Source organism: Papio anubis, chromosome 10 (assembly GCF_008728515.1).
Source record: "Papio anubis isolate 15944 chromosome 10, Panubis1.0, whole genome shotgun sequence".
NCBI classification, from domain to species: domain Eukaryota; kingdom Metazoa; phylum Chordata; class Mammalia; order Primates; family Cercopithecidae; genus Papio; species Papio anubis.
In genome coordinates, this window is record NC_044985.1 from 18206751 (window position 1) to 18495108 (window position 288358).

General features: G+C 41.6%; 1 long non-coding RNA gene and 1 pseudogene across 3 annotated transcripts; both read right to left on the reverse strand.

Annotated features, from left to right (window-relative positions):
* Positions 1-81206: 81206 nt before the first annotated feature.
* On the reverse strand, positions 81207-242783 carry LOC108581747. 2 transcript variants are annotated; one of them, XR_004176495.1, is made up of 3 exons: positions 235424-242783; positions 210186-211025; positions 81207-81616 (listed from the first exon to the last, which is right to left on the reverse strand). It is a non-coding gene; the product is annotated as an uncharacterized LOC108581747 (long non-coding RNA). The 2 variants fall into 2 exon arrangements; XR_001894460.3 differs by lacking the exon at positions 81207-81616 and having other exon boundaries at positions 209685-211025.
* LOC101000082 lies at positions 137016-138735 on the reverse strand (annotated as a pseudogene). Its single transcript, XR_162351.5, has one exon. The product of XR_162351.5 is annotated as an S-formylglutathione hydrolase pseudogene (transcript).
* Positions 242784-288358: the final 45575 nt, after the last annotated feature.

Genomic DNA, 288358 nt, shown 5'->3' on the forward strand with positions numbered 1-288358 from the left:
CCACAATTACAATGTTATAATATTCTGTATATTTCTGTATACTTAGGATTACCAGTGAGTTTTGTACTTTCAGATGACTTCTTATTGCTCATTAGTATCCTTTTCTTTCAAATTGAAGAACTCCCTTTAGCATTTCTTGTAGGACAGGCCTGGTGTTGATGAAATTTCTCAGTTTTTGTTTGTCTGGGAAAGTCTTTATTTCTCCCTCGTGTTTGAAGGATATTTTTGCTAGATATAATATTCTAGGATAAAAGTTTTTCTTTTCCTTCAACACTTTAAATATGTCATGCCACTCTCTCCTGACCTGTAAGGTTTTCATGTGATCGCATCTTATTGCAAAGAAGACTGGGAAACGTCTTCTAACTGGGCACATTGTTGCGAATTCCTATTTTTAAGAAATAATGGAAAATGGATATCACTAAGACAACTAACAACCTCTGTTACATACGGAGAGTATAAGTCCTTGCCTAATCTCAGTATACTCTTTCATTAACCAGAGTAACAGAAGATGTTTTATGCTAAGGCTGCCCAAAGAAGTCAAGCTGGCAGACAATATGGTCAGTGCATCAGTTATCTCCAATGTGACAAAATTCATGTGCTTTTTAAGTTGACACTTTGAAAGTGATTAACATATTTTAAAATGAAATCTAAATCAACTCTGGGGTTACATGGAAAGCAGTTTAAAAACTCAGGATGGTGGATCACCAATGGCACCTGTATTGTTCCAGAAGATTCTAGAACCACCCAGGAATAAGATACTAGGTATAACTTGAGAAACAAGACCAATTAGAAGAAAGAATAGCACGGGGTTCCACAACCAGAACTCACCCCCAAAAATCAGTTTTTAAATGGGGAACAACTACCATGCTGACTTGTTTACAGCTTTTTTTGAAGGAAAACTTAGGATACAGTATCTTCTGCTACTTTTGGTTAATTAGAATATTCTGGGACAAGCTACTTAAAAACAATTCTTACTGCCCTTATCTGTGTGAACCACTGTTTCCTCATATCTGTGGCAACAAGGAAACAATATTTATTTTTGAAAAATGGATAATGGAATTGATAAAAGACTGGGGCATTCAGTTCTGATTTCAGATATTATAGATCATCAAAACAGACCCATTTTTCTCTCAGATTAACTTTATATAAAATGAATGTTATACATTTGAACTCACAAAATAAATTTATGCTGATAAAAATCCTGAATTGTCTATTCAATGTCACGGAATAGCAAGATTTAATTGGAAAACAGGATTCCGCTGCTTAACAAATATCTGGAAACAGTTGCTAAAATTGTTTGAAAGCTACTGTCTTATTCTGAAAGTGAAAGTCAGCTCAAATGTAGTTTGTACTTCTTAGTTCCAAGCCAGAAACATTAAAAATCAGCAGCAGTACAAATCTTGGAATTGGATGAAAACCTTACCCCCAGCCACATTCTAATTTACGAGTGGACATGACTACAGCATATCCCAGGCCATCTGCTTGGATTCTAAGAGCCTACCCCAACAAATCATCAGCACGGCAAAATTTCAGGCTGAATTGATAACAGGGATTTTTCCTCTCAATTCCCCACACGAACACCCCAAGGAAGCAGATGTGAGTCTCTAAATCCACCCCTTCAAAGTCGTCTCTCCTCCTAATCCCACCTGCCAGGCTGGACTTGCCCACAACAGCATCTTCCCAGGGCTTTCTCTCAGACTTACAAATATGGTCTCTTAGACACTGTCCGCTTAACTTTTATGATGCCATATCTATTACTCACTATCTCATCCCTTGACTGCTGCTAAAGTTTCTCATGCTGCCAAGTGCTCACAAAGTGGTATTGTATCACAAGATGAAATTTTGTTTCTGTGCAGGTATAGGACCTGAATTCTCCTTGTGGCTTTCAGTCCTGCTTCGTGAAGCTGCCTCATAGGCTGCTGTATGCCCAGACACCCTAGGAAGGACTGTGAGACCCTCTCTTACTCCACAGCAGCAGCTCTTGGATTTGTCTTATATACTGAGTGTTCACACAGAAAGCCATTTGAACAAATGCACACACATATTTTGCTGTAAGAACTTTGTAATTCATTGTTCAATTCCCACCTATGAGTGAGAACATGCAGTGTTTGGTCTTCTGTCCTTGCGATAGTTTGCTGAGAATGATGGTTTCCAGCTTCATCCATGTCCCTACAAAGGACATGAACTCATCCTTTTTTATGGCTGCGTAGTATTCCATGGTGTATATGTGCCATATTTTCTTAATCCAGTCAATCATTGATGGACATTTGAGTTGGTTCCAAGTCTTTGCTACTGTGAATAATGCCTCAATAAACATACGTGTGCATGTGTCTTTATAGCAGCATGACTTATAATCCTTTGGGTATATCCCCAGTAATGGGATGGCGGGGTCGAACGGTATTTCTAGCTCTAGATCCTTGAGGAATCGCCACACTGTCTTCCACAATGGTTGACCTAGTTTACAATCCCACCAACAGTGTAAAAGTGTTCCTATTTCTCCACATCCTCTCAAGCTCCTGTTGTTTCCTGACTTTTTAATGATCACCATTCTAACTGGTGTGAGATGGTATCTCATTATGGTTTGGATCTGCACTTGGACACAGGGTGGGGAACATTACACACTGGGGCCTGTCATGGGGTGGGGGGAGGGGGGAGGGGGGTGGGATAGCATTAGGAGGTATACTTAATGCAAATAACGAGTTAATGGGTGCAGCACATCAACAGGGCCTATGTATACATATGCAACAAACCGGCACGTTGGGCACATGTACCCTCGAACTTAAAGTATAATTTAAAAAAAAAAAAGAACTTTGGAATCCACTGCTTGCTGAAGTGGCCTGCAGAAACCGCTTGAGGAACAGTGCACGAGTTCTTGCTCTTCCTGATTTACAGAGTACTCAGCATGCTCCCAGCTGTGGAAAACAATACGTCTCTCTTTTTGTCTTAGAACAAGAGGGGCCAACTGTTTCTCAACTCCTGATGTTGAAAGAACATTTCTGTGTTCACATTGTCCATAATCCAGTGGTTGATTTTATGGACTTGGAGTAATATTCCAATGCAGTTTTTAATGTTTTGGAACTGAAGGTTAATTTTTGGAAACTGGTCCTCAGGCGGAAACCTCTTGATCCTTCCAGCTGCATCTCTCATGACTATCTTGACCGCAGTGATGTCTGTCTTCAGGACTGACATCAGCAGCCAGGCACAGACCTAGCACGCTGTCCTTTCTGGTGCTTACCATGCACTGCATTTGCATGGTGGTGGCTGTAGGGTATAAGGTAAAGGCACCCAATAGCAATAACTTAAACATACCCTTAAAATGATGGTGTATAGCAGATGCACCAGAATGTGTGTTCCAAGCTAGGGAATCTGGGAGTGGCCAACCAGGAAGTGCGTTCCTCATCTATGATAAACATCTGAGGTCCCAGCCCGTCCTGCGGAACACAGGCTGTACAGGGAATTAAGGCCCTGAGTTTTGGGTTGGATGAAGGTTGCCAGGTGGACATTGTTAGGGGGAGGGTGTTCAGTGAAAATGCTGCATATAAACTGCAGGCTGTTTGTCAGCAGTTGTGGTTTTCCTGCCCAGCCCACTGCCACTGGACTGTAGGAGGAGGATACATTGTCCAGTCCACCGCCACTGGACTCCCTTTCATATATTTAAGCTCCCAGTGAAACTCCACGTCTTTTTTGGCCTCTCAAACCTCATCCCATCCCTATTGAGGTTAATAGGGGTTTGGCACAACAGCAGCCTTGCAGCACATCTTCCCGTAATAGCTTCTACAGATGTCTTTCAGAAGGCCATGCTTTTCTTTCAAAACCTGCACTTCTTCATTTCCTAGGGGAGCAGCCATTTAGTGTAGCAATTGAGCCCATGAGCTCTGGTGTTGGGCTGCCTGAGATCCCCACTTTGACATTTACCTGCTGTGTGACCTTGAACAAGTTTCATAACTTTGCTAAACCTCAGCTCCTTCAGCAGCGAAGTGCATATTCAAAATCTCACCTACTTCATTGGGTGCTGTGAGAAGATAATGTACAAGGGTAACTCAGCCCAGGTCTGGCAATGCTTGGTCTATATTAGTTATTACAAATTAAATGCATGCCTGTGTCTCTGCTAAAATATAAGCTTCCTAGCAGCTGTGTGGCTGGCACACAGTAGTGCCCAATAATCATGCGCTAAACAAATGAATGAATGGATCCATAAGGTCCAAGTCTTCTGCTGAGTGTGAACTATCAGAAAGTGCATGGGCTTTGCTGCCAGGCAGATCTAGGTCCATATCCTGGTTTCCTCCATGGTGCCAGCCAGTTGCTTCTGATGTGTGGCATCTAGGCTGCCTAGGATGTTGAATGATGAATGTAATGTGTTGTGGATGATTATGAGGATGGAATGGGGTTACTCTGGTGTGTCAGGGTGGACTTGAATGGAGTCTCCTCCTCCCCAGGGAAGGTCACCTGGGGCTCTGTGAGCTGGGCAGAGCTCACTCTGTGGTCCAGTAAACACAGGCTGCTTTGGGAAGGAAGCAAATGCGTTCTTAGCAGAACACAACCAGGGTTATAGTTCTTAGCGAATAGTGTGAAGCTATGTGAATAGGGGGTCTGTGAAGAAAAGTCATCTTTGAGCTGTGAGGTTTGATGCATTTTAAAGATTTTTAGCCAAGAACAAGCTGCAACCAGTGTGGAAGTTCTCTCTTTGGCCCTCCCCACTCTCCAGAGGATCAGCGCTCACCCACTTCCCTCCAAGCCCTTGAAGCCCCAACACTGGAAGCCCTTGAAACAGTGCTTCACTGCCCACACCCCATGGCAGCAGAAACTGCAAAGGAGCAGAGCCTCAGCATTAAGTGAATACCTACCACTCAGAAACGTGTCAGAGACAAGGGAGAACCTGGACCATGACGCTTGCTGAGGGAGGGTAGATGGTCCCAGGAGTTTAGTAGGGGAACCCTGAGGAAGAGAAGAGGGGTGAAATTCAGGGGGATGTGGGGAGAGCCTGTGACAACTGTGGGAATGCTTCTCAGATCTTCCTCTGAGAATTGCTGTAAGAAAATGGTTAGCTGAGCCGGGCGCGGTGGCTCACACCTGTAATGCCAACATTTTGGGAGGCTGAGGCGGGTGGATCACCTGAGGTCAGGAGTTCGAGACCAGCCTGGCCAACAGAGTAAAACCCTGTCTCTACTAAAAATACAAAAAACTAGCTGGGCATGGCGGTGGGTGCCTGTAATCCCAGCTACTAGGGAGGCTGAGGCAAGAGAATCGCTTGAACCTGGGAGGTGGAGGTTGCAATGAGCCGAGATCACGCCATTGCACTCCAGCCTGGACAACAAGAGCGAAAATCCATCTCAAAAAAATAAAAACATAAAATGGTTATCTGATGGCCTCCAACAGCCAACATCTTCAGGATTTGTCTCAGCTCCTGAGCCAAGGCCACACTCTTCCTGGTAAGCCACCAGCCAGTGAAAAACAACAGTAAGGGAATGCAAATCTGACCATTACACATAATGCAGGACCCTTCTCATGAGCAACTTTGCCCCAGCGCATATCTCCTGCATATTACAGGGCTCTCGTAGATCAGTGACTTCACATAAAATTGTATTTTTTCACTTTCATAAGAGAAATCCAGAATTGGTATGATGGCTCCATGGTCAGCAGAGATCCAGGCACTGTGTGCCTTTTTGCTCTGTAAGTTTTATCTTGTAGTTCCCATTGTCAAGATTACCTCACCTCAAAATAGTTACTGCAGATATAGCCATAGCCATCAAATCAACGTTTTAGGCAGCAGAAAAGAGGAAAACGCCAAAAAACAAAACAAAACAAAAAAACCCCACCTTTTTTACAACTACATTAAGCCCTTTCAAAGATCTGTCCTGGGAGTTCCAGCCCACCCAAAACACTTCATCGGCCATTTTTTTGCTTCAAAAGAAGTTGAGAAATATAGTTTTCTAAGTGAATATGTTACTATACCCAGTGAAACAGAGGTTTTCCTACCAAGAAAAAAGGAGATGGTAGTAATATTTATGCAACTAGCAGTCTTTGAACATCTTGCACTTAAGCTGGTGTAGAGATCAGGGTTCTCCAGAGAAACAGAACCAATAGGATGAATGGATGGATGGACAGACATATAGACAGACAGACAGACAGACAGACAGATAGATCAACAGATAGATAGGGTGGGGACTTATTACAAGAATTGGTACAAGTGATTATGGAGGCTGAGAAGTCCCATCCCATGCCTTCCAAAAACTGGAAACCAGGAAACCTGGGTGTAATTCAGTCTGAGCATGAAGGCCTGAAAATCAGAGGAGCCAATGGTGTAAGTTCCAGAGTCCTAAGAACATGAAATTCTGACATGTGAAGGCAGGAGACAATGGATGTCTCAGCTCCAGAAAACAAAGTGAATTTGTCCTTCCTCTGCCTTTTTGCTCTTTTCAGGCCATCAACAGATTGGGTGGTACCTGCCCATATTGGTGAAGGCAGATCTTCTTTACCCAGTCTACTGATTCAAATGCTAATCTCTTCTGGAAACACCCTCACAGATGCACCAAGAAATAAAGTTTTACCAGCTATCTGGGTATCCCTTAAACCAGTCAAGTTGACACATAAAATTAACCATCATAGCTCACTGGTTATCCTAGGCCCAAGACTATGTTGACCGTGTGACTCCTGTACTATCTTCTCTAACTGCCAAATCCAACCCCTCATCCAAGCATCCAGGCACTTCCTCCATGAAGCCTTTCCTGACTACCCCAGACCAGAATGACCTCCCCTTCTCTGATGCCTGAGGAAAGTTATTCAGTTGGCTACCATTTAACTTTTCATTTATTAGTCCTAGAAATAAGGGATTATCATTACCTCTCAAATCAACAGCACAGTGCTAGGCACAATATTAGCTATAGCATGAACCATGTGCTAGATTAATTATAAACTATTTGTAACTCATTTTTTCTAAGTAAGATTTGGATTATTTTCCCCTTACATTGCACTTAAATGTCATTTTCTTTATCATCTCGGAGTCCCATGAATTCTTCCTCCTGCTAATTCCCATTCCACTGGCATTTCATCTCACCAAGGGACTCTGTGAAACATGTCACCTAGAGTTTAGACTGTGTACATGCCCTCCATCCAAGCAGATGCCCTAATTAGACACAGATTTCTAACCTACCTTCTGGCAGGAGGCCGGTAGGTTTCATCTTGTGCCAAAAACTGCCAGCTGCTCCATATTTCTACCTTTCTTCATCAGCAGAACCCTGATTTGACGTAGGGAGGGGTAGAAGGCAGTGATGCTCCCAAACTCCTTTGCAGCCATAGATAGGCATATAACACAGTCCTAGCCAGTAAGATGTCTATGTGGCCTTGTGACACAGTCCTAGCCAGTGAGATCTATGTGGCGATGTGACACAGTCCTAGCCAATGAAATGTCTAGGTATCCATATGACACAGTCCTAGCCAATGAGACCTGATGTCATAGTGGAGCCACAGCCTAGAACTGGCTACCTTCCAACTTCACTTTATGTGAGAAAAATTAAATCCCTCACAAAGTTTAACAAACAATGGCCAGGTTTCTGTAACCCTCAGCAGGAAGCCATCATAACTGATACCGCCCCCTAAGAGGGATGTCCCAGCAGCCCAGCGTTCTGATCAAGCAGGAAGTCATTTGGACTGCAGCACTCTCCTCACACAGTCTTTCTATTCAGGCTTCCTGGAGCTCTGCTTTTTTCACTGGAATTTGCGGCTGTGTTGCTGTTGCCAGACCTTCCTCAGACTCTGTAATTTCTGTTCCCTTCAATCTGGCATAATGGACAATAAGTTTTCATCATTAGTGGTGTCTGAAATGTCAACAACTTACACATTCTCATAAAATCTCCAAATGAACGGAGAAAGAACGGTAAACCATGCATCATCTAGACTGTAATGACGGGGAAGCTACTGAAAATAAGATGCCGTCCAACTACTTTGTATTTACCAAGACTCACTTTTTAACCTCAGTGTGACATACTTTTGAAAATGGCTGTCATCACATGATGCGTAATCCGATTCTGATATGTTGAGAATAAAGCATAAATCTTCTGGCCTCACTAAATTCTGAGAAATACTTTTTCATTACATTTTCCTAATTATTGTAAGTAGCTGCTAAGAAGACAGAACTGGCCCTTCAACTATCAGAAAAATGTATCTGTTTATTAGCCAGCTTCCTAACCATATTTGGCTGGGTGAGGTGACCAATCAGGGGTCCCCATTTGCCTGGGAATGAGGGTTTGTAAGCTTGCAGGACTGTAGTGTTAAAACCAGGAAATTCCAGGGTGGGTTGGTCACCCTACCATCCCAAGCCTCTGGAACAAAAACCACGGAGCAAGCAAACAGGGCCCATTGCTCCCCTAAACGATGATTCTCCCTCAGGCCCTTGTTTCCAACGTCTGTAGCAGTTATTTAGTGAGTATTTTTAACAAGCCCGGGTCTCTGTTTCGTCATTCATGTGCCAGCCACTAGGGATAGAATGGTGAGCAAGAGACATGAGAACTTTGCCCTCCTAACATCAATTTCAGTAGGGGTGATTGATAATAACCAACCCAAAATAAGAAGAAACAAGATAACTCCAGAGTGGTAAGAATGATGAAGAAACACCAGAATAGAAGAGGCGCATGCTGAAGAGGGCCAGGGACAGTAAAGTTGAGTGGATTTGGGGACTTAGGGACGGTAAAGTTGAGTGGATTTGGGAATGGGAGCAAAATTAGGGTGGGCTACGGTCATGGGTCAGGTGTGGGGGCTGGTTCTCCTTGCGCTGCCATGTTCTGGCACAAAACTCCAAAGAATCTAAAATTTCTAAATGGGAATCTGGCCTTCCTATTTTGTCAGGGTATGAAGGCAGAATATATTTTACTTAACAATTTGCTGACTGAGTACACACACACATCTGTACATGTATATGTACACATGTATATATTTATGTGTGTATATACACAGGCATATGTGTGTGTACACGCAGATATATAAAACACACACTTTGGAAAAATAAGATTAATGGCTGGTTCTGTGGTTGTCTTCTAGCCTTACAGATCCCTGAGGATTTGACCCTTGGTCAACATTGCTTCAGGGAATAGCAAAGCATTAGGAGAATGCCTGTACTCTTCCAGAATGAATGAAAATCCAGCTGAGCAATGTGTGTCCTTTCAAGGACCTGAACCTCATTACTGAGACTTTACTGAGAACTGAGGAGCTGGTATGGATGAGCAACAGCTGCAGCAGAAAACGCTCCCCACCATCTCCGCCATGCAAGTCAGACCCCTGGGAGTCCCTGAGGGGGTCCAGGGAAGCTGCCTCTGAGAGGGAGATTTGCATGCAGGAAGTTTCTGGAAGAGGGCTCCCAGGATCCACAGTCCTGAAGCAGCGAAGGTGAGGAGATTTGATAGAGGGATAAAGTGTATTTCGACTCATTTGCAAAAGAGGTCTCAGCTGACATAGGAGAGTGAGCCGGATGGTCCTTCAGAGATTTCCCATATTGAGGGTGATTCCTGAAAGACAGTCAGCTGTAAGCCATCAGCAGCCAACATGCCTGGGGAAGATGGGGGAAGGGAGACAACAGGTGCCTTGGTTTTGCTGTGGAAGATCTGGGAAGAGCTCCCCAGAATCCACCACAGAGGATATGTGACTAGTTACTTATAAATCTGAAGGGACCCCAAAGCTTATGGCTTTCTGTAGCTGAGATGCTGTCTACCTGCTAAGCTCTGTCTCTTGTGACCACCATGTCATACCATGTTGTTGCCTGTCCTTGATGCCAGTAAAGTTGATTGGGGCTTATGAATTTGAATGTCAGTCTGAACTCAAGGCCACTGCTACTGGACAACCCCCAGGAGCATCGCTGGACTCCACTGATGCTCTAGGCTCAGAGAGGTCAGCAGCTGGCCAGGAGGGTGAACTATACCAGGAGCTCAGTGCACATGTCTCTGAGGAGGTTATAATAAGTGAATATTCAAAGATTTCTGAAACAGGTCACAGAACACATCGACCATAGAAGAAATGTTTGTTAAATTTGACTTCAGACCTTCCATTTATCAAAAACACTATTAAAAGAGTGAAAAGCCAAGCTTTTCAGACAGACTGGGAGAAGATATTTATAAAACATGTATCTAACAAGGAACCTATACTCAAAATATATCAAGAACTTCTATAAATCAATAGGAAAAAGTGAGGCAATCATTTTTTCTAAAAAAAAAAAAAAATGGCAGAAAGATTTGATTGGTACTTTATATAAGAGGCAACCAGGTAGCCACTAAGCATATGAAAAGATGCTCAACGTTGTTAGCAAGAAAATGCAAATTAAAACCATAGTGAGATACCTCTATGAACCCACCAGAATGGCTAAAATTAAATAGTCAGTACCAAGTGCTGACAAGCATGTAAGACAATGGAAGCTCTCACATACTGCTAGTAGGATGGTAAATTGACACAACCATTTTTGAAAAACTGTTTAGTAGGGTCAGGAGCAAGATGGTCGAATAGGAACAGCTCCAGCCTCCAGCTTCCAGTGTGAGTGACACAGAAGTCGGGTGATTTCTGCATTTTCAACTGAGCTTTGAAGAGAGCAGTGGATCTCCCAGCATGGAGGTTGAGATCTGAGAATGGACATACTGCCTGCTCAAGTGGGTCCCTGACCCCTGAGTAGCCTAACTGGGAGATATCCCCCACTAGGTGCAGACCAACACCTCACACCTCACATGGCAGGGTACACCCCTGAGACGAAGCTTCCAGAGCAAGATTCAGACAGCAGCACTCACTGTTCAGCAATATTCTATCTTCTGCAGCCTCCGCTGCTGATACCCAGGCAAACAGGGTTTGGAGTGGACCTCAAGCAAACTCCAACAGACCCGCAGCTGAGGGTCCTGACTGTTAGAAGGAAAACTAACAAACATAAAGGACACCCACACCAAAACCCACCAGTACGTCACCAGCATCAAAGACCAAAGGCAGATAAAACCAAGATGGGGAAAAGCAGGGCCAGAAAAGCTGGAAATTTGCAAAATCAGAGTCATCTGCCCCTCAAAGGAGCGCAGCTCATTGCCAGCAATGGCTCAAAGCTGGATGGAGAATGATTTGAGGTTGAGAGAGAAGTCTTCAGTCGATCAAACTTCTCAGAGCTAAAAGGAGGAACTACGTGCACCCAGCACAAAAGAAACTAAAAATCTAGAAAAAGAATAGAAGAATGGATAACTAGAATAATCAATGTGGAGAAGGCCATAAAAGCGGCAGAGATAAAAGCCAAGACACGAGAAATACATCACAAATGCACAAGCTTCAGTAACCAGCGATCAACTGGAAGAAAAGAGTATCAATGATTGAAGATCAAATGAATGAAATAAGTGAGAAAAGTCTAGAGAAAAAAAGGAAAAACAAATGAACAAAGCCTCCAAAATATGGAATTGTATGTGAAAAGACCAAATCTACATCTGATTGGGTGTGCCTGAAAGTGAAAGGGAAAACGGAACAAGTTGGGAAACACTCTTCGGGATATCATCCAGGAGAACTTCCCAACCCTAGTAAGGCAAGCCAACATTCAACTTCAGGGAAATACAGAAGCGCCACAAAAGATACTCCTCGAGAAAGAGCAATTCCAAGACACATCGTGTCAGATTCACAAAGTTGAAATGAAGGAAAAAATGTTAAGGGCAGCCAGAGAGAAAGGTCAGGGTTACCCCACAAATGAGAGCCCATCAATTCAACAGCAGATCTTGGCAGAAGCTCACCACAAGCCAGAAGAAATTAGGGGACCAATATTCAACATGCTTAAAGAAAAGAATTTTCAACCCAGAATTTCATATCCACCCAAATTAAGTTTCATAAGTGAAGGAGAAATAAAATCCTTTACAGACAAGCAAATGCTTAGAGATTTTGTGATTACCAGGCCTGCCCTGCAGAGACACTGAAGGGAAGCACTAAACATGGAAAGGAACAGCAAGGTACAGCCATTGCAAAACATGCCAAAATGTAAAGATCATCGATGCTGGGAAGAAACTGCATCAACTAGCAGGCAAAATAACCAGCTAATATCATAATGACAGGATCAAGTTCACACATAACAATAGTAACCTTAATGTAAAATGGACTAAATGCTCAATTAAAAGGCCTGAGGGCTTGGCAAATTGGATAAGAGTCCAAAGACCCATCAGTTTGCTGTACTCAGAAGACCCATCACATGCAGAGACACACATAGGCTCCAAAATAAAGGGATGGAGGGAAGAAGATCTCTGAAACAAATAGAGAACAAAAAAAAAAAAAAGCAGGGGTTACAATCCTAGTCTCTGATAAAACAGACTTTTAAACCATCAAAGATCAAAAAGAAAAAGGCCATTACATAATGGTAAAGGGATCAATTCAACATGAAGAGTTAATTATCCTAAATATATATACTTGCCTTAATACAGGAGCACCCAGATTCATAAAGCAGGTACTTAGAGACTTGCAAAGAGACTTAGAAGCATATACAATAATAATGAGACTTCAACACCCCCACTGTCAACATTAGACAGATCAGCGAGACAGAAAGTTAACAAGGATATCCAGAATTAAACTCAACCCTGCACCCTAAGCGGGACCTAATAGGAGCATCTACAGAACTCTCCATCCCAAATCAACAGAATATGCACATTCTTCTCAGCACCACATCACACCTATTCAAAATTGACCACATGGTTGGAGTAAAAGCACTCCTCAGCAAATATGCAAGAACAGAAATTATAACAAACTGTCTCTCAGACCACAGTGCAATCAAGCTAGAACTCAGGACCTAAGAAACTCAATCAAAACCACTCAGCTACATGGAAACTGAACTACTTGCTCCTGAATGACTGCTGGGTACATAATAACAAAATGAAGGCAGAAATAAAAGATGTTCTTTGAAACCAATGAGAACAAAAGATACAACATACCAGAATCTCTGGGATACATTTAAAGCAGTGTGTAGAGGAAATTTATAGCACTAAATGCCCACAAGAAAGCTGGAAAGATCTAAAATTGACACCTAACATCACAATTAAAAGAACTAGAGAAGCAAAATAAACACATTCAAAAGCTAGCAGAAGGCAAGAAATAACTAAGATCAGAGCAGAACTGAAGGAGATAGAGACACAAAAAACCCTCCAAAATCAATGAATCCAGGAGCTGGTTTTTCTGAGAAAGATCAACAAAATTGATAGACCACTAAGCAAGACTAATAAAAAGAGAGAAAAGATCAAATAGCTGCAATAAAAAATGATAAAGGGGATATTACCACCGACCCACAGAAATACAAACTACCATCAGAATACTATAAACACTTCTATGCAAATAAACTAGAAAACCTAGAAGAAATGGATAATTTCTGGACACATCTCCCAAGACTAAACCAGGAAGAAGTTGAATCCCTGAATAGACCAATAGTAGGCTCTGAAATTGAGGCAATAATTAATAGCCTACCAACGAAAAAAGTCCAGGACCCGATGGATTCACAGCTGAATTCTACCAGAGGGACAAAGAAGGAGCTGGTACCATTCCTTCTGAAACTATTCAATTAATAGAAAAAGAATCCTGCCTATCTCATTTTATGAGGCCAACATCATCCTGATACCAAAGCCTGGCAGAGACACAACGAAAAAAGAGAATTTTAGACGAATATCCCTGATGAACATCGATGCAAAAATCCTCAATAAAATACTGACAAACCGGATTCAGCAGCACATCAAAAAGCTTATCCACCATGATCAAGTGGGCTTCATCCCTGGGATGCAAGGCTGGTTCAACATATGCAAATCAATAAACATAACCAGCATATAAGCAGAACCAAAGACAAAAACCATATGATTATCTCAATAGATGCAGAAGAGGCCTTTGACAAAATTCAACAGCCCTTCATGCTAAAAACTCTCAATAAATTCGGTATTGATGGAACGTATCTCAAAATAATAAGAGCTATTATGGCAAACACACAGCCAATATCATACTGAATGTGCAAAAACTGGAAGCATTCCCTTTGAAAACTGGCACAAGACAGGGATGCCCTCTCTCACCACTCCTATTTAACATAGTGTTGGAACTTCTGGCTAGGGCAATCAGGCAAGAGAAAGAAATCAAGGGTATTCAGTTAGGAAAAGAAGAAGCCAAATTGTCCCTGTTTGCAGATGACATGATTGTGTATTTAGAAAACCCCATCATCTCAGCCCAAAATCTCCTTAAGCTGATAAGCAACTTCAGCAAGTCTCAGGATACAAAATTAATGTGCAAAAATCACAAGCATTCTTATATACCAGTAGCAGACAAACATAGAGCCAAATCATGAATGAACTTCCATTCACAATAGCTTCAAAGAGAATAAAATAGCTAGGAATCCAACTTACAAGGGATGTAAAGGACTTCTTCAAGGAGAACTACAAACCACTGCTCAGTGAAATCAAAGAGGACACAAACAAATGGAAGAACATACCATGCTCATGGATAGGAAGAATCAATATTGTGAAAATGGCCATACTGCCCAAGGTAATTTACAGATTCAATGCCATTCCCATCCAGCTACCAATGACTTTCTTCTCAGAATTGGAGAAAACTGCTTTAAAGTTTATATGGAACCAAAAAAGAGCCCGCATCTCCAAGACAATCCTAAGTCAAAAGAACAAAGCTGGAGGCATCACGCTACCTGGCTTCAAACTATATTACCAGGCTACAGTAACCAAAACAGCATGGTACTGGTACCAAAACAGAGATATAGACCAATGGAACAGAACAGAGGCCTCAGAAATAATACCACACATCTACAGCCATCTGATCTTTGACAAACCTGACAAAAACAAGAAATGGGGAAAGGATTCCCTATTTAATAAATGGTGCTGGGAAAATTGGTTAGCCATAAGTAGAAAGCTGAAACTGGATCCTTTCCTTACTCCTTATATGAAAATGAATTCAAGATGGATTAGAGACTTAAATGTTAGACCTAAAACCATAAAAACCCTAGAAGAAAACCTAGGTAATACCATTCAGAGCATAGGCATGGGCAAGGACTTTATGTCTAAAACACCAAAAGCAACAGCAACAAAAGCCAAAATTGACAAATGGGATCTAATTAAACTAAAGAGCTTCTGCACGGTAAAAGAAACTACCATCAGAGTGAACAGGCAACCTACAGAATGGGAGAACATTTTTCTCATCTGACAATGGGCTAATATCCAGAACCTACAAAGAACTCAAACAATTTTATGAGAAAAAAACAAACAATCCCATCAAAAAGTGGGCAAAGGATATGAACAGACATTTCTCAAAAGAAGACATGCAAACAGCCAAGAGATACATGAAAAAATGCTCGTCATCACTGGCCATCAGAGAAATGCAAATCAAAACCACAATGAGATACCATCTCACACCAGTTAGAATGGCAATCATTAAAAAGTCAGGAAACAGCAGGTGCTGGAGAGGATGTAGAAAAATGGGAACACTTTTACACTGTTGGTGGGATTGTAAACTGGTTCAACCTTATGGAAAACAGTATGGCAATTCCTCAAGGATCCAGAACTAGAAATACCATATGACCCAGCCATCCCATTACTGGGTATATACCCAGAGGATTATAAATCATGCTGCTATAAAGACACATGCACACGCATGTTTATTGTGGCACTATTCACAATAGCAAAGACTGGGAATCAACCCAAATGTCCATCAGTGACAGACTGGATTAAGGAAATGTGGCACATATATACCATGGATACTATGCAGCCATAAAAAAGGATGAGTTCGTGTCCTTTGTAGGGACATGGAGGCAGCTGGAAACCATCATTCTCAGCAAACTATCACAAGAACAGAAAACCAAACACCGCATGTTCTCACTTATAGGTGGGAATTGAACAATGAGATCACTTGGACATGGAATGGGGAACATCACACACCGGGGCCTATTATGGGGAGGAGAGAGGGGTGAGGGATGGCATTGGGAGTTATACCTGATGTAAATGAAGAGTTGATGGGTGCAGCACACCAACATGGCACCAGTATACATATGTAACAAACCTGCACGTTGTGCACATGTACCCTAGAACTTAAAGTATAATATAAATAAATAAATAAATAAAATAAATAAATAAAATTAAAAATTACCTAGATGTTTGTTTTAAATGTATTGCAAATAGTTTTTGAGGTCTATCCAGACATAAATTTTGTAACTTGTCACACATAAGTATACAAAAAAATCTTTAAATAAAATTAATTATTCAAGATAGCTTAAAAAAACAAAAAGAAAAACTGTTTATTAATATGTACTATAAACATACCCTTATCTTATGGCCCAATAATTCCACTCTTGATGTATAACCAACAAATTCCCCATGGCAACGTTATAAAGACCAAAACCAGAAACCAAATGTCCTTAGCAATGGAATGGATAAACTCTGGTATGTATACACAATGGAATATTACATAGCAAAACAACCAACTACTGTTGTAAGAAATAACGTGGGTAGCTCTCATAGTCATTATATTGAACAGCAGGAACTACACAAAAAGGGATACAAATTGTACGACTGTACTTAGATGAACTTCAGAAACAGGCACAAATGATCTATGGTAATAGAGTTCAAAATACTTTTTGAGGAGGGGACAGATATTGACTGACAGGAGCACAAGAGAGCCTTCTGGGGACTGGAAATGCTTTCTGCTTGATCTAAGTGGTGGTTTTATGGGTGTATATGTATATGTGAACATTCATCAAGCTGTATAGTTAAAATATGGGGCCATTTAGTGTATGATGTTATACCTCTAAAAAGTGTATTGCTTTAATAATGATGATGACGATGAAGGAGGAGAAAGAGGAGGATGAAGAAAGAGAGAGATGGAAGGGAAGTGAGGAAAAGGGAGGGGAAGAGGAAGAAAAGAAAGAAAAAGAAGAGGAGAAGGGGGAGGAGGGAGAGAAGAAGGAGGAAGAGAAGAAAGAGGAGAACAAGTCGTCACCATTTGCAAGATAATCAGGAGGATTTCAGACACAGGAAACAGAATGTTACAACTGCCTGAAATGAGAACAAGCTTGGCATAGACAGCAACAGGAAGGCCAGAGTGCAGGCACCTGATCAGACTAAAAACAGGGAGAGGGCTGCTCAAACAGGGCTTTATAGGTTATGGAAGAGTTTGGATTTTAATCTAAGGGCAATGGGAAGCAACTGGCCAGTTGCAGTTGTAAGCATGGGGGGGTGCATATTATTTGATTTATAGTATTTTTCTAAAATAACCTTGGCTGCTGAGGAAAAAAAAACAGGGTTGTGTTATAAGGGGTAACAGTGCACGCAAGCAAGCAGACCATTCATGAGGCTGTTGGAGTTAAAAATAGTGGCAGAAAAGGCTGTTAGAAGCAGACCTGGTAACAAAGATCAGGAGAAGCTACGCTGTACATCAATCCAGACCTCTTCTCCATCCTTCCCACCCTGCTGTCTACCCCAGAGGATGCTGTATGGATGCCTTCAATATGCCCCTGACCTTCTCACTCCTGGTTGGACACAGCAGATCAGAGGGCAGGAGAATGGCATGGACATTTGTCACGCCCAACTCCCTCCTGCTGCATCCCCACAGGTCGGCTGAGGGTTATAGCTCCTATGGGGCAGCCTTTTCCTAGAGCTATACAATCCGGGTTCTTATAAGTGCTCCCACTCTTGCCCCTTCAGCCTTGCCTACACCTTTGTAGAGATTCTCTTTCTTCAATTCTCCCCTATTCCCCTACTTAAGTGTGTCATTTGTTTCCTGCTAAGAGACTGACCGATATATGAACTCCCTACAGTATTAAAACATAGACCAATGCTGAATGCAGCAGAATGACTCAGAGTTCAAGAAAAATACAATGCATCTGTCACACATGACCCTTATAAAATAGCAGAGAATCTTCTAATGTGTTTTCAACGGATCTCCATCCAAAATGGAAATGTTGCATTTGAAGTGGCAAGAGTTATCTGGAATATTTGTTCATGTGAAACATTTTATTCTAAGGCTGAATAAATGATTTCACTTACACACTTTAAAGGTCTCTTACGTTTCTCCTCAATAGCACATCTCAGTTGAAATTATCTGTATTTTTTATGCCCATCTTCCTTCCTGAATTCTAAGCTTCATGAAGTCAGTCCACAGAAATGGTTCACGAAGAAGTCTGTCTTATTGCCTGACATGTCCTAAGACCTAGAACAATACTTGGGCATAGAATTTCATAAGTGAATATTGTTGAAGTATGGAACTGAAAGAAAAAAGGCTAAGAGGAAAGAGGAATGGGGATGGAATTTAGAACCAGAAAAGGAGAAAGGGGATCCCAGCGCCCCCAACTGTCAGACGTATGTGTTCTTATACATCTAACTTTTCAGGGCTTTCATTTCCATATAGGTATATGTAAAATTAGAATAAGACTCTCTTCTCTATCTAATATTTTTGAGGATCAAATGAGATAATACTCATAAAAGTAAATGAAGCAGTAAATGAAGCCGCTGTCAACTATGAATATTGTTATTATTATAATAAAGGCAGCATCCGTGAAGATGGGTCCAGGCTTGGTTTTTATGCAGCACACATCAGCTTTTGCAGGGCCTGGAAAGTTATTATGATTTTTACAATTTTTATTGAAGAATAATTTGGCTCAAGTGGCTGCAAACCTTGGAATCTCGTAATGTGCATCTAGGTGTTAAGGAACTCAGACAACCGTGTACAAAACATGACAAGATAACATGTGCCTTATTCTCCCGGGTTCCTGAAGCAATAAAGCGAAGCAAGAGGCCAAGAGACACAATCATCTTAGGCAGCTGCAGGAGCATAGCGCACAGTCTGTGCACCTCAACTCTGTTACATCCGAAACACCGCTTGATTGAGGCCGCGTAAGACGCAGTAAGGTTGAACAAAACCCAAGAAGCAGCGAGTTGACAAAAACAGAGGATGAATCCAACAGTGGAGTCCCATCTCTTTTTAGAAACTCTGAAGCCAATAGCTTGTCTTGATATTGCATATGACCATAATTCATATCTAAATAAGAATAAGCCCTCTTAATTTTATATCAACTCTTAAATGTGCGATTTTATATTGCATTAGTCAGTGTTCTCCAGAGAAACAGAACCAAGAGGCTGTATGTAAATATATAGAGAGAGATTTATTTTAAGGAATTGGCTCATGTAATTATAGAGGCCAGCAAATCCAAAATCTGTAGGGAGGGGCCGCAGGCTGGAGACTAGGGAAGGGCTGACATTTCAGTGCAAGTCCAAAGGTCATCTATTGGCAGAATTCTCTCTTGCTCTGGAGGGGTCAGTCTTTGTTCTTTTAGGCTTTCCACTGATTGGATGAGGCCAATCCTCATTATGGAGGGTAGTCAATGGATTTCAACATTAATCTCACATTAAAAAAAAAAAATCTCTCACAGAAGCCCACACAGAATAATGTTCAATCAAATATCTGGGCACTATTAGACATTTAATCTTACTATTATAAGTTATTAGTCTTATCTAACGTTTGGCTCTTATAAATAACTCTATAATGAACAACCTCATACATAAGGTACTGCACACATTTTAGATTGTATCCTTATGGTGAGCTACTAGAAATAGAATCATTCGGTCAAAAGATATGCACATTTTTAGCAAATAGTCATCCATAATGGTCCTATCACTTTACAAGCTTACCAAAAATTGTTGAGCTCTTATTTCCTTTGGACACTTAAAATTATCAGAATTTCCCAGTGTCTTTAAAAGTGTCTGCACTGCAGGTGAAAACCTGTACAATATTATCACTGTATGTGTATTTATTTATCACCAAGATTGACCATTTTCTCAAATATTTAAATCAGAAATATTTGTGAATTGCCCATTCATATTTTTTGTCCAATTTTCTTCTGGAAGTTTGTCTTTTTCTTATTGGTTTTAAAGAGTTCTTTATATATAAAAAGCATTATTCCACCCTCTTGTATTTGTTCTAAACATTCCTTTTTCTTTGTTCTTTACCGTGTATACATTATACCATATGAAATTGCCTTTTTTAATTTAAATTTTTTTCTAGAGATGGAGTCTCACTATGTTGCCCAGGCTGGTCTTGAACTCCTGGGCTCAAGCAATCCTCCTGCCTTGGCCTCCCAAAGTGCTGGGATTACAGATGTGAGCCACTGCACCTGGTCAGAAATTGCCTTTTTTAGTCAAAAAATAGTCTACCATTAGAAATGTCATTGGATTTAATCTAATAATTTTCTTTACGGTTTTCTTGTGCATGTAGTTAAATCTAGCAATCTTTCCTTTATGATTTCTGCCTTTATAGGCGACAGTACTTGTTCATTTGGCATGCCTATACCAAATTATGTGTTAGAATATATTTTATTTCATTTAAATCTTTGTATGCCCAAACCAAATTATCTGTTGAAATATGCTTTTTTCAGTCAAAAACTTGTTACTATTTCCGTCTTTATATAGTTTCCAACATCCAACCTGATATCAAAAAGTTTTGATACTTGCCCAGTTCCCTTAAACTTCATACTCTCACAAAATGCTAAATATGAATCCAAAACTTACTATGTCCATAGTATCTCTCAAATTTGTTTCTTCTTCTTTCACTATCTGCCACTACCCAAGTGCAGGTCTTCATCCTCTCTAATCTGGTCTATTACATACAGAACTGGGCAAACTGTGACCCAAGACCACATTTAGCTAGTTGCCTGTTTTTGTAAATAAAGTTTTATTGAAACAGCAGCACCCATACATTAATATATTATCTATGGCTGCTTTTGTGCTACAATGCAGCATTGAGTAGTTGCAATAAAGACCATATGACCCTCAAAGCCAAAAATAATTATTTTCTGGTCCTTACAGAAAAAGTTTTCCAATTACTGTTCTAATTAAATAACCACCAACCAACCAGGCCCCTCACCTTCATTCACCACACCACATAAAAAGTACCATTTTAATATACCATTTTAAAAACTTGGATCTAATGTGTCACTTCCACAATAAAACACATTTAATGGTTCACCATTGCTCACACAATAAAGCACAAACTCTTAGCTTTGCATTCAAAGTCTGCCATCACTTGCCTACACCTGACTTTTCTTGCTTACCCCTACCATCCTGGAGTGCTCATTTTTCCCAGGAAACACTGCACGGTCATGTCCTGTAGTAGTCCATTTTCACGCTGCTGATGAAGATATATTTGAGGCTGGGAAGACAAAGAGGTTTAATTGGACTTACAGTTCCACATGGCTGGGGAGGCCTCAGAATCACGATGGGAGGCAAAAGGCACTTCTTACATGGTGGCAGCAAAAAAACAAAAACAAAAAAAAGGAGGAAGAAGCAAAAGCAGAAACCCCTGATAAACCGATCAGGTCTCATGGTACTTATTCACTATCATGAGAATAGCATGGGAAAGACCTGCCCCCATGATTCAATTACCTCCCCCTGGGTATCTCCCACAGCACATGGGAATTCTGGGAGATACAATTAAAGTTGAGATTTCGGTGGGGACACAGCCAATCCATATCATTTGCCAACCCCTGGCCCCTCCAAATCTCATGTCCTCACATCTCAAAACCAATCATGCCTTCCCAACAGCCCCCCAAATCTTAACTCCTTTCAGCACTAACCCAAAAGTCCAGAGTACAAAGTCTTGTCTGAGACAAGGCAAGTCCATTCTTCCTATGATCCTGTAAAACCAAAAGCAAGCTAGTTAATTCCTAGATACAATGTGGGTACAGGTATTTTGTAAGTACAGGCATTCCAAATGGGAGAAATTGGCCAAAACAAAGGGGTTACAGGGCCCATGCAAGTCTGAAATCCAGTGGGGCAGTCACATTTTAAAGCACCAAAATGATCTCCTTTGACTCCAGGTCTCACATCCAGGTCATGCTGATGCAAGAGGTGGGTTCCCATGATCTTGGGCAGCTCTGTCCCTGTGGCTTTGCAGGGTAAAGCTTCCCTCCTGGCTGCTTTCACAGGCTGGTGTTTAGTGTTTCTGGCTTTTCCAGGCACACAGTGCAAGCTATTGGTGGATCTACCATTTTGGGGTCTAGAGGATGGTGGCCCTCTTCTCCCAGCTCCGCTAGGCAGTGCCCCAGTAGGGACTCTGTGTGGGGGCTATGATCCCACATTTCCCTTCTGCACTGCCCTAGCAGAGGTTCTCCATGAGGGCGCCACCCTTGCAGAAAACTTTTGCCTGGGCATCTAGACATTTCCATACATCTTCTGAAATCTAGGTGGAAGTTCCCAAACCTCAATTCTTGACTTCTGTGCACCTGCAAGCTCAACAGCACATGGAAACTGCCAAAGTTTGGGGCTTCCACCCTCTGAAGCCCGAGCGTGAGCTATACTTTCATCCCTTTCAGCCACAGCTAGAGCAGCTGGGACACAGGGTACCAAGTCCTTAGGCTGCACACAGCACAGGGACCCAGGGCCCAGCCCACAAAAACACTTTTTCCTCCAGGGCCTCTGGGCCTGTGATGGGAGGGGCTTCCATGAAGGTCTCTGACATGGTCTGGAGACATTTTTCCCATGATCTTGGAAATTAACATTAGGTTCCTTGTTACTTATGCAAATTTCTGCAGTTTTATTGAATTTCTCCCCCTGAAAATGGGTTTTTCTTTTCTATTGCATAGTCAGGCTGCAAATTTTCCAAACTTTTATGCTCTGCTTCCCTTTTAAAACTGAATGTCTTTAACAGCACCCAAGTCACCTCTTGAATGCTTTGCTGCTTAGAAATTTCTTCCACCAGATACCCTAAGTCATCTTTCTCAAGTTCAAATTTTCACAGATCTCTAGGGCAGGGGCAAAATGTGACCAGTCTCTTTGCTAAAACATAACAAGAGTCACCTTACTCCAATTTCCAAAAAGTTTCTCATCTCCATCTGAGACCACCTCAGCCTGGAACTTGTCCATATCACTATCAGCATCTTGGGCAAAGCCATTTAACAAGTCTCTAGGAAGTTCCAACTTTCCCACATTTTCCTGTCTTCTTCTGAGCCCTCCAACTGTTCCAACCTCTGCCTGTTACCCAGTTCCAAAGTCACTTCCACATTTTTGGGTATATTTTCAGCAATGCCCCACTCTACTGGTACCAATTAACTGTATTAGTCCATTTTCACACGACTGATAAAGACATACCCGAGGCAGGGAAGGAAAAGAGGTTTAATGGGACATACAGTTCCACATGGCTGGGGAGACCTCAGAATTATGGCGGCAGGCAAAAGGCACTTCTTATATGGTGGCAGCAAGATAAAATGAGGAAGAAGCAAAAGCGGAAACCCCTGATAAACCAATCAGATCCTGTGAAACTTATTCACTATCATGAGAATAGCATGGGAAAGACTGGCCCACATGATTCAATTACCTCCCCTTTGATCCTTACCAACATGTGGGAATTTTGGGAGACACAATTCAAGTTGAGGTTTGGGTGGGGAGACAGCCAAACCATATCATGTCCCATGTCACTGTACCTTTTCTGATGCTATCTGCTCTTCATCAGATAGTCTTACTTCTCCACTTGCTGAAATTCTGTCTATTCTTTAAGAGCATTCTCAAATGTTATTTAAGTGAAGTTCTCCCTGATACCCCCATGGGTTCCCCTCATTGCCTTTTCCCAATCAGAATGAATTACTCCCACCTTTGGGATCTTGGGCACTGCTTATAATCCTCTACTAAAAGGTCTAAACATGGTCTAACTTATTTTATAATTTGCTGTGTACATGTCTCTCTTGGGCTGCTCCCCTCAACCAAACTTGTGATCTCTTTGAACAGAGATACTAAGATTTCTTCTTTGTTAAATCGTCTAGTAGATAACCCAATGTCTAGTATAGAATACATAAATGTATTATATTTGTCATTTATTTTATGCATTTATTTGTCATGTGCATTAGTCAGTTCTCATACTGCTAATAAAGACATAACCAAGATTGGATAATTTATAAAGAAAAAGAGGCTTAATGGACTCAGTTCCATGTGGCTGGAGAGGCCTCACAATCGTGGCAGAAGGCAAAGGGGAAGAAAGTCATGTCTTACATAGTGGCAGGCAAGAGAGTTTGTGCAGGGGAATTCCCGTTTATAAAACCATCAGATCTCATGAGACTTACTCACTACCATGAGAACAGTATGGGAGAAACTACCCCCACGATTCACTTATCTCCACCAGGTGCCCCACTTGACACATAGGGATTATTACAATTTGAGGTGAGATTTGGGTGGGGACACAGCAAAACCATATCTTTGTGCAATAGAAATATTCATTTGGCATATTATTGGTACATTTATTTAGCTCTAACTTGGGACTAGGCACTATACTAACTATATATACAATACCTCTAATCCTCACAAAAACATAAGTTACATATTATCCCTGTTCTACAGATGAAGAAACTGAGGCACAAGGGGTTAACTGGTTTATATAAGAATACATAGTAGTTAACAATGCCACCTGAATTTCAATGCAAATCAATGTAACTCCATTATAAACTTCAAGAAATTGAGTACCCTATTCATGATAAGCATAGAGTATTTTTAAAACAAAGGAGAGTACACTCACAATAAGGGCATTTGCTATTTATCACTTTACTATGCAATCTCAGGGAATGAAAATAATCATTCTCTTTCCTGTGTCCAAACAAGCACAAATACATGTATATGATTTTGCTTTAAAAATTACACTAAAAACAAAAATATTGCATATTCTTATTTTGCATAATTGACTAGGAAATGTTTTATGGATTAATGAAATTGAGGGACGAGTAGCTACCAAATCTAGCCACAAAATGAGACATTCTGGATCATAAAGCATATTTTATTCATCTTGACAGTTGTTTAATTTTAAGTATTTATGATGTTACTTCATAGTCAATATGTCTAAATCATGAAAGCTAGGTAGTATGAGACCCAACTTTGGAAATTTGCTCAAGTTTCTGCCATTAAAGCCATATTTAAATGGATTTTGTCCTAAGAATTATGGGTTTTATATAGTAATGACATGAAAATTATACATATTCTACTCTACGGCGGTATAATGGCACTACTCCCACGGCTGCTACCATTACTATTACCAAGACAAGTACACTTGATTTTATGTAAGAAATCAACTAACATATCCCCTGTAAATCAACTAACATATCCCCATATCATTTGAACTGAATATGAAAAATGCCACAGTGGGGAATCTTTGTAATATAGAAAAAAAAAATTCCCCTTTGAGCTTACTTTAAAAAAAAATCATTATGTGGTATAGGTTTTGTATGCAAAAGAATTACACTTTCTTATGTCAACAATGTTTTTGCTTTAAAAAGAAATCATTTTTTGATACGGTAAGTCTTCTTTATGTCTGGGGTAAGAGGATGAGAAATAGGCTTTTAGGTGATTTAAATCTTAATAAAGACCACAGATCTGACTCTACCACCAGCTGTGAGGGGAACCGGTCTCCAGGTCAAACATACTGTGACATATTTACAAAAGAAAGCAGAGAACATAACCTTTGGCTTCCCTTAAAATCCTCCCATAAAGGACTTGACATGATTTAGGCAGACATAGTGAAGAGTGGTCACAGCAGGTTCTGACCCCACTCATATCATGGGCAGTTGTTAGTTATATGAAACCTCTGAGTTTTGAATAACCCTCCACGTTACTCAAAATTTACATCTTGGATACCAAAGAGGGAGGATTCCAGAGCGTGGAAGAATTCTAATTTTTAAACATAGCAAAAATTAAAACTAAGAAAAGTCTTGAGATCACATTTCTAGCCTGCGGAGGAATGGAAGACAAGGAGAGGAAAGAAACAAGGGCACTGGTGCTCCAGATTAACATCCTTTCATTGAGGAGCTTCTCTGCTCTAAAGCACCTTGGAATTTCCAATCAAAGTCTCTCCATCAACATCTTTAAAAAGCATCAAGCAGCTTTTCTTGGTCGTTCATCACTGATTTGCGATGCAGGCAAATTCCACATCTTAGCCAAGGGATGGGGCCATGGAAGGCTTTTTGCTGCCCTCCAAGGGCTCTGAAGTAATTGCAGACTGTGTAGATTAAACTCTGTCCCTTCTGGAAGACTACCTAACATGATAGAACATTCAGGGAACACGCAGGGGTGAAATGTGTGAGCTAGAACTGGGTCGTCCCGGGCCACACACAAACACACCCATAACATTCTCAGCGGTTATCTTCTTAAGTTAAAAAAAAAAAAGAAAAAAAAAAAAAAGAAAAAACAACTCCACTCTAGCATGTAGCTTGGCCAAAAGAACCATTTGGCCCACCTTCTCATTCTCAAGGGGCTTTTAAATGAAGACTTCGGAAGCCATCATCAAAGAAGATTATGCATATAATGAGTTACAGAGATATAATAACAGTGTTCAAAGTGAAGATATGATCATAGGCATTTAATTGTTTGTCCACTGGCTGAACTACACCAACTTTAGTGAACCAATTGAGGTATATAATCCTATGATTATCTTTTGTGCTCAAAATTGTTATGTGTCTGTTAAATTTATATTTATATTTAAATATTTCTTTTTCATTTAAAAGCTTTTAAAACTGCCATTTTTAATCATATGATTTTTAATGTGCTAAAAACTTCAAATGCTAAAGAGTTGAGAGAGAAAGAATGAGAATGAAAGAGAAAGGGACCCACTTGTACATCTATGCATACTCTTTCCATAGTATAGAATGACCTTTCTCCATCTCAGTGCCACAAACTCTATTTTTTCTTTTTTCATTATTATTATACTTTAAGTTCTGGGATACACGTGCAGAATGTGCAGGTTTGTTACATACGTATACACGTGCCATAGTGGTTTGCTGCACCCATCAATCCGTCATCTACATTAGGTATTTCTCCTAATGCTATCCTTCCCCTAACCCTCCCCTCCCCCAACAGGTCCCAGTGTGTGATGTTCCCCTCCCTGTGTCACATGTTCTCATTGTTCAATTCCCACTTATGAGTGAGAACATGCAGTGTTTGGTTTTCTGTTTCTGTATTAGTTTGCTGATTGTTTCCAGCTTCATCCACGTCCCTGCAAAGGACAAAGCTTTTTTATGGCTGCATAGTATTCCATAGTGTATATGTGCCACATTTTCTCTATCCAGTCTATCATTGATGGGCATTTGGGTGGGTTCCAAGTCTTTGCTATTCTGAATAGTGCTGCAGTAAACATACGTGTGCATGTGTCTTTATAGTAGAATGGGTATATACCCACTAACGGGATTGCTGGGTCAAAAGGTATTTCTGGTTCCAGATCCTTGAGGAATTGCCACACTGTCTTCCACAATGGTTGAAGTAATTTATACTACCACCAACAGTGTAAAAGTGTTCCTATTTCTCCACATCCTCTCCAGCATCTGTTGTTTCCTGACTTTTTGATGATCACCATTCTAACTAGTATGAGAAAACTGAAACTGGACCCCTTCCTTACACTTTATACAAAAATTAACTCAAGATGGATTAAAGACTTAAACTTAAGACCTAAAACCACAAAAACCATAGAAGAAAACCTAGGCAACACCATTCAGGACATAGGCATGGGCAAAAACTTCATGACTAACACACCAAAAGCACTGGCAACAAAAGCCAAAATTGACAAATGGGATCTAATTACACTAAAGAACTTCTGCATAGCACAAAAAAAAATTAAAATTAAAATAAAAAAATTAAAAAGCTATCATCAGAGTGAACAGGGAACAGGCAACCTACAGAATGGGAGAAAAATTTTGCAATCTATTCATCTGACAAAGGGCTAATATCCAGGGTCTACAGGGAACTTAAACAAATGTACAAGAAAAAAAACAACCCCATCAAAAATGGGTGAAGGATATGAACAGACACTTCTCAAAAGAAGACACTTATGCAGCCAACAAACATATGAAAAAAAGCTCATCATCACTGGTCATTAGAGAAATGCAAATCAAAACCACAAACTCTGTTTTAGCCTTCATGTGGTCCCTGTCCTCCTGTCTCTGAGACATACGACTTCTCCCTCCCTAGAATCCCCATAGTCCTTCAGCACTGTGGCATTTAACCATTTTGATCCTTCAGTCAAGGAAACTTTGACTTTAATGTTCACTCTTCCAAGTCCTATTATGCCTCAAGACTCAGCACAGGCTCGTGTCCTCTAAGAACTCTTCCAAGACTCACCTCTTTGGCCACTGACCCCATTCAGTGCCCTCCCCCACACCGTGTGCTCCTTTAGCATCCTGGGCCCTCCTATCTCTGCCTTTGCCACAGCAGAGAGAGGATCTGTTCATGTGTTTGTCTCACTGCATTGCGATCCGCATTAGGCAAGGGATTCATCTTAAGTACCTTTCCCTCCCAGCAGCTAGCACAGTGCATGGCTGAGAGCTATAACTCAATAAATGTTTGTTGAGCTTCATGAACTGCTTTGAATTCATTATCCCAATTTACTTCTTATCTCCCTTGTCAGTCTCTCTGCTCCACAAGGGTGGGTAAGATGTGTATCTGATTGTCCGCCTATCTCTAACATTTGGTGCATAACAGGGCTTTATAAATATTTGTTGAATGACTGAATAAATCTGTCCTGGCCTTAGCCTTCCACCACAAATTACAATATGCAGTAAAAATGAGAACATGAAAATTCCATCTGTGAAAGTATTTTTTTTGTTTGCAATGGTTGTTTTTTAAATTCACTGTCAAGAGGATACTGTAGATTTCCTGTCTTTGGTTTTTGCCAGAAGAGAACACCTGCAGGGGCCTAGAAGGAAAATATACCTATGCTTAAGGGCAGGGAAGGAAGGAAAGAGCTTTCCAGATGATTTCAGTAAACCTCTGATTTGCAAATGTTTAGGGAAAGGCATCAATGAGAAGTAGCCTAGGTAGAGTAAAACAACCTCCAGTGTCCATTCATTCATTCATACAGTCATTCAACAAACATTTGTTGAGCATCTTCTCCAGACCAGGTGAGGCTCAGTGCTAGGTGTCAGGGAAACAAAGATTTGGGTTAACAGACAAGCGTTTGCCTTTTAAGATTTTAGGCCCGGCCGGGCACAGTGGCTCATGCCTGTAATCCCTGCACTTTGGGAGGATGAGGTGGGCAGGTCACTTGAGGTCAGGAGTTCAAGACCAATTTGGCCAACATAGTCATTTTTTGGCTCAACTAAACATAGTCATTTTTGGTCCCCACTAAAAACGTAAAAATTAGCCAGGCATGGTGTTGCACGCCTGTAGTCTCAGCTGAGGTACAAGAATTGCTTGAACCCAGGAGGTGGAAGGTGCAGTGAGCCAAGATCACGACACTGCACTCAGTCTCGGTGACAAAGCAAGACTCTGTCTCAAAAAAAAAAAAAAAAAATAGATTTTAGACCCTTCTGAAAACTTGACAGCAGTTAAATCAACAACTCCAGTGCCATGTGGTGTAAGTGCTGGGATCACAGTAAACACAGGATGTGAATGAGGCAAAAGTTTGCGTTATTCACCCTGGTCATTCGGAATTGCTCTTTACTTGCTGAATGGGCAGGGCCATTGTGGTTGTGTGAGACTGGTGATTCCCTCATAAGATGCAGATGGCACTAAGTCTGAGGGTGAACTGAGATGATGACCCTGGCGGAAGAGAGAGGAGGACACAGAGTCTTGTCTACATTAGGATCTTGCATTCCCATGTGCACCGAGTACAGACCAGGTCCTCTCAGACTTTCGCATGCATATGAATTATCTGCAAATCTTGCTAAAAATGCAGCTTTTGATTCAGTGTGGTGGAGGAAGGGGCTTTGGAGTCTGCATTTCTAACAAGTTCCCAGGTGATGCTGAGGCTGATGCTGCAGGTCCGTGGACGACATTTTGAGCAGCAAGAACACAGAAGAAAGAGTACTATCTTGCAAAGTCTAACACACCTGCACGTCAAATCCTAACTCTAATATTTACTACCTGAAAGATTCTTTGTTCATTGCTTATGCTTCCTGATCCTCAGTTTGCAGCATTTGTAAAAGAGGATAATATAGTCCAAATCATAAGGTTGCTGTGAGGATAAAATGAAAGTGTCTAGAATAGGAACTCATGATAATAATTACTACCTATTATTCAGTGGGTTTTCATTCTTTCCTCAAATGTGTTTGGAAACTATCAGAATAATTTTAATCATTTTGAACTCAAATTGAATCCTATTTACTTGTGGTCACTGTTCTCTGTTTTTCTTTATGAAGGTCCATTGTCAGCTTGGGGTTTCTTTGTTATTCCCAACACCTCTCAATCTAATATCAGATGCTATTCATGAACTAGATGGCTTGTTTATCTGGGTTATTAATGAAGTTGTTAAGTGAGGCTGGACGGGGAAGACAGAGGCATCCCGCTCTCTACTGCTCCATAAATCACCACCCCGAACGGAGACGGCTTCTGCTGCTTGTCAGTTCCTATCATCCCACATATCTCAATGAATGTGAATGAATTTCATGATTAAAGTTTCATGAGATGCCACATCAAACATTCTCTAAACCTCAAGGTCTAATACTTCCACAGTGCTTTTTTTTGTTGTTGTTTTCTCATCCTCTGGTTTTTATCACAAACAAAGCATGCAGGTGCACCTTGCAGGATGGTTTTTTTTTTTTTTTCCTTTAGACACACCACCACTGATTCCCCATAAAGCTGTTATCTCCTCAGTGTTGAGCAGCCCGCTTTCAGTCTCAGCTCTCCACCTGACAGGTGACCAGCTGGTTCTACATATGATGTATGCCTTTTACCTTGGTAATAAATCTGGCGACCATACATCTGACAACCTGCCCATGGCTCCAGACACCTGCACATTCATGCTCCTGGACCCAGGCTGGCATTTCCTCATCCTACTCTCATACAGAAAACAACCTCCTCCACATACAGCTATCTGCTCCTAGAGCCACAAGAATGACCTTGCTCTGATTCTAACTGTCTGGGGTCAGACAAGTTACACAAATGTTACACAACAGAGAAACAGGCCTATTTTCTTTTACAAATGGAAATAGGAGGGATTCCTTGCCTAGAATCGCAAGGCTTTTCACCGTGCAAATATATCTGCATGTTAATATCATCCAGTGAGCATTTTGGGGCTCTCTCTGAACTATTCAGTATCAAGAGAGTTAACAGCCATGCCCTTAAACTCTTAAAACACTAATGGGACCCTACAGAAAAGATCAAAGAGATTTCAGAAGAAAGCTCATCTTTTTCCCCAGAAAAGAGAAGCTAATATAGAGGTAGGTCATCAGGTTTGCAGGTTTGGTACAGCCTTCCTGAAAAAGAGATGTGTGATATGCAGAAAAGAGCTGGGATGCAGAATTGAGACAGACAGTCAGTTTACAACCTTGAAAAGAAAGGGCTGTTGTCTAGGAATCTACAGGCCAAAAATGCATGCTCTGTTTTGTCTAAATGTCCTCTTTTTCAGATCCCTAAATCACAAAGAGATAAAAAATGGGAATTTTTCTAAAATTCAACACTAATTTCCAACAGAAAGCATCTGGCTACTCCTTCTGCATTCTCACATGCATTCTCTTTTGCTGTCACAATAGCCACATGTGCATGTATACACACGTACACACACACACATACACACATTTATTTCTCTGTTTTTTCACAATCATCTATACCTGCACTGTCCTATAAGGTAGCAATAGCCACAAGTAACTCTGTCAGTTAAATTTAAAGTTAAAAAATTAAAAATCATTGACTTGATCACACTAGCCATATTTCAATACCACATGTGCCAGCTGCTACCTCATTTAACAGCACAGATTACAGGTTCAGTATTCTTTATCCACAATGCTTATAACCACAGGTGTTTCAGATTTCAGGGTTTTTTTTTATTTGAGAATATTTGCATTGTGTCTGTTTACCAGTTGATCATCCCAAATCCCAAACTTCAAAATACAGAATATGCTCCAACCAGCATTTCCTCTGAGAGTCACATCAGTGCTCAAAAAGCTTCAAATTTTGGAGGATTTCAGATTTCAGATTTTCAGATTTGGTATATTCAACTTGTAGAACATTTCAATCATTACAGAAAGTTCTACTGGCCAGTGTACACACCTGTATGGTTCTTGCAATAAGATAAACACTTAGGAGATATGTGTTAACTATTTGACTAAATGAATGGGTGACTACATATTGTAGTTTTTCCAAACAGGATTTTTTCCTTTTGTCTCTCTTCAACTTCTCCAAAAATTGCCTATTTGTTAAGAATAAATAAAGTTAAATTTCCGACCTCACACTGTCAGAGCTATCTTACTTGACATACATTTTATGTTTTTTTAAAAAAACAAAAACTACTGAAAAAAAATGTAGGAGAAGAATTACCTAAATGTGAGATGGGGAGAATTTTCAAACCAGAGAGGAAAAGACACAGATTTGTCTATGTGTGAATTGTAAGTTTCTAATGAGGTAAAAATATGAAAAGACCAACAAACATGTGGGGAACTTTATAACATATGTGAGGAATAAGGGATTAAATCCTAAATATATAAGAATTGTAAAAATCCATAAAAAAAAAAACACCCAGTAGAAAAACAGACAAAAGATAAGAATAGTCAATTCATAGAATGCAAATAGTCATTTTATTCCTTAAAAAAGCCTAACCTTACTACTAATCAAAGAAATGCAATTAAAATAACACGCAGACATTTTTCACCTGCCAGTCTGATAAAGATTTTTCAATGCTCTCATAAACAGCACTGGCAAGGTTATGGGAAAATAGACACATCTAATCTTGATGTTCTGAATTGTAAATTGGTATGGCCTTTGGGGAGGGCACTGTGGCAGTCTCAACCAAAATTTTAAATGTGCATACATTTTCATCAGCAATTCCATGTCTAGAAATTTATCCGACAGCAATATTAAGGCAAATGCATAGAGATTCATGTGCCTAGTAGTTTATTAAAGCATTGTTTATAAGACTAAAATCCAGATACATCTAAAAGTCTATCAACAGGTTATAGGTATGTAATAGACTGTTGTGTAACTGGTGTTTCTAAAAAGCAGTTTTATGTAACTCAGATAATATATTGTTCTGCCAAAAATACAAAACAGCAGGAGGCTGATGCATGAGAATCGCTTGAACCCAGGAGGTGGAGGTTGCAGTGAGCTGAGATCGTGCCACTGCAGTCCAGCCTGGAGGATAAAGTGAGACTCTGTCTCCAAAAAAAAAGAAATACAGAACAGAAAAAAATGTGTATACTGTCACCCTTATGTGTGTATATATATATATATATATACACACACACACACACATACACACACATACACACACACACACACAGAAATGTAGATTGCATGCTCATTGAGGGCTTATGTGCCAACCTCTGGTTTTTTGTTTTTTTTAAATTAATTAATTTATTTATTTATTTTTATTATTATACTTTAAGTTCTAGGGTACATGTGCATAACGTGCAGGTTTGTCACATATGTATACTTGTGCCATGTTGGTGTGCTGCACCCATCAACTCGTCAGCACCCATCAACTCGTCATTTACATTAGGTATAACTCCCAATGCAATCCCTCCCCCCTCCCTCCTCCCCATGATAGGACCCAGTGTGTGATGTTCCCCTTCCCAAGTCCAAGTCATCTCATTGTTCAATTCCTACCTATGAGTGAGAACATGCGGTGTTTGGTTTTCTGTTCTTGCGATAGTTTGCTGAGAATGATGGTTTCCAGCTGCCTCCATGTCCCTACAAAGGACATGAACTCATCCTTTTTTATGGCTGCATAGTATTCCATGGTATATATGTATCACATTTCCTTAATCCAGTCTGTCACTGATGGACATTTGGGTTGATTCCAAGTCTTTGCTATTGTCAATAGTGCCCCAATAAACATACATGTGCATGTGTCTTTATAGCAGCATGATTTATAATTCTTTGGGTATATACCCAGTAATGGGATGGCTGGGTCATATGGTACTTCTAGTTCTAGATCCTTGAGGAATCGCTATACTGTTTTCCATAATGGTTGAACTAGTTTATAGTCCCACCAACAGTGTAAAAGTGTTCCTATTTCTCCACATCCTCTCCAGCACCTGTTGTTTCCTGACTTTTTAATGACTGCCATTCTAACTGGTGTGAGATGGTATCTCATTGTGGTTTTGATTTGCATTTCTCTGATGGCCAGTGATGATGAGTACTTTTTCATGTGTCTGTTGTCTGCATAAATATCTTCTTTTGAGAAGTGTCTGTTCATATCCTTTGCCCACTTTTTGATGGGGTGGTTTGTTTTTTTCTTGTAAATTTGTTTGAGTTCTTTGTAGGTTCTGGATATTAGCCCTTTGTCAGATGAGAAGACTGCAAAAATGTTCTCCCGTTCTGTAGGTTGCCTGTTCACTCTGATGGTAGTTTCTTTTGCTGTGCAGAAGCTCTTTAGTTTAATTAGATCCCATTTGTCAATTTTGGCTTTTGTTGCCGTTGCTTTTGGTGTTTTAGACATGAAGTCCTTGCCCATGCCTATGTCCTGAATGGTATTACCTAGGTTTTCTTCTAGGGTTTTTATGGTATTAGGTCTAACATTTAAGTCTCTAATCCATCTTGAATTAATTTTCGTATAAGGAGTAAGGAAAGGATCCAGTTTCAGCTTTCTACTTATGGCTAACCAATTTTCCCAGCACCATTTATTAAATAGGGAATCCTTTCCCCATTTCTTGTTTCAATCTCTGTTCTTAACAGCTTTATGTAATAACTCATGTAATCTTCACACACACTCATGATGTAGGTAACATTATTATGTCTGTTTTACATATAAGGAAACAGAAGTCTGGAGAGATCACTAGCACAAAATCACGTTGCTAATTAATGGCAGAATCAGGATTTGATTCCAGGGTCTGTGCACTTAACACCGCCAAGTAGTTGTGTACATATTGGGTGAAGGGGGTGGGGAGGAATAGAGATAGAGAAAGAGATACGTTTTAAGTTGTTAAACTTTATTACATCTGGGGAGTTTGGGCTTAGAGGTGTGGTTAGATAAGGAAGAATGTGCAAGTGAGTTTTAGTAAAAGAAGCAAGCAAGGAATTTTTCACTCATGACAATTTTTGTAATATGTAAATTTTTATAACAAGCATTATCACTTTTGCACATAAAATATTTAAATCTGAAAAAACATATTCTATTTCATTTTCTCCAAAGGATTAAGAAATATTACTTTTTATTCTTAAAACTGAGAGAGTATAAATGTGATTGGTAACTTCTCAGATATCCAGGAATCTAGAGAGAAAGCATTCATCTCTTGGCAAAGGCTGAAGATGAGTGGAGTTCTCTGGTTTCAGGAGACTTGTAAAACCCACCAGCACGCTGGCCGGGTGCCAAGCTCTGGAGCCAGCTGCCTGCACTGTGACTGCGGCTTGTCCACGAAGCTATCTTTGTCCTTGGGTCATGACTTGGCTACCCTAACGCTTGGTTTCCTCACCTGCATAAAGAAAATGATGATTGATCTCCCTCTACAGGCTTGGGGTGAGTTGGAATGCGGTCAGAATTAAGGTTTTTATGGAATGTCTGGTGCATTTTTAGTCTCAATCAACATTGTCTGCCATGCTCCTCATTGCCACTTCAAACTCTCATCATCACCCTCTCCTGGCAATTTGAAATCAAGATTGCAAGCTGATCTTAAATTATCTAAAGCAGCCAAAAGACTACAACTACTAACTTGGCATGTGGGTATAAATGAGAGACAATGGCCAAGTAACTACCGACGAAAAGAATTAGAAGGCCCAGTATGTGAACACAATGATCACCGCTTGAAATGCTACAGACATTTGCGTTCTAAGAAATCCAACCTATGTTCATCTGCTCTTAGAATAAAGGTATGGTTTTATTCAGAAAAGTGGTGTCTATCATCACTCTCCTGTTTGCTCAGTATCTTAGCTCATTCAGACTGCTATAGCAAAATATAGGTTGAGTATCCCTAATCCAACATTTTGAAACCCCAAATGCTCCAAAATCCAAACATTTTGATCGTTGACACGATGCTCAAAGGAAATACTTATTGGAGCATTTTAAATTTCAGATTTTTGGATTAGATGCTCAATTAGTAAGTATCATGCAAATATTCTAAAATCAAAAAAAAAAAAAATCTGAAATCCAAAACACCTCTAAGCATTTTGAATAAGAGATCCTCACCATCTACTATAAAGTGAGTGGCTTATGAACAATAAACCCTACTTCTACAGTTCCAGAGGCTGAGAATTCCAAAATCAAGGTGTCAGCAGATTCACTATCTGGTGAGGGACCATTTCTTGGTTCATAGATGGTGCCTTCTCACTGAGTCCTAACATGGTAGAAGAGACCAGGGAACTCTATGAGGTCCCTTATATAAAGGCACTAATCCTGTTCATGAAGGCTTCACCCTCATGAGCTAGTTACCTCCCAAAGCCTTCACTCCTTTGTACTATTATGTTAAGGATTATGTTTCAACCTATAAAAACATTTACACCACAGCACTCAGTAAGGATGAAAAGCTCCCAATAACCTTATAAGTCCTTCTCATATCCAAAGTTCTTACTCTTGGTTTATAGCTCCTCCTTATACTTATAAGCAAAGAATATGTTTTCAGGAAGTGCTCATGGAAGAGCCTGTGTTAAAAAAATGGAGCAAAATTAAAAATAGCAGAAATTTCTTTTAAAGACATGGGCTCAGAAAGGGCCCATCAAAAACTAAATTGCCATATGATTGAAATGTATAGTTTTGAGGATGGCTGTGTCAAAAACCCAATGTCCATCTTGCTCCACATTGCTTCTGTGTGGGGACACATACGTACATGCACAGACACACACATACATGCAGACACATATACACATGCACAGCTTGCCTCCCACATTCTCAAAAACTGTCTTGAAATACAAGGCACAGCCAGATTAATAAAACATACTTGAGACTGTGTTATGTTTGTTCATTAAACTATAAAGCATTTTACACCTACAATTAATTCTAGGTAAATTAAAGGCATGACACAGCCATGGTACTATTGCAAGGGCATTGGTGCTATTATCTTACATTTTTTTACACTAAATCACCCTGCTGAAAGGTTTAACAGCCATTCATATTTATAACTGCTTTCTAGATTTTTTTTTTTTTTTTTTTTTTTTTTTTTCTCTCAGTTGTCAAAGCATTAACGAAGCTGGCTTTTGGGAAGAATTCCAATTCAGAGTTATTTTTCCATGAGGTATTTAAGACTCCACACAGCAGCTCGTGATTATGTTGGCAGTGGCTTTGCATAACTGTAGGTTTCCTGTAGTATAAATAAGTGAACAGTTAAGAATGCTAATGTTTTGCTTTGACCAAGAAAAAGTTCTCAATAAATGACAAGGAATCACCCTCATTGGACTATTTAAGTTTGGGTGTTTTTTTTTTTTTTTTCTCTAAAGGGGTAAGTTAAACCAAAACAATAGCGATAAGTCATCATATAATACATACTAATGCTTTGAGATCGTTAAGTTAAAGAAAAAAAAAGTTTTAAAATTGTTTAATTTCCGAAGTCCTTTCTAATTGGCAAGCTCAACTGGAGAAAGGCCATGAGAGTCACCGATGAACACCAGTTCAGGTGTTAGCAGCCAGTTGTAACTAAATGCAGTCAAAGAAGGTCAGAGCCTTTGCCCTCTTGAGACTCAGATGGAAAGGGAAGAAAAGGAAGCCTGGGCTGGGAATGAGGACACCCAGGGAGGTTAAGAAGGAAAGGCAACAGCAGAGAGTTCGGCAAGAAAGGAGCATACAGATGGGGATCCAAGGGGCAGCACCCAAGGTCAGCTTTGCTTCTCATCAACCATCACGGTAGAGAGCAGTGTGAGCCTCTCTGTGAGATAAGATTTTCAGGACTTTGCACAGAGCAGTGTGACTTTTGCTTTTTCCACATCCTCCAAGATTTTTAGCACAAAATGCTCACCAACCAACCTACTCCCTCTTCATTCTTCCCCTCACACTCTACAGTCCAGCCCTGTTTAGCTAAAGCCTGGTAAATGCCCTCTCTGAGTGCCTTGCAGTTATCACTGTCTCCCACCTTCTCTCACCTCCTGCCCTGCCTTTACCCTAATGAGGGCTCAGGCTTTCAGCCAGGGCAGCCTTCTCTCCAGGACAAGTGGACTGCACTCCCTTGCTCTGCATTAGGTACCATAGCTCACAGACCTGCTTTTCCACTTTCTGTGGTTTCTCATTTGTCCATCTTCCCCACAAGAAAATGAGCTTCTCTAGGGTCACACTATGACTTAGTGTATTAGTCCATTTTCATGCTGTTACGAAGAAATACCTGAGACTGGGTAATTTATAAAGGAAAGAGGCTTAATTGACTAACTGTTCTGCAGGGCTGGGGAGGCCTCAGAAAACTTACAGCATGGTGGAAGGGGAAGTAAACACGTCCTTCTTCACATGACAGCAGGAAGGAGAAGAATGATAACTGAGTAAAGAAGGAAGCCCCCTATAAAACTATCAGATCTCATGAGAACCCACCCACCACCATGAGAACAGCACGGGGGAAACCACTCCCATGACCCAATCACCTCCCACTGGTCCCTCCTGTGCCACAGAGGGACCATGGGAACCACAATTAAAGATGACATTTGGGTGGGGACCCAGCCAAACCACATTACTTAGATAATTTTTATCCTTAGAGCGTGAGCTGGTGCTAGCACAGAGTGGACCCTTGGAAAAGAAAGAACAACTTAATGAATATGATTTGTACTGCTTTTCTTATTCCATAAAGAAATGTAAACATGAATTATATTAAGCAAATCATTTTTACTGATTATTTAAAAGGTTTTAAATCACTGTGATAACTTGGTAGTAATCTAGATAATATAAAATAACGTTATCATATAACTTTATACTATATTATAAAGTATTATTTTTGTATAGTATAGGTTCACACAGGAAGGTTTCACAATGAATGATTTATAGTCATGCGTCATCTTCTCTAAATGTCATTAAAATAATTAGTTTGAACAACCATGGCTACTTTTGCCTAGTCAGTTTTTAAATTTTTTTTTATAATGGACATGTCACTCATACACAAACGTGAGAACAATGTAATGAGCTCCATGAACTCATCACTCAACAACTTTCAACTCACAACTCATCTTGTTTCATCTATACCCTCACATAACCCTCTGCCCTGTATTACTTTAAAGCAAATCCCAGACATCACATAATTTCATCTATAAATATTTTAGTATGTATCTCTAAAAGATAAAGATTTATTTTAAAATACAATATCAATATCACACCTAAAACATAAACAATCATTTCTTAATATCAAATATCTAGTCAGTGTTCAAATTTCCAATTGAAACAGACATTTTAATGATTTTCATAGTTTGCTTATGGAATCAGAATGCTAAAAGGTCCATACATTATGACTGATCGATTGATAAATTTCTTGACTTTCTTTCAATTCATAGATTTCCCCCTTCATCTCCCTTTCTTTCTTACAATTTATTTGTTAAAAAAACAAGGATATTTATCTCATAGAACTTTCCGTTCTGTATTTTGCTATTCATGTGCTATCTTTGAACATGATCCTCTGTCCACTGCATTTCCCGTAAATTGGTGGTTGCATTTAGAGGCTTGATCAGATTCAAGTTTCATTCATTGGCAAGACTACTTCAAAGATCAAGTACATGTTCTTTGGTCAAGAGACACATAATGTCTGGTGGTCTCTCTTTGTGGAGTTAGTGGCCAGGATCCACTAATTCATTAGTGGTTTCATATGGGTGATATTCCAATTCTATCATCCCTTTTTAACTTATTAGCTAGATACTTCTATAAATATAAATTTCCTATTATCTACTCATTTGGTTACTCAGTGATACAGTTTACATAGAAGAGAAAAAATAAATATTCGATCCTTTCTTTTTAGTGTTCAAAATAATGAGTTGGTTCCTTAGCACCAGACAATGGTGAACAATTAGCTGTTGTAGTTTTTCTCCCCTAGTGTCATTTTGAACTCATGGATTTAATTATATTTGATGAGTATCATCCACTGCAGTTATTATCCTTTTTAATGCACAAATTGTTTCATCTTTCACCAAGAAAGCCTGGTTAAAATTGGCCCCTGAGTCTTTTTGATTTGACCCTAGAAGCCCAGGACAGACATTTTAAGACAAATTAACATATCCATGGAATAAAGACAATTTTGATGCAGATAAGCACCTCTGTTCTCTCTTAGATAGCATAGCTAGCAAAATACCATGCTACCCATTCAACTATACTTGTTTCAGAGCTACCTTGAGGAATGCTCTAGGAAACAGATAATCCAGGGAATACAGCCATGTCCTTTTATCTTTCAGATTATTTTCTAAGCACTCAGGAAACATGAGAACTTTTTTTTATTAACTCTTATGAGGTTCACATTATTATTTTCTTAAGACAACAAAGCTTCATTTGACATGTTGATCGGTTTGCAAGAGTATGTAACTACAGCAATCAATTTTATAATGGTTTCTGCTAGAAGTAAAAATAATGTAGGTAAGCCCCAAGTTCCAACGGCAAGTAGGATTAATCAAGATCATCCAATAGACTAGGCTTCGCTTTGCCTCCTTCCGTTTAGCAACGGTCAGTTTTCCCATCTCAGAGGCATGGCCCAGACATTACCAGACACTGTGGTTACCCTAATCCTAGGCATGCAACTTAGCAATGAGACAGCAACAAAAGGGTAAAGAAGTCATTTCAGAAAGAAGTCAGGCCACCACTGATAAGTGTGTAATGTCCCTTCCTGATCATTTTTACTAACTGTGGAAGGAAATATTTGCCTACTATGGCTTAAGGTGGGTTACAATTTGACAAAAAAAAAACAATGATTGGGAAGATCGTTTTGGATATTTCTTCCAGCAAATGTGGGGCTAATATTGTCTGGCTAGTTAAGCAAAAAGCATAAATACATGATCAGTCACTAAGCATTTTCACTGCTTCATTTTCATTCCCTTGCCTCACCATTTTTTTCTCATATGCAAGCTTTCATTCATTCATTCATGCAATAACTAATGATTGAACAACTTCTATATGCTAGGAACTGGGGATACATTGTGATGAACAGAATAGGCAAGATCCCTGCCTTCTGGGACTTGTTTTCTGGTTGGAAATAAAACAGCCAAACTATAAGTAAAAAATTAGACAAAGTAGTTGCAATAATGACATATGCTATGAAGAAAAAAATAGGATACAGTGATAGCTAGCCACCTTGGGGTTACCTTAAATGGCTGAAGAAGGTCGCAGATAAACTAGAATGGGGATCTGCAAATTTTTTTTCTGTAAACAGTCAGATAGTAAATATTTTAGGCTTTGTGGACCAAATAATAGTCACAATGATTCAACTCTGCTACTGTAGCACAAATGGAGTCATAGACAATATGAAAATGAATAGTCATGGCTGTGTTCCAATAAAACTTTATTACAAACCCAGGTGGATTTGACCTGTGGGCCACAGTTAGTTGGCCTCTCGACTAGAAATCTATTTCATTGATGGCTTGATGGTCATAGTCAAGTGGCTCAGCTGTCTTTCCAGAATAGCTTTTGTAGATGTTCCAAAGCCAACCTATTACTCAAAGCACCTTGCAGAAAAAGTCGGAGGTCTTAAACAACACAGGCTTACTTGGCTCTATTTTCACTACCCAAGTGTATAATAATTGAGGATTTAAGAGAGTGCCCTTAGGAAAAGAAAGAAGATAATTACCACTTGACTTGAGCTCTTTATTGCAATGATTGAGGCTCTCCCCTTTGGGAAGGCTGGAGGTGCCACCCAATATGTGCACCCATTTAACAACACCTTGTCAAAAGCCTTTTGGAAATCCTAATAGTTTATGCCTACTGTCTCAAAAACCCTCTGCTTTCTACATTATCTCCTGCATTCTCTCTTTTTTCCCACCACATTTGTCAAACAAGATTTACCCTTTACAAAACCACAATGGCTAGTTTTTGTCAGTTCATATTTCTCCAGATGTTTTGTGATCTCATTCCTTCTTAATGTCTCTCAGATCTGCCTACCTCTGAGGTTAGGTTGGACGGTCTATAATTTCTCATCCCCTGCCACTCTAAATGGGTCCCTGGCTAAGCAACAGCCCTTTTGGTGAGGTCAGCCAGAGAAAGTCACACATATCGTAAACATGCCGTGAGCTATTCAGCAATAACATTCAGTGGAGTTTGCTTTAGTTCAGAGGCCAACGGGATTTGGCAGAAAAAAATACACAAAAGGCTGTTCTGTTGGAGTAAGTTTGACAAAGTCAACTGCTAAAGAAAACTAGAGCAAGACTTTGGCATCTAGAAAGGGAAGAAAAGATATTCTTCCCATCCAGTTCTTTGAGGTGCCCAGAATAAGAAAATAGATATTATATGTGGTTGCCTGTGCTTTCATTAGGATTTTACTCTTCCCATTATTAAACCACAGTGTCAAAACCAAGTTCAGAGGCTGGGAAGAAGTAGAGAGGAAAGCGAGGGATAAAGAAAGGTTGGTGACAGTAATCCCAGCACTTTGGGAGGTCGAGGTGGGCGGATCACAAGGTCAAGAGATCAAGACCATCCTGGCCAACTTGGTAAAACCCCACCTTTACTAAAAATACAAAAAAAAAAAGCCAGGCATGGTGATGGGTGCCTGTAATCCCAGCTACTCAGGAGGCTGAGGCAGAGAACTGCTTAAACCCAGGAGGCGGAGGATGTAGTGAGCCAAGATTGTGCCACTGCACTCTAGCCTGGGTGACAGAGCAAAACTCTGTTTCAAAAAAAAAAAAGAAAAAAAAATTAGCTGGGTGTGGTGGCACACACCTGTAGTCACAGATACTCATGAGGCTGAGGCAGGAGAATCACTTGAACCCAGGAGGAGGAGGTTGCAGTGAGCAGAGATCTCGCCACTGCACTCCACCCTGGTGACAGAGTGAGACTCCATCTCAAAAGACAAAGAGAGGTTGGTTAATGGGCACAAAAATGCAGTTAGATAGAAGGAGTAAGTTCTAGCGTTTGATAGCGCAGAAGGATGACAGTAGTTCACAAAAATTTGTCGTGTATTTTAAAATATCTAGAAGAGAAGATCTGGAATGTTCCCAAGGCAAAGAAATGATACATGTTTGAGGTGACAGATATCCTGATTACCCTGATTTGGTCATTACACATTGTATGTATGTATCAAAATATCACATGACCCCATATATATGTACAATTATTATGTATCAATTAAAAATTATTTTTAAGAGCCTAAGTTCAACAATGATCTGACCCAGAAGTATGGGTTTACCTGCTGGAGGCACATCTTGCCCTATTCTCTGTAAATGGATCTGCCTCATCCATATGAATGCTGACTGAAATGTACAAAATTCAGGGGTGAGGGCACATAGGGAACATGCAGTCCTTAGGGCTGTGCCATCGTTTTGTTCCTTCTCACTGTTTCCCATTTTCATCTTCTTCCCTCTGAAATGCTAACCCAGCCTGACAACACCCTGTGGCTCCTAAAATTTGAATCAGATCTCCTTGCCGTTACAACCTTGGTTCTAAGCTTCACCTTCTTACCCTACATGGCACGGTTGTCCGTCTTACTTTCCAATCCAATCCTAGAGAGCAAGGCCAGCCAGACCAGCCCCATCCAGTCTTTTTTACAGAATTGGAGGATTGGGAAAATCAGTTACCAGAAGTTCAAATATAAGAGCTCAGGGATGAGGGGAAATGTACAACCCTAAGTGGACCCAACTCCAGGAGGTTGCATCAAATCCAAAGCTGAGAGCTTGAGCAGTGTCAAAGGGCATCAGTAAAATAGCTAGAAGTCTGCTTCAGGGAAGTAATCTAGTGTAAAGAAAACCCTAAGAGATGGGATTTCAAGGCTGGAAAACCATCCTCAGGTATACAGTGGCAGTAAGGTCAGAAAAGAATCATCAGCTGGACTGAGTGCTGACCAAGACGGAACTGCCAAAATGGGAATTCTTCCATTTTCCTGATCCATAGCCAGGTGGGTCCTTGGGAATACAGAGCAATAGGGAACAAATTGGAGCAGTCAGGAAATAACCTTTAGTCTTCCTTTGCCTTCTATTCAAATGATTGGAAAGCTCCTTCTTGCTTTGGCGGCATGAAAAAGTTTAAAGTGTAAGGATTTTCTTCCGTGCTTGTGCCACAGTGTTGAAGAGTAAGTAACACCACCTTCTGAGCCCTGGCCCAAACCAAACCAGTGAGGAGGTAGTACTGGGGGGTGGGGACGATGAGTGGGGAGCAGAATGGGGGCCATATGGACCAGCAACCCCTTAACTGTTTTGAATATTATTCTCAGCATTCTGTTTTCTCTTTAAGAAAGAAAGCATTTCCTTCCCAGATGTCAATCAGTGTGGAAGGAATGTGGGATGAAGGGTCTCTATCAGAGGAGCGTGTGAAATAAGTGACTTCAGTGACAGAGACAAAAAGTTTCTCTCTAGTCATTAGCATTTTGGTCCTACACACACCTCATGGTGTTGCAAGCCAGCTGGCCCAGACTGAAAGTATAGCCTAAGGCCATGAAAAAAATATTGACTGATTCACACTAAAATTGAACTCACAAACAAACTCTGGCCCACATCACTAAGCAACAATAATTAAAGATGGCTTTTAAATGTGTACCCCCCCATACCACCACCATGACCTGTAATGGAGTGCCAGTGTCTTTTGCTTCTAAGGGGGGAATTGGACATTGGGAAAAATCAAGCTATTTATTGTCAGCAGCAAACAGAAGGAAGAGATTACTAGAACAAAGCCCAGCAGTGCCAATCAAAACCGTACTTCTCTAGTCAAGAGTTCGGTTTTATTACATAACGGAAATGAGCCATGTTCAGCTTATTAACAGCACAGGATAGAGCTACAACACATCACCCCAAAGCAGGATACAGACAAGCAGAAATGGCCGGGGACACATCTTGTCTCTTTCCAGGCCTCTCTCCTGACAAGGACAAGATGACACATGTATGGGGGTGCTCTTCCAGGTGCCTGAGCTGCTGGCCTTTCTTCCAGAACCTTCTCAGGATTTGACTATTCTGAGTGCCTTTGCTTCAAACCCAGCTGGAAGGCAAAGTTACTCTGATCAAGTCATCCAGCGTGACATGGGAAAGACAGACGAGGGCTTCTCATCTCATTCCTCTCACAGAAAACATTTTCCACACAACCCTTCAATGACATAACCCAGAAAATGCTAAGTGGAACAAAGGAGGTATCAGCAGGCATTTTTGAATATAATGATTAGGAGGAAATAAAACACCAAACTTGGAATAGGATAAATCTGGCTTCAAAGCATGGTATTCAACGTGGTTTTGAGCAAATGACTTCGCTTTAAGCATGTCGTTTCTCCTCTTCTCCCCTGACTTTCCTCTTTTCCTTCTCTTTCAATAAGAACATTTTAGTGAACACTTTCTCTCTACTGGGTTCATATGTATATTAAGGAAAATAATAACTGCCAGGAAGAAATGTTATAAGAAATCAATTGGGAACTACACATAAAGCATGCTTAGCAGAGGAGGCATTTTGGGAATGGAAATTCCCAAACTTCTTTGTATAATAACAAAACCTCAGTTAGCTAAATTGAATACTCAAGGAGTTCAGGAAAGAGCTTAATTCTTCATATTAGCCCTAGGTGGCCAGACATCTTTCTCTTTACATAAGAAACTTGAATATCCTTAGCATAAATGCATGTTTTCTCTATGTGGGAGGAAGCTAAAAGGGCTGAGCCTTCATAGGTTAGCAAAAGAGCAAGGACTTATGCTATGGATTGTTGTTTGGGAAGCGGTCCTTTTGTGTTCAAAATCCTACTGGTTGAGAAGGGTCCTCCAATTCAGAGTTGAGAATTCCAGAGTTGATGATTTCTTTATAATCACCACCCACCAGATTCTAAAGACTCCTTTAGAAATTCCAGAAAAATTTTTGCAATCTATTCATCTAACAAAGGCTAATATCTGGAATCTACAAGGAACTTAAACAAATTTACAAGAAAAAAACAACCCCATCAAGGATCTAGAACCAGAAATACCATTTGACCCATCAATCCCATTACTGAGTATATACCCAAAGGATTATGAATTGTTCTACTATAAAGACACATGCACACATATGTTTATTGCAACACTATTTACAATACCAAAGACTCGGAACCAACCCAATGATAGATTGGATGAAGAAAATGTGGCACATATACACCATGGAATACTATGCAACCATAAAAAGCAATGAGTTCATGTCCTTTGCAGGGAAATGAATGAAACTGGAAACCACCATTCTCAGCAAACTAACGCAGGAACAGAGAACCAAACACCTCATGTTCTCACTCATAAGTGGGAGTTGAAAAATGAGAACACATGGACACAGGGAGGGGAACATCACACACCAGGTCCTGTTGGTGGGTTGGGGACTAGGGGAGGGATAGCATTAGGAGAAATACCTAATGTAGATGATGGGTTGATGGGTGCAGCAAACCACCATGGCATGTGTATACTTATGTAACAAACCTGTACATTCTGCACATGTATCCGAAAACTTAAAGTATAATTAAAAAAAAAAAAAGGATTCCAGAGTTGTTGATTTCCTTACAATCACCAGCCACCAGATTCTAAAGACTCCTTTAGAAATTACCTAAATCAGCTGAATTTCCAGCAGCAAGAAAGTCATAAATGATATTCAAAGCTAGAAAGGACTTCAGAGATAACTGAAGGGATCTAGAAAACTAGATATTTGTTCGGTAAAAGAGACTGATAACAAAAATGGTGAGAGAACTAGTTCAGTGTCTCACAGCTAGTTACTGAAAGAACAAGAACTAGAAAGAAGGTTTCAGAACACCCAGGTTCCCTTATGTCCTGTGACTTTAAGATCTCCTTAGGAAAACACACACACACACACACACACACACACACACACACACACACCCCTGGGCTTCCTCATGAAAGGAGAGATTGGTATGGCAGAAAGGGCATGGGCCTATGGAATGCAAGCCCAACTCTGGCCAGCAGGATGAGTGACTTGGTACACGTAGTATCACCCATGTCCACATCTGTGGTCAGGAGTCCCTTGTGCAGCTGCTATGAGCTCTGGATCCCTTCCCTGGCTCCAGATATTACAGGCATGTGACACTCCCCTAAAGAGCAATAGAACACCCAGGGTGTGCTTGGCTAACAGACTCACTTGGAGTTCTTTCCTCACTCTGTCCAAATAAAGGCAACTGCTCTCTGACGATCTTTTGTCAATAGCATTTTTGTGCTATCATCTGCAGGGTCACTGGTTGGTTGTTCTTGGACTGTATTCTGGGAAACTTTTTTACTGCCACACTGAGACTTTGCAACAAGCCTAGAAGAGCCTTTATTATACAGGATGCTTCAAAGAGGAAAAAAAAAAAAAAAGGCAGGGTGGGGAGGGCAAGAAAGGGGGAAAACTGCAATGCTAAGCTGGCAGATGCCAAATTGTATAATGGCAAAACTGGAAAAATAGGATTGTGGTTTCCTTTGGCTCCAAAATCCCCTGTTACTAAGGTAGAACAGAGCAGGTCAAAAGCTCAAATCTTTGTAGGCCAAAGCAAGAATGAGTCTTTGGATGTAAAATCCTCTTTCTTGGCATAAATTCAACTCAACCAGTATGCATTGAGTGGCTACCCTAAGCTGAGCCAGACATTGTGTTAGGGACTACAAGAGAGATAAAGGTGGGGATGCACTATTCCTGCCTTCAGGGAGATTATGGTCTGGTGAGATTGAGGTTAGGTGAAAACAACATAGGAATCTACTAATTATAATACCGCAGAACATAAATTACTCATTTAGTCATTTATGGGCTCTTTTATTCTACAGACATTTATTGGAGTATCTGCTATGTGTCAAGCACTGAGAATTTAAAGAATAAATAAGCCAGGATCTGAACCTTCTAGGAATTCATGGTCCCATTGGAAATATGAATATGTCTATGTCATGAGACAGAGTCATGGGAGTTCAGAGAAAGAATGACTTTCATTATGAGGTGGTGAGGCCAGCCCCCAAAGAGAGGTGGCATTTAAGGGAGGGCTTATACATTTCCTGACCCAGACCTGAAATCAGCCATGCCCCCAGGGACATCTAAAGACATATTCATAGAGACAGAGGAAAGGTAATCCTAGTGAAGGAAGAGCATAAACAAAAGCTCAGAGGTAGGGAAATAAGAGACATGAACAGGAAACAATTAGCGGGTCCACTTGGCCAGTACATGATAGGGTGTGCAGGGGAGAAACAAAGCTGCAGGTAGGACTTCAGGTTGGGCCAGGCTGAGAAGCACATTTGGAATGATCTGCTGATGGACCTGGTAGATCAGAGAGGCCAGTGAAAATGGCTACATGCAAGTGGGACCTGACTGCTTCTAGAGGATCTGGCAGCAAAAACAAGCACGTGTGCAGTCTATAGGAATCAAAAGCCAGGAGGTCAAGTCTGCTATAACAGTTGAGGTTCAATGTAAAAGAAGAACCCTAGTAGTCAAACTATGGTCTTGAACTAGATTTTCAGGGGGGCGGAGCAAGATGGCCGAATAGGAACAGCTCCAGTCTCCAACTCCCAGCGTGAGCTACACAGAAGACCGGTGATTTCTGCATTTTCAACTGAGGTACTGGGTTCATCTCACTGGGGAGTGCCGGACACCGGTGCTGGTCAGCTGCTGCAGCCCGACCTCAGCGAGGCTGAAGCAGGCGAGGCACCACCACCTGGGAAGCAAGGGGGAAGGGAATCCCTTTTCCTAGCCAGGGAACTGAGACACACAACACCTGAAAAATCGGGTAACTCCCACCCCAATATTGCGCTTTAAGCAAACAGTGCCACCAGAGATCATATCCCACACCTGGTCGGGAGGGTCCCATCACTCCACGAGCCTCCTCATTGCCAGCACAGCAGTCTGTGATCTACCAGCAAGGCAGCAGCTGCAGGCTGGGGAGGGGCTCAGCCTACTGCTGAGGCTTAAGTAGGGAAACGCCGCTGGGAAGCTCCAACTGGGTGGAGCCTCACAGCAGCTCAAGGAAACTTGCCTGTCCCTGCAGACTCCACCCCTGGGACACAGGGCACAGCTACACAAACAACAACAACAACAACAACAAAGCAGCAGAAACCCTGCAGACGCTAAACCACTCTGTCTGGACAGCTTTGAAGAGAGCAGTGGATCTCCCAACACGTGAGGCTGAGATCTGGAGAAGGGACAGACTGCCTGCTCAAGTGGGTCCCTGACCCCCAGGGCCTAACTGGGAGACATCCCCCACTAGGGGCAGTCTGACACCTCACCTCACAGGGTGAGTACACCCCTGAGGAGGAAGCCTCCAAAGCAAGAATCAGACAGGTACACCTGTTCAGAAATATTCTATCTTCTGCAGCCTCTGCTGATACCCAGGCAAACAGGGTCTGGAGGACCTCGCTAAATCTCCAACAGACCTACAGCTGAGGGTCCTGGACTGTTAGAAGGAAAACTATCAAACAGGAAGGACACTCTACACCAAAACCCCATCAGTACGCCACCATCATCAAAGCAAAGACCAGAGGCAGATAAAACCACAAAGATGGGGAAAAGCAGGGCAGAAAAGCTGAAATTCAAAAATAAGAGCCGATCTCCCGCAAAGGAAGTTTTGGCTCATCACCAGCAACAGATCAAAGTTGGACGGAGAATGACTTTGACGAGATGGAGAGAAGAAGGCTTCAGTCCATCAAATTTTCAGAGCTAAAGGAGGAATTACATACCCAGCGCAAAGAAACTAAAAATCTTGGAAAAAAGTGGAAGAATTGACGGCTAGAGTAATTAATGAGAAGGCTCTAAAACTAAATGAAAGAGATGAAACCAGACACGAAATACGTGACAAATGCACAAGCTTCAGTAACCGACTCGATCAACTGGAAGAAAGAGTATCAGCCGATTGAGGATCACCGAATGAAATGAAGCGAAGAGAAACCAAAAGAAAAGAAGAAAAGAAATGAACAAAGCCTGCAAGAAGTATGGGATTATGTAAAAGACCAAATCTACTCCCTGGATTGGGGTGCCTGAAATTGAGGGGGGAATGGAACCGTTGGAAAATACCTGCAGGATATCATCCAGAGAACTTCCCCTAACCTAGTAGGGCAGGCCAACATTCAAATCCAGGAAATACAGAGAATGCCACAAAGATACCCTCGAGAAGGAAGCAACTCCAAGACACACATATTGCCAGATTCACCCAAAGTTGAAATGAAGGAAAAATCTTACAAGCAGCTAGAGAGAAAGGTCGGGTTAACGCACAAAGGGAAGCCCATCAGACTAATATAGATCTTCGGCAGAAACTCTCCAAGCCAGAAGAGAGTGGGGTGGACCAATATTCAACACTTTAAAGAAAAGAATTTTAAAACCCAGAATTTCATATCCAGCCAAACTAAGTTTCATATAAGTGAAGGAGAAATAAACTTTACAGATAAGCAAATGCTTAGAGATTTTGTCACCACTAGGCCTGCCTTACAAGAGACCCTGAAGGAAGCACTCAACATGGAAAGGAACAACCGGTACCAGCCATTGCAAAACATGCCAAAGACCATCGAGGCTAGGGAAGAAACTGCATCAACTAAATTATAAAATAACCGAAGTTAATATCATAATGGCAGGATCAAGTCTACATAACAATCTTAACCTTAAATGTAAATGGACTAAATGTCTAATGAAAAGACACAGACTGGCAAACTGGATAAAGCAGGTCAAGATCCACCAGTCCACGTATTCAGGGAGACCCATCTCACACTCCAGAGACATATAGTTTTCAAAATAAAGGGATGGAGGAAGATTTTACCAAGCAAAATGGAGAACAAAAAAGCGGGGTTGCAACTTAGTCTCTGATAAAAACAGACTTTAAACCATCAAAGATCAAAAGAGACAAAGAAGGCCATTACATAATGGTAAAGGGATCAATTCAACAGGAAGAGCTAACTATCCTAAATATATATATGCACCCAATACAGGAGCACTCCAGGATTCTATAGCAAGTCCTTAGAGACTTACAAGAGACTTAGACCCCATACAATAATAATGGAGACTTCAACACTCCACTGTCAACATTGTGGCTGTGACAAACAAGACAGAAAGTTAACAAGGATATCCAGGAATTGAACTCATCTTTGCAGTGCTAAGACCTAATAGACATCTATAGAACTCTCCACCCCAAATCAACAGAATATACATTCCCTTTCAGCACCACATCGTGCTTACTCCAAAATTGACCATATAATTGGAAGTAGCACCTCAGCAAATGTAAAAGAACAGGAAATTATAACAAACTGTCTCTCAGACCACAGTGCAATCAAACTAGAACTCAGAACTAAGAAACTCAATCAAAAACCGCTCTCAACTACATGGAAACTGAACAACCTGCTCCTGAATGACTACTGGGTACATAACGAAATGAAGGCAGAAATAAAGATGTTCTTTTGGAAACCAAATGAGAACAAAGATACAACATACCAGAATCTCTAGGGACACATTTAAAGCAGTGTGTAGAGGGAAATTCATAGCACTAAAATGCCCACAAGAGAAAGCAGGAAAGATCAAAATTGACACTCTAACATTGCAATTAAAAAGAACTAGGAGAAGGAAGAGCAAACACATTCCAAAGGCAGAAGGCAAGAAATAACTAAGATCAGAGCAGAACTGAAGGAGATAGAGACACAAAAACCCTCCAAAAATCATCAATGAATCCAGGAGTTGAACATGAAAAGATCAACAAAATTGACAGACCACTAGCAAGACTAATAAAGAAGAAAAGAGAGAAGAATCAACCCATCTAATTAAAAATGAGATAAAGGGATATCACCACCGACCCCACAGAAATACAAACTACCATCAGAGAATAATACTATAAACACCCCTACTAAATAAACTGGAAACCTAGAAGAAATGGATAATTTCCTGACACTTACACTCTTCCAAGACTAAACCAGGAAGAAGTTGAATCCCTGAATAGACCAATAGCAGGCTCTGAAATTGAGGCAATAATTAATAGCCTACCAACCAAAAAAAGTCCAGGACCAGATGGATTCACAGCTGAATTCTTACCAGAGGTATAAGGAGGAGTTGGTACCATTCCTTCTGGAACTATTCCAATCAATAGAAAAAAGAGGGAATACTCCTAACTCATTTTTGAGGCCAACATCATCCTGGATACCAAAGCCTGGCAGAGACACAACAAAAAAGTGGAATTTGTAATATCCTGATGAACATTGATGCAAAAATCCTCAATAAAATACTCAAGTAAAACCGGATTCAACAAATACATCAAAAGCTTATCCACCATGATCAAGGGCTTCATCCCTGATGCAAGGCTGGTTCAACATTCACAAATCAATAAATATAATCCAGCATATAAACAGAACCAAAGACAAGAACCACATGATTATCTCTAATAGATGCAGAAAAGGCTTTTGACAAAATTCAACAGCTCCTTCATGCTAAAACGCCAATAAATTCGGTATTGATGGAACGCACTCAAAATAGCGAAGAGCCATTTATGACAAACCCACAGCCACATCATACTGGAATGGGCAAAACCTGGAAAAAATTCCCTTTGAAAACTGGCACAAAGATTGTGGGATGCCCTCTCTCACCACCCCTATTCAACATAGTGTTGGAAGTTCTCGCCAGGGGCACTAGGGCAAGAGAAAGAAACTAGGGTATTCAGTTAGGAAAAGAAGAAGTCAAATTGTCCCTGGGTTTGCAGATGACATGATTGTATATTTAGGAAACCCCATTGTCTCAGCCCAAATCTCCTTAAGCTGATAAGCAACTTCAGCAAAGTCTCAGGATACAAATTAATGTGCAAAAATCACAAGCATTCTTATACACAAATAGCAGATAAACATAGTATCAAATCATGAATGAACTCCATTCACAATTCGCTTCAAAGAGAATAAAATACCTAGAACCAACCCTACAAGCAATGCAAAGGACCCTTCAAGGAGAACTACAAACCACTGCTCAGTGAAATCAAAGAGGACACAAACAACTAAAGAATTGATACTATGCTCATGGATAGGAAGAACTGAATATCATGGTTGGCCATACTGCCCAAGGTAATTTATAGATTCAATGCCATCCCCATCAAGCTACCAATGAGTTTCACAGAATTGGAAAAAACTGGGCTTTAAAGTTCATAACCAAAAGAGCCCGTGATTCCAAGACAATCCTAAGTCAAGAACAAAGCTGGAGGCATCACGCTACCTGACTTCAAACTACACTACAAGGCTACAGTAACTAAATACATGGTACTGGTACCAAAACAGAGATATAGACTAAATGGAAGAGAACAGATGGCCCCTCAGAAATAATACCACATCTACAGCCATCTGATCTTTGACAAACCCGGACAAAAACAAGAAATGGGGAAAAGGATTCCTATTTAATAAATGGTGCTGGGAAATTGGTTAGCCATAAGCAGAAAAGCTGAAACTGGATCCTTTCTCCACTTTATACGAAAATTAATCCAAGATGGATTAGAGACTTAAATGTTAGACCTAATACCATAAAACCTTAGAGGAAAAACCTAGGTAGTACCCATTCAGACATAGGCATGGGCAAAGACTTCATGTCTAAAACACCAAAAGCAACGGCAGCAAAAGTTGTAAACACAAATGGGATCTAATTAAACTAAAGAGCTTCTGCACAGCAAGAAACTACCATCAGAGTGAACAGGCAACCTACAGAATGGGAGAGAAAATTTCTTGCAATCTACCTATATCGACAAAGGGCTAATATCCAGAACCGCTAAAGAACTCCAAACAATTCTACATAAGAAAAACAAACAACCCCATCAAAAGTGGGCAAAGGATATGAACAGACATTTCTCAAAAAGAAGACATTCATACAGCCAACAGACATATGAAAATGCTCATCATCACTGGCCATCAGAGAAATGCAGATCAAAACACAATGAGATACCATCTCACAACAGTTAGAATGATGACTAATTCAAAAGTCAGGAAACAACAGGTGCTGGAGGATGTGGAGAAATAGGAACACTTTTACACTGTTGGTGGGATTAAAACTAGTTCAACCATTATGGAAAAACAGTATGGCGATTCCTCAAGGATCTAGAACTAGATGTACCATATGACCCAGCCATCCCATTACTGGTATATACTCAAAGGATTATAAATTATGCTGCTATAAAGACACATGCACACGCATGTTTATTGCAGCACTATTCACACAGAAGTAAAGACTTGAATCAACCCAAATGTCCATCAGTGACAGATTGGATTAAGAAATGTAAGTACATATACCATGGTCACTATGCACCATAAAAGGATGAGTTTAAGGCCCTTGTAGGGACATGGATGCAGCTGGAAACCACTGGCCTTAGCAAACTATCACAAGAACAGAAAACCAAACACCGCGATGTTCTCACTCATAGGTGGGAACTGAACAATGAGATCACTTGGACTCAGGAAGGGGAACATCACACACCGGGGCCTATCATGGGGAGGGGTATTGCATTGGGAGGGATTGCATTGGGAGTTATACCTGATGTAAATGACGAGTTGATGGGTGCAGCAGACCAACATGGTACAAGTATGGCATACATATATATGTAAATAAACCTGCACGTTATGCACATGTACCCTACAACTTAAAGTCTAATAATAATAAATAAATTAAAAAAAAAAAAAAAAAGAAATAGATTTTCCACTAAAAGAACTCAACAGTCCTTGGACAAGTGGCTGGCTTCAAGACCAGAGCAGAAAGTAAAGAAGATGAGTCTAGAATATCTCATTATGTCAGATAACAAGGATGACTGGTTTTTGTACAAAGAACTCAGAGCAACTTGGAGAAATGACCACAGGCCAAATGCAGGGAAATTCAAGTATCAAATCAGTACATTAACTGCAGTAAGTTGAAATACATCACATTTATTAAGTCCATAATTTCAGTGATTTTAAAAAGAAAGACGCTGATTGGTCATTCCTGGAAGATGCTAGGAAACCAACTGATAAAGTAAGGGAAAGAATCATACATTTATCTAATCTTTCCTATGTGAAATGTACCAGTAAGAACCCAAACGTTAAATGAAGAGAACTTTATCTTTATAGAGGTATTCCTGCAAGTACATAAGAAATGATAGAACCAGAAAAGCACTGTTTTGCTACTCTTTATGGATGAGTCATTCTAAGCATCAATAACTATTAGAAAACAGACAAGTCCATGTTCTGTGCCCCCTATGCCACCATGAGGTGGTCTTGCCAAAAAATAATTTAATCTTTTAATCTATAGATCAAATCTATAGGTCTACCAACCAATTTACATGAAATAAAATGGACAATGGAATAGCTCTGCTGACACCACAGGGATACAATTAGCAAGATTGAGGTTGTAGGGGTGAAATCTAAGGACAAAAGACCTGGTTTCTTTAACAAATAAATTACAAGGGAAACAAAAAAAAAAATGGATGGGGAACCTATAGTTTAAGAGACACTTAAAAATGTTATCAACTCATCACACATGCGATTTGATTTGGATCTTTGTCAAAATAAATTTTGAATAATAAAACCATTTATGAGATTTAGGTATATCATACTATTAAGCAACCAATATTTCCTTATTTGAGCTAAAAAATAATACATTTCAGTTATGTTTCTTAAAATTTCCTCACCTTTTAAAAGTGTTTGTGGATAAAATAATGAGTAAGATTTGAGTCAATATTATACTAATGGGTGGGAATATAGAATTGACTATATTACTAAGCCTATGATGGGTGTGTGGGAGTTCATTAAACCATATACCTTTGTATGTGTTTTTAATGTTTCACAATAAAAAGTTAGTAATGAAATCAAAACAATAATAAAGCAATGAAGGATTGAACAGGGAACTGGGGAAAGAGAGGCAAGGACAAATGCCAGAGACCTATCTGTGTAAGCCTGCGGGGAACCTGGCCTCTGGCAGAGTGCCCAGCTGGGGAGGTTCTCAGGTCCTGACAGCTCTTGGCTGTTTCTCTCCTCTTGCCTTGGCTCAAACTCCCCTTTGTTTGAATTTTCCTCCCTCTTTTTGAAAATCTTCCCACCTTTAACATTCTAATTAAGCTTCACTTCTTCTTTGCAGTCTTTTCTGAGCACTGCTCCTCACCAGACATAGCAGACCATGCCCTCCCTGGAGACCCTGCCACACTCACCATATCCTCTACCACCATGCCTACCTCTTCCTAATCTTTAAAGCCAAGGGCTGTGTGGATGCATATTTGTATTCTCCAAGTCTAGCACAATGCTTGTCACACAATCGTGTTGAAATCGCTGAATGAAACAAAGAGCGGGTGACTCTGATCCTTGGGTGCCCAAGGCAAGGGTGGAGCTATTCACAAAAGAAGCCTAAGAAGTTCAGTTGAAAGGTGCATGATGCATTTGGTTTCAGACACGTGGAATCCAAAACTCACAGGACTCAAACACAGAAAGGGAAGTTAGAGCCAGATCTACATATTTGGATGTTCCCTTCACAGAGAAGATAATTTAAACCATTGGAAAGGATAAATATTTGATGACAACATTATTGAGGACAGACTTGGGAACTAAGGGGACACAACCAAAGAATAGCATTTTAAAAACAAGAAAGAAGAGAATGATACAAATTTATCTCAAAGGGGAGTGGTGTAGGACAGAATTAAAGGTGAGTATTCACAGGAAGCAAGCTCTGTCAGTCGACTAAACTGTGCCAGCGAAAGAGGCCATTGGTGTCCTACAAGGCTCAAGAAAGTGGGGTAGTGAGTGGCAGCAGGCAGAAGGCTAGAAGCCAGACTCAACGGTCAATGGAGTTGGAAATTGTCAAAAAGGAAGTGTAACTGTGACTCCCTTTTCATGAATAGCTAATGATAAAGAGATAAAGAAAGGTAGTAGCAGCATGGGATATGTTTTCCTGACATTACAAGAGAGTGAGGACTATGATGAAAAACACTCCTTGGAGAGACGTGATAAGAATGAGGAACTTATAACTTCCAACCTCTGAATATCTATTCATTGTTTTGCTTCCGTTTCTGATGGAATTGGTAAAATGTTAATGGTTCTTAGAGACAGGAACAAAACTATACAAAAATAAATAAGATTTATGTAGCAATTACTATGTGCCAGGTCATCCTATGTGTTTTACATCAGCCACTTGAGTCCTCCCAGCCCAACCCTATGGGCATGTTTCTAGTATTGTCATCTAATGTTACAGATGAAGAAACCAAGGCACCAAGAGGTTAAGTAACTTGTGCAAGGTCAGCTTGTGAAAAGCAGATCTGGAACTTGAACCCAATGGTTTGGCTTCGTTGTCTTTGTTCTTAAGCACCACACCCTATGTTCCGTAATGTGAGGTGAGGTGAGTTTTATTGCAACCATTTTATAGAGGATAAAACCAGTTCAGTGAAGACAAGTAACTTGCCAACCAATCGGAGGCAGAGCCAAGATTCAAATCTACATCTTCTTGTGCCAAATCCAGGATATTTTCCATTACCTATTGTTACTTCTTCTTGGTAAAGGAGACAAAGATGTCATCCATGAAGACTGAGAGAATGTTCTTGGGGAACTGGGCATCTATATTTAAAATATTTTTAAAAACAAAAAAGCTTGAAACAGCTTTTGTGAGTAATATGATAACAAATCAACAATAGGTACAATTTTGATGTGTATGTTATTACCAAAAAGCATATTCCAACAGAAATGAAGAATCATTAATAAATATTTATTGAATGAATGAATGAATGAAACTGATAGAGACACCTCCTCTGCCTCCCTCCATTGGCTCCCAGAAATATCACCTAAAATAAGCTCTATCAATAGACACGAAAGCTATCATTTGTTGAAAGTTTTTATGTTCCTGGCACTGTGCCAAGGATATTATGTGCATAATCTCATTTAACCTTTGTGACAGTGCTATCAAGCACAATACTATTATTATTACACCAACTTTATAGCGATGAGATATATACTTTGCCTAAGGAAACATGGCTAGTAAATTGATGACCAAGTTTCAGGCCCTACTTTGGCAGGCTCCAGCGGTTGTGTTCCTAATCACTAAAGATGTTGGTCAGCGTTTGCCCTGTCCACGGGGCTTCTAGGAGACCTGGCCCCCACCTTAGATAGCTATGTTACCGGGTTCCTATTGCATGAATCCCACCTAATCCCAGCCCCTAAAAATGACTGATGGCTTGGAAGTGGGCATTCAACCCACCTGTTTTTCTACTAGAGGCTGACCTCTACCTATGATGGGACATGAAAAGGTAAGCTGAAACAATTAGATTTCTCTTGTGGGACATTAGATGTAAGTAAGTAAGATACTTACTTAGCAGTTAGGAAGGAGAAATAAAGTTATATGAGCATGAGTTGGATGGAAGCAGAGAGCCCTTATGGGACTGTGTACTAGCCAACTGATGGAATGAGGAGAGCAAGTCCATGGAGTAAAACTAGAAGAGGATAGAATAGATGTGCAGAAAGTAACAGCAATGCCGTACGAAAAGACCAAACAGTCCCTCCGGGAGTCCATAAAAAAGTCGATTTGTTATCTTACAGTCTTCTAGTTCTAGTTGCATAGGTCTAGATGTTGTTCAGTTCATTTCTCTGGTAACTAGCCTTCCAGATGGCACCAATGATTCCCCTACCCTTGTGGAGCCTCTGCCCACAGGGCTAGTATGAATGATAGACAGAATATGGCAGAAGCGATGGTATGCCACTTTAAGGATTAGGTTATAAAAGACTGTTGGATTGTAAGATTAGACTTAGGTTACAAAGGACTGTGTCTTCTGTCCTGGGTTCTCTCTTTTGAATTACTCACTCTGGGGTAGACAAGTTGCCACGTCATGAGGACACTCCGGTGGTCTATGGAGAAGCTCACCTGGAGGAAAAGAAGTTTTCAGTCAACAGCCAGCAAGGAACTAAAGCTTTCCAACAACCCCATGAGTGGGTTTAGAAGCAAATCCTACTAGTTAAGCCTGGGGATGACTGCTTGACAGCAACCTCATGAGAAGGCTGGAGCCAGAACTACCCTGTTAAGCTACTCTTAGATTTCTGAGCCACAGAAACTATAAGATAACAAATGTTTACTGTTTTTAGATTACTAAGTTTTCAGGTAATTTGTTACACAGCATTAGACAACTAATATACTTTTCTTAGCTCCTGGGAGATCTCTGTTTCATTTAATGCCCCATAAGCTTCATTTCAAAAAGCATCCACTTCTCTCAACAAATTGGAATATGCTTTTGTTTCTTCTGGTTGAAAGGACCAGACCTGAACCCACGCCACTACACTCAATCCTTGGGGATAACACTCCTTGGATCCCAGACAACTCACCTTAATTCCCAACCTTGTTTTCATCCCATCTGTTCTGCTCAAGTAATTGGCTAGATTCATATTCTACTTTGTATCTGTGTCCACTAGGTTCCAGGCCATTTGCGTAAATGTAAGCTACTGGCAGGCTGTGCACTTGACTCTTATTCCCCTGAACTGACTGTCCAGACACTCCCCTGGCCACCTGGGACGCAATGCTTACCTAACCTTCCACTCTTATTTTTGAATCTCACAGGACTAATTTCAAATATGTCACCCTTTCCACCATTGTCAAAGTCTCAGCCTTAAAGAACACTTAAACTTTTGCTCTCCACATTGACGTTAAGCCTGCCTTATAGCAAGAACTGATCATGCTTTGTCCAATGGTGAATATGCCACTAAAATTCCCAGGCATATTCACCATTGGACAAATCATTAGTAGCACTTGCTATAAGGCAGGCTTTGTGCTGGTTGTTGTGGATACAGAGATGACATAAGACACAACCCTACTCACCAAGAAATTTTCAGTCTAGTTAGGGAAACAGGCATATAAGTAAATAATAATTTAATGTAGAGATATGTGCATAGAGATATGTGCACAGTGATAAGAGGATACAAAGCAGGTAGCAATTAACTCTGCCTAGAGGGGTCAATGAAAACTTCTATAGAGGTGGTGACATTAGGAGGGTTCAGGAAAACTAACAAAGAATCCTCTAATTAAAGAGCAGAAGAAGGGTGCCAGGCAAAGGGAGAAAACTTTTGCATTAAATGAAAATAGAAAACTCCTTAGAGCTTACAATGGTTACTCAGAAAGTAGCCGTTTCATACACGAATTACTTTGACCAAGTAATTCTAAGAAATTATGTTATAGATACTCTTAACCTAACCAGAAATTTATCTTTTTGTTTGTTTGTTTTGTTTTGTTTGAGACAGAGTCTCACTCTGTCGTCCAGGCTGGAATGCCATGGTATGATCTTGGCTCACTGCAACCTGCGTCTCACAAGTTCAAGCAATTCTTATGCCTCAGCCTCCCAAGTAGCTGGAATTACAGGCGTGTGCCACCATACCCGGCTAATTTTTTGTATTTTTAGTAAAGATGGGGTTTCGCCATGTTGCCCAGGCTGGTCTCAAACTCCTGAGCTTAGGTAATCTGCCCGCCTTGGTCTCCCAAAGTGCTGGCATTACAGGCGTGAGCCACCACGCCCGGCCTAGAAATTTATCTTATGGATAAATTTACATGAAGACAAAATGTACATGAAGACATAAATACATAGATATCGTTGCAACTTGTTTTCAATAGAGAAAGGAAAGACACAATCGAAATCCCCATTATTAGTGGATTGGTAGAAACATATTATAAAACATTCACACAAGGGAATTTAGGCAATCGCTGATAAAATAAGGCAACTCCCTAGGTATCGCTGTAAAATATATTAAATGAACAAATAAGGTACAGAGCAGCCTATGTAGCACACTACCATGTGTGAGTGTGTGTGCGTGTTGGCATTTCTGCTTATTCATTTATTCCACAAATATTATTTGAGCTCCTTTTACATGCCCAGCACTATTCTGGAAGCTGGAGGTATGGTACTGAACAAGAAAAAAATGTAGGACATGGAGCTTACATTTCAGTACATTTTATGCATAGACTATCTTTGCAATGACAAAAAGAATCAGGTAGCAATTACTTCCTGGGACAGGTACACCACGAGGTTGAGGGTCCAGAGCGTTATACTTCACTTTCCCTCTGTTTATCTTTTGTTACTATTTGTTACTATGCTCAAGAATTTTCTAGCCCCCCTAACTTTTAATTAGAAAAGCACAATAGCCATTTCATGTCATTAAACCTCTTGTATTAAGACAGATTTAATGCTCCTTCGAAGCACACTCATTCAATCTTTTCTATATAGATAAACTCATGCCAAGAAATGATCCTGGAAATATATTTCAGACTGATGGTTTCTGGTCTGAGTTTATTTCAAGACTAGAGAAGGGTCAACTGTAATCAAAGTGTGTGATTTTTAAGAAGAAATTTCATCCTAAAGCCACAGAGAGAAATAAATTGATTTTTGCGATGAGCTCTGAGTTGGTTACTAACACAGAGTCCCTCACGTGAAAGAAATAACAGAGTTGGACATGATTAGTATCATTCTAGTACATTGCCACAACACAACTTTACAAATGATTCCCAGCAACGAGTCAGAAAGAATGTGCCAAGATTCCAGTAGCAGCCCTAATGGCTGGGTTTTGTGATGGCTGAGGGTGTGTGGGGAGGAGCACTTGCTGAAATATTAGACATCATGTTTTCATCCGAGTCCTATGAGAACACCCGTGCTCCCTCCTCCAGCTGATTAGCCTGCTGACGATATATTACCTTCGTCTCCAACCAACATAATTCACTAATAACATTGCAGATCGAGAACTAAGTTTAGGCATGTGTTCGGATTAGGTGTGATCTGTGATGACAAAGGCTCCAAACCAAGCACAAATCACAAGGAGAGATTTATGCAGGCAAGGATGCTCATTGTGATTATTTATCACAGTGACATCATTTTGGTTGGGGGTAGGGAAAGGGGAAATGAGAATCTTGTAAACCAAGCCTCTGGACACATGGAACTGGTTCCAGCCGTCACAGAGGCAAGCACTGTCTGAGTGGCTCCCCTGTCCTTGTCAGGGTTCTCCTGACATCCTACATCATCCTGGCTGGCCCTGTCAGATATCTGTTTTAAACAGAGGCTGCCATTCAGACCTAGTCAGATGAGAGTCTTGTGATACCTATCCATGTCCCTCCAGAGCAAAATGAGGTCACTAAGTCCGTGGGAGTGTCACCTCTGTGCTTGGAGGCAACAATCCGACCTAAGATTCCAGAATTTGAGCCTTTATCTGCCAGACTCCATTGAAACTCTCTCTGAGTTATACTGACTTCAATGTCTCTTTTTGTTCTTTTTTTACTGAGTTTTATGGGCAGCGGATTCCCCTCCCTGTTGGATACGAGGTGTTGTGGCCTCTCTGGGCCAAAAACCACTCTTGGCCCAGAAGGCTCATATTTGGCTTTCAGACAAGCCTGGCAGACACCACCAAGAAGTTGGCTCAGGGCCTGCTCTACAGACTTTTTAAAGCAATGGGAGCAAAACAAGGAGACCTTACAATGCAACAGCTAAACATTGCAAGTTCGCTTCACCTCATTCAAATGATGGGAGACATATTCCAGTCAATGTTAACTGCACACATCCATGTGTCATGTACATACTGTAAGGGTCTGCAGCATTGTGGAATCCTGGATGTCTTCCCTGGATTTCACACAGTGTCTGAAGCCTCCACAGAGGCTCCCTCATGATAAGATGAACCTCAGTCTGGGAGAGGAGAGACTCGCCGGGCTCAAGCGAGTCAGTCAGTACGGACAGCACAATCAGACCTAGGCTCTGCGTCAGGCACTCTGGGATGAGGCCGGCACAGGCATAAGGATGCGCACTTGAGTCTCCTCCTTGCCTGTGCACTCCTGGAGGGTGTATAGGCATGAGACTCCTCACAATAAGCCTGCCTGACTAGGATATGGAAAATATCACTATTCCTCTTTTATCCAGGGAATCCCAGTTGGGGCAAAAGTAATTGCGGTTTTGCCATTACTTTTGCAACCGCAATTACTTTTGCAACAACTTAATACATACCATAAAAGCTAAGAAGCAGAGATCAATGACTTAGTCAAAGCTGCAGAGCTAGAAACTCACAGAGGCGAGATTTGAACTTGCTCTCATGGCCCCAGAGGACCTGCTTATCCCAGTGGCCTTCCTGATTCTAGTGTTTGTAGAGCCGTTGAGTATGTTTCTTGTACATAGCAGTGTGTGAGCAACTACACTTGTAGTTGTGCAATTGTAGCAGCTTGTGCAATTACACTCCCAAACCCAGGTGCTGAATCTTTCATTTCCCCCAAAGTCACGGATCAACTCACCAGCTTTACTCTACCCAAAACATCCCAGGGAAGAAAATAAGGGGAATTCAGAAAAGAGGGATTCAAAATAAGTAATGAACGGAAAAGTTACGGGAGCTAGGATGATTTCACTTTGAAATGGAGAAGGTTGCAATCATATGATAAATAATGTTCAATTAAATAAAGTGTCAAGACATATCTTACCCAAAAGTGAGAGACGCCAAAAGGTCCCTCCGGTCCAAATTTCTTCCTTGAAGGATCTGCTACCAATGTTCCAAATTCCATTTTCTGGAGCCCACGATTGACATTCATTTGTGATACCTTATGAATCTTTAATACCTTGTCACAGATTCAAATCCACCACTCACAGATAGAATCGTGGCCCTAGAGAGTAAGGCCATGTAGAAAGAGGAGGCTGAGTAGATTCACTTTAGACAGAGGAAGGCAACAAGGCCTAGGGATGGAGGGCAGCTGAGAGTGAGCGGGTGGGCAGCAGGGGTGGACAGGCCAATGGCAGTTGTGGCAGTAGCAAGGTGGTGGTGATGTCTGTCAGTGGTGGCAGGACAAGGGAATTAGGTCACCGGGGCCAACACAGATCCTGTAGCACGTGGATGCTGCATACGTGGAGTGCAAGAAGACTATTCAGATGCAACTTTGTGCATTACTTTGACCGCACTCATTTTAACATACTTAACAAAAATCATTGCCAGTAGAGCAAGGCTGCTGTTTTACAGATATTAGTGCTTTAAAACAAGGGTAGGTCTTTTAAAAAGCGATTTGGTGAAGAAGAATTTCTTTATTGCCACTGAACTGTACACTTAAAAATGGTAAAGATGGTACATTACATATGTATACTTACCTCAATATAAAAACAAATAAATAAAATCAATTTGATGGAAAAATGCCAAGTTAAGTCACAAGGGGTCCTCAGACATGACAAACATTGGGAAGGTGGCATCCAAATGATGGAAGTTTTGAAAACCCTTATTTAGAGCCTCATATTTTCTCAGCCAACATTGATTGAGCTCCTGCTTTGTGTCAAGCACCAAGTCCCATACAGGGGTGCCCACCCCCTAGTTTGCAGTCTCAGGGTAGTGAGACCAGTAAATCATTACAAAGAACATCCCATGGCCACTGTAGACACAAGGGGCAAGGACCCACGAGGCCCAGAGGACACAGGGAAGCTGCCTAGAAGAGGAACTGTGGCATGAGTCTAGGACTTCGACACCAGGGTGGAGGATGGTGTTCCAAGCAGAGGATGCCCGCATCAAGCCTCAGGAGTACCTAAAAAGCAGCTCTTCCTTACAGCCTCCCCTGCCTCTATGAGCCACTGATTTTGAGGAGCGTGCTTGAAGGGCACGGTAGATGGGCAGGAAGGCAAACGTGCAAATTTACCTGCCCGCCAAGGGGACCAGGTCCAGCAGATAGTTAAGGCCCACAGAGACGCTCTCTCAGTTGGTCCAATTTTAAGGCCCCACGTAGCTCCAGCCCTCAAACCTGGGCTGTGACAGTCCCCAGGTACCCTGAGTGCTGACCTTCAGATGTCCTGACTCCTGCCTTCCCAGTGTTCAGTGACTTTTCTAGAATCACCAATTCTGACATTCCCAACACCCCCCGAGCCTACTTCTAGATTGCTTTAATGTTTGATTACAACACAGTTTTTTGACCTTGACTTTGGACTGTAGCAAAAATCTGATAACCCTCCCTCTTATAGCTCAAAAGTCAGGGGTCAAATTCCCTCCCTTAGCACTTCCTAAAAGTGGTGTGCAGCTGACCCACAAAATAACCCACTCTGGATAGAACAGCTGGTGGCTGATTTTCCTTTTCCAAAACCAATGCTCTTCATTCCAGAAACCCTGGAGAACTTGCACAATTAAAAAGTGCAATTAATTAGAATACTTAAAATCCACCAGCAGCTACATTCAAAACAGCAGCCACATGTAAAGCAGCCACCGCCTCTGATGCTGCTGCTGCCTCTGACTAGTCCACAGGGCACTGCCAGCTTAAACTGATAGACCCAGACAGCACCCAGGAGGCCACTAAAGGACCATGTGCGGCCTTGAGGTGCTGAAGGAAACACCACGCTGTTATGGGCTGACTCATTCGGCAATGATGTAATTGGATACCTTTAATGAGCACCCAAATAAACTTTTAAACATTTTTACAATCACGTCTTTCTTACCACTTAAACACCACTAACGATGTGTTTATTGTAAACTTTTAAAAATTTTTACAATCATGCCTTTCTTACCACTGGTTTTCGGTATTTCTCCACCTTTAAAAAAGGAAAAAAGAAAAATAATCATATGACAAAAATATTAAAAAGTATATTTATGGACCTTTGCATCTCTTTTGCTCTTTGGTAGAAGAAAAAAAGGAGTGGGGGCCTCAAACAGTACCTGGTATGTAGTAAGTACTCAGTAAACACTAATGTCATTAGGTTATACACCCGAAGAATGAGAAAATAGATTCGCTCCAAAGCTGAGATGAACATTTCTCTAAAGACATTGGCAGGAGGCATCTGAATGATGACGTCGATAATGTCTATCATAGCATTTTGTAAAGATGATAATCATCTTTGCTTCACCTTCTTCACTTCTCAGAGGGTTTTCATTTATATTTCCACAACCATACGGTTGGGGGCATGAGGTAATATTATTTTCATTTCACAGATGAAGAAACTAAGACCTAGAGGACAGGATGTATCATGGTCTTGTAGCTGGGTAAGGCAGAAGCCCGGCTCTCTGTTGGCTCCTCCCTTGCACTTTACCTCCATTAACAATTGTGCCCCTGGTTCTCAACTGCAACACTCCACACTGGTGTCCTAAATGTGAGCTACCAGGAAGAAATAAATTTGAAAAAGAAAATTATCCTGAATCTTGTATCTAAAAAAAATCTTTTTGAGACGAAGTCTCACTCTGTCACCCAGGATGGAGAGCAGTAGTATGATCTCAGCTTACTGCAACCTCCACCTCCCAGGTTCAGGCGATTCTCCTCCCACGGCCTTCCAAGTAGCTGGAATTACAGGTGCCTGTCATCGCATCTGGCTAATTTTTCTATTTTTAGTAGAGACAGGGTTTCACCACGTTGGCTAGGCTGGTCTCGAACTCCTGACCTCAACTGATCCGCCTGCCTTGGCCTGGCAAAGTACTGGGATTATAGGTGTGAGCCACCACACCTGGCTAAGAAAATCTATTTTATCAAGAGTCACTGAGCACTCAACCAACTCCTCAATCCTGAGCAACTACTTTTATGTGTGAGGCATCATGCTTTTAAAAAGAGAGGGTTAGGAGGGAAAAACAAAACTCGACTGAGATTTCCTCAATGGTGAGCAAAAAATACTCCTAATTCTAAAAGTAAATTGGCCTCCTCAAGACAAGACAGTTTTTACCCTAAAGTTAGAATCTGCTCTGGAAACTTCATAATTTCAGCAGGACATCTCCTCCCAACTGCTCTTCCTTTCATGGCTGCATCTTAAAGAAGTGCCAATTTTCTCCCGACACACAGTTTCCCCAAAATGCCATCCACCCAGCCTTCATCAAATGTGCCTCTCTCCTCCATTTTCCCAAACGTGAAATTCATTCATCCTCTGCCATTTTTCATGTTTCCTTTTAATCAGGTGAAAATGCAGCCTACTAGCAACAAGTACACTCTATACTTTGCCCTAAATTAAGTGGCATATACTTCTGTATATCTTACCACATTTTCCTTGTAGAGGGTGACGTTTTATCTCATTAGAGTGTAAATTCTCAAGGGCAGAAATCAGAGATTCATCTTTTCTTCAATGACTTTCTCATTTCTCTGCCCCAAAGTATCTAATTCATTTGGAGATACCATTGATTCTCTCTCTTCCTCTCCTCATACTCTCTCATTGTAGTTGTTTTCTCATCTAGAAACAACTTTATCTGTCAGTTGTCAAGATAACAATTCAATAGGCCATTCCCACATATTGAATGAAAACAATGTAATAAAAAAGTACTAATAGTTTAATGATACTTTATGTTTTTTAAATTACTTTTGCAATTATGATCTTCTGTTTCACAAATTCCAGCGGCTGTTTCTGACCCAAAAGGGAAACCATAAAGGCATGTGACTTTAATTGCTTAATCCATTCCAGTTATTTAGGTATTACTCTAATCCACACCATTTTGTTGGTATCACTTACTGGCCATTATAAAAAATAAGTTCAAAGTTCCATTTGCCCAAGTAGCAACATTATATTTCAGGATTAGAAGGTGAGGGGGAGGGAGAGGGACGAAAAAAAAATGGTCACTTCTTTATTAAGAGTACTAATGCAGTAACTGCACTCTTTCAGAAGAATTTTACCAATTTTCTGCTTGCTGGCTAATCATCTTACTGGGAATTTTAAAAACGTAGAAAAGGTTTAAATTGTTCCATCCACCAACTGTTTCTAAAAGCTCTTAATTTAATCCTGGGAGGTACCTTTTCACACCAAGTAATCCTGCTGAGAAACTTCTTTGTATATTTTGTGAGCTGCTCTCATTCTTATAAATCGACGATGAATCTAAAACTATGGATACAGCGCTATCTAGCGGTAGGAATGGGTAGACCAGGAGCCTTGAAGCAAGTTGCTCCCAGTTGAATTTTGAGACCTGTCCTGTTTCCCTGCAGCTTAGCCAGGAAGCAAAAAGTAAGCCTCATTGTTCTCTTACATTGAAGTATACTACATTGTTAGAACATCTAATGATCAGCAAATTTTAATGACAAGAGCTTCTTTTATCTGTCCACCCCCCATTAAGTCTGCCTCTCCAATTATACAGATGAGCCTTAAAGGTACAGATTGAGTTGGTGAGGAAAAGGCAAATAAGAATTGAAGAGGAGAAACTAGATCTTCCCAATGAGATATGGTAAGTTTGTGAACAGAAAACAATTTATGAACCAAAAAGTGGTGCTCACCATATTCAGTATCTAGTACACATGGATTTTAAAGTGGTGGTGGTGATGATGATGATGATGTGATAATGGTGATGATGGTAATGACGGTGATAATAATGGCGGTGATAATGATGGTGATGGTGATAATGACGGTAACAATGTGTTTATTGTGATGTTGGCAACGATAGTGACGGTGATGGTGGTGATGATGATGGTGGCAATGTATTAATGGTGATGGTGTTAATGATGGTGATGATGATGATGATGTTGGTAATGATGGTGACAATGTGTTAATAGTGATGGTGGTGATAATGGTGATGGTGATGATAATGATGGTGACTGTGTTGACAGTGATGGTGGTAATCATGGTAATGATAATGACGGTGATGATGATGTTGGTGATGATGGTGACAATGTGTTAATAGTGATGGTGGTAATGATGGTAATGGTGATGGTGGTGATAATGGTGATGGTGATGATAATGATGGTGACTATGTGTTGACAGTGATGGTGGTAATCATAGTAATGATAATGACGGTGATGGTGGTGATGGTGATGGTGATGATGGTAACAATGTGTTAATAGTGATGATGGTAATGATAATGATGGTGATGGTGATAATGATGGTGATGATGTATTAATGATGATGTGATAATGGTGATGGTGGTAATGATGGTGACAATGTGTTAATAGTGATGGTGGTGATAATGGTGATGGTGATGATAATGATGGTGACTGTGTTGACAGTGATGGTGGTAATCATGGTAATGATAATGACGGTGATGATGATGTTGGTGATGATGGTGACAATGTGTTAATAGTGATGGTGGTAATGATGGTGATGATGATGGTGATGGTAGTGAAGATGATGATGAGAGTTGACATTCACAGAGTGCTTATGCTACAGGTTCTATGCACCCACAATAACTTATTAAACCACCCCAAAGCCACCTGTAACTTCCAATTTGCTGTTGATGGAAACAATGAGGCAGTAGAGACGATGCTAATGATAATTATGGTCCCTGGTGATCACATGATGCTCATCATAAGGAGATGCCAGATGTGAACCAAGGCAATTCAAATCCAGAGCAAGTGCCCTTAATAATGATGTTCAAAATAGTACTAATTTTTCAATTTAGAAAAGCAACATTACTTCCAGAAGTAGTATCCCATCTCCAAAGTCAGAACAGACCAGAGCAGCACAGCAACATCCAAGAGCCCATGGTCCACCTTTGCAGATCTTATTCTGTCTGGGCTGTTTGGTCTTCGTTTCTCATTTATCCATACACACATGCTGACACACATGCACACAGACAATCCTGCTGTACCATGACTAACAGGCAATATGTTTGTGTTCCCCAAAGACAGAACAGCTTTGTTATCAGGAGCTTTATGGGCTGATGCTACTGGAGCTGGAAGAGGCCTTGAAGACAACTTGGGTACAGTTTTCTCTCTGTGTTTCAGAAGACAAAACAAAACTAAGAGATATAGCCATTTTTGCAAAATCAAATTTATTAAAGGCTTGAGGATTATCAACCTAAAAATAATCATGACAGTCATTTTAAGGGGAGAGGCACAAAGATGATCACATCTCAATCAAGTCCATCAAGAGGAATGTGGTCTAGTAGGGCAGAAGAGAGGTGATCAAATAACTCTAATGTCATAGAAGGAGGGACCAAGGACTATGATGATAATAATAATTACCAGTGTTGAATGTTCTCTTTATGCCAAGCATGTTACGTATATCACAGCATTTGTGTGTGCAAAAACTCTGAGAAATTGATATGATTATCTGACTCATTTTATAGATGAGAGGTTAAGTTTCTTCCATCCATCTATCTATGTATAACAAAAGGCAGAAGTAAGATTTTTAAGCCAGTTATTTTGGATAGCAAGACCAAGGACTTCAAATCTATGAGAAAAGTACAGGTTATTATCCAATACAAAGAGAAAACTAAGTCTGAGAGATCATGGAAGGCTTTGTGAGGATGCATGCATGAGCTGGGTCATTAAAGATAAATAAGATAGTAAGATTTCAGCCAGTAAATGAGGTCAGAAGGGCACTCCAGGCAGAGGAAGAAGAATGAATTAGTTTCTTGTGTTTGCTGTAACAAATAACCAGATAGTGATGTCTTTTAAAGAAAAACAGAAATTTATATTCTTACAGTTCTGGAGGCCGAGAGTCTAAAACCCAGGTGCTGGCAGGGTCCTGCTCTTTCTAGAGGCTCTAACAGAGCATCTGTCCTTGCCTCTTCTGGCTTCTTATAGCTGTCAGCATTCCTTGACTTGTGGTCACACCACTCCAATCTCTACCACATTGCCTCCTCCTCTTGTTCTGTCAAATCTCCATATAGTTCACTTCTACAAAGATGTTTCTTATTGAATTTAGGGCCCACCCAATAATACAAAATGATCTTCTTGTCTCAAGTTCCTTTTGGATAGCAAGGAACTGGCTAGAAGATCTGTAAAGTCCCTTTTTCAAAGTAAGGTAGCATTCACAGGTTGCAGAGAACAAGATGTGGTCATATCTTTGTGGGGGCACCATTCAGCCCACTATACATGAACAAAGGCAAGGGGAGCAAGAAAGCACATGACAAGTCTTGAGAACCAAAAGCAATCTGATTAGGCTTCTGTAGATGAAGTGTAAAGCTGCAAAGGTTGGATATGGCCAGGTTGTGAGAACCTTCCATGCTGTGCTGAGGAGGGTACACCTTGCTCTATGAAAGGGAAACAACTGAAGACTTTTAGGCTGATGAGTGACATATTCACAATTATGCCTAAAGCATAATCAAAGAGAATCTTGGAGTTAGTGGGGCCTCTAAAACATGTATATGGGACGCTAACACTAATAAGGAAAACTAAGATGAGAAATAGAATACTTACAGGGTGTCAGAGTATGTTATTATAAAATACTTATTAACTAAAAAGGGAAAACAAATTATTTTATTTCAGGAAAACCTGGAAGTTCCCACTTTATCCTAGTGACCAAAGTTAACCTCGCCACCTCCAGGATATAGCCATGGCGTGCCTCCTCACCTGATGCACTGAGGAGAACACAACATCACTTCTATGGCTGCCTGAAGTTTACATTACAAAAATGTAAAACCCAAGTCTAATCATATGGAAAGGATGAAAACAAACTGAAAGATCTATAAAATAAAGCCCCTGTACGTCTCAAATTGTCGAGATAATGAAAGTCAAGGAAAAATGGAATAAATGTCCCATGTAAAATGAGATCAAAGAAATATGATAACAAAATGCAAAATGTGATCCTGGATTGGATCCTACATGAGAAAAAACCTTTCTTTTTTCCATTTGCTCAAAGGACCCTTGGGAAACATAGATGAGGAAAATTAGACCTATTATGTTGGTGCAAAAGTAATTGCAGTTTTTTGCCATTAAAAGTCATGGCAAAAGTAATAGAATACTTACCCAAAGACAAGTGAAGACATGGACAGAGATAACTCGCTTCCCCAGTCCAGTTTATCATACGGTCACTCAATAGCTGTAAATTTTATTTCTAGTTTTTAGAATTATTTCTATATTATCATCAGCTCTGAAGCAATAAGATGCCCTTAAGTTATGACTCTACCTCTGGTCTCAAGACTTCTGACATCCATGGAAAACTCTGTGCTGCTAAACATAGCCATTAAATGACAAAACACCATGGAGTGAAACCCAGCAAGTTGGATGAATTTTCCATTTCTGTTCAAATCCATTGTCTAATGATGTTTCAAAAACGAAAACGCAGGCGATCAGTGGTTGCACTGTGGCAGTATCAGTTCTGGCAGAAAGGTTTATATTTTTGGATTTAAAAGTATTTCAAAGGGCACTGAATGTTTCAAGAACTCTGGGAAACTGGGGAAGAAGTTCTGGGTAACAAATGTCTATTCAGGAACTGAGTATAAAGCACTGATGGATAGCTTAGATTTGGTGCCCAGTAAAGATAAAGGAATAAAAGGAAACCTTTAGCTTGCATTAGGCTTTATGGAGGGCAGCTAAAACTTAATTGAAACACAGTGAGCTATAGTAAAAGATGTATATTATATAATAAAAGCTTAATGAATAGGCGTCACCATTGAGAAACAAAAAGAAAGTAACTTTTTGTACTGACAGACCTACTGAGTTTCAGATCTGTTTATTTTCCTGCAAGATGAGAATGTATGTTTGATTCGGTGTTGCTTCTTGTTTTTAAGTGGGGGCCCAACATTTTGATTAAATATGAGTGCCTCTGCCCCTGTCATGCATTCACAGTTTCCAATATTGAAATGTCCTCAACTGCTTGAAATTTCATTTCACTCCCTTTCTTAATGAATTATTTTCCACTTAACAAAAGTACTTTGCCACTTTGCCACTTGTTAAAATACCAGATATGTATTGCCAAATATGGTTCTGCTGAACATTTTCATCTTTGACCAAAAAGATGAGAATAAAAAACAGATTCATTGAACACAGGGAAATAGTAAATGCAGTGGGAATATCTTAAGTGCTTAACATAAAATCCGTCCTGCAAAATAAGCTGTGGTTTATAAGAAGTCACTTTATATAACACATGAAATACAGGAAAACTAAAACAATGTATAGTAAAGGTTACCGTATGGTCAAAATGAAACTAAGATAAATATTGAGTAACAATATTAGCAAGCACTGTGTGCCCATAGCACAATTCTAAGAAACAAATATATATTACTATGCATATACTAATTTATACATATTTTTATATATTTTATATGTATATATAAACTAATAATCTTCATACTTTTTGAGGCAAAATTCTTTTTTATTAGTATATGGACATATACTAATATTATACCCATTTTACAGATAGAGAAACTGAGGCACAGAGAAGCTGAGTAACTCTCCCGCACTCCTACAAATAGTGAGTGTCAGAGCTAGGATTTAAATCCAAGCAGTCTGGCTCCAGGGTCCACACTTCTAATCACTTTTAATCGGTCAGTAAATATTCCATGAGTACTTCATAAGTACTATGTTTTCTGTACTTCCTACACCATATTAGTCACTTTTTACTGTGGTCAGGTAACCTCCAATTCCTAGTGGTTTACTGCAATAAATGTTTATTTCTTGCCCACACTACATAAGGGCTGTGAGTTGATCACGCCTCTGATCAGCCCTTCTGGGCTCAGCTTGGCTCACCACAGCCCAGCAACACCTGTCCTCTTGTAGAACCAGTATCCTTCATCCAGGAGCTCCTCTCTGGGATTTGCAGTGGGAAGGAATTCGAGAGTGGTAAAGATAAGCTGAGCAGAACACGCATTTATGGCCTCTGCTTGAACACATCAAATGTTTATTTTGTTCACCTCTCGTTAGCCAAAGCAAGTCACATGGCCAAGCCCAAAGTCAACTGGGGAGGCTGTCTAGGTCTCCCATGGGTACATAGGCTAGTCACTCAGAGGGAGTGAATGGTAAGGAACAATAATCCAATAGTTCAAAGTTTCTTCACCCTGCGCAGGTGATCTCAAAATTAAATTAAGAAAATAAGACTAGTATAAAAATAACTAGAGAATCATTATCAGATACAGGCCATCTTCACTTTGCATGGTACCATGTTAAGTGAAACTTATGCACACAGGAATTGAGTCCTTGCTTTTCAAGATTCTGCGGTAACTGAGATTTGATCCTGTAGTGCCACGTAAAGCAAGGATGGCTTTATGTAATAAAAATAATAATAATGCTTAATGATAAATGCTCAACTGTGAGATAGGGCGTTTAGTACAAGTTCTTCTCAGGGTATTTAAAACGAAATTAGAACCCTGCCTGTAAGGCCCTACGCAACTGGCCTTTGCCCACCTCAGCCCTCATCCTCAACTCTTCCCCTTTTCACTACACTCCAGCCCCAGGGACTTTGTGCCAAGTTCGTTCCTGCCCAGAACCTTTGCACATGCCATTCTATCTGCCTAGAGTCATTTCCTCCAGATTTTCCAGACGACTTTCTCCTTTTAGGCATTGAAGCCTCAAGGGCAAGCAGACCTCTTCAGAAAGAACTTCCCTGACCAGTCACCCTAAATTAGCTCATCACCACTCCTCCACTTCAGGTCCACTATCCTGATTTGTTTTCCAAACAGGTCTTATCACTCTTTGAGACTCTTTTATCAATACATGTGTTTACATATGGTTTATAATCGTTTGTCTCTTCCACAAGAATGTAAGCTCCAAAGAGCAAGAAACTTGTGTGACTTATTCTGTCTTTACTGCTTAAGACATTTGACTGGCACATGTAGGATGTACAATAAATTTAATTAAATGAATGAATAAGTGTAAACAGGGGCCAGATCACCTAGGGACTGGCAGCCACGGTTTAGATTTTGTTCTAAATGCACTGGGAAGCACTGGTGCAATTTGATAGCTGTAAACAACCAGAATGGTAATTATTAAAAAGTCAAGAAACAACAGATGCTGGTGAGGTTATGGAGAAATAGGAACGCTTTTACACTGTTGGTGGGGTATAAACTAGTTCAACCATTGCGGAAGACAGTGTGGCGATTCCTCAAGGATCTACAACCAGAAATACCATTTGACCCAGCAATCCCATTACTGGGTACATACCCGAAGGATTATAAATCATTCTACTATAAAGACACATGCACACGCATGTTTATTGCAGCATTATTCACAATAGCAAAGACTTGGAACCAACCCAAATGCCCATCAATGATAGACCGGATAAAGAAAATGTGGCACATATACACCATGGAGTACCATGTAGCCATAAAAAACAATGAGTTCATGTCCTTTGCAGTGACATGAATAAAGCTGGAAACCATCATTCTCAGCAAACTAACACAGGAACAGAAAACCAAACGCCACATGTTCTCACTCATAAGTGGGAGTTGAACAATGAGAACACATGGACACAGGGAGGGGACAATCACACACTGGGGCCTGTCGCTGGGTGGGGGGTTAGGGGAGGGAGAGCATTGGGACAAATACTAAATGCATGTGGGGCTTAAAACCTAGATGACCAGTTGATAGGTGCAGCACATGTATGTATACCAATGCATGTTCTCCACATGTATCCCAGAACTTAAAGAAAAAAAAAGAAAAAGAAAAAAAGAAAAAATAAATAAGTAAACAACTATGTGTGGGTTATCTAATTGTTTCTTCGGCTTTCTTAACCTGACTGTGTCATTGTAGGGCAAGGATCAGCATTCCAATCAACAAGTATCAACCTTGGCTACATTTTGAAATCAGATGAGGGGTGAGGGGAGAAATACTGCCATTCCAACTCCAGGGAATTCTGATGTAACAGGTCTAGGCTGAGGCCTGGACAGGAAAACTTTAAGAACTTCCCAATGCTTCTCAAATCCAGCCAAAATTAAACTCTGCTGATCTCAATAGTACTGACAGTATAACAGAGGTTCGGAAAATGCATGTCGCCTTATTACGTGCTGTTGATTTGACATTATCTCACACATAATAGGTACTCAGTCTACATGTGTTAACTGACTTCCTAGTAAATATTTGATGAATGAGTAAATTAATAATTGATTATTTAACTAAGGTATATAGGAGATTAGAGGCGGCAGAGGTCAGCATGGATTGGTTTAGATAGCTGAGCCTGAGGTCAATTTCTCCTTGTTATAGAATGTTCTGGAATTCTGGAACATCTAGGCTGGAACGGACCGTAGGGAGCATACAATTTAATGGCTCATAATATTTTTGTGCTCACAGATCCTTCAGGCTCACAGATCCTTCAGAATTTGATGAAAGTTTTGAACGCTCATCCCCTCCCCTCTAACCAAAAAGAAAATCCATAGTTATATATTCAATTTGAGCAGGCTCAGAAGGCTCCTGGACAACGGTTTCCCAAGCTAAACTCCTAAGGTTCAGCTCAACATGCCCCTTGATAGGAAATGCAACTGATACCCAGAGACAGCAAGTGATTACTCAAAGCAGAAGCTGAGTCAGAAAGTAGCTGGGCTAGATCCTGGTCCTCTGCTGCTGAATGTAGTTACCCATCTTCCTCTACATACCCACTGAGGATACAGTCAAGAGGATGAATTCATAGCTAATTATTTTGTGTTTTCTGCTTTATTCCCTTGATTTCTTAAACCTCACACACCATAAAATTCCAAAGACTAATCTAATTCCACAGCTGGGCTGCTTCATTAAAAAGTGAAAATTGAAATTCTAGAACAACCAAGTCTTCCAAATCTGCCATGTTTTCGTGCCAACCTCTAAGAATAGAGTGGTGGGAAACAGCCTCATATAAATCAGAGAAACCCTGAAATGAGGTCCAGCCTGTGGTCAGCCCCCACTGCGGCCATCACAACTGGTCCACATTTGTGAACACACACAGCTGAGGGCAAAAGTTGAATTCCATCCTCCCAGATGTCAGGATGAGTATTACCAAAAACAGCTGTGGCAGTTAGCTGGGTAGCAGGTGGTTAGGACAATATCTGGACTCAGAAAGCAATGGAGACAGATGAGATCAAAGGATTCATGGATTTTAGGAGTAGGAAAATAAACTGTTGTCTGCCTACCTGGCTAGGTGCGAGCCTTCTAGATGCATAGCAGAGTGAACTACTGAAGAAGGGCTGCTTAATCTTGAAGAAGGCTTATTAACCACTTAAATGAAAGTCAGGCTCATTTTTATCATGAAAAGGACACTGCAGAGCAGGTTCCCTGTGCACTGGTTACCAACCCACTCGAGTTCAGTGAGACAGAATATATTCATAAACAGCAAGTTATATGAAGTGGGTTTAGTACTTGCAGCAAAGCATAAGACAAGCCTAGGAGCCATTGTGTGCTGGCCCCGCAAGGCTCAAGAAGGCTTCCAGGGCAGACAGAGTCTCAATGCATGTGTCCCACTTGAACTACAGCTGAGTGCCCCTGAAATGCAGCCTGCCGTCGTGGACAAACCTCAGGGGAGACAGGACTCATTAGGCAAGTCTTTGAAGGTCATCCTGATTCCCAGCAAGACAGAAACAAAGCTTGGGCTATCCTGGGAAGTTCCTCCCTAACTCAAGATGTTATATTCCCTAGGAGGAATAGAAACAGTCCACACTCTTTCAGGCAGTTCCCCCATCTCAGAATGCTACATTCCCAACTCATTCTACAGTTATTCTGGAGAACTGTGAGCAAGAAAGTAAGGAGATCTGGGTCAGTCCAAGACCACTTGGAGAACTGTCCTGCAGACAATGTTTGAAGGATACAGAAGTGAATTCTCTAGCATCTGTTTCTTTCTCCTCCTCCTCTCTTCTGCTGCTCTTCTAGGAGGTCCTACCTGTTATCAGCACCTCCTACAGAGACCAAGGAAAAGAAGGAAATCTGATTTAGTTATTAGGTTGTCTGTGAGAGCCATGAGAAAGAATTTGTGCTTTCATCCAAATGGACACTTAAGAACCTCAGGTTTATCTGACATGAGAATGTCAGATAAACAGGTCTTCTTCTAGTTACTAACATATGCAGATGTGTGTATGTGTCTATATATTTCTGTAGATAAGTATTTTAAATCACTGTGTATGGCATTAAGACTCAAAATACAAAATCAAATGGTCAGGCTCATGGTCCTTATGGTCCGTCTTGCCCAGGAAAGGATCTATAGAGCATTGTGAAGGAACATGGCAGATGCCATATTAACAATTTTGTCTCCTGAATGTCCCTAACAACCCAGTTATGCCAGTAATTATCTATGATCTCTATTTACTATCTTCAACCCTATTTTTAAGTTTTTCAATTTATCATTTTCAACATGTGCGCCTTTTGAATAATTAGCTCCACAGATTTGTTGTCCTGTCTCACTTCCTTCATCACATGAAACTTGAGATTGGATTAATAGCACGCAGTACTCAATACACTAGGGAAACTCAATATAACGTTAAGTACTTATAGCCACTCTGCAGGGTGGACACGTGTCTCAGCTTACGACTAAGTATACCCTTCATTTGAAATAGCTGAGTTCCTAAACACGGCACTTAGACAAAGTGGAAATTTGTCATATGTTTTAAATATGAAAATTGTTTCTGCCAACTTGGTGACATATTTCCCTCCACCATGAGTATCAAAAGGTTATGCCAAGATTCAGGAAGAAGGACAGGTGCAAGTAATGCATGGTCTAGTGGGAGAACAGCAAATGTGAATTACAACCAGACTTCACCTCTCAGATTCAAAGGCTTATCCCATCACTCGGTAAATGTACGGAGCTTTACTAAGAGATGTTAAATAATGCTGGTTGAGGCACCCAAGACCCTGACATTTCTAAGCTTTCATCAATCACCTACCACAGTCAGAGCCAACATTTCTCTACAGGACTAAGGCATCCCAGGCAAGTCCTTGGCTTTGTAAACACTAGCTAGGGATTTAGGGCCAAAGCTCAGCTTGATGTCTACCTGGTAGGCTGCCTATGCATGTGATCTGTGAGGAGGGAGCAGTTTGCCTCGATTAGAGGTGGGTCTTAGAAGCCTGCCCTATGCCTGCTTCCCTCTCAGCTCCAACCCAGTTCCTTACATCTTTGCAAGGGTAAGGTCATTGCACCAACTACATTAAAATGCACCATGAGGAAGAGAATTCCAAGAAAGCATTTGCCCCTCATGGTTTCATGTAGATTTGTAGATTTCCTGTCTTCCTCTTTCTTCTAAAATACCTCCCCTTGAGAGATGGCCTCACATGCATCCCTAAGCATTGATTTTTGTCCTTAACCCATATCAGAGACCCTCTCCATAATGAAGCTCCTGGAGCGTGTAGCCCCTGGAAATGGGTAATCACCAACAGTGACACTCCATATAAAGATTTGCAGTAGGGACCTGAAAATGAATAAAATTTGCTGCCCCCTAAACATGGCTAGTAGTTATACTTTTAAACCAGCCTTCACAGATAAAACAATTGGAGGGGTTGAGGAGCTTCCTGAGAACTAATTGTTTTACAGGTTTAAAATTAGTTTCCAGAAGGCACAGCAGAAAGAAACAAATCAGCAAATTAGTCACAATCACAGATTTTTCAAATCCCACAAATTGATATCTAGCCTTCAGGCTGAGAAGTATTCTGCAAAAAAAGCAGCCATTCTTATAATCTTCTTTGCATAAAGAGTCTGATTCATCCATAAATAATAACAGGTGGGCATTTTCAGTCTCATTTTCTCATCCATTGGAGAGAGTTCCAAAACCTTCCTTTTACCAAAGTGTTTCTCCCTGATATTTATTTGATGTGAATGTAATAGACTAATTAATGTAGGCACCTCAAGGAGATCTCAAGGGCCGAAAATATCTGAAATGTCTGAGGCTCCTGCTGGCTGCCCTGCCTGATAAGGATGCTAAGAGCATGTTAGTGACAAGCATCATTAGACATTCCTCACTTTGCATCATTTTCATTCAGGCAGATGCAGAGGACCTTTCAGAAGGACAGACCACTGATTCCCTGTAATTTAAAGAAGAGAGCCACATTATACAGGTCTCTCATTTGAATTATATAAGACTCAGAGATAAGCATTTTCTCTCTGAGATAAGAGTAGAGGCCATAGAAGTATTTTCATGAAAGTGTTCTCATTTGCACACTTAGCAGCTGCTAGGAAAACCATGAGCAGCCGTCTGGGGTCTAAAGTGAGCCAGACTCCCAAGCTTAAAGGAAAGACTTGAAGGCAGAGCCACTGGGAAGGCGGGCCACTTATCAGACACCGATATTAGTTATGCTGTTAATCTCCAGTCTTAGATCTATTGGTTCCAGGATCCTGCTGAAACCCAAATGAAGCAGGATGGGAACATTCTTAAGAATGCAATCCAAAAGGAAGAGTCACAAATGTGAGTCATTTAGGGTGACAACTTTTTCCTACTTGAAAACCAGAGCAGCTAGCAGAAAGTAAATTATTCTGAAATGACATCAGATGTGTGAGGCCATCCAACCCAGGAGAAAAGTGAGGCCATCCTTCCTCACTTGTGCACCAGCCAGGACTTCAGTGTGTCTCCTGGGTACTCGAGTACAGAGTTCCTGAGACAGTCTGAGGGCTGGTACCCAGCATCACAGCAGCATAGTTATGGAGAGGCCAAGTTATCCTCTTTCCTTTTCTTCCTTTTTTTCCTGTCTGCCCTCTAGGAGGAAAAGAAACAGAGTCGACCCCTGACAAAATATAAAGAACAAATGTGGGTACTGAAGGTGAGAAGAGCCTGCCAAAATATTGGCTAGGAGGCACCAATCAGAGATGGGTCCCCCGGAAATAATATGAAATAGGCAAAGAGCAGGGAGAACTGGGGCATGGAGAGGAACTGAGTCCATGTACAGTATGGACGAACACAAAGTGGGGAAGCCGAAGTCAGTCTTGTGGCAGGGGTAAGAGCAAGCAGGAACCCAAGAGCTTGGAGTGCAAACTAGAAATAACAGAAATAGATGCAAGAAACAACATGAGCAGAGGCAGAGAGAGAGACCTAGGCAATCAGAGACACAGCAGGGAGGGCCAAGCCCCGTGTTCATGGATACCTCATGCTGCTGTTCCCATACAGCATGTGGGAAGATAATACAAGACAAACTCGGGTGACTATATAGAAACATCTAAAGTTCCTAAACAATATGAGTGGAAAAGGTTGGGATTAAAAAGAAGTAGTTTTTCATTAGTCTGAACATTCATTCGACAGCTAAGCATTTTATGTTTTTACAAGGTTCTACAACATTAATTATCCTATTTGATTCTTATAAACAAGGGTGTATGTGAGAAGACAATCGTAATGGTTAATTTATGTGTCTACTTTCCTGGGTCACAAGTCGCCCAGATATTTGGTCAAACGTGTTTCTGTGAGGGTGTTTTTGCACGAGTAAAGGGATTGGCTTCCTAGTGTAGGGGGGCCTTATCCCATCAGTTGAAGGCATAAATAGTAAGTACAAAAGGCCAACCCTCCCCCTGATAAGAGGGAATTTCTCCTATCTGACTGTTTTCATACTGGGATGTTGGTTTTTTTCCTTCTTCAGACTTGAACTGAAGAATTGGCTTTCCTGGATGAGCTTAGGATAAGATCATGGATAGGAGCTGGGTGTAGTGGCTCATGTCTGTAATCCCAACATTTTGGGAGGCCGAGGTGGGTGGATCACCTTAGGTTAGGAATTTGAGACCAGCCTGACCAACATGGCAAAACACTGTCTCTATTGAAAATACAAAATTAGCTGAGCATGGTGGTGGGCACTTGTAATCCCAGCTACTTGGGAGGCTGAGGCAGGAGAATCACTTGAACTCATTGAACTCAGGAGGCAGAGGTTGCAGTGAGCCAAGATCGTGCCATTGCACTCCAGCCTAGGCAACAAGATCAAAACTCTGTCTCAAAAAAAAAAAAAAAGAGTCATAGCTTTATTTTTTACTTAATAGACTTTACTTTGTAAAATAGCTTTAGATTTGCACAGAAATTAAACAGATAACACAGAGTTCCCATACACACCGCCACAAACTGTTTCCCCTATCATTAACATTTTACATTAGTATGATGCATTTGCTAAAAGTACTGAACCAATAATGATATATTATTATTAACTAAAACTTCATACTTTATTCAGATTTTCTTGGTTTTTACCTAACTTCCTTTTTCGATTCCCAGAACTCATTGAGGATATCACATTACATTTTATCGTTGTGTCTCCTCAGGATTTTCTCGGCTTTGATGGTTTCTCAGACTGCTTTTTATGACCTTTGAGGAGTACTGGTCAGGTACACTGTACGATGCCCTTCTATTGAATTTTTTTCTGGTGTTTTCTCATGACATGGGATCTGCATTTTTGAGAAGAAGATTACAGAGTTAAAATGCCATTTTGGGCACATCATATGAAGATTACAAACTACTGACATGATTTATGGCTGCTGATGTTGACAATGATCATGTGGCTGAGATAATGTTTGTCACGGTTCTTTACTGTACTCCTTTTTCTTCCCTTTTCATGCTGTCCTCTTTGAAAGGAAGTCACTGTGTATGCAGCCCACACTCCAGGAGTAAAGAGTTGTGTCCCTCCACCTTTAGGGTGGAGTAGCTACATAATTTATTTGGAATTATTCTGTGCAAGAGAATGGTCTCTTCTCCCCATTTATTAATGCATTTGATCTTTGATTTTATCAATATATGTGCAAATGGACAGTTACATTATATTCTGAGTTATAACCCAGCACTATGTTATAATTTTGTGGCTCACATTGTTTCAGCTTTGGTGATTGGGAGGTTTTTCCGTTCGTTCCTGTGCCCCTTTGACATACTACATTAATGAGTTGTTTTTGTTTTGATCACCTCCTTAATTTCTGATACTACAAGATGCTCAGGATTAACCTTGTGTATTTTCTGCCCCAGTCTTAGAATCAGTCATTTCTCCAAGGAGACCTGGTTCCTTTTTGCTATTGGGGTATTTCTTTTGGAATCTCTCAGCTGACAGAAGAAATAAATTTGTGTATATTACTGTCTATAAATATTTCTATATGCAAACATTGGTATCTATATCAAGTTAAACATTATGGCTGACTAACGTCTCCAACTTTAATCCATTACCCTACCTGGATCATTCTAACCTCCTTCTCTTGCTTATCTGTAAATTCCCACAGCAACAGTGAGAAACCTAGATCTCACCATCCAGCATCCATTTATTTAATTTTTCGCTTTCAGTACACATATATAACAGTATCAGAATTGTTAATTTGTAATCCCATAAGAAACGACTTTGTCAACTAAAGTACCATTCTTATGTGCAATACCTTTTGTCTTTATTCTTAGTCTCCACTCACTTCCAAAATTACTTAGGTCAGCACCTTTATCACCCCTCCCTTCAGTGAGGTTGTTTTACACATTTGCAACATGGTCAGAATCTCTTGTCACACTACACATTCTTTCCTAGAATCCCCTAACCACATACATTACTTCTTAATTGTATGCATTAAGGTTCACTCCTTGTATTATAAAATTCTATGGGTTTGACAACTGTACAATGTCATATCCAACATTACAGTATCATACAGAATAGTTCACCCGCCCCCACTTCACCTATTTGTCCCTCCCCCATTCCCCACTGGCAACTACTGATCTTTTTAACATCTCTATAGTTTTGCCTTTTCCAGAGTGTCACATAGTTAGAATCTTACACTTTGTCACCTTGTTAGACTGGCTTCTTCCAATTAGCAAAACACATTTAAGGTTTCCCAATGTCTTTTCATTGCTTGATATCTCATTTTTATTGATGAATAATATTCTATTTTATGGATATACCACAGTTTTTTTAATCTATTCACTTATTGAAGGTCATCTTGATCACTTCCAGTTTGGGGCAATTATAAACGAAGCCACTATAAACATTTGTGGGCAGGTTTTTATGTGGACAAAATTTAACTCAGTTAGAGAAACGTCTAGGATCAAGACTGTGTGATCACATGGTGAGACTATTTTTAGCTTTGTAATAAACGGCTAATCTATCTTCCAAAGCGGCTGTATTATTTTGCATTCTTACCAGCAATGAATGAGAGTCTCTGTTGCTCCACATCCTCACCAGCATTTGGTATTGTCAGTTTTCTGGACTTTAGCCATTCTAATAGATAGGTAGTGGTATATCATTGTTGTTTTAGTTTGAAATTTCCTAACCACAAATGATATCAAACATAAGCATTATTTGTATATTTTGAATAGAAGTCCTTTACCAGATGTGTGTTTTGCAAATATTTTCTTCCAGTTTGTTCTTTGTGTTTTTATTCTCTTAACAATGTCTTTAAAAAGAGCAAAGTTTTTAAATTTTAATAAAGTCCAACATCATTTTTTTCATGGATTGTGCTTTCTGTGTTGTATCTAAAAACTTAATGCCAAGCTCAAAGCCGTATAGATTTTCTCCAGGCTATCTTTCAGAAGTTTTTAAATTTTGCTTTTTATATTTAGGTAGATGGCTTATTTTAAATTAATTTTTGTGAAAGGTACAAAGTCTAGTTTTTTTTGGTTTTTGTTTATGGATGTCTAATTGTTCTAACACCATTTGGTGTTGAGTAAATGATTTCTTTTCTCCATTGAATTTCTTTGCTCCTTTGTCAAACAACAGTTGACTGTATTTGTGTGGCTCTATTTCTGGGCACTCTGTTCTCTTCTATTTATTTATGTATCTATTCTTTTGCGATACCATGCCATCCTAATTATTATAGCTTTATGGTAGAACTTGAAGTCAAATAGTATCAGTCCTCCAACTGTGTTTTTTTTCTCAGCTTTGTTGAGGTAAAATTAACAAATAAACTGTATATATTCAAAGTGTATAACAGGATGTTTTGATATACACATATATTGTACAATGGTTACCACAATTGAGCTAATTAACATACACATTACTTCACAGTCCTTTTTGTTTACGTATATGGTGTTAATACTTAAGATCAACTCTCTTAGCACATTCCAAGTATACAATAATTAACTATAGTCATCATGCTGTACATTAGCTCTCCAGAACTTAATCATCTTATAACCGAAAGTTTGTACCCTTTGGGGCAAATCTTCCCATTTTCCCTAACCACCAAACCCTGGTAGCCACCCCTCTACTCTCTGTTTAAAGTTCTACTTTTTTAGATTCCACATGTAAGTGAGATCATGCAGTATTTGTCTTTCTACGCCTGGTTTATTTTTCATAGCATAATGTCCTCCAAGGTTAATGTGTATTATTGCAAATGACAAAAATTTGTTTTCTTTTTTGGGCTAAATAGTATTTTATATATATATGGTATATGTGAGATATATGTCTCACATTTTCTTTCTCCATTAATCCATTGATAGGCATGTAAGTTGTTTTTATGTACTGGCTATTGTGAATAATGTTACAATAAACACGGGAGTGCAAATAGCTCTTTGACATACTGATCTTGTATCTTTTGGATATACACGCAGTTATGGAATTATTGGATCATATGGTTTTTCTATTTTTAATTTTTTGATGACTCTCCATACTGTTTGTTATAATATCTGTAACAATTTACATTCCCAAAAACAATGTTTAAGAGTTCCCTTTATTCCACATTATCACCAACACCTCTTATTTTTTGACTTTTTTATAACAACCATCTTAACAGGAGTGAGCTTATATCTCATTTTGGCTTTAACTTGCATTTCCCTGATGATTAGTGATGCTGAGCACCTTTTTGTATACCTGTTAGCCGTTTCTGTGAAATGAAAATGTCTACTAAGGTCCTTTGCCCATTTTAAAATCGATGCCTTTTTTTCAGGTGGGGGTTTTGGTTTGGGTTTTGTTTTTTTTTTTTTTTTTCCTACTGAGTTGCATGAGTTCCTTATATATTTCGGATATTTACCCTTTATTGGGTATACGTTTGCAAATATTTTCTTTCATTCAGTTTGTTGCCTTTTCACTTTCTTGATTATTGTCTTTGCCATGCAGAAGTTTGTTTATTTAATGTAGTCCCACTTGCCTAGTTTTGCCTTTGGTGTCTGTTTTTCATCATATTAAAAAAAATCATTGCCAAGACCAATGTCATGGAGTTTTCCCCAGTTTTCTCATAGGAATTGTATAGTTTCAGACCTTATGTTTAAATCTTTAATTCACTTTGAGTTGATTGTTATATATAGTATAAGATAAAGATCCAATTTTACTTTTTTGCAAATGGATATCCAGTTTTCCTGACACTTTATTGGAGACACTAGCCTCTCCCCACTGTCTATTTTTGGAGACTTTGTTGACTATTAATTGACCATATATGTATGGGTTTATTTCTGGGCTCTCTATTCCATTTTTCTAAGTATATGAGTTTATGCCAGTAACATACTGTTTTGACTACTACAGCTCTGCAATATAATTAAAAGTCAAGAAGTGTGATGCCTCTAGCTTTGTTCTTCTTGCTCAAGATTGTTTTAGCTATTCAGGATCTTTTGTGGTTTCGTATGAATTTTAGGATTTTAAAAATCTATTTCTGTGAAAAATGCCATTGAAATTTTGACAGGGATTGCATTGAATCTGTAGATGACTTAGGGTAGTATGGATATTTTGACAATATTGATTTTTCTGATATCTTTCCATTTGTGTCAGCTTCTATTTCTTTCATCAGTGGTTGATAGTTTTAAGTGCACAGATATTTCATCAGCTTGATTAAAATTACTAAGTATCTTATTCTTTGTGATACTATATAAATAATATTGTTCTTTTAATGTCTTTTTCGATTATATATTGTTAGTATCTAAAAATGCAACTTATTATTGTTTGATTTTTTAATCTTGCAACTTTATTTAAGATGTTTATTAGTTCTAACAGTTTTTTGGTAGTGTATTTAGGATTTTCTACAAATAAAATTATGTCAGCTGCAAACAGAGACCATTTTAATTCTTCTTTTCTGATTGGCATGGCTTTTATTTCTATTTCTTGCCTAATTGCTCTTACTAGGACTCCAGCACTATGTTGAATAGAAGTGATGAGAGTGGACATTCTTGTTATTGCTCTTAAAGGAAAAGCTTTCAACTTGTCACCATTGAGTATGATTCTATTTTTTCTCTTTAGTATTGTGTGGCCATTCTAGGCTTTTGCCTTTCTATATAAACTTTAGAATCCATTTATCAATATGCACAAAATAGCTTTACTGGACTTTGACCGAAATTGCCTTAAATCCATAGGTCAATTTGGAAAGAATTCACATCTTAATAATATAGAGTCTTCTAAATTACAACCACAGAATATTTATTTAGATCTTCTTTTATTTCTTTTCAGAGTTTATAGTTTTCTTCATATTTTGAACATATTTTATTTTGTAACTAAATATATCTTCCTCTTTATTGGCACTAATGTAAATGATACTGTGTTTTGAAATTTCAAATTCCAGTTGTTCATTTTTGACATATAGGAAGTCAACTGACATTTGTATATTAACCTTGTACCTTGTGACCCTTGCTATAATTGCTTTTTAGTTCCAGGAGTATTTTATTGTTGTAGTTGACTCGGGATTTTCTACATAGACAGTCGTGTCATCTGTGAACAAAGACCATTTGATTTCTTCCTTGCCTACCTTTATGCATTTTAGTTCCTTTTCTTGTTATGTTACATTAGCTATGACTTCCAGTAGATGTTGAATTGAAGTGCTAAGAGGGGACCACTTCTCCTTGTTCTCAATTTTAGTGTTAAAGCATCCAGTTTTTTTACCACTAAGTATGATCTAGCAGTAGTTTTTTATCAAGTTGAGAAAGTTCCCCTCTATCCCTACTTTGCTGAAATTTCTTATCAAGAATGGGTGCTGGATTTTGTCAAGAGCTTTTGTGGGATCAATTGATATGAACATATGATTCTTCTTCTTTAGTCTGTTGATGTGGTAGATTAAAATAACTGATTCTTAATTTCAAATGTTGAACCAACCTTGTGTGCCTGCCTGGAACAAATCCCAGTTGACTGTGACACATAATTCTTTCTATACATGTTGGATTTGAGATTCTATGGCTTTTTCAACAGACTCAGATAATAATGACTAGTCTCATTCTTCCAGGTATTAGAATATTCAGGTCATTATTATTTAAAACTTTTTTCTTTTAGGATTACGATATTAAAACTTCAGTTGTTCATTGTATCAGAAACTTCTTATCTCCCCAGTTTGTACCTGCCCCAGACTTAGAAGTCAGCAGTAGGGAGGAGAAGATTGGTAAGAAATGCTGTATTCTCCCCATCATCTCCTTCCTTGCCCACTAGCTGAAATTTGTAGCCACTCCTAGGATGGCCTCGGGGAGGGAGAAAAGGAAGAAAGCACAGTTTACATGGCTGGGGCAGCTGTGATGGGCCTGTAGCTTCCTGGATGTTTCACATTGAGCAACTGCTGATTCTTTCCCTAACAAGGCATTTTGAGGGTTCTTCAGAGAACAAATTCCCTGCTAGGAGGTCTCCTACATGCAGGTGCCTTGCTATGGATGATAATCTCCTCTGACAATCCACTTCTGATGCCCCCTCAGTGCCTGGGTCCCTATGGTCCTTCCTTCCCTTGAGGTTGCCTCATTCCGCCTCATGGTCCCCTTGAGTAGGATCCTTTTTCAGGAGACTGCTGCTAATTGGTCCACACCAGACCTGCAGGGACCATATCTGTACACATCCTTGCCCCACCAAACTGCAGGGTGTTTCCAATGCAACCTTGACTTTCACTTAAGGGATATAACTGTAAGTTTTATCAGGTATGATTTAGGTATCATTTCTTATATCCTCTGATTTCAAGGGGGAATATGACAAGTTTTCCAAGCAGCGTTTTAAAGTTTGACTTAAGGTGAGGCAAAGTCTTTTACCCCACCTCATCTACTTTCAGTCAAGATGTGGGGTCTGCAGAAGGCATGCTGAAGGCTCTCTCCTCATGAATTCCTAGCTCCCCCTTGCACGGCTTAGAGGTGTGTGATGAGCTAATGAAGGCAAATCCTCCTTTCATCATCTCCATTAAGTGAGTATCTCCTATCTCCAAACTGACACTCTCCAAACCTCAGAAGTAGGGGGTAGAGGAAAGACAATGAGAATCCAAAAACAGATGCTACAGGGTGGAGATGGTTTTTCCCTAAGGAAAGTCAATATTCCTACCATCAATCTTTCTAAAAAGAAGTCAGTTCTGTGACAGGAAATGAAGAGTCCTAAAGTGGGACTTAGACTGGGGAAATGGGAAAACTTTGCTCTCTGGGCTTCAGGCTGTTAGGACTGGAACTTTTCAGTGCAGACGTCACAGAGGATATTAGGAAGGCCAGCAGCTGGGCCAAGGAGGGCCTTGCTCACCTGTGGAAAAGATGGTCTCTGTTTATAGACTCTTCAAGAGGGACCTCATCTGCTAAGAGCTCCTAGTGATGACTGAGTTGATGACCATTCTAAATACTGTATCTAAGCCTCCAGTTATCAAAAGTAACCTGACCTTGGTTGTGCATGGGGAAGCCAGAGAAACAGCTACCCTTTGCTTGGAAAAAGACGGTATCAAGGAAAGCAATGACTCCTCTCTGCCCACTGCCCTGTCATCTCAGGCCAGATAGGTGGTGGTAGCAGGGGGCACCGTGGAGGCAGCAGCAGCAAAGGCACGGCTGGGCAGCCCAAGAGGTGCCACAGCTGGGGACACAGCAAGCAGCAACCTGTTTCTGAGGTCTCATGAGACAAAGGTGGGAAGGATTCTCAGGAATCGCCCACAAAGCTGTGGCTGGCACTCAATCTTCTTCTGCATATAACTAATGGCAATGTGGCCTCGTTTATGAACAAATGTGGACCTACTAGTTACAGGAATAGAGGAGTCAAAAACTTTAGGCCAGAGTCAAGGACTTAGTGAAAAACGATGTGGACTAGATGAAGTTTGGGATTTCCCCAGGGAAATCGTTATCAACTTCTGTCTACCTTTTCTATGGTGATTAGCAGTAAAGCTCTAAAAGAAAAAACAGCTTCCGCAGTGGTCTCTGGTGTGGCAATAAAAGGGAAAGGGAAAATTGAGGAGAGGGCATATGGGTATTCATCAGTTTTGCAGAGAAAAAGAATTCCAAGGGGTAGGGGAAGCAGCAACTTCATCACAGAAGAAAGAATAGCTGTCCTTAAGGCAGAGAAGGAGAGCGTGAAGAGGGCCAAGGCCTGAGAAGACAGCCTATAGCTTCTAAATAGAAGCAAAAGTGAACACCCTCACTCCTCCTCCAAAATTCTGAGTTTCACAATCGAACACTTCAGAGTGAGTAACCTGCAGAGATTATCAGCTGCGTGGTTTCGGGTAGTTTCCCTCTGAGCTTCAGCTTCCTCATCTTTGAAATGCAGCTCACATTCTGTCTACCTACCACTGGGTTATTCCAGAATTAAATGAGATAAAATATGTAAAACACCCAGAACAACATGCACACTCAGCAAAAGGTAGTTTTTAAAGAAAATCTTATTCTATCCAGTATGCCCTGGAGATAACATTTATTTCCACACAGTGCATTAATCCATGCTATTAATGAAGATCCTGAGATATCAAGAAAGAGTTAGAAGCTTTAAAGTTTGGCACTTAAAGGAGTCTGAGCTGGGCGTGGTGGTTCACGCCTGTAATCCCAGCACTTTGGGAGGCTGAGGCAGGAAGATCACTTGAGGTCAGGAGTTTGAGACCAGCCTGGCCAACATGGTGAAACCCCATCTCCTGTAAAAATACAAAAATTAGCCAGGCATGGTGGCGGGCACCTGTAATCTCACTCAGGAGGCTGAGACAGAAGAATTGCTTGAACCCGGGAGGCGGAAGTTGCAGTGAGCCAAGATCACACCATTGCACTCCAGCCTGGGCAACACAGTGAAACTCCATTCCCTACCCCACCACCTGCAAAAAAAAAAAAAAAAAAAAAAAAAAGTCTCCTACAGATTTCCAAAAAACTCACTTACTTTGAAGATGTTTTAAATGGTGACAAATTCTTTAACAGCCCTCTCATCAAGGGGTGCGCCTATATGCCCCTCTCCTTGTGTCTTTGTGGGCTTACAATTACTTGAACAAAGTCTCGTGGAGGTGATGCTATATGTCTGTGAGGCTGGCACATCAAAGGCCATGCAGCTTCTGCCTACTTCTCTCGGGATACTCACTATGAGGGAAGCCGGCCAACAGGCAAGAAGCCCAGCTGTCCTGAAACCACCATGCTGGAGAGGCCACTCATAGGCAACACTATAACAGCAGTAACAAGGACACTTGTGTAGAATATCTCATTTGCCTATAGTGGGGGATAGACTTAATGTGGCCTGATCAGTATTCTCATCAGACCATCATAAAAAATCGCCTGCAAGATTAAGAAACTCCTGAACCCAATGTTTCCAGATTCTCCCCACGTTTCCCTAACTCCCATTTGTTCAGTGAATTCAGAATCCAAAAAAATAAAACAAGCCTCTTCTTCATCCCCATTTCTGTCACCTGCTCAACTGTTTTGATGTTGATGAGCAATAATTCTATGTTTCTCATGTTCCTCTAAGTGCAATGAGTGGCTCTCATCCTTCAAACCAGGACAGAGCACCTGTGCCCACGGCAGGTGGGACTGTCATCTGCAGGAGCCCTGCGGCCTGGCAATCACAGGCCTCCCTCCATCAGCGCAGCAGTCCCTCTGTCAGCATCCTTCTGCATAGAAAAAGGATCATTGTAGGGAGAATTCATGAGCCACGAATTTGTCAATAGTCATGCCTTTGAAAGGAGGAGGGTGAGGGCGGGGAGAAGAAACACAAATCCCATTTTTTAATCCCCTGGGGTTTGATGTCTGTTTCACTGCTAAGATTTTTCAGAGATAGAGAGTGCCTGAGAAAAATACTATTGCAGAGAGAGAAGAGCGCAATCGGTTTCCATAGCAACTTCGCAGAGAAGCGCAGTGGTTCTACCCGCCTGGAGGGAATATTAAGACGGAAATGGGCTCACAATAAGCACTTTTTGACTTTACCTTTTCCTTAACTATTTAATTTTAATGTAACTTGCACTTGCTTGTTTCACATATTCTAACTCTTACCATGAGGAGTGATTCCCCATGATCACCTGTTTTTGGGGACCTCATGAAATGCAAAACTGCACTCTGATGCCTAATATATTATACTCTATTAAAAGAGAGGGGCACAAAATTTACAGCGTAAGTGTATCTTAGGGAGTCTAGTCCCAAGAGTCAAAGTGACTTGCCTTGTCATTCTTGAATGAGTACTTGAAAGCTTAGTGTGCTCACTTCACCTACCTGAAAATGGCTCAGTTGATATCTTCCTATTTCATGGGGCCATTGTGAAGAATGAGACAAAGTATGTTAAAAAGATTTCTAAAGTACAAAACACTGCCAATCTAAAGAGCAGAAGTAGTGGTAACAGGAGCAGCATCAGTAGTAGTAATAGTAGCAATATAATTATTAATATTGGCAGAACTAGCTTCTAGGTCTCCTGAGTTTACCACTCACGCTGGTTTCTTTCGACCACTCCCCTCAATACTGAAGTCAGGTCGTCTTAATAAAACTTGAATGCCACAGAACCCATCCAACCAAAGATTTAGTTTATCCCAGTCAGATCTGCTCAGGGGTCAGACAAAGTGACAAAGAGTGAAAGAATCAAAGTACAGTAAGGTACCGCCCACCTCCCCTGCCATTTACCGCTCTCAGAATCTTTTCTGTTGTTATCAGTACTAAGCTCTACTCCAAGAGTGCTTTAAACATGGCAGCTGTTATGACCCGAGGAACACTAAGCAGAATGGGAGTGGGGTGGAGGGAGAAAGCAACTAGGGATGAACAAGTAATTGAGGCTGCATGGGCTCAGCCAACACTGAACACCCAAACTTTATATTTAAAAATATATAAATGATATATGTGCTATGTCTATAAATACATGTCCTCCTTTGTTTCAGGTTTTTCCACTAGAATCCATACAATGTCAAACTTCAAAGTTATCACCATGGGAGGCTATGGCCTGAGGTTTGAACATTTCAGTGCTGCTATTTTAAAACTGACTTCAGAACTAAAAATTGAATTCTGTTTCTTTAGAATTTAAAACTGATAGTGACCAAAATAGTTATCGCTCATATTCCTCAAATCATTCACCAAATGTGGCCTTGAACTACTTTTGATTGTTTACAGAAATCACATTCTTCCTTAACAGATGAAAAGTCACCATCACTGAAGATTAGTAGAAACATGTGCTCTGAACGCAACTAATTCCTACAGGAGCTTGAAACTGCCCTGGGCAATAAATATATTATGGGAATAAATCCAAGTTGATTACTTTGAAGTAGAGAAAGCTCATCTGGATGTGAAAGTCCCAGGATATTTGTGTTTAAAAATTAATTATACTACTTCATGGTAAGAACTCCACTCATTCACTTATTCATCAATTTGTTCATTCAACAAATAATTTCTCCCCTACTTTACCGGAATATATAAATAAGACTTATCTTTATGCTAATGATTTTCAGAGTTTTATGTTCATTCTCAACTTCTCCTTATATTTTAGGTCAATATTTCTATCCGCCTCTGCAATCTCCACCGTGATGTTCCATAGACACTTCAGATTTTATATGTGAAACTTTACATATAGCCTCATCAACTTGGGGACAAAAAAGGTTCTTTTTTTCTTTCTTTGTTAATCAATGGAGTGTCAACCTATTCTTATCAATAGGAAGTCAAAGTGCTCCCTCTCTAAAGACCAGCATTTACCATGATTCTTGGAGATCCTGAGTGTATTTGTCAGTTCTCACACCGCTACAAAGAAATACTTGAGACTTATAAGTCTCAAGCATTATGAGACTTTTAAGTCTCAACCACTCATAACAAAAGAGGTTTAATTGGCTCCGCGTTATGCAGGCTGTGCAGAAGGATGGTGGCATCTTCTGGGGAGGCCTCAGGGAGCTTTTACTCATGGCAGAAGGCAAAGCAGGAGCAAGCACTCCACACGGTGACAACAGGAACAAGGAGGTGCTACACACTTTCAAACGACCAGATCTCACAAGAACTCACTCACTACCATGAGAAAAGCACCAAGGGGATGGTACTAAACCATTCATGAGAAATCCACGGGCAGGATGCAATCCCCTCTCACCAGGCCCCACCTCTAACACTGGTAATTACAAATTCAACCTGAGATTTGAGTGTGGACACACATCCCAACTATATCACTGAGGCCTTTGTCAGACCCAAGGGATCAATGTGACTTCCAAATGCCAAGTAGAAAGAACTCGAAGATCTGATTTGCCCTCCCTCACCTCTGCTTATTTGACAGCCACAATACAGGTCAATCCCATCTCATTTGCTATCAAAGCCACAGAATGCATGCTGATTCCACACAGGTTAGTGGTGATTTGCCTTGAGTGGTGTTCTTGGACATCCTGATTGTGTTCTGTGCACCAAAGTGGTGCTCTTGGCTTAAATTAGGGTTCCAGCCTGCCTTACTGTGTCCTTCCATGTTCAACAAGTAGCTAAAACCGGACAGCAGCCCAGCATGGCCTGCCAAAGCCTATTGGCCTCAGCCATTCTAGGCAGCCCAGACCCCTCTCTCTTGTAGTGTTTCTCTCCAATGCGCTGTCACTGTGTCCTTCACCACCCTCTCCTTTGTATTCAAGGAGCATCTTTAAATGCTGGTGGTATGTCAGTGCTCTGACCTACACATTTCCTCACTGTACTCAGAACTCAGGATTTTGAGCACTTGCTCCATAGCAGGCACAATCATTCTGATAAATAAAACTGAATCACTACCATCCAGAAACCTAGAGTTCAGCGGATATACTGATAACTTAAACAGTAAATAAACATGCTAGGCACTTCAGCAAAGAAACTGCTATGAGAACCGGAGGAGAGACGTCTATGGTATTTCAACTACCTAAGAGTTTTCCTGAGGCCTGACTTTATTGCTCCTCTTTTGGTTCAAACCTTTAGGCTTGTGGTCTTTGAACAAAGCAATTGAGGAAAATGATCGGATATATCAGAGTCTTTTCCCTAAACCAGCAAACTTATAGGGATTCCTGTGGCGTTCAGGAAAGGAACACCACTGCTGTGACCTTGTTTTCCCCTTTCCTGGAGCCTTTCACATTCTCCTCCCTAGCTCCTTTCCTTTCCCTGTGAAATAATTTAATTGTATATGAGCAAAAATGGCTTGTCAAAACCTAGCACACGTCGGGTTGATAGCTCCTGTGGGGGATTTGACACGGGCAAAGGAGCTACTGGTTAGACAGAGTGAGTGGATTAAATGTCTGTACCCATAAGCAATCTTTGCATCAGCAAATTTTGAATTGTCAGCTGCCAGGTGGTAGAATGCTGGCTAATTGTGTGGATGCAAACATCTGCAAAATGAACTTGATTCAAATGGACATGAGGTTGACACCATTTTAGGAAAAAAAAAAAAAAAAAAGTATCACTTTAATTTTTTCTCTATATGCTGAACCCACTCCTTTGGTCACATTCAAAGTTTTAAAACAAGGGGAGCTCAGGCCTGATACGCATGCACAAATATACACAGCATCTCCCACAGCATCGTCAGAGATACCAGAAGATTGTATCCAACATCTTCAGGAAGTGGGGGAACACCAGCCCCATTCACCAAGACACAACAAGAGAAGTTCAACACAAAACTACCATGTCCCAGGCCCCTACCATGGTTTGGGAAATATTGCAGGGATAAGAAAGGTGGCAGAAAAGGGAAGATGGACAATCAGATTGGAGAAGAGTAAAATCAAAGACGCACCATAATAAGACAATGTAGGTGGCTGATCATGGCATGGCATTTAAGAGACAACTTGACCAGAAACACTGCTCAACAATTGGATGTTGCTGAAGAGGGTACATGGGATTTTCATTGCATTGGATTGACTTCCTTATTAGAAAATAAAGACATGTCTGCAAAATTGCCAGTACAGAGAAATATATGATCCAATTGTTGGAACTATTGCATTGCCATGGGTTGGAATATCAAATTATTTAGCTAGTCACCTTGAAAGACCTTGAAAAAGCAATGAAGCATACAGAAAAGCTTCTGAGAAAGGGAGGTGACAGCTATGACCTAGAAAACGGTACACAGAGAGAGAGGTGATCCTGTGGGGTCGATTCTCATTCAGTGTCTTTTTCATCCATCAAATATTTCCCAACGTCTTACCAGGTCCCAGGCACTATGGATGGGAATATAAGAATGAACCAAGCCCTTAATGAAGGTACAAGCATAACTGTGTGTGCATGAAATGTGCAAATGTATAAGGGAGAAAGCAGACCCATTAACATCCAGATGTACTGCAATGTGAAAAGTGCCTTCACATGAGAACACACCTACAGCAAAGGCATCAGAGACATAGGAACAGTTAATTCTGCCTTGAGAAGAGGAAAGGGGCATAGGTCTCTGATGATGTCATTGACAGAAAAAAGTGACTTCAGTGCCAAGATGGTTGGGGCAGTAGATTGAAAGGACCAAACTGGGAGGGCCCTTTGGGTGAATCCCTGGCACCCTCTCCACATGTAGAAAAATGCTTTTTTCTCAACAAATTCCCAATCAGAAGCACATCTGCCAGTCCTGCCTTTATGTTCACAGCTTCGCCTTCCAGATGCAGCACAACAGAAAACCTCAGGCTGACTGAGGATGGGGAGGTACCAGGCCAAAGCCAGCTGGCCGTCAGCTCCCGGGCAGGCTGGTGGCCAGAGAAGCCCATGCAGGGCCCTGTCCTGTAAGCCCCGTGCTGCAGTGGCTTGCAGGCTCTTGGTCACCTTCTTCATTCTTGTCCCTCAGTTTCTATAGACTGCCCCCCAAATTTGTTGTTTCCATAGACTTTGAGCAGCCTTCTGGCTATGTTTTCTGACTTTGGATTACTTAACTGTCTCCCGACTGCCACCTACAATGGGAGAAGCCCTTCCAGCATCCCAACAGTTCCCTTTGCTGGTTGCCAACCTCAACTCTGCTTAATAAGAAAGGGATTCTTCTGGGAGCACAGCACGAGAGCTATTATGCTACCTGCCTTCCCTCCGTCCTTGCAGATCCTCCTCTACAACCTGTACCGGGCTCTCTGCTCCAGGGCGGCTGACTTTATAGACCAGTTTATTTCAAGAAAAAAATCAGGATAAAATTCTTTCTAGTAATTTTTTCTCCTGATAAACTCTTTCCCTCCCCGCTCCCCTGTATGTAAGAAGATTGCCCTGTGTTCAGCGCTTTAAGGACAGTATGTGCCAGAGAGAAAGTGCTTAGTGAATCTTAGAGGATTTCGATCACACGCAAGATGTTTTGGAGAAGCGTTATTAAATAGAAGGTTTTCTCTTCCCCCAAGGCCTCTGGGGACAAGGGACCAGGAAGGTAATACGGAGCAAAGGAGCCAGTAGAGTGGGCCGAGCTGGACGGGAGGCTCTTCTAAGGACCGAATGATACTCAGCTGTACGGAATCATGAAGAAATGCAAACCCAGCATCACCTCTTCTTCCACTGTTCAAGAGCAGCCAGAAAGCTGACTCTTATATGAAGTCTTCTGATTTTCAAATGCTGACGACAAATTCAAAAGTTTTTGTACAACACTGTGCCAGCTAAATACAATGTATCTGTGGCTGCCTTTGTTTTCCGGCCAGATTTAGCCTGTTGGCTACAAGTTTGTCACCTTTACTTTAGAGAGAGATGAAATTCACACAGCAACATGGAGATCTGAAACCCCTCGTTGGCCCCAACCCATCCAAATAGTTGGCTACAGAAACACTGTGCAAGAGACATTTTCAGAAGGAAAGCAGGAAAGTGCTGGCATTTTATATGTGAAGCTGCAGCTCAGAATAGAGAGAAAGCCCAGGACTGTAAAAAGAACCATTTCTTGCCGGGCACGGTGGCTCGCTCCTGTAATCCCAGCACTTTGGGAAGCTGAGGCAGGTGGATCACCTGAGGTCAGGAGTTCGAGATCAGTCTGGCCAACATGGGGAAACCCCGTCTGTACTAAAAATACAAAAATTAGCTGGCTGTGGTGGCAGGAACCTATAGTCCCAGCTACTAGGGAGGCTGAAGTAGGAGAATCTCTTGAACACAGGAGGCAGAGGTTGCAGGGAGCTGAGATCGCACCACTATACTCCGGCCTGGGCAACAGAGTGAGACTCTGTCAAAAAAAAAAAAAAAAAAAAAGTCATTTCTTCAACTCTGTGGCTGACACAGGTACTTAAAGGCCACTGGGGAAAGACAAAGCAACCCTCTCACCTACAATCTAGAGAGATGTGGGTCCCACCCACCCACCCCATGCACGGTGGATGGGGTTCAAGTCAATTTGATCCGGAATAAAAAGAAAGCATAACTTAGCTATCAAGTAGACTGCCTAAAATGAAGAGATTGGAGCTCAGAGAGATGGAGTAATCTGCTAGGTTCCACACCGTCAAGAGGTGGTGATGCAGGGTTTGAATGCGGGTCTCACTTACTGGAAAGCAGATGCTCTTTAGGAACTCCATTCCAAACTCCACAGCGATCAAAGCTTATCTACTGGGGAAGACAAAGATGATGAAGAAGAGGCGGTGGCAGCAGAGGAGGAGGAAAGACAGAGAGAGATGGGGAGCAGGGAGAAAGGAAAGAAAAATAACAAACGTAAGAGAAGAGAAGAAAAAGAGAGAAAGGGAAAGGAAAAAAGAAAAATGCAACATAAGGGAATCAGGAAAGGGAAGCCAAACATGGAAGAAAAATAAGGAAGAAAAGGGAAGCAAGAAAAGAGAAGCAAAATATGCAAGTGAGCAAACAGAAGCAAAACACGGAAGCAGGAAAAGGGAAGAAAGAAATGAAACTGAGCAAGGGAAGTGAGTAAAGGGAAGCAAAAAAAAGAGCAGAAAAAGAGAGAAATGGGAAAGGGAAGGAAGAAAAAAGAATCACGAAAAGGTAGTTGGAAAAGAAAGTGAAAATGGGAAGAGAGAAAGAAACAGGAAAGGGGAAGCATATAGGAAGCTACGGAAGAGAAGAAAAGGCAACAAGCAGGGGAAGAAAGGAGAAATGAAAGAAAAGCAAATAAAGGGAAGAGGAAAAAGAAATGCTAAAAATGTGTGAAAAAAGAGGAAGAAAAAGTGATTAAAATAGACAAGTAAAAGAGGGAAGCATAAAAGAGAAGAAAGGGAAGCAGGAAGGGGAAGCAGAAAGGGAAGAAAGAAAGGAAAGTGAAAATATGGGAAGAAATAAATAAGAAAGAGAAATAGCAAAAGTGAGGTGAGAAAAGGGGAGAGAGGGAAAAAGGCAAGAAGAGGGAAGGAAAACAGGAATAGAAGAATGACAAGTAAGAAAAAGGAAGTGAGAAAAATGAAACAAGAACAGGGAAGTAAGAATAGGAAGCAAGGCAAGGGATGCAGTTGAGTGTGGTGCATGGCTGTGGTCCCAGCTACTCGGGAGGCTGGGGCAGGAGGATTGCTTGAGTACAGGGATTTGAGGCCAGACTAAGAAATATAATATGGTCCTATGTCGAAGACAAAGAAAGAAAAGAGTTATGAGAAAAGAGATGCAAGAAAATGGAAATGAAAAATGAGAATGCAAAAGGAAAGCAAGAAAAAGTGAGAAATATAGGAAAGTAAAGGAAAGGGAAAAGGAAAACCAGAAGGTTGAGGAAAAGAGCGAGAAGCAAGAGGAGGGAACAAAGTAGGAAAGAATCAAAAGTAAGAAAAAGGAGGCAAAAATGGCAGGGGGGGTGGCGGGAAAGAGAGTAAGAAAAGGGAGAAAGGGAAATCTAGAAAGAATAGTAAAAAAGAAGTGAGAATGGGAACTGAGAACATGGAAAAAGATAAAGAAAGTGAGGAAGAGAAGCAAAAAGAGTGAAACAAAATAAGAAGCAAGAAAAAGGAAGTGAGAATTGGGAAGCCAAGAAAGGGAATAAGAAAGGGGAAATGTGCAAAGGAATCTAAAAAGAGGAGAAGTGAGAATGGGAACTGAGAAAACAGAAATGAAGAAGGGGAAATGAGGAAAGAGAAGTGAGGAAGGGGAAGTAAAAACTGCAAGCGAGAAGGAAACTCGAATCGGGAAATAGGAAAGGGGGGCAAAAAAGAGGAAATAGACAAAGGAAGCCAACAACAGAAGTAAGAAAAGGAAAGCAAGAAACAAGAAAATAGACTAATAAAAAGGGAAGCATGAAAGAAGGAACAGGAAAAGGAAAAGAGAAGCAAAAAAGAAAAAAGAGAATAAAGGAACACAAAATAGGAAAGTGGAAAAGGAAAGCAAGAGAAAGGTAGTAAAGGAAGAAAAGGGTATGAAAAGGGGGAAGCAAAATATGTAAGTAAAATAGAGACATAAGAAAGAGGAGTGAAAAAAGGGAAACAAGAATGTGGGGGTAAAATATGAAAGCAAGAAAAAAAAGAGAGAGAGAGACAGAAAGGGCATGAGAAAGGGAAGTGAGGAATAGGAAGCAAGGAAGAAAAGCAAAATGGAGAACAAAGACAGGAAAAGGTAGCATCAGGAAAGGAAAAGAAAAAAGCAGGCAAGGAAAGAGAAGAAAGAGAAAGTGTGGAAGAAAAGGAAAGCAGAAAAAGCAAATCAAAAAGAGGGAGCAAAATAGAGGAGTAAGACAGGGAAGCAAGAATAAGGAAGTAAAAAATGAAAGCAAGAAAAGAGAAATGAGGAAAAAAAAGCTAAAAAGAGAAATGAGGGGAAAAAAGCTAAAAAGAAATGAGAAAAGAGCAAGAAAGGGAAGGAAAAAGAGAAGCAAGAAGTGAAAAAGAAAGGAAAAGAAAGAGAAAACTGGAAATCAGAAAAAAAATCAAAGTAGGAAATTAAAAAGAAAATCAAGAAAAGGGAAGAAAAGAAGGAAGTAAGAAAAAGAAGCAACAAAAAGAAGTGTAATATGGAAGTAAGAAGAGGAACTGAAGAAAAAGAAAGGTAAGTAAGAAAAAAGTTAAAGAAAAGCAAAATAGGGAAGTGTGAGAGAGAAGCTTGAAACAGAAGCAAGAAAAGGAAATGAGGAAAGTAAACAAGAAAATGAGATGATAGAAGTAAGAAAGAGAAGTGAAAATAAGGAAGCAGAAAAAGGAAATCAAGTAAAGGGAAATAAGAAAGGAGAAGTAAAAATGGCAACCAAGGAAAGAGAACCAAGAAAAGAGAAGCAAGGGATTAACCTTATTCTTAAGGATAAATGAGCATCTCGTACTCCCCTAAAATGCCAAAAATCTAACAGAGAATCCGTGGGTTACAGAGATCTGCTTGGTACCGAAGCAGTAGGGTATATGGGAAAGTGCCTTGGACTGGGATATCTTTTCCCTGTGCTTTGACAATTACTAAAGTTAGTTAGTCATCAAGTTATTCACTGAACTACTCTGGTTGTCAATTTCCTCATCAGAAAAATGAAAGAACTTGTTGAGTTTAGGGTTCTCAAACTAACAGTCCTCAGACTGGATCTGGGTAATAGAACTACTGTGTCTGTGGCAAGTGCTGTCTCACACCAGATCTGCCTGACTCTTGACCTGTTTGTTGATGCACACTGTTTGTGTACATCTCTCAGGCTGGTCAGTCTGAAGGTCTTTACTGTAACGGTGCAGTACCTATTCCCCCAAGTGAAAAACTAACAAGGTGCCACTCTCTCTTACTATCTCCCTTCCACCTCTGATCTTCTTTCCTAGTCTCCTTTGAGGACTTTGCTTCTTCTCTCCATCTCTTAAATGTTGAGGTCCTTCGGGATCTTCTTCATCCCAGTCTATATACCTCACCCTGGCTGCTCACTTCAACTCAGTGCTCACAGGGCCGAGTGGTCATGACTCCCCCGACCTGCATGTTTAATCCTAATCTGTTTCTTTCCCTGGACATGAATTTCCAACTTTTCCTGGGCATCTCTACTTGGATATTCCAAAAACATCTCAAACTCAACATGTCCAAAATTTAAATCACATGTTCTCTCTCTCTCTGCCACTCCACATCTAGTTGTCCTCACTGTTACAGAAAAGGGGTCTCAATCCAGACCCCAAGAGAGGGTTCCTGGATCTTACACAAGAAAGAATTCAGGGTGAGTCCACAGAGTAAAGCAAAAGCAAGTTTATTAGGAAAGTGAAGGAATAAAAGAATGGCTACTCCATAGACAGAACAGCCTCAAGGGCTGCTGGTTGCCCATTTGTATGGTGATTTCTTGATTATATGCTAAACAAGGGGTGGGTTATTCATGCCTCCCCTTTTTAGACCATGTAGGGTAACTTCCTGAAGCTGCCATGGCATTTGTATACTGTTATGGCACTGGTGGGAATGCAGCAGTGAGGATGGCCAGAGGTCACTCTTGTGGTCATCTTGGTTTTGGTGGGATTTAGCTGGCTTCTTTACTGCAAACTGTTTTATCAGCAAGGTCACTACGACCTGTATCTTGTGCCGACCTTCTGTCTCATCCTGTGACTTAGAATGCCTTAACTGTCTAGAAATGCAGCCCAGTAGGTTTCAGCCTCATTTTACTCAGCTCCTATTCAAGATGGAGTTGCTCTGGTTTAGATGCCTCTGACATCACCACTGCTCCAACCTCTGACCTTTGTTATTTTATTGGCTTGAAATAAAGCCAACACTTCTACCTCTATTCTCTGGCAAACTCCTTCTCGTCTGTCAGACACCAGCTTCAAAGAAGCTGTTGAAAGAAGAGCTCTTCTTGACCACCAAGACTGTGCTTCTCCGTGCTCTCACAGTACCCTGGATTTTTTACCTCTCTCACAGCACGATTTGTGTATTCATGATTTACTCATTTACCATGAGCTCCTTAAAACAGGCACAATGTCTTCTTGTTCACTGTTATTTCTTCTTTATCTAACACCATACCTAGCCCAGTAAATAACTGTTGAATAGGAAAATCAAATTAAAAGATTGGAAGGCTTCAAGACTAGGCTGACTAGAGGCATCCAGCACTCACCTTCTCCACAAAGAATAATCAAAATAGTGAATAGATAATCACAATAATCACACTTTGAATAAAGCACTTAAGAGAGAACACTGGAATTTGACAGAGAAGGGACAGGAAACCCCCGAGGCATGGAAAGAGAGGGAAGTGAGGTAGGTGGCTCAGCTGCAACTGGCTGGGAGCCTAGAGAGGCTCCCCAGTGCAAGGAAAGGGTAAGAGAGATCCCCAGTGGTCCACATTCCCACTGCATTGCTCCAGAGAGAAAACTCAACCTGGGTCCCATATACCCTGAAGAACTAATCAGCTATAGCAAGGTGCCATGTGGAGAGGCCAGCCCTGACCAGACTGAATCGTGCCTGGGGACCTAATATCCCCTGCATGTCCACACCCTGGAGCCCAGTGACAGCCCCTGCATCTACCTGGAGGACTTTAGCAGTGTGACATCAGTTGGACCCAGCAAAGCAGCAGGGTCCCCAGCACTCTAGCATACACAGCGTCGTGCATCCCAGGAATGGGCAGTGCAGTGCCCTGGAGAGGCTGCCTTCAGGACAAAGAGAGCCAAAGTGAATGCTCCTCAGAGCCTGAAATCCACCTGCATATGGCTGCTGCCACTGACAATGACCCCATCCCCCTCAAGCAGCAGGACCATCACACTCTTGCATGCACCCTGAAGACAGGCTTTCCCTGCTACTGCCACTGCTGCTGGGCGTCAAAGCACATGCCACTGGCGATGACCCTGTGCCCCTCCAGCAGCAGGGTCACCACACTCTTGCATGTACCCTGGGGGCTGGATTTCCCCGCTGGTTCCTCTGCCAACGCTGCTGGAGCTAAAGCATTTACTCCTCAGAGCCTGAAACCTACCTGCCTATGGCTGCTGTCACTGCCAGAGACAGTGCCACCCCATTCACTCAGCAGCAGGACCACCATGCACTTCTACACACCCTGAGGACTGACTTTCCCCGTTGCTGCCACCAAAGTAGTCTGCTGGGGGGCCTGGCATCCCCTCACCCTGCCCGCCACAGCCAGCACCCATGTGCACCACCAGGGGCCCTGAGGACAGGCCCTCCCAGCCTGTCACCACCCACCTAGTGCACAAGTGTGCTGCCTGGGGCCTGGGAGTAACCCCACCCCATCAACCACTGCTGGCATCTGTGCACTCCTTCCAGGGGCCTGAGGTCAGGACCACCCAGTTGCCACCACCACATTCAACACCTATGCTGGTGGATCAGAAATACGAATATTGTTAAAATGACCATACTACCCACAACAACCTACAGATCCATTGCAATCCCTATCAAAATATCAATGGCATTCTTCACAGAAATAGAAAAAACAACCTTAAAATGCACATGGAATCCAAAAAAGAACACGAGTAGCCAAATCAATCCTGAGCAAAAAGAACAAATTTGGAGGTATCATGCTATCTCACCTCAAAATATATTACAAGGCTATAGTATCTAAAGTAGCTTGATGTTGGTATAAAAATGGACACACAGACCAATAGAACAGAATAGAAAACCCAGAAATAAATCTATGTATTTAAATGTAAGACTTGAAACTGTAAAACTACTAGAAGAAAATGTAGGGAAATCCCTCTTGGACATTGGTCTAGGCAAACATTTTATGACTTAGATATAAAAAGCACAGGCAACAAAACCAAAAATAGACAAATGGAAATATATAATATTAAACTAAAAAGTTTCTGCACAGCAAAGTAAGCAATCAACTAGTGAAAGACAGCCTGTTGAATTAGAGTAAATATTTGCAAACTATTCATCTAACAAGGGACAAATATCCAGAATATACAAGAAACTCAAACAACAGCAAATAACAATAATCCCATCAAAAAGTAGGTAAAGTATATGAATACACATTCCTCAAAAGAAGACATCCAAATGGTTGACAGGTATATTTAAAAAATGCTCAATATCGCTAATCATCAGTGAAAGCCAGATCAAAACCACAATGAGATATAATCATACCTCAGTTACAAGGACTACTTTAAGAAAATAATAAACAACAGATGCTGGCAAGGATGTGGAAAAAGGGAATATTGATGGGAATGTAAATTAGTATAACAATTATGGAAAACAGTATGGAGCTTTCTCAAAAAACTAAAAATAAACTACCATCCAATTCAGCAATCTCACTACTGAATATTTATCCAAAGAAAGGAAATCAGTATATCAAAGGAATTCCTGCACCCCCATGTTTATTGTAGCACTATTCACAATCTCAAAGATATGAAATCAACCTATGTGCCCATCAACAATGAATGAAGAAAGAAAATATGGTACATACACACAATGGAATACTATTTGGCCATAAAAAATGATTAAAATTCTGTCATTTGCAGCAACATGGATACAACTGGAGATTATTATGTTAAGTAAAATATGCCAGGCACAGAAAGATGAATAGCACATGTTCTCACTTATATGTGGGAGCTAAAAAAGTTGATTTTATGAAGATAGAGAGTAGAATGATAGACACCAGAGGCTGGGAAGGATGTGGAGGTGTAGGAGGGGGATGAAGAGAGGTAAGTTAATGGGTGCAAACACAGTTCCACAGAAGAGATAAGTTCTAATGTTTGATAGCAGAGTAGGGTGAGGATAGTTAACAATGTATTATATCTTTCAAAACAGCTAGAAGAGAGGGCTTATGGTTACCAACACAAAGAAAGGATAAATACTTGACATGACGGATACCCTAAGTCTCCTGACTTGATCATTAGACATTCTATGCGTGTAACAAAATATCACGTGTACCCCGTAAATCTGTACAACTATTGTGTGTCAATAAAAAAATTTTAAAGAAAGCCAAATTAATGACAGAAACTCATTCGTCTTGCCTAAAAATGTATAATCAACCCCTGAGGATCCTTTATCTTCATTTTCTTCTCCTAAGTGTAGCTCATAAATCAATGATCTGCCATGATACATTCTTTTCCAGTTATTATCCAGTGATGTAATTTGTGCACTGAAGCAAAAACTGTTGTCTTTGTGGATTCTCTTGCACTTAAGTCACTGCCTCTCTGATAGCAGGCTGACCACTAAAATAGAAATGTTTATCTAGGAAGGGAGTAAAAGTTTACCATTTAATTCAACATTGAGTAGATCCAATAGAAATGAATTCCACAGGAAATTACACCCCCCTTGCTAGGCCAGCCTTTCTGTGCCTGGTTACCGTGCAGGATATGTATCTGGCGTGACTCAGAGTGGGTCCATTTTGCATAATCACAAAGAAGCGACCTTTATCTCTCTCATCTCTGCTGACCCTCAATGCTCATTGTCACTTCAAACAACACTGGCATGGGCACCGTGCTCTGTGTGCATGATGACTTATCTGCAGTTCACCTGCATCCTCACCTTGACCTTGGCAACAGGATTAGGTGGTTGAGGTGAAGATTAATGAGACAATTATTTTTACAAGGAATATAAACAGCCTGGCTCTGCTGTGTGAACAGCGTCCTCGACATTCGTTGCTCCTAAGCATTGAGATTTTGCTCCTTGAATTTCTGAGCAGTGGAAAGTCAACGTAAAGTGCTCTTTGATGTAATCACTTGTGACGGAAAAAGTAAATGAAGATAAGGATTGATATCATTACAACAAATGCTATTAACACTGCAGTCTCCTAAAAAACAGAAGGGTGGAGTGAAAAACCTCAGAGCAAGGCCTTAGCTCTGATGTTCATACAAACCATTTAAAGGCTCAAAGCCTCAGTTTCTTCATCTGTAAAATGGAAATATTCATTTAACAGAAAGCAAATTGGTATTTAACCTAAGAACCAGCTGCAGTCACTTTTATATAATTTAGAATTCAAATCTGGAGCGATCTCTTTTTGTATAGAATACCTTACTGAGCTTCTTTGAGAATAAAAAGTAAAAACCCCCAGAGCATGGTCTGTAAAGGGAAGTTTTAAAAAAATTAAAAAGCAGGGAGAAAGGAATCATTTTGTACATCAAAGTGAAAAATGAAATTAAGCCCCAAAGAAAGAGATTGAGAATCATCAGAAGTGAGAGAAAGGAAAAACACAGACCAGATAGGCAGCAAGAAGGCCCCCACAACATGGCGGCAAGTAAATAAGAAATTCCCCGTGGAGAAAAGTGCTCAGTAGATTTCTCTGAACAAGAACATTTGAATGGAATTGGAAGTGGTTTTCTGCCTGTGGTGTAATTACCTTCTATTTTCCCCAAAATATCAATAAAGTCTGCAATGCACAACAGGGATGAGAGATGAATTGTCAGGATGAAGAAAGGCCGCTGATGGGACAACAGGTAGGAGAGGCTCAAGCAATTCTGAGGACCGGGCAGTGTTTTGGGAGCAGATGACAGCAGCATAGGCTGGTGAGGGGCTGTAAGACTCCCTGAGTGGCCCAAAACAGAACTCGTCACCCCTCCATCCCCAGCGCCAAACTTGTCTCCCTTGGAAATTCATGGAACCACTGGGTGAGCCTTCCTGCAACATATAGAAGGGAGACAGGAAGCCTCTGATTTGGATATCCCAGTGGAAGGTGACCCCACAAGTCTGGAGGGCTGTACACATCTCGGTCTCATGACGGTGCTGACCAACTTGCTGAGAAAGGCAATCTCTTGCAGTCTCCCAACCCCCTTTCAGGTGCATGGGAATGGGCCTTGGGCCCAGCATACTTTCTTACCAAGAGGTAGAGTCCTCACAGCCTGAGCTGGACTTGTCAGAATATCTTTCCCTGTTTTGGACTCAATGCATACCCCTTTGTTCTGCACAAGCTTGTACGTTATATGGCATCTGGCCAACCCCACTGCTATTGCTGTCCCCTTTGGGCAGGGAATGGATGCTTCTGCTGCAAGATAAGATGAGTGCACACAGGCCAATGGGCCTTCATGGGCTGCTGGAGGGCCTCACTCTCCATGGGGGACTGACACCCTCTATTGAAGCTGCTCTTTCTCTGTCTCTTCTCTATATGGGCAAAGCATGTTCCATCCAGTGCTTGACTGCATTGTGTTTTCCTTGGCAATTCCAATACCGAGACACTGGTGGAAGTGTTCAGGCTCCTATCTTGATAACAGGCAACAGATGCTACTCGACTGACACAACTCAGGGAGATGCACTGGGGACCATATAAAATAACAGATGTGAAAGTAATTAGCAAACTTTACAATAACATACAAAGTAAGGCACTCATGGAATAACAAGTGGATCTTTACATCTCAGGCTGTAACCTACTCCTTCCCAGCAAATGTAAAGCAAGATCTGTAGCTCACTGGAGTTCATTTTAAAGAGCTATAGTAAGTTATATCTTGCAGTTGTTACGATATTCAAACAACCTTACATGTGGCTTTCAACACATCCTATTAATCAAATAATCAGTAAGGATTTGTTTTTATGTAACTGACATTATGAAGGGAGTAAAACAGAACAAGTATTAATATGTGTTCACTGAACACAGAGATTATAATGAAGAAGTAAATCGACAGAAACTAAGAAGACAGAAAAAGAGTCCATGACATTTGGTTTCCAAGCCCAACTCTGGCACAAACTAACCATAACCCTGAGAAATCATTTAACCTCTTTGGGCTTCTTGTTTCAGTCATAAAATAATATGTATGTCTACTCCATCCTATAGTCCTCATAGCACTGTTACAAGGAGAGAAATAATACACATGAAAACTCTTTAAAAACTCTGAAACACTCTGTAAAATAAGGCGTCACTATCACTACGAACACTTTCTTTCTTTCTTTCTTTTTTTTCTGAAACAGAGTCTCGCTCTGTTGCCCAGGCTGGAGTATAGTGGCACGATCTCGGTTCACTGCAAACTGTCTCCCGGATTCAAATGATCCTCCTGCCTCAGCCTCCGGAGTAGCTGGGATTACAGGCACCCGCCACCATGCCCAGCTAATTTTTGTATTTTTAGTAGAAATAGGTTTCACTATGTTGGCCAGGCTGGTCTTGAACTCCTGACCTCAAGCAATTCTCCTGCCTCAACCTCCCAAAGTACTGGATTACAGACGTGAGCCACCGCACCAGGCCGAAGACTTTCTTGAGTTTCATTTCTTTGCTGTTTTATATGTTTGGTGTTAAGTAAACTCTGCATCTCATCTGCATAAAATGTCTGGCCTCTTTAAAAATGCTCAGTGAATAAATCATTCACCCAGCGTCTTCCAAATGGGTCGGTTCTGCTTCCCTCCCATATGCTGGAGAACAGAAGGGCAGAGAGCAGCCTGGAGGGAGAAGTGATTCAGCTCAGGATCGCTCTGATTGTTTTTATGTGGGCAAGGAATAGAAGAGAATACAAAATACAGGAAAATATAACTGCACATGGGTTAGCCTAGTGAGATTGCAGGGGTCTTCAATGTCTTTTTTATATCTTCAATGTTTCCTTTTTATAGTTGTAATGCTCTTGTGCAATAAATAAATGCTCTTGTGCAATAAATAAAAATAAGAAGAAAAATCTTTATATATCCTTTGCAACACTTTGCAATTCACAGAGCATTTTCACATACAGCCACTTGATTCTTACTACTGCTCCAGAAAGACAGGAGGGCACTGTTACTGACCCCATTTTACAGCTATGGAAACCGAGGCTTGGAGAGAGAACACCAGCTCCAGGATCAATATATTCTTTCCATTACTGGCTCCACCTCCCAGAAGAAAAGGAGTTGCTGCTGTAGGAAAAACGGATAGGAGGAGTATGGTTAAGCAAAAGGTTCCTCAGAAGATTGTTCTAGAAAGAACCAAATGAGGCTATGACTGAAGACATGACTGCTTCAGTCTCTGAAAGCAGAGAGAGTAAGATTGCACCGATCCTGCCTGTGAGAAGCATTCCTTGAAGGTTTATGGACGCAGACGGGAGCAGCAGGCCTCTTCTCCCAAGAAGAGAGTCAAGCCCCAACAGGAATGGAGATGGGAGGGGTAGGTGGAAGCACTGGGCTTTCCCAGATAAAAGTTCCTGGGAGCCACACATTTTGATTGCAATCTGTTGACTCTAAAATGGGTCTAGATTTTATAGAAGAGACAATTGTCCAAGAAAAGTTATCATGAACCAATAATATTAACAAGCTGGCCCAGCACAGGAGTTTATCCCTGCAATCCTAGCATTTTGGGAGGCTAAAGCAGGAGGATCGTTTGAGCCTGGGGGACTAGCCTGGGCAACTTAGGGAAACTCTCCATCCCTACAACAACCTTAAAAATTAGCTAGATGTGGTGATGTGTACCTGTAGTCCCAGCCATTCAGGAGGCTAAGTCAGGAGTTTGAGATTACAATGAGCCATGATTGCCCCACTGCACTCCAGCCTGGGAGACAGAGGGAGACCCCATCTCTAAAATAAAATAAAGTAAAACAAGCAGCACCTTCAAGGTCTACAGGTCTAAATAGCAGCAAGCACCTCACATCCAGGCCCATAGCAAGACTGAGGGAACAGAAAGTCTGGGCCATTCAGAGACACAAGACACAGGGCTAAGGTAGAGTTGCAAACTGACAGCCCCTAAACCAACCCCTACTCTTGGATGTGCTATTTAGAGTCCCTAGAGCTATCATAGATGTTGTTGTTATTTCAATGTGAATTAGTTGCCAGCATTTTAACACTGTGAAATTTAACATAAAAATCTCCATTTCTAACTTCTCTTGAAAGTAGCAAAAGCTCTGGCTTCCTGGGCCCAGGATTCTGACATGGCAGCAATTGACTGGAGCCTCAAAGGGTAGCAGCGCTCTCTCCTCCTTCCCGGGTACCTGCAGCCTATGGTCCTCATCTGTTTCTTCTGGGTGGTCCCTGTATGCAGCTGAGTTTGGGATCTCTCCTCTAGTGCTGAAGCCAACGATTTGGAGGATAAGCCAAGACACACACAAGGCTGTTCCAAGGACTGAAGGTGACAACAGCCAGCAAACTGACATTGGCCATTGCCCAGACTCGCATTTCCTCAGTTCCTCCCTGGCCCTTCTGCTGAAGACATACAGATGTAAACGTTGACCCGCTCCCTTCCTAGGAGAAGCAGGTACCAAAACATACCCATGGGGCGGGAGTGATGTCAGGGCGAGGCCTCAGGAATGGCCACCAGGAAACCCCAAGCAGAAGCAATGAGCAGTCAGGGTCAAAAACTATCAAGAACAAAGGCAAGCAGGAGCTGTGAGGGCTCAACTAGGGGAATTAATTCCTTAACTTGGGGGATTTGCCTTTAGAAGGCTCTGCATCCCACTCACATGGGGGCACTCTCCTCCATAATACCAAAAATGCAATCTCTGAAACTTGTGCCTAAGGATGGGGAGGGTGAGGTCCCCAATGAGCCTGCTGCCTCCATCAAACCCAGCTCCATGTGTCACACTGAAGACCCTCAATCAAAGTTATTCACAAAAGGGATCATGTCTACACACTTGTCACAGGCTGCTGGAAGGGGTGTAAACTGGTGCATCTCCAAGAGAGGGCAACTTGACCATCACTGGCAAAACTACCAAAGTTTTGGACCCATGAGTCCAACTTCTTGGAATTTATTTTATAGGTACAACTACACAGGTACCAAATGGCATGTATACAGGTCTATCCACCGCAGTTCTGTTCACACTAAAAAAGATTAGAAATCATCTAATGTTTCTCAATAAATAGTTTGTGGTACAAAGAATAGAATACTATGTCATTTTTTAAAAGGAATAAGAAAAAATATGGTGCTTTCTATGTATAAATATGGGGAAAAATATAAAAAATTAAGTGGAAAAAGTAAGGTACAGAACAGTATTATAGTGTATTAACTTTCTATATGAAAGCAGGAAAAACAAAATCTTCACCCATGTTTGCTCCATTTGTTTTTTATGTTTTACTTTTGAGACAGAGTCTCGCTCTATCACCTAGGCCAGAGTGCAGTTGTGCGATCTCAGCTCACTGAAAGTCCACTTCCCAGGTTCGAGCAATTCTTCTGCCTCAGCCTCCCAACTAGCTGGGATTACAGGTGCCCACCACCGCTCCCAGCTAATCTTTGTGTTTTTAGTAGGGACAGGGTTTTACCATCTTGGCCAGGCTGGTCTCAAACTCCTGACCTTAGGTGATCCATCCAGCTTGGCCTCCCAAAGTGCTGGGATTACAGGCATGAGATACCATGCCCAGCCTCCATTTGGTTTTCTAAAACTCTGGAAGGTCTTTCAAGTATACATGAAAAAGGGATTTAAAAAATGTGTACCTATATGGGACACTGTTGAGATAGATGGAGGCCAGGTGGGAGAAGGCCTGTCCCTTTATAGTTTGGCATTTTGAACCCTATGAATGGGTTATGACCTAAAACATGAACACATTTCTTCGTAAATGTCAAGTCAAGAAGTGGAGGTATCACTGGACCCTGAGAAAAGCACGGACAAAGGCAGAGGAAACACGGTGAGACCTGACAATAGAGCACTACCGTGTCTTCTTGAGACCTCATGGTTCTCAGGTATAAGAGCCACACAAGGTACCTGCTCTGAGACTCAGCATCAGTTCACTTGCAGGTACCTGAAGGAAACACGAGGGCTTTGCAGGGAGTTTAACAAACTCCTGAGACACTGAACATACAGATGACCTTGAGTAGAACATATAAAAGTTGATAACTGACTAGTCCGGGAAGCCAAGCACCAAATCCTGTAACAGTTGGCCCAAAATGGCCAGGCCTTGATTAGTAACTGACAGCTCCCCTAATTTTTGTCTCTACTTCCAAATTAAGGCCAACCAGAGAAAGTCAAATATGCACCCCTAACAAATCACATAGGCTGCTCTGTTTTTAGTTGGCCAGCCTGCAGCTTCCTCATGCCAGGAGCCCAACTGGCACACACCTGAAGCTTTCCCACTCTGCCTGCCTTTGAGTCTCTGCCGAAAAGTGACAGTGGCTGACTCCCCTGCTATAGCAGGCTCTGAATAAATATAGCCTTTGCCTGTTTGCATTTGGCTGGTCTTTATTAATTTCCACTTTCCTTTTGGACATCCCTTTTGTCCCCAATGTGGAATATCACAATGAAAGAAGATGAAATTCCGTAAGTATTAAACTATCACTAATTATTTGTATGTACTGACATTAACACTCACACAAGTAATTTCATCAAATTCAAGGAAAGCAGAAGAGATGGCATTGAAGGTGTTGTGTGTTTATGCAATAAATATAATGGGGTGTGTAAAAAAGAGAATTTTCTTTTTATAATTTCATGTGTATTTCTCACCCTGTGACTCTCCCTCCCCTGAGGCTTCCAGACAACTGGTCTCAGAGACTCAGGGAGAAGTTAGCTCCCAACAGAGCAAAGTCAATATAGATTCTTGTTTGACAAAATGTTTGAAAGCCCAACATCATTCAGGAAAAAAAGGAGCACCTACATTTGTGTTAGCATATCCAGGATGAAGACTGGCAGACTCAGGGGACAGAATTTCCTCAGTGATTGTGGAAGAAGGGGGTGTTGAGTTTAACCTCAGGGTCTTCATTTTTTGTACGTCTCTGGAAGAGGCAGTCCATTTAGAAACATCCAGATAGGTATGGAGGAGGCAGGGAGCTGTGTTGAAGCTCTAACCATCTATGTGACTTTACTGGGAAATAAGGTCTGTAAAGAGGTAACTGAGGTTAAATAAGATCATAAGGGTAGGCCCTAATTCAATAGCACTAATGTCCTTCTAAGAAGAGGAAGTGGTGCCAGGAGTGTGCCTGCAGAGTAAAGGCCGTGTGAGGACACAGCAAGAAGGCGGCCAAATGCAAGCAAAGAGAGAGGTCTCCCCAGAAACCAACCCTGCTGACACTTTGATCTTGGACTTCCAGCCCCCAGAACTGTGAGCACATAAATTTCTGTTCTTTTAAGTCTCCCGGTCTCTGCCATTTTGTTATGGCAGCCCGAGCTGACAAATACACCCCCAATGTCACCTTGAAGCATTGCTGGGTGTGCTGTCCCAGCACCAACAGCCCTAGTCAGCTTTGTGGGTTCCCCTGGCATGGTGTGCAGGGCCCCAGAGGCTGCCATTTGCCCCAGTGAGGGGACTTGGAGGTGCTGCAAGTCCTAGTGCCTCAGCCTGGGGTCCTTAAGGATGGAGGAAACTTTGAGACCAGATTCAAAAGGTGGGAGCCAATGTCTGCAGCAGTGATACCAACACATCAAACCATGTGGACACCTCATTGGTTCCACTTTCACACATACTAGTCCTGCTGCTCTGTACCAGTGGCCAGGGAGTCTCCAAGGATGCCTGTGGATACAAGGGCCCAGTCTTCCCTCCACTGCCCTGAGCACCTGAGCAGCATCCCTCCCTGTACACACATGGGGGATATATTGTTAAAGAGAAGGGAAGTAGATAGGGAGGGGCAGAAATAGGAAAGACAGCATTTATCCTAAAAGAAACACAATTACTCAGATAAAGTGTTCAACTTATTGGCTCAGGCTAAGATTCTAAATTGGACTACATTAAGTCCCTTCTGGGGCTTCCCACCTCCCACAGGAATGGCTGTCATAAGGGAAATCATATCAGTAACAGGCAAAATAAGAAAAACACACTTTTGGCAATCTGAGTGTGATAAGAGTAATCCATTGCTCTGCTAGATCTTTTAGGGGCACATATATCTATATGTATGTGTACATACCTATATTTTGTGTAAGACCATCTAGTGCCTTATAATCAAGCTATCCATTCAAGGGAACGATTGAATGTTGCCTAAACTTTAGAAGAGTTTTCTCTCTGATTTAAAACTGTTCAGGGAAGCCTCTGATAGCCCTTTTTCATCTGTATCCAAAGCATTTACCACCTGCTCACATGCCCCGATAGAATACAGCACAGGAATGCCACTCACCCTCTAACCTGGCAAAACTTCTTCTCTCTTCTCTGTCACTTTCCCACCCCTGTACGGTGGAAAATCTCCCTCCCCGGCAGCCATAATGTTCACACACTGAAAACAAAGGAATGAAATCATTTACCCTATAATTTACCTTTTCCACAAACCCCTACACTATTACCAGATACAGAGACTATGAAAGCTCATGAACCTCACTGCAGGTCAAAGATAACAGAGAAGAGAAGAGAGATTAGAGATACAGCTTAGATTATCATGTTGCCATTTAGTTTTGCTTTCTCGAAGCAACTGTGCCCAGTTTACAGCTGAGAAGCAATTAAAAGAAAAAAAAAAAACCGTAAATGCATTTTTAAAATAGGTTCTTGTCAACATTAAGCACTCAACAAAAATTGATGGGTTCCTGTGTTTCATGAAGGAGGGGGACACTCCCAGGACACCAGGCCTCGCCTCGGCAGGGTCTGCCCTGGGTTGGACCTCAGGAGGACACCAGTGTTCATGCCAAAGAGGTTGGTTGCTGGAAGCACAACAGGAAAGTCCCAAGGTACCAGAAAGTAGAGAGAGGTCTTCACATGGAACTGAGTGGGTAAGTCAAAGCCAGGGGACATCAGTAGGAGAACAGGATATTGGAGCACCAAAATACAGGAGTTCTAAAAAGCAAGTAGAAATGGGCCGGGCGTGGTGACTCACGCCTGTTATCCCAGCACTGTGCTCCCGAAGTGCCTTATAAGGCGAGCGGATCACCTAAGGTCAGGAGTTCAAGACCAGCCTGGCCAATGTGGTGAAACCCTGTCTCTACTAAAAATACAAAAATTAGCCAGGCATGGTGTCGGGTGCCTGTAATTCCAGCTACTTGGGAGGCTGAGGCAGGAGAATCACTGGAACCCGAGAGGCAGAGGTTGCAGTGAGCTGAGATTGTGCCACTGCACTCCAGTCGGGCAACATCTCAAAAACAGAAAGAAAAGAAAAGGAAAGCAAAGAGAAAAGAGAAGAAAAGAAAAGAGAGAAAAAGAGAGGAAGGAAGGAAGGAAGGAAGGAAGGCAGGCAGGCAGGCAGGCAGGCATGCAAGAAGCAAGCAAGCAAATAGAAATGGAGGTAAAGTAGGGATAGAGGATGAGATCACGGCAGGTCTAGGTGAGTGCAGGATGGATTTCATAGGCCCTGGGGCTTGCGGTGTTTCCGCTTTGTTTTTGCCAGGCTGGTTCTTCTACCTTTGCTGGGATAGGACCTTCCAGTAGCCTGATGTTGCCATGAACTTACAGTCTCGTGAGAACACAGAATGTGACCTGCAGGGTGAAAGTTAGCTCTGAGGGTAGCACACACAGAATACCTGAACACTGGCACAGGTGATTGTAGGTAACCAGAAAAAGAGAGGGAGTCCAAGGAAGGCTTTGTGATGAGACGCTTGGGTGGGGCTGGAAAGACTTGAAAGATAGCAGCCAGTGGTCTCATGGCAACACTGCTTCTCATGACCTGAGAGAGGACTGACGCTCCGCTACGTGTCCTCAGCCAAGCTCAGAACACGGTGGTCCTCCGACATCTCCTCCACAGAATAGCCCAAACCTGCTCTGTCCAATAAGGTAAACACTAGCCATGTGTGCAATTGAAATTGAAATTCATTAAAATGTAATTAAATTTAAAACCCAGTTTCACAGGTGGCTAGATGCTACGTTTCAGACAGCCCGGATAGTGAACATTTCCATCAGCATAAAAGCTCAATTGCACAGAACTGGTCCAAACAAAATGTTTCATTGTCGATGGCAATCTAGTAACTATCAGTTTGGGCTCAGAGTATATTGAAACATTGGGTTGGGAAAATATAAAAATAGTCTTAATTTCTAAAAACCTTAAAGTAAATATTTCAAATTACTAAATAATATCCTAAAGGAATATTCCAAGCTATTTCAAGTCCAGAACTCATTCCTGTGCTTACAAATTCAGATACTACCTAATGTTCTAAAGATTTCCACTGATTTTCCTTGACTCTTTTCTGCTAATGTGTATGACAAATAGGAGGAAAAAATCATGCTTTGAATGGTTTATAGGAATCACAAAAATAGCAACCTACGCACCAAGGAAATTTTGAATATTTATACTTTTTTGTCTCCACCCACACAGTTACTTTGTGTAGAGAACACAGCTGTTCATTTGTAAATGATTCTTGATGTTTGGATGACCTCTGGGGTGGTCTGCAGACATCATCCCCACCAGCAATTCTAATGTTTTGATAGATATCTGAGTGGGTTCACTGTTGAAGCAGGCAGAGCCATCCTGTGGCCCCAAATAAAGACCTACAATGTACCTGTCATATTTAGCATTCATAAATCAGCCGAAAAGGTTTCAAAACTTCCACCTTGGTGTTGGCAAACGACATAATAAAGAATGATAAATGACAACATGACTGTTCAGAAAGCCACCTGCATCTCATCAGTAGCATCAGAAACCAAGCCTTCAAAGGACAGCCCTGCTGACCTCAGATTAAAGAAGGAAAGGCAGAGGAAAAAATCCAGACAACTCTTTCACTCCATTGTCTGCTGACTTCCTTTAAAATTAAAAAAAAAAAAAAAAAATACTAACTTACCCGATGACATTGTGACAATACATTCCATCCTCACTCACTTTACAGGACTCCTCTGCAGTCCTTCAATCATTAGCTCTCTGGCCTTATATGTTTCTTCCATGAATGAAATGATTTATCTTTTTGAATATGATTCTTTCCCCTTGGGAACATGCAGAATAATGACTGATGGTGAACTCTAGGTCTGGGTTAGCTGGGCATTTTTGTTGTAGCTCCCCAGTGAAAAACAGCAAAAAAAAATTGGAGATACTTGGAACTCCCCACAGGATGGTGGTGATTATAAGTAGCTACCAGTTATTAATTGCTTACCACGTGCCTGGCACTATGCTGAGCCCTTTTCATGTGTGTTCTCATTTAATCCTCATGATAAACCCAGGGGAAAGGTGCCACTGTTATCCACATTTGGAGGAGGAAGAAACTGAGGCACGAGAGGTGAAGTCATACAGTGGCAGAGCTAAACCCCAACCAAGTATGTCAGGTGCCGAGTCCAGTCTCTTTCCCACCAAACTGTACTAATCTCAGTGAAACTGGGAGATACTCCCTTCCCAGAGAAGAGGGGAGGGAAGAGAATGAAAGGAAACCAATCTGGATGCTCCCAAGGAGGCATGGGAGAGTGTCTCCTTCGCATATCAGCAGGGATGATGCCCGCCACAGCTTCGGGGTCTTCCTGTTTTTATATAATGTATCAAGTAGCTCACCTTTTAGTTAACCTGTTTCTCTTTCTCTATGGCTTAGAGAAATCAAAATGAATTTTACATTGTTTTGAAAACAACAGGATGGGAGAGAAAGGAAAATGCTGCATTCTCACATGTTCTCACTTATTGGTGGGTTCTAAAAAGCAAAACAATTGAACTGATGGACATAGAGAGTAGAAGGAGGGTTACCAGAGGCTGGGAAGGGTAGGGGGTGTTGTGTGGGAGGTGGGGATGGTTAACTGGTACAAAAAATAGATAAAGAATGAATAAGACTTACAATTTGATAGTACAATAGGGTGACTATAGTCAATAATGACTTCATGGTATATTTTAAAATCACTTAAAGAATGTAATTGGATTATTCGTAATGCAAAGGATAAATGTTCAAGGGGATGGATACCCCATTCTCCATGATGTGCTTATTTCACAGTGCATGTCCGCATCAAAACTTCTCATGTAACCCATAAATGTGTATGCCTACTTTGTACCCACAAAATTTTTTTTAAAAAAGAAAAATGTTGCATTCTCTACTGCACTTTCATAAAGGGAGGGTGGGCTATGTGCCAAGGGCATGCAGAAGAAAAGAGGCGTGGGAAGGAGTGAGCCCCTCAAAAAGGCCTTGGGGGCCAGAGAAGCTGTGTAGACTCACACTTCGCAATGACACTCCTCTGGGTAGAGTGAATTTGCAACAGTGTCAATATCTTACAGCTCAAATCCACTTTGGTCGGTTGGTTGATTTCTTCAACTAACTTGTTGATACCTGCAATGCCATTATGCAGGCTTTCCATTTAGTGTAAGACTTTACTTGCTATTAAAATAAAAATATGCCAGGCAGGATACTAAGATTTTAGGCCAAGAATAGTGAAAGGACTAGCTAGTATGTCTGTAAATAGAAAGATCTAAAATAAAACAAACTTTTGTACAAATTTTGGCTCCACCACTTAACCAATCTGTGATTTGGGGCAACTTATTTAGCATTTTAGAGCTTCAATATTCTCCTCTGTAACAGGATTTTACCTATACTTCAATATTTTGAGAACTAATGAGCTAACATATTAAAAATTCCTGGTCCATAGTCGCTGTTATTGTTTTGGCGGGAAAAGAAACATGCATTAATTAAAAACCTACTATGTGCCATATGCTTTTACAAAAGTTTTCTTCTTGAACCTTCACAGCAACCCATTTTCCTAGAAAAGATGGAGGGTTACAGAGGTTGCATAATTTTCCTAAAAATCATAAAGCAAATTAGTGGTGGGAACAAAATTCAAACCCTTATTTTCACTTCTAGTTGAATGCTCCTTTCACGTTAGCATATAATCTATCAAGAAGGTAAAAAGTAAAAATAATAATAATAAGGCAAAATAGTCCTTACTGTTGATCTTATCGAACTACACCATATATGCAGCCATCCTCTCTGCCAAATGGAGAAGTGATTCTACTACAGAAGCTCGGGTAAACTCCATTTTGTCAGGCTGCACACTGGATGACCTCTTGAGTTTCTGTGTATCTCGCAGAACCTCTGATAGCATGCCAGGTGGGCAGTATTGATTATATTATTACAGGATAACAAGCAGATCCATCGAGCAAGTGCCAAAGCTAATTGGGCCTGGTTTGCTATAGATTCAAGTTTTCTGGATGAGCAACTTGTGAATTGAATTAAACCAAAGACGTGTGACATTGCTGGCTTCCATCTCTGGCTTCCTTGAGTCCTGAGAGTTGGCATGTTCTTTGAGATCCTTCTCTGGGAATTCTGGGTCATGAGCCAAAGAGCTGAAATGCCCAGCGCCCATTACACTGACCTTTCCTGCTAACACAAGGAGGGAGGGGCGCTAGTAGGGAAGAGACAGTGGGAGAAGGAAATGAATATTGATTGGATGCCAATCATGTGCTAGGCACCACATTAGGTACTTTATATCTTTTTTCTTTATGCACCATATGTAGTCATGTTTATGACACCCTTTTACACGGTAAGTTGGAACACTGCTATTTCTACATTAGCCCTTGCTCTTTTCAAATGAGTCTACTTTTGTCAGATGTGGAGTGGGGCTCAGAGTGACTTTTAGCTGGGATTTAGACAGGTCTGTCAATCTGGCAAGTTAGATCTGCCAGGAGCCCCTTTTTTGGCAAGGACTTTCAGAAACTTCCTAGAAAAGAATTCATGCTAAAGGGGTTGAGGCAGAACAGATACGTTTGTTGAGTAACTAATAGCCATGCCCACCTCTTTCTTACTACAAGAACACAGATATTAGTAGGGGTGTCAATATGCCTACCTGAAAATGTTTTCCCAGCCTTCCTTGAAAGAAGGAGTGGTCACCTGACTGAGTTCTGGCCAATAAGACCGACATGAACAGAAATCTGCAGAGATTCTGGGAAAACACCCATTTTTCCAAGTGAAAGGGGAGGAATGGAAGTGGTATAACCATCTTTTCTCCATCTTCCTTCTGCCTTACATATGGATATGATGTCTGGAGTAGCAGCAGCCACTTTGTGACTATGAGGCAACAGCATGATGGAAGAAGACCAAGCATGACTAAAGGGATGGTAGAGTTGACCTGACATTATTGCTCCCCTCATTGGCACCAACACCTACCTAGAGACTCCTCTGTACATGGAAAAATTAAATCCTTATTGGTTTAAGCTCCTATTACTGGGTGTTTCTATCACACAATCCCAAGAAAGAAACATCAGACAGTAATGGTGGCAGAAATAAGCTTTTGGGGGAGCACATGTAAGACATTATTAATCTGATGTATCAGAAGATAGAAGCTAAAGACTATGTGGTCTGGTTTGTCTATTAATATGACACCATTCTTCCTCCCAGGCCAGTAAGGACAATGAATGAGACCATCATCCAAATACAGAGTGCCTGCCATGTGCAGGGTAGCCAGTGGGCTAGCTGACTGTAAGGGAATTAAAGATTAGAAGGCATAGCAGCCCCCCAGAAATTTACAAATGTATTAATCCAAACCTAGCTGATAGTGCAAAGCAAAACATTTGGAGAACTGGTAATAGTTACACAGAAAAAAGAAATACTAATGAAGGCTGAGCATGTGAAGGAAGAATCCAGGAAGAAAGAATGAATATTCAGAGTCTGATAAAAGTCAAAAGAATACCCCTCTACAAATCAAAACTTTTCTCTTACAGTTTCTACTGTCCCAATACTTCCAAGCCAAGAGTGCAAAGGCCATGTTTGACTTTCCAAAATTTACTTGCTCCTCAGGGCTAACCCAGCAGGGGCATGTGGGAGCCCTCCATATGGGATCTGCAAAGAGAGCTAATGGCCTAGGTGGGCTGAGACCATCCCCACACTGTCACCTCTCCCTCCCCCCTCCCCCCCACCTCCCTGTCCCGTGAGGTACAAAGGCCCGAAGGTCACACAGGGAACATACAGAGACAGTTCCCAGGGCTCCTGCTCTCCTCTGATGCAATTAAAAAAAAAAAAAAAAAAAAAAAAAAACTGTGGCCATGGGAGGAGAAAGGTGGGCCTCAACTCAAAGGGCACATGGGGCCAAGAGGAGGATGCTTTGTTTACTTAAGATGGAGAAGATGAGGGCATGCTCACTGCCGAGGAAAAGGTGCTGATTCCAGAGGCAGACATGTCCACGCAAGAGGGAGAATTGATTGAAGGAGGATTCCTGAGGAGGCTGGAAGGTGCAGCCAGCAGCCTGGAGAAGGTCTGGCTTCAGACTAAGGAGGGGATGCCTGAGAAACTCCCTTGGAACAGGAAAGCAGCTCGGGTTGGTCCAGCCAGAGCCTCAGTGGTCAAGAGCAGAGGTTCTGGAGGCCAAAATTGCTGGGCTCAAATCCTTGGTCACCACTTCTAAACTAGGTGACCTTGGGCTCTGTTTTTATATTCAAAAGATAAAAATTCTATACTTCCATCATGAATTGTCTTAAGTACTATAGAAAGCTTAGCCTGATAGGCAAGAGTCTAATGTAAATCCTAGACACGTCTATTGTGTCCTACTCAGTAGCGATTAAAAAAAAAAAAAACAAAAAAACATGAGGTAGATCTTTACACACAAGCATGAAAAGATCTACAAGACAAACTTCTGAGTTTTTTAAACAGGAAATCGCAAAGCGAAACACATATCCACCATATAATGGTGATGGATCAAAAAGCATGATATACATATAAATCTTTGAGCTCATCAGGAAACAAAAAGAAATCTAATAAGACAAGAAGACTTTCAAGAATGCTAGGGAAGCCAACTCATTTTGAAAGCAGGTAAACAAAGGATAAAATCAAATATTTCTTCTTCTCTCTATGCAAACTGTACTTCAACCAAAGAGTTAGTAAAGGGAAGCATCTTAGAATATTCCAGCTAAAAGAGAAGAAATAACAGAATTTGAATATTACCATTTAGCAACCCCCAATGATGGGTCTGAACATGAAGCTTCAATAGGTGGCATTACAAAAAGAAAGACAATGAGAAGTTAGGCACCCGCTGAAGGGAAAACACAGCACCTAGGAAGGAATCCTACCAAAAAATCACACCTGAATCTGGTCCCACCTTTAGAGGTAGATACCAATTCACAAGGAAAACAAGGGCAGAAGATCATGTCAAATAGTAACACCAGGGAAACCCAGACTCTGGAAATCTCTTGGAACAGTCTTGTTTCTCAAAAACAAAAAGACAACCCCCACAACCAAATAAATAAATAAATAACTGCAAAGGAAAAGAAGAGGTGCCTAAAGATTAAAAGGGATTTTAAAAGTTATCCCCTCAATGTGCATAGACCACACATTGATCCTAATTCAAGCAAGCAAATTATTAAAAGAAATAATGAAATACTGGAGAAATTGCAATGCAAACTAAATATTTAACATATTTCAGAACTTATTGATTTTTTTTAGGTGCCTGCCTGTGGTTAGGGTCCCCTGGAGATGAGAATTCATGTGCTAGTCATCTATTAAGGTAGTGCCTCAGGAAAAAACTGGTAAGGAAGTGAGGGAAGAAGAGAAAATCAGGCAAGGGTGCAATTTGAGGCAAAGTCACAGCCTCAGCCTGATCCTACAGGGAGCTCTGGAGTGGAAATTACACTATAGAATTGGTCTCACCTGGAGGCAAAGGAGCTGACCTTTCATAGCCAGGCAGCAGTCCCTGGTTGTGGGAGAAAGGTGGGACATGGAGGCACTTCTGGCTCTTAGTGGGTGTTCTACGTTGCCTCTAGGGGAGCACAATCTTAATTTAAACGGGGAAAAGTCAGCAATTTCCCCAAAACCTAGGGTCCTTTATGCAAATCAGCCCCTGGAGCAGGCAAGAAGTGGCCCAAGCTCACTGAAGGATTCTTGCAAATCTGAGCTAAAAGTGGTATTTCTTGAGTATTTTTATGGAAATCTTTCTAAAATGTTTCACATCACAGAACTAAAGCCAATGAAGACAGTATATTGAATACAATTTAAGCTCTTCTAAATGGCTTAAGGTGACCATAGATATGTTCATAAATATAGATACCATAAATATGTTCCATAGAATACAAGTTTCAGAGAAAGCCACAGGAGCTACACAGAGGGGATTCTCTGTTCAAGTAAGTCTGGAAGAAGAGGACTCATCCTAAGTTAAGCAGGTGCTTTTATGACAGCACTTTTCATAGTTGGAAAATGGATACTGTAGATCTCCAGGAAGCAGGTTTCCCAAACCAATAATGGATGTCATTGACTCTAAGATGCACATTTATTTTGCCATTTTAGCATCTCTGTAATCCAGATGCATCTTATAATACATCTGATGAAACAGAGATAGGGCCAGATAGAGTGACTCACACCTGTAATCCCAACACTTTGGGAAGTCAAGGTGGGAGGATCACTTGAATCCGGGAGTTTGAGGCCAGCCTAGGCAGCATAGTGAGACCCTGTCTCCATAATTTTTTTTAATTAGCCAGGCACTGCAGTGTGCACCTGTTATCTCAGCCATTCAGGAGGCTGAGCCAGGAGGACTGCATGAGCCCAGGAGTTTGAGGCTACAGTGAGCTATGATTTTACCACTGTCCTCAGCCTGAGTGTCAGAGCAAGACCCTGTCTCTAAAAAACAAAATAAAATAAAAATTAGAAATACAGTAACTGCAAAACTACAAAATTTCATGCCTTGAGTCCAAGTCCATTCTAAGCAAGTTCAGTACAAACAGAAAGGGAACTGAAACTGAAGGCCTGATACGTGCCCCACATCAGGCTTGGTTTTCAGAGTGGCTTCCACTAGATTCAGAGAGGCTATTCTCCCCCCCATAAGAAACTTGAAGTCCGTGTGATCTACTGGTGCCAGATGTGGAGGGAAAACCTAAGCTCTGTGCCCACCTTAGTCCAGCACACTATCATCTCCCTAGGAAACAAGCTTCTCCTGCCCAGCGGCTGCTGCTGGAACACGTGCCTCGGCCTTCACCCACAGCCCACCCGGTGGCCCCAGGCAACCTCTCGGCTGGGCCCGCGTAGTTTACGACTTAGTGAAGCTTTCCAGTGACCGTGACTTCTGCTGCCTGCCAACTGTCCCTTTTCCTTCTGGATGCCTTTTGTCCTGCTTTACAGTTCATTGATTTTCAACTGCTGCAGTCTGAGTCACACACCCAAGGCTGCTAGGAAACTGTGAATGAGTTCTGAGGCAAGGCCTCAGGTCATTCTCAGAATCCTAGACTTTCTTGGGCCTCACAGTGTGACCAGTGGGGAGGCAGAGGCAGGAGTGGTGGGGCTGGGATCAGGAGACCTGATCTTACTTTCAGGTTGGACCCTGAGGGGTGTCTATGTGTAGTCACCCAAGGGGGTATCATGAAGTTGGTCTTCATTCAGGCAGATGCTCCTGCGTAGGGTGCTCCTGTCCAGGGGTGGGGCTCAGTGGTAAGAAAATGCAGGCAATAGGGGATTCCCGAGGTCTTTCTGTGAAGTGCAGCAGGATGCGAGTGGTCAGGAGCTCTGCATCCACCCATAGCTGGAGAACCAGGGAGGATAGTAGGAGGAGCCTCTGGCAGAGCAGGGACAGAGAACAGCCCCTAAAGGGTCCTAGGGGCTAAACAGCAGAGACCACATCCTGTCGTTTGGGTCTGCTCAGCTGTTGCTCAGAAGCACACAAGTTTTAGGGTCTCTTCCACATGCAGGTGGAAATCCCAAAGACCCACAGAGCCAGGCTAGTCCCCAGGGCATGGGGAGGAGGGCAGGTGACAGGGAACAGCTGGAAGAGTGAGCCCAGCTCCGAGCGCTCATGCCCAAGGCTTGCCAAACCGAATTTTAAAAAGTACTCTGTTGGCCAAACTCAATGGCTCTGGGAGTCAGCATCACCTAAGGCTGGCAGATTACAGACATGAGAGCCCCAGGACACACCCTGAGATGGCACAGAGGTAAGCCGCAGCCCTCGCTCAGGCCATCCTCTGCTCCTGTGGGAGCCAGCCCGGCTGACTGCAGTCCTCCAGGAACAGGGCCTCTCCTCTGCTCGGGGCCAGCCTGGTACATGCACCCTACAGCATCTCCCCAGTGAGGAGCGTGATGACCGAGAGCTGCACATCCCCAGCTTTCCCATCAGCCGGATGCCCATTCCTCACATGCTGAGCCAGAGGCTGCCTGAGACTCTCTGATCTGGATTTTAGTGTCAGGTTTCACTAGCGAATTGCCTCCTCTGAGATGATCCTGGAGTTGAAGTGACAAGGAGGGAGACAGGATGAGACAGAGGTTTGATCGCGTCATTTGACCCTCATCCAACTGGCAGAGCTCCCTTCAAAGAAACCCTGCGTTAACTCTCTGTCTTTTCTGCCCTTCTGCTCCATTGAAAGGAAGCACACAGACATCTGTCTCCATTCACTCCTCCATCCAGGGCCAGGCGGATGGACCATCTGCATGTGCACTGCACAGAGCCCCGACTGCGGCTGGCTCCCCTGCTCACACTTCCTGTGTGGCTGTAACACTTCCAGCAGCAAGGGCACACTGGGCACATGGCATGCCATGCCTGCACTCACCCGTTTAGTTAGGAAACAAACGTGGCTTACCACACACCAGGCACCAGTCTAAGTACATTATAAATATTAATGCATTTAATCCTCACAGTAATTCTCTGAGACAGGGACTATGATTAGCCCCATTTTACAAATGAGGAAACTGAGGCATAGAGAGATAAAGTAATTTGCCCAAATTTACTTAGAAGCCAAATCTTAACATGCTGTGAGTTCTCATGGATGATCAACCACATTGAAATCTTACGGATTGTGCATGTGAAAGAGGGAACTCACATGTGGGGTGCACATAACTGCTTCCACGTTACTACAAGCAGAGCTAAGGTTGTGCATAGAGCTTCTCATGGTAGGCAATGCTCAAAGGGATTGCACGTCTTTCCGTGGGGTTTCGCCTGTTTAATGAGAGGTCGGTAAGCCTTGAGTAGGAGTTTGCTTAAGGCAAGAGGCAGGTCAGGTGACATCTTGAGGACTGTTTGAAAGGCTATTTATTGAAAATACTCTTTGTGCCAAGCACCCTAGTAAGCACTTTCCCTGTAGTACTTCATGTAAAGCCCTCAACAACCCAGCGAGTCAAGTTTCTATTATGCTCATTTTTAAAGCTGAGGAAACTGAGACTCGCAGGGGTCACATGACTTGTCCAGGGTCCCATCAATGTGGTCCATCTGACTGTAGACTCCACGCTCCCAGCCCTTCGTGTTAGACGGTGAGATGGTGAAGGAGAGGGGTTAATTGCCCTTGTTGGCAAACATTAAATTCACTATCAAACTGGCCAAGATGAAAAATAATAACAATTCCCAATTGTTCGAAAGAGTTTGAAGAAATAGTGACTCAAATCCTTCTTGGGAGAGTAGAAAGTAATGCACATTTTCTGGAGTGCAATTCAACATAAAAACCCTTTAAAAATGACTCCATTTTAATTCTGTAACCTCATTTCTAGGCATTTTGCCTAAGAATATAATTGGACAATTATACGAACATATGTGCAAAGCTATTTGTTATAGATGTTATTTCAATGGCAAAAATCTAGGAAAAGCAACCAACAATAGGTGCTTGGTTAAACAATGTAAGGGGTGACAAAATGCTTACACAGCCATAGAAAATGGTGTTATAAACCAATTTACTGACAAGGAATGACACACACATTTTTTTTTCCACTGAAATGTGCAGGTTACAGGCCAAAAATAAGCTTTCTCATGAAAAAAAAAACAAAAACAAAACCCGAGAAAACAACGTACCCAAAATGCTAGTAATGGTTTTTTCTGGTTAGCAACATTTTACATAATATTTTTTTTCTCTTTCTTGGCTATATTTTTTGCTACAAAAATAATAATGGGCGGATCGCCTGACATCAGGAGTTCAAGACCAGCCTGGCCAACATGTTGAAACCCTGTCTCTACAAAAATACAAAAATTAGCCAGGCATGAGTGCAGTTGACTGTAGTCCCAGTTACTCAGGAGACTGAGGTGGGAAAATCGTTTGAACCCGGGAGGCCTCAGAGGTTGCAGGGAGCCGAGATCGTGTCATTACACTCCAGCCTGGGTGACAGGGCAAGACTCCATCTCAAAAAGAAAAAAAGAAAGAAAGAAAAATAATAATTGTGCAGTTTTCTAAAAAATAAAATGTGTATTTTAAATGGGCCGTTGAGCATAGAAGGAGAAAATTGCTGACATGGTCTTGAGGATAAAGAAGAGGGCTAGTGGGGCACCCTGAAGAGCACCAAGAAACCCTACCCCACACAAGTTTTACCTGCCCCAAGATCTATTTTGGTTCTGTGGAAAATGGATAAGAAAGATGAAAGAAAGAAAGAGAGAAAGAGAGAAAGAGAGAGAGAGGAGAGAGAGAGAGGGAGGGAGGGAGGGAGGAGGGAGGGAGGGAGGCAGAAGGAAGGAAGGAAGGAAGGAAGGAAGGAAGAAGGAAGGAAGGAAGGAAGGGAGGAAGGGAAAGAAGGAAGGAAGGAAAGAAGGAAAGAAGGAAAGAAAGATTGATTTACCCAGGAATTGTGAAATTCTTGATATTTAACTAATCATGAAACCAAATGTAGCAAAAATAATTTGAAAGATCTGTTAGGAGGCCCAGCCAACAGGGAGGGGGATCAGAGACAATGTCACCTGCAGAGTCTCAGGTCAGAAGAACTATACCACGTGGGCAGACTCACAGTGGGGAATCATCCTGCCTTCACCAGTCAGCCTGGGTTCTAAGGTGGCAGCAGCACCTGTGAGTGGCCAACAGCCCCACCCCATCCCCTTGGGAACTTTGGGCTCTCAGCAGCTGACAGTGCTCACCTGGGCCGCCTGGGGACAGTTAGACTCCAAGAATGCCAAGATCCCAGGGAGCTTCCGGAGAAAGAGTTCATTTCATATCCTGCCAGCAGAAATGTGAATGGTGGCAGCTTTTTTGCAAAGCTATCTGCAAATATCTATCAAAATTAATGGAATCTGTATCCCCCAGCCCAGCCGTTTTACTCTTGGAATCCTTCCCATAGAAATAACAGCACCAGCTCAGGAATGTGCATCCCAGTGGGTTGGGTGCAACATTTAAAGTGTGTACAACAGCCATATTCCTAATTTCTAGATGTTTCGGGCCTTGGGATATCTGTAACAGTAAAAAAAAAAAAAAAAAAAAACAACCTTGGAGGGATGGTCATTCGAAGTTAGAAGCTCAGTGAACTATGGGTTCAAGGAGCATGGTCCAAGCTAGGGAGAGGAGGGCTGGCGTTTTAAAATGCACCCGGATTTGTTTTAATCGAGTATGGTAAGACACAACATATGGAAATAGCTGTCATGCAAGGAGAAATGTGTGTGTTCACAGATCTCTAGACAAAAGAGGTCCAGCACAGCACACCACGCAGGGCCACATGAGAAGCACCAGCATTGGTCGGGGGCAGAGGGAGCAAAAGGAAAACACAAGCACAAGCCCATATTGTGGTTTGTATGAGAAGGGACAGGTGAGGCAGCGTCAATAGGCTGAGGATGGGTTAGCTTAAATCATTTGGGGAGGCTCTGGGTTATAAGGGCTGTCCCACGTCATCTAGTACCTGGCCCTGGAGTGATTAGTGGTCCAGAATGTAAGAGCCTGATAGGTGTAAGAGCCTAATAGAGGAGGCATGGGATACGGTCTCTGGATCAACTGTTTTGCCTATGAAAGGTACACTTGCAGAAGAGTTCCTTACTTTCTCTAGGAACTGGCTAGCTGGGAGGGAAATCTCTCCAGCGTCAGCAAGGCCCAGATGTCAAAACATTCAAATAAAAAGACATGATTTTTTTTTTTTTTTGGAGACCAGGTCTCACTTTGTCACCCAGGCTGGAGTGCAGTGGCACAATCATGGCTCAGTGCAGCTTTGAACTCCCAGGCTCAAGCTGTCCTCTCATCTCAGCTTCCAGGGTAGCTGGGACTACAGGTGTGTGCCACCACACCCAGCTAATTTATTTTAAGAGACTGGGGAGAGTGGGGGGGGGGGTCTCATTATGTTGCCCAGGCAGGTCTTGAACTCCTGGCCTCAAGTAATTCTTTCACCTTGGCCTCCCAAAGTGCTTGAATGACAGGTGTAAGCCACCACACCCTGCCTAAAAGATATACTTAATACAGTTGGCCAGGTCCCAGGCATTCAGTGGGTTCAGATGTCCCCAGCTAGGTCCAGAGAACCAGGTTGGCCAACCAATCCACCTGCAGAGAATTAGGACAAGGTCCCATCCAACAGGGAAGGCCAACTCTGCAAGGGGAGAGGAAAGCAGGGGTGAGGCTAGCTGGCTTCTGAAGCATCGAATTGTGCATTGGAAACTCAGCAGCGCACACAAGAGACTCAGACTGTCTGGGACCTTAACTTCAGGATTTGGGATTGTGAATTCATTCCAAGGCCCAACATGCCTAACAGAGGTGCAGAGGGACATGATATCATTTTCTCTGAGGATGATATTTCTTTCTGGGTTTATCCTGCAAATAGAAACTGGAGTCTGATGAGTAACTGAGGCCTGCATGGGAATAAAAGCAGCCAATAAGGGAGAGAGATACTTTTTCTTGCCCTTGTGCCAAAAGTAAATTCCAAGGACTTGGGTGGCCTCGGAGACTCAGGGGTGGGTCAGGAAACGAAGCATGCTCTGAAGTGGAAGCCTGACTCCCAGTGACGTGTGCACATATGAGGAAGGACTGGATTATCGCTTCCAGCCAAACTCCACTCACCTGCACTGCCCCCACCACATCTAGATAGACCAGGCCTCCCTGGTGGGTAGAACTACATCGACTCCAATTATTCCCTCGACAGTGGAAATTAATATTGCTCAGATTTTAAAAGAAGGGAAACCAGACCAAGAGACACTCTATCCATGATGCTAGGTTGTGAACTTAATTGAGAGAAGGAATGTGTCTTCATCTCAGCCAAAAGCTGGATCTTCCTTAAAAGCACTTATAATACTTGCATAGAAACAGATATTGATCTGGCTCTGTTATGTAACTGACATTTGTGAGGGTCAGGAAAAGAATGGGAATGGCTCCTTTGGGACAACAATAGCCTATTTAATGTGCACAAAAATCTCTTATCTTCAAGGGCCATACATCTGCACACTGTCTCCATCTGCCATCCAACCTGGCCACCCAAATTGTTCCACTTAGCATGCAGAGTCCCTGGGGAGAGTCCCGGGGCACAGTCCGAGGCAACACCTGGGTCCTCTCAGCCACGGGTAAGTCCTTAGTATCTCTGGATGTTTCCTGAAAAGGCTGGATGCTTCCAGTTCAGAATCCCCACCCCCACTCCCATCTAAAGAGATGTCATGTAATTCCAGGTAAGTTACTGGTGCCCAAATGTGTCTGTGCTGAGACTTCACTGCCTTCCCGCCCCTTCCTGCCACCTCTCCCTGCAGGACACTCCATGCCCACCACTTGCTCATCAGAAGAGCTATTTTCTCCATATGTCCGCAGTCCACACCTCTTGCCATAAAATGGCACAAACATGTAGCCTCAGCCCATTATTGCCCAGAGGAATGTGCTAATCCCCACCAACCAGACCCTCCCTCCTCAAAGGGAACAAAGGAACAGAGACACAGTCCCCGATGCGCAGGAATAATGTGCCCACCTAGAAGACAGAGCCCAGTTCTGTGTTTCTCCCCTCTCCTCCCCCAGGTATTGAGAAAGCTGCTGGAGCAGAAAGCAGTTGGTGCTCAGACTCTACAGAACCCACAAATCCCCTGGGGGATGGTGTTAAAATGCACATTCTGATGCAGTGGGTCTGGAGTCAGGCCCAAAATGATGCAAGTCCAACAAGCTCCCCAACGTTGCGGATGCTGCCAGTCCAGGGACCACACTTTGAGTAGCAAAGGCATAGAGAACACACCATTCTCGGCTTCAAATACACACACACACTCACACACACAGACACGCAAACACAAACAACAGCAGCTTAAAATGGGACACTGTAAAAATGGCCTGTTTGTCTGTTTCCGAATTGGACTGCTTTGAAGATTGAGTTCTCCACATGGCATCAAGCTGCACACTGCTGTCATTTTGATAATATTTGTAAACCCACGTTTTAAAAAAAAAAAATCTTATCCTCATATTCAATTCAAAACACCTTTGACAGGGAGCAATGGAAATACCTGAGGGAAGGAGCGTTCCCTTCGGGCCACTAGGGAACTCCCCGGTGACTCAAGGCCTCGGGTGAAAGCGCTGATTTATGGATGTGGAATTGAACCCGAAAGGGCTCCGGGAATAAGGGCAGGTGGCTGACATCACCCGGCAGCTCCAGAAAGCCTCACGTCGGGGTGACAGCAGGCCCTGCCCTGTGCCCGTGCAGCCGACTGTCCCCAGCAAACTCGCAGGGAGGGTGAAGGTGAAGGAGACCACCTGGATTTTGTTGCCAGTGGTTTGGGAGGATACATGTTAGAGAAATTTGCCAGAAAAAAAAAGACTGATGTGGAGTTGGGTGCTTGTTTTTTCTTTTTACGCCAGTTTTGCCTTAGGAAGAGAACCACTTGGAGGTAGTACTTGTTCACTGTCCTGTGGCTTTTGTAGGCCCTGGACATCCTACTCTTCTTATAGATGAAATACTTAGCTGATGTATGTACGATGACATCGCTGGGGAGATGTCACAGAGAAGTCCATGTGCTTACAAAGGCAGATCGTTTTGTAGCTTCTTTCAAACTATTCAGCAGTCAATCTTTCCATTTTCAGAAGACAGCCTCACCTCTCACATCGCAAGTTATCTGGATCCTCACAGGGCTACACGTCTCACCCTGCCTGCACCACCCAGAGGTCCCCAGTGGATGGAGAGTGCCTAACCTTCTGCGGTGCCCGGATCTCAGCTGAGATTTCTCCCCCTCTGTCCTGCAACCTGAGCTGTGTGTGGTTTCTCCAATCCCCTCCGAGTCTGCGCACCCCTCGCGGGAACCGATTCTCAGCTATCTGGTGCCATCTGCTGGACAACTGCAATCATGACCAAAGAGCTGTTTCCCAGAGTCCCAGGGAAGCAAGAGAGAACACCTCCCCGGATTATTTTAATTCTCTCCAACTCCAACCTACCCCTATTTGTACGAAAAGGATTCCAGGTATGTTACGAGGTTTGCGTCATGTGGTGAGAAGAATTCAGGACTACGAACTAGCTCTAATTCAATGAAACCCCCCGAGCTTTGTGTCCTAGGCAAATTACTCACGCTGTTTCCTCAGTTGTGAAAGAGCAATGGCCAACTGCCTTGAAAGTTGGTTACCTGGATTAAATATGGTAATAGGTGTAGAGCTCCTAAATGTAGCCGACCCTAAAGATGGGAGACAATTTTATCTCTATGACTCTGTCATTCATGATGTTATTAAATTCAGTCTAAAATCTGGCTATCAGGATGACTGCACCACCTCAAAAAATATTGCTGTCACATGTGGTTCCATTTCTTCTTTCTGCCCTAGAATTGTGTCTGTGCGATACAAAGGACTTTGTTCCACCCATATTCCAACCCCAATCTGCCTGTAGTAAAGATAGATGGCAGCTCAATGGTCTCTAGAATGATCACTCCTATGTTGCATTTGCCCAGAGGATGGGTGGTAAGAAACACCCCTTGGACAGTTTCCATCCTAGTCTGCCCCTCTAGAGATGTGAATGTCCACCAGCCACTTAGAGGTCATATGGTTCTAGAAAGAAGCTTTAGTGGTCCACAGCCGTCCAGCCAGATGTTCAATGAGCTGTCAAATTATTGGAGCTTGAGCTCTCAGATGCAGTATAAGAGTAGAAAGGTCACGAAGGGTCCAAAGATGCTGTGTCTATCTTATGCTACTATCTGCCTGTATGGCTTGGCCTCTGAGCCTTCCAAGTATTCCTCAATCTACACCTTGTAGGCGGTCTGCCTATGCCTGCCACAGCCCTCCCCCACCTCCAAGAGTTAACAGAGCGACTCTATAAGCTGGAAACAGTAAACTAAAGCTCAGAGATGTGTGGCAGACTCACATGTCCCTCTAGACACAACAGTAAACATCCCTCTCCCAAAAACGTAACTCATTTTCTCAACCACCTTTGCAGCTAGAGGTGAATATGTGATATGAATCTGGCTAATGAGAAGCAAGAGGAAAGTAATAGGTGAGAATGCTGGGCAAGTTCCATAAAAGGGAGCTGACTAAGCCAGTATATTCCTTTCAGCCCTGGCCCATTCCCTTCCTCCTGCTAGAAATGTGAATGAGAGGGTTGGAGGTTGACAGCCATCTCATGCCCATGAGACAAGCATGCACTGATGACCCTGGAAGACAGCAGATAGAAGTAGCCTGCATCTCTGATGACATTGTGAAGCTGCTCTCCTAGTCCCAAACTGACTACATCCAGACTTCGCGTTACGCCAGAAAAATAAAACCTTTCATCAGAATAAGGCACTATTTTCTTAGCATCTCGTACTTACAGTTGAACACAAGTTCTAAGTGATACAGGGTAGTTATTATTGAATAATCAACTACCCAGTAAGTGATGGAGGACAGAAGGACTTTTTTTCTCATTTCTTAATCAGTGCTGTTCTAGGTTCTGAATAGGAATATTTGGTACTTACTCGGCATTCAATATTTACCTACCAATTCTAAGCACAAAGAAGACAACATAAATTGTCTGCGTAATATCTAAATTGTATTTCCTGGATCCAAGTTCACCCTTGTACTTTCCATGACAGTTTGAGTCATGACAACTGAGTGAGATAAAATCTGTAAAAAGCTTCACACAATGTGTGGCATATTAAAGTGTTCCTCATTTAATGTAGGAAACGCATTCTGTGAACTTGGAATCGAGCCAAATCTGTGCAGGAAAGAGACCTTATCTGATTAGACTTCATAGAGATATGTTCCTGAAATCCCAACTTATTACAGGTTACTAAGAAGTATGGGTTTACTTAAACTATAGTGTAAATAAACTTGGATTAATAGAAATATTATATAAAAGGCATACTAATTTTAAAAGTTAAATTTGAAAAGTTACATGCTTATTTGGGAACTGATGGCCTCAACATAACCAGTGTGGCCCCATGGGGGCAAGTATTGGTTGTCATTTACTGATAGATAATCACAAGGCATAACTTAGACTCCACCGAAGCGTGGCCCCCAGCAAGGATGGGAAACTGTCCTCGGGGACTTTACAACTAATGCATGGTTCTGCCAATAAAGGGCTTGGTGGCACATACTTCCAATAAAAGGCAGGTTACCCACATTGCAGAGAAGCTGGGAGGGTGGACACCAGGCTCAGGAGTCGCTGGAGCACTGGGGCGTCCAAACACAGCCTGCTGGTCAGCACCGCTGTCTGTCTCCCCTTTCACACTGCGAAATTGCTGCAGCGCGTCAGTCTGTCAAAACAGCCAGTGCCGGCTCCAGAGATGCATTTTTGTTCATGGGCCTCTTGTTTGTTTGTTTGTTCTTGGAGGTGAAGAGTTCCTCTGATTTCTCTCAGATAACGAGCTGCTGACACTGCTTTACAGCTGCACCGATTAAGTACCAAATACTCTTATTCAGCACCTAGAACAGCACTGATTAAGAAATGAGAAAAAAAGGCCTTCCTTCCTCCATCACTTACTGGGTAGTTGATTATTCAATAGTAACTATCCTGTATCACTTAGAACTTACGTTCAACTCTACTAGATGTTAGATGACACTGCTTTACAGCTGCGCTGGCTCTAGAGAACGATGTTGCGTGCCTTTTACCACCCAGCTTGATCCTCTCTGCTGTGTTTCTTTGAGACAGACTCGGGCCCTTAACTTACACAGCTTTGTTTGGTTTTTTCTTGCCAGTTATCATGGGCTAAAGTGATTTTCTAGAACATGAAATAAAGGCAAAAAGAGAGGCAACAGAAGAATTAACAACCTTCTTAGTGGAATACATTCAACTCAAGAGAGTTGAGGGTACTCATTGGCAGACAGTTTGCGTCGTACAGTGGCAGCTGTCATTGTGTGAGAGTGTGCAGAACAATTTCTACTCTCATTGTTTTTGAGTAAAAGTATACAACGGCACTTGAAACACGGAGATAAAATTATAACAGTAAATTGCAATGGATTTTTCATACACGCACACATACATACATAAATCCTCTTAGGGAAAAAGTTCAGAAACCACATAATAAATTAGTACAGTGCAGATTTCATTTAATCTTCATATCAACCATACAGGGTAGGTATTATCATGATGCCCATTTTGCAGACAAGAATACTGAGTCACAAAGAGGTTACGTCATTGCCTGCAGCTCCCGGTGTCGTAAATGAAAGAGCTGCTATTCACACCTTGGCAGTCAGGCTCCAGAGTCTTCACCACTGTGCTACGCTGCTGTCAGGTAAGGGTTTATGTTTTATTCCTTTTTAATTTCCAGTTTCTAACAAAAGGCCTGGCACAAGACAAAACCTTAACAAATGTTTTTGAAAGAAAGAACAGAGTATTTATTTGTTACAAAGGGAGAAGAATGAATAACTTTTTGGAGTCAGTACATACATATTCCGTGTAATGAAATCTGCACTGTACTAATTTATTATGTATAATTGTTATGTATAAACATGTGTTCTGGAAACTCAAAGAGGGAAGAGAACAGCCCCTAACAGGGAGATCAGGAAGGGCTTCTTAGAGAAGATGAGCGACATGGTCCTAAAACTGCATCTTGCCGGATAAGCAGGAGTCCCCCAGAGGGACAGAGAAAGAAGCAGGGACCCTGGAATATCCAGGCACCTAATTTGGTTTGGGGTTTTGCTTTAGTTTTTTGTTTGTTTGTTTTGTTTTGTTGGTTTTGGGGGTTTTTTGGTTTTTGGGGGGAGTTTGTTGTTGTGGTTGTTTTTGCTTGTCTGGGGACTGACTCCACCTTCTTCCAGGTCCTTGCAGGACCTGTGGGAAGAGACAAGCCCCAGTACAGCAGGAGTCCCTTACTGGAGTAGAGCAGGAGTGCAGGGAGTCTCCCTTTTGAAACCTTGACCCTGACTCCTCAGTCCTTGGACAATCGGCCAGGCTCCCAGCTGTCATCACATCTCACACATGATTGGTATGACTGAGTCAATTTCAACCAGAAATCTGCTGCAGTGGGATTCCCCGTGGAGGCATCAGAACAGCTGCGCTTCCTCTAAGTCTGGAGGGCCCCAAATGTACAGAAGAAGAGAGCAGCTCCCAGGGAGGGCTGGGGATGGTGGGGTGGAGAAAGAAGGGCTCACAGTAAATTCCAGCCTTCTGTCTCAGCTGTCTCTTGAGATTCCCCCCAAAAAACCCAAGCCCAGCCTCAAAGAGATCCAGGTCTGGCCAGGCGCGGTGACTCACGACTGTAATCCCAGCACTTTAGGAGGCCAAGGCAAGTGGATCACGAGGTCAGGAGATCGAGACCATCCTGGCTAACACAGTGAAACCCCATCTCTACTAAAAACACAAAAAAATTAGCCAAGCATGGTGGTGGACGCCTGTAGTCCCAGCCACTCAGGAGGCTGAGGCAGGAGAATGGCTTGAACCCGGGAGGAGGAGTTGCAGTGAGCCGAGATAGGGCCACTGCACTCCAGCCTGGGCAATGGAGTGAGACTCCATCTCAAAAAGATAAAAATAAAAAGAGAGAGAGAACCAGTTCGGATTTGTATAGAAGAGTAAGGATCAGCAAAACCTCTCCTTTCACTCCATCCTCCTAGCTGTATATGAGTGTGTGAAGAGACTTTTCAGGAGCTCAACAAAAGCAGGATCTCACTCATGAAATTCACAACCTGAAGCCTCACAGGTAGGAAGACTCCAACCTTCTTCCTTTAGAGTTGAGTTTAAATGTAAGAACTCTTGCGGGCAGCAGCCCTGGACTCGCTCTCTCACCTACCATCTTTCCCTTTTAGCCAAGTGGATTCTGTAACAATCCTGGCGCCAATTAGCTAATGTCCCAGAGGGGATATGAGGGAGGAGAGGCAGGGAAGGGGGTTACAGAGGTAGGTCAGTAAAAAACAAAAGCGTGTACACCATTGCTTGACTTCATCCTCCAAAGACCGGCTCCCAGTAGTTGACACCCATCAGAAAGAAGCAACGCTGGATGAATAACAACATGTTCACCTGGAACTTGGTAATTATATAGCTGCAAGTTGGTACCTGCTAACTGTACTTAAGGAGCATTTTGCCTTCGGAGCTGCAGATTTATAGGATTCCCACAACTAGAGGGGCTGTTTTCCAGCCAACCTTATTCATGGAGTTCCCCAAATATGTGTGCAACATGAACTCAATAACCATGGCACTAATACCATGGTTCTGTGTAACCCTGGGAATCATGTGCCAACCCCAATAAACTCTTCTTATTCATACCTTGTCAGACAGCACTTGGGTGAGGAGAACCTCAGAGGAGATCGTAACCATCAGTGAAGGCAAAGTTATTAAGTTCACACTAAAATCAAAATAGCGATACTGGCCCCACTCTGTGACCAATAACATTTTTGAAAATATCTAATTTTCTTTTAGGTTTTATATCTTTATTCAGAGGTGATTCAACTATAGAATAAAGCCCTTTTAGCATTACAAAATCCAATGATTTTGAATTTTCTTTTTTTTTTTTTTTTTTTTTTTCAAAAATCCAATTTTTTTTTTTTTTTTTTTTTTTTTTTTTTTTTTGCTCAGCAATACAGTTGCATTTTACTTTTATAATCCTGAAGAGATTCTCTTATTTGGAGTTTTTCATGCATTCAGGTATGTAGCATGATGTCTGATGTGGTCAGTAATAAAGGTTGCAATGAAGTAGTAGCTATGCTCATAACCCTCTTGTAATCGAAAAACAATGGGGATTTTCTTTTCTGTACAGGCAGCTATGAAGTTATCAGGGAGTAACTGTCCATCTAAAAGAAACTGGTCATCTTTTCCTTGATCAATTAATATGTCCAGCTGAGATCCTGGATAGGATTTCAGAAGACGGGTAGCTCATAAGCCTTCCATTTACTTTGATCTGTTCCCAAATATCCACTAAAGACTCTTTTGCCCCAGGGACAGAGTACAGGGCTGCAAATTGGAGCCAAATGCTGACACAGATTTGTAATTTCCAGGATTTTTCAAAGCACAGATCAGAACTCCATGGTCTCCCATGGAGTGGCCACAAATAGACATCCTTTGGGGATCCACTGGAAAACTGGCATTTGTGAGTTGGGGAAGTTCCTCCATGACATAAGAGTACATTCTGTAGTTGGTTTTCCAAGGATCTTCAGTGGTATCAACATAAAATCCAGCACCAGTGCCAAAGTCCCAGCTCTCATCTTCTCCTTTAATATTGCAGCCACGAGGGCTGGTATCAGGAGCAATGACAGCAAGACCATGTTCTGAAGCAGCTTGATGATAACCAGATTTTGATATAAAATTTTGTTCTGTGCAAGTTAAACCTGAGAGCCAATACAGTGCAGGGCACTTTTCCGTTTCTGCCTTTGGTGGTAAATAGACAGCAAATTTCATTTTGCAGTTCAGTTCAACACTGTCATGTTCAAAAACTTTCTGCAATCCCCCAAAGCACTTGTTGCTGGAAATCTGCGTCAGTGCCATTCTTCTCCTGTCCAATTGCTGATTGCTTTTTGCTTGTACCAGATGGTAGATGATTCTCCTGTGGCAGAGTGACCAGAAGAAACGGCCCGAAGTAAAAGTGAAAATATCTAATTTTTAGGTGTTTTGTGTGTTTTGTTTGATTTTTGTTTTTTAGCAACAGAGTTTTGCCATATCGACCAGGCTGGTCTCAAACTCCTGTGCTCAAATGATCCTCCTGCCTTGGTCTCCAAAATCACTGGGATTACAGGCGTGAGCCACAGTGCCCATCCCCAGATTTTCAGTCTGTACTGCCTCCTTTCTTCCCCTCCCCTGGTAACAAAAGGTGTGTTCCTAAAATACTCTGGTCAATGCTAGCAAAGGGATTGATCTCATGGGGGAGAAGCCAGGAAAGCTTTCTTCCCAGGAGTTTTCAGACTATATTTGGGAGAAGAAAGCTCCTTTTTTCTCTGACTGTGAAGACCCAAGCATAGGAACTAAAGGCTTATGGAGTGGACGGCAGCCATATTCCTCCACCAGGTAGAAATGCTGAGCTGAAAAGATGAGAAACTCTTCCACTAGAGAGAGAACCAGAGGCAAGAGATGAAGCAGCAAGGACCCCAACAAGCCCTTACCTTGACTCTCCTCTTGCCTTAGATGAACATCAGCCCTAGAGTTTGATTGTGATAAACAATAAATTCAAACTTTAAAAATTTAACTTTTTTTTTAACTTTAGTTTGAGTTAGATTGGGTTTCTGTCATTGGGTTTCTGTAGCTATAAGAGTCTTGACTACTATGATTACTCCACAATGGATATGATTAGATTTCATAGAGGTATGTTCCTGAAATCCTAACTTATTACATATTACTAAGAATTATGGGTTTAATTATTTAAACTGTAGTGTAAATAAACTTGGATTAATAGAAATCTATTATAAAAAGTATACTAATTTAAAAAATTAAATTTGGAAAGTTGTATCTTATTTGGGAACTCCGAATAAGAGTTTGGCTCCAACATAACCAATAATAGGGGAGGGAAGGGAATTCTAGGCCAGAAATATAATTATCAAGAAAATTATAAACTGTTTAGTCTCAACCACTATACTAAAAACATGGGTTTTTAATGCCATATATAACCTACCGATGATGGAAAAAGTGTAAAAAGACTTGTAGTGTCTTCTCATTGATTTGTATACTAGAACAAGCCAGGCTATCTTACAGTAACAACCCCAAATTCAGTGGCTTAATGCAACAGAGGATTTTTGAGCAAGCCAGGTGCTTCCTCAAGGCATCTTTCCTCCATGTTGTGGCTCAGGGCTCCCAGTTGCTTTAATCTTGCAGCTCTGTCCCTATACCAAAGCCGCCTCCATGATCACATGCCCAAGGAAAGACACAGAGAGGGGTGTGGGCTTTGTACGGCCTCTGCTCACAGATGACCAGAACCGGGCACATGGACCTGTCCACGTGCAAAGGGGTCCTGTCTTACACAGGCATGGAATGGGAAAAGAACTGGATATGATACTCATAATGTGGGAACTTGTAATGTCTACCACATCGTGCAGTGTATCTTTCCATAACACAAAAGGGAGCTTAGCCAATACAAAAGCCAAGTACAGCTTAGAGGAGGACTGAACAAGGAGTGTTTTTTAATAGCTCGGATGCATCATGCACACATAATAAACAACAATCTCATCACCATTCCCAAACATCTATTAAACACAGATCCATGATGTCATGGTTTTCAGCACAGGCCTTTTCAAGTTTTACTGTGATTGCCTCTGCCCTTAGCAAGACTAAGATCAGCTGATAGATGCAGACAAAAGGGGTATGTGTGAAAGATGACAGACTGTGAATTCACACATTAATAAAAACCAGAAATGGAAACAAAGACCAAACAGGCAGTGCAACGTCCCTATGTCTGCCTTCTGATCTCATTCCACTCTTTCCAGCTCCATCTTCTACCCTCAAGAGTCTCTTGCTTCATCCCACTTCGATATTGCAGGCTAAAAGATAACATTGCTCAAAACCCTGAAAGATAAGGGCCCCAGGACTCCTCTTTCTGTGCCCATCTCATCCTCCAACCCATGTGTCCCACACATGGTTTCTTTCACTCATACATACCAATACCTGATCACCTATTTTGTACCAGGCACTGCAGCAGGAGCTTTATATGTGTTCATCTTATTTAATACCACAGCATATCAGGATGATACTGTTGTGCCCATTTTGCAGATGAGAAAACTGAGAATAACCTAGGTTAAGTAGCTCCTGTTCAATGCTACACATTAATAAATGGCAGTGCTAGAACCTGTACTCAGGTCTGAGGACTCCAGAGTCAGACTATGTTATCTATTGTGCTGCACTGCCTTCCTAATTGATATGGTTTGGCTGTGTCCCCACCCAAAGCTTGCCTTGAATTGTAACTCAACAATTCCCATGTGTCCTGGGAGGAACCTGGTGGGAAATGATTGAATTATGGGGGTGGGTCTTTCCTGCACTGTTCTCATGATAGTGAATGAGTCTCATGAGATCTGATGGTTTTAAAACTGGGAGTTTCCCTGCACAAGCTCTTTTCTCTTGTTTGCCACCATGAGATGGGCCTTTCACCTTCCACCATGATTGTGAGGCCTCCCCAGTCATGTGGAACTGGGAGTCCAATAAGCCTCTTTCTTTTGTAAATTGCTCAGTCTTTGTATGTCTTTATCAGCAGCATGAGAACAGACTACTACAGTAAATTGGTACCAGTAGAGTAGGGTGCTGCTGAGAAGATAACTGAAAATGTGGAAGCGACTTTGGAACTGGGTAACAGGCAGAGGTTGGAACAGTTTGGAGGGCTCAGAAGACAGGAAAATGTGGGAAAGTTTGGAACTCCCTAGGGACTTGTTGAATGGCTTTGATCAAAATGCTGATGATATGGACAATGAAATGCAGGCTGAGGTGGTCTCAGATGGAGATGAGGAACTTGTTGGGAACTGGAGCAAAGGTGACTCTTGTCATGTTTTAGCAAAGAGACTGGCAGCATTTTGCCCCTGTCCTAGAGGTTTGTGGCCCTTTGAACTTGAGAGAAATGATTTAGGTATCTGGCAGAAGAAATTTCTAAGCAGCAAAGCTTTCAAGAAGTGACTTTGGTGCTGTTAAAGGCATTCAGTTTTAAAAGGGATACAGAGCATAAAAGTTTGGAAATTTGCAGCCTGGCTATGCAATAGAAAAGAAAAATCCCTTTTCTGAGGAGAAATTCAAGTTGGCTGCAGAAATTTGCATAGTAACAAGGAGCCATATGTTAATCCCCAAAACAACGGGGAAAATGTCTCCAGGGCATGTCAGAGGTCTTCACAGCAGCCCCTCCCATCACAGGCCTGCAGGTCTAGGAGGAAAAAGTGGTTTCATGGGCCGGGCCCAGGGTCCCTGTGCTGTGTGCAGCCTAGGGTCTGGTGCCCTGCATCCCAGTTGCTCCAGTAGTGTCTGAAAGGGGCCAATGTAGCACTCAGGCCATGGCTTCAGAGAGTGCAAGCACCAACTCTTGGCAACTTGCATGTGGTGTTGAGTGGTTTGAAATGCAGATTCTCAGGCTCCACTCCAGACCTACTGAAGCAGAGACTCAGTATTGGTATTTAATCTATGGAGGAATTCTACTCTAGAAATGCTATTTCTCTCCCCCAAAGAAGAATGGGACCTTGAAGAACCTACTGGGGCTAGTCATTCAACCTTGGTGTAGGCTTACTCCTCCTGCCCACTTCTCTGAGACCAGCCTGGGCCACCTCCTGAGAACCACAGATGTGCCATGACTTCAGGAACCCCATCACATGCTGTTCAAGGAGCAAGGAAGAGGGGTTGAGTGTGCTGACACACAGAGTAACAGGCTGTTTAGGAGAGAGGGTGGAAGAAGGTGAGTGTTCATTAGATACTGAAAAGAGAGGGAGATAAGGGGTCCCCCCGGAGCAGAGACTAGAAAGCCACTCATGAGTGGTGCCAGGAGAGCACAACTAGGCTCTGGGCAGGAGACAGAAAATTCAGGAACGCCCTACAACAGAGGAGTTAGACAACATAGGACTTAGTTTATCATACTATTTCTTGAGCACCTACTGTGGGCTAGGCCCACAGGAAAGCAGAGACAAGGTTGAGATGTGGTAAGAATGTGGACTCTGCAGCCCAACTGCCTGGGCTCGGATCCCCACCTCAGGTGGGCTCAGCCAGCAGTACCTGCAGAGCCAAGCCAGCTGTGTTCACAGGCAGCATCTGCTCTGACTGGTCACAGCATTACCTCTGTTGGCTGGTGCCTGGATCATCCTGGTTGTTATGTCACTAGTGTTATATCAATATCACCCCTGTTATCACTTACTGGTAGAATGAACTTTTTTTTAGCCTCTCCACACCTCCACTTCCTTATCTGTAAAATGGGAATAGTAACAGTACCTACCTCAAAGGTTTTGAGAATTAAGCAAGTTACATAAGGACTGTGCTTAGAACAGTGCCTGGGAGCCTAACATGTTCTCAGTAAATATTAGCTACGATTATTCTTTTTCTCTCAAAGTGTTAACCATGCTTGAGAAAAAGCCAGCTTCCCAGAGTTCAGATAGACAGAGTAGCCTGAGTTGCTAGAGGCAGAAGCTGGATTCCCATAGCGATTTAATTTCTGGGCTTGGCCCCCACCAACTGCTCAGAGCAGCAGGAGGCAGCTGAATGGCTATAGTCAGTGAGGTGGGGACCAGGGCCCCATTGGCCATCTCTAGCCAGGACAAAGCCATTACACACATAGATGAGCTTGGTCTCCTCCGGAACACGCAGGTGTTCTGGCCCCAGTGCTGGAACAGGCCGTTGGAGCTCATTCAAATGTGGAGAAATATTTAGATCCAATCAAAACCACTCCAGATTGTTGGCTCTTATTTTAGACAAACAGGATAAGCAAACTTGGCCTAAATGAGAACTGGTAATAAATACCCTTTTCCTGTCTAATTATTCAAAGCCAAATGCTCTGAGTTTAAATGTCTCATGGGAAATGTCTGAAGGGTTTCTGGAGTGTTTGGTTAACAACAAAAATTCTTCATATTGCACAGACGTCTCACATATGTGTGATGCTCACGATATGGCAGAGAGGAAAATGGGATGACTGGCCATAACCTCACACTAGACAGTTGGGAACCAAGGCCTGTGAGTGCTGGTGACTCCCAAATATTTCTGGAGAAAAGGGCTTGAAATCTCAGTCTAGAAATGGACTCCCCGTCCTGTTCACTGACCAGGTGGAGCCTGCCTTCAGCACACTGCTCCCCCACTCAGCCTACACAGACTTTCTTAAAGATGCTCACATGCACACCCAACCACACACATTAACCACCACTGTCTGGCTTCTCACAGCAAAGGTGGGAGACCCCTGCTCAGTCCTCTGCCATTGCCACCTCCCTTCAGCACAAACCATTGTTAAGTTGGTTCTACACATGTTTTCATATCTTCTGGATACAAGAGAGATTTAGGTACATGTCTCCTACATCCTAAAATGGGCATTTGGGGTTGAGACAGAATGGAAATTTTAAAATAAATATTTAAAAGAACCACATGCGTCTCACTAGCAAGACAGTCAACTTCATATACACACAGGATAATATACATGCATTAAAATGAGAAACAAATTGATATGGTAACTTGCCATTTTTCAAGAAAGGAAGAAGGAAGAGACCACTTGCAACCATGAAGAAAGAACTGTATAAAATATCCTGTATCAGGCAGTAGCTGCAAACATGCCATACAGTCAATGTACTGTGGGGCTCTAGAATATCAAAATAAGCTCTATATCCTTACTGGAAAAGAAAGAGGGAAAAGAAAGAGGGAAAGGGCAGAGCAGGGCAGGACGGGGCAGGGCAGGGCAGGGCAGGGAAGGGAAGGGAGAGAGAAAGGAAAAGAAACAAACTTTCCATCTTGAACAGACATGAAATCAGCTGAAGGACACTAAACAGACATGAAATCAGCTGAAGGGCACTAAAGCACTTTAATCCTGTAACATTCTTTTATATTCAGGCCTAATAGACACTGCCACACTCTGCTAGTGCCTTAGACCATGGGTCCCCAATCCCAGGCTGTGGACCGGTGCTGGTCCATTGCTGTTAGAAACGGGGCTGCACAGCAGGAGGTGAGCAGCAGAGGAGCAAGCATCACCGCCTGAGCTCCACCTCCTGTCAGACCAGCTACAGCATCAGATTCATATAGAAGCTCAAACCCTATCACGAACTGCATGTGAGAGGGATCTAGGCTGCATGCTCCTTATAAGAATCTAATGCCTGATCATCTGAAATGGAACAGTTTTATCCTGAAACTATCCCCGCCCCTCACCTGCCATCTGTGGAAAAATTGTCTCCCACAAAGCCAGTCCCTGGTGCCAAAATGGTTGGGGACCGCTGACTTAGACAATGATTTCATGAGTGGCACCTACTGTGTGTATCTTTATATTGGTGTTTTGTAGAGAGGGAAGGGCCAAACAGTGACATGGCACATGTGTCACCATGAGCAGTCCAACCAGGCATCCCACCATAGCCCACGGTGATAGCCTGAGAACAAGGAATGTGGCCAAGGACTGTCAGATCATCCTTCCAAACAAGTGTAAGTTTCTCGGTCTTCTGATGCTGCTCTTAACACTAATGTAGGCCCTCCATCATCCCTCCATTCTGTCTCCAGCTTCCAGCCTTTCCCTCTTCTGTTCCTTTGAATAGAACTTGGCCAGATTAATTTTCCTATCCCCCTAGAAAAGATATGTGCAAACCAGTGGTGGCAGCCAAGCTTCTCAGCCACAAGGAATCACCTGCTACCTTCAGCCCCACCATCCATCTCCCCCTAGAATCCTCTCTACAGCCAAAATAGCTTGACTTGATGCTGCTACCTAATCCTCCCAGGAATTCCCTTCCCCTCCTCCCCACCTTTTCCAAGTTCCTCAAAATTTAACTCAAATTCCTTCACTTCCATAAAGTCTTCCCTGACTCTTCTAGTCTGAAGGTTCTTCTTTCCCAACAGAATTTGCCATGGCTCTATTTGCCATGACATGGAGAAATACAGTGCAATTGAGTAAGGCCACTGTAGAGACAGAAGCTAAGATAGGAGGCATGGTTTTATGTCTAAGAACCTTTCAATCTTTTCTGAAGTAGACTTATTTTTCTAAATCAATGTTTATAAGATTCACCAGCCAGAATGGCTAAATTTGTTTTTTAATTTAAAAAAATAACAAAACCAACGTTGGCAAGAGTGTACAGCAACTAGAACTCTTTACTGCTCCTCTAGAGTACACTCTATACTCACATACTACTAGCACAAGGGTGAATTGGGGGCGGGGGCGGGCGGGGGTGGGGAGGGGGAGAGAGAGAGAGAGAGAGAGGCGCTCCCAACTGGAGAATAAGTACAGAAGAAAAAATACAAAGACCGTAAGCAATATCCTTAAACACAGAGTGGGCTGGCTTCACGGCACACAAGCTGTGCAGTGACATAGGACCCCATATTTATAGGGTCCTGACCTTTGTTCAATGTTCTTAACAATTTTTGAACCTGGGACCTTCATTTTCCTTTTACCCTGGGCCCTGCAAATTATGAAGCCAATCCTGAATACCAGTTTATTGCCAATTTCCTAGTATCCAGAATCCAAAATTCGTCCAATAGATCTCAGAGCAGGTCACTGAATTGAATAGTCTCAACCTCCAAAACACTCTTGGATGCCTTTTTCTGTAAACTAGAATAGCAGCTGCCTTTCTTGCCCTAAAGTCCTAGAGAAGCCAGTTGATTTCAAAGCTCACAGTAGGTTAACTCCGGGTGGGGCATGGGAGGAGTTGGGGGAGCTGCTACCCACTGGGTCCTCTGAGTGTAGTTCCTGAATGAATCAGGAAAAGCACTTGGTTCAGCTGGATACTAGAGGAGAGTATTGTTTTCCCCACTCCGCTGGCTATCACATTTCTGGCCTCTTTTCCTGTTCAGGGGCAGATTGATAAATGTGAGAACAATTGGCCTGTTTATCTCAGCTTCTCCTTCTGCTCTCTAGGGAATGAGCTGCCCTAGGAGAGGTTGACTTCTGCTGCTCCTCCTGGGGCAGGGCCTGTCCAGCATGGGGAGGTTGGACCTGCCTTTTCAAGCATTGTCAGTTGTCAGGGGCTGGGGGAAGGGATGACTGTGCCTAATTCTGGGCACACTCACAGACCTAAAGCCATGCCCTCCATACTGACTTCTATTGGTACTAAAGTGACATTTAGCTTCTATCTGCTTCTCCTTTGTCTTAGTCCCTAAACCATTCAGAATCTAGGTAGGGAAAGAGGAGCTGACCAGGTTTCTGATTTTCTGGAAAATTACTGTGCCTTGCCTTATCTGTAAAAAATGGCAGCAGACTCTTGAGTAAGGGCACCTACAAAGGGTTCCACGACTATCCCCGAATCATGAAAACCAGCCTGCAAGTTGGCTTCTGCGTGCCTCAAGGCACAAGGCTCTGCCCCTCAGAGAAAACAATCACCTCCCACCAGACACTAATGAGCTTGCTTCTCCTCCCCTCTGTTCTCTCCTGCAGCTGGCTGCCTTCGGAGAGAGGGAGCCAACCTGTCTTTGTTGGACAGCCAGCCCACCAAGGTTACTAACTCTCCTTCAGTCTTGGGAGTCCAACTGCGTGGGCTTTTCACCCAGAACATTATTTTCTGCTGAATTAAATCCAATTCCACTCCCTGCGTTGAACAGCTGACCCATCGCCTCTATTTTCTGCCTGAATTTTGCTCACAGCTAATCTGCTAAGGGCCCAGGAAATTTTCTGGGGTTATTTCACATGAAAGGAAGAGAGCTCTTATTTTCACATGAGGATAGAGAAAATTCCCAGGGGACACCTCAGTCAGCCAACCACTCCTGCTGACTTCGGATACCCAGTCTAGTGACTGCATTCAATTTCAGTTAGCCCCAGGGAAACCTTCTCTTCTCATGTGACAGCAGCAATAATAACTTTTTTTCCTTCATATGCTATCAACCATCAGAGTTTCAAATATAAACCATGCATTTTTGTGGCTTGTTCATCTTTGGAGAACCTGTCCCTTGGTGACTGATTCTATCAAAGGGAACTTTCACCCGAGTGATTTCATATCACCTTGTACTCACGCATTCATTCCTTACTTGCTTATTCACTCAACAAAGCACTAAGGAGACATTGGTTCCCCCTAACCCTACCTATTCCTCCACTATTTTTCTTTGTGCTGTTCAATGCCTTGTTCATAGCCCATCTTCCAGAATGTCTTCCTTGACCAAATCCATCCTTCTCTGACCAAAGCCCTCTGATCTGATTGGTTCACTCAGGATTTACCGCTTAGTCTGAACCAAACCTTCTAGTCCTAACCCCCATAGCTCTCCCACACATATTTTAAGCCGTAGTCGAGTCTAGTGATTTTCAAATGTGGAGGAGAAGTGGTGAATCACACTTTTTTTTGGAGACAGAGTTTCGCTCTTGTTGCTCAGGCTGGAGTACAATGGCGCAATCTCGGCTGACTACAACCTCCGCCTCCCAGGTTCAAGCAATTCTCCTGCCTCAGCATCCCAAGTAGCTGGGATTACAGGCACCCACCACCACGGCCAGCTAATTTTTTGTATTTTTAGTGAGACGAGGTTTCACTATGCCAGGCTGGTCTCAAACTCCTGACCTCAGGCAATCCACCCACCTCAGCCTCCCAAAGTGCTGGGATTACAGGCGTGAATCACTGTGCCCAGCCTGAATCACACCCTTAAGAAAGCCATTTATAGTTTATAAAATACCCAATGTTATACTGTATTTCACATATTTGTATTGATTTTTGCAACTCAAATTAAAGGAAGTATAGCTTAATAAAATATTCTTGAATTAGAGAGATACAACAAAAATGTAGTGATTCTCAATGGAGATGTGTCCCTGTGGGAGATGATCAGCCCCTGAGCTGAAGGGTACAGTTTTTCTGTTAGTCTGCCTTAGAAGTATTCATCTTTGTCCCAGAACAAGGTCCACATTTTCTTTTTAAAAATTTTTATCTATTGAATAGAGATGGGGTCACACTATATTGCAGGCTGGAGGGCAGTGATGATCATAGCTCACTGCAGCCTCCATATCCTGTACTCAAAGGATCTTCCTGCCACAGGCTCCCAAGTAGCTGGGATTACAGGTGGACACCACCATGCCTGGCTTATTTTTTACATTTTTTTGTAGAGATGGGGTCTTCCTGTGTTTCCCAGGCTGGTCTCAAACTCCTGGACTCAAGCTACGCTCCTGCCTCAGCCTCCCAAGTTGCTGGGATTACAGGCAGAAACTACCACATCCAACCAAAGCCCTTGTTTCATAAGACTTTGTTCAAACTCTTTTCCCTACCTGGCATACCCTCCCCTTGCCTGTATGAGATCCCACCTGCTCTTTTTCTTCTTTTTGAGACTGGGCCTTGGAGTGCAGTGGCGTGATCTTGACTCATTGCAACTTCGGCCTCCCAGGTTCAAGCGATTCTCTTGCCTCAGCCTCCTGAGTAGCTAGGATTACAGGCATCCACCACCACGTCTAGCTAATTTTTGTATTTTTAGTAGAGACGGGGTTTCCCCATGTTGGCCAGGCTGGTCTCGAACTCCTGATCTCAGGTAATTCACCCATCTTGGCCTCCCCAAGTGCTGGGATTACAGGCGTGAGCCACTGCACTGAGCCCCCACCTTTTCTTAATGAGTGATTCCAACTGCCAGCTCATCCTATAAGACTTTCCTGGTTCTTCCAGCTGGAAGTGGCTTTTTCTTCTGAATGCCCTGTGAGACGTCTCACCTATGGCACTAATTGTACTGTGGTAAATATTGACACATTTTTATCCACTCACCCTCTTAAATTTCCTGAGGGTAAAAAACACAACAGGTATGACTTTTACTCTTGAACTCTAAGATACAACAAAACGCACTTCAATCTTTCTTTAAATTAAATTGGTTCTAAGTCCTACCACCCAACAGAAGAAACGTTAAATTTCAGCCATTTGGGCTGCCTGCTCGTACCTCCCCTCTCACCACCACCATGAGACTGCACAAGAATGCTGGTGTCAGGTTCAAGTCCAGGTTCCAGCCCATGCTGAGTTCCGAAGGGACTGGGTGGATGAATGGTAAACAGCTGAAAGAACACTCAGCGGGGCGCAGGTAGGTGAAATATGGCTTTATTCCACAGCTCTCTTACACTGCTCTGTCTCCGCTGCTTGAGCCAGCTGCTCCCATGCACAGCTGTGTGGCCAGTTCTCCCTTCAGGGGCAGCAGCTTAACCCTTTCTCTGGGCATGAGTGTGCCTATACAGTGTCAGCAGGGCAATTATACTTTTTACAGACTATAGTGGCTTAGAGCCAAATGATGAGCCTTCCCACATTATGGCCACATGGCTATGATAACAAGTGGAGTTATACACCTGGCTCTAAACTCAGAGTCACAAGGATGTTTACCTGGGCCCATACCCGCTTAGCCACAGCACAGCTATGTTCCTTACAACTGGGCTTATGTGGGACCAGAGAACATGGACAGGCTCTCTTCCTTTGAGTAGGGTGGGGTCTGCTCAGATGCTCACTGTCCAAGCCCATAGGGTCAGGTTAAAGCACTGGGCTCCTTCTCCTCCTGCCTATCCCCAAGGTCCAGTGCAAAGCCTGCTCTCAGTGAGGCCTTTCCAGCCCTTCCATTAGGACAGATGTTTGTCTCTGCTGAACCCCATCTCTTTACCACCATTTGACATTGACTGCCCTTTAGCCTCTGTCTTGGCATCTATTTGGTACACACGTAACCCTCGACATAGCCGCACCCCAATCTTCACCAGAAAAAACCATCTTCATCACATTTGCATCTCCTACCAGTGGCTAATGTAGTACTTATGTATTAAGGTATTGGACGAATGGTTAAACATCTCCTGTCCTTTCTTCCTCAAGCCTGGAAGGACTTCCTGTAGAACTCAGCCTAAATATTTCTTTCTCAGGGAAGCTGCCCCCTATGGAAACTGGAGAGTTTCCTGACCCCCCACTGGCAGGATGTGCAAAAGGGGTATGGTTCGTCTGTTTGGCCACATTGTGCACTCAATCCCATTACAGGAGTGGAGAACGCACACTGGTGGTGCAGGAGCCGGGATGAGTGATCTTGGTTCCAGCCCCATGATAGCATCTAGGAGAGGGTGCCTACGACTCCTGAAGCCCCAGCAGGCATCCTACAGTGCTCTTTTAGTTCTGCCATCCACAGACGGCTTAAGTGTTAACTAGCTCAGTGCCCTCTCGGTAACCAGGTTCTTGTCCGATGTCTAGGAAAATTGGGTCACACACAGACTTGAAAGATGGTGAATGCAGGGGTTTTATTGAGTGATGGAGATGGCATTGAGCGTTATAGATGGAGAACTGGAAAGGGGATGGAGTGGGAAGATGACCTTACCCTGGAGTATGGCTGTCCAGCAGCAAATCTCGCCTCCAACCATCCCCAGCTGAACTCCTCTTGATGTTCACATGCTTCTTCTCTTTTCTCCTTCTCTGCCATGCTGTTCTGCCACTCTTCTGCTTTTCTGTTCGTCTGTTCATAGAGCCTGGGGTTTGGAATTTATACGGGTACAGGATGGGGGGCGTGGCAGGCCAAAAGTCAACTTTTGGATGCAAAAACAGGTATGCCTATTCCCGTTTAGGGCCATGGGTTTCCAGGCTTGAGGCTGGGGCTTTTGCTGGGAAAGCAACCTCTTCTACCCAGTATTTCCCTGTCTCCTGTTGGTTTCATTATCAGACACTATCATACATCTCAGTAACTTTTCTTACCATTATCACAGCCATTTGTGTCATTATTTCCTCACATCTGCCTGTATCACCAGATGGCATGCTCCCTGAGGGCAACGGTGGACTTCCTTTTGGCTCACTCTTCATCTTTCCTGCCTAGAGACCTATTACTCAGTAGCCATTCTAATGAATTTGACTGAAGAAAAATCTTGCTCCCCTTACCATAGAGCTGTTTCTCTTCCAGCTATGCCTGTGTTTTTGAAGTGGTGAGGTATGTTGGAAGTCATGGGGTGGTCATTCTCCTCTAAGGTAAAAGCAGAGGCTCCTGCTTTGAGAAGCAACTAGTAAGAATCTAGGTCCTTGTCCACATTTCTCATCAACAAGGTCCTGAGCCACAGTCTGGGGACCCCACCTCACTTTCATGCCTCAGATCCTGTTAGAAAAATCCTTGTTGCTTTCCAATTTTCCTTCTTCACAAGAGAGAGATCCATACAAACCTGAGAATAAATTAAAATTCCCTCAAATATCCAACTGAAAGCCCTTTATGGGCCATTTTCATTTGGGTCCTTTTTTTCAACATTGTTTTTTTTAATTAGTGAGACAGGGTCTTACTCTGTCACCCATGCTGGAGTGCAGTGGCATGCTCATGGCTCACTGCAGCGTTGACCTCCTGAGCTCAGGTGATCCTCCCACTTCAGCCTGCAGAAAGCTGAGACTACAGATGCCACTATGCCTGGCTAATTTTTTAAATTTTTTGTAGAGATGGGATCTCACTATGTTGACCAGGCTTGTCTCAAACCCCTGGCCTCAGGCCATCCTCCCACCTCAGCCTTAAGCACAATTTCCTACCACTAAGGCATAGAGCAATAGGGGATTTTAACATGTTTGGCTGAAAATAGCAAAGAACTCAATTTAGTGTGTTGGACACTCAAGAGTTGACATCACATACTATAATTCTAAGTGAAAATGAGATTGATGACTTTCATAAACTAACCTATAGGACTGCGAAGAATCTGGTACCTAATGCTGATGGAAGATATGATATTTTAGCTATTTAAATTAGAAATGGGCCTCACATAAGTATCTTCTAGTATCTGTCTAATACAGATCTGTCTAATCTGAACTAATACAATAGCTACTAGCTACCTGTGGCTAGTTAAATTTAAATCCAATTTTTAAAATTCAGTTTCTCAGTATCACTCAGTATCACTAGTCACAATTAAAGTGCTACCATGTTGGACATTGCTTCATAACATTTCTATTAATACAGAAAGTTCTATGGAATAGCTCTACTCTAGGTGCCTTGAACACATACCAAGTTGAAAAATTGTCTCAGCAGAGGACTTGTGCTTAAACAAGATCCATTCCATAAATAAGCACTCTTTGTGCCAGATTCTGTTGCACCTGCCTCACATCAAGTATCTCAGTAAATCCCCACAACTTGGAAGGTTGGTAGTACATTATGACCCCCTGTATTAGTCTGCTAGGGCTCTGAACAAAGTATCACAGACTGGGTGGTTGAAACAACATAAATGTATTTCCTTGCAGTTCTGGGGACTGAGGAAGTTCTGGGGAAGTTCAAGATCAATGTTTCTGCAGAGTTGGTTTCTTCTAAAGACTCTTTCCTTAGCTTGTTGGTGGCTGTCTTCTCCCTATGTCCTCACATGGTCCTTTTTCTGTGAGTGTCTCTGATCTCACTTCTTCTTATAAGGACATGAACCATAACGGATTCAGGTCCTACCAAGCAACCAAACACAGTCACATTTTTTCTGAGCTACTGGGGTTTGGGACTTCAACATGAATTTTGAGGAGACTATTTATCCCATAACACTGTCATTTTTGTAGAAGAGAAAACAGACACAGAGAAATTAAACTTATCAGCAGTGCAACCCAAAAGATCTGAGTTACCTGCGTGCAACATTAGAGTCTAATGATTCCTATTTATCACCTTATGACCAAGAACACCCATTTGAGAACTGGCTTCTAGAGAAGTAGATCCAAAGAAACTGACTTGCTCACTTAGGATAAAATCTGATCGATATCCCAGAGTACCAACTACACTCTAACCAGCTGAGTTAGCCACATACAGCCGGAGCTGGCAGTTCCCTGCCCTCCCTGACTTGACGCACCTGTGACAGTGCATATGCCTGCACCTTCCTAGAGTAAGCACACAACATTCATTGTCTGTCTTCCCAGCAACACTCATTGTCTGTCAATTACCTCATAGGTTTAAACTGGCCAGATCAGCAACTTTTCGTCAACATTTAGCTTCTAAGTATAAACACAAGGTAAGCATATACTGATAGTATGGCACATTTAGTCACTCCATTCCTCAGAGTCTCCAGACCCATTTATTCTACCTACCGCTGCTTTGTCCCTTGATGGGACCGATACTGCCAATGGGATTAGAGGAGGGTGCGCGTCAGGGCTACCTGACCATCACACCAGATTGCTTTCTTTCCCTGACACCAGCGGTCGTCCAGTGCTGATAGAAAACAGACCAGTAAAACAAGTCAAATGACTGACTCCACTTACCCACATCCTTTTTCTCCCTCTTTGTCCACTTGACTCTTTTGGCATAAATGTCTCATGATGAGATGGGTTATAACTCCAAACCCAGAGAGATGGTAAGGTGAGTTATAAATTCCTCCCAGAACTGTGCCTGAGAGAGCGGCTTCCTGGACTGGGAACGAGCAGCCATCTCACGGTTGTGTATGCTTGGATTAAAACAATGCAGGAATGCCACTGTCATCTAGTGGGATTTTTTTGCCTTGACATATGCTAATTACCGAACCAATATGATGAGCAAAATAAAGCACCAATACTCCTCTATAAAAATCAAAGTAACACCCAGTCAGTTCTGTTAACCATAGAAACTGGAGCAGGAAGAACATAGGCAATTGCAATTTACAGATAATTCCAAAGCTTTTCACTAGCAAGTGACAGCAAATGAGCTCATTTTCAGAGGCTTCAAGGCCAATTCTAATGTAACAAACAGAGATAGGAATTGTGTGAATGACTGACACACACACACACACACTCCCAGTCTGACTTAGGAGGAACCAATGGAAAGCAGCCCAGATGCCCATTCAGGCTTGACATGCTGCCACCAAGCCCTTACACTTCATGTTCATAAACTCACTGCTCATTCAAGACCTTCGGGCTTAATGCAAATTAATTAAACTGCCATGCAGCTCATTTGACTATTATTGAGGTTTTAAAATAATTAACAATGAAGGCAACTGATTAAACCCTTTCCAAGCTACTGTGGTAGTTTATGAATTATATAAGTTCCATATTAATGTGACTCCTTTGTAACTGCAGATTAGCTGGAGGATATTCATTAAGATGGAATAAAAAGGCAAGAGTAGCTGTAACAGCCTTTTGTTTCTTATTGCCCAACAGCTTTCCAGGGACCTCAATATGAAAGCATAAAAATAATATACTTTAATATCTATAGCATTTTACAAATAGGATAATATGTTTTTTATCCCATTTGATCCTCCCACTAATCTGGTGAGCCTAGCAAGGCTGATGTTGTTCTCTTTGTCTTACAAGAAAAGAAACTAAAAGCTTAAATAAGTTAAGTGCCTCACACAGATAATAAGGGAGAGAATGTAGTCAAATACCCAGGCCTGCTGACTCCCAGTCCAGTGTCTTTCCCACACGCCACGGTTCCTCTCCTTAAGAATCATGTTTCCCCCAAAACAGTTCCTTCATTCTTCCATCTTGGATGTCTAAAATTTCCAAAGAAAAAGCTTCATTACTTTGGCTTAAAGCACAGGTTCCTGTATTGAAACAGAGAAGTATTTTCCCCAAGAGAGAGAAGAGAAATATTTTTGCTGTACTGTCTTCTTACAACTCCATTAAAACCCATTAAAATGTTTTGCCCATTATACTGGTTTGGTACTTAGCATATTTCAATGCAAAACATACATACACAAAAAGATCAAGAAAAAGATACCATTTTCAACAAAGAAACAAGCACGAGCCCAAAACATAAACTATGAAACACACCTACCCAAAATTGTCAGATCTGAGACTAATTGAGGGAGCATGGTGAGAGCTAGACTTCATAGACTATGCATATTTTCCCAAAAGCAAGAATCACTAGGGAAGAAATAATGTCAGTCTTCCATAAACACTTCCAGAGATTTTTCAAAATAATGAGTACTTCCTATCTCATTTTATAAGGTCAGCATAATGTTGATATCAAAACCTGATAAGGGACATTGGACATGAAAATTCTTTACTAAACTTACTCTTGAATCCTAAACATAATGCTAGAATTCAAAAACCCACAACAAAATATAATCAAAAAGAATTCAACAATATATGAGAAATATAATACATTATGACTAGTTAATTCCAGAAATGCAAGGGTAGTTTAACATTTGAAACTAAAATGATTTGTTATAGTTACATAAAAGGAAAAAAATATTTTTTTCAACAGGTGCAGAAGAAAAGTTGCTAAAATTTAACAATTATTCATAACAAAATCTCAGCAAACTAGGAAGAAAGGTGAACTTCATAATATGATACAGGCTACAATAAGCCAAAAATGCATATTATGTTTAATGATGAAATGCTGAAAGCTTTCCCTGTGAAACTGGGAATGAAACAGGATTGGAAGTTATTAACTGCTGTGCTAGACTAATATAATAAGCCCATTAGGTTTACATTGTACCTGATTAATCTAGTAAGTCCAGTCTAATAAGGCAAGAAAAAAAGATTAGAAAGAAGAAAAACTACCATTATTTGCAGGAGACATAATTGTGTATATAGACATACAAAATAAACTATAGATAAATTATTAGATTAACACATGGACTTAGCAATTATGCTGGAAAAGTGGTCAACATATGAGAAAATTGTATTTCTATGTGCTAGGAACAAAGAATATTTTAAATATTTTAATTATACTATTTATAATGACATCGAAAAAATCAAATGCCTAGGAAATAAATCTGACAGAATTACATGCATGATCTCTACACAGAAAACTCTCAAAACATTGAGAGAAACTAAATAAAACTGAAATAAGTTGAAATACTATGTTCTTTAATTAGAAGTTTCATTATTATAAATGTGTCAGATTCTCCCCAAAGTGATCTATAGATTCAATCCCAATCAAAATCTCAACAAGACTTATGCGTGTGTGTGTGTGTGTGTGTGTATTTGACAAACTATTTCTAAAACTGATACGACAGTGTCAAGCACCAAGAATACACACAACAAATTCAAACAAGAGCAAAAAAGAAATATTTACTTTTGAAAATGTCAAGACTTATAATAAAGTGATAGGAATTAAACCAGCATGATACTCAGGCATGTTTACAGCAGCACCAATTCCAATTGGAAAAATATGGAGCCCGCCCAATGTCCATCAATCAAGTGGACAAAGAAACTGTGATATACATATATGTGTGTATGTATACATACACACACACACACACACACACACACACACACCATGGAATACTACTCAGCCATAAAAAGGAACAAAATAATGGCATTCACAGCAACCTAGATGGAATTGGAGACCATTATTCTAAGTGAAGTAACTCAGGAATGGAAAACCAAACATCATATGTTCTCAACTATAAGTGTGAGCTAAGTTATGAGGGTGCAAAGGCATAAGAATGATACAATGGACTTCGGGGACTCAAGGGAAAGGGTGGGAGCAGGGTGAGGTATAAAAGACTACACATTGGGTGCAGTGCCCACTGCTCAGGTGATGGGTGCACCAAAATCTCAGAAATCACCACTAAAGAACTTATCCATGTAACCAAACACCACCTATTCCCGAAAACCTATTGGAAAAAGAAAAAAAGAATATGCAAAAGAAAAAAAACTACCTGGAAGCACAACTGGCATGATAAAAAGTTAAAAAATAAACTAAAAACATCAGTGTGGTACTGGTGCAAGAAAATACAGATAAATAGAATGGAATAGAAAATTCAGAAACAGACCCATGCAATATGGACACTTGATTTGTGACAAATGTGGCACTGAAAGTATGGGAAAAGATAGTCTTGTCAATAGGTATTGCTGATCAATTAGATAGCCATATGTAAAGACATAAAATCTGATTCCTACCTCACACCATATGAAATAGTTAATTCCATACAGATTGCATATCTACATATGAAATATAAAATGATTACTCTTCTAAAAGATAATAAGTAGTAGAATATCTTTATGATCTTGGTGTAGGCAGAGATTTCTGAAAGGGACACAAAAATCTACTAACATAAAGGAAAAGGTGATAAATTAGACTAAATTAAAAATAAAAACTTGCATTCATCAAAAGATACTATTGGGAGTATGAAAAGACAGCCAAAGAATGGGAGATTTTTATAATATAAATAACTAGAAGGGACACATATCTAGACAACATGAAAACTCCTACCAATAAATAAGAAAAAGACAACCTTATATAGAAATAGGCAAGACATTTGAATGGGCACTTCACATAAGTGAATATCCAAATGATCAATCAACATATGAAAATGTGGCCAGATTCATTAAAGAAAATGCATATTACAACTACAATAAGCAACCACTGACATAACTTTTTTTTTTTTTTTTTTTTTTTTGAGATAGAGTCTCGGTCTGTCACCCAGGTTGGAGTGCAATGGCACGATCTCAGCTCAGCTCACTGCAACCTCTGCCTCTCAGGTTCAAGCCATTCTTCTGCCTCAGCCTCCTGAGTAGCTGGGACTACAGGCGCATGCTATCATGCCTGGCTAATTTTTGTATTTTTAGTAGAGATGGGATTTCACCATATTGGCCAGGCTGGTCTCAAACTCCTGACCTTGTGATCCGCACCCCCTTGGCCTCCCAAAATGCTGAGACTGCAGGCGTGAGCCATCACACCCAGCCTGGTATAATTTTTAACATGGTAGAATTAAAAAGCCAAACATAACCTATACAGAAATGTAGACAAGAATGTAAAGCAATAGATGCAGGAGAAGCATTTGGCAAAATTAAACTCCCATTTATGATTTTAAAAATTTTCAACAAACTAGGAATAGAAAGGAACTTTCTTAATCTCATAAAGGGCATCTATGAAAAATCCAACATCATGTTTAATATTTAAAGACTAAGATCATTCCTACAAGATACAGAACAAGACAAGGATGTCTACTCTCACCACTTATATTTGACATTGCATTATACGTTCTAACCTAGTTAGGCAGACACATGTTTTCAATTATTTCAGATATATTCTTAGGAGTGGAATTGCTGGATTATATGACAACTCTATGGGTAAGCTTTTGAGGAAAACTGCCAAACTGCTTTCCAAAGAGGCTGAACCATTTTACATTTCTACCAACAATATATGGGGGTTCTGATTTCTCCACGTTTTTGTCAACTTATAATCGTCTGTTCTTATTACAATAGTGTCTGTTCTTATTATTCTAGCCATCTTAGTGTGTGTAAAGTGGTAACTCATTATAATTTGATTTGCATTTCCCTAGTGACTAACGGTTATAATTTTTCATGTGTTTATTGGACATCTGCATATCTTCTTTAGAGGAATGTCTATTCAAATCCTTTGTCTTTTTATTTGTGTGGGAGACCAGAGTTTTATTATTAGTCAAATCAATCTCCCAGAGCATTTAGGGATCAGAGTTTTTAAGGATAATTTGGTGGGTAGGGGAAGGCCAGTGAGTCTAAAGTGCTGATTGGTTGGGTTAAAGATGAAATCACAGGGAACTGAAGCTGTCCTCTTGCACTGAGTCAGTTCCTGGGTGGGGGCCACAAAATCTGATGAGCCAGTTTAATTGATCTAGGTAGTGCCAGCTGATCCATCAAGTGTAAGGTCTGTAAGATATCTCAAGCACTGATCTGAGAAGCAGTTAGGGAGGGTCAGAATCTCATAGTCTTATGGCTAATTTGTTAGTCCTACTAAGGCAGTCTAGTGCACAGGTAAAAAGAGGGGGTTGTTTTGGAAGGGCTATTATCGTCCTTGTTTTTTCTTTTCTTTTTTTTTTTTTTTTAAGACAGAGGCTCGCTCTGTCACCCAGGCAGGAGTGCAGTGGCGTAATCTCAGTTCACTGCAGCTTCCGCCTCCCGGGTTCAAGCAATTCTCCTGCCTCAGCCCCACGAGTAGCTGGATTACAGGTGCCCACCACAACACCCGGCTAATTTTTGAATTTTTAGTAGAGACAGGGTTTCACTGTGTCGGCCAGGCTGGTCTCAAACTCCTAACCTCAAATGATCCACCCACCTCGGTCTCCCAAAGTGCTGGGATTACAGGTGTGAGCCACAATGCCTGGCCCCTTGTCTTTGTTTTAAACTATAATAAACTTAGAAACTAAGTTCCTCCCAAAATTAGTTCAGCCTATGCCCAGGAATGAACAAGGACAGTTTGGTGGCCTGGAGAGAAAAATAATGCTTCAGAAGAAGAGCTATAGTATACCTGTTGTTAGCTGTTCTTGAGGTTTTTTTGTTTGTTTGTTTGTTTGTTTGTCTTCAATTTGGACCAAATTATAAATTCTTTGTGTGCTACAAGTGCCCCAAACTAATGCTTTCAAATCTTTACTTTTAAAACTGGGAATTTCACTCCTTACCCTAGTACTCATTATTTACCTTGTAATACGCTGTTCCCTTAAATGCAGTACCAAAACTATTGGAACCCCAGCCAGACTGCACTTCCACCATACATTTCATTGCAAGGCAACCCGAAGGCAGTCAGCCCATTTTGTAATCAGCCCAATGCCCCATGGAAGTCTCATCTCTCGATGGGTATTTGGGATGTTTCCACACCTTCCAGATGGCCTAGAGCATGCTTCTCTGAACCAAGCATGCAAAGAGCCAAATATCCTTCTGTAAGTGTCATTAGCCATCCCTTAAAGTATATTTCCTATGTAGTTATTACACACCAAGGCTAAAAGCTCTCCCATAATGCAAAACAATTTTGATACCCCCAAAAGTCAAAACCATCACAATGCAAAATAGAACAGAGCCTTAGATTTTGAGAGGGATCTATTTTCCTTCAATTCCTGGGGTTCCATGAGGAAAACAGAGATTTTCCCAGAATGGGGTCTGTGGTGCCTCCTCTGTTTTTCCCCAGGCGTCTCAGGCTGTTAGTAATTATCTTAGGTTCTCACGTGGGCATCAACAGTGGCAAGAAGACAAAAATGGAGAAAAACAATTCAGTCGACCAAGAAGAAAAACTTTTCAGAAAAACATGATTCTAGAAGAAGAAAAAGATAAGGCCCTTTTAAATACATATAGTTTGGATATCTGTTTTTAATTAAGCTGATTTTAATCATAGAGTTCCTTTGTTATAAAAAGAAATCTTTTCAAATTTCTTATTACCAAACTCTAGCCAGGACAGCCAATATTTCTGGGTTTTGAGTTCTATGACAGGTAATGTCCCACATGAAATTAGTAAGTTTTAACTAAGGTTATAACTTAACCATGGACATATAGGTGTCTCAAAGAGTTGGTAAGCAGTGTTTTTTTTCTTGTTTGTTTGTTTTGTTTTTAACAAGATTTAGAATCTCCCCAAGGGTAGTTCAGAGAAAGGAAAATTCAAGACAGGAAATCAGAAGTTCTCCATGGCGGGACAGGGGGATGGGTAGAATTCTCAATAAATGGCAGTTACACAAATAACAAACCAGAAAGGAATCACTCAGAAGCCGAGGATTGAGCCCAGCCTGCCATTGTCAAAAGGCAAAGCCTTAGCTACTGAAGTACACAGCATTGAGCAGCTCCTATTGCTTTCCCCACAAGTCTAAAGCAGCCAATTTCAACCTTGCAAAGGCTTTTAACTGCTCAAGATAATTTTTAGGACTATGACATGAACCCCAAAATTCCTGTCCTCTGGATTGCAGAAACCAAGAGAAAGTCTCCCCACACGGTCACAAGGTTGAGCTCTTAAGGACACAAAATAAGACAGAGAAATTTCATCCAGTATTGGTTCCAGGGACCTGTAGCAACGTCTGTAACTGACCAACCTTCCTGGCTGGCTTAAAAAGCAGTTTTATAGGGGTCTTAAAGCCACATTTTATCCTGTGATATCCCCCTCTCCATTACATAGCAACAAAGAAAGACAAATTCTTAGCACAAAGTACACCAGATTTGCTACAGCCTAAGACTAGTCTCACAAATCCTTTTTCCTATTAATCAAACCCTTGCAGAGGACACAAATAGTGATATTTACCATTTACACACATACACACTGACCAGAAACTTAGCTGGTAAGAATTTCTTACACTTTTTGCTGGTATACTGGGTTTCTTGGTTCCCTTTCTCTGTACTTTCTAGAAGAAAGTGGCTTTTGATGACCCTGTTCATTGCTGTGGGGGTCAAGCCACTCTATAAATAAAATCACCCTTTTCTATTTTATAGAACCATAGCAAGAGATTCTCAAGTTGGCAAGATGTTGCCCAATAGGTTGCATGGGGAACTGAATTAAGATTTTTCCATCTGAGCAAAATACACGTAACACAGATACTAGTCACCTTGTTCAGCACCCAGTATAAATCTGGCAAAGCTCAAACTTTCTCCCTGTTGGTCTGTTGTTTTTGATCCACTCCAGGTGGGGAGGGTCACCTCTGAATAGCAATTCACAACTGGTGGTCTCTGGACAAGGCAAAGAACGGATAGTCACCCTGAGACAGGCTTCTTGAGCTTTCTTCAGGGCTCACTGAATGTGATCAGACAAGTAAGAAGGGTTCTCTGAGTTAGGCCTGCTGGACTTCTGTCAGCAATTCCTTCTGAGATCTCCTCCACATCTACACACACACACAAAGATGAGGAAGACGGAAGGCCTTCCAAATCAGATCCCTAACCAAAAACTCCAAGGGTGTCCTTTCCAAACTATCTTCCTATTCTCCATCTGACAAATCTCTCCTAAATCTTCCTGATTGAGAAGTCTCCCAAACCAAGACTCTTCCTACTAGTTAGGAAGAGGCAACCAAGACTCCCTAGGAGCCAAACTGAGACAGATACCCCATAGTGGAGCTACAGAAAGACACCCCACCATGGAGATACATAACCAGGCAGGAGAAGAAAGGAGGTATTCACAGCGCCTAGGATACTCACCAACCCAGACACCCCACAATGGGGCTATAGACAGACACCATATGATAGGGCTACAGTTATGGGACATCACCCAGGACTATTTCTCTATTGCAATTAATCCACACACATTGGGTCAACAGTTACCCACAAGTAAAGAGACTACCAGAGTTGGCCCCCAGTCTAAGAGAACTAGGTAGCTGCTTGGGCTGGCCTCTGGATCCATCGCTAGAAGGGGGCTACTGGAACCATGGGCAGCTAGCCACAAGGCCAATACCAAACAAGCCCCCAAATTTGTAACCTTCCAATGGGTTCACCTTGCCTGCAGCCTAGACAGAGCCAATTTACCGAGACAGAGGAATTGCAATAGGGAAAGAGTAATTCATGCAAAGCCAGCTGTATGGGAGACTAGAGTTTTATCATTACTCAAATCAGTCTCCCCTTTGCCCAATTTTTGTTGTTGAGTTGTAGGGGTGCTTCTTATAGTCTGAATATAAGTCCGTTGTCCAGATATATAATATGTGAGTATATCTCCCATTCTGTGAGTTGGTTTTCACTTTCTTGACAAGAGTTCTTTGAAACACAAAAGTTTGTAATTTTGATGGAATCTCATTCATCTACTTTTTCTTTTGTTGCTTGTGCTTTTTTGTCATTTCTAAGAAGCTATTGCTTGATACAAGGTCACAAAAGTTTATTCCTGTGTTTTCTTATAAGAGTTTTATGGTTTTGACTATATTCAGCCTATGATCTGTTCTGAATTAATTTTTTATTTGGTGTAAGGTAATTTTTGTCCTTTATTCTATTAATACATTGATTAATTTTTGTATCCTAAACATATCTTGCATTCCTGGGATAAATCCCAGTTGGTCCCAATGTATAAATATTTTTTCATATTGCTGGAATGATTTGCTAGTATTTTATAGGGGATTTTTGGTCTATATAAGGGATGGCTTTTTTTGGCATGTTATTTTCATGTTGTTTTATAATGAGTTGAGAAGTATTCCCTTTTCTTTTTTTTTTTTTTTAAGACTTTGTGAAAGATAAGTGTTAGTTTTCCTTTAAATGGTTGGTAGAATTCACCAGTGAAACCATCTAGTCCTGAGCTTTTCTTTGGGGGAATATTTTTGATTACTAATTCAATTTATTATTTGTTATAGATCTGTTCAGATGTTCCATTGTTTCTTGAGTCAAGTTTTGGTAGTTTTGTTTTTTCAATGAATTTTTCTATTTTATCATAGTTTTCTAATTTGTAGAAAATTTTAATTTGCAATTAATTTGTAATAACAGTTTAATTTGTGGAATTTTAATTTGCAAAATATTAATTTGCAGTCATAGCTTTATAATCCTTTTTATTTCCATAAAGTCAGTAGTAATGTCCTCCATCATTCCCAATTTTAGTATTTTGAGTCATCTGTTTTTCTTCTTCTTTTGTCAAGCCAAATGTCTATTTTGTTGATCTTTTCAAAGAACCACCAGCATAAACAAGAAGGAAGATTTACTGACTCACATTGCAAGAATATCCAATGCAGAGAAGCTCTGGATGAGTTAACTCAGCTGCTGAGATGTCAAGGAGAATCCAGGTTACTTCTGTGTGTCTGCCTTGTGATTATCTTGTTGGCTTGGTCCTTCTTACCTCCTTCTCACAGCTGCCACAACTGCAAAAATCTATGTGGATGTGATAGTGTCCAGCAGAATAACAGTAAAAAAAAATTAAGACTCTCCTGCAGACCCTCACGTTTTATTGCCAGAACTGAATTACATGATCACTCTTTTGTTGTTGTTGTTGCTGTTGTTTTTGTTTTTGTATTTGTTTTATTATACTTTAAGTTCTAGGGTACATAACTTGGATATGTGGATATCCAACGTGCAGGTTTGTTACATATGTATAACGTGCAGGTTTGTTACATATGTATACTTGTGCCATGTTGGCGTACTCCACCCATCAACTCGTCAGCACCCATCAACTCGTCATTTACATCAGGTATAACTCCCAATGCAATCCCTCCCCCCTCCCCCCTCCCCATGATAGGCCCCGGTGTGTGATGTTCCCCTTCCTGAGTCCAAGTGATCTCATTGTTCAGTTCCCACCTATGAGTGAGAACATGCGGTGTTTGGTTTTCTGTTCTTGCGATAGTTTCCTGAGAATGATGGTTTCCAGCTGCATCCATGTCCCTACAAAGGACACAAACTCATCCTTTTTTATGGCTGCATAGTATTCCATGGTGTATATGTGCCATATTTTCTTAATACAGTCTGTCACTGATGGACATTTGGGTTGATTCCAAGTCTTTGCTATTGTGAATAGTGCCACAATAAACATACGTGTGCGTGTGTCTTTATAGCAGCATGATTTATAATCCTTTGGGTATATACCCAGTAATGGGATGGCTGGGTCATATGGTACTTCTAGTTCTAGATCCTTGAGGAATCACCATACTGTTTTCCATAATGGTTGAACTAGTTTACAATCCCACCAACAGTGTAAAAGTGTTCCTATTTCTCCACATCCTCTCCAGCACCTGTTGTTTCCTGACTTTTTAATGATTGCCATTCTAACTGGTGTGAGATGGTATCTCATTGTGCTTTTGATTTGCATTTCTCTGATGGCCAGTGATGATGAGCATTTTTTCATGTATCTGTTGGCTGTATGAATGTCTTCTTTTGAGAACTGTCTGTTCATATCCTTTGCCCACTTTTCGATGGGGTTGTTTGTTTTTTTCTTGTAAATTTGTTTGAGTTCTTTGTAGGTTCTGGATATTAGCCCTTTGTCAGATGAGTAGATTGCAAAAATGTTCTCCCATTCTGTAGGTTGCCTGTTCACTCTGATGGTAGTTTCTTTTGCTGTGCAGAAGCTCTTTAGTTTAATTAGATCCCATTTGTCCATCATGAATGAACTTCCATTCACAATTGCTTCAAAGAGAATGAAATACCTAGGAATCCAACTTACTAGGGACGTAAAGGACCTCTTCAAGGAGAACTACAAGCCACTGCTCAGTGAAATAAAAGAGGACACAAACAAATGGAAGAACATACCATGCTCATGGATAGGAAGAATCAATATCGTAAAAATGGCCATACTGCCTAAGGTAATTTATAGATTCAATGCCATCCCCATCAAGCTACCAATGAGTTTCTTCACAGAATTGGAAAAAACTGCTTTAAAGTTCATATGGAACCAAAAAAGAGCCCGCATTGCCAAGACAATCCTAAGTCAAAAGAACAAAGCTGGAGGCATCACGCTACCTGACTTCAAACTATACTACAAGGCTACAATAACCAAAACAGCATGGTACTGGTACCAAAACAGAGATATAGACCAATGGAACAGAACAGAGTCCTCAGAAATAATACCACACATCTACAGCCATCTGATCTTTGACAAACCTCAGAAAAACAAGAAATGGGGAAAGGATTCCCTATTTAATAAATGGTGCTGGGAAAATTGGCTAGTCATAAGTAGAAAGCTGAAACTGGATCCTTTCCTTACTCCTTATATGAAAATTAATTCAAGATGGATTAGAGACTTAAATGTTAGACCTAATACCATAAAAACCCTAGAAGAAAACCTAGGTAATACCATTCAGGACATAGGCATGGGCAAGGAATTCATGTCTAAAATACCAAAAGCAACGGCTACATGATCACTCTTAATCCAATCTCTAACTCTGTGGATGAGACTATCATAATGGTCACAAATTCATTAGTACACATAGAGGAGGGAGACACCTGAACAAAATTGTAACAAGAACGCCAATAGACACAGCCTGAAGTTTAAACAGTTAAACAAACATAATTACTGTCATTCCTGGCAGTTCTTCATAATTTTCTTTATGAATTGAAAAAGGCTTTTCAAGACACCAATATTTCAATACCTCATGCTGGAAGAAACATTTAGCTAAAGTTCAGCAACTGAGATTCTTTTTCTTCATTCATACCAATAATGATACTTTTTAGTTTAACAATATGCAAACTATAATCTCAAGTTTTTAAAAAGAAATTCAAATGGTAGAAATTTTTACTAAAACAAATAACATGAGAATAAATTATATTATATAAATGTAACCTGCCTATTATTTATGTCATTACCTTTTACCATCAATACTTCTGCCTAAATTAGCCAAGTTAGTGTATCTATCACATTGGAAAACAAAAGAGCACAGTTTGGGAAGAAAGAAAAGTTCAGAAAGTTTGTAGAGCTGAAAGGGATGCAGTGGTTGGGAGGAGGCACAGGGGATCCTGAGCAGCTCTTGGGTGGCAGGGCAATTCTTGGAGCCATGTGGGAGGGCCATGTGACAGCTGGGCAGACGATTTTCTGTGTCCTTCCCTACTAAATGCACAGAAAGGCTCTTGTAAAACACTCAAGGTCTGAACCAGAGTGTCTATTTAATATCGACGATATGGCCTTGGGCCCAAACTTGATGATACAAAGATGAATACGGCTCAGTCCCTGACCTCAAGCATTCAGTCTCATGGGAAAGATGAACTCATAAAAAGCAATTTCAAGTGCAACAACAGAGGTGCAATGGTATGAGCTACAGCGATTGCCCAAAGCGGGGAGTGATTAATTCAGTGTGGAAAGTTAGAGACAACTGTAGAGAAAAAAAGTAAAAATCAAAGGATGTCTTCAAATTCACCAGGTATATGGCAGAGAAAAAGACTTTTCAGAAACTGAGAAGTTTGAAGTAGTGTGGCCTGCTTGGAGACCCAAAAGATGACTGATGCTAACAGTGTGGCAGTGGGGAAAGTAAAGCTGGAGGGGAAGCCAGGAACTAGACTTCAGAGGACCTTGCTTGACTCACAAGGAAGAATGAAGTTTATCCTGTGGATGATGAGAGCCACTAAAATTTAAGTAAAGAGATGTCCCAGTTTGTGTTTTTAGAAATTGACCTCGAGGGTTTCATGTAGAACGCATTGTCAAGACGGAAGGCCACAGGCTTACCAGGGGTATGATGCAGGTAATAGAGACCAGAGCCTGAACCATGAAAGTAACAAGAAGAAGAGATGGAAGTAGGATAACAGTCATTGACTGTCTTTGAGAGTTGATGGAAAGAAAGCGGTAAAATTAACATGCAGGTCTCTAGATTGAGCAGCTGGGTAGGTAGGATCCAGGATGCGAGCTCAGTCCAAGGCAGCTGAACTTGAAGTATCAGTGGAACACCTCAGTGAGGATGCAGGTTTGGCAGCTGAACATAGATCTCATCCAGAAATAAGGATTTAGGAGTCTTGAGGGGGCATCTCTTGAAGCTGTAGAAGGTTTAATTGCCTGGGGAGAGGGGAACACATATGAAGGGAAAATAGAGGGGCCTCACAATTCAGGAATGAAGGAGTCAGTCCACAGAGGAGGCTGAGCTGGGACAGTTAGAGAGGTAGGAAGAGAGACAAGAAAAATCAGTGCATCCAAATCCAGAGGGTAAAATAATCTTAGAAGGGAATAATCACCTCTGGAAAAAAATTAAATGCAAATCAAAACCGCAATGTGATACCATCTCACGCCAGTTAGAATGGCGATCATTAAAAAGTCAGGAAACAACACATGCTGGAGAGGATGTGGAGAAATAGGAACACTTTTACACTGTTGGTGGGAGTGTAAACTAGTTCAACCATTGTGGAAGACAGTGTGGCAATTCTTCAAGGATCTAGAACCATCTAATATAATACCATTTGACCCAGCCATCCCATTACTGGGTATATACCCAAAGGATTATAAATAATTCTACTATAAAGACACATGCACACGTATGTTTATTGCAGCACTGTTCACATTAGCAAAGACTTAGAACCAACCCAAATGCCCATCAATGACAGACTAGATAAAGAAAATGTGGCACATATATACCATGGAGTACTATGCAGCCATTAAAAAGGATGAGTTCATGTCCTTTGCAGGGGCATGGATGAAGCTGGAAACCTTCTCAGCAAACTAACACAGGAACAGAAAACTAAACAGCACATGTTCTCATAAGTGGGAGTTGAACAATGACAACACATGGACACAGGGAGGGGAACATCACACACCAGGCCTGTCAGGGGGGTGGGGGTTAGCGGAGGGATAGCATTAGGGGAAATACCTAATGTAGATGACAGGTTGATAGGTGCAGCAAACCACCATGGCCTGTGTATACCTGTGTAACAAACCTGCACATTCTGCACATGTATCCCAGAACTTAAAGTATAACAATTAAAAAAAAAAGAATTAAATAAGAGGAAGAAGGAGAAGAGGTGGAAAAATAATAACAGGAGAAGGAGGAGCAGGAGGAAAACAAGAGGAGTAAGAAGAAAGAGAAGAGAAGGAAGAATAGAAAGAGGAGGAGAGGATGGGAAGGAAGAAGGAGAGGAAAATGTATTCATGCCACATCAGCCAAGAATGATCTGTACCTGTCTGGGAACACTGCTGCTGGTTTCCCTGCCTTTTTGCCAAAGAAGGATGGGAAGCAGTCAGACGAGGTCCATGAATCCAGAGTGCTGGAGAGGCAGGCAGCAGAGGCCTGTGCCACTTCCAGTGACCCTTCCTCCCTCATCTACCTGGCCTAGAACAGAGGCACTTTCCCAGTTAGCTTTGTGCACAGTCCAATCCCAAATGGAAATTTCTGACCACTAAATATTAGCAACTTATTTTTATTATTATTATTATTATTATTATTATTTTGAGACGGAGTCTCGCTCTGTCGCCCAGGCTGGAGTGCAGTGGCCGGATCTCACCTCACTGCAAGCTCCGCCTCCTGGGTCCACGCCATTCTCCTGCCTCAGCCTCCCGAGTAGCTGGGACTACAGGCGCCCGCCACCTCGCCCGGCTAGTTTTTTTTGTATAACCCACTAATGTTTCTGCCTTGTAAGTAGTTATTTTTCTTTGCTCAGAGATTTTGGGAGGAAGAAACCTTGGGCCCTCTGAGAGGCAACTTGGAGAGAAACCCAAGCAATTGCATTCACTGTGGTTTCACCCAGCCTTGGGCTGGAGACCAGAGGTGGCCAGACCCCTACAGCCTGAAACCCAGCCTCTTACCCTGCTCCCTTAAAGTCTGAAGATGAACAATTCTGTTTCCAGATCTACACACAGCATATTCACAATGATGATACAATCCTGATCACCTCCTCAGGAAACAGAAAACATGAAATTTTACCGAGAGCCAATTCAGTGCAGGGCGCCGAGCTGCGGCGATGCACCTGTTAGCTCATCACGTAGCCCCGTGAGGTACACTGTTTCACACTCATCCATGAAACTCAGATTTGCATCTTCCCTAATACTACTTGACTATTCATAAATGACAGAGACAGGGTTTGATACCCCTTCTGCATGCTCCAAAGTCTGGGATTTTTCCCTCTCTGAAGAAAGAGGCAGTTTCTATACTTTTTTATTTTAATGGTTTCCTGTACTTCAGATTCCAATATGCAGATAAGCTTTAGATATGAAAGACATGTGTCCACGTAATGTTGTACACAAACTGAGTTTCTGTCATCAGATCGTATTTCCAGTCTATTAAATTTTATGACAAATCCTTTTTCTACTTCAAAGAACCCTTTCAGGGAGCACAGAGTCAGTCCCTAATTTGTCTCCAGTTTCCTGTGTAGAGTTTCCTTAAAGTGGAGCTGGCTTCTGCCACCAAGGAAACTGAACACCCTGAAAAAACACCAAGTCCAAAGTTTCACTTTGCTTTCAGTGAGAGCCAAAAGGCAAGCTGGGCAACCCCCAGAGCAGCCCCGGAGGGACCCCAGGGCTCACATCTAGAGTCCGCAGGCACGTTCTTCGCCCATGAGCCAGAAAGACCCTAATCCCTTCTCCTGGGCCCACTCTGTCTGGGCATAGCAGATTTTGCTCCCATGCATTCTTGGAGCTTCTTGGGGAGGCGGTAGAGCCTGGGTTGGCACAAAGTTACCCCTTCTCCCTGGTTACCTGAAACTCTCCAGCAGAGAAAGGTTCAGGGGAAGCTGAGGCACATCCCTTGGATATGGCCATGAAACTCCTCTGCCTATTCTGAACCTAACTTAAGCCTGTGGGTCGGCGTCTCCTTCCCTCCTCCCACCCTGCTTCCCAGGAATCAAATAGGTGCATTTAAGGACAAGCACAGACACCCACCCCCTCCCCCTCGGCATCTCTCCTAAATTTATGAAGCTGGTACAAATTCCTGCATCCTGAAATGGACTAAGCCCAGGGTTACCTGAACAGAGGTGCTGTCCTCCTGAGTTGGGTTTAAACTCTAGAGCAGGTTCATCTTTGAGCTGGTTGTCTGTGTCATCTACCAAATATTGCCAGGTCTTCTTCTGGGCACAGGTATGATTGTACTTGTCTAGCCCCTTTAAAGATAGGAATGGCCACGTAGCTTGCTTTGATCAATAAAATATGAGCAGAAAGCGGAGCATGGTGGCATCATGCCTGTAATCCCAGCTACTCAGGAGCCTGAGGCAGGAGGATTGCTTGAGCCCAGAAGTTTGAGACCACCCCGAGCAACATAGCTAGACCCTCCCTTCTTTAAATTTTTTTTTTTTAATTAGCCAGTGTGTATCTGTAATCCCAGCTACTCGAGAGGCTGAGGTGGGAGGATAGCTTGAGCCCAGCCTGGACAACATGGAAAGACCCTCGTCTCATTCAGAAATAAATAAGTAAATCATGAGAAGTGATGTGTGTCATTTCTAGGTGGAGGCTTTAGGTGTCAGTATTGTGCTAGAAACAAATATTAAAATAAACCTCCCATCAGCCTGTGTCCTGAAGGCATAAGGTTGAACAGAGCTGCCAGAAAGTCCTCAGTGGACATGTAGCCAAAGTAGCAGCCATGGGGGTCCCTAGGAGGGGGACCTAGCAGAACTCCTAGAGAAGGGGAAGCTGGTCTGGGAGGATTCCCAGAAGAGGCTGTGCTGGTGCTGAGTGGGAATGAAGGATGAGTGGGTGATGAGGACACATGGGGTGGGTAGTATGGAGTGGGAAGGAGGTGGTCTAGGAAAGGGAAGGAGAAAAGGAGGGAAGACAGTAGAGTCCCCAGCACGGGCCACATAGCACCAAAGGCCTGGCAAACCCAAGAATTCCTTTCCTGGAAAACCTGCTACCACCTCAACCCTCATCAGAGAAAAGGAAAGAGCCTGGGGGTGGCGGGGGGAGAAACTATAGTCCACGACAATGAAAAAAACAGAAAGTGGGTTTGAGGAAAAGTAGAAAAAAAAAAAAACAAAACAAAACAAAAAACAGGAAATCTAGTAAATTCAGACTAGAGGAGAAAATAAGAAATAAGATGCACTACGTACTGGCCCCCCAAAACATCAAGCCGTCATCCCTGGAACGTGTAGAGGTGACCTTATTTGGAGAAAGGATCTTTGCAGATGTGATGAAATCAAGGATTCATGATGAGACCATTATCCTGTGAGCCCTACGTCACTGCGTAGGAGTGATGAGGAAGCCATATGATTTCAGAGGCAGAGGTTGGAACCACATGGACGCAAGCCCAAGAACACCCAGTACTACCAGAAGCTGGAAGAGGCAAGACTAGATTCTCAGTAGAGACTCTGGTGGATCAGGGCCCTGCCAGTGGCTTGATTGTGGACTTTTGGCTCCCGAACTGTGAAAGAAGACACTTCTATTGTCCTAAGCCACCCAGTTTGCTTCATTTGTTACAGTAGCCCCAGGAAACTAACCCACAAGATGACAAGGAAAGACTCAACATTCTATTTAACAGTCACTCCCTAATCTCCCCTGTAGAGACTCCGCCTTCCCCTCCCATCCTCCTTAGTCTCCTGCCTCAGGTGTTCTTGCCACTACACACCCCTTTCCTTTCCTTCCTCCCAGCCAGGCCCCGCCCCAGTGCTCCAGGGCTCAGCTAGCTGGCTGGAAAGAGAGCTCTGGAGGTAAAGCTCCTTCTTTACCCCCGTCCCCAGCCTGCTCCATCTTCCTCCTCCGTGCCTCTGGCCTCTGTGCCAGACAGAACTACTATTTGTTGGCCGTGTTTCTCCACTTGAATGAATTCCAAGTCCTTGGAGGCAAAAACCTATTACTACCCCCAAGTCTTTTGTTCTATGCCAGGCTCAAAACAAAGATTTGAATGCGTAAAAGGTAACTGATAAATATTGGCTAATTGATTAATAATTTTTAATTGACTATTATTACCATAACAACCATGGATAGAGGATGTGCCAGCCACTATACTAGAAACACCAAAGAATCAGAATGATAGTAATGACCATTGTAACTAATGAGCAGTTATCATGTGCCAGGTACTGTGCTAAGCACTGGAAGTGTATCATTTAATCTTCACCATCATATTATTATTATTATTATCTCCTTTTTATAAACGAATAAGCCAGGCTAAGAGAGATTATGGAACTGGCTTAGTGTCATCCAGCTAGCAAGCCCCTGAGCAAGAGTTCAAGTCCAAATCAGACAGGCTTGCCAAGCTGTGCTCTAAGTAGGGTATTTTGTGGGGGGTGGGGGGGCCGAAACTCTTCTAGATGGTAATTTCCTTGGCCACTGTCTTAAAGCACCTCAGTTTCTCAAACTTTCAGGGCCTTCCTTAAACAATGAGTCCAGGTTTACCAGTTAGATGTCTGAGAGTCACAATTCCAAGACCCGAAATCAACCTAATTGGCCACTGGGTGGCACCAAAAAAGTGTATTTGAGACACAAAAGCCAGCACGGCAGGGCTGTTTCCAGCTCTGTGAGGTTCCTAAAGGTGAGCTGTGTGCAAAGGAGGAAGCAGAACCGCCCAGAAGGAATCAAGCCAAGGTTCAAAGAAATGGATTAGAGAACATGTTCCCTAGGGTGTCTGATGCCGATAGAAAAAGATAGCAAATCCGCATGCCTGTATGTTCAGGTAGAAATCATAATCCTGAGGAATGCAGACTATTTAAATACATCTGTTTACCAGGAGCACAGAAATCCCTGCGGGTACCCCGAGGAAGGAACAATTACAGGCACAACTGCCAACAGTGAGGATGTCCAAACACTTTAACAAGTCCTTGTTGAAACGACAGTTCTTAAATGATTCAACGGCCTCTTAGCCAAAACGCATAGTAACAGCCATAAATAAGACTATAATTAACATCACACGCAGAGCAAGGGAGACTTTGAAAATATTTCCTTTAACATCTCGAAGGAATCATAGATATTCTGCCCTGTGAATGAGGACATTGTCAAATTATTTATCTTGAGCCAGCTGCGAATTCTCCACGTTGTAAAACATCTGCAGATTGCTATGTGCTTAGGAAGAAGGATAGCTGACGGGGCAGCTGCATTCATGGGGCTGGAGATCTGGCTATGGTGCAAGTTGCCACATCCTGCACCACCGCTACTCCCAGTGTGGGGCCAGCCAGTGCTACGCATTGCAAACTGTGTGCTGCCACTCCACAAGTAGACAAGTGCGGAATGTGAAGATGATCATTAGAAACATGTATAGCAATTCGACATTGCCATGATATCCAGGGCTGTGATCTGTTCAACAGAGCTGGACCCATCGGGTTGTTGCCAATTTGCTGGTGATTCATTTATGACAAGAGCTGTGAACTAGTCCTGCCGGGTAAGCACTTACCAGTCTGAAACAGATTAGAAATTCAGTCAAACGGGCCCTCCGTCATGGGAGTTTGAGAAACACAACCCTAGGAATGGAAGGCAGATGACTCCCACCTCGTCCATCCAGTTCCACAGCCTTCCACAAGGAATCTAGGAGCTTTGGGTGTGGGCTTAGCACACAGGTAGAAGGAGATCCAATCTCCTCTATTAATTACCAGCAGTGTGGACTTAGGCATGTTACCTTAACTTCCAGGTCTGTTCAAACATGTGGTTAATAGTATGTACTTCATAGAAGGTTGTGAGAATAGGAAACAAGATGGGTGTGGTGAGACAGTGCTCAGATGGTTTTCATACCTCTTTCTCAATCTCTCCTTCAATCTCTCTCCATATACATCCTGAGAGGGTTTTTAAAATAAGCCTTCCTTACCCCCAAGGAAATAGTGTTTTCAATACCATCGTGGGGTTCTTTATGCACAAGGCATAAAGAACATCAAGTTCGCCTAGGAAGGGAGGAGAGAATTCTAGAATAATAAACAAAAGAGAAAAGAGGTAGGGGGGAAGAGGTGAGGCAGAGAGTAAAAATGGAAGGAAGGATTATTCTTGGACAAAAGGACAAAAAGAAGTCTTGAGCCCAGCATGGTGGCTCACACCTGTAATCCCAGCACTTTGGGAGGCCAAGGTGGGCAGATTGCTTGAGCCCAGGAGTTCAAGACCAGCCTGGGCAACCTAGCAAGACCCCGTCTCAAAAAGCCAACCAACCAATGAACAAACAAAAAATCTTGAGACCTGACAGAAGCAGCAAAGGACAAGTGAAAGGCATGGAGGGCAGAAGGACAAGAACTCGATGCCCATTCTAGAAGAAGCTTCTAGTAGAAGATAGCCCATCGTCCCGGAAGAACAGGACGAGTGCACAGGCCTGGAGCTCCCAGGAGCAGTCTGGTGGAGTGCTCAGAGCCACAGGCACCCACCTCTCCTTGCTTTCCCAGGGCTGTGCCAATATTCCCTCTCTCTGTTCTTGGGGAGACCTTGATTTTGGCAGCAGTGATGCCCTGCACAGATGAGGTGTTGTCCAGACACAGCACCTGCTGTCTCCATCTGATGCTGTCATTCAATAAATGATTGATAGCTAAATACCAACTATGTGTCAGGCACTGTTCTAACACTGGCGATCCAGCAGGCAACACAACGTAATCGCCGCTGCCCTGAAGTTCATCGTCTAGAGGCAGTGGGGTAGAAAATGCCAAATAAATGACAAGTCCCCCTACCGGGAATAGTGGCATACTGTACCTTGCTACAGCATAGACACTGTGCTGTATGAATATTTAACATTACACTCCAGGGCAGGGCTTCTTATGCTGAGACCTGAAGACAGCATTCAGGGGAGTTCATGGACTTGGAGGGGAGAAAGAATTATGTATTTATTTTTAGTCGCCTCTAACTACAGTTTAGCATTTCCTTCAAATATGAATGCAGAAAACCACAGAAGTTCCCGTGACTTTAAGAACTAGAAATTACAGATTTTGCATATCACATTACAACCGTTGCAGATTCGTTGAAATATTTATGCTCATGACTACTCCAAATTTATGGTAGTTCTGAGACCTGCCACCAGACCTTAATATTTAATGCATTAATAAAGAAACACATGTATTATTACATCGCATGTATTTGCTTTCCAAAATTTTGATGGCTACTGTATATTTCAATATAATTGGTTTCCTCTTATGTATTTTTAATTCCTTTATAAACAGTATTCTGGGAAGGCATCTGTGGGTTTTACTAGCAGTCTAAAGGGGTCCAGGCACAGAAAAGATTAAGAACCTCCATTCTAGGGCCTGCTGTTGGTTAACATTGGAAGGGCTGAATCAGAAATTCACCCTCCCAGAACTGTTAGCACATGAAAGACTCCAGTTAGGCACTCCCACCCCGGAGCACTGGCAGCTCTTCCGATCTGACTATCCTGATCAGTGCTAGAGGGCTGAACAGTTAGCAGCAGGGATAATAAAAGCCTTTTTTCATTGCTGACATGAGTGGTGTTCAATACGTGTAGAAAGGATGGAAATCTTATATAGGCGTACATACCCTTACGTGAACAGGAATACAAGGAATTAGTAAGCCCAGCAGCTAAACCCTCTTGAGAGAGAGAAACACTAGGCCTGGCACTCTGATTTGACCCTGTGTTCTAATACTTGTAGCAGGATTCCAAGAGGACAGTTCAGTTATCTTGCCACTCTTGTCTACAATGGCACTTCATCTATTTCCAGTTGAAGCTTTCATGTAAGATATTATGGAAGCTCTTGAGAAACTGAGGCTGGAGCTTCCATAAACCAACAGAGCAAGTGGGTCTGACCATTTCTGTGTATGCTTTGCCACTCAATACTTGTCTTGTGTGGCAGAATTCCTCCTGAGACCTGCTCTCCTTGTAGCATACTAGCTGGTAACCAGGTGGTGGGGAGGAGATTGTGAAACTCAGCGGAGACCGCCCAAATGAGAACATGCAGAGACTATTTATTCGGACCTTGCTAGAGCAAAGGAGGCAGTTTCCATCGCTTGCGTTTGGCGGAGACTCCAAGGTAGGCAGGGCAGTAGGAAAGCTTCAGAGTAGAAAAAAGCCAAGCTTCAGGGGTGCCCTGATTACGGGGAAGCCGGTGACAGTCTTGCTAGAAATGGGGCTTCCTATGGGGTGGGTTTGAGGAGCGTATTTGAGTCTCAACAGGGGCAAAAAATAGAGAAGTTAGCAGTCATTGAACAAGCCCTGAGCACTCTGGGCCGATTGCTACAGAGGTGTTGGTTTGGCTCCCAGGACTGATTGCTGCAGAGGTTGTAGGTCAGAGTCATATTGTCATATATGGCTTGGTCATTGTCTGTATACTCAGTCTGTCAGGACCTACAGATCTCAGCTACGTCTTGCAGTGAGATGTTAAGGATGTCTACCAAAAAAACAACCTCAGAAAGGCCCAGATGGCAAAGATCCATTGACAAAAGGCATGCTGGCACGTAGGTGTCTCAAGCTTAATAAAGGTCTTGGGTACCCTGTAGGGTGGTGGTGTGCCAGCTCCTCATACTTGTACATGGAGCAGCTGTAGTGAGTACGCTTACTCCCCTGAGGTAATGCTCTGGTTGATGATAGCTCCTCTCACAGCTAACGCTGGACACATGCCTTTTGTGAATGGATCTTTGCCATCTGGACCTTTCTGACGTTGTTTTATTTATTTATTTATGAAGAGGTAGAATTTTGCCAAGGAAATAGGACCTATGTCAGTGCTTCTCAACCAGAAACAATTCTGTCCTCCAGAGAACATTTGACAAAGACTAGAGACAATTTTTGGGTTGTCACCGCTGGGGCCCACGATGCTACTACATCTAGTGGGTAGAGACCAGGGATGCTGCCAAACTTCCGACAATACACATCTTACAAAGTCCCCACAACAAAGAATCATCTAGTCCCAAATGTCAATCATGCCCAGGTTGCCTATCCATGGAGACGAATGGAGGAGGAAATGGATAACAGAAGGATTCTCTGGTGTCAGGACAGCATAGCGATCCAGAGAGTAAATCTGGATTAAGGGCAGGACTTGGACCCTGGCTCTGCCACTTCCTGATGAGCAGGACCAAGTTATTAATACTTAACTCCTGTAACAGCAGTATGCCATTCGTAGGATCTATTATGAACTGACCTAAGTCAGTTTCATGACACACATTTCTTAGGTTCCTTCGGGTAGATCGGGTAACCTCAGAAGGTCAAGGTGGGTGAGAGTTGGGAACCCTTTCTCTACAAGCTGGCTATCAGGTTAAAAAGGAAGGAAATTTCAAAATTCTGCCATGTACATAGACATGTATTAGCCAGCAAACCCAAAAGGAATCACAGTACCTGTTCTGTAAGCTCCACAATGTCCCAGCTCTCTGCCCCTTGACTGCCTGAAGCCTCGTGTGCGTGGGAGACTCCTGGGAGGGAGACAACACTGACAGCAAAGCAGGATTCTGCTAATGTTACAACTGGCATCCCACACCAGATCCTCTTGCTTACTTACCCATGGCTGGACACCAGGCAGGTAAAGGAGTTCGCCTCCTGAATTATTTCCATGAACTCAGGCCCTAGGTGTCTCTGGATCTTTATACCCAACTCATGTAAGGGTAGAGGGTATTTCTAAAATATTTTATCCAGACCAAATAAATAACTTGAAGATCTTTATCTTACCTTTGAAAACCCATTTCTAATGTTTGCCATGCTATTTAACAAGACACTGATTTCACCAATCTAGAAATATTTCTGACATTCTCTAAGCTAATTGGCAATGTATCTGATGTTAATAGAAATGCAGATAACAGATGCCTATTTTTGCCTTCAGGAGGTTTCTTGATTAGAATGCTAGCAGGCCACTCCTGCCTGTTCCACCCACATTAGACTACCAGCTGCACCTGGGCTGTGGCTTCACTGAAATCACACACACCAAAGGAACACATTGTCTGGTTCAAAGACTCAAAGTAAATCACAGATGCCATAACAGAGTTGTGAAAAAAAACTCAGAAATCCCATGTGCAGAGCCCTTAGCACTGTTCCTGGCACGCTAGTAAATATAGAATAAATGCTCGCTATTACTGTAATTGCTTTTTTTAGAAGCCCTTCTCCATCTCCTTGAAGAAAGGAAGAAAAATTTTAATATCTAAGGGTAGTATGGAAAAGGAAGGTTATAGCATTTGTTGAGCAACTCCCGGGTGCCAGGCATTTCACGTGCTTTGCAGCATTTAACTGACACAAACCCCTGGCAGGGGGATTTGGTTATCACTGACTCCCATATGAGGAAGCCGAGCTCAGATGGCATAAGGCCCACAGCCAATGACGCCAGAGCCAAGACTGAAACTCTTACATGGGAAAGTCTGACGTGGCAGCCCAGCCGCCTCTCCGGCATTGTGCTTTGCACTCTCAACGATCGGGAGATAGTAAAATTCGGAGGTGTCAGGAAGATCCAAGTCTCAGCAGAAGGCAGGTGGGCAGTACAAGGCACAGAGTCATGGCTGTAGACATAGCCAGCTCGCCTCGGCAGGCACAGGGATGTGGTCTGACCAGAGAAGACTGACTGGGTATTATCCCTTCAGGATTATCACAGGGTCAGTTCTCCCAGAATGAGACTCCAAGTAGAACAAAATAAATGGGATGGGGAGTAAGTGACTTTTACACACCCACACAGTCGGGCATGGGCTGTGACACCATAAGTTTAAGGCAGTCCTGAAACTTCAGGCTATTCAGACTCTTGCAGTTCTCCCTGGGGTAAAGGGGCCCAAGTGCCCTCCAGCTGTCCTCTGCAGGCTCCCAGAGTTGGTCAAAGGAGCCAAGAGGCTCTGGGGAGGGCTCCAGGGGTGTGCTCCACACTAGTCACTGCCAGCATCCAAAGGGGTTCATCTTCTGAAATCCAGTAAAACCCAGTCCTTCCCTGACCCCATTGAAGGCTCCCGACTGCCCCTGCCAGCCTGAATAACTCAGGTCTCCACCCTGCCTCCCCTGTTCTGCTTCAGCACCTCTGGCCTCCAGAATCCCCACACACACTCCAGCTTCAGGCCTGTACAATCGCTGGTCTCTGCTCAGGACCCTGTTTCCTGGAGATTTCCTCCCTTCATCCAGACCTCACCCCAGATGTGACCTTCTCTGAGATACTTGGATTGCCTTTTTAAGAGTAGCACCTCTCATGCCTGTAATCCCAACGCTTTGGGAGGCCAAGGCAGGAGGATTGTTTGAATCACAGAGGGTGAGGCTGCAATGAGCCGCAATCCATATCACTGCCCTCAGCCCGGGTGAGTGACAAAGAGCAAGACCCTCTCTCTCAAAGAGAAAAGAAAGAACACTTCAGCCCCTCTTCCCTTCACCTCACCTCCCTTTTCCTCATCACTGCCCAACACCACATTGCACGTATTCTTTGTGAATCCGTTCATTGTCTGCCTAAGATGGAAATGTAAGCTCCATGAAGAGAGGGACTTTCATCTGTTTTGATCACTGCTTTGTCTTCAGCACCCAGTACAGAGTAGAGGTGAATAAATGCTTGCTGAATGAAGGAAGTGAGTTCATCAGTCAATCCACCAGTCAGTCCAGAATATAGTCCCTAAGGCGTTACCAGAAGTAAATCCAAGGACTACTTGGGTCAGAATTCCTTAGAGGACTTATACATGCAGATTCCTGGCTAGGAAGGAGATGGCATTTTCATGGTTCTGTTAAGGGAGGAGACCACCCCTCATATTGTCTTATGCCCAATTTCTGCCTCCAAAGGAAAAAGAAGTAAAAACTAACAGGCAGAAATGAAATCCACAAACAGACAGCCCGGTGCCATGCCCTAGGCCTGGTAGTTAAAAATCAACCCCTGACTTAACTGCTTGTGTTATCTATAGATTCCAGACATTGTATGGAGAAGTATCATGAAAATCCCTGTCCTGTTCTGTTCCATTCCAATTACTGTTGCATGCAGCCCCCAGTCATGTACCCCCTGCTTGTTTAATCAATCACGATCCTCTCATGGAGAATCACTTAGAGTTGTGAGCCCTGAAAAGGGACAGGAATTGCTCACTAGGGGAGCTCAGTTTTTTGAGACCTAAGTCTGCCATTGCTCCCAGCCGAATAAAGCTCTTTCCTTCCTCAACTCAGTGTCTGAGGGGTTTCATCTGCAGCTCATCCTGCTACATTTCTTGGATCCCTGACCGGGAAGCAAAGTGATTGGCAGACAGTCAAGGCAGCCCCTTAGGTGGCTTAGGCCTGCCCTGTGGAGCATCCTTGTGGGGGTCACTGGCCACCTTTAGTTACATGAATCCTGAGAGCGCTCCTGGGTAGGCAATTGCCCCAGTGGAATGCCTCACCAGAGCACTGCATGGTAAGCCCCCACTGAGGATTAACACAGCAGCTGAACACCAGAAAGGAATCGGCACTTGGAGTCCAGACATCTGGAACACAGTAAGACCAATCTTGGAACTTGCCCATTCCATCTGAGTGGAAACGCGGCCTGATCACTGATCGTGCATCTTAATTGGCACCTTGGTTTTTGTTTTGATTTTGACTAGATTTACGCCATTTTGGTTTAGATTTCAGTATTGACTTTTGGATTTGAACTGTTTTGGCTTTGATTTCTGTTCTGACTTGGCTCAAATTGCTTGATGAATGACTAACTCTTTATCCATACTTTGGTTTTAGTGTCAACTGCTTGGTGACTGAGTGACTTTTTGCCCCCTTTCCCCTCTCTCTTTGTAGTAAGAATGTTGTTTTGTCTCCTGAGAGAGGAAAATGAGTAAAATACAAAGTAAGCCTACCCCATTAGGAACTATGTTAAAGAATTTCAAGAAAGGATTCAATGGGAACTATGGAATCACTATGACACCTGGAAACCTAAAGCCTTTGTGTGAGATAGATTGGCCAGCATTAGAGGTGGGATGGCCATCAGAAGGAAGCCCAGACAGGTCCCTATTTTCAAAGGTATGGCACAAAGTAACTGGTAAATCAGGACACCCAGATCAGTTTCCATACATAGATACTAGGTTGCAGCTGGTTTTAGACCCCACACAGTGGTTAGGAGGACAGGAAGCAGTAGTGCTAGTGGCAAAAGGACAGACAGCCAAGGAAGAAAGAGTAGCTCCACTCCCACCAGTCCCTTCCCTAGGGGAAGAGGAAGGAAAGAGGAGAACAGCAGCTGGCAGAGGCAAGGAAAGATCAGCAGAGAGAAAAAGAGAGAGAGAGAGAGAGAGAGGAGAGAAAGAGAGGGGAAAGAGAGAGAATGAGAAAAGAGAGAGAGGAAAAGAGCCCAAGAGAGACAAAGAAGGAGTCAAAGATAGAGAAAGAAAGGCAGAGAGAGGAAGAGACAGACACAAAAAGAAAGTCAAAGAGAGACAGAAAGAGATATACAAGTAGTTAAGAAAAAAAACAGTGTACCCTATTCCTTTAAAAGCCAAGATAAATTTAGAACCTATAATTGATAATTAAAGGTCTTCTCTAGGACCGTATAACACTCCAATACCACTTTGTTGTCAGTGTAAACAACAGTGTAGCCCACAAGCACTGAGGTCACTGACAACCTGTAGCCTTCCTATCAAAATTCGTTAACCCAGTAACCTGCGGATGGCCCAAATACATTCAATCTGTAGCGGCAACAGCTTTGCTAACAGAGAAAAGTAGAAAAACAACCTTTAAAGGAAACCTCATTGTGAGCATACTTCACCAGTTCAGAACTATCCTAAGTTTAAAGAAAAAAAAAAGAGAGAGAGAGAAAAAGGGGGGGAGGAGAATTTATGTAAAGAATGTTATACAGTAAATTCTCATCCTAAAATAAATTAACTGGTTGTTTAAAAAAGGGATATTTGCAATAAGTGAGAAAGTTGAGACATGTCGAAAAATTGTCTGTGAAAGTCGTGAAAGAAAAAATATTTGTGTTATAGAAAAGGAATTTATGCAAGAAATGTTGTATAATTTAAAAGTAATTAGCCCTCCTGATTGTAAAACTATTGAAGACTCAGTTTATATATACAAGGTGTATAAGAAAAGTAAAATATACTTTTAGTAGACAGGATTATAAGGAGGCATAAAAATGTGGATTTTTACCTACATTAAAAAGTTAAAAAAATTTGTTTTGAAGGTTTAAGTAAGTTTTAAAATGTTAATTGTAAAGGAAATTCTGTGTGTAAACATATTGGCTAAAGTTAAAGGGGTATCATCCAGTTTTTCTGTGAACTGTACATTAAAGTAAAAAAACGATGGGTTTTCCTTAAAGCACTAACCTGCTCTTTAACAAAAAATATTAAAGGTTAAAGAGAGTCTATAAAAATCTTACCTTATGGTCAGACATTAAAAATTGAATAAATATGTCTACAAAGTTTTATTAAAACTAAGTTTAACATTAATAACACACTAATATAAAGGTGAAATTTAGCTTATCTGGTATAAAAATCATACAGAAAGCATCATCAAATATAAAATGGTGTTTGGCTTTCTTTGGTACAAAAACTAATAAAAATAGGTGCTAAAGGAAATTTCTCAGTAAGAAGGCACCAGGGACTATGAAGTCTACTGATGTCCCCACATTTAAAACAAAAGTCTATTTTTTAGAAATTATATACTTGGTTTATCTTCCACTTTCCTTTCTCTCAAAACTAAAAGTCTTTTAGCACATGTACCACCCCTAGAATTTCTGGCAAACCAGCACCAGCCTGAAGACTATGTTCTCATCGAAGGGTGGAAAGAAGAAAAACTTGAGCCAGCCTGGAAAGGACCCTACCTTGTGCTGCTAACCACCCAAGACTGCTGTTCATACAGTGAAAAAGGGATGGACTCATCATGCCTGAGTCAAGAAAGCACCACCCCCTCCAGAGTCCTGGGCCATAGTCCCAGGGGAAAACCATACCAAACTAAAGCTAAGAAAAATTTAACTCTTTCATCTATTACTCTTTCTTCTTTCCTCGCTCTATTGCTGACCATCTAGTTATTAACATAACCAAGTCAATTTCACCTCCAACTATTGCATTTAATGCTTGCCTTGTTATACCCTGTGGGGACTTGCCAAGTCAAAGACAGCTCTCTACTTCAGAAAAGCATCTCTATCCCTCCTGATTCTCCTCAGACTGGGCATTAATAAATTGGGACCATTTAATCCCAATTAAATGGGAGATTTTGATAAAGACCCCAGTGTCAACCAGAAGTCTTGCCCCCTGATGTAGAGCTTTCATGTCATAGTTGGTCCAATGTTCTGTGGACCACTAAAGAGCAAGGATGGACGGCCCCAACTGGTTTTTGTAACTTCTTAAAACCATACATTCATTTTACTAGAGGATCATAGAAGTTAAAGACTTAAAACGAACTTTGGCAATTAAGACAGGATACCAATATACAAATGCCTGGTTGGAATGGATCAAATATTCCCTCTGCACGTTAAACAAGAGCAATTGTTATGCTTGTGTGCATGGCAGGCCAGAGGCCCAGATTGTCCCCTTTCCACTAAGGTGGTCCTCCAGTCAACCAGACTTGGCCTGCATGGTAATTCTTTTCTGGGATTCTACAGCCTGGAGTAATAAGTCGTGCCAAGCTTTCTCTCTGCTATATCCTGAAGTTCAGCACCCTGCAGGTCAGCCCCTGAGGGCCATCCAACTTCCATCTCCCAACACTAAGTTCACTTCGTGTCTCTCATGAGGAGTAAACTTAGCATTCCTTGGAGACCTGAAGGTATGCAGTGAGCTTAAGAACTTTCAAGAGCTTACCAATAAGTCAGCCCTTGTTCATCCCCGAGCAGATGTGTGATGGTATTATGGGTGGACCTTTACTGGACACTCTGCTGAATAACTGGAGTGGCACTTGTGCTTTAGTCCAATTGGCTATCCCTTTCACCCTGACATGTCATCAACCAGAGGGAGGGCAGGTAATAGAAAAAGGATGGATCCAGTTATCACATGGAAGAATAGCCGTGCCACAACTGCTAGGAGCCGCAGTCGTACTGGCTGTGCACAAGACCACCTACCTAGGCCAAGAGTCACTTAAAAAGTTGTTAGCCTGGTATTTCTACATCTCACATCTGTCAGCCCTTGCCAAAACAGTGGTGCAGCAGTGTGTCACCCTCCGGCAGCACAGTGCTAGGCAAGGTCCAACCATCCCGCCCGGCATACAGGCTTATGGAGCAGCCCCCTTTGAAGATCCTCAAGTAGACTTCACTGAGATGCCCAAATGCAGAGATCTCATCCCTAGGTTTGGACTGGCTCAGTCAATGGACCGCTGTTTGTGGCTGACTTGGTACAGAAGACAGCAAAGGCAGTTGGGTATGGATCAAGGATTGGAACATTGCCCCCTTGTGGTCATGGTGGAAGGGACCCCAGCCCATTATCTTGACCACTCCCAAGTGAAAGTAGAAGGAATCCCAGCCTGGATCCACCACAGCCATGTGAAACCCACAGCACCTGAGACCTGGGAGGTGAGATCAAGCCCGGACGATCCCTGCAAAGTGACTCTGAAGACGACAACAAGCCCTGCTCCAGTCACACCCGGAAGCTGACTGGTCCACACATGGCTGAGGTATGAGGAAACTCACTGTGGGACTTATTCTCCTTAAATTTTGGACTCATACAGTAAGGACTTCAACTGACCTTCCTCAAACCAGGGACTGTTCCCAGTGTATACATTATGTCACTTAGATAGGGCAAAAAATTAAAACTGTCTTTTTGTTCTATAGTTATTATAAATGTGCCAGAACTCTAAAAGGGACTTGCTTGTATAATGCCACCCAGTACAAGGTATGTAGCCCAGGAAGTGACCAGCCTGATGTGTGTTATAACCTATCTGAGTCCCCTATGGTCACAGTTTTTGAAATAAAATTAAGAACAGTCACTTGGTGGGGTCTAAACCATACTAAGAAGAATCCAGTTAGTAAGTTTCCTAAATTGCAAACTGTTTGGGCCCATCCAGAGCCTCACCGGAACTGGACGGCCCAGTTGGACAATACTGGATATGCGGGCATAGAGCCTACAACAAGCTACATGACCAATGGGCAGGTAGTTGTGTCATTAGTACCATTAAGCCATCCTTTTTCCTACTGCCCAGAAAAACAGTTGAGCTCCTAGGCTTCCCTGTCTATGCTTCCTGAGAAAAGAGGAACATAGCCATAGGCGACTGGAAAAATGACAAGTGGCCCCCTGAAAGAGTCATACGGTACTACGGGCCTGCTACATGGGCACAAGACGGCTCATAGGGTTACCGAACCCCCATCTATATGCTCAACTGGATTATATGGTTACAAGCTCTTAGAAATAATCACTAATGAAACTGGCAGAGCTTTGACTGTTTTAGCCCAGCAAGAAACCCTGATGAGAAATGCCATTTATCAGAATAGATTAGCCCTAGACTACTTGCTAGCAGCTGAAAGAGGAGTTTTGGGAAATTTAACCTAACCAATTGCAGTCTACACATAGATGATCAAGGGCAAGTAGTTGAAGACATAATTAGAGATATGACAAAAATGGCACATGTGCCTGTGCAAGTGTGGCATGGATTTGATCCTGGGGCCATCTTTAGAAAATGGTTCCCAGCACTAAGATTTAAAACTCTCATAATAGGAATTACAATAGTAATAGGAACCTGCTTACTACTTCCTTGTTTGCTACCTGTACTCCTTCAAATGATAAAAAGCTTCATTGCTACCTTAGTTCACCAAAATGCTTCAGCACAAGTATACTATACGAATCACTATCGATCTGTCTTACAAGAAGACATGGGTAGTGAGGATGAAAGTGAGAACACCCACTAATGAGTAAAGTTCTCAAAGGGGGGTGATAAGGGAGGAGACCACCCCTCATATTGTCTCATGCCCAATTTCTGCCTCCAAAGAAAGTACAAACTAACAGGCAGAAATGAAATCCACAGACAGCCCGGTGCTGCACCCTGGGCCTGGTAGTTAAAAATCAACCCCTGACTTAACTGCTTGTGTTATCTATAGATTCCAGACATTGTATGAAGAAGTATCATGAAAATCCCGGTCCTGTTCTGTTCCATTCTGATTACCAGTGCATGCAGCCCCCAGTCATGTACCCCCTGCTTGCTCAATCGATCACGACCCTCTCACGTGGACCCCCTTAGAGTTGTGAGCCCTTAAAAGGGACAGGGCTCTCTCGGGGAGCTCGGTTTTTTGAGACGTAAGTCTGCTGACACTCCTGGCTGAATAAAGCCTTTTCCTTCCTCAACTCGGTGTCTGAGGGGTTTTGTCTACAGCTCGTCCTTCTGTCCTTCTACGCTGTCAGCAGCATCCACCCCCAACCACCCTACCCCCGCCCCTCTCCCTCTCCCCTCCCCCACCATTGCCGCCCCATGTAGAGGCCTCCAGAGGAAGGCAAGAGGCGAGGTGAAGGGAATGGCTGCTTGGCCACCCAGGAGGATAGGTACTTGGCATAGGGTTCCCAGCCCTCCCCATCACCCCCATCCAGGTTCCCAGGCACCAAGCATGGCTAAGAAGCAGCAGAGCTGTCAGCCTTGCAGGGATATCTGTGCGCTCAGTATATGTGGCTCTCAGTAGCAAGTGTGGCAGACAGGATATTTGAGGACCCTCCCCAGTTTTCAGACACAGTCTAGCTCTTCTTTGATCTGCGACCCCTGGGAATGAGGGGTCTCTAGTACTGGCTGAGATTGAGGCTTAGAATCAGATTATTTTTAATAAGAAATAAACATTTGATTTTTAAAATTGTTTTTGCCACTAGTCATAAATTATATCAACATCATTTTAACCTTTTTATAATATGCATTCTTTAGTTTCTCAGTAGTTTTAATATCTAATATTTATTCAGTATTAAATTCAAATTATATTCAAGAACTATTAAGTCATACTTTGAAACTCAATAAATCATATTTAAATGAAAATTGAAGTCAGACTGTTTCTGTCTCTGGAAACAGATTTAATTTGACTTAGAGAAAACAGATTGATAGAGAAGTCTCTTTAAATGCAGATACCTGGGACCCATCCCAGGTCCACGGAATCAATCTGATGGTATAGACTTGGTATTTGCATTCTTACCAGGCTCCACTCAGAATTCTCAGTTCTTTTCCCCTTGATCCTGTGAGGTTTGAGATGACCTGCAATGTCTGCCCTCAGGAAAGTGGGAATGTTAGAAGACCCAGAGTGGGAGGGTAAGCACTAGGCCCCCAGCCTCCCCATGCTCCAAGGTACTTGGTAAGGGACAGTGTACGGGACCTTGTCTCCAGAGACCTGCCGAGGTGGGCTAACAGCCAAACAAACCAAGTGGAGGCAGAGAGGCTCAAATTCTTGAGGGAAAAAGAGATAGAGAAGAAACAAGAAGAAAAATATAGGGTTAACAAATAATGAAGGTTAATATTAGCTAAGAATGATGTCCAGGCTTCTTTAACACATTATGGAAAGAGGAAAGAAAAGAGAGAAGGTTCTTTTGAAATCAGGCAGCCCAAGAACTGGATACAGTGAGCACTTCTGTGGATTCAAGGAAAGAACACATGTCCATAATGGAGATGACTTGGGCCTGAACCTTGGCTTCTCTTCTCTACATTCTCTTTGTTTCTCTGGGATGGTCACTGATCTGTGCCTAGGATTCCTCATCTGTAAGAGGCATATATCATTATCTGTGCTTCCCCTTGACATTCTGGAGGGGAGGCTGGTCAAGTCCATATATGACAGAAAATTCCAACCAGGAACAATTCTTGCCCACACCAGCACTCCAAAGGATGGAGCGGAAACAGCTCTAACCCAGGTCTGCTTCTTGTTGGTTGCCCATACCAAGTGCATGACCACTAAGACTTTGAATTTGCTCTAACCCTACCTGGATCCATCTTTCTCTTCATCTCCATGATGAACTTGCTTTCCTTTGTTTGCCTGGAACATTCTCCACACAGTACCTTCTCATCATTCTGGTCTAGGCTTGACTCTCACCACTATAGAGAGACCTTCCCAGGCCTTGTTATCCAATATTGCCTCCTCCCCTCCCCATTCTACCACATCATCCTGTTTTTTCTTTGTCGTAGTACTTATCACTCTGAAATTATCTAATTTGTTCACAAATGTGTTGCCCACACCTGAGCTGTCATGGGAATTCTTGGAGGGCAGAAGCCTTCTTTTCCTGTGAGCGCATTCCCTGAAATACAGGAGACATTCATAATCATCCAAGAATGAGTGAATTAATGAACTTCCTTGAGTTGCCTCTTGGTCCACCTGCTGTTTATTCTACTCTCAGTTCTTCTCCCCTTGATTCTTTTGGTCTTTTTATCTGTGCCCTTCCCCATTTTGTCCTCCAGTTGCCTGAGTCTGACTGTGTTTCCCCATCACAATGCTGGAGTGGAAGTTTTAGGCCCTTCCATTTCTTCTAGAGGATATTGGCTTGAAATAATCCAGCCTGGGCAGAAATCATTGAAGATAACTGAGCATTCTCTAGTAAAAGACCTAGGGCTGACGCATTATTAAGTAGACATCTCCTCATCAAAGAGGGCCACCCAGCTTGAGAAGGCAGGGAAGAGGGCATGGAAGGTAAAACCCCCTCCTGCTATAAGCATTGGGATGATAGATGAGATAACCAATAAGCATTGGGATGATAGATGAGAGCCCAGAGCGAAATGCCCTCTGGAGAACTGAAAAAGAAGGAAAATAAGATTGCTCTTAGGTAAACAGGAAACTGAACCACCTTGGATCAGGGGTGCAAGCTTGGCCAAATCTCAGGTGGAGGCTCAATCATATCTAAAGGAAGGATCTCTTCTTCAAAGGAGTGGGTTGGCCCTGGAATTACGTAAATGTTTAGCCTCATTACTTGCCAAACATCTTGCCAAGAGATCTCCTTGCATTACCTCCTGTAATCCTCCCAACAGCCCTTTTCTTTGCTACTGTTGGTCTTATAAGAATGAGATTCCTAAACCCATGGGAATAGGAACTATGTCTTTTCTCGTTATTCTCGCTTAACATTTTGTCCAAACATCACAGCATAGAACTGTTCTGGGAGGATGAGCCATTGTTTAATTCCTCCACCCTGGGATTTTCCTCCCTTCTGAAAATATTCTCCTTTATTAGCTTCTGTATCTGCAGCAACTACATAGCCCATTCCTTTCTCTATTTTAGATTATTCTGTTCCGTGAGGAACGCATTTGTTACATTTCTTTGATGGCCATTACTTATGTCAAGCAATAGAGCCTGGTGGCTGGGCAAATGAACTTTTGAAAATAAGAGACCTGCAGGGCATGGTGGTTCACACCCGTAATTTCAGCACTTTGGGAGGCTGAGGAAGGAAGATTTGAACCCAGGAGTTCAAGATGAGCCTGGGTAACATAGTGAGACCCTGTCTTTACAAATAAAAAGAAAAAAAGTCAGCTGGGCGTGGTAGTCCATATGGTACCAGCTACTTGGGAGGGTGAAGTGGGAGGACCGTTTGAGCCCAGGAGGTCAAGGCTACAGGAAGCTGTGATTGCGCCACTGCACTCCAGCCTGGAGGACAGAGCAAGACATTGTTTCCAAAAAAAAAACAAAAACAAAAACAAATCACAACAAAAAACCATATTTCAATTCAGGTGCTGCCACCAAATAGATACATGACATTGGGCAAGTTAACCTCTTTGTGCTGATTTCTGTCAGTGAAATGGGCTTAAAACTAGTTAACCTTAGGATTATTGTGAAATTTTTCATTAAGAGTTACAGTGTAAAGAGTAAATTATTATGAAGTGTTAAAATGTAATTGAAGCACACAGCACAGTATCTGGAAGGGGAAGTCAAACTGGAGAGAATATTTGGGAAAGAAGATGGTAAGTGCTGAGCAAATGATAGCTGGTAAGGTTTTTTGACTGCAAGTAAAAGAAATTGCATTTGGCTAATCAAAGCAAAAAAAATGAAGTTCATCATAAAGATACTGGGTCACTAATTGGCTCAAGGTAATCAGATCAATCAATCTGGGGAGGGATGGGCCTACAGGGAACCCAGCCTTCATGCAGAACCTTATCCTGAGTGTTGTTGCTGGGGTGACCCAGTTGCAATGGCCTTCCATTCTGATTCTGGTCTCAGAAAATCTGGGTCATGTTTTTCCTCTGGGGGAAAGGAGAGTCGGCCTTGTGATGGATCGTTCCTCCAAGATTATATTGAATGGACAGGAATTGAAATCTATTAATTTCATATTGCTGCTACGACAAATTACCACACACTTTAAACAACACCAATTTATTGTTTTACAGTTGTGGCAGTCAGAAGTCCACAATCAATCTCAGTGGGTTAACATCAAGGTACTGGCAAAGCTGCATTCCTACAGGCTGCTATGGCAGCCTTACCTAACTTATGGTAATCACAGAGTGTTATCATGTCACCTCTGCCAATATAGGGTAACCTAATCAATGGCATGATATCCCATTGTATTCACAGGGCCTAGCCACACTCAACAGAAGAGGACTGTACACACCAGTTGTGTGTCTAAGATACGCCTTTTAGCAAGGTGGACAGACAGGTAATCAGATAGTGGGACAGCGTGGGAGGTGCTGTCACAAAGGCGTGTGAGAGACCTTCTGGGCAATTATGAGTCAAAGTGCCTGGGAAAGAGGAAGAAAATGGGGTCCTGGGCAGAGCATAGGGGCATTCAGAAAGATGAATTCAGGGCTGTATTTTGAAGAATGAAGATAAGTCTCTGATGGGAACCATGCGTGTAAACCAAGGGAAAACTAAATTCAGGTTTCTAGTTAAATGGTAATGCTTTAATTTACACCACAGCTGAAACCCAGAAAAGCCAGAAATTAAATCCAGGCAGAATTAATCATTTAATCAGCCAGTCAGGCTACCTTGATTTGCTTTGGCAATTTAAGAGAGCTTAGTAGATCGTGCATATGAACCCCATTTCTAAAGCTTGCTCCGTCTTGAAATTCTTAGCTGAGGATTTGCAGTGAATTCTCAGAGTCTGTTGGCTTTAAAAAAAAAAAGTCATAAAGAAGCAGGCATATATGGAGTTGCTGGAAGGAAAAATAGTCATAATATTGTCGAGATAGCACGGTGGTTGAATTCACCAATCAGTCAGTTGCCCTGGGCTTATTAGTTTCTTTTTAATCTTACACTGCAATATAGAACTGCAGGATGGCGTGAAATGCGAAAAAGAAAAGAAGCAGGGGAGGGAGGAAAAGTGATTAAAGCACACACAAAATAGAAAGGGAGCAAGTGGAAAGCGATCCCTGAAGTTCCAGCTGGCTAGTGGTGATTGATCACAGCTCCATGTGCTGTTAGATTTGGGGAGGTGGTGGGGTGGGGGCCCTGATTCTCTTGATATTCCTTTTTTCACCAGTTCTAGGGTTGGCTCACCCTAAAATAAAGTAAGCCTAGAAATTTGGAATATTCAAAGATTTTATTTTTGTTTACACTTTTATCCAAGTAACTCATGCATTTCTTTAAAATCAGGTTTTACAGAGGGATTTCTAGTGAAAGACAGCAATTTTAGTTCAGTGGTTCCTGCCCTATCTACAAATAATGTGTTTGTGTCTCTCAAATACATTAGTGTGGATTTGCACATCAAAACTTCGGTAATCACATATTTGTGTCTCTTTCACTTTGTGTATTGAGAGATCTCCTGACTTCCTTTAGTAGATCAGTTTCACTCACCTAAATTATCACACCAACCCCTAACTCCAGTATAGTTTTATTACTATTTGTATCACAATTATTCAGTAATATACTATTATTTAGTGATCACTATTAGGTAGTGACTGTTATTTTGTCACTTTAGATGATGTGCTATAACCTTTATTTTCTGTTCCATTGTCCATAAACACTTGTGCCTCTTTTTCTGCCTTTCATTGAAGGGATTTAAAAAAAAAAAAAAAAAAAAAAAAAACTGGGATGTTGGCAGGTGAAAATAGTTACACCAGATGTTTGTAAATGGTTTGTAACAAAAGTGTTTCACGTGTAAATACATTTAAGACATCCTAGATAAATGAAATAGAACAAATTTCTCTATAATGGAGCAATTCAGAAGCTTTGAAGTGCAAATCCACAGTGTGAAACTTCTGAAGGATGTGTAATGTACAGTGTTTCACAAACTCTTGATCATAGAAACATGCTTGGCTGGTTTCTTTCCCCCACAGAACATCTATTCACATTTTAGGGAAATGCTTCTAAAATAGGAGGGGAGGCAGTGTCCCATCTCTTGTGATGTCAGGAGTACCAAAAATCTCCTTTTACTAAAATGGTGCACCCTTTTTGAGCACTTGCAATGTGCCTGTTCAGTACTGAGTGCTCGTGCCTGTGCAGTACTGAGTGCTGGCACGTAGCACCCTGAGCAATGTACTAATAGTATCTTCACTTTACAAATATGAAGATCAAGACATAGAAATGGCAAATCGTTTTGTCCAGCATCCCACAATTAGCTAAGTGATCAGGTCAAGATTCTAATCACTATAGGGCTCCCTAAATATACTATACTACCTCTCCCACTGGTTGTGGCACTGCCCAGAATGAGAGCATTACAAGGGCACTTGTTAAAGTAGTTAGACGTTTTAAGCAGGCTTAGTCATTTCTATAATCATTACGCTGTCTCTATCTCTATACTATAACGCATCACACACCAACAACATGTGCAACCATTATCTCAGTTGAGCCTTGTCAGACAGTAGAGCTGACAACAATACAGAGGGTAAGCGTCCTAAATCAAGCTAATTCACATATGCACTACCTCATATTTATCTGTTGGGGGTAGAATACCATCTTAGTGCATTTTGTGCTGCTCTCTCTGAATACCTGTGACGAGGTAATTTATAAACAAAAGGAACTTACATTCTCATAGTTCTGGAGACTGGGAAGTCTGAGATAGAGGTGCTGGCAGGTTCCCTTGTCTGATGAGGGCTGCTTTCCAAGATGGCACCTCGATGCTCCGTCCTCCAGAGGGGAGAAATGCGGGGCCCCCACATGGTGGAAGGTGGAAGGGCAAGGGAGCTGAACGCTGTATGAAGTCTCTTTTATAATAAAAGGCCTTAATTCCATCAGAAGGGAGAAGCCCTCATGGCCTAATTGCCTTCTAAAGGCCCCACCTGTTAACACTATCACATTGGCAACACCTGAATTTTGTAGAGAACACATTCAAACTATGGCAAACACTTAAAATCTACTTTCTCAGTAATTTCTAAGTATATAATATAGTGTTATTAACTATAGTTACCATGTCGTATAATAGATCTCTTGACCTTATTCCTCCTAACTGAAATTTTATTTTCTTTCATCAATATCTCCCCAATTTTCTCAACATTAGCCTCTGGTAACCACCATTCTAGTCTCTGCTTCTATGAGTTCAACTTTTTTCGATTCCACATATGAGAGAGATCATGTGGTATTAGTCACTCTGGGTCTGGCTTGTTTCATTTAACACAATGTCCTCCAGGTGTATCCATGTTGTCACAAATGACAGGATTTCCTTTTTTTAAAAGGCTGAATAGTATTCCATTGTGTGTGTGTGTATATATACGTGTGTGTATATATATTGTGTGTGTGTATATATGTGTGTGTATATATATTATGTGTGTGTGTATATATATACACCATATATATATGCACACCACATTTTCTTTATCCATCCATCAGTTAATGGACATTTAGGCTGATTCTATAATTTGGCTATTGAAAAAATGCTGCAATTAATATGGAAATATATCTATTTCTTCAACATACCGATTTCATTTCCTTTGTAACTCCAAATTTCTATTTCTCTTATATCTGTTAATTGTTTCTTTGTAGCTGATGGTGCTTTCACGAGCAACCCAGTTAACTTCCTGGTGAATGCTCTATACATTAGAGTTTCATTGTTATTTTCAAATACTTGGTATGCAAAAGATGGCTTGCATTTGAATTCTGTTTGTCTTGTTACAAAATAAAATTTAACATAGCATTTGTCAATAAAAAATAGCTATTAAAGTTTTTAAATATAACTAACGCTTACAAATGTTTGGATGATTGTAAAAAATAGTTTTAAACATTTTATCATCTCTGTGGGAAACTCTGTTTTCAATGATGATGATCAAGAATTTGAGGAGAACACATTAAAAAGTCAATTAGAATTGGCTTGTACCCATTTCAACATAAAACCCAACATACAAAGCTCTGTTGAATTCCACTTCCACTAGAGATGAGGAAGTCAAAAGAGAACATTGCACCCACCCTAAAAAGAATAAGCCAGATAATCTACAAAATCATAATTTTTTTTTTTTTTTGAAACGGAGTCTCACTCTGTCTCCCAGGCTGGAGTGCAGTGGCGCGATCTCGGCTCACTGCAGGCTCCGCCTCCCGGGTTCACGCCATTCTCCTGCCTCAGCCTTCTGAGCAGCTGGGACTACAGGCGTGTGCCACCGCGCCCTGCTAATTTTTTGTATTTTTAGTAGAGATGGGGTTTCAGTATGTTAGCCAAGATGGTCTCGATCTCCTGACCTTGTGATCCGCCTGCTTCAGGCTCCCAAAGTGCTGGGATTACAGGCGTTAGCCACTGCACCTGGCCTCTACAAAATCTTAATTTTTAAAAGCCTGTAAGAGAGCTCAGGCTGTAAAGAAACCTAATGAACCAAAATTGAAAAAAATGACAGAAACCTCCCGAGAGAGGAGACCCCATAACTGCTTTTATCTTTGGCTGCAGAGTGAATGGAAGAAGCTGCTGCCATGGATACAGATAAGAGAAAAACAGCTGAACTTTTAGTGCAATTGTGAAGGGAGAGTATAACCTGCATGATCGTTTAGAATCCCCAGGAATCTCAGTCACCAGGGGAGTCTCCACTTACCCACCAACTCTTTTCTACAGGTTTTCACTGAGTGCTCACAGAAAGATCAGGGGAGCAAGAGAGAAACCCCAAGACACAGATGTTCAGAGCTGCTGAAGTCTGAGCAGGTGAACTGAAGGAAATCCCACAGGCACTTTGGTCATGGTGATTATAAGGCAGCAACTCTCTACCACTGGGGGAGGAACAGGTGAGCTGAGTGCGCAGTGAGGCACCGTGCATGGGGTCTGCTGAAGTCCAAAGGCTGAAGGGAGACCTGAGAAACTCCACTGGCCCTCTGGACATTACATTGCACACTAGACAACGGCCATCTGCTGCTGGGGAGATGCTGGAGAGCTGAGAGAAACATCCCCTCTTCTCCAGGTACAAGTATGCCAAGCCTGTTGGAGTCTAAGAAGAACTACAGGAAACCCCACAGACACTATGGTCCTTACCTAATGAGGTGAAGACCAGCTACCCATTGGGGGAGCGGCCAGAGAGTTAAGAAAGACATCTGACTCCAAACCCAAGTGCACAGGTGTTGCTGAAATCCAGAGGCAGAACAAGAATATGAAGAGAAACCCCCAGATCCTCCATGCCTTGCACTGAGTATGTGACAGCTCTCGTAAGAGCTGAGACAGGCATGAAGCAAAGGCAAACAGGGCTGGCTAAAGTACTAGGGCAGGAAAGAAGGACTGCTCAACTCCCTCAGGCACTCATACCGCAAGTCCTGCTAAAAGGAAGGTTCTGATTTCTCCGTTGAACAATGTGAAGCCTGTGGTGAATTGAATCTAACTAAATCAACAACAATTTCAGACATAGATCAACTAGACTAAATTATCTCAAAAATTCTAGTGTAAAAATAAGCTTACAGCCTGCCAGAATAACAATGCCTGCCCTTTTCTGGATATGATTATTATTTTCTTCTGACTCTACCGTTCATTTATAATTCATCGAAAATTATAAGGCACATGAACAAGTTAAGAAAATGACCCTCCTCGACAGAGAAAACAGCAAATAGAACCAGAGCCACAGAATTATTGTAATTATCAGATGGGGACTCTAAAATAATAACAGTATATAAAAGGATTGAGTGGAAAAGTGAGCAACATCTTTGGACAGATGGACAATTTCACAGTGAAATAAGATGCTAGAAATGAAAAATATTTCATTTTATACACAAAGATTTTCAAGCATTGTTAGCACACTAGACATAAAGAAGGAAAGAACAGTGAAGGTGAAGACATACAATTTGTGTCTGAACACTCTACTTGCATTCAAGATATCTGATATATTTAAAACAGCCAAAAGAACACATACTTTGAGTTCTAGGAAAAATTTAAATGACGTAGAATTTTCTAAAATATATGAAAGACATTAACCCAACATGGAATAAGCTCTGCAAACCCAAAGAAGAATTAATTCAAAGAAATACCAGTAAAAGCACACATAGACACATCAGAATCAAACAGATGAATCCCAAACATAAAGGGAAAATCTGGAAAATTGACAGAGAAAACAAGAGAGGTTACATACAGGGGAGCAACAATAGAAATTACAGCTTCTCACTGGAAACAGTGGAGACCAGGAGACAGTGAAATGACATTTTAAAGTGTTGAAAGGGAAAAAAAAATCAATCTAGAATTCTATGCCAGTGAAATCTTTTCCAAAAATGAAACCAGCCAAAATAAACATATTTTCAAGAAAACAAAAGTGAAGGAAATTGCCTCGAGCAGACCTCTACTAGCAGGAAATACTCAAATAAGTTGTTTAGGCCAAAAGGAAATAATATTAGACACCCAGTTCTTTAGGAAAGAATGAGAACTCTGGAAAGAAAAAGCACGTTAGTAAATATAATAGACATTAAAACACAAACACATGCACACAAATTTTTAAAAGACTATTGGTTTCTAAAAGTAAAACTAAAAACAATGTAGTTATTTTACATTATTCTGACATATTTAGAAGTAAGCTGTATGACAAGAGTATAGAGGGTAGGAGAATGGCAATTAAAATATATTATTTTAAGAGTTTTATATTGTTTGTGAAGTAGTAAAATAATTTTTGTTGTCAATGTGATAAATCAGAGATGTATATAGTAATATCTATATAAAAATGACAGAGACATAAAAGCAACTAATGATAACCAACAGAAAATAACAAAAATTAATATCTAAAAATAATTCACACAAAAAAGAGGCAGGAAAGGAGGAACAAAAAAACAAAGAGCAGGTGGAATAAAACACAAAACTATCAGTAAGTATGTATTGGTTGAAAAAGCAAGACCAAAGTGTATGTTGTTGGGAAGGAATACATTTTAAACATAAAACACAGAAAAGTTGAAAGTAAAAGGATGGAAAATGGAAAAACATATACCACCCAAACACTAATTATAAGAAATCTGCCACAACTATGTTATATAACAGAAAGGAGACTTCAGCACAGAGAGTATTTCATACTGAGATAAAGACAGGTATTTCAAAATGATAAATGAATTACATGGTGAAGAAAACATAACCATTTCAAATGTGACAGAACAAAAGAAAAATATAGATAAGTCCATCATTATTTTGGGTTTAATTTGCTCTGCCTTTTCTTGCTTCTTAAAGTACAAGCTTTGAGCATTGATTTTACAGCCAACGTAAAATCATTATTTCGAAGAATTGAATACCACTCTCTCAGCAGTTGATAGGATTAAAAAAATTTAAACAAAGATAGAGAAGATATAACTCGACTTAACTGAAAGTACTAGAGCATGATGCCGAACAACAGAAAAGGATTGAGTAATCTTCTGAAGTGCACACAAAACATTCACCAAGGTGGACTATTTCTGGATCATAAAACAGTCTCCAAACATCTCAAAGATCATAAATCATACAGAATATACTCTCTGACCACAGCAGTATTAAATTAGACATCAATAACAATACAATATTTTAATACGATTTTCTGTAATGATGGAAATATCTGTGCTGCCAAAAGTGGTAGTCCGGTAGTCATATCCACATATGACTATTGAGGACTTGAAATTTAGCTAGATCATCTTAGCAACTGAGTTTTTCATTTTAATTCATTGTAATTTTAATTTTAATATCCACATATAGCCAGTGGCTACTGTATGAAACAGCACAAATCTAGACAATCTCTAGATAATCAGAAATTAAACAGCACATTTCTAATAACTCATTACATATGTGTGTGTATGTATATATATAAACAGAACAAATCTAGACAATCTCTAGATATTTGGAAATTAAACAGCACATTTCTGGTAACTCATTACATATATGTGTCTATATATATCACAAGGGAATATATATATTATAAATATAAACAACACAAGTCTAGATAATCTCTAGATGTTTGGAAATTAAACAGCACATTTCTAATAACTCACTACATATGTGTGCGTGTCTACATATACATATACATACATATATACATATACATACATACACATCACAAGGGAAATTAGAAAATATGAATAGAATGATAATAAAACACATCATTTCACAATTCATGTGATACAGATAAAGCAGTACTTAGAGGAAACTTCATAGTTATAAATGTCTATATTTAAGAGGAGGAAGGTTGTAAAATCAATCCTCAAAGCTTGTACTTTAAGAAGCAAGTAAAGGCAGAGCAAACTAAACCCAAAATAAGAAAAAGAAACACAATAAAATTAGAGTGAAGTCAGGGAAACAAAACAATAGAGAAAATCAACAAACCAAAATCCTTGAAAAGATCAATAAGGATGCTGAACCTCTAGCATCAGGAAAAAAGGAGAAAACATGAATTGCTATCATTAGCAATGTAAGAAGGGACAAAATTACAGATTCTGTAGACATTAAAATGACAATAAGGAAATACTATGAACAGTATTTTTCGCAATGCTAATCACAATTGCCAAGCTGCTCTGCAGCCTATCAGAGGAAAAGCACATTTAGTTGATTACATCAAGGCCTGTAATGATATCAGAGGTAATCTGCATAAAGCTACCTTGTTGGCACAGGTAATGACAGGACTGAGAGTGGATAAAGAAAATACTCCATTTCCTGGAGCTTGTTTTAACTGTGGGAAGCATGGTCACACTAAAAAAAAAAAAATGTAGAAAAAATCAGCAAGTCAGGCCGCCAGATAGCGGAAAAGAGAAAACTGCTGAGCCTGAAATATGTCCCAATGCAAAAAAGGAAAACATTGGGCTAGTCACTGTCACTCTAAGTTTGATAAAGATGGGAACCCAATTTCGGGAAACGCCATGAGGGGCCCATCCCAGACCCCATTCTAAACTGGGGCATTTCCAGCTCAGGCCATTCCCTCACCCCCATACAATATCTGTCCCCTGCCACAACCGGTAGTGCCGCAGTAGATTTATGCTGCACAAAAGCTGTGAGCCTTCTGCCTGGGGAACCCCTTCAAAAGGTCCCAACAGGAGTCTGTGAACTCTTGACAGCAGGGACGATAGAATTACTTTTAGGAAGGTCTAGTTTAGGTTTAAAAGGGGTACAAATACATACAGGAGTCATTGATTCAGATTACAAGGGGAAAATTTAAATTGTTGTATTTACTTCTGTTGCCTGGAAAGCAGAGCCAGGAGAGCGCATAGCACAGCTCCTGATTGTGCCATATGTGGGAATGGGAAAAAGTGAAATTAAATGAACAGGAGGATTTGGAAGCATGAATAAACAAGGCAAAGCAGCTTATTGGGTGAAATAAATTACTGATAAACATCCTACCTGTGAAATAACTATTCAGGGAAAGAAATTTAAAGGTTTGGTAGCTACAGGAGCTGACACTTCAATCATTTCTCTACAGCACTGGCCATCCACATGGCCAATTCCACCCGCTCAATTTCACATAGTTGGAGTTGGAAAAGCCCCTGAAGTATATCAAAGTAGTTATATTTTGCATTGTGAAGGGCCCGATGGACAACCTGGGACTAGTCAACCAATTATAACTTCTGTACCTATAAATTTATGGGGGAGAGATTTATTACAACAATGGGGAGCACAAGTTCTAATTCCAGAACAATTATATAGCCCTCGAAGTCAACATATGATGCATGAAATGGGGTATGTCCCTGGTATGGGACTAGAAAATAACTTGCAAGGTTTGAAAAAACCGCTTCAAGTGGGAAAACAAAGTTCCCGCCAAAGATTAGGAAATAATTTTTGATGGTGGCCATTGTTAAGCCTCCAGAACCATTTTAAAGGTATACCTATTTTGAGGTACCTTCAAAATGGGTACACCTTTAAAATGGTTAACAGATAAGCCAATTTGGATAGAACAATGGTCACTAAATAAAGAGAAACTGGAGGCTTTAGAGATATTAGTTACTGAACAATTGAAAAATGGGCACATAGTGTTATGCCCAGACCGTTTATTCCCCGAAGAAGACCACCAGAGTCCAGAGTCAAAGCTAAGCAGCAAGGATCTTTATTACAGGTTCGAACCTGGAACTCTCCCTCGCTCGCAAAACGAGACGGCAGGAGAGCTCCCCCACTGAGCTCCCAGCAGTGTTATATAGTCTAAGAAAAGTGGGCATAGAGTTATTATACAAATCAGATATATGATTGGCTAGTGTTTGAACAAGGCGATTTGGCTAACTATGATTGGTTCCCGCCATTTCTGATATTTTGGTTCAACCTTTGAGGCGGGAGAGCAGGTTTATGGCAGCAAGAGTTTATCTTACTTAAAACACGTCTTGTGACCTTGCCTCAGAACTTACAAAATCTCTGGTACGTGCAGAAAAGCAGGTACTCACAGAACTTACGGAATCTCTGGTATGTGCAAAGATTAGAGAGCAGAACAAAGGGTTTGGTGGGGGGGGGGGGGGCGGTACACATCTATCTTTGTGTTCTTTCAATAGCTCCAACATTTTCCCCTTGGAATTATCCAGTTTTCATAATTAAGAAAGAATCAGGTAAATGGACAATGTTAACTGACTTAAGAGCCATCAATTCAGTTATACAACCTATGGGAGCATTACAGCCAGGATTGCCTTCTCCTGCTATAATTCCAAAAAATTGGTCTTTAATAGTCATGGATTTAAAAGAGTATTTCTTTACTATCCCTTTAGCTGAGCAAGACCATAAACAGTTTGCATTTACAATTCCTGTGGTAAACAACCTGCAGCCTGCTAAGTGTTGTCATTGTTTTACAGATGGGTCTAGTAATGGTAAAGCTTCTTATTCTGGATCAAAAGGTAAAGTTTTCCAGACGCCCTATACTTCAGCTCAAAAAGCGGAGCTTGTAGCTGTAATTGAGGTATTGACTGCTTTTGATATGCTCATTAATGTGATTTCTGATTCTTCATACGTGGTTCATTACACACAGTTAATTGAAAATGCTCAGTTACAATTTCATACAGATGAACAACTGATGACTTTATTTACCCAACTGCAAACAGCAGTTAGGAGTAGAATGCATCCTTTTTACATCACACACATTAGAGCTCATACACCTCTTCCAGGACCTTTGACTGAAGGGAATCAAATGGCTGATCACCTAGTTGCTAACGCAATATCTAATGCTAAACACTTTCACAATTTAACCCATGTTAATGCCCCTGGTCTCAAACGCAGATACAACATTACGTGGAAAGAAGCTAGAACAAAAAGCTGGGAAATAGGTAAAATAATAACTTGGGGTAGAGGTTATGCTTGTGTTTCTCCAGGCCAAAATCAACAGCCGATTTGGATACTATCAAGACACCTGAAACCTTATCATGAGCCAGATGCCGAGGAAGAGATTCCTCCGGGAGGATCCCAAGGACCCCTCCATTGCAGCCATGTCGAGACTGATGCTGAGGAGGACCCCAACTGTCATGAGCAACACGCATTGAACACAGCCACCCACCTGGGGACAGATCAAGAAGCTGTCACAGATGGTGGAAGAAAACCTGAGGAAAGGGGGACAACCAGTCACAACGAATAATTTAATGGTAGCTATAATAGCGATTATCACCACTGCCATGAGTATTCCTTCAATAAGGGCTGACACAGTGAACAATTACACTTATACTTATTGAGCATATTTATCAATCTTGTTTGGTAATAATGCCTGGATGCAATCACTCTATGACACAGTTACACACGCTTTCTGATCTCAGTATTTACCATAATAAATCTGCTCCTATAATTGAGGTGTACCACCCACAAAAAACTATTTGTAAACAGGATTGGATCCAGTTAAAAAAATGAACATACTTGTTTAGAAAGATTGCATTGCAGAACAGGTAGAGGTGTTGCACAATGATTCCCAAGGAATCATTATTAATTGGTCCCCTAAGGGGATGTTTAGCTTAAATTGCACCTCTCAGTCTGTGTGCCATGGTCACACTATGTTCAGTTGGTCTGAACAAAATGGTCAGACAGTAGAAATGATAAAAAGTATGGCAAAAGTTCCTATTATCTGGAACCATGGCAGTATAGTGGCACCTCAACCTCAGATGATATGGCCCACTCTAGGAGCTTACCGTAAGGATTTAAAATTAAAAGAACAAATATTTAAAGCATCCCAGGCACACCTGACCTTAATGCCAGGAACTGGAGTGCTTAAAAGAGCTACAGACAAATTAGCAGCTAGTAACCCATTAGAATGGATAAAAACATTTGAAAGCTCTGTAATTTCAATGATGATTATGCTTTTAATCCGTGTTGTTTGTCTTTGTGTAGTCTGCAGATGTGGATCCTGACTCTTGCAAGAAGTAGCTCACCATGACAAAGTTGCCCTTACTTTTATCGATTTGCAAATCAAAGAAGGGGGACAAGTTGGGAGCAGGTCCCTGAAAATCTAGCCATAAACTGGCCCCAAAACGGGCCATAAACAAAATCTCTGCAGCACTGTGACATGCTCGTGATGACCTTGACACCCACACTGGAAGGCTGTGGATTTACCAGAATGAGGGCAAGGAACACCTGGCCCACACAGGGTGGAAAACAGCTTAAAGGCATTCTTAAGCCACAAACAATAGCATGAGTGATCTGTGCCTTAAGGACATGCTCCTGCTGCAGTTAACTAGCCCAACCTATTCCTTTAATTCGGCCCATCCCTTCATTTCCCATAAGGGATACTTTTAGTTAATTTAATATCTATAGAAACAATGCTAATGACTGGTTTGCTGTTAATAAATATGTGGGTAAATCTCTGTTTGGGGCTTCCAGCTCTGAAGGCTGTGAGACCCCTGATTTCCCACTTCACACCTCTATATTTCTGTGTGTGTGTCTTTAATTCCTCTCGTGCTGCTGGGTTAGGGTCTCCCCGACCAAGTCGGTCTCAGCAGTGCTCAATAAATATTATTCCCTCTCTCTAGAGCACCATTATTTGAGGGAAGTGGGGGTTTTGTCTTTCTTTATGGAAACCTATGTTGTTTCTTCCATACTTTTATTTTCTATAAAGGACACTTGGAATAGTCAAGAGATCCAGTGTTGGTTGCTCTTCAGAAATGAGCTAATTTATAAAAAAGAATATTCTGAGTCTTCATAGTGATGTCCTTAAAGGGTATGCAAATAAGGAATTCAGCACTTATTAATTGATCTTTCTGCAATTATGTAAGTTGTGAAAGAGGCAGTATTCCTACAAAACAAAATACTTTGTCATAATTCAGATGACAGTAGGGAGCTTTTTGGAACTATAAAAGGACTTTCTTCTAGACAATAGCCAAATAATTAAAATACTAATGTTAGAAATTCATTTGCTTTCTGAGATACCGCGTTTTCAAGAAGATTAAATTTTTTTCTTCCAAACAATCCTTAAGACTTTGCCTCTCAAAAGAATTTAGGAAGTGTATGTCAATGTTTGATAAAAAATGCCTTGCAAGGCTGTTTTAAGCCACTGAAACCAAAATAAAAGGTTATTTTTAAATGCTACTACTGTTTTAGACTTGGGTAATTATCAAAATAATTCCCTGTATGTTATTTCATACTTTGAACAGGAGGCTTGGAAAGCTTTTTCTTTTTTGATGATAATGTATTCTGTATTTCTCCAACATTTAACTTTTAAATTATTTTTTAATGTTTGAAGACATTTATGGAGCATGACAATACATCATGTCAAGCACATTCCCACATTTCATTTTCACAGCACTCCTAATCCCCATTTTACAGATGGTGGCATCATGGGGTAACAGCATGGTTGGTTTATTTACACACAGGGCCCACACCTGACAGAAAACTGAGCTGAGATTGCACACAGCAGTCTGCTGCAAAGCCACAACATGCCTGCCATTTAATTCCATGATCAAGGGCGTTCTGGCATGACTTCTATTTCAACTAGGTTAAATCATTTTTCTTAAAACTTGTCTAATGTCTCGGCTAACTTAGGAATTAATGGTTAAGATGATTCCCAAAGAAAGCAATCAACAGAGATCAAAAGATTTTTGCATTTCAACCTTGGAATTGAAGACATTTTGGACATTCCTCCACTTAGTCCTGGGCAAAGCTCATCTCTATCCTAACCCATAGCTTTACATTTAATCCTGATGTTGATTTTACAAAATGGAAAATGGAGATTTGGAAACAACTTCCCACAGAGAACAACACTATTGCCATTAAGACTACTTGTTGATCCTGGCTAACCCGGTGAAACCCCGTCTCTACTAAAAAATACAAAAAACTAGCCGGGCGAGGTGGCGGGCGCCTGTAGTCCCAGCTACTCGGGAGGCTGAGGCAGGAGAATGGCGGGAACCTGGGAGGCAGAGCTTGCAGTGAGCTGAGATCCGGCCACAGCACTCCAGCCTGGGGGACAGAGCGAGACTCCGTCTCAAAAAAAAAAAAAAAAAAAAAACTACTTATTGATACTATCTGAATAGCTTTTCCTTTTGCAGGGTGTCATATACAGACGGTCCCCAACTTACAATGGTTTGGCTTACTGTTTTTCAACTTTACCACTGTGTGAAAGTGATATGCATTCAGTAGAATCTGTACTTCAAATTGTGAATTCTGATCTTTTCTTGAGCTGGCAGTACATGATAGGAGACTCTCTGTTGCTGCTCTTGCCATACTAGAAAACAGCAGCGAGCAGTAGCTCCCAGTCAGCCCTGCAGTCACGAGGGTAAACAACTGATGCTCTACAGTGTACTGTCTTGTCAGCGTTTTTTGGGTATTGTGTCTTGTGATTTCCCATCCCATCATGTCTAACAAAAACATCCATCTTTGACTTAGGATATTTTCAATTTACAATGGGTCTACTGGGAAGTAGCCCTATAGTAAGTAGAGGAGCATCTGTAGTTGGCATCACACAGTATGTAGCCTTTTCAGATTGGCTTTTTTCACTTAGTAATATGCATTTAAATTTCCTCCATATCTTTTCATGGCTTGACAGCTTATTTCTTTTTAGCACTGAATAATTTTCTATTGTCTGGATGCGCCAGAGTTTATTTACCCATTCACCTGCCGAAGGACATCTTGGTTGCTGTTGAGTTTGGGCAACTATGAATAAAGCTGCTATAAACATCCATGTTCACGTTTTTGTGTGGACATAAGTTTTCAACTCTTTTGTGTAAACACCAAGTAGTGTGATTGCTGGATCATATGGTAAGAGCATGTTTAGTTTTGTAAGAAATTGCCAAACTGTCTTCCAAAGTGACGTACCATTTTGTATTTCCGCCAGCAATGAATGAGAGTTCCTGTTGTTCCACATCCTTGCCAGCATTTGGTTTTATCAGCATTCTGGATTTTGGCCATCCTAATAGGTGCATAGTGATATCTCTTTGTCATTTTAATTTTCATTTCCATGATAACATACAATGTAGACCACCTTTTCATATGCTTATTCTCCATCTGAATACATCCTTTGGTGAGGTGTCTGTTAAGGTCTTTTATCTACTATTTAACCAAATTGTCTATATTCTTATTGTTGAGTTTTAAGAGTTTTTTGTATATTTTGTATAATAGTTCTTCATCAGATATGTCTTTTGCAGATATTTTCTCCCAGTCTGTGGTTTGTCTTCTCGTTTGCTTGACGCCACAAACTTTTTAATTCTTAAAGCAGTGAAGGTCATAGCTCAGCCTAAACACTATCTCCACTACACCTGAGGCTAGGAGACTACAAGAAAAATATCACTAACATTGATGACTCCCATTAATGTTCTCCAAATACCAAATGTGTTGATCAAAACAATTACCTGAAATTTAGGTACTATGCCAATAGCTAGCCAGCAGTAATAATACACACAGTTAACCTTGGCCATCTTATCTCAAATGGCTTCTGTAAGAGCTTTGGGAGCAACATGTGAGCAGCTGACTGGAGTGAAGAATCTTGCTATGTAATTACCATTACATAGTAACAGGAGTTTTATCTGAGCCCTAGGCCAGATCCTAGGATTACACGTTAGGAAACTCTGAAGATCAATTCTGCTTGGCAAATAAGCATTCATATTCTTTGATTAAAATATTTATCAGGTGACCATCATGTATATGATACAATATGAGTTATGAAGACATATAAATTTCTCAAGCTAATTAAAATCTTATCAGAACTATATGACATGTATATAATACAAATTGTCTCTCAGCTGAGACAGACAATAAATCTTGAGAATCACTGTGGTTTAATGTATCTTTAATATATTAAGGAGAGACCTTAAAGTTTATTGCATCTAATCATCCTCCCAAAACAAAGATCAGAAAAGCCTACAATAGAATTCTGGTTCCAATTTTTTTGTCTTTGTGATCTTAGACAAATTACTTGTCAGGCTTAGGACTTTGTCTTCTATAAAATAAGTATCTTAGACTTCTGGTTAGACATGGCTGATGGAACACACATGTATGTCTCTACTTTCTCCTGAAACCTTTCTAAAACTATAGCAATTAATTTTTTATCCATAAGAAACAAGAGAATTAGAAAGAAAAAAATTGTGGGCAAAAAATGCTGTTAGGTAGAACAAAACTTCTTTCAGTGGCCAAGCTTGGAAACTAATTCACAGGCTAGAACCCTAAAGAGGCTTAAAATTGGGAGGACATGGCACTCCTAAAGATGGGGAAATAGAATGGGACAGAAAAGAGAAGAGTTGGTCAAGAAGGAGATAAACCCCAAGGTTTCCTCCTCAGCCAGATGCAGTTAGACTGTGGCCTTCCTTTGCAATAGCAGAAGACAGGAAGAGAAATTGAATCAAGGGAGTCCAAACACCAGTAGCAAAAGATGGGCTGCTGTCTTAAAAACAAAGAAATTATGCAAAAGTCTGCTTTTTGGATGGTGAAACCCCCCAAATCACCCCGTACTGGGCAGAATAAGTGTTGCCCCCAAATGTTCACATTCTAATCCTCAGAACCTGTGAACACAGGGCTACAAGTGTTTACATAGCAAAGAGGAATTAAGGGACCAGGTGGAAATGAGGTTGTTAATCCATTTACCTTGTAATAGGAAGATTGTGCTGATCTATCCAGTGACCCAATGTAATCACGAAGGCCCTCAAAAGTTGAAGAGGGAGGCAGAGTCAGTCAGAGGATGTGACCACAAAAGAAAAGCACAGTGATGCAATGATGATGACTTTCAAGATAGACGAAGGAGATCATGAGTCAAGGAATGTGGGTGGCCTCTAGAAGCTAGAAAAGACAAGGAAATGGAATCTGCCCTGGAGTATCCAGGAAAGAACACAACAGATACCTTGATTTTAGCCCAGTGCAACCCATGTGGGACTTCTACTCTCTAGAACCATAAGATGATAAGTCTGCACTGTTTAAGCTGTCAAATTTGTAGTAATTGATTATAGAAGTGACAGAAAACTAATACAACCCCTTAAAAAGCAATAATATACAGCAAGTGTATGATTCCAATGCATTGACTATATAGTTATTCATTTGCTATACGTATTTTAAATATTGTCTAAAACATTTTTAAGGGGCTACTTCCTCATGAACCTCTATTGTACACTTAAAAAGTAACTTGTAAGGAATAAATGTAAGTGATGGCAATGTCGTCTTGCTTAGTTAATGGTAAAGTTAACATCCTGCCCTCATTTGATGGCTTTCTAAGACAGTGGCCACTTTGACAACAGAAGTACTGAACGGCATGCACACACATATGCTTCACATGTATGTGAACACGTATCACAAACACATATTGCAGCACATCTGTGTTAACTCACTTCACTTGTGTTAATAAAACATCCTGGAATACTCCTAAGGTCGTTAGTTTCTGTGTAAGATCAAAGTCCATGGCCAGTTTATTTACTGTAGCTAGTTATAAAGGCACCAACTTAAATTTGAGCTATAAGATCTTTCAAAACAAGAAATACAATGTATTTTATAAGAAATTCTATTTCTACTTTAACCCATATTAGGAAGCATTGATTATCTTAATTATTGCCACTCTTTAGGGAGTTGGAAACAGACTTAATATTATGCTTTTTCTAAAGCATAATTAAAGGATTTTTTTTCTCTAGCTGATGTTATAAATACTAGCATTTGTCCTGAGAATTACTTCTGAAAAGAAATTTTACAAATTGCAATAACGTTTTCCTTCTGTATAGACGTAAATGAATATTTAACTCAATTTCATTTTTACTTGATTTCAAACCCTTCTTGCAAGCTTTCATTAAATAACTAAATTTTATCCAAATGAGAACTGGTATCTCCAATTCTATCTTTGTATCTCATGAACACGTGTTCTTTTGTTAGGTCAACTGAACCACCTGGTGCTGAATATTTAAATTGAAGAGAATCTCTGGCATCTGGCATTCACTATCAGGCTCTCTGCATCTGGCTTAGCCATGATCTCTGTATATTTATGTTTAGTCTCTTCACTGGCATTTTATAGAGTTAAAAAACATGGGACAAACTAGGAAACAAGGATGAACAAAATAAGGCAACAATGATGTGATGTGGCAGAATTTTTACAGTAGCTGGTAAAAAAAAATGCAGAATTAAATAGAAAGTTTTAGAAAGCATTTTAAAGCTCAAGAATATATATTTTAGATTTCAGTATGATACATAAGAATTCCTCATTTTATAAAGAATATCATAGGTCAGACTAGATATCAAATTCTGGTTAACTTTTCAAAGAAATTATTTACTCAGTCTGATGTTAAGCAAACTCTTGAGTGTTGGTTTTGGAACTTTTATGGAGCAAATAATATTAAGGATTTTGGGATGGTGATCAACAGTAAAATAGAAAATATTACTCCTGTTCTTACCCACCTATGAAAGATAAAATAGTTGAACTTCAAAGCTAGAGAATAGGACAACGAAAGTTGGTTTTCCTGCTATATAAGAAACAAAAGGACATTATCAACTATACCCAGAAAAATATATGGGAAGCAATTGGGTAAATATAACTGAAATAATCATAATGGAAATGAAAATGTGGTAGCTTATATTATTTTAACATCTGGAAGGCCCACTATATCCTATAGAACTGAGTCAAAATTGGGAATTATTCATTAATTTAAAATAACCATCAGTCAATGAATGGATAATGAAAATATGGCAAAAATACACAGTGGAATACTATTCAGCCATAAAAAAATGAAATCCTGTCATTTGTAGAAACATGGATGGAACTGGAGGTCATTATGTTAAATGAAGTAAGCCAGGCACAGAAAGACACATATGGCATGTTCTCGGTCATATATGAGAACTAAAAACATTGATCTCACGGAGATAGAGTAGAATGATAGTTACCAGAGGCTGAGAATTGAGTGTGTATGTATGTGTGTGTGTGTTGGTGGGGTGTTGCTGGGGGATGAAAAGAGGTGGGTTGGTGAGAACTAACATACAGTTAAAGAAAAGGAATAAGTTCTAATATTTAATAGCAGAGTAGGGTGATTATAGTTAACCACAATGTATCACGTATTTCAAAATAGCCAGAAGAGAGGATTTAAAATGTTTCCAACACAATGAAATGATAAGTCCTCGAGGTGATGAATACCCTAAACCCTGATTTCAGCATTACACATTCTATGCATGTAATAAAATATCACACATACCCCATAAATATGCATAAAATTATGTATCAGTAAAAGAATTTAAAACTTAAAAGTAGCAAAAATGCCACGAAGTGGTAAAATTACAAATACTACAAAGACTGAAATTAATTGTAGCATAATTCCACAATTGAAGCATTACAAATTATCTTTTTAATTTTACATTTAAAATTACCAAAATATTGTACTTATGCATAATATTTGATAACTAGTATTAAACATATAAGATATATCTATTCATATGATTATTATGAAGATGAGTAAATTTATATAAAGCATATGTCAAGCACAGTGCTTGACACATAGAAAGCCTTTGATCAACGATAGCTATTAGTAGCCATCTATTCATCAAACTCCCAAATAAATGTATATCTAAGTTCTGAGCCAACCTTCCACTGAAAGATACCTTGATCCTTCACTAGGTCATCCATTCCTTTATTTGATCATTCTAATACTTACACACACAATTTTCATATTCAGTCAAAATCTGCATTCCAACTTTTGACTATTGGTATCAGTTTTGCCCTTTGGAGCAACATAGAACATCTACTTTGACATATATATGGCAACCCTTTAAACATTTCTAAACAGCTACCTGCTCTTCCTCAGAGACTTCTGTTTCTTGACCATCATCTTCAGAAAGTTGAGCCTGGAAATGACCACACTGACCACATTTGTGTGGCCAAGGCAAAGTTTAGACATGGCCACCTGGAGATTCAGTATTATGATTACTCCACCCTTATTCAGGGCACTATATCTGGAGCTTAAGTCATGTGTTATGACTTGGAACATTTTGCTTTGCAAAAAACAGAAACTTAATTAGCTTGAGTTGAAAGGGAAGATATGAGGATCTATTAGGTTATTAAAATACAGTAATACTGAAGGAAGAGAAAGGCAGTGGAGCCACAGGAACAACTGACCAGAGGAATCCAAATGTAGACAGGAGTCTCTCCACCTCTCATGTCCACTCCTCTCTCCAAAGACTAGATTCCTCTGCCGACCCAGTGATAGGGGACATGGCTGCCCATAAATCCAGAGCTTTACTTCTTAGAGTCCAGGCTTTCGAAGACAGGCCAGCTTACCGTTCTTGGTTCTGATTTTAAAATAAACAGAACAGATCCTTATTCTTAAGTTGAATATCAATTTCTGGACCTATCAACTGTGGCCAGGAACCAGGTCATGTTGTGACTTCAGTGCTTTTTTGCAACCATCTGGACAAGGAAAAGGGGCAACTTCTAGAAAAGGTGAACTGGGAGCACAGGGCTGCAAGTGTTTACTACAGAATACATTGTTTTAGTTTTTAGTTTTTGACTAGCAGTTAATTGAACTTCAGTGTAATCTCATGTATTCTGTTCACACTTGTCTCAGTGTCTACCTGAACCTATGACATCATTAATACCTAGTGAATTTTAGCACACCTTTGCAGCCTATTAAAATTTTGTGTCACAATTTCTCATCCAATATACATTACTAATACCCTCTAATTGTCTGTCTGAAGTCTGGCTTTCACATCTTCGTGAGTGGATGATAAAATGGAGACGTTTACAGGCAGAACATTATTGCAGTCCACAAGAAACTTTTTTTAGGATTGACATGGATCCATTATTAAACACCTGGGGGATACAATCATTCAATCAGCCATGATTTCTTAGAAATGAGTCTTTCCAGAAGCACATGGATCTAAGTGTCAGCAACACTGAGGTAAGAAAATTCATCATCTCCACATCCCATGGGCAGAACCTATTTGGGGAGTAGTGTTCCTGCAAGATTAAAAAAGAGAAATTCTTAGAGAGCGACCTGAAACACTATTTCTCCCTTCAAATAGGAGGTAGTGCCTGAAATACTCTGTCGCATCATGTAGATCACAACAAATTATTTTTCTTGTGAAAACAGAGCTTATAGAGAAGTTTCCCAAAAGCACCAGTCTGACAGCAAAGACAAAGGCTCAAAAGTCCCAAATGGAAGGAGTTGGGCAGGCACTCTCAGTACAATCTGCAGGTGCTGGCCCCAGGATAGGCACTCATCTAAGCCTTCACCCTGTGCCTTCAGATACCTTTAGGACTCAAAAGCAGTCACATTTAGAACACTCGGATTTTCCTGAATATTTTCTCAATTGGCTTAGCTGGTACCATCCTGTTTTCTAGGTACTTCTCAGGTTTTTAACTAGTGTGTCAAATTAAACCTCATTGTGTTATCAGTGGACTGAATGAACTATGCCATCCATAAACTGTTACGTTTCTAAAAAGTGCACAAATTTTGATGCTAACCAATCGGTTTATTCATTTATCCTTTCATTCGTTCAACAGGTATTAATTGAGCATTTAATTTGTATTGAGCATTGGGGATAACTCAATTCACAAAACAGTCTTTGACTTCTTGGAACTTAAAAAACCCTCTACTTCAGCCAAACAAGGCTGCTCACTGACCAATGAGCCTTCCAACACTTTCTTGATCTCCTCCATTCCCCCAAAACTCAGAGTTCTTTCCACATCTTGGTCTCCTATTTAATCTCATCTCATTTCTCATTTCTACATTTCTACAGAACTACCATTTGACCCGCAAACCCATTATTGGGTATATATCCAAAAGAAAACAAATCTTTCTACCAAAAAGACACATGCGCTCACATGTGCATTGAGCACTTTCACAATAGCAAACACATGGAGTCAACCCATCCGTGGTGGACTGGGTAAAGAAAATGTGGTACATGTACACTATGGACTACTTTGCAGTAACATGGATGTAGCTGGAGGCCATTATCCTAAGTGAATTAATGCAGAAACAGAAAACCAAGTACTGCACATTCTCACTTAAAAATGGGAGCTAAGCATTGGGTACTCATGGGTATAAAGATGGCAACAATAGAAACTGGGGACTCTTAGAGGAGGGAGAGAATAAGGGGGTCAAGGGTTGAAAAACTAACTACTGGGTACTATGCTCAGTACCTGGGTGATGGAATCATTTGTATTCCCAAACCTAAGCATCATGCGATACACCAAGGTAACAAATCTGTGCATGTACTCCCTGAATAGAAAATAAAAGTTGAGAAAAAAATTAATTAATTAATTAATTATTGAATAAATCTGTCCCAAAGGGTACCTTCACCTCCACAAAGGCTCCCTGACCCACCCTACAGTGATCTTTCTGCTGTCTGAGTTCTTGCAGCTGAATCGTTTATACCACACATAAGCAGCTAGCAGCTACGTTTGAGAGAAAGAGATGAGCTTTAGAGGAAGACAGATACATGTTCAGATACTGCCTTGGCCACTTACTAGATCGTATGTTCATAGGTTATTTGGTATTCCTGAACCACATCTGCAAACTGAAGATGATAACGCCAACTTCATAGAAAATTTGTGAGGAATAATTAATTCCACATAGCATATAGCATATTCTGTTTTAGACCATTCCTGCTGTCATAATGAAATAATTTAGACTGGGAAATGTATAAATAATAGAAATTGATTTCTCACAGTTCTGGGGCCTGGGAAGTCCAAGACCAAGATGCTAGCAGATTTGGTGCCTGGTAAGGGTCTACTCTCTGTTTCCAAGATGGTACCATGTTGCTTCATCTTCTGGAAGGAACAAATGCTGTGTCCTCACATGGTGGAAGGGATAAAGGGTCAGGCAGCTCTCCAAAGACTCTTTTATAAAGACACTAATCCCATCTATGAGGGTGGAGCCCGCATGACTTAGTCACTTCCCAAAAGGCTTCACCTCCTAAAACTACCACAGGCCGGGCGCAATGGCTCACACCTGTAATCCCCACACTTTGGGAGGCCGAGGTGGGTGGATCACTAGGTCAGGAGTTCAAGACCAGCCTGACCAACACAGTGAAACCCCATCTCTACTAAAAATACAAAATTTAGCCAGGCATTGTGATGCATTCCTGTAATCCCAGCTACTCAGGAAGCTGAGGCATGAGAATCACTTGAACCCGGGAGTTGGAGGTTGCAGTGAGCCAAGATCGCACCACTGCACTCCAGCTTGGGCAACAGAGTGACCCTTCATCTCAAAAAAAAAAAAAAAAAAAAAACCCACAACAACAAAAACAACAACAACAGCAACAACAAAAACCAGCACAATGGAGATTAAGTTTCAACATGAATTTTGGAGGGACACAAACCTTCAGAGCACAGCATGTTCTTCCATCCAAATGTCTAGTTTTCTAACAGCAGTGTAGTGAAAACAGCATGGTGGTTCTACACTTCATGGTTTTGCTTCCTTGGAAATATCACCCATGGTGAAACCCCATCTCTACTGAAAATACAAAAACTAGCTGGGCGTGGTTGTGCATGCTTATAATCCCAGCTACTCAGGAGGTTGAGGCAGGAGAATCGCTTGAACCCGGGAGGCGGAGGTTGCCGTGAGCCAAGATCACACCATTGCACTCTAGCCTGGGCTACAGAGTGAGACTCCATCTCAAAAAAAAAAAGAAAGAAAAGAAAGGAAAAATCAACCAATATAAGTCTGCTGAAAGGCAAAATGGAGATAATAATTATTTTATCAGGTTGTTGTGAAGAAGTGGATTAATACACAGAGAGTCCTTCACGATTAAATCCTGCATGGCCAGACTCCTGTGAAGCCTTGAATACTATGTAGGTTTCCTCACTTTCAATTCGATTGGGCTCAATTGTTTCCTCTGCACCCTCTCCTCCTCCCTGGGTGTGCAGAGGCTCATTCAGCAATCTATTGCCCATCCACACACACCACCACACACACACACACACACACACACACACACACACACAATTTCCCTGTTCCTATTCTGCTTTATAAACTTTCTTATGAAATATAACATTCATGCAAAAACTCACAAATCTTAAAATAGCTTGATGAATTTTTACAAAGTTTATAAACAGCCATTTAGCTGAATGACAAAACATTACCAGCAACCCACCTCAATCACAGCACTCACCCAAAGTCAGCCATTATGTTGACTTCCATAAACAAAGACTGGTTTTGCCTACATTTTTGTACTTAATATAAATATAATCATACAGTATAAAATCGTATGTGTCAGGCTTATTTAAGTCAACATTAACATCTGAAAACTTACCCTTTGTTCCATGTAGCAGCGGTTCATTATTTTTTATTGCTTTATAGTATTTATTGTATAAATATGCCAAAGTTTATGTATTCATTTTTTGTTGATGAACACATGTTGCTCCAGTTTGGAACTATTTCAGATAATACAATGAACGTTCTTGTATATTTTGGGTGCACTGTGCATGCATTTCTATTGGGTATATAGCCAGGAGTGCAATTGCTGGCTCATAGGATATGCATATGGCTAGTAGAGACTTCCAAACACTTTTTCAAAGTAGTTGTACCAATGTACACTCCTATCAGCAACGAATGAGAGCTCACTTGTTCCATACCCTCACCGATATTTTGTATTATCCATCTTCTTTGTTTGGCTATTCCAATGAATGCATAGTAGTGTCATATTGTGATTTCAATCTACATTCCCTGATGACTGATGAGGTTAAACATGCTCTCACATTTATTGACCATTTGGATATCCTCTTTCATGAAGTGACTGTTTAAGTCATTTGCCTATTTTTATATTGCATTATTTAACTTTTTCTCAATGATTTTCAGTTCTTTATATATTCTGGATATGAGTCTTTTTATATTTATTAACAATATGCTCAATATTGTGTGGCTTATGTTTTCACTCTCTTAATGGTGTCTTTTAATGAATAGGAAATTCCTAACTTTAATGTAGTCCAAGTGAACATTTTATGATTAGTACATTTTATATCCCAATTAAGAAAATTTTGTCTACCTGAGATAATAAGTATATCTTCTGTGTTTTTTTCCTAAAAGCATTTATTAACAAATAAATATAAACTTTTGCATATAGATCTACAATCTGACTGGAATTGATTTGTGTAAGATAAAGATTTATTTTTCCCATGTGGATATCCAAATAACAGCACCATTTATTAAAAAGGTCATCCTTTCTACACTATACAGCAATGTCACTTTTGTAAAATATCAGATAACTATAGAGATGTGGAGTCTCTGTTCTGTTCCATTGGTCTTTTTATCTATTGTTACGTAAAGTTCAATCTCTCTTAATTTCAATAGCTTTATGGTATGTCTCAATATCTGAAAGTGTAAGTCCTCAACATAATCTTTCTTTTTATAAATAATCTCCTTGACTATGTTTTGCCTTTTGCATTCTTATATGAATTTTAGAATCAGCTTGTCAATTTCTACACAAAACCTGCTGAGATTTTAGTTAGGATTGTGTATAATCTAAAGATTAGGCTGGAGACAATTTATATCCTGGCCATTTTCATTCTAAACCACAAAAATGGGGGGATAGATCTCTCTATATTTAGGCTTTTAAAATTTCTCTTGGCAAAGTTTTATAGCTTTCAGCATAAAGATCTTAAACATCTATCATTAAACACATTTCTAGATTTGAAAGTTTTTATGCTAATGTAAATCATATCTTTTTAATTTTAATTTTATTTGCATTTTTGTTGCCAATATATAAAAATGCAATTGATTTCATACATTGATCTTGGATCCAACAACCATGCCAAATTTACTTATAAATTCTAGTAGTTGTCTCCAGATTCTATTTTAGATTCTCTATGTACAATTTTGTTGTCCATGAAAAGTGACAGTTTTATTTCAGCCTTTTCCAAACTGTTTTTTATTTCTTTTATATAGCCTTATTGCCTTGGTTAAGATTTCTATTTTTCTTTTAATAGATGTAGCAGTTATCCATATCATGCTCCTAATCACAGGAAGAAAATTTCCAATAATTCACCATCAAATTGATTTCCTGGTGTGCTAAGAGTTTTTATCATGAATTAATACTGCGTTTTATCAAACGTGTTTTTGTAATCACTAAGATAATTTTATTTATCTCCACTTTTCTGCAAATATGGTGAACTATATTGATTTTTTATTCATAGTAAATCACCGTTAGCATTTCTGAAATAAACTTCATTTGGTTTTGATACCTTCTCTACTTATATATCAAAGAATTCTATTTCCTAATATATTATTTAGAAAATATATATACATATATATATTTCATGCTACAAGTTTGTCTGTAATTTTCCTTTCTTACAATTTCCTTAACTAATTTATCTATCAAGATTATGCTGGTCCCATAGAAAGTCTAGGAAGGCTACCTTTTTTTTTTTTTTTTTTGAGACTGAGTCTGGCTCTGTCGCCCAGGCTGGAGTGCGGTGGCCGAATCTCAGCTCACTGCAAGCTCCGCCTCCCGGGTTCACGCCATTCTCCTGCCTCAGCCTCCCGAGTAGCTGGGACTACAGGTGCCCGCCACTTCGCCCGGCTAGTTTTTTGTATTTTTTAGTAGAGACGGGGTTTCACCGTGTTAGCCAGGATGGTCTCGATCTCCTGACCTCGTGATCCGCCCGTCTCGGCCTCCCAAAGTGCTGGGATTACAGGCTTGAGCCACCGCGCCCGGCCGGCTACCTTCTTTTTTATTTTCTGGAAGAGTGTATAAAAATTGGAGTTATCGCTTGCTTTAATATTTGCTACCAATCACCAAAGAAACCATCCAGACCAGGAGTATACTTTGCGCAGAGGTTTTAAATAAAACATTTAAATTCTTTAGTAGATATATAGTATTCTAATTACTCTTTCTTATTGTGTCAATTTTGGTAAGCTATGTTTTCCAAGGAATTTCTTTCACTGAAATTGGCATAATATTATTTGTAATGTCTTTTTCTCTTTTAAATATCTATAGCATCTATACTAATGTCTCCTTATTTTTTACTGGTATTGGTAATTTGCTCTCTTTTTTACATCAATCTTATCATAACTTTATCCATTTAATATGTATTTTTCAAGAAATTAGGTTTTTTTCTTTATTGCATTAATACTTATTTTCTACTTATCTTATTTCTGCTTTTCTTTTTACTATTAATTTCCTACTACTTTCTTTGGACTAATTTGTTGTGTGTGGTGATATTTAAAATTGTGTTTTGTTTTCAGATGAAAACTTGAATTATGGATATGTAGCATCTAATTCTTTTCTAATATATACATTTGAGAATATAAATTTTCCTCTAGGCACTGAATGAATTCTCCTAGTTTTTGCTAATCTGATGATATATTTATTTCACCATCCTATTTGAAAAATATTTTTATTATTATAGAACTCTAGGTTGGCAATTATTTCCTTGAGCGTTATTTATCTGTTATCTACATGTTTTGATACACCATGTCTCTGCTATCATTTAGTTCAAAATATTTTCTAGTTCTTACTGTGTTTCTTTCTTTGATTCACGAGTTATTTGTAATTTAATAGCTTACTTTCAAAGCAGTTGGTGATTTTCTGGTTAGCTTTTGTTACAGATTTCTTGCATAATTCTACTGTCCTCAAAGAGCATATTCTGAATGATTTCACTCCTTTGAAATATATTGCAGCTTGCTTTATGACACAGCATGTGCTAAGCTCTAGTAAACCTTCCATAAGCACTTGGAAAATATAATGCATTTTGTCACTGTTGGATGTAGTGTTCTATATCAGACATTTAGAATGTCCTCAAATTTTCTTTTTCTTTTTTTTTTTTTTTTTTTTTTTGCTACTATAAGAATTTATACAATCTACATGTTACTGTATATATAACTTTTTATCCCTGTTGGATTATTTCATTTTCTTAAATTCTCTGGAGAGGCATTACTAGGTCCAAGGGTTAAAAATGTCTTTTTGTCTTTTCCTATTTATACAATATTGCTAACTAAAAGTGTTGTTTCTAATTACAGTGTCAGTCACGGTGCATGAAATCACCAAATTTCCCACAGTGTTGAGGGTTGTAATTGTTTTGTTAATCGAGTGGATAGGAAATTGTAACTCGAAGTTAACAATGATTTCTATGCCTTTGATAACTAGACAAGATAAACATTTTTTTAGGTATTCATTTACTATTTCAATTTTCTCTAATATAAATTGCCTATTCATCTGTTTAACAATCTACTGGGATCTTGATAATTTTGGAATAAGCTTGAATGAATAATTTCATAATATCAGCAAATTGCCTTTGGCTTACATATATGATGCAAATATTTTCCCAATCTATTATCTTTTTAATTTTAGTTTTACTGTTTTTCACTATACAATCATGTTCAATTTGTGAAGACTGGAATCTCTTCCTTTGTTGCCGACTACTTAAAACTCTAACAATGTTTCATTGTTTTTCAACTGTATATTTCTTTATTTTCTTCTCCTAAATTTTTTGTTAATGTATGGTACAGAGCAGGACTGTCCAATAGGGATATAGTGTGAGCCACAAATGTGATTTAAATTTTTCTATTAGTTAATTCAAAAAGTAAAAAGAAACAGGTACAAATAATTTTAATTATATACTTTAACCCAGTATCCAAAAATACAGGCATACTTTTCTTTGCATGGTTCCAATATGCATAAATTCCAGTTACCACAACTTAATTAAATAACACTAATCTTCCAACAACATGGTTCAAATTTCAGTTACTGTGGTGTATTAATTCTGTTATATTAACTGCGCATTTTGCTTAACTGTACTTTATTGCATACAGTTAATATACAGTTTTACTTTATTGCATAAAGTAAAAACTTCGCTGCTAGACTTTCAGTCCATAAATCACTACATAAACAACACGTGTGCATCAACAGCAGTGACCAATCATGCCATTTCTTTTGAAGTCTATCAGCAACTGGTCACTATGCATCTGTTATTCAGTCCAGGTGTAGATAGTGAAGCTTGGAGTTGTGTTGATTCCTCATCTCCCAGTGGTAAACTCACATGACATTTTACAGAAATGAATAATCGAAAGATGGAATGGCCAACAAAGATGGAAGTGCAGCAAAGAAACAAAAAGTGATATTGTCGGAAGTGAATGTAGGTGTGATTAGAAGATGGATCACGGTGGGGACTGTTGACACTATTGTTCGAAAGTCTCAAGATATGCAGCCAGAGGAACTTAGTGAAGGCAAATGCATGGACATAAACATGGAACATGACTGTCCCCAAAACGATGATGTCCTAGAAGAAGGGACACCAGCAAAAAACTTACATTGGGCCAGGAGCTGTGGCTCATGCTTATAAACTCAGCACTTTGGGAGGCCAAGGCAGGCAGATTGCTTGAGTCCAGGAGTTCAAGACCAGCCTGGGCAACATGGCAAAAACTCTTCTCTACAAAAAACACAAAAATTATTTGGGCGTAGTGTTGTGCACTTATAGTCCCAGCTACTAGGGTGGCTGAGGTCAGGGGATGATCTTTTGAGCCAGGGAGTTTGAGGCTGCAGTGAGCCATGATGAAGCCACTGCACTCCAGCCTGGGTGACAGAGTGAGACCCTGTCTCAAAAAAATAATTAAAAAAATAAAGCTTCACGTTGAAGAAACTCTGATTTTTCGACATTGGGAAAGCAAGGATAAAATGTTGGAAGCTGATCTTAGAAAGTAATATGACAATTTGGCAAAGCTTAGAAAAGATGCTCTTTCCATACTACAGGGTATAGGACAAGAAGAAGGCAAGTACTGTTCAAACTACTCACAAAGAAGAAAAGAAGTACTTTAATTCTCGATGTTTCCATTATTTGAAATTACTGTGTACTAAACAGGTTGATTTTACCACTTTTAAATTTCTGCATACATTTATAGCTGACAGTAAGAATATTTAAAGTTTAGACAAAAATATTTTAAAGGTTGCATAATAATTACAATGTTCATCCATTGTTAATTAAGATCGCTTGTATCATTTCAGCTTGCAAGATCATTTTCATGGTTCTGCACCAACACACAAAGCAAAGACTGTCCCTATTATCATTATAAACATGCAACCAGTATAAAAGTTTGGGGATATATTACATCCTCTTTTTCACATTAAGTCGTTGAAATGTGGTGTATATTTCATACTTACAGAACATCTTAATTCAGACTAGCCACATTTCAAATGCTAATAGCTGCATCATAGGCTAGTGGCTATGGTATTTGGAAACCCAAATCTAGAGTGTCTTTTCTCTTTAAATTAGAGATGAAAAGTGTTGGTGTTAATAGGAATACAAGTATCTGCCTGGAAATTCTCTTGTCCAAATAAATAACTGTTTAATATAGGGAACAATACAGAGATGCACTTTCTCCCTCTGTAGGTAGTATTGAAGGAACTGACATTACTTCAGCTCCCTCTGGCAAAGCGGCTGAGAAAATAAGCCTTAAATTGTTCTCATAAACTCATTGGAATTAGCCTTGTTGGAACAATAAGAGACAAGAAAGAAGAACTATTCAGTCTTCCTATGAAAACACTGACTATTTCATCCCCAATGGGAGCTGACGCAGCTTGGCTCATCTGAGCTGCAGGGAGATTTTTCAGAGCTTTTGGGTTAACACATCATCTCTGAAATATGTCACACAAGTTCTCAGGGCCGCTCAAGAGTAAGTAATCTACATGGAGTTTTGAACATACTTCTGCCAGTTAGAGGAGTCAGCAAACTATTTATTTGATTTCCTGCTCAGCCCCACATTCTGGGAATTCCCAGAGGCCTAATAGGAATGGCAGCAACACCTGCTTGCCTGTCAGTCTGCAGGCATCTTTCTTCCCAATATTCCCCAAATGACTACCCTGCCTAAAATCCTAATGTCTCCAGATTTGTCTTGGGTGAACAAGATTATAATGTTTCTACATTCTTGTCTCACCTCTACCTGACAATTGGCCCATAAATATTTGTACACAGTTAAATCTTCAGTTAGACGTGTATGTGTGTGTGTGTGTGTGCGCGCGCACGCACGCCCATACGCTCATGCTGCTATGCCTAACAAATTCCTCATTCCTTAGGAAAAGAATGTAGTGAAGTGTTAAAAGCACCATCTTCAAAGGCAAACCAAATGAGCTCAAATTTCAGTGCTATCACTTACTAGCTATACAATGTTGAACATGTGTTACTTAACCTTTTTGTGCCTCAGTTTCTTTGTCTATTAAATGGGAATAGTACCACCAACACTATATAATTTATACAGGGATTAAATAAGATAATATATGTAAAATGCTTGGCCAATGTCACCACATGCATTTTCGTTTATACAGGACAGAGATAATATATGTAAAATGCTTAGTCAATATCTGCCACCATAGCATTATATAGTTTGTACAGGGATTAAATAGAGAATGTCTGTAAAATGCTTAGTCAACCCACCACCATGATTATATATAGTTCACGCCAGGAGTTAAATGAGATAATATATGTAAAATGCTTAGTCAATGTCTGCCATACTGCTAAAATAGTAGCCATTCTTTATTGTTACTATCATTATTTTGCTATTATGTTATTATTACAACTTTTGCCTAAAAAGAGCCTTGCTTCTGGTGCCTTTAGTCCTCTCTTTGAGTGGAACACATAACAAAGGAAAAAGAATCCAGCTTCAAAAGTGGCATTAAGGAGTAAACGTTTTCTTGGACAAAAGGATGCTGGCAAAAGGCTATATGGCACCCCAATAGTCTGCAAAACTTCTCGAAAGTCCTCTTCACAACATATTTCCCAATCATCCCTCTCAGATCAAATCCCTCCTGCCTCTCTGCAAAGCTCCAGCCCATACCAGCATCTTCACTCACCTACTTTCTGCTCTTTGACTCCTGCCTTCCACATATTTTTATTTTTATTTCACTTACTTTTTGGCTCATTGGTAGCTTCACATGATAGAAAATGTTAAAGACATAAAAATAATTTATCGTTTTCCCATCTATATCCTCAGTTATCCAGATCCCCAGAAGTAACCACTGTAAAAAGAGATATTCTATATACAGATAGCAGATAGAAACACACACACACACACACACACACACCATTTTACACCACTGCAACTTGCTTTTACACATAATAAAACTTCAATATTGTACCATATTAATATCTATAGAGTTGCCTCCTTCTCCTTAAGGCACTGCATTGTTTTCCATTGGATAAATAAGCCATAATTTATTTATCTATTCCCACATTAATAGACATTTAAATTGTTTTACTATTTTGTTATAAAAATTACTGCAATAAGTAACTGTTCATATATGATTTTACACAACTATAAGATAAATTTCTAGAAATTTAATAATTGAATCAAAGGGAAGGTGAATTTTTAATTTTTGTAGATTTAGCCAAATTGTCCTCCATGTAGGTTATGCTGACTTAGCCTCCTGTTAGTAAGGTTAGAGAGCATTAGCTTTCTTACACAGGTTAAGTTTTCTAACATTTTCCATGCCCTTTCTTATGCAGAGTAATCTCAGCCTCTTCAATTGTGTATCTCCAGCCATATATTCTGATGGAAGAATGTTTCTGTCTCTTCTACATTTTCCCCCAATTAAATAGCTATAAACTACCTGAGATATCCAGGCTGTCTTCTGTCCCATAACCTCCAGCCCTCAACCCTTCTTTTCTTCCTCCATGATACTCCTAGGACCTGCCTTGTCTGGGGTCAACTTGCCTGGCGCTGGGAAACCTCGAATTGGCCTGCCTGAAAGCAAATGGCTAGGTTCGGGGTGAGATGTCCATCCCCCATCCAGAGTGTGACGCATCTGCCAAGGGAGGCAGATGATGTCAATCAAATCCTTTTCCTTTGTGATTTTTCCAGACTCCCTTTACTAAATCATGGCTCATGTGTGCATGAGAATACCATACATCCCCAAGAGTGAATAAATTACAACTGTAGGCATCAACATAGATGGATCTCAGGAACATATGTCCAGCATAAAAGCAAGTCACAGAAAATACGTGCAAGCAGAATACCATGGCACAGAGCTCTAAAATGAGCAGATTTAATTTTTACAAATGCAGGTATGCATGGTAAAACTGCACAAATTGTAAGAGAACGATAAGCACAAAATTCAGGATCATGGTATCCTGGGGGTAAGTGAAGAAGGTGGGCTGGAGTGATCGGGGCGCACACGGAAGCCTCCCATGGTATGGTCATTTTCTATTGCTTAAGTTGCATGGTGGGTTCCTAAGTGTCCATTTTATTATTCTTAATTATTTCTATGCTATTTATATTGTGTTATATATACCAACTATTTTATAATGTGTTTTCATAAAAAGCTACAAAAGAAGTATGAATGAGAAAGATGGTCATGATACATTAAGTGAGAAAAAAACGGATAAAATTGTGCATATGACATGATTCTGCTTTGGTTTAAAACACACACACTCCATATTGATATTCACCCAATGATAATAATGGTTATGTAGGTTGTGGAATTATAATTTTAAAGAAACTTTTCTTATCTTTCTGACATATATTTCCCAATTTTTCAACAATGATTTTTTTTCTTACTTTTGTAATGAGAAAATATGATGAAATATTTTTTTAAAAAATCATGTGCTAAGTGCTACTACCAGGCAGTTACATATAGCTAACACTTACTGACCTTCCTCAGAGCCAGGTTCTCGGCCAAGTGCATTACATGTATTTTGTAATTGGAAGTACTATTTTCATTTCACCGAGGAGAAACCAGAAGTCCAGAAAGGTTACATAACTCGCTCAAAATCAGACAGAGAATGGTAGAGCCAGGATTCAAATCCATCTGTCTTCCTATCAAGCATGTGCTCTTAACCAAGCTTCTAGGCAACATTCAACAGCCTACAGAAGCCCGAAGGAACCATACAGTGTCAAGAAGTGTTAAGGGTTTGCTTTACTTTTTAAGCTAATGAGCCAGGCTATTATTTTTCATGAATGTTGGCAGAAGACCCAAGACCCCTCGGTCAGAGGCAAAAGTCTTTAGTAGTCACAGCCCAGTAACAGCATGAACATGCAGTTGGTTTGTATCTGTTCCTCATGCCGCCAAGTCCCACAGGGACAACACAGTGAGGGTGTGGATGAATGCATGCACCCAAGATGAATTGTGTTGGAAGAAAGGAACACTGAACATGGGAGACTCACTGCTTTTATAGGAAGCAGGTGCAAGCCTGCTCTTTGTGAGAGAGGTTACTTCATCCTGCAACATTGCTCCCTGCAAACACGATTCTGAGAAGGGTCTTAGGAAAGAGATGCATGGTCTTGAATTCTCTGCATATCCTGCAAAAATGTGCAGGGCCCATAGCAGACTGTGCTCCCAGCTTATAGTCAAGATTCTTTGAGCTGCAAATTACAAAAACCCAGCTTAAACTTAATTAAACAAGAGGAGGAATGACAAAAAATGTATTGACCCATGAAACTCCTGTCTCTCTGTCTCTGACTCTCTCTCTCTCTTTGTGTCTCTCTCTCACTGTCTCTCTCTCTCTCTCTCTCACTGTCTCTCTCTCTCTGACTCTCTCTCTCTGACTCTCTCTCTCTCTTTGTGTCTCTCTCTCACTGTCTCTCTCTGACTCTCTCTCTCTCTTTGTGTCTCTCTCTCACTATCTCTCTCTCTCTCTCACTGTCTCTCTCTCTCTCTCTCTTTCTCTCTCTCTCTCTGTCCTCCTATCCTCTATGTGGTCTCCATTCATGGACAGGCACTCCCCTGTGATCATAAGCGAGCTGCCTGTAGCACCAACCCCAATGGAGCATAACAGGCCTTCTCTCACTCTTCAAATGGAAGTCCTAGAACCAACTCTCAATGGCTATGTCTGGCCTGGATTGGGTCATATGTCCATCCTAAACCAAGTCTTGGGACCAGGGGATAAAGTACTCTAATCACCCATCCATGGGTTACCTGCCCGCTTCTGGAACCAGGATTGGGATCAGTCCCACCCCAATCATGTAGACTGAGAGTGGGATTTTCTTCTCCAGAATCAGAATGCTGGTAACAGAAGATAAGGCAGTCAGTGCTCAGCAGACAAAACAAACATTGTGCTGTGCCCAGAGAGTGATTATCTCTAAAATATCACATACAACAAACAGTGAGCTAGTTGGACTGACAAGATGAAACGTGATGGATTCCAGTAAGATTTGCAAAGTTCCACAAAGCTCAGTGGTAGTTCTGTGGCTGACTGCTGGCACTCCCTGTGACTTCTGACAATTGAGGCAGTTATCAGAAGCCTGGAGCAGCTTGACTGCACCCAATTGCAGTGCGCATGGGGATTTCCCAATACAGAAAGAGGAGAAAAAAAGAAAAAGAACAAGGAAACCTTTCCTCCGAGCTAATCAGTATATAATTGATTCCAATGTCCTCCTTCAATCTGAGGCATCTTTTTTTCCGAACTCACGTAAAATTAAGAACCAGAACCAGGAGCAATATTCCAATATAGTCACACCCAAAGGAAAAATTCATTTGCAAGAAAATATCCAAAGTTTCCAGTGTTGCTATTGTTAGCACACAATGTTTCAGAGGAGAAGGGAGTGTATCCTCATAGTGGGTTGGCAATTCCGGGATATAAGTTGTAGAACCAAAAAGATGGCACCACTCTCAATGTGTGGCCTGAGTCAGGGCTTTTCAGAAGAAAAACCAGTGCTCCTTCACAGCTGCCTCCACCACCACCCTTTTCTATTTTCAATGAAGTTGAATTTAAATCTGTTGCAACTGTAACAATGACAGATGAGAGTTACCATTTTTCAGTGGCTCCACCTCACAGAAGGGCTGATAACTAAGAATGTCGATCACAAGCACAGTTTATCCTAGCAAAATGCCCTCGATAAAGGGTGGTTCAGTAGAGGCTGGGGCAGAGCATCTATGAGTATGAGAGAGAAGGACTCATCGGTACAGAGCAGCCACCCCAGAAACAGTTGTTGATTTGAGCTAAATTCACTAAATAGCCCTGCTCTCTCATTTCTACCATGGGATGCTACTTCTCTTACTTCCGCCAATCCACTGAGTAAACATGGAAATATTGTCATTTCAGGAATGAAGCTTTGTAATTAGGGAGAATGTGTTGGCCAGAGGAAACCGATCCCAGACCTCACAGGCATTATTGCCTGTTCAGCATCCTGGGTCTCATCTCCTCTTCTCACCGCCTAAAGACTAATTAACAGAATCCATGCCATTATGCCTAGCTCTCTAATCTTTATTATCATGAATGCTCTTTCCAAAGAAATGCTCATCCTAGAGCAAGAGTTCCTGGAGGGCAAGGACCAGGTACTGGTTATCTCTTGCTGCATAATGAGTAACTCCAACACAGCAACTTAAAACAGAAACATTTATTTTCTCATAGATTCTGAGGGTCAGGAATCCAGGAGGCTTAGCTGGGTGCCTCTGGCTCAGAGTCTGTCCCAAGCCTGCAAAGTGTCAAACAGGACCAAAGTCATCTCAAGGTTCAACACGCAAAGAAGCCAAGCTCCCCAATAGGGCTATTAGTAGGAACTAGGTCTTCAGTTCTGGAGGTATCAGTTCCTTTTCTCTGGATCTATTCTTTGGGAAGCTTGTGGTATGGCAGCTGGCTTCCCTATGAACTAGCCAGACATAGAATGAGCAAGAGGAAAGCCACAGTCTAATTGTTGATTGGAGGTGGCATCCATCACTTTTGCCATATTCCGTTTGCCAAAAGTAAGTCACTAGAGTCAGCCCATATTCAAATGGAGAGCATTCACAAGGTCAAGAGTACCAGGAGGTGCAGCTCATGAGGGCCTTCAAGGCTGCCTACCAGCAACCACTTCTCATTCACATGGCTATTCCTGGCACCTAATAAAGGACCAGGCAAATGGTAAGCTTAACAAAGACTCGTTGCACTATATTTAATCCAGTCTGAAAGACTCACCAAGTCACATCAGCTAGAGTGGAACACATACAAGGAATAGACAAAGAATGTTGTGGTAGGTATGAATTTCATTCCACCAACTCAAGTGTGCAAGAAATACAAAATTTTCTATAATGCCTTCGAATTGTTATTTGAGCCCTCTTCCTGTTAGAGTGACAAAAATGTAATCTCAGTCCATGGGAATTCAGTTCCCCTTTGTCCAGGGTAGTTTACCGATTCAAGAGAGAGTACTTAGTAGCAAGTCATGGAGGGAAATGGGAGGGCATCTCCTAAGCCTCAGTTACAGGTGTTGGCTAAAATGTGCCTCACCCCATTTGCTCCTCTATCACCTGTCCACATGCTGAGACTCCGTCCATGTGAGCCCTTCAGGGCTGCACTTTTCTGTGCTGTTTATGACCCATTGTGAAGCTTCTGGGCCAGAATAGGACACAAGAGTCTCAGCCAGGCTCTCCATGGCCCATCTTGCTAGATGTCCTGCTCAGACACAGCCCACCTAGCCTCTTGCAGCCTTCTGGGACTATGGCCAAGGATGAGGGCTGCCAAACCTCTCTGCTCTCTAGCCCTCCAACCCCTCCCCAGTGACATGGGCTCCAAGGACCTGCCTTTGAATCAGGTTGTACCATGGCCCTCTCAGGCCTGTTGACTTTTCTGCTCTTTCTGCTCTTCTTGCTGCTTCTCTGTCTCTCTCTCTCCTCCTCACTCTGAGCCTGCCCTCAGCCTGGAGGATGTTTCTGTAGCCCAAGAGCAGGAAAGTAGGGAGAGAAGCTCTTCTGTGTTGACCTTGAGCATTCCTCTCAGAGGCACTCCCACTTCCCCCATCTTCAGGCTTTCCTATTACACCTCACCCCACCCAGGGCACCTCACTGCTTCCCATCATGGGCCAGGCTCCACAAACAGGAAGCCAGTGACTAGCAGGTTACCCCGCCTTTTCAAGCTCCTCCCCGAGGCAATGAACACAGGTGGGAATCTAGCCTGCAGAGGAAGGAGGGGAAATTATTAGAGGGGTTTTATTTAAATGGCAAAGCTTTCAATAAATATTATTTTTTCCAAAGGCAAATCATTTGCACCAAGCCAGAAGCCTAGAAAATGTTTAATGCTAAAAAAGAAAGGACAACATAGGGAGTCAAAGAACACACATGAAGATGCAAGTCATGCTAGTTACATGGACAGGTGGGAAATGGGAAGGGAGGAAAAGAAGTGCTATGTTCATCTCTCTGTCTGATGACTTCCTCGCCCTCTCTCCCCACTGTCTGGGTCTCACTTTACCTGGGCCCTGGCATGCTGCCTTGGCCCACTCCTGCCATCAGGAAGAAGCTGCTGGGCCCTGGGAGCTCCTGAGCCCTCTCTGCATGATTTGGGCGCACACCTGGGGAGGGGCATAGTCTTCACTTGCTCCAGCAGGAAGGGAAGCCTGCAGGGACCCATGCCTCACCTGTAAAACGTGGCTGTCTAGAAGGAGGTTGGGAATCTCAGGAGGTGGCAGGTGCATGATTTTTCATGCACAAATAGCATGCTAGTAATAAAAAAAAAACAAGACTTGAATTATTTAACTATTTTACTGTCTTCAAGTTTCTCCTTAATTCTCACATTCAAAAGTTAGCTATTACTAATTCTATGTAACTGGTAAAGAAACTGAGATTAGCAAGACAGGGATTTGGGACTTGAGTTCAGATATTCTGATTCTAGGATCAGTGACCTTTCCGCTACAATATGGCAAAATGGATGTTTCTAAGTACAAGGGAATACAAATCTGAACGATTTTCTGGACTGGTATAAGCAATCAATTTACTTCATTCTTTTCTTCAATAGAGCGTCTTGACTGAGAAGAAAAAAAAAAAAAAAGGACAATTTTTTATTTCTCCCCTTTGTTCCAAATATAAAGAAAGGTGATGCCAGCAGGAAAGATTAGAAAATGTTCTCATGAGATTTCTGTTTTGCTTGCTTTCTTTTTTCTTTTTAATAAAAACTAGTAATTGAAGGTGCCAAAGGAAAATCTTAGAGGTATTTCTGTGGCTGAATTGGTTCATCTGAGCATACTGCCAATTCACTCAACTGGCAGAGCATCCAGGGAGCAAAGTTTCCCAGGCCAGGTGAGGCAAAGTCAGCTTTAGACAACAGGAGAAGCAGCTTGGGATACAATTTCCTTCCTTCGCAAGAAAGTCAACTCTTTAAAAGCACCAAGTTGATCTTGAGCTACTGGGAATCTTTATTCAGTTTATGAAGGCCAGTCCTGCTCGTGCCTCCCTGTTCTGTGGCTGAGACACTCTGGACAGAAAGATAGACCTGCTTTAGAAGAAGGGTTTTCTTGCTAACTAGAGGTTCCCAAAGTGGGAGCTGATGTTTTTTTGCAAACCAGACAATGACTCCATAAATATACCAACCAGTGGCTGAAAAGAGACGATTTAACATTTCTCCACATTTTGCTCTATAATTTCTGAAGTATATATAGACACTATTACGAATTAATAAAATACAAATTCACTTAAAAGCATTCTCTAGTTCATAATAGTTTTTGGTCTTATGTACTTAGGCAATAAAATGATGCTTTTAATAGAAAGTAAAAGTTTTATCCTTTGAGAAGTCAGTAATAATGGTTTACATTACAAAAGAAGCTTAACCCTCAGAAATGCTGGGAATCATTGATGTAAGTTACCCAGATGATCCACGCTCAAAACATCTTGGAAACAAAAAGATTTAAACTGATCTTGGAATACTCCCCAAGCTGATCTACAAATCAATGCATTCCTTGTCAAAATCCCAGCTGGCTTTTTTTCTTTTTTTGCATAAATTGACAAAGTTATCCTAAAATTCATACAGAAATGCAAGGAATCCAAAATAGCCAAAACAATCTTGAAAAGGAAGAGCAAAGTTGGAGAACTCACACTTCCCAATTTCAAAACCTACTACAAAGTTTCAGTAATTAAGATTGTGTGGTACTGGCAGAAGGATAGACATATAGATCAGTGGAATAGAACTGAGAATCTAGAAATAAATCTTCACATTTACAGTCAATTGATTTTTACGAAGGGTATGAAGAATGGGGAGAGAATACTCTTTTCAACAAATGGTACTGGGACAACTGGATATTCACATGCAAGCGGATTTTTTAGACCCCTACCTCACACTATATACAAAAATTAACTCAAAATGGATAATAAACCTAAACATAAAAGCTAAAACTGTAAAACTCTTAGAGAAAAACATAGGAGTACATCTTTGTGGCCTTGGATTAAGCAATGATTTCTTAGATTGGTCATCAAAAGCAAAAGCAACAAAAGAAAAAAATAGGCAAATGGGACATCATCAAGGTTACAAATTTTTTTCACTTCCAAAAACACCATTAAAAAGGTAAAAAAACAACCCACAGAATGGGAGGATATATTTGCATAATATATACTGTCTGATAGGGAACTAGAATTCAGGATATATAAAAAACTCTTAACCCAAAAAGCAAATAACCTAATTTTTAAATGGGAAAGGATTTGATAGACTTTTCTTCAGAGAAGACATTGTACAGATAGCTAATGAGCACAAGAAAAAATAGTCAACATCATTAGCTTTGAGGGAAATGCAAATCAAAACCACAGTGAGGGACCACCTTATACTCACTAGGACAACTAGAATGAAAAAGATAGACAATAACAAGTGTTAGCAAGAATGCTGAGAAATGGAAACCTTCACACATTGCTAGTAGGATTGCAAAACAGCATAAATGCTTTGGAAAGCAGTTTGCCAGTCCTTCAGAACGTTAAAAGCAGTCATCCTATGACCCAGAAATTTCATGCCTAGGTATTTACCCAAGCAAAAGCATATATCCTCACAAAACTCACACACAAATATTCACAATATCATTAACTATAATAGTCAAAAAAGTGGAAATAACCCAAATGTTCATCAACCAAGGAACAGATAACCAAATATGGTATATACACATAATGGAATGTTATTAGGCAATAAAAAGAAATGAAGCACTGATGTATGTTAAAACATGAATGAACCTTTAAAGCAGTATTGCAAGTGAAAGAAGTCACTCACAAAAGGCCACATTTTGCATTACTCCACTTTTATGAGATGTCAGGAATAGACAAATTCATAAAGATATAGAGTAGATTAGTGGTTGTCAACGGCTGGGGCTGACTGCTAATGGATATGAGATGTCACCTGGGGTGATGAAAATGTTCTGAAATTTGGTAGTGGTAATGGCTGCATAATTCTGTAAATATATCAAAAATTACTAAGTTGTGCAGAGGTGAGAAAACGTTTTCTGTGAAGGGTCAGTTAGTAGATATTTTAGGCTTTTGGTCCCATATGATCTTGTTAGACCTACTCTGCCATTGTAGAACAAAAGCAGCCATAGACAATATGTAAATGCATGTGCATGGTTGTGTTTAAATAAAACTTTATTTACAACAGGCAGCCATCTTCACCCCACAGGTATAGTTTGCCAACCCTTACTGTAGACAATGAAAGCTTTTGAGGCAGGGGCCTTGCTTTATTCATTTGTATGTCTCTAATGGCCTAGCCAGTAGGGAGAACTCAATATATGCTCACTTGAACTAGATAGAAATGCCCTTGCACCATCTCCCACCCTTGTGCAAAGGAAAGTACTAGCATTTCTCATTCCTGTCAGCCTTTGGCAGCACGTAGGGCTGTAGTGACCAGCTGTATGCCTGTTGGCTGTGGAAGAAGTCCTGCCGCCACAGACAGCTGAGCCTAAGATTGCAAAGAAGGGGACAGAAATAGAGTAAGTTCAAGTGCTTAAGATTAAAATGTGGAGCCCATTTAACACTTGAATTGCCTTATTCCTAGAAGAGCAGAGCTGTGGTCTAAGTGTCCCAAGAACTACCCTGCCTAAGAGCTGTAATCTTAGTGCAGACCCAAGCATCCCTAACAGATCTATCACATCAAGTGCAAACAGTCTGTGGTTCTTGTCTGAGAAAGGGCTTCAACCTACCGTTCTAAACCTAGTTAATAAGGCTCTGCTACAGTCTTTACCTAAGAAGCTCATCTGCAATATTTGTTCAACTTCTCCAAGGAGAGAGCATGGATAAATTACAGCATTTGCCATCCTGACTTAATGGGGTTGCTTCAAATTGTGCATGTTCTAAAACTATTTGCTCCAGCACAGGCTAAAAAGAGAGATGCAATGATGAGATTTGTATTGCATTAAGGGCAGTGAGGGAAAATGTGCCCTATTTTCCCTCTCTGGGTTTTCCCCGTGATGGACGACGGGGATGCTCCATTGATCATTTCCGCTCTTGTGCATTCGCAGGTCTCAGCTGTCCCCAAATAACACAGCCCTGCTGCCCTCCCTTTGGGAAGACATCACAGGGTAAGCAATAAGGACAAGCTTTGAGCTTTCTTCCAGTGATGGGGACAGATATAAGTCTTTCATACCCTCTGGCCTATTTAGAGCTTAGTGACCTAAGTACATTGGCTTATTATAGAAACAGTTGAAGCTGAAAATAATTACAGATATATAACTACACATTTCTATAACACTGCATTCCAGTTGTTGGATACTCAAGTGGAGAATATGATAGGAGATGTAATAAAGGGAGCATGTTAAGGAGTCTTCTAGGCAGCAGCACATATCAGATAGAAAAGGTGTTACAAACTATGCTCCTTTTCTTTGCATAATGCTAATTTATACGTTTATAATGTCAAGAGAAACAGACTATGAGGTTTGGAAGATATATTCAATATGTTGATCTGTGTGTTTTTTGTTGTCTTTATAAAGTTTCAGATATCAGAGGGAAAAACCATCAAGTCTATTACTCATTGAGCCAGAAGGGACATGAGAAGTATCTGTATCTGGTATCCTTTATAAGGCCCCCTGGGAGCAAAGATAAATAGATCACAAGCTGACAACTGGAACCCAAAAGCCTTAGTTCCAGACGAGTGTGCATAACTCAGTAATTCTTCATGGCTGTGATGCTCTACAATTATCAGCTGGACTCCTTGCTGCATCCCAATGGACAGCATTTCAGAAACTGGCACTTAGGGGATCAGGTAAGTAGAAGGCATGGACACAAGGATAGAGTTTCCCCATTGAAGCTGTTAAGCGCCTTACAAATATTTTTACTTATAGAATTCCCAGCCTCAAAAAAAACCACATCATTATGTGAATTTGCCTCAATCAATTAAAAACAAAAGGCTGTGTGATGTGGTTAGGCTTTGTGTTCCTACCCAAATCTCATCTTGAATTGTAATCCCCATGATCCCATAATCCCCACATGCCAAGGGAGAGACCAGGTGGAGGTAATTGACTCATGGGGGCAGTTTCCCTCATGCTGTTCTCATGATAGTGAGTGAGTTCTCACAAGATCTGATGGTTTTATAAGGGGCTCTTTCCCACTTCGCTCAGCACTTCTCCTTCTTGCTGCCTGTGAAGAAGATCCCTTGTTTCCTCTTTGCTTTCCACCATAATTGTAAGTTTCCTGAGGCCTCCCCAGCCATGCTAAGCTGTGAGTCGATTAAACTTCTTTCCTTTATAAATTACTCAGGCTCAGGAAGTTCTTTATAACAGTATGAAAATGGACTAATACACTGTATCATTAGGACACTTTCAGTTGCAAGAAAGTGAACTTACTGAGAGGTTTAAACTAAAAGTTATCAGTTCATATAACAAGAAGACTAGAGGTAGGAAGTGGACCAGCCATGCTGCATTATAGTCACAGCTTCACAGCTCTGCAATTCCTTCCATTACCTCCTGTACTGGCTTCATCCACAGGCTTGTAGTAAGATGATGACAGCCAGTCAAGGCATCCTCTGGCAACCTCAGAATTCAAAGAGCATAGGTCCAATATGCAAATGCCTATCAGGCCTCTAATTTATCCCTAATTAGTTTGCTTATATCATTGGCCAAAGCAAGTTACCTTGCCAAGCCCACAGTCCATTATGGGAGACACTGCACAAGAGTGTGAATATTGACAGACATGGTCCCTTGGGGGCCATGAATGGAAAAGTCTATCAATGAGGCCACAGTCACATCCCACTTCCCCTCCTGACCCCCCAAATTTGTCATCCTCTAGTCTCTTCTGGCCCTGAGCCTGTGTCCCAGTTCTGCTCATGGTGCTTCTGCCATCTCCAGTAAACTGTCACCTTTAGCAGCTTTGTCTATATCCACAATCTAGACCACGGATAACCTACAGAAGGCAGCTACACCATGGTCTTTTCAGTCCAGGACTTTTTTTCAGATTCTACTTCCTTCATTTTTCTTTGAAGTTCTCCTCCCTCATCTGCTTATCCTTCTTTCTGTCTATAAATGTTACCATGCTCACCCTTTCCGCCTAGCCTCTTCCAAATGACAACTGCTACTTAGAACAAGCTGCTTGGTTTTTATTATTGGGCTTCAACCCAAATTCTGCCCCTTAGATGACTTTTTTTATTTCTATGCATCAAAGATGACCTGTAAGTGATGCCGACTTTCGGGTTCCATCTGGGCATCTGGGTCCAGCACCTTTGACTGATTGCTGAGGACAGCACTCAGGCATCTATATTTGACTCATAGTCTTGAGTCCTTGACTTGGAACTCATTTGTGACCCCAGTTCCTCTAGGACTATAAGTTGCTCCTCCTCCCTCCAAAAGACTTGAGTTCCATCCTGAAGCCTAGCCCAGAAGTGAAGATTTTGCTATAGACTGACACACTCCCCCAGTACTAAGATGCCCAACATCCCAGATGTTGGACCCCATCACTTTCCACTGTCTGCTTAGGATACCCTGACACTTCATGTATGGACAAGACACTCAAACCCGCTTAAGCAGGAGATGGAGATTTATGGGCTCAGGTAAGCAAACCATAGGAAAGGGAAACTGGTCTCTGAAATGAACACAGGAACTGGAACAGAGCCGGGCCTGCTTTCTAGCCCTGCCTCTCACCGTGGCTATTTATAAATGTCGGCTTCACCTTCACTCTCTAAAGACAATTTCCTCCAGTGGCAGGAACCATGGCTACTGACGGCTCTAGAATCTCCAGTGGGTATGAATTTCAACAGCTGAGTAAAAAGCCCTTAAGTTTCTACCAGAGCAGATGATTTTATGCCAAACCATTTAGCAGTAAAGAGAGAAGAAAGACAGAGGCTTATAGCGAGAAAGAAAAGAAACTTTCTCTCTGAGGAATGTGAACCTCCTTTAAATCATTAGGCCCAGCGAGGCAGGAGAATGAGACCACAGTCACATACCACTTCCCCTCCTGAGCTAAGCATACCTCTTGAATATGCTTGCTATGTGGACTCTAGGCTTATTTTCACAAGTAGCTCAAAATTAACTCAATGACACTACATGTTAGATATCATTAGGTCATAATCTATACTTCAACAATTTACAGCCAATAACTAATGAATGACATTTCTGTAAACCAAAGAGAATTCCTGACAAGCAACTTTGTATCACCCCTCTACGTATCCCCTTGCTTTTGCCATTAAAAATCTGCTCGTAGCAAAGGCCAAACAGAGCTCCTATCCAAGGTCACTTGGGCCTGAATCTTCCGAGCAGCTGTCCTCATCTTGGCCCAAATAAACTCTTTACTTACATTAATTTTGCCTCAGTTTCTTCTTTTAGGTTGACAGTAGCTTCTTTAATAACATTATTTTTTTTCTTTCTCTTCCCACACTGTTTTGACCTGTAAAAGAGAAGGGAGAACAGAAACAGGAGGGTGAATAACAAGCAGGTGAAGCCCACAGGACATCTGGATCCTGGGCAAACCAGCCCATGGGGCCTCGATGTGCTCTTCAGGGGGTTCACAGGTGATGAGGCAAGACCCATGAAGCTATCTCCACCTTGAGAAGGCTTGGAAAATGCTTTTACACCCTTGTTTGGGTGCATAAATCCAAAAGCCCTTACCCATGACCTTTGGAATGAGATGAGTTTAAGCACTTTTCAGATTTTTAAAACAAAATATAGGGTAGTCTACAAGATATACTCCCTATGGAGTATAGAACAGCCCCCACAGTCAAATTCATTAAACATTTTATGGTAAAATATATACATATTCACACTTTTAGGATAATTAATGTTTATGTAGACACTCCTGTTAGTTGAGCTCAGGTCAGGTCTTGCTACTAAATGCGTAATATAAAAAGTTGGTTTTAAGAGTTTGGGGATTTAAGAATGACGGTTAAATGACTGTGGGTCTATACTAGAGATGTTGAAAGTGATAACTAAAAGCCTGGATTATTGGTTCCCAGGGTTAGAGACCAACTCTAACCAGAGCTAGAGTCTGTGATTGATTGAGCCGTGTGCCTGCTCCCGTGTACCATGTCCCTACCACCAGCCATGCCTCCCCATTCAAAGCACTGCAGAGCAACCTTTCCCCATACTTCGCACCTCATTGCTACCATTTGTCTAAGAACCTACTTGCAAGAAGGAACTGAAACCAGCCCAATTATCCCATAGAACTGATGTTTATGGTCTTTTTCATTAAACTTAGAAATGGACTCTCTCAGTCTTAAAGCTTAAAACTTAATATTTGTCTTATCTGAGTTCCTTCCTCAGGAAACCAACCCTCAGACCTCCTGCTAGTATCAGAGAACTGAAATTTACCAAATCACTCATCCAGAAAATGAGATGCCAGACCCTTCATTCCATTTGATTGCTTCCTTACCCCTTCCTAATTCTTTCCTTTTCACAATCCCCACCACCCTACCCACCACAGGCAGCTACATTCTTTCCCTGCTATATAAATCACCAATTTTAGTTGGTTGGAGGGACAAATTTAGGACTTACCTCCCAGCGCCTCACTTGTAGCACCCAAATAAAGCCTTCTTCCCTGGCAATACTTGTCTCAGTGACTGGCTTTCTGTACAGCAAGCAATGAAACCTAGATCAGACCCCTGGCATTTTGATAATAGAACCTACATTTACAATTGTGAACCTGAAATAATCAAAAGGATCAGAATCCAGCTTTAAAGAGCTTATTCACACGAGAATCTGAGAATATCCATCCTAAAAACAGACTCCAGAGTAATGGGATCAGTGCTCCAGAGTTCAAAGGTCTTGCTTATATAGGCAGAAAACAAAGAAATTTAGTAGGATTATAACATTTTCTATACAAGACTGGTTTATGAGTTACAACTTAGTTACAGTTTGTTGTCCTTTCCATGCAGCTTATTTTCATTTTTTTTTCCAATTTAAAAGAGGGTACTTAACATTCCATCTTAGGCAATGAAATAATGAAGTCCTTACGGGAGAAAGGTGAGAGAGAAGTTAATCTATAATGACAATCAACAGTTAGAAAATAAGTCTTCCCTGGGGCCCTTTAGTCATTTACAACATTTTACAACCCAATGTAGGTAAGGAATAGAGCTAATCTATAATCAGAGAAACAAAGGTTATAGCTTCCCATTTACCCAACTCAGGTCTCATAATCACATTCTCTTGAGGCTCAGAATATTTTAAGATTCCAACAGCTTAGATTTTGAATTACTTATTTTGACATAGTGGATCACTCACCTCCTGGTAGGAAGCCATCAGTCTCACTACCACCTGGCCCTACATTTCTCTTTCCCTAGATCATTACAAGATGTCCACAACTGCAGGTCTTTCTTCTCCACCTGGACTCTTGCCCTCAGAAAGCTCTGAACATCTCATAATAGAACCCAACTTCCTACCCCTTCGAACAATTTCACTGTGACTTCTGACACTCATGGCCTATCATCAGCAAAATACCATCTGTTTTTAACCTCTTCTTTGAATGTTCATTTCCAGTATGAAAGAAGAGAGCCTTATCCTCTTCTCTGAGTGTTTCCTTCTATTTCCTGCTCTGCTGAAGTCAGGCTTTTCCCCGAGGACCCTTCTACCCACCCAACACCCCCACACAGCCCACTCAAGATTTGTTTTATCTCACTCCTCTGGTACCACTGAGCTTGTGAGTGGGAGGGTGTCCCACTTCTCATTGCTACTTTCAGAACTCCATTCCTCCCCTATAAACTGCTATAATAATATTTATAATAAGAAATGCATATTTGGTCTTCACTTCCATTTCTTGAAACACAGCTCCTAAGACTCTTGGAGTCTCCAAAGTGATGTGTCTTTTTGTATGTTAATGAGATGACTGGTGGCTGGAGGCTCCTGGGTAGCCTCAGGGTGGGGCTAGCTGTCCAGGAAACCAACCAAGTGATGAGAAGTTTGAAACTTTCAACCCCAACCCTGCAGGTGGCTCGGAGACAGGCTAAAGGTCGAATTGATCACCGGTGGCTAATGGTTTAGTCAATCATGTATGTGTAATGAAGCCTCCATAAAAACCCAAAAGAAATAGGATTTAGAGAGCTTGTAGGTCGCTGAAAATGTGAAGGTTCTGGGAGAGGGCACAGTAGCTCTGCCCCTCCCCCCGTACCTTGCCCTATATACCTCTTCATCTGGCCATTAATCTATCTCCTTTGTAATATCTTTTATACTAAATGGGTAAACATAAGTAAAGAGTTTCCCTGAGTTCTGTGATCTGCCATAGCAAATCAACCCCTAAGGTGGTCTTGGGAATGCCCAATTTATAGCCTGTTGGTCAGCAGCGCAGGTCTCAACTCAGGACTTACAACTGGCATCTGGAGTAGAGGGCGGTCTTGTGGGATGGAGCCCTCAATCTGTGGGATCTGATGCTGTCTCCAGGTAGGTAGTGTCAGAATTGGACCAAATTGGAGGATGCCCAGCTGGTATCTGCTGAAGAATTGATTTGGGGTTGGGAGAAACTCCTGCACACTTTGGTGCCTAGAGGTGAAATATTCTGTGTTGAGTATCGAGTGAGTGTGTAAAAATAGAAAACACCGTTTGGTTCTTCCTATCTTTCCCATCAACCACCCCCACACACAGCTTCTGTGAAGCTCACGCACTGTTCAATCCCTCTGTTGCTCCTTTTTGTAGGAGATACTTAAAGGTCTACAAGTGACTCCGCTCCATTTCAAACCTCTCTCTCCCTCTAAGATCACTCTTGCACTAACACTCGATGATTTCAGTATTTACGCAGATGACACCTCGAGGGTCTTTCTCTCTCAGTTTCTTGATCTTCTCATCTCCAATTATTTCATCCACCCTACCTCTGCTCTCCCCCACCTTATTCTATGGCATGGCCACTTATTGCCCTCCTTCACAATCTGTGTTTCACATATCCTAATCTCCAAACACCATCTTTTATCTCCCCAGCTTACTCCCCCTGTACTGGAATACCAGTGATTCTTAGCCCGCACTAGGATGTTTAACACTGCCATCATTGCACTGTCCACTTGTACCCTAACCTTTCTTATTAGGCTCTGTGGTCCGTCGTTATCATCAGTCCTTTGAAGACACCATCAACTCCTTTGCTCTTCTCTTCCTCTGTCACACTCACCTGGCAGAAAACCCAGCCCTGGTTAAATCTGACTTTCTGCCTGTGCCACACCCACACAGCTGAAAGCGTCCAGAGGAAAAGCATGCAGCTGGGATGACTTGTCTCCATGTAAACTCATGACAAAAACCTCCAGCGGGCCTGTAGTGCTGTTTGTCCCTCCAACCACATTCCCTCAGTCAATTCACACCCCTACTCCAAGATGAGTAATTCACACCCTCTCTCTTCTCAAATTGCCCACCCCCTTTCCATTCCTACTCTCCACCAAAGACCTTGCCTTTTATGTCACAGAGAAAATAGAAATAAGCCGAAAAGAACTTTCATGTGCTTCCGTGTGTTTTTCTCACCCTCGCTTGCTCATACTCACGTTCTCCTTCATTCCATGTGGTCTCTATTTCAGCTTTCCTCTGGGTGTTTAGTCCAAACTTCTCCTTCTGAAGATCATCAGTCTCATCTCACTTTTTCTTGCTACCAGGAGTTCCATGACAGTCACCCTACAGGGGTAGCTTCAGCCCCTGAGACCACCTGACTTGTTTCTCAGGGCTCCGACTCCAAATTCCCAGTATGAAAAATCTGACTGGCCCAGTTCAGGTCATGGGTTCACTCCAGCCAATCAGCTGTGGCCATCGAGGAGGGTTGCATTGCACCAGAAAGCCTTAGAAAGAGGCCGTGCTCTGAAAGGGGGATGTAGGGCAGTAGGAAATATAGGACAGCAACTAGCCAAAAACAAATAAAACAAAAAACTCCTCCAAAAGTCTGTCTTCCACTGGGGAAAACTACATAAACACAACACGGCACATAAAAATTTAGAGAACAAAGCTTTTCAGAAACTACTGGGAACAAAGAGATGGCATTACAAAAGGCATCTGAGGAAAGCATAGCTATAATGTATTTGTGTCCCCTAGACCGTGTCTCAGAGCCCAGAACTGGCCCTATTGATCTTTATAATCCAGTATATTACATGGTAGCTAGCATTCAGTATTTGCTGGATTGAACAGAATCCCCTGGAAGATAATGCAAAAAATAAATGACAGCATGATGGGCACTGCAATTCTGCTCATCTATAAAAAGAAAGAATTCAGGTTTCCCTGGAGAATTGAACTTTTCTCTAGCACGGAATATTATAAGGGATTGTGAAGAGAAATCTCTATTTGGGTGACATTTGATCACATAATGGACAATGGTCTCATCTCAGGCTTTGCAAAAGATTCAGAAATGCCTTTCAACTGTCTGTTTCTTATATTATCTCTCTCTAAAAGCCAAGGACATAACACTACCTCGTAACTTCAGGGTGGCATTTCCATGGAGAGATGAGCTACTCCGGCAGAGCAGGCTGCTTTCTGACCAAATCCAGGAATAGAGCTGAGGAATCCCGGAGACGTGGCTATGAGCCATGGGTGGGGGGCTGGAAGGCAGAAAGATATGTCCAAATCTCCTGGAAGAATTTTTCAAGATATAAATCTTCCCTCTAGAGTGACTCTAAAATTACCTGAGTCCCTGAAATAAAGGTAAAGAGGGGACCAGAACATTACTGGCATATATGTTTTGAAAAATACCATTCTCTCCCCATTCCCTCCCCTTCACTCGCTTGAATACCAATGACCTTGAGGGATGCATGTGTTTGATAAGTCTTTCTCAAATATCAGTATATATTTTATGTATGCATGTATGTATGCATTTATATGCCATCTCATTCCAGAAAGGATGACAGATGGCTCACAAGGATACACAAAATACAAAAAAGAAGCATAAAAAATAGAAACAAAATGCCAAAAAGGAAAAAAAAAAGTTGGGAATTCAAATGCTAGTAGCCCTAAGTGCACTTTCTCTAAGTTCAGCTGGTGTGAATTCAAGAAAGGCTGTGCTCACTGAGAAGAGACACCAAGCCAGGCGTTCAAGGAGCGTGAGCTTCAGACACTGGAACAGCTGCTGGAGAAGCTGACCGTTTGTCACCAGGATGAAGACCTCTGACTTAAGTTCTCATCTGATGGAAGCAACTGCACCTGAAAGGGAGGTGGGTGGCAAGGCTCCCATTTTGTAAAATTTGAGTTACAGAAGGATCCTCATGAGAGGGTCTGGGCAGGATAGCACTTGGAACTTAAGGAATTCACAGGGAAGATAGAGCATTATTAGGTCTTATTATTACCTCCCCTCCTTCCTGGAGAGAGGCCCCAGGTTGAGTCACCTGGAATTCAGGTGCCTTTTATACTCAGCTTCCATCTTGACCAGGAGCTGAATTACAGATTACATGTCTAGGTCTTCCAAATCCTGTTTCTATTTAATTAAGTCTGTCTTCCTATACATACAACAATTTATGCTTGGAGCATGGCCAGGCATTTATGTAAGACACCATGATAGGACTGAAAGCACTGGCGTCTGTATGGAGGGTGGTGGGGTGTCAGGTGGAGATAGGCTGAAGATCACCTGATTCCACTCCAGGACAGTAAAAAGTATAGCTCATTTTACTGACAAGTTTTAAGGTGCTGGGTGCCTTAAATGCATTATCTCATTTAAGCATTTCATCCACCAACTTAGGAGCATTCTAACACCATCTTCATTGTACAGATGAGGAGATGGAGGCTCAGAGAGATTACATGTCTCGCCCAGAACAGTTCACTTCCTAAGCTGTTGAGGCAGGACCCAAGCCTAGCAGTCAGGCTGGTGAAGCAAAGCCACAGAGGGCAGGCAAGAGTGGATGTGGACTCTAGTTCATGGAACCCATGTCTTTAACAACCAGCCTTCAGTTATTCTCTGAAGCCCAATGAACTCAGTTCTTTTGGACCAGTGAAAAAGTAGACTCCATGGAAAACAATATTTTTCCAATTTCCCTTTCAAACACTGAGTCCTCAGTGAAGTCAAAGTAAAATTTCTGCTAATAATTTAGCAGTCGTCCTGATTTGTCTTGGCTAATGGTGAAGAGTAGGGAAGGTAGAGGTGGGGTCGATGAGATGTCATTCTTGGGGTAACAGAGTCATACCATCTAGTCCTGAATTCTTCAATACCATTTTTTAGCCCATGCTTTTTGAGGAATTTTTTTGTCCATCGCCCTAAGAATTATTGATGTGCAAGAATCTGTTTTCTTTGACATATTCCTCACAGTCAGGGAGATTTGATTCTTCGTTATTTTATTTAGTTAGAAATGACAAAAAGCCTTTTTTGTCTTGTTTTCCAGCTATCATTTTGTTACAATTTAAATTGAGTTTTAAATCCACCCATGCCCACTCTCTTTGAGAGACCCGACCCTCCCAACACCTTTGAGGATTCCTGAGTGCTACTAGGAACTTCTTTCTGAACATATTTTTTTTTTCTGAACTGCTGACTAGAGTTCAAGAGCAAATTCAAGAAGTCAAAAAACTGATTTCTGCCTCAGTCCTGGGTTTTACAAATTCTCATATACCTCACTGGATCAGCAAAATCACCTGATCCGCAGGAATTTGGACACATCACTCCTTTCAATGTCTTAAAAATGATCTTCCCAGATATTTTCCTCATGTTTCTTTCGTTTCTGTCTTTTTTTTTTTTTTTTTTTTTTTTTAGATGGAGTCTCACTGTGTCATCAGGTTGGAGTGCAGTGGCATGATCTTGGCTCACTGCAACCTCTGCCTCCCAGGTTCAAGTGATTCTCTTGCCTAAGCCTCCTGAGTAGCTGGGACTACAGGTGTCCGCCACCACGCCTGGCTAATTTTTTATTTTTAGTAGAGATAGGATTTCACCATGTTGGCCAGGATGGTCTCAATCTCTTGACTTCATGATCCGCCCACCTCAGCCTCCCAAAGTGCTGAGATTACAGGTGTGAGTCACCTCACCTGGCCTCTTTTTTCTTTTCTTTTCTTTTTTTTTTTTTTTTTGAGACAAGGTCTCATTCTGTTGCTCATACTGAAGTACAGTGGTGCAATCATGGCTCATTGCAGCTTCAGCCTCCTGGGCTCAAGCAATCCTCCCACTTCAGTCTCATGAGGGGCTGGGACTACAGGCACTCCCACCACACCCGGCTAATTTTTCAATGTTTTGTAGAGACAGGGTCTCCCCTTGTTGCCCAGGCTGGTCTCGAACTCCTACACTCAAGTGATCTGCCTGCCTCGGCCTCCCAAAGTGCTGAGATTACAAGCGGGAACCACTGCATCCAGCCTCATGTTTCTTTTACTTTGTTTGATGTACAAAATTATAGGGTATGTTCCTAGTGCTTATATAGGATTTTATCTGACACTTAGGCCACAAACACATAACAAGTAGTTAACCTTTGAGGTTTCTGAGGTAAATGTGTGGTGTGTGCACACATGTGTAATCCTGAACTTACACAGGCTACCGAGGAGTTTTTGTTCAGATCCTCCATTCATCATTAAATGGGACAAAATGATGTTTCTCACAGCTTTCAATCCTGGGGATTTTAAACCACAGGTTTGCAGTTCCTTGAAGGTTTAATTAGTTACTCTAAGTAGCTGAAGCTGTTCTCTAAATGTACAGTTGGATCCTGAAACACTCACCTTTTGATTAACCTTGCAGCCCTTAGGCTGAAGCAGCTCCTGCACTGGGGCTTTTAAGAAATGCCTTTTCCTAATGCTGGACAGAACGATATCCAAGGACAGGCACAGGTACAGGCTTTGGAGCCAGGAGACCTGCTTTTGTTTTATGTTGTTTTATGTAACATTTTATTGTGAAATAATTTAAGACTCACAAGAAGTTGCAAAAACTGTACAGAGTTCCCATGTACCCTTCACTCAGCTTCCCCCAATGGCAATGCATAAACACAGGATGTCAAGAGACCTGCTTTCACTAGCAAACACTTACTGAGCACATAGACAAAGTGCAGGAACTGTTCTATGGGCTTTAAAGTGATAACTCCTCTAATCCTCACAGCAGGCCTTTGGGATAGCCATAGTCGCCTCTATTTTACAGCTGAGGAAACCAAGGCACAAAGAGATTAGATAAACTTCCGTTAGCTATAATTCAACCCAGACTACCTGGCTCTGAAATCTATGCTTTGAACACTACATTACCCTGGGTTTTTTTTTTCTGTGCGACCTTGGCTAAGTTACTTGTACCATCCTCTGTTTACTTACAAAAATTAAGTTGTTTTGAATATTTTTTTCTAAATGAGGAAATAAAATACCACCCACAGGGTCCCGTATTCAGTGGATTGTTCTTCCCCTGTACTCATGCCTCCATTCAGTGGATGACTATCAAAAAGCACTAGAAAACAAACTAATTTTCTAGTTTTCTAACTTCCACGCGTGGTGCAAATCAGTCACTGGTCAAGCAGCATTTGCATTGAGGTTTACACTGGAATAAAGCAGCCTTGGCTATGCTTCAATATTTCAGCCACAGCACCGTCTGATTCTAAAATTTCAGATCTTTCAGATAGTTACCTGAAGAAATGGCAAATGGCTATACTCTGCTGACTGCACAAAATTCAGGAGATATAGAAAGAAATTAACAGACTAAAAGCAAGAAAGCTCTCAAACGTATTCAAACAAAAAGGATGAAAATGGATTTTACTCCCATAGTTAGGTCTAATGATAAGAATAGATGCCAACTATGTATTACATGTCTGCAATGTGCCAAGCTCTTTATAGTCTCTCTAATCCTCACAATTTACATAAAGTACTACCCTATTGGAAGAGGAGGAAACTGAAGAGCTATCTACTGTTCCTACCAAGAGGAAGGAATTATAGGAATAGAATTCAAGTGACAATGGCATCCTTTCCCAACTCTGTCATCTGCTCACCTCAATACTGAAAACCAAGAATGAGCTAACAATGCAAGGAAAAGAGAATTAAGGAAGAAGTGAGCTGCCTTGCTAGTTAGGAGGTATTCCTGACCAGTCTCCTAGGGCCCCTCCAGAATGTATGTCATGATGTAAATGGTGACCAGTAAGTTCATTAAATCTTCTTGATTCTTTAGTCTAGTTTTCTCAACCGCCCCCTTTCCACTCTCGCCTGAGTTCAGGAGGAAGGAGTACAAGCTTGGATCAGGATCAATTTATTAATGAGGTTGCATTGAGCAGACAGTCTGTATTCCATGCTTTAGTTTGAGGAGATGGGAAGGGCTCTAACACTTGTTTGGTTGGTTAATGGAAATATGTATCCAAAGGTGGTCTACAGTAAATGAAATCAAAATGCCACAACTTTTTAGTGTACTATAAAGGCAAGTATTTGAAGATCCAAGGAGATTAAAATGCTAGAATGGATTAATCATGCAAGACCTGCTCATCCATTCTGGAAGGGTCCAGAGGACACACCCTTTGCCAAGGCTGGGATAAATTCATGAGGTGACCCCTCCCTCAGCATCCTTGAAGAGTTCAGTGCTCGTTCATCTCTGTAGGTCAGATATTACAGCATTGACTATGATTGAATTAAGATTCCTGAATGCAATGAAGGTGATAGGATTCTAGGGTGGCAGGGACCAGGTGACATCAGAACCAAAGCAATAATAAAAATAGTCTGATTCACAGAAATCATTGGCATTGACTAAGCTGATCATACTGTCCCTAGAACTAAAGTAGATAGGTAGTCTATTAAGTCTTCTTTATCTGTGTGAGTGGAAAAGCTCTAAGTCTAGTGAGCAGAAGTTCTAGATTAAGTCACTAAATGAGAGAGTCATAGCCTCTCAATCAGTTCCCAGACTTGAACTGATTCACCAACATACAGTTGGTGAATCCTTGAAGAAGGACCCTGCCATACGGTGAAAAATGTATAAACGTGTGTCTCCCTCCCCATGTTTCCCAAAAGATCCATGGCCATTTATTAGGGTGGTTGTACCTTAGGGAAGGAGAAACAATTAGACTTTCTCAGGAATTATGGGATGCTGGCCCTGAACTAGCACTAATTCCCAAATGCATAAAATGTTACTGCAATCCACCAATCAGGGTAGGCACTTATGAAGGTCAAATGATTAATGGAGTTTGGGTTTGGTTCCATCTCACAGTAGGCCCAGTGGGACCTGAAATCATTCTATGGTCATTTCCCAAGTTCTGGGGTGCATTCGTTAGCACGGACATTCTGAGCAGAATCCCCACATTGGTTCCCTAACCTGCAAAGGAGCATGAGCTATCATGGTAGGAAAGACAAAGTGGAAGTCACTAGTACTGTTCTCTACCTAGAAAAATAGTAAACCAAAGGCAAAACCACATTCCTGTAAAGATTAGTGTCACCACCGAGAACCTGAAAGATGCAAGGATGGTGATTACTACCCCATCCCCATATAACTGGCCTATAATAGTTAGCCTGTGTAGAGGACACAGGGAGCTTGTAGAATGACAGTGGATTATCCTGAAGTTAAGTAGGTGGTGACTTCAATGGCAGCTGCTCTTCCAGATGCAGCTGTTGTTGGAACAAAGGAACACATCCACTGTATGCATGCAGCTTGTATGTCACCTTTTATGTAGCTATTGATCCAGCAAGTGCCTATTAATAAGACCATCAGAAGCTCTTTTCTTTCCGTTGGCAATGCCAGCAATATACCTTCACTGTTCTACCTCAAGATTAGGGAAACTCTCCAGCTCCATGCCATAATCTAGTTCATAGGGACACCACCACATTTCCATGCCATAGGACACCATACTGGTCCATTACATTGAGGAGGTGATGCTGATCAGACCTAATAAGCAACCATTTTAGGCACATTGAAACAATATTTGCATCAGGGTAAAAGAAATAAGCTCACAAAAACCTTAAGAAAATTTCATGATCTATCTCTTCCAAGGTAAAGAACAAGTTGCTACATTGGGCCCATCTTACCTAGGAAAGAGACACAATGCATAGCGGGTTTCTTTGGATTTTGTAGGCAACATCTTCCTATTTGCCAAGTGACCCAAAAATCTGCCGGTTTGAGTTGATCCCTGAAAAGTGAAGGCTTTGAAGCAGGTTCAGGCTGCAATGCAAGTTGCTCTGCCACTTTGACCATATAACCCACAGATATACCATGCATGAAGAGTCAGTAGCTGATAGTGATGATATATGGAGCCTTTGGTAGGCAATATGTGTGAATTATAATGCAGACTCTTCAGATTTGGGAACAAAGCCGTGCAATCCTCTGCAGATAACCACTATCCCTTTGAGAAATAACAAGCTTTTGGCTTGCTACTGGGCCTTAGTAGAGACAAAATGACCATAGGACCCCAAGTTATTATCTGACCTGAGCCACCCATCATAAGCTGGAGTTGCCTGACCCATCAAGCCATAAATGTCACCATTCACAGCAGCACTCCGTCATCAAATGAAAGTGGTATACATGAGATCAGGCTTGAGCAGGTCTTGAGGACACATTGAATGAGGAAGTAGCCCAGAATCCCCAAGGCCTCTCTCTGCTACTCTGACTTCTCTCTTTCCACCGATACCTCCAGCCTCCTGAGGAGTTCCCTAAAACCAGTTTATTGAGCAGGAGAAAGAGAAAGCTTTGTGTATGGTTTACAGATGATTCTGCACATGAAAGGGGACGGCTGCAGCGCTGCATCTCCACACTGGGATGACTAGGACAGTCATAAATGGGAATACTCCTAATGAGTAGAACTTGGAGTAGGTACCTGATCATTCATGTTTCCTAGGAGATATGTCCAGAAGCATGGGTCTAAACTGCTTCATGGGCTGCTCATTGTTTGACTGGATGGTCAGGGACTTAGAACAAGACTGAAAAGTGAATGGCAAGGAGATCTAGGAAGAGGTATGCGGATGCACCACTCCACATGGAAATGGAGTGTGAAGATGTTGGTACCTCATGTATAAGCCTACTCAAGGGTGACCTCATCAGGGGAGGAATTTAACAATCAAGTGGATAGGATAACCTGTTCTGTGGATACCACTCGGCCTGTTTCCCCAGCCACTCCTGTCATTGGCCAATGGTCTCATGAATAAAGCAGCCCTGTGGCTCTGGAACATGGACTGCTATTCACCAACGCCAGTCTGGTTTCAGCCACACTGACTGTTGAATCTGCCAACAGAAAGACCAACACTGAGCACTTGATATGGCCCCATTGCTCAGGAGGACTGTGGCAGGGTGATCACCTTGGATTGCTTCCATTATGGAAGAGAGAATAATTTGTTCTTAGCCACTTACTCTGTTTATGGATTTGCCTTTTCTGCCTGCAAGGCTTCTGCCAAGACTAATATCTATGGACTCACATAGTGCCTTACCTACCTTCGTGTTATCCCAAACAGCCTTGTATATGATATGACCAAGGAACTCACTTCACAGAAAATGAAGTACAACAATCAGCCCATATATCTGGAACTCATGGAATTCACTGAGCATATGATGCTCCCCATAAACCTGAAGCAGTCAGCTTGGCAGGATGATGAAATGGCCTTGTAAAGACTCTATTACAGGACTAGGTAGGTGGCAGAACATCGAAGGAGTGGGTCAATATCTTCTAGGAAGAGGCAAATGCAGTCAATCAGTATCTGATATTTGGTGCTACTTCTCCTGTAGCCAGTAAGCGCAGGTTTGCAAATCAAGTGCTGAGAATGGGAGGGGCTCCCCTCACTACTCACCTAGTGATCCATTGACAACATTGTGCTTCCTGTCCCCTCAGCTTAGGTTCTACTGGGCTAGTGGTCTTTGTTCTGAAGGGAGAAATTCTACTAATAGCACAATAATGATTTCATTGAACTGGAATTGGAGACTTCCATCTGGCCACTTTGGGATCCTTGTGCTTGTGAATCAAAAGACTGCAAAGGGGGTTGCTGAATACACTGAGGGAACCACTCCTGCCTATCATGGCAAAATTGAGTTGCTACCACACAAAGGGCATAGGCGGATGTATGTTTGGCATGGACGTATGTTAATAATACATCCTGGGATTAAATTCAACAACCTAGTTGAGGCAAGACTAGCAATGCCCATACCCTTCAGCAGTGAAAGTCTTGGTCACCCACTGGGCAAGGAGCCATGACCAGCTGAGGTGTTTGGTGAAAGGAAGGAAAGTGGAATGGATAGTAAAAGAAAGTAGTTACAAATACCAGCTACAACCCTGTGACCAGTGGCATAGACTGTAGTAGCCATGAATATTTATTCCTTGTTTAGATATGAATGTTTATATATGTATTAGCTAAATATTTGTTTCTTTCCCTCTCTCTTCTTCTTATCATCATATACAAAAATATGCTAATGGATGTTAACCATATATTTCAATATTTAAGGTAGGATATAAAAGCAGGGGCATCAACCTCCCAGAAGAAGAATGAACACTACCCAAAGACAAAAAAGGACTATACATCTTCTTTTGGAGAAAGATTTAGGGTGTTTCTGTTTGTACATCAGATGGTTGTATCATGTCTTTATTTGGAGATGAAGTCTGGTTTCAGGAGATGTGTATGAGTGACAAGTGATCAAGAAGAGCACTGTAGCAGCTTTGTAATATATCAGCTTGGTTAGGCTGAACTACAGTTCCTAGAATTTCCTTTCCTGTATGTTTCTGGTTAAGGTGGACCACAAGACAGATTCTTGTGGAAATATTGTGAGCACAGGGAAGCAGTAGGTGTTTTGTGGGGGGGTGGGGGGGTGGGGGTTGGTTTGTTTTTGAGAGAGGGTCTCACTCCATCACCCAGGCTGGAGTGCAGAGGTGCCACCACAGTTCACTACAGCCTCAACCTCCTTGGCTCAAGCAATCCTGCTGCCTCAACCTCCCAAGTAGCTGGGACTATGAGTGCACATCCCCACACCTGACTAATTTTATGTTTTGTAGAGACGAGGTCTTGCTATGTTGCCCAGGCTGGTCTCAAACTCCTGGGCTCAAGTGACCCTCCTACCACGGCCTCACGAAGTGCTGAGATTACACCCGTGAGCCTCCACACCCGGCCAGCAGGTGTTTCGTAGCTCACACATATCTGCCAGCTCACGTATAAGTGTGAGGGAGTGGTCAGGCCTGCAACTGCTCTGCCTTCTCTAGATCCTTCTTCAGCCACTGCAACTCCTGCCCAGGTGTGTTTCACACTTGATAAGGAGCCTCAGCTTCTGTGGGATGTCCATGTCCCCCACCCACCCCGGCCAGAGACAATGGGGACTCACAGGGGGCTCAGCTCACCCTGTGGGCTCCGGCTTGTTCTTTCCGGCCTGTTCTTACTCTGTTCTACTTCATATAAATACAATGTGTTGCAGGGATTCAGCCCTACCAAAAATTGTAGGAACTGTCTCACTCCATAGATACATAGTATAATAATATTAAATTATATAAACACATATTTATGTAAATTGGTTGCAGGGATTTGACCTTACCAATAGTAGCAACTCTGTAAATATAAATATATAATAATATTATATCATATTATATATAATATACATATATAATTGGTTGCAGGGATTGTGTGTGTGTGTATGTGTGTGTGTGTGTGTCCCAGTAGTTCTTCTTCTCTGAGCCCTGACTGATACATATCTCGAAGTGTTGGAGACTTGTGACCACCAGGCACATGTTCCGTGAGCCTTTGAAGAGCTCCCATCCCATCCCATCCTGGGAAGCTGCCATTGTAAACTTCTAGCTCTGGGTCTGAAGGAGGAGCCTTCATGCCTTCATGGTTTCTCTTCCTTCTAAACTGAACCTTTTCTCCATTGCACATCTCAGAGTAGAGTTTATATAGGGATTATCCCAGAGCAAGAAAAGCTTGAGGAAATGCAAAATGGCTGCTGAGATCCTTGTATTGCATCCCTGGCCTGGAATAATCACACTATCAGTTGTGTTTCTTAAGAACCCAAGATTCTTCCCTATCTCTGCATATTTTGGAAGGATGTGATTTCCTGCTCATTCTCAGTGAATCACGAACCCTCTCCAGCCTTTCACCAAGAAGCACATTTTCCCATGGCGTGAAATGGCACATCACATATCAGCTCTCATACAAGACACTCTGTGAGCTCCCATTCTAGAAACCTCAGTCCTGCAATCTCTTGTTTCTATTGCTTTCTCCTTGCAGTTGACCTGACCTTTCCAGGAGGGCAAATAACACTGTTTCTCCCCCACCTTTAACCATACTAACTTCACATTTTTATGTCCCAAAGCTATTTGTTCTACTGTGACTCAGGAGCAGAGATGGAGATGGAAGCTCCCCTTCAGCAGAGAAAGGCTCACCTTCCTCTCCTTTCCTCCTACCCCTACTTCCCCTACTCCCCACACCCCAGCCACCCCCAACCCTGGGTGTTCACAGTGGGGAATGATGGGAACCCCCTCTACCCCCCAGTCCATTTCTGCAACTCTAAGTTCCTCAAAACTTCTCCTTCTTCTTGGAAAATGCTACCACTGAGGCATGACTAGGGGGTCCTGGGGCTCAGTGATCCTCACTGCAAACTGCATCCAAACCCAAAGCAGCTTGAGAGACTGACTGAGAGAGAGGCAGAGGCAGGAGGCAAGGTGAGACCAAAGGCAAGAGCTCAATTTGGAAGCTGAATTCTTAATACCAATTTGCTAAGCATCTAAGAGCCATTAAAAATACTCCAACTTCTCACGGACAAAGAAGTACATATTAGAATGTCCATTTCAGCATTCTTTAGAATACTAAAACTGCCCAACGATGGGAATGTTCACTCGTAGAATATTTAGTAGCTATGAAGAATTGTGCTTTCGCTATTTTTAGTAAAAAAAGAAGTGCCCACAAGATGCTAACTCTTTTTTAAGAGCAAGTGGCATATAAGCCCATTTGTTTATTTGCTCTAAACTTTGAATTACTGACTATGCCCAGAAACAACAACAAAAATGTCTCAGGCTGTTAGCAGCGATTTTTTCTGGGGAGTGAAATTGGAGTACAGGAAATATTTCTGAATCCTTTGATTTAGTTACAATAATTATTATTTTTGTAATGAGAAAATAAGAATTAAAAAATCATGTTTTTGAAGTCTGGTAAATGACAGAAAAACATTCATAATAAAAGGTGAATTTTTAACAACATAATAACACAGAATTATACATTCTCAAAACACCACAAAATACAAGCTCAAACACCACAAAATATTTCTTCATAAAGAGAAAAGACACTAAAGAGAAGGAAATCCTTCAATATGCAAATGTTGATATTTTCTGGGTGTTAAGATTACAGGTAACTTATGTCCTTCAGGATACATTTTATATTCTCAGAAATTCTAAATTGTGAAATAATTTTTAATATGAAAAAATAGACATTACTACTTTTTTTAGAGCCAGCCTTTATATTAGTATTCCTGTGACATGCTGGGCCAGAGCAGCTACACGGGACTCACATTTTCTTATTATTTTCCCCACACAGGGATTCTCTGCGGGGGATTTTTTTCACAGATGCTGCAATAGCTGTATTCCTGCGAAGAATGTTACAGAACAAAACCTGGACCACCTCTGAATGGATATCTTAAACACCCCAGTTTGATCCCCACACATTCTAGGCATGTACCAAAATATCACATGCACCTCAACACACAAATATACAAATACAATATACTTCGTACAAATCCAATATATTGTACAAAACACAATATGCAAGTATGAATGTATTCACAGATTATGTATCAATTAAAAATTCTTCAATCAAAATAAAAAAGAAAAACTTGGACATCTCCCACCCTAGAATCGGCTCTGCAGGACCCCCGTGCTCCAGCTGTCCCACCACATCCACTGCGTGTGTTCTCTCAGCCACTGCCTCCAGTTTGTGAAGACTGGTTATGAATTAACCTTCCTCCTAAAAGACTTTTTGTACTCAATTCTCTAACCCATATCTGCTATCAAGCACCGTTTCTTTCATTTGCCCACAATGAAAATTGAGCAGAGATTATTTAACTCACTGCTAAAAGAACCTGTTCAACAGCAAGGCTAAAACCAGATATCCAGCTCCATTATTCTTGCAGTATTCAAGCTCCTAGTGACTGCCAGTCATTGTTGACACTAAGGATGACAAGCCACATTGGCATAGTCCTTGTCCTTTGGGTGCTCAAACCAGGCAAGTTACAGAAGAGGACCAGGAAGGAGGAACAAACAGGTTTAAAAGGAATGAGACTCAGCAGTCATGATGTTAATGAACAAAGGAAAAACCATGGCCATTGCCATAGAGATGGAGAGAAAATGTAGGAGAACAGCAGTTCCAGAAAGCCAGACCCAAGCTTGACCATTTTCTGAGGGCTGGGGTTCTCAAAGTGTGTTCCCCAGACCAGCAGCTGCAGCATCTCCTGGGGTCTTACTAGAAATGCACAATCTTGGGTCTGGGCCCCACCCCAGACCTCCCGGGTATCCACAGCTCTGGTGGGGACCCAGTCATCTGCATTTTCATATATCCTTATTCTCCTTCTCCCTCTTCATCCCCCTACCTCCAAGTGATTCAGATTGTCACTGGAGCCTCCTGGAAAGACCAGAAAAGGGACCCCTAACAGAGGATCACCCAAGATAAGCCCCCAAAACTGCCCTGTTTCAGTTGCAAGTTAGGATTGAGGGCTGTTTACGAGATGCCAGTTCCAAATGTAAGTACGTTAAATGCCTATTCAAACACTGGGGGAAGACTCGCGCCCTTATTTCAACTATTCCAAGGAGTGCTGTGTGAAAGGAAATCACCCAACCACCACCAAATTCCATGAATCTACAGAATCATGTAAATACGATGCTACACAGGTGTTAGGATGTGATAAGTGCCTTATTAGAGATTTGCACAATGCCACAGAGCACACAGGAAGCAATCATTGCTGCTGGCTGCAGATAGTTGGAAGGAGGTTTGCCAGACAGACAACATTTAATCTGGAGCTTGTATTTCAAGTAGAATTTGCCAGGTAGGGAAAAGAGCAGAAGCAAAAGTTGGAAGTCAGAAAGGCCTCCTGGAAGGGAAGAAGGATGGGAAGACACTCAGTGTGAGGGCACAGAGAGCCCCATTGCCAGGCTAAGGAAGATCAGCTTCATTCTGTAGAAAGGGGAACTCACGGGAGGTTTTGAAGCAGAGGAATGGTGTGGTGAAATTGACAAATAGAAGGATCATTTTGTATGGGCGGAAAGAGGAGATTGGAGACGGGGCCAATTGGAGAGATTGGAATTCTGAGTGATTTCTAATTTTCATTTACAGTCACATGTTGCTTAACTATGAGCATACATTCCGTTCTGAGAAATGCATCGTTAGACAATTTCATTGTGTGAACATCGTAGAGTGTACTCACACAAACCTAGGTGGCATAGCCTGGTACACACCTAGGCTATATGGTATCCTATTGCTCCTAGGCTACAGATCTAGAACCGTGTAGCAGGTTATTGCACTGATTATTGTAGGCAATTGTGTCACAATGGTATTTATGTATCTAAACATATCAAAACATAGAAAAGGTACGGTACAAATACGATACTCTCATCTTACGAGTCCACTGTCATACATGCGGTCCAGCTTGACCAAAATGTCATTATGTGGCTCATGACTGTATTTGTGCTTTTGTTCTGCCAAGAATGTGTTCTAGTCAGCACTTCCTTTGCAATAATGAAGTACGACTGTGAAGAGAAGGAGCCACACAGGACAGGGACACCCTGGAGATGAGACTTAAGAAACGAGAAGAGCAGGGTACATGCCCTCAAGTGGAAGCACTGGCAAGCTGGAGGGGCTGTTTGTCCTCTGAGACAGGAAAGAAGGGGCTAAGAATTCCTGAAACACACATGTGTGAAGTTAAAGAGAAGTGGGATCATCTCTACCAGAGGTCTCCATTTTCTCAATAAAGAAGATGTCAACATTGTGGCCTGAGAACGCAGGGTCTGGGTTAAGGGTGGGAATTTGAGAAATGCCACCACAGTTTGGAACAAACAGCAGCTAATACCCCTAGGGTGTGTGTTTTTTGTCAGGCACTGTGCATACATACTCATTGAATCCCCACACTACCACAAGGAGATCAATGCTATCATTATCACACCCATTCCACAGAAGAGAAAACTGAGGTATAGTGCGATTACAATAACATGGGTGGTGAGTGGCAAAGCTGTGATTTGAGCCCAAGCAGTCAACAGCCAATGTGAGAATTCAGAGAAGGAATACCCCAGGAATGGGTAAAAGATCCTAAAGTAGTGTTGAAAGCTCAGCTGAGTTTACAAGCCATGTGTTTTCCGTGGAGTCCATCAGACGGCTTGCCCTTGCCCACGCCTACAGAGAGAACCTTAGAAGAAATATCACATGTTTTCTGAAGGAAAGACGAGAAGTCTAAAAGGGCCACCTCAAAATGTTGGTGAGTGTTGCATTCACAGAAGGCAACCTGGGCTCTGACATCATGTGGGAAAGCCTCTGTTGGAGGGCGCGTGGAGAATGCCAACTGCAGGCCAGCAGGCGCCCTGTTGAGCCTAAGGCCCTGCATCCCTGTAAATGAGGGATGCTGCAGGGGGAAGACGGCAGCTTTCCAGCCACCGAGTCTTTGCCTCATCCAACTGTGGAACTGGAAGTTCTTCAAGTATTTGGGGGAAGAGCAGCTGCCAACAAAGCTGAATCAAAGGACCTAAAAATAGTTCAAGAAAACACAAAGACAGAATGGGCAATTCAGATGATTTGGGAAACCAAGCCAAACTTAGAAAAACTACAAGATGGGTGGTGCTCAAGGAGACAGCCCTTTGCCTCCCTCTCTGGCAATAATTACACTCCTAATTACTGTCTATTTGCTTAGCAGAACTCTCTCCCACTGTTTCTTCATAGTGAAAACTCTCTCAGGTCTTTACCGTACATCGAAGCATCTGGATCAGGTAAGCAAACCTCCCTGTCCAGTAGCATGTTCACACCAAACCAAATTCTAGCACAGAGAGAGGGGTCCCTACACCATTTCCTACTATCCACGGGATGGGTCTGCCTTACATGCAGGGGAAATAATTGTGAAATCTTAAGTGTCTCCAAAACCTACCCGGCCCCCTGGTCCTTACATATGACATTTTGAGGTGGTCAGAGGAAACCCAGCCGAGATTTTGGTCCATTAGGATGCATTTGGCTGCCACATCAGAAAACCCTCCAAAATGGTGACTTCACCCAGAAGAACATTTTTTAAAGTGTAATTTGGGAAAAAGCAGTTCCAAGGTCAGTTCAGTAGTTCCACATCATCAGGGCATCAGTCAGTGCAACTGGCAGGGAGGGGTGGCAGGGGACCTTCCTCAGTGTCTCCCACCAGAGTATGTAGAGAGACTCCTTTGCTGCTCAGGCTAATGTCTTGATGCCCTGCCCTTTCCAGAGGAAGGTAATATGTTTCCCACAGAGGGCTTCTGTTAGCCTCCCATGCCTTTTCTAGCTTCTGAGAGCAACTGCTCTCCTTGGCTCACAGCCCCTTCTTTCATCTTCCAAGTGCCTCACTGCAGCCTCTGCTCCCATCATCACATCTCACACCCTCTCCTTCTGATCCTCCTGCCTCTCTCCTACAAGGACCCGGTGGCTACATTAGGCCCACCCAGACCATCCAGGACAATCTCCTCAACTCAAGATCTTTAAGCTCAGCATATCTGCAAAGTTCTCTTCGCCATGCAGGATAACATAGTCACAGGTTCTGGGCATTAGGATATGGACATCCATGGGAGCCGTTATCCAGCCAATCGCAGGCCCTCAAAGAAGGATCTTTGCCTATGTTCTCACTGACTGTAAGGAAATAAGCCACTCCCCCTAAAGATTTCTGTCAGATATTTCTGGAAAGTTCCAAATGTGTTATTCAAACATCCCTTTTGGCTACCCTGTAATAGTTGCAATTTCCCCTTTAATTTGGTTACTATGGTACCATTGATGGAGCAAACCTAAAATCAGGGCTCAGCTTGAGGGGGTTCTTGGCTCCACTTAGGAAAGAATCAAGAGCAAGCTGACAGCGAAGGAAAGCAAGTTGACTAGGACAACAGTGTGCAGCAAAAAGGCTGCTCCATAGACAGAGCAGAGCTGTCCCTTAGGCAGAGTGGTACTCGTGGATTGTGGGCTGGCTATATTTATACCCACTCTTAATTATATGCTAAATAAGGGGAGGTTTATTCATGAACTTTCTGGAAATGGGGCCGGGAGTTCTTGGAACCATATAAGGTAACTTTCAGGCATTGTCATGGCATTTGTAAACTGTCATGGTGCTGGTGGGAGTGTCTTATGCAAGTATATTATAATTTCTAGCCCTAGATGGTTTGGGCCTGCTTCTTTGCTACATCCTATTTTGATGAACAGGGTCGTGAAAACAAGTCCTGCTGATGTCCTGCCTCACTATGGTGATGCCTCTTGAAAGTGTGAATTGATGAGGGGTTCTCCAGAGAAACACTGGAAGATACACATACACAGATGCACATATGTGATACATAAGTACATATATAAAAGAGATTTATTACAAGGAATTGACTTACAAGATTACAGTGGTTGACAAATATAAAATCTACATAGCCTATGTCCAAAGACTGGAATATTCTGTAGAACCAGGAAGAGCTGACGTCCAAGTTCAAAGGCAGTCAGTCAAAAAAACTTCTCTCTTACTTGGGGGAAGGTCAGCCTTTCGTTGTATTCAGGCCTTGAACTGATTGTACAAGATCCACTCATAATAGGGAGAGCAGTCTGCTTTACCCAGTCTGCTGATTCAAATGTTCATCTCACCCAAAAACACTCTCACAGATGCACCCAGAATCATGTTTGACCAACTATCTGGGTACCCTGTGGCCCAGTCAAGTTGACACATGAAATTCACCGTCACACAGGGCCAGTGGCAGAGGTGGTGGCTGCACTGCTCGTACCCAGCTGAGCCCCACTGCAGCAGGTGTCACTGAGCACTGACATGGTTGCTGGTGCCCACTGCAGCCTGCACTGCAGGTGCCCAGAGGCCCAGCACCATCACCCATCACTGCACAGTCAAACACAACCCCTGGAACCAGGGGACTGAGGTGGTGCAGGCTGAGGTCCCAGTAAGAGTGCAGGCACATAGTTTGCATTGTTTGCACCACACCCTTTACTGTGGCTGCCTTCCCTGACAGAGGGCATGCACCATGCCCTACCTCACCTTTATCCCCTTCCCTGCTCTTCCCTACTCTTTGAACCAAACTGATGCACTTCAACTTTCTCTTAACACAAGCTCTCTCCCCACCCCAGCCCTTTATGTTCTATATAAGCAGCCCCCGTGGAAGGTCCCTTACGTGTCCTCTTCCCCCATCAGCCTCCCACCTGGTCAGGAAAGCCTGAACCCTTTGATGAGTACAATTCAAAATTTAAACCCAAACTAGAACCGAATTTCAGAAGCTGAAAATCTCAAAAGTCTTCAAAACAAAACCAATGAGTCACCAGTGTCCTGAGACTGCAAGCAGAGAAGCAGCAGGAAGTTTAGGGGATGTGGGATATGACTGGGGGCCTCAAATTGTGTGAGATAAGCCCTATTTCCTGGCTGAAGAGTTTTCTTGCGAATAATCCAGTTTCCATGCTGCCACCTTCAGAACCTGTCCTTGGACAGCCTTTCTAGTCCTGAGGTGCCCTTGAAACACAAAGATGCTGCAGCCAGCATTCCTCTCCCTTCCCTCTTGATAAAGGGCAAAGCAGTGGAATAAGAGAGTTGCTCTCCTCAGCCTGGCTTGCCAATCAGGCCAGCTGATCTGGACAGATGCAGACTTTCCAAGGCCTTAGGAGAAAGCATACATATTTCATGGGAACCTAATCTAGTTGAGCATGTGGAGGTTAGGGAAAAAAAAAAAAAACCTAGCAGCTGTTTCCCTCCCAGCTGGGCAGGCAGGATCAGCACTGTGCAGGTGGTGAGTTGGAAACTGAGAGCTTGAAGGCCCCATGAGGCAGCCTCATCTTCTCAGGCCCAGCCCACAGAGGCAAGGGGACTGTAGAGTCATTGATCAGGCTTCAGGTTCGGGGAGCACAAGCTGCTCAGGGGGGTCTTGATAAAAACCATTTCAGCAGAGTCAGAAAAGGAGCTGACTTTCAGCTGTGTCCCAAGAGGCTCCTGTACAGCAGTACTAGGTCGTAGCTGAGAGCATGCTTTGGAATCAGAGAGTCCTGGGTCTTAGTTCCCATTCTGCCCTGTCTTAGGAGGAAGAACTGAGCTGGCTAATTTATCTCGAGTTACAATTCTTTATCTATAAAGACCTCTGTTATATGCCGTTATGAAGTCAATGACAGCATCATTAACAGCTCTGCTGTGTCTAGCTTCTATCTTTCTATTCTGTCTTCCCAGTATGTGGCTTCTGTTTTCAAGGTCACCTAATGATCCAAGATGCCCTTCAAGCTTCCAGATTCTAGGCTGGACAGAGGAGAAAAGTCAAAATGGCAAAACAAGGAGGCTTCTCTCAGATTAGTCAGCTCCTTCTAAGCAGCCTTCCCTGCCCAACAGTCTACACTCTGCTTCTCTTTCACACGTGGCCACACAAGGCTGCGTGAGTGCCTGGGAAATCATCCTTTAGGTACTTTTATTAAACTGAGTTCATGCTCACCCCTTCTACATTAATTTGGGCATCTGTTACTAAGGAAGAGAGAGAAATTAAGGCTGCTCCAAGAGCTTCTATCCTCCCAAGTTCCCTTCTAGGTCTTTCCCCATCACAGGCATCTCTTCTCTCAACGAGGACCAGAGGCAGGCATCCTTAGGGCAAGACTTCGGCTAGGGTACAAAATGTAAGCAGGGGCTCGCATTCAGTTTCCTGCCACTGCTGGCCCTGCCCTTGCGGAAAGCTGAGCTTCAGTGTCTCCTTACATTTTGCATCCCAGGCACCTTGCTTATCTCATCCTACTCCATTCTTGCCCCAGCATTGCAAAACACTAACCCCTCTGTCCCCTTTACCACATTGTACAGGGCAATTTCTTCCCATACATCTGTTTTTCCAACGTGGGGAAACCTCCTATGGGAGCCTCGAAATTTAGATCAGTTTGGGATTCACTAATGCCCTCAGACCTCTGCATCATCTGGGGTCTTCAGACCCTGCAGAACACATAGGCTGCACCCTCACAGCCACAGGCCCCTGCCCCTCTGAGAGCAGGCAAAGAGGTGTGGATGGTCAGTCTGGAGGCCACTTTACCGGGAAGGGCAAAGCCAGTCAGCCTCGTGGCACAACTTCTCATTGCTTTGGGTTTCACAACTCCTGCAGCAGAAGAAAGAAAGGGCTGCATCTGGCCCTGTTCCCCTAGCCCCAACCCCTGCCTGAGTTCCTCCAGGAACACACCAACCATGCTAACACTTGAGTTTCACAAACCAGCTGGCCTGAAACAAGTTTGGATACATGTGGGTTCCATACACAATGGGTTAATTTCTAGTCCAATTATAATAATGGTAATAATTGGCCACACGCAGGGGAGCTGGCAATTACCACTATTTTTAACCTGCATCACTAAGGCAAATGGTTTTATGTTTAAGCTGGTTCACAGAGGGCTGAGTTTTCTCCAGCTGGGAAAATTGTAGCAGAGTCACTGCTTATCCCTGTTTCCTCTGAGGTTCTTCTCCTAACACGGTATCACCAGCAAGTCCCAGGCTCATGGGATCACCAGCTCATTCCTCCCTTCATGCCCTCCCTTCCCAACTAGGTTCTCCAAATCAGCAGAGATTCGATTCATCACATCCCCATCCGTGGATATCCAGTGGCTCTTGAGCCCTGATCGCCCATCTTACCCCACCATTCCCAAAGGAAATGTGTATTTCTAGTTTTATTTTGACAATGCTCTCTCTGAACCCAGGGTGGGCCTCCTGGCTCTGGGTGGCATCATCATGGGCTTGACTTGTCTCACAGCCTCTGCAGAGAGAGGTGCTGTTGGTGGGACACAAGGAGGACTGTACCTACTGGGGAGCAGGAGGGAGGGGACAAGGCAAAGAAACACTCCCCACCTTTCATCTCTTGCCCCGTGGACAGATTCCTGGCAAATAACCTGGAAAGAGGCAAGAGCAGACAAAAGCTCTGGGGAAGCATGACCCCTGCTTCGCACTGTTTCCTTCTGGGGCACCCACTCATGCCTGTCTTCTCTCTCCCCATCTATACGGTGAGCCCATCAAGGCAGAGCCTGAATATTTTCCTGTTGTCACCCAGCACAGGGTCTGATACCATAAGCACTTGTTAAATGAACAAATAGAATTGGACATTTCTATAACCTGGATATGTTCAGTCCTCACCAACCCGGGCTTCAAGTAAAGTCACACTAACATGAATAATTATCCCCTGGCCACATTATCAGTTATTCTGGTCCATTACAAAAGACTCCCCTCCCACCAGGAGAATTGAGGGATCCTCCAAGAGGTGTTTTCAATGCCCTCCCACCAGTCTAAGTCATCGTTGGGTGGCATAGCTGTTATTGGATAGTTGGTGACTCTGTTGTCATCTCTGCCATGAGACTCCTCAGCCCACCCTTGACGTCATTGCTATAGAAGTGGCTGAGCTAGAGCTGTGCTGATGGTGCTACCATCCATCGCTGCTTTCAAGGCTGCTTTGCCCCTGAGGTCCACATCCTACTGGTTCTTTCTCCCCGGCTGATGACAGCAGAGCAACCCCTGATGGCATGAGAACAAACACACTCAACTGTTGGGGGAAGGTTGCTGAGACTCCCAAAACGTCACAGAGTTTAATAAGTTAATTCTTGAATCCAGTGGCTGGTTCAGGGCAGCAAGTTCAACACCACTGCCCTCTCCTCTGTTGCAAATGCAGCCAGATCCTTCTTTGTTCAGGATTCATTATCTCTCGAGGGCGATATAACTTCACTATTACTACATACCAGATTACCACAAACTTAGCGGCTGTTATCCTGAGCAAATAGCACAGGACTGGCCCATGCTAGGTGTCACATGGGGTTCTGTGTGGCACCACAGTCTCACAACGTCAATCGGCTCACAGTCCTGTGGCTCAGAGGTGCGGGTGGGCTCAACTGGGTTCTCCGCTGAGTCTCATTCACTGAAGTCACGGTATCCACCGGATTGGGCTCTTGTCTGGAGGCTCTGAGGAAGGATCTACTTGCACTCACTCGAGTGGGTGGCAGGACTTAGTTCCTTGGGAGTGTGGGACTGAGGTCCCTGTTTCCTTGATGGCTGTCGGCAGGGGCTGCTGTCAGGTCCTCAGTGCCAACAGCCTTGCCCTCGTGGGGCACCTCCACGCTCAAGCAGGCAACAGCGGGTCGAATTCCCCTCGTGCTTCCACTTTCTCTGCCTTCCTCTTCCACCAGCAACTGGAGAAAGCTCTGGCTTTAAGGTTCGCGTGATTAGATCAGGCCCATCTGGATACTCGTTAAGGTCAATGTTGCCATATAATATAATCACAGGAGTGCAGTCTCATCGTATTCACAGGCTCCAGGGGTTAGGATGAGATACTGGGGGTAGGGAATGGGCATCTTACAGATTCTGCCTGCTGTGGGGGCCGCCACCCAGCCCTTCATCATTGCATTTTTCAGACCCCTTTCCCCTCCACCCATCTTTCACATCTGAATACGTCCGAACCCTGAAGGTGAATGATATCAAGGAGATACCATTGTAGTCTCAGTGACCAGTGGATTCTTCAGAGAAGGGTGCCATAGGGTGCCACTCTCTGGATATGTCTGAATATCTCTGGCCAGGTTGGGCCCTGTGTAGCACCTGGCTTGGGCTCACCCCGTGCTGAGTGCTTTACATTTGTCATCTCCAACAGTCCTAACTGCCCTCTGAGCAGGTGTCGCTGTCCCTGATGGTGAGATGAAGAAACAAAAGCCCAGAAGCGTAAAGTAAGGAGTTCGAGTCCACTCTGCCAGGAAGAGGTAGAGCCAGTATTTGAACTCAGATATGACTGATTTTTTTTTTCATTTTAAAGTGTAATGTCCCTCTCAATATTTTATTATGAAAATATTTAAACACACAGAAGACATTAAAATAGTAAACTGAACACTTGTGTGCTTTCGATTTCAACAGTTGTTAATATTTTCCCATATGTGCCTTCCCCTCTCTGTCTCTCTGTCTACATCTATACTTGCATACGTTTATAAAAATATTTCTTGCCAAACTATTTGAAATTAAGTCGAAGACCCCATGATGCATCACGTCTAAATTTTCCTGCATACATCTCCTATGAATAAAAGTCAATCTCTCACAGAACCATAATACACCACATCTAAGAAAATTGCAAGCAATCCACAACACCCTCTAATATCCAGTCCATATTCAGTTTTCCCTAAATGTCCCAAGAGTGTCTTTTATGGCTGTTTTTGTTGTATTGTGTCTTGCCACACACAGATTGCCATGTTCTGCCCCTCCATGTCAGAGCAAGGCAGGTGGGCTGGAGGTGAGACAAGAAGGAAGGCCCAGGGCTGGGCTTGGTGGCTCATGCCTGTAATCCCGGAACCTTGGGAGGCGGAGGTGGGTGGATCATCTGAGGTCAGGAGTTCGAGACCAGCCTGGCTAACATGGTGAAACCCTGTCTCTACTAAAAATACAATTAGCTGGGTGTAGTGGCGGGCACCTGTTCTCCCAGCTACTCGGGAGGCTGAGGTGGGAGAATTGCTTGAACCTGGGAGGCAAGGAGCCGAGATCACTCCACTGTACTCCAGCCTGGGCAATAAGAGCAAGACTCAGTCTCAGAAAAAAAAAAAAAAAAAGAAGAAGAAGAAGAAGGAAGACCCAGCACCAGTGGGAAATGAGTGGGTCCTGGTAGCTCTCTCTGCTGGACCTTTAGGCTATTTGGACCGTTGACAGGCTCTGGGGAAAGAAAGCTCACATCACTAGACCTCTGTCCATTGCAAAGGGGTGGAGAAAGAACCTCCTCCCTGAGCCCCTTAGTGATATCTTTGGTTGCTGACCTTCTGAGCCGACAGCTCCTGCTCTCTGTCACTCTGTGGTTGCTACAGATCTGGACATGGCCATGCCCTGTCCCTGACGCTGGGCTGAGTTACTGTTTCTGTGTATCCCTGTCATTCTGCATGCTGGCCTCGTCCTTCTCCACCTCTGATTGATTGTCGTTTATTACTGAACACAGGCTTGGAAGGAACAGTGCCTGTGAGTGCCTCAGGTAGAGGCACTGTCCCCAGGGATCAGGCAGGACGTGGGCTGGGAGCCCAGCAGGTGTGAATTAATGACCAAAGGAGCCAATGAACAGAGGAAGCTTGAACATGCTCAAGAAAGCCAAGCTCCTTGAGGGCAAGGTCCGTGTTTCCTAATGCTGTGTTAGTCCCCGACACAGAGGGGCCCCAGGCAGAACTTTAATGACAATGAAGTCAGTAATTCTCAAAATTGGCAGTGCATGAGAATCATCTGGGAAGTGTTAAATCAATGCTGATTCCAACAGCATCCCACCATGTTCTTAATTAATTGGTCTAGGGCAGGATATTGGTTTTAGCTTTTTTAACTCTCCAGGTGATTCACATAGGCTTGGTTGCGATCAATTGTGTTAAATACATGAACAGAAATATTCAGCACAGAAAACACTGTCTTACCTGCCTATTTCAGCCTCTGTGTAGCATAGGAGTCTTCCCACAGCTCTTAGGAGAAAGTCCAAAGCCCTTTGCACAGCCACGAAGGCCCCGTATACACGTCCTCTCCCCTGTGCCCTTGACTCGGGCCCCCTGGGCCTTCTGCAAGTGCCTGTGTTGTGCTGCGGTGCCTCCTCCAGCCAGGCCCTGCACCTGCTCTCTCCCTGGCATGCCCTTTGCCTCACTATCTTTGCACGGTCAACTCATAGTCTATCGCCCTTCGTACTCCCCAGAAGCCATTCAGATCTTACTTCAGACTGGGTCAAGTCCATTCTTCCAGCTCCCACAGCACCACTGCCCCAGAGGCCCTTACCATGATTTTAACATTTGTGCACCATTAGCTGAATGTCTGTTCTCCTTACAGAACTTGTGGCTCCACCAAGGGAGAGGCCAGAACCTGCCCCTTCACTGTCATGGTGCTGGCATTTCTCACGGTGCCTGCACAGAGGAATTCAACAACTCTGTGAAATGAATGACTGTTGAAATAATGAAAGGAATATTGTTCATGGAGTTGAAAGCTCCAGGCTCAAATGCTTGCTGTTGAAACTAAGTGGTTGTGCAACCCGAGGAGAGCTTCTTAACTTTCCTGAGTCTTCCTTTTCCTCTCTTAAGGCTATTGTGAGGACTAAAAATGACAACTACAGCCAGGCGTGGTGGCTCACACCTGTAATCCTAGCACTTTGGGAGGCCAAGACAGGCGGATTGCTTGAGGCCAGGGGTTCAAGATCAGCCTGGCCAACATGGCAAAACCTTGTCTCTATTAAAAATTTAAAAATTAGCCGGGCATGATGGTGCACACCTGTAATCCCAGTTACTCAGGAGGCTAAGGTGGAAGAATCTCTTCAACCTGGGAGGCAGAGGTTGCAATCTGAGCCAAGATTGTGCCACTTCACTCCAGTCTGGTCAACAGAGCGAGACTCTGTCCCAAAAAAATAAAAATAAAAATAAATTTTTAAACAATGACAACTTACATAAGACACCATGTTCGTCTACTCTTGTGTTGCTATAAAGAAATACCTGAGGCTGGGTAATTTATAAAGAAAAGAGTGTTGTTTGTTTGCTTTTTGAGACGGGGTCTAGCTCTGTTGTCCAGAGTAGAATGCAGTGGTGCAATCTCGGCTCACTGCAGCCTCTGCCTCCTGGGCTCAAGTGATTCTGCCACCTCAGCCTTCCGAGTTAGCTGGGACTACAGGTGTGCACCACCATACCTGGCTAATTTTTGTTTGTGTGTGTGTGTGTGTGTGTATGTATGTGTGTATATATATGTGTGTGTGTGTGTATATGTGTGTGTGTATATATATATGTGTGTGTATATATATATATGTGTGTATAAAGGGTTTTGCCATGTTGCCCAGGCTGGTCTCAAACTCTTGGCCTCAAGTGATCCATCTCTCTTGGCCTCGCAAAGTGCTGGGATTACAGGTGTGAGCCACTGTGCCTGACCAAGAAAAGAGATTTAATTGGCTCACAGTTCTGCAGGCTTTACAGGAAGCATGGTGCTGGCATCTGCTGCTGGTGAGGCCTCAGGAAGCTTCCAATCATGACCCATGACCCAAACACATCCCACCGGCCCCACATTTTAACATCAGGAATCACATTTTAGCATGAGATCTGGAGGGGACAGAACATGCAGACTATATCAGGCATTCACTCTAGGGCCTGCCAAATACCAAAATATCTGTCAATGTTAGTTTTCTTTCTGTTCCTTCAAGGAATGCTTATAATCCCCAGTGGGAGTGGAGTGAACATGTGGATTCTGTCTCACACATCGAGCACATGGATGCCTGTGCAGGGAGGAAGGGAAAATACCTTCAGACTGAGCTGGTTTGGAGAGACAGCAGCAGCATTTCCCTAGAGCATCCTTCTCCCCATGGGACTCACCCCAGGCAAGCCAGTCACTCACCCAGCCCAGAACAGTGCTACAATGACAGGCTTGACCCTGTGGCTCTGAGGCCCCAGTTTCTTTCTTTATTCTAGAAGCAACATATTTCCTTTCTTTATTCTAGTAGCTGAATTCTAAGATAGCTCCCACATTCCCACCCCATTATATATGTCTTGTAGAATCCCCTCCCCTTGAGCGTGGCTCGGATAGTTACTCCCTTGATGGGGTTATTTTATATAAGACTCTTGTCATAGCTGACTGGAGAGAGAGTCTCCTACTGGCTTTGGAGAAGGAAGTCACCATACTATGAGGGGTCCACAAGGCCAGACCCTGAGGGCAGCTTCCAGGAGTTGAGTGTCAGCCTCAGTTGGCAAACAGCAAGAACACAGGGATGGACCTCAGTCCTACAACCATAAAGAACTAAATTTTACCAGCAACTCAAAGAGAATGGGAAGAGGACCATGAGCTCCACATGAGAACACAGCTTGGCCAACACGTTGATTTCAGACTTGTGAGACCCTACACAGAGAACCCAGTTGGGCCATGCCCAGATGTCTGCCCCACAAAACTGCAAGATAATAAATACACATTGTTTTAAGCTGCTAAGTTGTGGTAATTTACTACAGAGCAATAGAAAACAATTAGGTGTGCTCATAAAAAATAATTAATAGACAGGAATTTAGGCATAAATAATTCTCCCATGTCACTATCACCAATAGACACTATTGTTTTTCCTATTTCTGGTGAGACCAGATATTGTTATTTTTGCAGATATTGTCTTTTTTAACATAGTTATAGTCATACTGTATAAACACTTTTCTAATTAATTTTAATTAGCTCTACAGCTAAAACATTTTACAAGTTATAACATATTTTTATAAACTTCATTCATAATAGCCCATTGAGAAGACATGTTATCATTTACTTAACCTTCCTCTATGGTGTGACTTTCAGTTGCTTCTAGATTTTACTATTCTAACTCCACAGTTAATGCTTTTGTGGGACAAAATTTCCCTTCATATTTAGGATTATTCCTTTAGGTTAACTCTCAGGCCTGCTAGTCCTCTGATTCACACAGTCTTTTTAATTTTTAAAATTTTTCCCAACCTATTACATATTTTCTAAATTTTGTACACCATTCATATATCATGTGTATCACATCAAAGAGCCTAGAGACAATTTTCCTCTGTGTGTCCCTCACTGGGTGGTTACAAGGGAGAAATTACAGGGCAGGACTAGCATTAGGGTGAGGAGAGTGAGGCATTCAGCTGCAAAAGTTAAGGAGGCACCAAAATACTCAGTAACCAAGAGAATTGTCATGCAATTGTATTAGTATTTTAGGGCTACTGTAATGAAGTACACTAGTCCCCCTTATCCATGGGGAATGCATTCCAAAACCCCCAGCAGGTGCCTGAAACCACAGACATAGTAGTGAACCCAAAGACATGGTTTTATCCTGTACATACATAACTATGATCAAGTTTAGTTTATAAATTAGGCACAGTAAGAGATTAACAACAATAACTGGTATTCAAATAGAACAATTATAACAATATACTGTAACAAAAGCTATGCGAATATGGTCTCTCTCTCTCAATATCTTACTGTACTGCACTCACCCGTCTTCTTGTGATGATGTGAGACGATGCAATGCTTACATGATGTGAAGGGAGATGAATGATCCAGGCATTGTGACGTAGCGTTGGGCCACTCCTGACTTTCTGATGATGTCAGAAGGGGGGATCATCTGCCTCAGTTGATCCTGGATCCTCAAGCCATGATGATGTCCATGGTTGGATGTCAGGAGTGGACAATGTCAATGACAAAGGAATGATCCATGTCCAGGGCAGGACATCACAAGATTTCATCATGCTACACAGAATGGTGTGCAATTTAAAACTTTTGAAGTGTTTATTCCTGGAATTTTCCAAGCTGACTGCAGAACTGTACCCTCAGAAAGCAAAATCTTGGATAAGAGGGGACTAGTCTATCACAAGCTCAGCAGCTTAAAACAACAGATATTTATTCTGCCACAGTTTTAGGGGCTATGCATCAGAGATTGAGGTGTCGGCAGGCCCATCCTCCCTCTGAAGGCCCAAGAAAGAACCCTTCCTTGCCTTTCCTAGCTCTTCTGGCTGCTGGCTGTCCTTGGTGTTCCTTGGCTTGTAGCTGCATCACTCCAGTTGCTGCCTCTGTCTTCACATTGACCACCTTCCCCTTGGATCTCTGTGTGTTCACACAGCCTCCTAATAAGGACAGCAGTCTTTGCATTTAGATTCCACTCTAATCCAGAATGACTTCATCATAACCAATGACATCTGCAAAGACTCTATTTCCAAATAAGCTCGCATTCTGGTTTGGGGAGGACATGAATTTTGGAGAGATACTATTCAACCCAATAGAGGAAGTTTAAAAAAAAAAAATCAAAATCAATGCAAAAAATCCATGAGGAACAAAATTTCAGAATTCTAAATAAAGACAGAATCCACCCCTGCACAAGCATGACTCACCTCATTGGCCTCTCGCTAGCCCCAGCCTCGGCTTCAATGAGATAAGCTCTTTAAAAAGGCTCCAGGACAGAGTTGGGTAGCTATTAATAGAAAGACACAGTAAACATTGGTTGTTTTCTCTTCCTTGTCCGTATCTTTAAGGGTGTGATCAATTTCTTCTATCTCTTTGCTTTATATATATTTTCATGAGGAACTCTTATCTATTTCTGGAGTTTGGACATTCCAGGTGTCAACAAACGTGTTTGTGGCCCACGTTGCATCAATTTGGTCACAAAGGACTTGTAAACAAGCACTGCTGGAAATGCTTCTTTTCCCCCTTGTATCAGCTGTTCATACTGAGATGACTCTATTCTTAATAGGGAAAAAAAATCTATTCCTAGAAAAGAGATGGAGCCAGTGCTTTATGCCAGGTGAGAGCTGATTGCTACCAGTGAGTATCAGAGACAGAATCAACACCAATGGGGACAAGAAGAACCCTCCCCAAAGCTCCAACCCTATGCAGAATCCTAGCAAAACAGTCCTGTTAACAAAACCCCTTCTTATCATTCTGGTAGTTTGTACTGTAAACTTGGAAAGGTTTTCAGAATTTCCAGAAGTGCCTACCTCTACCTTTACAGAAAAATACACAATCTCTGCTTGTACGTTGGTTTCTCAGCAAGAGAACGTAAGAAATTGCACAGCCTGGGCTGCAGTGATTCAAAAAGTAGGTCATAAATATCCCTGAATCCGATTACTGAGGCCAACGGCTGGCAGAGGACAGGACAGCAAGCAGGTTCTACATGGTTTATTTTTCTTTCCTTTCTGGAGTCATAGATACAAAAAAAGCACTGAAGTCTTCAAGTTTCTCTCACCCTGAAAAAACAAAGGGCAGAGAATTCAATATTATTAATATCTACAGATTTTTTTAGTATATAAAAAGCTGTGTGCACTTTCTAAATGTAATTTCTGTGAAATCAAACTGACAAGGTTGATATTGAATCATCCTTGGTTTTCAAACTAGGAAAGTCTGAGAGAGAGATGTGACCTGCTCAGTGTGTCCCCACCCATATGGGTGATCATGCCATCAAACACTGAAATTCTCCATCTGGTTCAGGGACTACGTGCAAAGTAGCAGTTCTAGTAGAGTGAGACCCTACAAATGACTATCTTCCCGGGGAGTTCAAAGACTTCAAATTGTTCTATATCACAAGTGTTTAAGATGGGCATAGCCATTACCCATGCAATTCCCCTTCTAGAAATTTGCCCCAAGGAAGCAATCAATAATACTCTCAAAACTTTAATCTGTAAAGCCGTTGATATCAGTGTTCTAAATAATAGTGGAAAATGGGAAAAAATACATCAAATAAGTGACAGTTAAATAAATTAAAATATACTTATTGTTAAAGTATCCCAGGTTTTCCAGCCTTCTGTAATTCCCCAAATGCATAATATTCAAATAAAATAACTGAACTACCCATTCTTTACGACAGAGGGATTTTTGAGTATTTTTTAAAATTCACAGGTAATAGCTGTCACCTCTGGTGTTCATGTCGCTTTTGGCTTCTCATGTCTTTTGGCCACATTTTTATCCTCTCCTCTCTCTGGATTACTAGCAACATGGAAACATTCCCCTTCATTAATTTCTCAAGGCATCACTTAGATGTGTAATTAAAACTTCAATCTCCAAGTCACACCTCAGTATTCCTAAATCCATCTCTCATACTTTAAGTTGCTTCTGTTAACAGTGGCAAAATCGTACGTGTCTGCAGCAACTCAATTCTTGCCTCTTCAGCGGAAATAATTCATCCGAGGGGCATAAAGCTGAGTGAGAGGCTGAAGCAAGTTTTAGGGCAGGAGTGAACGTTTATTAAAATAGTTATACAGCAGGAATGAATGGAAGTAAAGTACACTTGGAAGAGGGCCAAGCAGGTGACGTGAGAGATTCAAGTGTCCTGTTTGACCACTGACTTGGGGTTTTACAGCTTCCATGCTTCCGAGATTTTGCGTCTCTCCTCCCTTGATTTTTCCTTGGGGCAGGCTGTGCACATGCGCAGTAGCCTGCCAGTGCCTGGGAGGGGCCGCACGCACAGTGTGTTTACGGAAGTTGTGCACATGCTCATTTGAGGCATTTTCTCCTCGCCAGTTGAGCGTTCCTATAGGAAGGTCACACAGCAGTTAAACGCTGCCATTTTGCCTTTTAGTGCGCATGCCTGAGCCCTCTCGCCCAACTCCTAAGATCTTACTGGGAAGTGGCTGATCACCAGCTTCAGGTGTTTTCTATCTACTGGGAGCGCGCCTTTCCTTGGCACCAGCTGCAACCAATTGTTATTTTAGCGCGACAATTTAACACCCACCTAACCATCACCTAATGGTTGCTTAGCATTCCTGTGGAGCCGGGGAGGGGGGGAAGATTCCGCTCCTGCCCTGTTCATGTCTGCCTGGCTACCTACTCACACACTTCTTGCTGGTCATCTCACCTGTTTGTCCTGGCCCACCTCCCCCTGGTAGAGTCCACTCTTACATATATCTAAGTTCTTCTCAGGTGCCTGGGTCCTAGGCTTGTAATCCCTGACTCACAGCCCCCACAGGAAGCGAAAACTCTGCAACTGCCAGAACAACTCACTGCCATATACCTTTTTTTTTTTTTTTTTTTTTTGAGATAGAGTCTCATGTCTTCACCCAGGCTGGAGTGCCATGGCGCAATCTTGGCTCACTGCAACCTCCGCCTCCTGGGTTCAGGCAATTATCCTGCCTCAGCCTCCCCAGTAGCTGGGATTATAGGCAGGTGCCACCATGCCTGGCTAATTTTTGTATTTTTAGTAGAGACAGGGTGTCACTATGTTGGCCAGGCTTGTCTCAAACTCCTGACCTCAAGGGATCCACCCACCTCAGCCTCCCAAAGTGCTGGGATTACAGGTGTGAGTCACTGCACCTTGTCTACCATCTCCCTTTCTGTCTCACACTATGGCCCTAATGCAGGCATTGGTCCCTGCCTTTGCATATTCAAAAGGCCCATAGAAGTGTTTCTTTTATCCCAGTAACAACAACAATGGAAAGTCTCCCTAAAATGAAGTTTGCCACCACACCCTAGAGAAACCAAGACAAACTGCCAAAAAGTTTTAAAATAGCAATTTATTTTCCTTCCCACCACGCATTTAATTGAATTCCTCAGAGCCATTAAAAGTCATGTTGTAGAAAAGTATTTAATGACATGGAAACAGTGCTCATGGCATATGGATGAGTGACAAAAAAAGACCTATCTAAAAGTACGTGCAGTAGAATCCAAATGATATAAAAATTGTGTATATATTTGATTATGAAAAGAGGGGAAGATTTGGAAACATTATTGTGTTTTCCTATTTTACCATCCTACATCCATCTGCCTCAGGGCAAGGCATTATTGCAGATGCCAAGAGAAAGAATTGCTGTTTCGTTTTTGACATTCACAATAGGATTTTACCTCTGAGATAGGCCTGAAAGCTGGGAACTGGTGACAACGGACCAGTCAATACATCAGCAGTTTTGCTTAAGAGATTGGAGGGAAGATCAGTGGAGAAAGAGTGGGGAAGATGTTTGGGGAGAAGAAACTGTGTCCCAAGAGCTCAGGGGACCACTGAGGTAGACAGGACTTGACCCTACTCTCCCCTTGGGGCTCAGGGAAAGAACTGCTATGCAAAGCACCCTGTGATGCCTGACTTGACCCCAGCTTGGCTAAGAAGGCAGAAAGTCACAGCTGATTGGCATGAGCATCATGGGCAGGGACCCTGAGCTAAGACCTGGACAGGGGGCAGCCTATGTGGACCAACTGGATCAGGGCAAGTGGAAGACATAGCAGAAACCCAGGGTCTACAGTACCCATGGGAGCTAGGAGAAGACCTAGGTAGCAGGGGGAGGCCCCTGGATCCTGAACAAGCTGAGGGAGAGAATAGGACCCATGTCAGCAGTCCACAGATGCCTGGGAAAATGCCAGCAGAATGTCTAAAGATGAGACCAGGCTAGCTGTGTCTCAGCAACAGCAGGCAACAACCCTGGAGGCACCAGCACAAGGCAGGGATCCATCTAGCCATGTGGACACGTAAGGTTCATCCCCTGAATTCCCAAATGTCATTTTGAGAAGAGATGAGTGAGGAAGGCAGGGAAAGAATCTGAAAACCTGAGCAATTGTCCCAAGAAGATGAAGTTAAATCTAAAAAGACTGTATAAATGGTGGGCTTGAATTAAGCTTAAACTCAACTGAGCTAAATTGAGGCTCTCTTCTACCAATCCCTCCTAGCAGATGAGGTAGGGGTCAGGAGGGGCCACTGGTTCAGAGGGTCAGATTCATTACACAGCAGTAATTCTCAGACTTTGGTGTGCATTAGAATCACCTAGAGAGCTTATCTGATCACAGATTGCTAGGCTCACCCCTAGAATTTCTGATTCCCAGAAGATCTGAGGTGGGGCCTGAGAATTTGCATTTCTAACAAGTCCCAAATGATGCCAATGCTGCTGGTTCAGGGATGACACCTTGAGAAGCACAGCTCTAGAGTTAAGGAACTATAAAAACTGCATTATCTCCACCAAGATAAATGGAGTGATGTTGAGGCTTCTCCAACTATTGATCTGTCTCTGATCAGAAGCACATATATCAAACAGCAGCTGTGGGTCTAATTAGATTGTAGGATGATGAATGACTCACATTTTCTATTTCGTGCATTCTAGTTACCTAAAATGAGCATGTATTCCTTTGAAAATCTGAAGAAAAGTACATGACAGAATTGTTACCCCAAAAGATAAAGAGCCTTGCTAGCTGGGATCCAGCAAACAACAGCTCAAGGAAATCAGACTGACCCAACAGCCAGGCTCTCACCTTCCTTTCAGACCTGGGCTGGTCCTTCCAGTCCCTGAACCTTTTGCTGTAGATGTTTTACAATGAAGACCAGTCCTTTTTATATATAAAGAAAGTAGCCACAAAATGGCTTTGATTTGAGAAAGAAGGAAAATCCCACAGGTCCTTAAATATCTCCCTTACCCACGTGCTAGTGTGCGTGAAAAATTCCTCAACAGACTAATTCCTAATGGACTTTAGAAGATGTGCATTGTCACTGACTCCAGCCTCTATGTTATCTGGTAGGGACCCTGTTAACTTTCCAACCAGGGAAAGCTGTGATATAATGCAACACCTTCATTGACCTCAGGTCTCTAGGAGTGAGCAGGAATCTAAGGGGTTGGGACAAGTACAGGTAGATTTTGATGGCAGGTTCAATATCAGAAGTTCCAGGTCACATGATCCAGCCTGGAGGAAAGTGGGGGCCCAGCTGTGTGCATCCAGAGGTCAGCCTGGGAAAGGGGACCTGGAGAGGGAGCTAAGACAGACTTATATAAATAACACGAAGATTGAGAGCCTGCAGGCCCCAGCCTGGCAACAGTGCTGCCAAGTTGCACTGCAGCTCCAAGCTGGCCGTGCCCAGCCTCCTCTGCACAGTGACCCTGCTCTGGGGCTTGACGGGGGGCCTGCCTCAAAGGCCAACTATCCAATACAGGTGGAAATCCTACATTTCACACTCAATGGCACTTCAAAAACAGCTCAACTACTTATAGAAAATTGTCTTCTGAATGTCCTGGGACATCTTATTTTCCAAAGACAAAATTTTCTGGACAAGAATTGGTACTGGGAGCCCAAGTCTGGCTCCTAATGAAACTCAGAGAGTGCATAGATTCCTTTTAAAAAGAAATCTCAAGTCTTGCAGGGATCCAGCTTATCTCCTGAAAAAGGTGCGGCAAGCACCTACACTCCGTGATTTCTGATCTACTGCCTTGTTTATAAAAATCACTCAAATATAGATTTTCTGAATTCTGTTTTGAGAATGTCCCAGGTTCAGAGTCCAGGCAGGATGACTTATAGCTCTGTGCCAACCAAAAGTCTCCATATATTTAGAGGTAGGGACATCCATCTTCTTGGCAATAACACCCTGCTGAGGAAAACAAAGCAGGAAACAAACCCTTCCGTGGGCGATGTTACCAAGCTGTGGAGTAGTGCTCTCGAATTCTGCCACACGCCTGACAATCCACGGCCTCCGTATACAAGGGGACACATACCATTGCACCTGGTAGCACAGACCAGTCAGCTAACTCTGGAGCGTGTGTCTGTTCCCTTGTTATTCTCCTTACTTGGTTGTGACTCAACCATGAATGCCTAGCACTATCCCTAGTGCATGGTAGGATATTAATGTTTGTCTAATGAATGATTTATTAAATAAGTAATAATTATAATGGCATTAACTATGAATCCAACAGTATGCTAAGCAATCTAGATTTCATTATTTAATCTAATCACCTGTACAAATCATTTTACAGATAAGAAATGGGAGGAGGGGCCAGGCGCTGTGGCTCACGCCTGTAATCCCAGCACTTTGGGAGGCCGAGGCAGGCGGATCACGAGGTCAAGAGATTGAGACCATCCTGGCTAACATGGTGAAACCTCGTCTCTACTAAAAATACAAAAAAATTAGCCGCGCGTGGTGGCGGCGCCTGTAGTCCCAGCTACTCGGGAGGCTGAGGCAGGAGAATGGCGTGAGCCCAGGAGGCGGAGCTTGCAGGGAGCCGAGATCGCGTCACTGCACTCCAGCCTGGGCGACAGAGCGAGACTCCGTCTCAAAAATAAATAAATAAATAAAAAATAAAAATAAATTAAAAAAAGAAAGAGGAGGAGGGAGAATGAATTGGAAAAGAAAAGAGGAAAGAGGGATGAAGGGGGGGAAATAGGAGGGCAGCCAAGGGAAGGAGAAGAATAAAAGAGAAAGAGGATAGAAGGAGGGAGGAAAGAAGAGAGGGGTGGGATAGAATAGGAGAAGGGGAAGGTGGGAAAGGGAGTGATGAGGGCAAGTGAGATGGGAAGAAAGGGACGAGAATGAGAGACGGAGAGAGTTAGGGAGGGAGACATTTTGAGACAGACCAACTGGTACCTACAAGTAGCTTTTTCCTAAGGGAAGCCCTGGTCTGGCAGAAGGTGCTGAGGACCGCAGTGGAGCCAGCAGAGCACACCACCTGGAGGGGCTGACAGAGGAGCCTGGTGCAACGGCAAGACGGGAACTGGCACCAAGGATCTGACAAGAGCAACCTGCAGGACAGGCCCTGGCAAAAGAACTCTCGTTGTGGGCCAGATATTAAAACCTAGCAGGCAGGCTTGGTAAGTCTGTCAGCAAGTACTGAAGCTGGAGACGTTGGATTAGAAACCAGAGACTGGACTCTAATCTAAGGTTACAGACAGGGACCTAGACACAGAGCACAGGGCAGGAATCCAGTTACAGAACAGAAGCACAGGGGAGGCCCAGGCAGCACGCCTCCAGTCGGATTGAGGGAAGGTATTTAATATGTTATAGCAAAGTACTGGCATATTTGTTTGTTTTTAAAGCAAGGACTTTATTGTATTGGGGGGCAAATAGTAGTCATAACAAAATAAAATTAAGCAATACAAAATAAAACAAAGTAAAACTAATTAAATTGCATTACCTAGGAATAAGCCTCATTAATGTTGATAGACTTCATTTCTAATAACTCTAGGCACATATACAGAGAAAAACACACAGATGGACCCTCAGACGACACAGCTAAATTTTACTAACTGGCATTTTTAAAGTATTAAGTTTAAAATATACTTAAATTTGTGGCCCAAAGTTTTACTTCCTCATGTTTTGTAAAACCTCAAGCAAAAAATAGGATTTTTAGTCAGCCCAGACTGTGACATTGCCTTAAGGTACACAGCAGAGGCAACTGAAGTTTCTCTCTGGAGTACCTACCTTGCGCCCAGCCGCCAGAGAATTCCTACAGATAAAGTTACAAGGAGCAGCTTAGACTCTAACATCACGATGTACCCAAGAAAACAGGCGCCATGTTTGAGAATAAGCCAAAACAAGAAAAGGTGGAAACATCATGAAACATTTCAGATTTAGAATTATTCAGAAACATAGTTTAAAATTATGTTTACTATGCTTGGCTGGGCGCTGTGGCTCACTCCTGTAATTCCAGCACTTTAGGAGGCCAAGGCAGGCACATCACCCAAGGTGAGGAGTTCGAGACCAACCTGGCCAACATCATGAAACCCATCTCTACTAAAAATACAAAAAAATAAGTCAGGCAGGCACCTGTAATTCCAGCTACTCGGGAGTCTGAGGCAGGAGAATCGCTTGAACCGGTTAGGCAGAAGTTGCAGTGAGCCGAGATCGTACCGCTGCACTCCAGCCTGGGCAACAGAGTGAGACTCTGCCTCAAAAAAATAAAAATAAAAATAATATTTTGTTTACTATGCTTAAAGAAATAGAGGGGACACTTGAAAATGAACAGGGAACTAAAAATATGAAGTGTGCCCAAGCATTTCAAAAAGAACCAAACAAAACTTCCAGAAGATTTTAGAAAAACTAATAATTGAGATTAAAACCTTAATGATTGACTGCAAAGCAGATTTGTCATAGCTAAAGAGACACATAGTGAACTAGAAATGAGGACTAAAGAGATTATTTAAAATAGCCACAAATAGATGAAGAGATGGAAAAATACCAAAAAGAAGTCAAGAGACATGAACGATGGAGTAGAAAGGTACAACACATTATGGTCAGGATTCCAGAAAGAAGAAACGGAGAACTAGGCAGAAGCAATTTTTGAAAATAATAATAATAAGAGGTAAGCATTTTCTAGAACAGATTAAGTACTCTAATCCACAGATTTCAATCAGAATTCCAGAAAGAAGAGAAGGAGAACCAGGCAGAAGCAATCTTTGAAAAAATAAAATAAAAGGTAAGCATTTTCTAGAACGGATTGAGTACTCTAAACCACAGATTTCAGAAGAAAGAGGATAGAGAAATACATTCTGAGATACATCGCAATCACACTAGAAAATACTAAAAACAAAGAGCAGATTATAAAAGTAGCCAGGAAGAAAAGATAAATTACTATCAAAGGAACAAAAATTATGTTACAAGACTCTTCTCAACGTAAACCAGAATACAGTGGGATGATATCTTCGACAATGGAAATTAGTACTTATTTGTGTCTATGATGTACCTAGAAGTGCTTTACTTACATTAACCCGTTTAATCTTCAAAATCACAATGAGGTAGGCATTACTATTATGCACATTTTACACACAAGAAAACTGAACCAGAAAACTTAAATAATTTTCCCACACAGCTAGTAAATGTCAGAGTCAGAATTCAAACCAAGTTGGCCTTGTTTCAGACTATGCTCTTAACTACTATTGTCAATTAATTCTCTGTGTTGACAGAAATCATGTCAGCCTGATTTTTTGTTGTTGTTGTTGCAAAGTATCTTTCTATAACGAGGCCTCAGTTTTTTCGTTCAGTAATGTCAGACTATATAATTCAATTAAAATTTTTAAACTGTAATTTAAAACCTTCCCACAAGGAACACTTCAGGCCCAGATGGACTTATTTAAGAAAAAAATAAAGCCAATATTATAAAAACTCTATGGGGGGTGGGGGAAGAGCATCCCAAATTCCTTTTTTGAGGCAAACATAATCCTGATACACAAAATGACCAAAAAGATGGTAAGAAAGCAAAATTATAAATCAAACTCACTCATGCACATAGACGCAAAATTTTTTTTATCAAAGTATTAGCAAATCAAATCCACAAGGGCAATTTGGCAAAATCTGTGTAATTAAAAAGGCATTTACCCTGTGGCCTGGCAACACTAATTCTGGGAATTCATTTCGCAGATTTAACCACCCTCGTAGAAATTGACCAGTGTTCACTACAATATAGAGTATTCATTACATCATCGTTTGTATTAGAAAGATTGGAGACAACCCAAGTTTCCAACAATAAAGCTCTCATTAAACAAATTATTGTACATCCATACAATGGAATATTGTTATACAAAGATGAATGATGACAATCCTATATATTGATATGAAAGATCACTGAGATATACTGTTAAGTTTTAAAAATCAAAGTACAGAAGTGTTTGTATTATGCTGACTGTTGTATGTGAAAGTAGAAAAATAAGAATTCATATTCATAGTTGTGTGAACACTAAGAAATATCAGAGGATTACATGAGTCTTCTGTGGGGTGAGGTGGTAGTCAGCAGTGGTGGGAGAAAGAATTTTTTATTGAATTTTCACCTCATATATTGTATTTTGAACCATGGGAGTATACTACAAAACCAAATAAACGAATATCAGAAAATAATGTCTTATGAGGAGAAAGTAAAACAAGATACAATGCAAACATATGACGGAAAAGGCGTGTAAGGAAAGAAGGACATAATTGGAATGATGGTGGCCCAAGGTCCTGCATTGTTTGGGATGGAAAGCAAACATATTGGTCAACTTTAGAAGTTAAGACATAATGTTATAATTTACTTAATTGATATATAGGATTCCAACAACATGGGCTTGAAATCCATAAAGCAAAGTTTGACAGAACTACTAGGAGAAATAAAAATTTTTCAGTCATAGTGGGAGATTTTAAGATGCCTATCTAAGAAATGTATGGTTTCAAGACAAAATTTAATTTTTTATTAAATTAAAAAGTAAGGATATAGAAAATTTGAACAACTTAATAAACAGTCTTGGTTTAATAGCCGTGTGTATATAACTCTGGAATCAATAATCAGAGAGAACAGATGAGGTACAAATGAAGCGTTTGTAAAAATTGGTTTTGTACCAGGCCGTAAAATAAATCTCAGTAAATTTCAAACCACTGGTAACATCAGACTTTGTTTTTACTACTACACAATCAATACAGAAGCTCACAACTGAAACATGTACTACATTATAACATTAAAAAATATATATTTCAAATCTTGGCTGGGCACAGTGGCTGATGCCTGTAATCCCAGCACTTTGAGAAGCCGAGGCAGATGGATCACCTCAAGTCAGGAATTCAACCCCAGCCTGGCCAACATGGTGAAATCTGTCTCTACTAAAAATATTAAAATTAGCCGGTCGTGGTGGCACACACCTGTAATCCCAGCTACCTGGGAGACTGAAGCAGGAGAATTGCTTGAACCCAGGAGGTAGAGGTTGTAGTAAGCCAAGATCTTGCCACTGCACCCTAGCCTGGGTGACAGAGAGAGACTCCATCCAAAAAAAAAAAAAAAAAAATTAGTTCCAATCTTAAACTGTAGAAGGATGATAAAATAAAAATAATATACTCTAACTCGTATTATGAGGCAAACATAACTTTAATTTGAAAACAGAACAAAGACATTATTAGAAAGTAACATTACAGTCTAACCTCATTCATGAATATCATGCAAAATCCCTACACGACCTATTGTGCTTTTTCTATTGGCAAAGCAGGATGGGCTAGAAATCGAAGTGGTAGAGATACTGAGACCAGAATAAAAGATGGCACAGAAACCGCAGTGGTCTCAAGGAAAAGGGCCGCCAGAGCTCCTGCTTGGCATTAGAGGATTTTAGCTCTGTTTTGCAACAGTTCTGGGTCTGAGCACCAAATGCAAATTTCCACAAGTGTATGTTGGAGGACAGAGAGCGACTCCTACCCTTTCTACTAGAAAATCAACATGGCTATAAAATTCTTGTCACACTCTTTACCTCAGAACTTTCTGGGTATTATCTCACTGTATTTTTACATGTGTTGATCCACTTGTTTTTTTGTTTGTTTGGTTTTTGGTTTTTTTTTTTTTTTTTTTTTTTTTTTGCTTTTTTTTTTTTCCTAAGGTGTCGCCACTTGTCTCTTGATTTACTGGAATTTTACCACAAAGTAGTTGATTTATTTGCTTCCAGAATGGCTCTAAAGTAATTATTCCCTGTTTTTTTTTTTGTTTCATAATTGCTGATGTTTTGTTTTATTTCATACTTTATCTCATAATTATAGACACTGCTCCATTGACTATATTATTGCTGTGGAAAGCCTCATAATAATCTGACCCTTGTTCAAAAGACTTGCTTATTCTGCATGATGACCTAAAGAATGCCTATCTTTTTCTTTCTCCAATAAATTTGAAAGGATACATTTCAGAGTCTACCATCTGGACCAATTTTATTCTACAAAATGGTTTGTCTTTTACATCAAAGTCAGATATTCATTCCAGAGAAATTTTTCTTCTACGAAATCTTTTAACAACTTTTCTATTCATTGACTTCTTTACTTCATGTTTATCAACATTTGATTATTATTATTGCTATTCCATAACTGTAATCATCTTTTTCTCTATTTCTTTTATTCTCTTTTATAAATCATCGAAGTTTTGGCCAGGTGCGGTGGCTCATGCCTGTAATCCCAGCACTTTAAGAGGCCAAGTAGGGTGAATTGCTTGAGTCCAGCAGTTGGAGACCAGCCTGGGCAACATGGCCAAACCTCCTCTCAAAAAAAAAAATACAAAAAAATCAGCCAGTTGTGGTGATGCATGTCTGCCGCCCTAGCTATTCAGGAGGCTGAGGTGGGAAGATCACCTGATCCTGAGAGGCAGAGGTTGCAGTGAGCAACCTGGGCGACAAAATGAGACCTTGTCTCAAAAATAAGTAAATAAATCATTTAAGTTGTTTTGTTTTGTTTTGTTTTTTTGAGACAGGGTCTCACTCTGTCACCCAGGCTGGAGTGCAGTGGCGTGATCATGGCTCACTGCAGCCTCAAAGCCCTGGGTCAAGCTATCCTTCCATCTCAGTCCTCTGAGTAGCTGAGACTACAGGTATGTGCCACCACGCCCAGCTAATTTTTGTATTTTTTGTAGAAACCGGGTTTTACCCTGTTACCCGGGCTAGTCTTGAATCCCTGTGCTCCACCTGCCCCAGCCTCCCAAGGTGCTAGGATTACAGCATGAGCCACCACACCCAGCCTATGTTCAACAAAATTATCTTTAGCTTTTCCTGAATTTCAATGATTATATTTTCAGCCATGATTATTATATTCCTTCCTGTTTTTAATTTATTACTCTTACAGTGATAGTGTTTTATTCCTCATTTTCTTTCCTTAGCTTTGCAGCCTCCAATTCCACCTCATTCAGATGTTTTATCATCTAATTTCTGAGCTCCTTTAAAGATCTAATCAAGTTCTTCTTAAATTATTGCATAGCATGAAATACAGTCAACCCTCTATATCCACATGCTCGATACCTCAGATTCAACCAATGTCCAATCAAAAATATCCAGAAAAAAATTTAAAAAGATAACAAATAATACCAGTTTTAAAAATACAGTATAACAACTATGTATTTATGTAACATTTATATTGGTGCTATTAAAATCTAGAGATGATTTAAAGTACATGGGAGGACATGAGTAGGTTATATGCAAATACTATATTATTTTATATATGGGACTTGAGCAGGTTATAAAATACAGTATTTATGATTGCTTTATTTTATTACATATTTAATCAATTTGTAATTACATATTTAATCAATCATTTTATTGTTATTGCATATTTAATCAATGTGTGTGTGTATATATATCTATATCTGTCTTAGTCCATTTTGTGCTGCTCATAAAAAATATCACATATTTATAAAGCAAATAAATTTATTTGGTGCTTGGTTCTGGAGTCTGGGGAGTCTAAGCCCATGGTGCCAGCATCTGGTGAGGGCCTTCCTGCTGATTTATCCCGTGATGGAAGGCAGAAGGGCAAGCAAGTAGGAGGGACAGATATAGGAAATTGGACCACACTTATCCCTTTTATCAGGAACCCACTCCCATGATAACTCACCCGCTCCAGTGGATAATGGCATTAATCAACCCATGATAGCAGATCTAATCACCTCTTAAAGGTCTGACTTCTTAATACTATTACACTGGCAATTACATTTCAACATGAGTACTAGAGAGGATGTTTAAACCATAATAATATCTGTATGTCAACATATAAAGTATAATATACAAATATATAAATTTTATGTAAAAATACAGAAAAGTACATGCCAAAATGTTAATACTAGTGTTCTCTAAAAGAATAATTCTCACTTTCTTCTTTATATCTGTCTACGTTTCATAAAATTTCTACAATAAACATGTATTTTTTTCAAGGCATGCTATTATTTTATTTTATTAGTTTTATTTATAGCCTGCCTTTTTACAAAATGTATCTGATGTTGTTTTCAGCAGAAGAATACATAACAAAGTTAATGAAGTAGAAAATCAGGACCAAGAGGAAAACAAAGAAAATAAATAAGGAAAATTGAAAGAAACAAAGGAGCTGCAAGGATGACCTGATTCTGTAGAAAAATACGTTGCTGCCACGTCCCTGCCATGTCCAGCCTGGATGGGCCCAAAGTCCTGTTGTAGGTCTCTGGGTTCCAGCTGAGGAAAAGGAAGTCAGATGGGGGGTAAAGCAGAGACTGGACGTATATCTGCCCTAGAACTGAAGGGTTATTTCTTCACATATCCCAGCCCAGAAGCAGAACACTTAGCCTGTCATAAAGAAGCTGCTGTTTATACCTAGAACCAGCCTAGCCACTACCATCAAAAAAAAAAAAAAAAAAATCTACAGGCTGGGTGTGGTGGCTCACACCTGTAATCCCAGCACTTTGGGAGGCCAGCACAGGAGAATCACTTGAGCCCAGCAGTTTGAGACCAGCCTGGGAAACATAGCAAGACCTTGTCTCTACAAAATAATTTAAAAATTAGCTGGGCATGGTGACATTTGCCTGTAGTCCCAGCTACTTGGGAGGCTGAGGTGAGAGGTTCACTTGAGCCCAGGAATTCAAGGCTGCAGTGAGCTATGACTGCGCCACTGCACTCCAGCCTGAGTGGCAGTGGGAACCTGTCTCAAAAAAAAAAAAAGGATTAAAAAGAAACATCAGCAAATGTGCTTATGTGATGATTTAAACAAACCAACATTTGGAACATTAAATTGGATATTAAAATTAAAAGCTAGCATGGGGTCAATTCTGAAATTGCTAATTGCTGTCCTCTGCAGGAAGAGGGCTTTCACAGGCCCGTTCACAGTGTCTGAGGGAGACTACCATCCAGGGCTGCAGGCTGGACAGGCGACCCAGCTGCCCTTCCTGCCTAGACTCTTTGTTTGATGCTGCCCCGTTTTTGTTAAGTATGGCAGAGTCCATTTCATCAGCTCCTGCCTGCCCAGCCCCAATCCTAATGCCTCTTCATTGTCTCCTGTATAGAATACAAACTCTACAAACTGATGTTCAAAGCTCTCAACAATCAGGTCACATCCTGTCCAAATATATTAATTCCAACTCAAATTAGCAAAGATGTACTCAGTCCAATAGTTGAGGGTGCTCAACTGCATAAACTTCCCCCTAAAATCCGACTGTCTAGCAGGAGAGATAGATACATAAACCAAACTGGTAATACAATGTGGAGTGGCATTTATAACGGAACCCAAATAACGCAATAACTTATTATTTTGGATAGGCTGAGTGGCTACAGAAAATCCTAAAAGGTCACAAGTCACCTGAGCTGGCTCTTGGAGTAGAAAGAGGAATTTTGCCAGTGATGAAACTAAGGAAGGTTATTAAGAAAACAGTGAAAACGTATGAATGAACATTTTATTTTCAGAGAACTGAGAGCAATCCGGAGCTGCTGGAGACTAACTGGGATATTCACTGCAAAACTCCAGTGGCACAAATGGCATTGCCATTCATATAGAAATACAATGTGAATGGCACCCCACCCTACCATGCTGCACAGCTCTGGCCCCCAGTCATCAATGTGGGACTAACTGAACATGTGACTAGGAAAATGGGCTTGCGCTTCGAGGGACTTTGAATTCTGTAAGATTTATACTTTATTCTGTGAAAATTAAGAGAGCTATCAGGAATGTTAAAGCCTTGGAGTGAATATTCAATCACGTATGAATATTCAAAGAGATGTGTATTTATTTTAGCTACTTCTGCATATCAAAAAGACATTTATTTTTAAAAATCACTCCTATTTTTATTTTTTTTTGAGACTGAGTCTCACTCTGTCACCCAGGCTGAGTGCAGTGACGCATTCTCGGCTCATTGCAGCCTCCGCCTCCTGGGTTCAAGCAATTCTCCTGCCTCGGCCTCCCAAGTAGGTGGGATTATAGGCACATGCCACCACACCTGGCTAACTTCTGTATTTTTAGTGGAGACAGGGTTTCACCATGTTGCCCAGGCTGGTCTCGAACTGACCTCAAGTGATCCACCTGCCTCAGCCTCCCAAAGTGCTGTGCTTACAGGCATGAGCCACCATGCCTGGTCAAAAGGTCAGTTTGCAAGTAGTAAGGAAAATAATGTGAGGAGAAGGAGAGAGACCGAGACTAGGGTTCAGTTAGGAAGAGATTGCAATTGTTCTGACCAGGGACGTGAGGGCCTTGAGCAGTGCAGTGGCAGGGGAATCAAGGCATTGCGATATATGAGGTTTCCAAGATAGATTCCAGTGAAATTAGTAACTCATTGATGTGGGTGGTGAGGGAGAAGTCCAGAAATTGGGTGACTAGGTGGCTGGGAATGGTGTTCACCAAGACAGCAAATTCCAGGTAGCTGTTGTTTTACAGGGAAAGATGATGAATCCCATCTCAGGTATGTACATTTAAGAGGCTTATGAAACATTAGGATAACCAGAGATAAAGGTCTGGGATTCATTAGCCAAGTTCTGGTTCAAAATAAAAATAGGAGAATTGTTACCGTGTAGACAGTAATTGAAAGTCATGGAACTAAGTGTCTAGCTTTCAGTGATTCTGTGGACAGTCGCAATGGGTCATCACACTCACTATAACAACTAGGAAAAGCATAAATAAGCTAAAAACCCATCATATATTTGTAAATGACGTCAGAGAGTTGTGGAAGCAAAGAAGTCTAAAGGAACAGAGTGCTGGTGGAGGAGGCCCTCCTAGGTGAAAAGAGGTCAGAGGCTGCTCTCCTCCCTAGATTGGTCTGCTGAGTATGTGGAGAATTCAGCCTGCCATAGGCACAGGGACTTTACAAAAATGAGGAGAAACTAGCTGAGCTTAGAACAACCTGTGGGCTGGCGAGAGAGATTGGAATCTGTAAGAGCTTTAAATGCAGAGCTAACCCTCTGTGTCCACCACATCTGCTGGCCGGCCGTGCAGTCGCAGCAGTGAGAGAAGCTGGGCCAGGTTGAAGAGTGGGGACACCCGCAGCATGTGGGGCTCAGAGTCCAGAGCCCTGCTAGAGGCAGGGCCTAGAACCTACACAGGACGGAACCTTGGCTCTTATTTCTCACCATATGCAAAAATTAATTTGAGATGGATATGTGAAATGTGAAAGCTGCAATTATTTTTTTAATAACAGTTGAACTTGGTCAAAGTGAAAGAGTGTTGTCCATGAAAAGATACCATTAAAAGAATTAAAAGAAGCCACAAGCTGAGAGAAAATATTCACCATAAATATATATTATGTATATACACATACATAATATAACTTGTATCCAGAATATGTAAAGAACTCTTAGAAATCAATAACAGAAACCATACTGCCCAATTAACACAATGGGCAAAAGACTTGAGAAACCATTTCACAAAAAAAAAGCTATCCAGGTGACCAAAAAGCTTATAGAACGATGCTTAAAATTGATCAGGGAAATGCAAAGAAAACCCACAAAGAGATACTACTATATTATCACCAGAATGAGCCAAAATAAAAAGGCTGAGTACTGCAAGCGTTGGTTAGAATGTGGAGCCATTAGAATTCTCATAAACACCTGTTATGAGTTTAAAATGGTAAAAGCACCTTCAGGAACTATTTAGAACTTCCTTTAAAATGTAAACATAAGCTTTCTGTATGGTCTAGCAATTTGATTCCAACACTGGAGTAGACATATAGAGATATATAAAATATATATCCACAAAAGGCTTATAAAGGGTTTTTTACAAAAATTTTATTTATAATGACCAAAAACTGAAAACATTCTCCAGCAAAAGGCAAATGGATAAACTGCAATGTATTCATGCAATGGAATACTAAATGGCAGAGGAAAAAAACGAACTGTGGATCTACGTATCAACATAGTAGAAACTCAAAAATATCATATTTAGTTGAAAGAGGTAAGTAAGACAGACCAGGCACAGTGGCTCATACCTGTAATCCCAGCACTTTGGGAGGCTGAGGCGGGTGGATCACCTGAGGTCAGGAGTTCAAGACCAGCCTGGCCAACATGGTGAAATCCAGTCTCTACTAAAAACACAAAAATTAGCCAGGCGTGGTGGTGGCAGTCTGTAATCCCAGCTACTCAGGAGGCTGAGGCAGAAGAATCACTTGAACCCAGGAGGCGGAGGTTGCAGTGACCTGAGATAATCCCCCTGCACTCCAGCCTGAGCAACAAAGTGAGACTCTGTCTCACAAAAAAAAAAAAAAAAAAAAAAAAAAAAGGAAGTAAGACATAAAATAATACTGACTGTATAATTCATTGTATACTAAATCCAAAAACATGAAAAACTAATATATGATGCTAGAAGGAAGAAGAGGGGCTACCTTTGGGTGGAGAGGTGAGAATGGGCATTTATGGGAAGCAGTACAACAAAACTCCCTCAGTGGGTGGAAATATTCTTGATGTTGATCTTGTTAGTTATACAGGTATGTAAATATGCAAAGAGTCATCAAGCTGTACACTTAAGATTCATGCATTTTCCCACAGTTAAATTATACTTCCAGATGTTATCTCCTGAAAAGGACACATCGCCTATGCAGTACTCTGGCACAGAATGCAGAATATAATCAATCTAATCACTAGGAAATATCACGGAAATGGAGAACAAGGAACTTTCTATTTTAAAAAACGTGAATATTGTAAAATACAAAGGAAGGCTGTGGAAAAGTTCCAGATTAAAGGAGGCTGTGGAGATGTGATAGATAAAAACAATACCTGAGCCTACATTAAATCAGATACCAGAAGGGAAGAATGCTGTAAAGGATATTATTAGAACAACTGAAAAAACTGGAATATAGACAATAAGTTAGATAACACTATTCTGTCAGTGACAATTTATGAAGGTGACAATTGCACTGTAATTATGTGACAGATTACTCCTATTCTTAGAATACTTACCCTAAAGAATTGAGAGGTAAAGGTCCATAATGTATATAATTTGCCTTCCAGTGACTCAAAGGTGAACAATAAAAAATACATATAAGATGAAGCCAGGCACAGTGGCTCACTCCTGTAATCCCAGCACTTTGGGAGGCCAAGGCAGGAGGAGTTTCAGACTAGCCTGGCCAATATAGTAACACCTTAACTTCACAAAAAATTAAAAAATTAGCCAGGCATGGTGGTACACACCTATAGTCCAAGCTATTTGGGAGGCTGAGGTGGGAGCATCACATGAGCCCATTTGAGGCTGCAGTGAGCCATGATCACACCACTGCCCTCCAGCCTGGGTGACACAACAAGACCCTGTCTGAAAAAGTAATAATAAATAATAAATAAATAACTAAAATAAGATACGTCTAGGTAGGATTTCTTTTCATTGTACTATTTTTAATTTTACAATTTTTTGTAAATTTGAAATTATTTCCAAGTAAAGTTTTTTCAAAAACCAAAAACCTTTTTTAAATGCTTATATTGAGAAAACAGCAGATGATAGATCACTGTTTATTAAATGAT